This window comes from Neopelma chrysocephalum, unplaced genomic scaffold (assembly GCF_003984885.1).
Source record: "Neopelma chrysocephalum unplaced genomic scaffold, ASM398488v2 Primary Assembly neopelma1_80b, whole genome shotgun sequence".
Classification (NCBI taxonomy): Eukaryota; Metazoa; Chordata; class Aves; order Passeriformes; family Pipridae; genus Neopelma; species Neopelma chrysocephalum.
In genome coordinates this window covers 6,624,475-6,912,832 of record NW_020897742.1, presented here as the reverse complement: position 1 = coordinate 6,912,832, position 288,358 = coordinate 6,624,475, and the positions used below count along the sequence as shown (strand labels likewise).

The window sequence follows — 288,358 nt, the reverse complement described above, 5'->3', positions numbered from 1 at the left end:
GTTTAGGGGGGACTGAGTGTGTCATCTGACGTGGCAAACTGACACAATATGGGATGTGCAGAACATTTTGTTCTTAGTTGTTCAAAGGTAACAGAGTTCCACAGTCATAAAACAGTCACCCAAGCAATGTTGACCTAAGCCAAGAGGTACTAGTGAAATTAATGTTGAACCTATTTAATTCCTTGTTCTTTATGGATACTTTAATAAGTAGTTGCCTGCAACCATGTACAGTGTTAAGTTGCATAATACCTTGCAACACATTGTCCTCATTTCTTGCAGGCTGTGTGGTCTATATTTGCCTAAGCTTCTAGTGTTTGTGGCTGTTCTTCTGCCCGGCGTAGTTTGTCACAGATTAATTTTTGGATTTCTTTAGGCAAACATTTAATTATTGTGGGGAAGAGTATGACATGTTTAAAGAAAGAACCATATGAAATTCACAAAATATACAAGGAAATATTTAAGGACCCCCATCAGATTGCTAAGAAAAAGTAAATGTACTTTAAAACTGGTAATGTATGAAAAAAAGCCAAAATTCAACTTTTGAAATGTTAGGACTGGGGCATGAGTTGTAAATTTCTTCTTCACTTGAGAGTTTTCTTTTCCTATAGATCTCCTCTTCATTTGGAATGGACTAATGAGGCCACTCTGTAAGGTCACACAAGCCTCTCATAAAATGCTTATCTTTGGTTTCTTTGTCCTCTGAGAAGCAACAGACCAAAGATTCAGAGGAGTTTGTGATGCCTGCCTCTGAACCTGGAGGGAAACTTGCTTAGATGAGGATCATATGTCCTTGTGTCTGTAGGAAAATGTGTCAGTGTTGGGGCTTGTACACATTGTTGTTTCTGCGCGAGTGTTTATGGACCATCAGCACTGAGCCAATGATCAAAGTGTTTCTGGTCTGTGTCCACCAAAGGATTTCTCTTTCAAGAACCCTATCAGGGTTTGTAATTCCCACATGCCTGCAATAATTTTTATGATTTTTTGCCTCCTAATGTGGGTATAGAGGTACATTTTCTCCTGGCCTTACACTGTGGTGACCGTGTGCTCATGCTTCTCTGTTTTTACAGTGTTTGCAATGGGAAAAAACAGTCCCTTCAGTATTGCTTTTCAGATAGCAAGATCTGGATTTTCAATGTGAGAGTTACTTATACATTACAGGATCTCAGTTTACAGATTTAATTTTATTTTGTATCATTTCCCCTTTGAGCTCAGCAGACCTCAGAGGCTTCTGGTAAAATGTATCAAGGTGACAACAGATCATATTGTGAGAAGGTGGTTTTTGTTATTTGCTACTTTGTTTAAATCACCTTTAGGAGCTTACTGACTTCTGATGGAAGGTATTTGCCTCTTGACATTAATGTGACTGAACAAGTAATTGACACCTTCGCCTTGGGCCTGTTTGACTTTCTTAGAGCCTGGGCAACTCACTGGTGATATGAATATCTTAGAGATCCCTGAATGGAGAAGAGAGGGAATCTCCAAGGCCAGCGTGGCCTGAACATTTTCTTCAGGCTGAGCAAACTTTTAAAATAGCCTTATGAACACATAAGATGTAAGTATAATGAGGAATTTTTTGAACTACAGAAAGTCAAACACAAATTGCACTATTAATTGACCGTATCCATTGCCTAAAGTGCTTTCTCCCTTAAATATTCTCAATTATCACTTTATATATGGATTTGAAAGAGTGCTAACCTGAAGTAACTACTTTTTCAATTATACCTGCAAACCAGCATTCCCTCAAGGACAGCTTATCTGCCACAGCAGAGGGGGCAGAAGTGAGTGGTATGCAGTTTATTACCAGGATATCCCATGATACAGTTCTACAACTGTTAATGCTCCAAGGGACCCTTGCCAAAAAGCATTGGCTGCTGCACTGCCTGGGACAGCTTCCACCTAAAACACACTAGCAGTACAGACCTCTGGTGACTTTTAATGTTAAGAAATGTCACCCACTAAAGCAGCCTCACAACTGAAAAGCTAAATCGCAACTTAACTGTGCTAAAATTTCTCCTTAGACTAGTTCACAAACACTATCCTTATGCAGATGCTGATGACAATGACTGTTATTAGTGAAGTAGAGGTTGCAGCATTTACCACACATCACAAACCATCGTAGGGGACAAATCTCTATGAAAACAGATATTATCATCTTGGAGAAAGAGATTTAAGGAGATGGTTGACTTAACAGTTCTGCAGCAGTCACTGAGACAGTGTTGGAGAAGCTGCTGTGCCATTGTTGTGGTTCCGAAACAGCAGGTCCATCAATGATGTCTCACTGTGAAGAAGTTGGTCAACAAGTATCCAAGGCAGTTTCTTTTAGGGGAAAAATACTGGATGAGATCGTTTCCTTTGTAAATCACTATTCTACACCTGACTGGGAGCAGCATTCAAACCAAGTAATGAAGCACAAGCTGTTAGCTGCTTCTGGAAGTTATTTCCCATATGAGTTGGCCATACTTGTCTGCATGTGCTGCAACCATGACAAAACCAGCCTTTATTTGAATTTTTATTCACATAATTGCATATTTTAAAATATTTTAACCTTTTGTGGCAATTGCTGGGACATGTTTTATTACATCATTTTAAAAACCCAACCCAATGGGAATTCAAAGTGATACAATTGTTCCATTTATGTATATAAAAAGCCCTTCTTTTGGCAGTCATCCCTGCAATCTGAAGCCCTAAGCCTCTTACTTGGTTTCTTCCATTTCTAACTGTAGGCTGTAACCATCTACCCAGAAATCCTCTCCCTGTTGTACAGAAACATTCCTAAAACAGTAGCAATGTCAGTGCTTGATGTTTTGAGGGTCTCGTTCAGAGCATGGAAGGATTTCTCCCAGTGCACCTGGTCTCCCAGTAATTCTTTTAGCATCTGGGGGAACTGTTTGCTAAGGAAGTTGCTTCAGACTCTGTGTTAGGACAACTGGCCACATTTGTATTGTAATAACATTCCATGGCATGCCTTTCTACTCTCCTCCAATTTTTTTCTTCTTTGAAAAAGTGACTTGTGAAAACAAAGAGCATTGCAGACAGTTCTATACTGAAGGCAATATAAGCATGTTACTGGGCTCAATTTAGCAAAGACTGAAAGTCAGGGCATGTCCAGGCATGGTTCAGACCCACTGCCTTTCAGGAAGTTAGTATCATGTGCCTGATGCTCCCATCGAATTGCTATGTGCACCCTCTCTCAAAATGGCATTGCTGCAATGTGCTTAATATATCAGCTGAAGTCATGAGGGCCATTGTGTTCCTGCTGGGATCTGACAGAATTTGACCGCACTTTTCCTACTGATCAACTGTATGTCAGGAACGTGTATGACTTGGGCTGGCAGCCTGGAGCAACCCCTGGTAATGAGAGGCTGTAGGACAAACACGGAGTTGTACAACACTGCTTCAGTGAAGCAGCATAGTGGGAAAGTTTGTCCAAAAGACAAAAGAGCAGGAGATTTGGGGATGGTGAGTGAAAGATGTACTGGCTTAAATCCCAGCAGCCTGTGGTTCTGCTGCAGCCACGGTGCAAATGAGCAGGATGAAGTAGGAACAGCAGCTGAGGCAGGTGTAGGAGTGATATCTGAGCACCCCAAGTCAGGCTGCACTTACGCCACAGAGCAAATATAGGAGCACAGAGGGCTGTGCTTCCCAGGACGTCTGGACAGAGGAGTGAGCAGAAGCTCACACCCCGCCCAGCTGGGCATCGGTTACTGGTGTGTGTTTGAAGAGGCCTTGCCACGGCAGCGCTTGCGGAGCTGCTGGAGCACTGTCAGGCAGATTTGCGACTGTGCAGCCCTGCAACACAGCACTGGCATGGCCAGTAGCGGGTCACCAGCTTTGTCCTGAGTCTGCAGGGCCTCAGGCTCTGCCTGAGCTTTTCTTGACCTGCCGCTTGGATTAGCTGTGGCAGTAATTTCTGTCACTGACCAGGTGTCTGTATCCGATGTGTTTCACTTCTGTGGTAGACCAATAGTTTTGTAGAGAGAGCAGTAACAAGCAGTTATTCTGGGTAGAAAGAGATGTTTACAATCCTGACACCATGATGTCCTGTAGAGCAATACAGGGCTGATATGGTGGTGGAGCCAAAGAGCAGTGGAGACACGGAATGCAGCATAGAGGTGTGCAGGTGGGGTGGGTGTTAAGACATGGGGCACAGCCTGGCACTGGAGACCCCACAGCCATAAACCAGCTCCATAATGGTCAGCTAAAGACCCTGCATACCTGGAGCTGGGCAAAGCTGGAAGCTGGATTTAGGAGTGACAGAGAAAGCAAAGGAACAGTATGTAATACACATACATAGGACCATATATATTAAGTCTGGATGTTATTTGGACCTACAGACCAGCAAATACATAAATGTGTGTAGTTAGACTATAAGATTATTATGCTATTATTGTAACTTTGTCCACATATAAATATCCTACCCACATCTTATTCTTAGTTTTTCTGTAATAATTAGATCTAGACTAATGTAGATTCCTGAATTAAGTTGTGAAGATTTGGATTAGACTACTAATAAATCCTTACCTTTACTTATAAGGAACATTTCTTTTTTGCCTGTAAGCAAGATTTTAAACACAACAAAATTGAACACATTTTCTTTATTTGTATAGCTATTGCCGTGTCCCAGGAAGGGAGGCACTGTCCTGAGTGGGCTCTTTGTGGAGCAACCCAGTCCTTCCCAAGGTATGGCTGAGGGAGCAACTAGCAAATGCATGGCAGAGGGGAACCAAGTACATAATCATGTGCATTCATCCAGCACATATTTTCACTATGGGACTATATCCTTGTTTCTCAGCAGTTATAAGCTTGAGATTTCTTAATTTAACATATGGTCTAATGATGTACTTCTGACACTACCATAAAACCATTGTCCTTAGTATTACTTTTTTTCTCTTCTTTTCAGTGTTCTGAAAAACCTCTAGATTGAACACAAGATTACTCAGGAATTCAGAATTAAATGCTAATTTTTTTTTACAGATAAACAATAGTAATTAATACTAATTGCATGTGCACAGTTCTTCTTATTCAGCAAGTGCATAGCACTTTGCAAATATTGATAGAATTAGTCTGATAATGCAAAGAAAATGTAAGTCAGCATGACTTTGGGTACTCAGCATGAAACAAATCTGATAATGCATGTATGTAGTAAAAATGTGTAATGGTTTATGCTGATTTACTAAGCCTGTTGACTCACTATGTAACCAAAACCCAGTTCAAGGAACTAGGGAGTGGCTGTGTGGGATGAGGGGCAAGGACTGTACAGTCTGGGAGGGTTTACTAGGATAGGACACTGTAAACACAAGGCACAAAGCTTTTTATTTTCTCATTTTATTTCTTTATTTATGGTTGTTAAATTCCAGAAAGGGACAAGTTACACTGATTGGGTCATTGAGAAGTCTGGGCTCAACATCTCTTCATATTAAAGCTGCATCTGCTTTGAGATGGGAAATTTGAAGAGAGTATAAGAGGAATGCTGGAGCAGCATGTATCACCTCTGCTAAGCCAGTCTCTGGCTTGATTTGACAACCACCTCACATATTTCCTTTTATAAATGAATCAAATAAGTTTAAAAGCTCTGTTACATTGTTTGACCTTGTAACTCCCATCAGAAAGTTTTTTGGAGACTCACTAATTTGTTCTAGTGTCAGTAAAAATCAACTGGGGTACCCTGATACCTACTCTGTGCTTTAATTTGAAAAGCACACTTCCTTTCATCTGCTTCTTTAACTCAAAATTTACTTTAAAGTCCAGTTCCCACTGCTGGCCCCTACAGGGCACCTGGCATTGTTACTGTTTCCAGTATTTTAAGTAATCTGTATGTTGTTTTTTTCACTTGTTGCCAGTGCCCTAAAGTAATCAGTACAAGTCACTTGCTCTAAGTGCAGCAATTTGACTACAGTGAACTGCATTTTCTATCACTTTTCTATGTGTGTTTTAGATGTTTTCTTTAATTACTCCATTCATACATTTCTGCATTATTTTGAATGACCACTCAGTATGCTGGATTGGATTGACAGCCCAGAATTCAGTATTCACTTGTCCTGCCTGGCATTACAGGATTTTTTTTCTTTTCCACTGGCAATGTTCATGGATTCTTAGCAGAAAGAATGGAGATCAAGTTAACAAAGCTGCACACTTCCTTTGCTGGCATTAAATAAATGCTGTGCATTTGGAGTAATTTCAGCCCTTCAATACACTTTAAGTCATTTTCAAACCACTGTCAGACAGCCAGGGGAATGTACTGATCTCTCCTACTGTTAAAAAAAAAATTGCTTTTGCGTTAGTATAGCTGATTAATTTTGCTTTCTAAGTACACCTAAAAATCAGATATAATGTGATTGAAAAACAAGCCATGAGTTTTCAGTACTACCTGACATAACTCACAATCTCTCACCAGCCAGTGACTGACTCCGTCCCATGAGGCGGGTAAGTCCTAATTGTAACAGACTCCAGTGCCTGCTTCCCACAATTCAGGTGGTTTTTAACATCTTTTATCATTAACATCTTCCAGTATAACTGCAATGCTTGCTTTTATTCTAGTATTAAACAACACTGTATGTTGTGTTGTAGATAGTTGTTGCCACACACCTGCAATGCATCTAAGAAGGGTGGCCCCTTCTTAATCTGTTGATATACTTGTGACAAATTGTTCTGAACAAAACGCACCACGAGTCAGTAATTAATCTATTAACAAATTGCTTTTTAGCTGCAGTCCTTAAACTTTGTGGTGGAAAAATAAGAAAAACTGAAAGAAAGAATTGGCCAAAATATTAAAGAATTTTTACTTGGAAAATACTGAAAATAAAGAATTGTGAGTCAATTGGGCTTTTATCAAAATTTTCTTCATGAGTGCAATTAAAGACAAACCACATCAAGCAAAAGAGGTTTGTTATACCAAATAATATATTTTGTTTATAGATTTGTTATAGCAGTGTAAAACAGTCTGTCTTGGGCCACATTTCTCCCTAGAATGGCAAGACACTAGCCACCAGTTTTGCCACTTTATTTTCAGCCCACCACTGCAGGACAGGTTAATAATCTTCTGTGTGACGTGTTGGCCAAAATCTCTAAAGCTCTTTTCTATAGAATAAAAATTCACACCATCATGTCCTTCTGTTTGTATTCTTTCCCTGACCAGCTGCTGAATCTCATCTTTAAACATATGGAGGATGAAGATGTAAAACTTTTTTCTTGGTTATGTTTGTGGAGTAGGTCCAACAGAATGGCTTTAATGAGTATATAAAGTTGTTGGCTTGTAGTGTTCATACTAAGTCAAAAGTGGTTCTGTAGATAAATTTGTTTTGTTCTTACATACTGCTGGGATATCGTTGTCTTTCATGATCATATGTCTACTGAGAAGCCCTATTGAGATAGACATCAAATGATGTTGTTGCAACTTCAGTTGACAACTGTTCACTGATAGTTTGGACCAGTTTAAGCACAAACATCAAGCTTGCCTGAGCTGCCAGTGTGCTCCTTTCATGTCTGGTTTGGGGCCTTCTGTGTTCCCAAAGTACTGTGAGCTATCCCACTTCCAATGTCCATTCAGTGTCTTACAAAACATTGCTCATCCTTGCTTTGCAGTGCTGCCTTGGGCCATGATGTGCCAGCCGTCTTGTCACCTTCTGTCAGGAAAAGCTGAGCTCCAGTTTGGAGAGCACCACAAAACAGGAGAAACCCTCAGCTGCAAAACCTCATATTGGCAACGTTTTCTCCCATGACTGGTAGAGCCTTGCAGCATCTGGACCATTGAAGCTCTGAAGATTCATTTTGAGGTTCTGAAGGAATTCTGACTTTCTGAAGGAACATGTTTTTTGGGCCATTTTGCCACCATTCCAATTGTTTACTGGAAATGCTCTGACATGAACAGTTGTGCTGATGTTTGACCCAGAAAGCTGAGCTCTTCATGCAGGTGAATTAGTGCTACAGTGCTTTTTCTTGCCTTAGTAAAATACCCAAGGGCATCTAGCAGGAGTTTTTCTTGATCAGCATAACAAGTTCCTCCTGGTGTCAGACAGATAAACCATGGACTGAACAAGGAAGCCTCCAGCTGCAAGTTAAGACTATGGCTACTGAGTTATCCCATGTTTGAATATAACCAAGCTTTTGAGCTTGGTTAGATTTTCAGCAGAACTTCAGAGATTCAGTGTGAATCTCCATTATGATTTCAAAACGTATTACTGTTTTCTACATTCAGAAACTAACAAATTTCAGTGAAAAATAGTAGTTGTATAACTTTAAGTTCTAGCATGGCACACAGGTGCTAGGAAATCACTATCATTTTCATGGGCAGAAAAGTACCTATTATTTTTTAAACTTGTTTGACTTAGTAGCTTTTAAAGTAATTAGCCTTTGTTAACATGATTGGTTATGGAAGAAGGGCCTTCCTTTTGTCCCCCAGATGCGAACATATTTGCCCTGGCAGCTTCTACAAGGAACAGAAGAAGGTGACGAAGAAGTCACTTCTGGAAAGAGTACACATAGAGCATCTTTATCTTGTTGATTATCCATCCTTGATGCTAGCCAGCCTGCAGTTATCAGTGGGCAAAGGCAATGAATAAGGCAATAAAGAGACAACCAGAAATTTGGGGTGATAAAAGCCCTTTCCCCAGAAATTATTAGAGAAATGCAGTGACAGATCAGCCCCAAGGAAAGGCATGCTGACAGCACGACCTGAGCGCTCACATCCATCACTGTTGACTGCTTCTATTAGTACTTCAGTTTGGCCATGGTAAATCAGCTGCCAGGGTGATACAGTAGAGGTTTGCTGCACAGTTTGCCTGTCACTGAACTGGGAAATCCAGGGCAGCAAGCTCATGATCAGCGGTGTTGGAAGACAGACTCAGTACTTGGGTGGGAATGGTATATAAAGATCCCCAGTAACAAGTTATATGGAAACATGGGCCCATTTGTCTACATGAGCAAGGGAGGAAATATCTGCTTCTTAGGCTATTGGGTATGCAAGTGGAATATTCTCTTATTTTGGGAGATTTTGCTTCCACAGTTCATGACGGTTGTTAGCTTATGAGAAAAGAGTTTAGCCATAAACCCTATGGGGCTACTGAATATCTGTGGGATGTTCTTCTAAAAAGTTGAAAGAGAAATTATGTCTCATAGGGCGAGGCTAGAGACTGGCCTTTGCCTTTAGTCATTATGTACTCCAGAGAGAAACACCTGCTATTGTACAACAAAGAGAGCAAAGGATTACTTCTGGGAGGGGAATAAAAGCCAGATACAGCCCGAACAACTCAAAAGGATGCAGGTGAAGTGTATGAAGTAGTCAAGGAAACAAATCCTTCCATTTCCTGCCAAAAGAAAAGCATGGTTAAGGACTATGCTGTAAGCAAGGAAGCACATTTGCATCTGGTTTTGTTAGGGAAGATTGTATGGAGTCCATATTCAGATATGCAAAGGTTAAACAGTATTTCATAACATTTTCCAGAAAAATAGTATCAACAAGTTTAAATATGATAATGAATCTCTCATAGAAATAAAGTTATCAAAGATTGTGATAAAAGACCAATAGTCATGAGGAACAATCAAAATAAATTTCTCCTGATCCTTCAATCCTATAATTAGACAAAGAGAAATTGTGGTTCCATTAACCATGGAGTTTTTTACGATTTGTGAGGGTAGAAGACAGAAGGACAACAGTTCAGTCATCTGAACCACCAGTTCCGTTTGTTATTTTGGCAGTTCACTTCCTCCCCAGCTAAGGCTGCTCAGAGACCTGAGCACCACCTCTCTGCTTCAGGTGCTGTGGTTAAGATGAATTCTGCCTTCACAAACCTCTCTAGCCTTCAGAAATTTGTCAGGTTCTCTGAGAGTAGTAAAGTTCTTTCCCTTATGATTTTAAGCACTATGGAAAAGCAAAAACTGAGGTTTCAGAAGATAAATAGCCAGGAATATATGAATTCATCAAGATCTCAGTGGCCCAATTAAACCATTTTCTTTGTGAAGACTCAGCTCATGAAAAGCTGAGTATACTAATAAAACTGTGAGTCATCATTCCTATTTTATTGATTCTTCTTATCTTTCTGTATCTGAGGCAACAATAAACATGATTTATATGCACTGTGTTTAATTTCCCATGGTGTTCTAATCTCGTAGTGGTGTGGGGGAAAAGTCAATGAAGATGGACGGTGAGCAGACTGCAAACTGGGAGGCAGGCAGTAGATGGGGCCAGAAACTGGGGGCGAGGGGGTCATGTTGCAGAGATAAGTAACTTTTACAGCTCTAAAGCTGATGCCATTTAGAATATACTAAAAGAAAAAGAATTATGTGACTGGTAAGGCAGGAAGATGGTTCTGTCTGTACACACAAAAAAGGCCCATTTAAATCCCCTTGTGTGGATGAATCATAACATGATACTTTATAGTTATGAGCCTTGCTTCCCTCTGCACACTGCTGAGCAGATACAAGTTCCTATGAAGATGTCCTCTGTAAGGTCCAGATAATCTGATCTGTATTGGTGGTACCTGCTACAGCAGTTGTCCCCACTGAGCCACATGGACAACATAACACCTATGGCATCACAGGGGCTTCCAGTGCCTTCATATTGCATTTTCCATGTTAAATGGGTGTTTGATGGCTAGCTGCCTGGAAATAGGCTGTAGGATCCCTGGCAGTGTCATTCACAAAAAATTAATTTAATCTTTTAAAATATAGGGAGACTAGAGGAAAATTACTACAGGCTATTTTCTGGTTCCTTCTCTCTGGATACATTTTGGGGATTTTTTTTTTTTTCGAAACAACATTAAATTAGTCTGTGAAATCCCCCCCTTTCATTTATTGTCTCTGATAATATCCTCTGTATGACTGTGTTCCAGTTACTGTTGAAATGGTGCCATTTCACTAAATGCTGTTTATCTTTGCGAAAGGGATGGTTAAGCCTGCAGCTTCTGGCAGAGTCATGGCCCTTGTGCCTCCATGGGGACCTCTGCACATGATACAAAAGAGGCACCACTGGCTGCCTGAGAGAATTTGAATGAAGAAAGATGCCAGAGCTCTTGGCTGAAATGGGAATTGGTGCTGAGGACAGCTACCAGGAAAGTGCTTAAGAGTGCGAGTGCAAATACTTACTTACAAATTCCTTGTAAGATTACTTACCGTGGCTCAAGAAATCAAGAGCATGGATGTACAAACAGGTCAGTTATGGGCACAGAAAATGTAGACTTCTAGAAATGCCGTATACTTCAATAGAGAACATCTCAGAGAGAAAGAAAAATGCCTTTCCAAGGAGCAGCTTTTTTTAGGGTCATTGCAGTCATTGGAGAGGGATATCCCAGGAAGCCCAGCTTTGTCTCTGGTTGTTATTGGAATAAGAAAAAGGTCACATTCTGAGGCAACAATAGTTTAAGCCTTTGTGAGCAGCTCCTTCTTTATGGTTCATTTTGTGGTCTAACCAATAAATTATATTACAGTTTATTCCAGAGAAAGGCAGCTCTACAGTTAGAGAAAAGCCCTTTGGGTTCTGTTCCTCAGCTCCGCTATCCCTCCCTTCTCCAGTGAACACAGAGATCCTTAACCTACTTTTACATTATTATGAGGCTTGGAGCCTGCGCCTGCTCCCTTTGAGGACAACTGGAAAGCTGCCATTGACTTCAAAAAGAGCATGGGCAGGCTTCTCGTTAGTTAACATCCGGAAAGTGCTTGGAGGTACTTAGACAAGAGATGTTACATAAACGCGATTAATATTGTACCTTCGCTATCAATACTGCAGTGCTCTGCTGCACCTTGGTCAGCAGAATCTTCATTCACTCTGCAGCACCCTGTGGCTGCAGGATTAGGGGTGAGTTAAATGCAGATAAATAATATTCCCAAAATCAATGCTAAGACTTATCTACATAAATAGACCTTCTCCCTTTGTTTAAATAAGAAAATCTCTGTTCGTGTGAAAACTCTTTTAGAAGTATATATTAACACAAGCTCTTCTTTCTGGTACAGTTATAAAACGTGGCTGCTTGTTTAGGTATCATATACTTGAATCCTCACAGATGCCCAGGGGATAACAATATAATAATAGATACAGAAGGTAAATGCTATTTAATACTGACCATTCAAGTGTTCACGTTAGATTTTCCCAGTTAATTGTCAAAATTTAGCTTCCAGTGATACAGAGAAGTCCACTAACACTGATGAGTTATATAGATTATATTAGTATTTTGATGGAGTTTTTTCCTTGCACATTCCATGAGAAAGAAATTATTTCTTTATAATTTTATAGAATTCACATCAATGTTTCAAGTTCTGTGGGCATTTCCTTAGTGATTTCATACTGGAATCAAGTCAACTTTGGGTAGTATTGCTTGACTGTCATCTTGAGGCCACTACAGCCAGAAATTTGAAAAAAAGTTAGAGGCTTGGAAAGACAGCCTGATACATAATGACAACTAGTGCTGACAGCAAAAGGTGGATGTGATACATTCACCTGAGAAGGATCAAAGGCAGGGAGCTGGTAGAAGGAGAGGGATTTCGTATGAGTCATGGCTCCTTGAACAGTAATGACAATGGGCTTGACAGTGAAATCCAATGGCAGTAAGGCAACAACAAGCACAAATCCCTGTCCTGTGTAGACAACTCACATATATGACATAGGCTTTATGTTGTATGGAGCAGAGTTATCATCCATTATGAGAACTATAATATGCATTAACTGATTGATTTAATTATGTTCCATGAACCACTGACTTTTTTTTCCTAAAAATTTAATCTACAAGATAAAATGCGGCATCAAGTCTTTTGATAGGTTTTCCAATATGGTGTAAAATTCCCCTTTTGAATCACACCACTGCAATTCTCCATCAGCATTGTTTGTGCATTTTTGTTCCTGAGAGCCTAAAATGAATATTTTATGGTAGTTCCTTTTGTGTATTGTAAGCACTTCATTGTCGTGTGCTGCAAAGATTAATCAGTTTGGTTATTCTTAATAAAAACAACAGCATGTAAATGATTAACATGGCTATGTAGCTATTATTTCAGATACTAGCTTGCTTGGTTGAGGACAGAATCTGCAGATCATCCATGGATAATATACTTGAAGAACAAAGCATTCTTGTAAAAATGAACATGAGCTCAATGAAAAAAATAAAAATATAATTAATAGAGGGGAAACATACTGTGTATTTGAAGGGGGAAATATAATGCACCTTATCAAATTGAATAGTCAGCATTTGTATTCCCACATTTCTTTCATGTTCAGCACATAAAGAAAGCAATTCTTGATGTAGACATCTGGTTTATCAGTTTTTAACTGATGGAGAACCTGAGGTACAGGTTCTGATATTTGCCTGATAGTTCAGGCAAATATTTGCAAGCAGTGCAACTGATCTGAGCTTTTTGTTTCTTAGACACATAATGTGACATACTTGGAATGTGATGAGAAGTATTTATCCCATTATTCCAGTCATGGCCTGGCAATCATTATGCCAGCTCATGCATCATTGATATATTTGGTATGTGAACATTTGAGTCACAGCATTTCTACAGAAGAGGATGTTGTTCACTGTCATTGTTATTCACTCTAACTGCTGCTTTGCAAGTACTTTCAAGGTTAGTGTTTTCAAGGCTGCTGTTCCCTTCTGTACAAATACAACCTTTCGTTCTCTTACATTATTTGTCAATATTAAAATGCAGGATATTTCTTAGCACTCTGTCCAGTAAGTGATGCAGATATTTTGCTATAGAAGTTAGGTTTGCATTCTTAATTTCCATTGCATCAGCCTTTGTGCTGCACAGGGATATTAAAGCCAGCTCAGGAAGAGCTCACTGTGGCTTCATGTTGCTGAACAAATCCATGCTCCTGGTTATCTCCAGGCTTCACTAGTTCTCTTCAGCCAGGTACCAGCTCCAAAGTGCAAACCATTTCTCAGCCAGTTCAATGATTAGTGAGAAGCAGATCTGGATAGAGGTGTGAAATTTGTGTGCAATTTGCCAGTCATAACCCAGAAGTGACATGTTAATGCTGCTCTCTGGGTTAGTCAGAGAGAGGCTGGGCAGCTTCTTACAAAACTTCATTGCACTATGTGGACAAAATCTTTCTCCTCCCTCTAAAGCTTATGAGCAGCTATTTTATGCAGTCTTCAGTGTGACTGACTAAAAAATTAATGTATAGCTGCTTAAATAATTTAAATTCTGAAGTAGTGTAAAATCATCAAACCAAGTAATAAGGATGGGTATATTCTCTACCCTACTTCTATTCAAATCCAGCCAACTCAGTATTTTATGCCTGTAAAAGCTTTACACTGAAGTTTGGAGAGAAATGATAAATGTATGTCCCTTGTTAAAAAATGTATTCATAGAATCATTAGAATATGCAGAGTTGAAGGGGCTCACCAGGATTATGAGTCCAACTCCTGGCCCTGAATAGGACAAGACCAAGAGTCACACCATGTGCCTGAGAGCGTTGTCCAAACTTTCCTTGAACTCTGTCAGGCTCAGTGCTGTGACCACTTCCCTGGGGAGCCTGTTCCAGTGCTCAACCACTCTCATCCCAAGAGGATGAAGAATCTTTTGCTAATATCCAGCCTAAACCTCACCTAAGCGAGTATTGATTAAGTGATAAAGTCAGGGATTGGCAGTGCCTGATATATAATGCATTGAACCTGAAGATCCTTCAGACTGGGCTTCCATTTTGTAGGGACAAGACAAAAAAGCATCTCCCTCAGGTCTGGATGTGTAGGGACATCAGGCTTCATTGTTCCTATTCACCTCCAGTATCTGTCATTTATAGAGGTATATATTCTTTGTTCCCAAGAAGGCTGGAGAGAGTCATGTTGTCATTGCAGTATCACCTCCTGCATAAAGTCTGAAAGGGTTGCCCAGCACTACACTAGCTGTTGTCCAAACTAGAGCACAAATATCCTGTCTTTATGCTAAAATTAACAGAAATGAACAAGGAACTGGAATCTTTAAATGTTCTCAGTGTTTCTTGTTTATAGTCAGAATAGAATATCTCTAGCACCAGTATGATTGCATGTAATGCAGAGGGGTATTTCTCCTGGCTATTTATTAAGGTAGACCTAGTCCTGCCTAGAAGCTACCAGTCACATTCATCCCTTGTGCCGCTTCACTGAAACAGATGAAGTTTGCCTCAGAGATTCTGCTAAATGTAGTCTAGCCTTTAAAATACTTCTGCTATCATAGAATCATAGAGTCATAGAATCAGCCAGGTTGGAAAAGACCTCTGAGATCATCCAGTCCAAACCTTGATCCACTACCACTGTGGTTATTAGACCATGGTACTAAGTGCCACATCCAGCCTCATCTGAAAAACCTCCAGGGACGGAGAATCCACCGCTTCCCTGGGCAGCCCATTCCAATGCCTGATTACCCTCTCTGTAAGAATTTCTTCCTAATATCCAACCTAAACCTCCCGTGGCAGAGCTTAAGACCATGCCCTCTTGTCTTACTGATAGCTGCCTGGGAGAAGAGACCAACTCCCACCTGGCTACAACCTCCTTTCAGGGAGTTGTAGAGAGTGATGAGGTCTCTCCCCTGAGCTTCCTCTTCCAAGCTAAACAACCCCAGCTCCCTCAGCCTCTCCTCACAGGACTTGTTTTCAAGTCCCTTCACCAGCCTTGTTGCTCTTCTCTGGACCTGCTCCAGCACCTCAATATCCTTCCTGAACTGAGGGGCCCAGAACTGGACACAATACTTGAAGTGTGGCCTCACCAGTGCTGAGTACAGGGGAAGAATCACTTCCCTGGTCCTGTTGGCCACAGTGTTCCTGATACAGGCCAAGATGCCATTGGACTTCTTGGCCACCTGGGCACACTGCTGGCTCATGTTCAGCTTCCTGTCAATCCAGACTCCCAGGTCCTTTTCTGCCTGGTTGCTCTCCAGCCACTCTGTCCCCAGCCTGTAGCGCTGCAGGGGGTTGTTGCGACCAAAATAGATCTAGATTGTCATAATTTTTTTTTCTTCAATTTTTTAAAAAAGACTTATTCCCAACTACATAGCCTGTTTTGCTCTATAGCGTTTCACAAGAGTGGACAGCTGTTGACTCAGAAGGCCATAGAACAAGGCCACTGACTTCATGCTTGAAAAAAATACATGGACTTGTCATTTCCAACAGCTTAGTTTTTTCTTTGAATAGTTATACTGATGAACTGAAGCAAGAAAAGTAGAATATAGACCAGCACAGAGACCAAAGCAGCAGCTTATTGCATGATATGGATAGCTGTAGATCTGTTTTATGCTTTCAGAGACCATTCAGGAAATATTTTGTTATACTTGGTACTCACACCCTCTTAATTCAAATAGACTCTAATTGACATCAACTAAACATTGTAGCAGTGAAAATCCTTATAGCAAGCACAAGAAGTTTTTGGTAAAACAAGAACTCAAAAAGCTGTCTGAAACGTATGTCACCTAACTAACTTGTTAGAGCTGATTTATTAATGATAATGGCTGCCTACACAGACTGTTATTTGTCTTAACTTTAATAAGGATCCTAAATGTATGTAAAGTCCACCCAAAAGCTGAATATTCTCTTTTTGACCCCAAAGCCCCTCTTGCTACCAAACAACAGCTTCAGCTTGTTAAAATAATCCCCTGTGCTACTACTGCAGTGGGCAGAGAATCAGATGTGACCACTATGGAAAACCCTAAATCCTAGGGTTTTTTTGGATTTGGACACATCTCCCACAGGTGAACAGAACTATTAGTTTGAATGCTCAGGTTTTGCTTCCTTGTACTCTTAAGAGAATATGACCTGCATTATTCTTGTTTTAGTATCTGGTTAATGATGTGCCGACCAAAACTTTTTATGTGAACCTTTTCCTTCTTTCTTTGCTCATTTCAAACTTAGCTGCAGTCCTGAAAAAAAAGCCATATAGCAATAAACAAGCTTGGAAGAATATTTAGCAAATGTTGTGATTTGTGTGGGTATCCATATCCCTTTCAAATCATGCCTAGTTCAGCAATCATATGGGTACACTATTTGTAATTCACCAACATTCTGTTATTCACCACATTATGAAGTTTATTGCTGAATAGTTTCCAATTTCTTAGTTTATTTTTCATCTGTTAAAGTTATGCAAGGACGTACATACATAAGCACTGAGAGGAGACTGATTCCGGGCCATAAAAGGGAGCCAATGTTTTCGATTACATGGTCAGTTTATTATTTCAGCCCTCCAGCAGAAAGGTAGCATCCAGACTCCAAAATAAGATACTAACATTTTATTGCTAATGGTGGGCTGGCTATGGATAATTGATATAAACTGTTATAGTTTTAATGAGTTCACCATAGTAATTTTAAGCAAATGAACCTGACAGGCAGTGCATTGTAGAGGTATTACTGCATGCCTTTAATAAAACATAAAATAAAAAGCAAGGAATTTCAGCTACCAAGAAACCTCTGAAAACAAATCTCCTGTCCACCTTGTTGAAAAAAAGAAACTAATGGAATTTTTAAAAAGCAGAAAAGAAAATAGGTCAGCCTTGCTTTTAGCAGTCTGAGGATATTTATCACCACTCAGAAGAATCTGCCCAGAATACTGTATCTATTTCCTATAACCCATTGCAGCATGACTTTTACCCTGGAACCAAAAAAAGATTCAAACAATGGTTTAATGTTAGGACCCTTTTCTGTATATTATGACAAAAAGCATGAATCATTAGGGAACTGATTTCAAGGTGTTCTTTTGAGGAGTGAGCAGAGATGGAGACAATCTCCTCTCATTAGTTTTGTCTCATTCTGGACACAACTGCAAAGGCCGTGCAAAAAAATAGCATTAGCAGTTAGGAGCTGGTGGGGTGGAGCTCAGTTTACTTGAGCCAAGCCCTATATTACTGTCAGAACTTTGCCAGCTGACAATATAAATTGCAGCAGATGAATTACTATTGACTTGGTTCTACATCCAGTTATATAATACAGAAACACCTAAATCACTTATTTCAATGAAACTGTGAAGAGAGCTGAAATTCTGCCATTTTAATAAAATGCCGGGTACTTACCACAACCACTCTACTGACAGGGCCTACCAGCCTATGGTTGTACTGTAATGCTTTCCAAAACTTTACCTTCAGTATTTCATATCTAAATGTAATATTTCAGAAAAGAAAATAGAAGATTAGGCCTGTCAGAGCCAAACCGGGAGCTACTCTCACTTTTTGAGCTTCTGAGGTTAACATGCTGCTTACTATATGAAGAAATAAGAAAGATGTTGTTTAAACTTCTTGCAATCTGGAGCAGTGAAACCAAGAGTAACATGCAGGGTATTGCAAGAAGGTTTGATCCTTGCTTTTCCATTTGAGTTCTACTATGAGGCATCCCTGGGCTATATTCAGTGTTCAGTATCTGAAGGGCACTAATTGTCCCTGCTGAATGCCTGGTCAATGTCAAGTATAGACAGTAGTTAGGTACCAATATATTCATTTAGCACAGACTTCTCACTGTATCAATACTGTATTTTGAAGGCTATTAAAAAAACAAACCATGGACTTCATCTTCAACTTTTTTCCCGCATTGTCCTTGGACTTACCACTGGTATGAAATGTATGAAATATCCCCCTCCCATCTTATATCTGATATCAGTGACAGACTGTCTTCAAGGAGCACATGCTATCCATTGAAGAACAGAAGATGAAACGATAAAGTTGTTTGACCTATCCTGGAGTTAGCAAGTGGTCAAATGAAGAAGATGCCATTTCTATTTGGTTTACTGACACCTGATCAACCACTGGTACACAAATCTACGCTGATGAAGGAGGAAGAGAGCTGTGAAGGTGCCTGATGCATGGATTTCCTTATCTAAATGCCACAGAGGCATTTCTGCCATTGTGGCACCAGACCCAGGGCTGACATCCCTTTTGTTTCCCTTTCCAGTTATCTCTCTGATATGCTTTCTTCCTTGAGCTGAGGATAATCACATTAGGAACATACTGTGCTTCTATGTTTAGATCTCTAATTAGTTTACTCAATAGGGTAAGTATAATTATCCTCATTTTGAACCATCATAATAAGATGAAACAATTTACTCAACATCTCACCCCAAATAATTTATACAAATATACTTTTATATCTTTGAAAATCCCCCCATTGTATTGCTTTTAGTAATAGATTGTTGCAGTTAGTTTCACACCCTGTGTCCCATATCTCACTTTCAAGCATTCATTTCCAAGTAAACTTCATACTAGACTTCTGTTCACATTGCACTGTGATGTGAGGGAGAGGCACAACCATACAGTAGCAGCAGTGAGGCAATCTGCCCCACAGGGCACCTCATCCTCTCCATGAAAACTTTGAAATTTTCTTTGTTTACTCTGGAAAAAACAGAACAGATGTATGTTGACATCTAATTTCTCCTAGTCAGCTATTTGTAAGTACATCACTTCTTAGAACAAATATGAAGTTATGCCCATAGAGGTTAAGTAATTTTTAAAAAGGTCAGTCTGTGGCTGATGAATCCCAATACAATTTCTGTCCAGTTGCCACCCTTTGCTACAAGGAACTGAAAACTTGGACTCGTCTCATTCATTCAGAAAGTTAACTTTTTTTTTCACCTCTATTTTATGTGATTTTTTTTTTAAGAAGGAAAAATTTAAAGGAACCTTGTAAAAGGTTTTTAGCTGTTTCCTCCTTGGCAGCACATGTATTCTGTTCAGCACAGTCATTACACTGGAGCACACAAAACCCCAGCTTTCATTTGTCGGGACTGACTTTTAAGAAGCTTTTTCACCAGTGCATACAATTTGTCTGTGTGTCCTCTTTTGTAGCCATTATTAACTCACAGTGTGGGCTATAAACCCAGGCTTCCTCATCTGGTGCCAACTGGCATCTGTCACCACTCTCTCCTTATCTGCTACCTCTGCCAGTTCCCAGTGTGAAATGAGGCCACGCCACGCTATCGTCAGGATTAGACCTAATGCACTGAGTTCTGTCTGCCCTGTTTATTTTTACCAACTTATTCAGATTTCCAGTCTGGGCATATGAGGTCCAGAAATGCTGGTGTTTTAATAAGCAGCAAATCCACACAGATGCAAAGCCTGACTATTTTCTCTTGCATTTGTCTGTGTGTTCTTAGAGAGCATGGAGGAGATGCAAAATCCTACAGCACGGGAAACTCTGCAAAAGTTACTTCCATACCACTGCTGTGTGTGTGTCCAGGGGCTAGAAGAACCAGGAGACACAAGGAAGGACAATTTCCCACCTGTGACGAGAGGCACCTGGAGCAGATTGAGCTAATGCTCTGCAGCTATTGACCAGAGAATTGTTCTGCTACTATTTCCTAAACTAGCTGTATCTCTTTCAGATATTGAGCGATAAAATGGATGAGCAACAAATGTATTGATAACTTCCTCCTCTAATATATAATGAAGATTAGGTAAAAACATTGTATGATCTGAACCCTGATCTGAAACTGATGGAGTAAAACCCAAACTAGATCAGATGCCAAAGCGCAAAGACAGGGACACAAACATGAGATATGCACTTTGGTTCCAAAGTATGGAAGAACATATAGGAACTCACTGCAGAGAGAAAAAGCATCTAGTAGTTATTTAACGCCACTGCAGAAGTATCCTTAGCCACTCTTCCCCAAGGGTTCCAGTCCAGTCCATTTTTAGACACAACCAATCTCTTACTAGATATTTCAGACAGGAATAGATTGTATTGTTGGGAAGCATTTTCCTTCACAGGCAAAACAAAGCTCTCCTTAGTTTCTTCCCTGTATTTCTTTTCTTATTACTGCACAAAATTTTTCAGCATCATGGGTGTTTACACCTTTTTAATACTTATTTGCCTGCTAAACCCTCGGTACCTTTTTACCTTTCTTAAATTCCCCACCACAACTCTTTGATTCATCAACTCATTATTCAGAAAGTAATAAAAACATCAGGCTTGCAATTAATAAAATAGGGCTAGTAAGGTTAAGAAAAAAATGGAAATTAAGCAAGCCTCCAAAGCAAAAAGCTGCAGAACAATTCCAGAGGATGTCATAGATAGTAAAATTTTATACATGTCCATAAAGCAATTAGATTAATGGAAGAAAAACCCTTCAAGTGCCGTGAAAGAGAAACATGTCACCTCTCAGCAAGTCAGTTAGTTGCAGATCACTGAAGAATGGGTGGCGAACAAGGGAAGAGTCATCACATGCTTCCCAAGCACCTTGTGTCAGCCACTTCCAAAGAAAGACTAATGAACTAGATGGACCTCTGGCCTGGTTCAATACATCAGTTCTTACAGTTTTTTATTATCCATTTGGGATGGCTGGATTGCTTGTTTGATTGATGTAATTTATCTACTGTATCACAGAGAACCTGTGCCAAGAAAACAAATTGCTATATTCATCATAACGTTGCTGGGACAGAGGTCAACAGTGCAGAGCAGCACTGCTGGACTGATAAAGGTACAGCCTGGTAGCCTCAGAAATGGGTTTCAGGAAGAGGTGCTCAAGGTGTGTGCTTGTGCAGGTAAGAGAGTGGGCAAGTGCACAACAGCAAAGTGCCACTCCAATTTTGCTCTTCAATCCCCTCGCGTGGCAAAGACAGATCCCTCTCTGGGCAGCTTCAGTGAGAAGCTGGTGAACAAGATCAAGTAGAACTGCACTCATGGCAGCCCAGGGGAGGTCTGGTGGACACGAGGCGCTGCCCACAGAGCTGTAAGTTGGGGCTGGCCAGGAGCTGGAAGCAGAAGTGTAACTCAGCTGCACCAGCATCTGTGCTGGTGGGGCGCCCCACTCACCAAAGCCCAGGGCAGTGCTCCTCACGAGCAAAACATCAGCACCCTGCAGTGCAACAGTGCTTTAAGCTGCAAAGCAGCAGTGTTGCCCTGCGGGAAGTTCATCAGAATGAGCTCCAGGACATTGGCTGAGCTTTCACTAACTGAAACTTGCACTTTCAGGCCATTACAACCCCAGGATTGTAATTCCCTATCCACAGATTCCCCCTTTCCTCACTTCTCTTTCTGGCTTACTCATGTTTGGCTTCTAACATTCTCAGCACAAAGTAGTTGAGGGCAAGTGCCCTGAGCTTAGTGATGGTACTTGGGTCAGAAGAAGGTGAAACAGTTAATGGAGACTCATGGACACAAACTATGATTGTGGATTTCAGATCTTTGTTTTCTTATCACTTCATAGAAAACTGCATTCATTGAGCTCAAGGAAATGAAATTAAATACTGGAATTAATATTTTTTATTTTTCTCAGTAATTAAAAAAAATCAGACTACTGAAGTTTCAAAAATAAAACACTTGATTGTTCCTATAGGCTTAAATGCAATAATTTATTTAGAAATATTAATCCTAAACACTTGATATATACCACTTGCTACCAGGAGAAAAATTGTCCAAACCAGTCAACTTTCAGCTTGATTCATTATCACCAGCAAAATAGACCTCTGCCACAAGTAAGGCATTGCAATCTACAGTTCTTACCAGTCAGATGTAGCCTCTGACTATATTCATTCATAAATAGATCTAGAAATTGCAGCCCAAACAATTATTAAATTATTTATTAGTTTTTTTCAATATCTTAAATTAATTATAATTAAAATTAAATATTATTTTATTTGTCTAGCTGTTTACCAACATAAAGAAAGCAGGATTCATAGGCAAATCACTGTTTTCTTCATCATTTCATGTATTCTGTGATTGTCTAACCTGGGATGGTGGCAAACACCTGTGTTTTTCCATTCAGTTCAGGATGCTTTTCGTATTTGTGGAAGGAAGAAAAATATTGCCTCTGTTGCTATTAGTTTCAGTGCTCCAATGCATTTCACTCCTGTTTTTCTGTAATTCATTTCCCTTTCCAAGTTATAAGATGCTTAGGCCAGGTACTCCACTTTAAACTGACTATAATGTGCTGAGGGCAGGTTTCAAGAGCTTATAAGTAAAAGAACCTTGTTCATCTATTTATTTTCACACTATTACACCAGAGCCAGATTGTATGAAGTTATGTATTCAATTCTATTATAATCATCTTAATACATGTGTCTACAGTAGTCAGCAACTTGCAAAAATATCCTTATATAGGTAGCTTTATGCCTGGGATACTTCCAGTGGTTTTGGGGGTTATTCAAGAATCAATGGCCTTGTGTGTGTTTGTATAATGCAGGATCAGGGTCGCAGCTTTCAGGGAAGTAATTTCTAGACAGGAACATGACATGCTATGTTTCACACTGTGACAAATCTAATAGTAATACTCACATCTTCAAGAAAAACTCTCACAAGAGTGTGACTCAAACCAGCCTTGACTGTCAGCACAAGTAAGGGATGAAATGCTCAGATAAAAGAAGTATCAAAGCAAGAAGCCAAAGCAGGGTAACTATTCTTTGGTATGGAAAGCTACTGCTGGGCAAAACCCAACTGCCACCTGGCTGACATAAACATGGTGATTGCCAATTAAAAGTCAAAATTAAGATGATAAAGAATGCTGGATGGAGGACTAATTAAGGAGTTTATAGACCCTCCCTTTGCCTTAAACCAGCCTCATTTTGAGGTTTGGTGTTTCTACTACAAGAGCTTAACTGTGATTTGTGGGGTATTATCCATATCATATATTTTTCATGGTAAAAACTATTGAAAAATAAATATTTTCATGAAGCAGAAGTTTCTTAAAACACTTAAAAGTTTTTAATCAATACTTTTAATTTTCTGCTGTCAATCCCTATTCTAGAATTATTTACCAAACTTCACATTCTATTTTTTTTGTGAATGTAGCAGGTTTTCTCCATTATTTTTATTTGATAATTGAAAATTCTTTTTTTCTCTGAAGTGTCATATGCTGCCTTATGTGTTGTTGTATTAGACAGCTAGAAAATGTTTTTAATTGAATCAATGTAGCCGTATGAAGTCACAAGCTCCTTATGACTGAGCAATACATTATCAATGTACACGTGTAGTTCTGTGTATATTAGACACATAGGTTTCTACAGAACTATCAAACAGAAGTTGGTCTGAAATTGGACAAAAGTTGGTCTCTGTGTATGGTGTAACCTCTGGGAAGTTCTGATCTTCCTGTTTAAGCATGTTGCATCTGGCCTTCACGTGCACTGCTGTGTTGATGAGCTTGGTGACGTTGTTGTGCACTTACTGAGTCCTTTCAGTGACCACAGTGGATTTATTTCACAGGCTCCTCTTAGCTGTGTGCCTATGCTCTATGGATATGCCTGGGATTTCACATTATATTAATTCTGTCTCTTTCACACTGAATTTACCCTTTATCCATCGCTCCCTAGATCTCTCCTCATCCTCCTCTCACCAGGTGAAACAAGTACAAATCCTTTAACCCTTACTTGTAGATATAGGCCCTTAATAATCCTGTCACCCTACCCTCCATTTTCTCTGCATCCACCCCAACTGAACCAAAAAAACCCTCCTGAAAGCTGTATTTCAGATGGAATCTCACCAACTCTGAGTAGAGAGAGAAAAGGCAGCGGGACAAGGAATGTGAAGCCATACATATAAACTTGCAAGACATTTTCATTTAGGAGTAAAGTGTCTTCAGAAATCTCTAACAAAAATACAGCAGGTTAAGATCACCCTTGCCCTGGACAGGAGCACAGGATCAGGGCAGAGCTCTTTGAGGCACACGTAGCAGGGCTTACCACATTCTCCATCATATTAATTTTCTTCAATGTTTTTAGCTGATAAACTTTCATAAGTGCACCGTTAATGAGCTGGTACGAACACTGCACCAGCTGAGCACTGCTGCCACACAGCAGCCAGGGCAGGCGATTCAGGCAATGCTTCTCACCAGCTCACCCACCAGCTGATTCTGGCGGCAAGAGTGGGAAAGGGACCCTCAGTAACAACCAGTAGTTATCCCAGATCCAAAGGACAAATACAGTGATACAAACACCTTACTGATGACAATAGTGAACAACTACCAGGTAGATTAAATTAACTCTTTGTCTACTACACTCCTTTTAAGTGCGATTAGATCAGCTCCCCTCATCCCTGAGATTCTTCAGTTCTAGTATTGCACTTTGATATAGAACAGTAGTTGGCCATGTTTATCACCCTTGAGGATATTTGGTCAGGACCATCTTTTCTGATGTTTTCTGATCACCATCATTGCTGAGGTGTTATTCAGAACTGTCATTCTGCCCAGTCAGGGGCTCCATCACAGCTGCCACAGGCAGTCAACCCTCCTCAGCATCCCTTCCGACTTGTGGTCTTCAAATTGCTGTAATTTATACCATTGCTAAGCCAGTTCAGTACAAGTAACATTCTGGAAAAGATGTGGTTGCTTACCAGTGTTCATCCCAGGAGAATGGCATCTCAAAAACCCTCTTACAAAATATTTTCACTTAAATAGGTATAACCACACTCTGGTGAATTTAACTCCCTGAATTCAAAACACATCCATTTCTGGTTTTTCCAGGAATTTGCTTCTTGTTTGAGCCAACTTTTAGTGACCACAGCTGTTCTTCCATGTCACTGTACATTCTTTGAGCTATGTAAAGAATTGCTAACACTCAGTATGGTCTGCATATCCAGACTGATAATTCAATATTGCTTTCTCATGTGATGAATGATTAAGGATCTAATGAAGAGTTCTCCAGATAACTGGGGGTACGAGGTCTGTGAACTCTGGTTACAGCTTTTCCCACGAGTGGAGGGATTGGGATGTTTTTTCCAGGTAAGATTCTCTCTCACCACCAATTACAAGTGAACTCGTGCTGCAGCTGGTCCTTCAACCATGCTGTTTATAGCTTCCCCCTCCACGCCCTGATCATCTCCTTTCATGAAACTTTCAGGAATTCCGTGTAAAATTAAGGAGCTGTAGACAGGCACTCAGGTTCAGATAGGCAGGATCTCCCTCTGCAGGCCTCCAACAGCAACTGCTGCTCTCCCTTGGTTTCAGAGACCTGGGAGAGAAGCACTTTGGCAGAGCCAAAATGCTGCTGCAAATCAGATATCCTGGACAGGATGTCCTTGCTTTCTGATCTGCCTTACAATCCCAATCTTTCCTCCAAATGTGGTTGCAATTTGCCAGGAGCTTCAAAAGTTCGTGGACTGCCACCTCTGCCCACTTCATCCCAAATGGAAAAGCAGGGAGAAGAGCTGAGGCCGTTTCCTGCGCTGGCCATAGGGCCGGGGCTCCCAAGCGAGCAGTGCCCACACGGCGGGGGCTCCCTCGGAGCTGCTCCGAAGGACCCGACCCGGTTTATCTGACCCTAGCACCACTGCGGGAGCGGAAGTAAAGAAGTCTGGTAGAAATGAGTCTCGCAAAGACGAGATAAGGGACCAGAGGATGCACTGCACCAACTTATAATGAAGCTTCTGATGCAAACGTTTGAAAATCATATAAGAAAGCCAGAATTAACTCCTTAGGGCTTTAAGTACGTTCAAGGGTTACTGCCACATGTCTCACAGAGCTACACAGTTACTTCACTATCCTAGTCCCCCACATGACTTGTTAAATCACTTTTTCTTTTCCCTACATACACTTGGCATAAAATAAAGCATTTCTGGGCACAGGAAGAAAGATACATAGGCTACCAGTTTTTCTCGACAAAATATTCTGGATGTTATAGAAGGTTTGCAGTTGTGATTTTAAAAATAATAAATGTGCCTTTTTTCTAACTGCAGTAATCTGTATGGAGAACTTAGAATCAACTTCTATAGAGATCATGTTGAATTAAATGAGTTTCACTTAGTACCTTCCACTCTTCTTGTACCTTTTTTTTTTTACTTGTATGAGTCTTTTGAACTCATGTTGATCAGTTCTCCCACTAATAAGCTGGCTTCCATCACACTTGTAAAGGTTGCCATCAGACTGAAACCCAGAGAGCTGCAAGCGTTGTTTGAAAAGCTGTACTGTAATATCAATACCCCTGTGTAAATAAAACACTTCCATTGAATTTCAGCCAGTTTAGCTGCTATAAAGTTCCTGATTAAAGAAGAGCTCAGACCGCAATCTCTTTTGAAAAAAGAGAGAGAGAAATGTCAACCCATGATCTGAAGGGGAGATTGCAGTGCAAGTCTATGCATAACCATAAATGCAACAAGAACTGTGGCTTGAATACTCAGAATAATTCTCAGATGTAAGTTATTGGAAGTTAAAATGTTTGTCTGCTGTGTTAGTGACTTGGAAATCAAGTAAAAGGAAAGCTAAACAAAACTATTACTGCTCCCACAGTAACTAAATGCAGAATTGTCTTTTACCACTAAGAGGCGCTGCTGCATCAGGCCCTTGGGCGACTCTTGCTCGCCACGCGTTGAAGTGGAGCCGAGAGTAAAATACTCTTGACAATACAAGGATTTGGAGGGAGTTTTGTTTATTCTTGCGAGTGTATGTATTATCTATCTATCTACCTCTGAATTAATACTGTTCTTTCAATTAAAAAAAAATCTTTCAGCTTAAAAAATACATTTTACTGAGTGTCTGCTGTATCTTCCGTCAGAAGCATCCTTTCTTTTCATTCACTTATGGAAGGTTTTGTGCTGGACTTGCAATCTCAGAAACCGGTCTGAAAGTTATGATGATACAGACAGCAAATTCTTGGTGTCCGAGGTTGTGTAAGTCCTCAAGCTGATAATGTACAGAAAAAGAAATTTTAGATCTATAGTGCCAACTCCATTCTCATGAGAGAATCTAAGAACAGGCTCACAATGCTTCTCACTATGATACACAGAGCATGTTAAGCAATATTTTACTCCTTCGTTTGTGAAGATGGAGTTCCAGGAGGGGGCATAGCTAAGCCAGAAAAACACACAAATATGATTAAAATGGTTCATACAGGTAAGGTGACTCTTACCAGCTTGTATAACTTGTTCTAATTTGACAAGGAGGTTTCTCACCACAGTTCACAGCAAGCTGGATGTGGACTGGAGCAGGGCAGGAATCCTGGAAAGGATTTGCAGGTGATGACAGCAAATACATTTGTAAAACAAAACCTGTACAAGACTAAAACGATCACAGCTCCAGTGTGCAGCTGGCCTAGAAAGTACAGGTTGGGCTTAGTATGTTTGTTTTGGGTTTTTTCTTTACATCCTTGGTGTGGACACTCTGGAAATCCCAGAGACAAAAATATTGGATTTTAAGATGATAAGTGGTCCTTATGGCTCTTCCAAGATGGTTTTAATAAAAGGAAGGGAAACAAAAAGCTGTACTTCCCTCCTCGAAGGATTGCAGAGAAGAACTTATGACTATCAGTACTGATTAAGCAAGAAACTATCCATTGCTTCAAAACAGTGTTTGACATATAAAAATACAACAATTTGAATTAAATCCATTTACATTTGTCACAATTGCTATGTATACCATTCTCCTCTTAAAGGCGAACTTAAAAGCTTTATTCAAAAAAATCCTCAAACCATAAAATAGAAAAGGGAGATAAAATGCCTTTGTAAAGTCTCTTGCAGCTATAGGCTCTTGTGTTATTTGCATTAGGAAGAAATTAACAAATTAACACAGGGAAAGCAGCAGTTACAACCACAGAAATGTTTACTGCTTCCCACTCCTTGCAGATTATTTAACAATTAAATTAGAGGAGGAATGTTCTTCTTTTGTGATTGGTGATGTTGGAACTATAAAACAAAACACTTTCCAAAGAAGGGAATATAAGGGTATAGTTTTAAACACAGCAAAGCTGACAAAATGCAGTCCACATCCCCTTATCCACGCTTAGCTTTAGCCCTTGTGGGATTAAGTGGTGGTGTCCCTTTAGGCAGCAGTTTTTGCCTCAGCTTACGCGGATCATCCAATTGAAACCTACCCCTTTTGGCCTTCTTTTTCTCATTTGTGACTGATTTTTGCATAGCCTTCCTCTTGGGGCTGAAGAGTCTTTTAAGTTTTGTCTCTAAGATTAATCATAGAATAGAATCATAGAATCATAAAATCATTAAGATTGGAAAAGGCCTCCAAGATCTTTGAGTCCAGCCTTTGACCGAACACCACCATGTCAACTAAACCATATCATTAAGTGTCATGTCCAGTCATTTCATGAACACTTTCAGGGATGGTGACTCCATCACCTCCTTGGGCAGCCCCTTCCAATGCTTAACCACCCTCTTCATGAAGAAATTCTACCTGATGTCCAACATGAACCTCCCCTGGAACAGCTGGAGCCTATGTCCTCTTGTCCTGTCACTAGTTACCTGGGAGAAGAGGCCAACCCCCACCCGGCTACAACCTTTCAGGTAGTTGTAGAAAACCTCCTCTTCTTCAGGCTAAACAACCCAAGATCCTCTTCAGACATTAACTATTATGATATCTGGTTACACTTTTTGTCTTCAGTTGGAAGGTTAGTGTTGTTTCCAATGCAATTTTTGCTATTCAACTTTTAGGAAAAAATAAATTGCAGTCAAAGAACTTTGAGACTTTTTTTATATATCTTCTTCCTATTTCTTTTGCTACTTCAGCATACCACAAATGATGCAGGGACTTTTTGGACTTCTGAGTTACTCTCTCCAGCTGCTCCTCAGACCTTTAAAGCAGATTAGAGAGATGTGCTGCTAAGATACCTGTTCCATCTCCCACTACCACTGCTGGAGATGGTGTTGTACAGAGGGGCCTGTCCTGGCAGGCCAGACCCAGGTCCTCACCAAAGGCTCACAGTCCTCTGGCAAACTCTCTGCTTTCCTAAAGGAGAAAATATGAAAGAGGCAAGGGGCATTGTGACCAGAAGACAAGAAGACACAAGATACAAGTCTAACATGGTAGTGATACGGCAGTGTGTGATAACAAGTTGAAAAACTCTTCAGCATGTTGCATGATCTGTAGGTGGTCAGGACAGGAAGGTAACAGGAAGTGTGGTTTGTATCCTCAGCATTCACATCCCATTCCCCTGAAAGCTTCAATTACCCCTGTGAGAACAGAGATTAGTTTTCTTTTTTTACATTATGCTGTTCTTTTGGCACCAGATGGCTGAAAGTTCCTGATGTTATTTAGCATTGTGCAAAAAAAAAACCCCTTTTGTGGGTTTAAGAGTGATTGTTCAATTGTGACAGTTTGTAAGTAGGAGGCAGTGGCAGAATCAGGATGCAAAATTCATTTCATATAGACAACAGCTGAACAGGAAAATGGGTCAGCCTCCTCAAGTAGAGGGGGATTTATAATTGTCAACATATAGAGCAGGAACATAATAAAAATTTTCACTGGAAGGTAACCTTTTTAAATTTCAACCGCAGTTTAGTTATAAAAATACTAAAGGCACATGATGGAAATTCTACAAAATTTCCAATATATCCTTGTGTAAATGTCCCTAGCAAATTATCAAGACATCATCAAAGCAGACCAAATGTAAGACTTGTGTCTCTGTCTTCAGCAGTTGTAATAAAGCTACATATCCCTTCAGAAGAGTGAGGGTATACCAGCAGGGATGGCATCAGAATTTGTTTTAATTTATCAGCATTAAGATTTTGGTGGAAAATATTCTTATTAATAATTAATTGATGATGTGGTGATTGTATTTTTGCGAGTACTTTGCTTTCCCATGAACTCTGTCTTTACCACATCCCAGTATAGCATTAGCAGTGTCTGTCTTTTGCTTTATTGTTCAAGTTCAATAATTTTTTCCATCTCCAGAGACACTGCAGAATTCATAATTGAACAATCTATGCAAAGAAAAAGTGCGTCTGCCATAATTAAACACTCTCTCTGTGCTGCAAACATCATAATAAATGAATCAACATGCTGAGATTGTTCAAATTACTATAATTCTTGTATCTCAAACTCTGATAATAGTCCCTTAATTTCAAAGCCTGTAAACAATGGTTAAATAAGAAATAATCTAAAGGAATGGTAAAGGGAGGAAAAATATACTTTCTCTGGAAACACAGTGACCATATTGTATTCCATCCAAAATGTCTAGCAACAGCAAGGCAGTGACTGTATGTTAAACACTTAGCAAACCCCGTAGCTTTTCTCCTTCACCTTTCCATGGTATAAAATTTAGAATAATCATCTTGCTGCATGTTGCAACTCCTACTAAACTGTTGTTTTTTATTGTGTAAGGATCTAAAACACATAAGCTATTCTGCTAGTCCCAACTTCAAAAATACTCATCAGGAGATGGGTAGCACAGAAATATTGTACAAACTCTAGGCTGATGTTCAGGGTGATCAGAAACTAACCTTTAACTAAAATGATATTCAAGATTCCTCCTCTATCACCTGGCAAAGATAAGCAATGGCTCTGAGACTTGTGATAAAATCAGAAAAATTAGCACAGTATGGAAATGTAGCATATTAGGAATATTTTACGCATGAAGACGGAAAACTACAGAGCAAGAGGTAAAAGTATTTCCATGCACAGTATGGCAGTCACTTCAAGATTAAACATTTTTTGTGGAATGGGAATTCTTGTCTGTACTGATTCATCCACACGTCACATTATGTCCGAATCTTTTTTTCCAGTTAAACAGAATGCAGCCTTATTATCTGATTGTTTTTCTGGCAAAGGCACTGTGTTTTCTTCTTGTGCTTCTTGAACAGAGATGCAGATTCTTAAACAGCTGGGCATTCAACAGAAATGATCTCATTCTTTAAATCTGTAATGTCAAAACAAGACAGAAATAACCTTCGAGTGCAATGAGTATTTTTGACAAGATTGAGGTCCCACGCAGGAAATGGGACATGGAATTGTTTTTAAGATCTTTAATATGTGTCTGCCAGAAGAAATCTAAACTGATTTTTGGAAAGAAAGGATGAAGTGGACTGAGAATTTTCTTGTGGCTGTTCCATAATTAATGTTATTGTTGCCAGGCTAATTTATAATCACCAAAAGCCTCTGCTTTCCCCTTTGACTGCATGAGGAATTTGACTGCAGGATGGAGTAAGTTTTTCCAGTAGCCTGGGTAATCCCTGCTCTCCCCACCCATCACTAAAACCATTCTTTACATTAGTGTGGTTTTCAGCTGCACTTGAGATCTGAAAGCAGAACTCTTATCAGTTATTGAAATAAATTCCAAAATATTGTGACTAATGCTACTGACAGAGCTATAAATCATCATGCCAATAAAGGGTAAGGTCTAAAAAAATTATCTTTGTATTCCTAGGAAACTAGAATTTTTATATAAGCCCTGAATCATCAGAGTTTTTTCAGGGCTCGTTGTGGCTCTGTGAGTACTGGAGTCCTCAGGCAGCAACAGAAGCAGAGACCAGGTACGAGTGCAGCTTCCTGAAAGGTCCTCTGCTCCTGCTTCCGGCACACCACTGCTTAGTGCCAAAGCACCAGGCAATTTCCAGAAGTGAGATGAATCACCTAGTTTGCTTCCTTCAGGAGTTTTGGGGGGTTTGGCCTTTGTTTTGGTTTTGTTTTGTGGTTTGTTTCTTTTTCTGGGTCAAGAGATTGAGTAAATTTTCTGCGTAAGCTGGAACAGACTGAACCTCCAAGGCAAGGAACAGCTGTGAATGGAAGAAGTGTTCCTGCTCAGAAAGGCCTGTCTTTCTCACATTTACTTGAAAAGTAGTTCTGCTTCTATACATGTGCTTCTGTGCTCTAGGATATAATTTACTGTAATAGCAAACAGGATACTACGGTCTCTGGGAATAGCTGCAAGGGGCTGTGGAGCAGCGGTGTGGAAAGAGCTACATCCTTCCTGCAGCAGCCAGCAAGAGCAGCAGCCAGCCCAGCATAAAGCCAGGCTGCAGTCAGCAGTCTTGGTTAATCTCAATCTAAATCCTGCCGGAAGCCCTGCAGCAAACAGCGTTGTACAAACTCTGTGATGGATCTGCCACAGAGACCACTTACTACCCGACCTTCTGCCTCAAGTTCCATTTCTTCCCAGCATCCTGGCAGTTACCCAGGCTGTCAAACAGGGACTAAGTGTCTGCACTTTCTTTTTTGGGGGGAGAGGGAATTTAGGAGAAAGCAGGAATTTCAAGGCCAGTATCTGTGTGAAGAGTAGGTCATGGGGAACCATATCCAGCAAATTGTGTTTTCCATGTCCCATGATCTCAAGTGTCAGAATACGGTGATCCAGATGAACAGCAAACCAGCTGTCCTGCATTGCAGGACCAGGCTGTCCTGTGTGCTGCTATCACAGGCTCCAGACCACTTGGATGCATACAAATATGCATCTCTTATGCCTGCCTTGCTCATTTTGCAGTTTCCTCAAAGATACAACAAAATTGCTTGAAAATAAAGCAGTTTTTTCCATATGTAGTTGTGAATAATGTCCTAAATAATTAGAGCTGGTCAGAAACAAAAACACTGAGACCTTTTTAATATTTTGCTCTAAATCAGGTCATTTCTAAAATCATAAAATCATAGAATCATAGAATGGCTTGGGTTCGAAGGGACCCTAAAGATCATCTAATTCCAATCCCTCTGCAATTGGCAGGGTCACCTTTCACTAGACTTGGCTGATCAGAGCCCCATCCAACCTGACCTTGAACACTTTCAGGGATGGGGCATCCAAAACTTCTCTGGGCAATCTGTTCCAGTGCCTCACAACCCTCACAGCAAAGAACTTCCTCCTAATACCTAATCTAAGCCTACTCACTTTTTGTTTGAAGCCATTCCCCCTTGTCCTGTCACTACATGCTCTTGTGAAAATGAGAAATTCTAAAGCATTTGAATTATAATTATAAATATAAAAATTATAAAAGGTATTTTAACACAGAAATGAAACACTTCTTAACACATTAACCTTTTAAAGAGGCAGAACAAAACACTATTCACTTAAATTTTATTTTTTTAAATTTTCCACTTAAAAATATTTTTTTTAATCTGACATTACACCATTCTAGAGAGAGGGTATTGAAACCCTCTTTCAAACCTGTTTCAAACACCATCACTATGCAGCCAGCACACTGGGGTCTGATCAGACACCTTGTATTGCTGTGTTCTACACCTGCACAAATAGATGTGTCCTGGCCTGGGTTTCCATGACAGGAAATCACAGCGTTTTAGTCAATCTAGAACGGGTCACACAGATATGAAATGGGCAGAGCTATGACCAAAAGCTGAAAGGGCCTTGCCACACCAGGTTAAGCAGCATCACACTCTCACACAAAATGCTCTACGAATGGGAATCCACCGAACCTTTTGTCATGGGAAAAGCTATGCATCTAATTTGCATATTCCAATGCTTTTCTATGCACTAATGCCTTGGAAAACATATGGTTTTTCATGTAACCTCTTCTGTCAGGAATTCTCTGAAGAATGAAATCTAAATGTGAGGCAACATCAAGTGCTGTAGGATGCTGCCTCAGGTCCATCAATTATTCCACCTTTTTTACATATTTTCCAGGATTGTTCTTCCTCAGCATGGGACCCTGAGCCACTAATTCATAACACAGTCCATGTGTCATGGAAATTGGTGACTGGTTTCATAAGCAGCTTCTCACTGACCCAAATACCCCACAGGAACATCTTTGGTAGACTACAAATACCACTTGGACACAAAACTACCATGAACTCAGAGTAGATTTCTGCTACAACAGAGAAAAGTGGTTTTGGAAGCTAGCACTTGAACGTATTCTTATATTTTAGAGACAAAAAGACCTTATGTCTACTCTTCTCACTACTCATTCATCAAAAACCTTTAAAGGAAAGTTTACATAGTTTGTGAGAGCCAATTTTGCACAAGTTTTTGGAATTCAAGCCTCTTCTGCACCTTCAGCCTGATTCCTGTTTCAACCTCCCTTTTTAAATTTCAAGATGCATCTGAATACATTTGAAATGAACTCCCAACTGCTGTCTTTGGCTCAAGAGAAGACGAAGAAGGAAGGAAAAGTTTCTTGCCCAAACAATTATGAAAAGGGACATTTTGGCTGTTGTTCACTGCCGCATTTCCAAAGTAAATCTTCTCATCTCTTAATTGTCTGTTCATATACACCCTGGCAGGTCTACCTGACTGACACCATCTGTTATTCCTGTGCTGGGGGAGTGAAATTAGTCTCTTTGGTCTCTGTAGGGAACCAGATAAAAACAAATGCTGAAAACCTAATTGCTAAGTCTAATATACTGCAAAGGCTAAACCAGTGATATTTATCTCTTCAGTCACATCAAATTTAAGCTGTGGGCAAATGCCCAAATATTTTTGCAAGTTGTTGCAAACATTTGTTGACAATAAATATGTGACATGAGAATCCAGGATGTCTATGAGGAATAGGTGTTAAAACAACATTTCTGCAGACAACTGTTTATAATACGTCCAGCTGAAGTATGTTTGCTGCCTTGACTTAATTTGTAGATTTAATATCTTAAAGCCTGAAATTTAGGGAAAAAGAAGTATTTAAGAAAAACAAGAATGCCTTCAGTGTTTAAACAAATAGAATAAGTATTGGCTGGGGGAGAGGAACTATGACTGTGAAAATTAACCTTATAAGAGTCCTTCTCTACACTTTGTCTTGTCATCTGGGATGCATCATTGCTTTATTATGATGCTTTGGGTCTGATTTGGGTCAGATTTCTGTCTGAACTGATAAAGAAGTGTAAATCCTTAAGGCAAAACCCCTCAATATTAGTTAATTGTATCAGAATTAACTAGCTGGATTCCATGAGGAAACTTGCTGAAAAGCTTCAAAGGGTTTTTAATAAAATGGGTACTGTAGTTACTGGAAGCTAAAAAAATTAATTAATGCTTAAATCTTGAAATGTTAAATCTTATTCATAAAAAATCTGGAGGGTGGTAACCTACAATAGCAGTTACTAATATTTCTACTTCCTCTGCTTTAAGGAGAAATATCTCCATAGCTGTGAAATAAGCAGCTCAGAAAACTCTTAAATTACATCCTATGTAGCCTTTTCGGCTGCTTCATTCAAGCAAGAGTAGGCTGACACTGCCATAGTAGTGTCAGATGTTGTTTGCTTAATAAAATATCTTTCTGATTAGACTGTGGGCAGATTTGTTGGCATTACAGCTATTAGACTGTGGTGGATTTCACTGAGTTTAGGAATACATTTCTCTTAAGCATTTTATTTCTTCTTTCAGGCAGTAAAATTAGAATTAAAGACATACTCCTCTTTCTATAATCAAGGTATATTGTGAAGGACCTCCCACACAGCCCTTACTGTTGACTGTGATCTTTCTCTTGCTTGCAGGGGACAATAACCCGGTGTTTTTTCAGGAGACATCCCCTTGAAAGAGACCTTGAACCTTTTCCTGAAAGACCTGTTCCTATTTGGGGCTGTCAGATTAAGTTAGTCTGTTTCAAGACAGCAGTCTTTTGTGGATGGTTGGGGCTTTCCTGTTATTTTTTTCCTACTACTTCCAAGTAGTGGGATAGGATCAACATCTTTCTGGAAGTTCTGCGGCGGTTTCCAAAAGTGCTAAGTCACAATTAGACATGCAGTAACACACCCCAGGCATTTTCTGCCATAGGGGAAGATGGAGACTTAATGCCTTTCTGCCTGAAGATGTTTTCATTGCTGCCTGGTGAGGTACTAATTTATATCCCAGAAGCTGACTATAAATAGGAAATATCAGAGTGTTATCATATTTACCTTGAATTTATAGTAATATGTATTACCTAGCGAGGTGCAAGGCAAGGGGGGATTCATGTCCCTTACACCATACGTATCAGGGCCCTAAGTGATTACCAGATGCAACATCTAAATGTAACACAATGTTGAGGGTCATTATCATGGTCTGCTACAATGGTGGTAGATGCCACAGAGTCTTAAAAAACATAGAAGATACCAAGAGACACTATGTTATCGTTAGTAAGCAGTTTGGCTAAGAGATTTCTGTGAAGACTAAGAGTGATAAGTATTCTCTAGTCGTAATTAACTCCAGTACTGTGGACAGTAAAGGTCAAAACTGAAATGTCTGGCAGACTCAGGGACTGACTGCATGTTGCCATGACCTAATTCTATCCAGCTTACTACAGAGACTTCTTTATCAAAACCAGCAAAATAATTCAGTTAGAATGGGAAAAAATCTGGTAATTTCTACAATTTCTCTCTTGTATAAGAAGAGAGAAAATAACATCTCTGAGCTGACTAGCACCACCACAGTGAATGTATATGCTATCCAGTGACAGAAAACATTCCCTCACTCACCTTAAAGTGATTGTGATAAGCTAATTAAGTATTTTATACTCAGTTAGATGATTGTCTGCTTATGTGTAAAGGAGATTTTGTGTCTTCAAGGTTGGCAGCATACATGTGCACACTCCAAATAATACACTCTCACTAAGCAAACCCAGTGCTGCCTCTAGACACAACCTATTGCAGCCATGCTACAAGCACTGGCCCCTGGGCAAAAGCAGAGATGGCAACTGGTTTATGTAAGAATTGAATTGGTCTTAGGCCTGCACTTGAGATTTCCTCCGAATACTGTGGAAGGAAAGACTGAGTGACCTTTTTTCTTCCTTTAGCTAACAATAATTGACATTTATTTCCATAGTTCCACTGCCATGCACCTTTTTCCTTGGCTTTCAGTTTACCAATGAAAGTAATGGCTAAACAGAGAGTATCCACAAGGCAGGGATTACCTGCCATCTCCTTCTCTTTAGTGACAGTCACCCAGAGCAAGTAGGAAACTGTAAAACAGTGAGATAAAAGAATAAACATAGTATTCCAAAGAACAACACTGAAGATGCTGTATCATAGCATGTAGATATAAAGACTTATTTCAGGAGCAGTAGGGTTTGCAACCCCAACTGGTTATTGAAATGTGCAAGGACCTATTGTTTAAACAACACACACATTCTGTGTTGGGGATGCCACATACGTGTCCCACTTCCACAAAGAAAAGCATACACAGCTTTGCTGGTTGCAAATCTGTGGAGAACGGTCACCACTAATGACGCTTTGTTTTTTTTTGCTTTCCTGTGAAAAAAATCAGCAGCTCTTTTTCATTCACAGGCACGAAAAAAAAGACAGGAAGATGCTGACTTCGAGACTCTGCAAATCCTAAAAGAAAATGCAGGCCAGTGACAGGTGATTTATTTATTGTCACTCTGTTGTGAAATCACCGTATTAATTTCCCACCAGTGTGGGTATATTAGATACTATGCATTCAGGAAGAATAGATACTATGCATTCAGGTGGCTTTAAGTGTAGAAATAAGCTGCTTTCAGAGGTCAAATAAACTGTCCCTGAAAGTGCCCATCATCTTGGTGTATGAGAACCCACTAATACAGTGAGAGCGGGATGCAGTTGGGAAGGATAAATTTTAAAAGACATGTAGTCAAAACTAATTGAAGGTAGGTACAAAATCTAACTGGGCACCAATGTGCAAAGGATAATTATTAATGGACCACTGTTTAAATTGAGGGATCGATCAAGCAGCATTTTTCTATCAAGCTTGGGGCTATAGGAATCTGGGCCAGGTCCAGCTTCATTCAAAGTTTCATTTGCAACCTGGATGATGGACTAGGGACCATTTCTATTAAATTTGCAGACAACATGAAACTGCAGAAGACTGAAAGAATATTGATTGACAGGATTAGAACTCAAAGTGAATTTGACATATGGGAAAAAATTCAGAAGACATAAAAGGGGAATTCAGAGGAAGTGATGCAAAGCTGTGTACTTAAGCCACATTTCCACAATCATGTGAGATCTGTGCATTGCTCAGTCGCCCACCTTTACTACCCAGCTCAGTAGCAGATATAATGTTTAACATCACCATTTCTAACCTTTCACTGCATGAGCAACACACCACATTCACCTCTACCTTGAGCAGCAGCAGTAGGCTGTATATCCACCTGGAAGTGGTCAGAAAGCTGTGTGAAGAGGTATGGACCCATTCAACGTACATGACACACATCAGAAAGGGCCACGCAATTGTACAGCAGTCAGGAGTACTAAATCTGAGCTGCTGTAGTCCTGCCATCTGCAGGACTTCCCAGCTACATTCCCATCCTTTTAATTTTGCTAACTTTGCTTCTAACGCAACCACATGCTGAGACAGTTCAGGGGGCTGACAGCTGGCTCCACCAAGAAAGTGATTATTTCTCAGCTAAAGTAGCTCTCAGAGTCAGCTCACCACATAATTATATGAGCCTGTGCAATGACAGGGATAGGAATATGCATGTGGGCTTGAGTGGGGCAGCAGGAGCACAGCAGCTGGGATGTGATCAACTTCAGGTACCATAGGACTGTAGAGAGAGGACTCAACTAAGACTTGAAGAGGTCACAGTAGCCATGTAGATAAAGGGACTCCCCCTCCAAAATCATCTTGTCCCATGAGAAAAGAGATGTTTCATAGCTATGAGATGGGCTCCAAATATGGGGGATTGGCTGTAGAAAATATGCTTGATCACCTGAAGGCCAGAGGAATGGCCCGTAAAGGAAAGAGAGACCTCAGACCAACCTTAACAAGATTCTACTTCTCTGCTGTCTCCTGTATGGTATTTGCAGGAGCAAAGAGCAGCAGATGGCACAAGACAGAGCAAGACGCCGAAATGGAGACATGGTCACCACCTGTGCCTGCCACAGCTTGTTCACTCACCCAGGATAAACGGGGGGGCAAATTGTGGAGAATGCCCTGACCGACTGCACTGTGCACAAGCCCTGACTGCTGCTTGTTGTGCTGTGAAATTATGCATATGCTCAAGCAAAAGCAGTAAACAATTGTTTCCTGCAAATCTTGCTCACAGTTTTTTTTTTTTTAATGGCGTTCTTCCTGCTTTGTATCCTAGACCTCCAGCCTCTGCCAGACCTGGCACAGGGCTGGCACAGCCTAGATCCCACAGGCTGCCATTTCATTGCTTATTCCCAAGACTTTGTTAATAACCCCCCAAATACTCTTGCAACTTTTCTGCTTGGCTAAAGAGCAAAGACAACCCAAAGTTGTTAAAGTGTAACAGGACTTGTTAAAATGTAACATGGGCTGAGCTACACAAAGAAAATGTCGGTTCTGAAAGACAGAGGGACCCTCGGGAACTGCAAAGGTTTGAATCCCACAATGTTTCCTGCTGCATCCATCCCATCTAGTGATCCTTACAATTCTCTGTTCCTCAGTAAGATGGATTTTTCAGAAGGAATCATACTGTTCTGTGGAAATATAACAACTGCCATACTTAGGCCACAAATGTCGAGGGTGGTGGTGGGGGGGGGAATGCAGTAGAGCAGAATGTGGCAAAAAGTACAATGGTCCTTTGGCTGCTGGCACTAACTCTTCATCACCTGCTCTCGATTCAACAAATGTGCAGAAGGCATGATCACCTAGATAGAGTCCATAAGGGAGCAATAAGAGCAATTGGAGGTCTAGAAACATACAGAAAGTTTAGAAGAATAAGTGATATTTATCCCATGGAGGAAAGACAAAGGGAAGTCTCATAATAGTCTTCAGAACTTTCTAATGGTGAGAGCAGAGCACTGGAATTAAACTGTTTGCAGTGATTACACTCACTCTAAGCCATTAGGAGCTGCTCAGACAAGGCCCTGTGAGGAATATGGTGATACAGTCTTGGGATGAACCAATAAACTGTGCCACTTCTGCCTAAATTTTTATGATTTTATAATTAATACACATCATCGCATTTCCATCCTAGAGCAGACAAGGTAATAAAGAGATTCATTTGATATGGAAGAGGATTATGGGGATTTGGTTAAGAATATTGCTGTAATCAGAGTCCCCTCTTAGCACACTGAAAGGATTCTACTCAGAACTCAGAGGCCCAGAGAACTCTGCAAGCCATACTACCAATGCCATTCCTCTTCAGTTGTTAAGTTACTACTCCATTACTCTTTTAATTACCTTTATTATAATTTGTTTTAATTAATTTCACTCAAGTAAGAAACAATTACTCATCTTTACTAAAACCAGAAGCAATTTATAACTTGTACTTCTGTAAATATTATATATTGCCACCTACTTGGGCCCTATTCTCCGGATTTAGGACTGCTAGACAACATTAAGATCTTTATCCAGCTCTTCTTGAGTCCTTCATAATGTTGCACTAACAAGTACGGTCTGGGAAAATGCTTCTGGAATCACCTCCTGTCTTTTAAGATAGCATCAGAATGGTTCCAGCAATTATTTTGTCAAGCAAAGCAATTTTACTGAACTACCTGCATAATCTGTTTTGAAAGTAATAATAACAATGAAACAGAAGATCAGCACAGGAACTGCTTCAACAGTTCCTGACTCCTCAGTTAAATTACTGTACGGAAATATTAATTTTACTGAGCTTTTCCTCTTTCTGCTGATCCCTTAGCAGGTAGCTGGCCCTTTTACTGGTGCACTGGTGTACCTGAACCTCATGGCTTGTGTCATTTCAACTGCCTGTGTGTGCTCACACAGTGCTATAAGGAGGAGGAAGCCCCAGAGTGGTCCCGGTTCCATCCAAAAGGACAGGCTGAAATGCCATTTAGGGCTTTGCTATTCCTTACAATCCAGTGCTGAATGACAATGTAGAATACAAGTTACAATCATCCAATTCCAGATTTTCTGGTGGTAAAATGAATCCTGGGACAACAGACATCCTGGTACACTGCAGGTTTATTCTGGATCCTATTTCCTATCCCCTGCTTCCAAACACACACTTTTACTGCCTTTTGATTCAAAATGTTGGCCAGTTTTCTGGGTTCAAGTTGAGTTGTGCCAGGGAGAAGGGGGAGCTGATTGTGGGGCAATTACTCTGTTTCTTTCCTTTATTTCCAGACAGGTTCTCTTTTTCTAAATACAAGAAAAATCAAAACAATAGCATATAATTCTACAGATCCAATCCTCAAATCTCTTCTATGTAAAACCTGATTAAAAATCTCTTTTTCTTTCTCAGCTTTTTCTCAGGTCACAGTACCAGACTTCTGTGGGTGTGCCCTGTCCCATATTTATTTATTTATTTATCTATGTGATGTTTCTGCCTCCTTTTGTAAGGACAAGCCAAAAAGAACAAAGGACACCCAACAAATTCCTCTGTTGATATATGCTTTTTTTGGATGGAGCCAGCTGGTGTTTCAGTGGCTTTTTTTTCTATTAAGGTGTTTAGTAACTTCTTACTCTTAAATGAGGAATCTTATACATAACGATATGCTCATCCTTGATGAGTGGCCTGATAAATCCTGATTTTTTACTGAAATATAGAAATTCAGGCCAAATGGGGAAGAATATAATAAAACAATCCTTTTATTTTTCATCTGAATTTTGCAGAGGTTTCATATGTGCTTAAATTAGCTTTGTAGACTGTACTTCCTTTGGTCTTTGTCTTCTCTTCTGTTTATTTATACTATTTTAGCCCATTCAGCAATATTCAATAAATAATCATTTCCTTTCTGTTAAAAACTGCCATTGTACAGTGTTTATTCCAGTGCATGTTTACTACTGTTTTAGCTAAAAATCACCATCACCACCAGCCTGAGGAAGCTTAATTCAATAAGTTGTTAGTGCAGCCTGGTGATTAAGAATTTAACTCACAGAAATCAAGAAAATGAAAGTAAACACATCTACAGTTTGGCTATGTAATATATGCAATCCTACATGAAATGAAAGTCAAGTAATTTATTATTTCTATTACACATTGCATACAGAATCAAAATACTCTTAATTTATTACCATTTTTATAAGCATATGACAGAAGGAGCCAACACAAGTGTATTTTCCATTGATACTGAGTCAACAAGCCTGATTCAGCTTGAGGCTGATTTCCAATTTGCAGACTCAGTAGATGTCCAGTGTGGAAGAAAGGCTAACACATGCTTTTCCAACAGAAAACTCTCAGAAAGGACAGAAAACATCTTGGGATTTTTGAGATATAAAAAATTAATGTGTCCTGCCCATGCAAAAGACAGAAAATTTGTTAGTATTCACCGAACAGAATTGTTCTTTCCTTTTCTCAGACTGAAAATAATAGCACTTTGCGAGATTTTATCCTAGAATGACTGTGGCATGCAATGTCTTGGCTAGCCCATGACAAGAGCAGCTTACAAGATGAGCTCATTGCCAGATATTCAGTCTTGCTCTGGTCCACCTTTAATATGCTACTCATGCAGGCATCCCTCTGCCACTGCAACTTTCCTGCTGCCTCCCCTACATTCATACCGGTAAGATGTTCTTCTTTTGAAACAACTTTGCTGTACGTACTTGTCTCATCTGAAAAGCTTTAAATCATCCTGAGACCTCCTTAACAAGACAGACTCTAACACACAGTCTTTGTTTAAACTTTCGCTGGCGAGTTCCTCATGAGACATACAGTAAATTCAGTCAAATGAAAAAGCAGGTCACCCCACTGTACCTTGCCACTGAATCATTGCATACCTCCCATTCCTGCGCTTCAGATGCAAGTACACTTTGCCACTCCATTACATTTTAGCTATTTTCCTTTCATAAAGGGAGTCCAAAACATGACCAAATCAAAGTTTTACACTTCTTCTGTCAGTAAGTTTTATAAATTCTTGGCATAAATGAAAGCATTTGTTACAAAATGAGGTCAATAAAGGACTCCTATATTAGGTCACTGAAGAGCTCATGTAGCAGACGTTATACAATGTCAACTAGTCAAAGTGAGCTGCCAGTAGCAAACCATGACAATGACAACAGAAATGATAATACTACGTAGCTGCCTCACAGTTGTTTGGAGTTTTCCACAAAACCCAGCATGTTTCATGCAAATATGAAGTCAGAACCTGCTAACAATAATGTATGAAAATAACATACTGTTTTGCAACGAACAAGCATTATGCTAATGCACAAAGCCTAAACACTCTTTTGGACTAGATAATTATCCCCTCTGTATTTCTGGAAAGGCAGAATCGCACAAGGGAGAACTGCACTAGCTCAGATATGTGGTCAAATAGTGGCCCAACTGAGACCTCAGTGCTTGTGGGTACATTTTATTATTGCTGTAACATAAGAATAATTTGTGGTAGCAAAAGACAGAACCTTTATTCTGCAAACTCCTATAATACTGCTTTAATTTTCATTCCCAGAGTTTTCCAGACAGTGATTGTAGTCTATAGCAGAGCTGAGCTAGCATCACACAGCACCAGGGAAAAACAAAGCATTAAAACAAATAATGGACACAGGCTGTCACAGGGAACTCAGAATGAGGATAGAGAGAGGTCAAGCACCAGGAAGAGGTCATTTTATGTAAACAGAAGTGGAGAGCACTAAATTTAGTCAGCCGATTATTTATCTCATATTACATTTTGCCTGAACATTTGGCTGTGGGACACAAAAATGCTAATGTGCCTCTGTGGATATTCTTGAAAGCATAATAAATTTGAAGAGTAGATAGATAATCTCATAGAAATAAATACTTTGGACCATACTGAAAATGGTACTCAGGACAATACCACTTAGACATTAGAGATATTACAATAATTGGTTTCATGTAAAACAGATAGCTAAAGACATTGGATTAGCTCCCAGGAGTGTCCTAGAATACATCGTTGAAGATGGGTTCTTTAATTGAATGTGTATAGGAACAGATATAACAGCTTGAGCCATACACAGTATGTCGCAAACCTTAACAATTATGGCTATGTTTCACTTTGCAGACCATCTCATCCCCATAAAATATCTTGCTTCAAATTTAAAGGTACAGAATCCAATGTATTTGCTTAAGTGGATTTTTATATTCTTTGAGGAAGGAAATACATCCTCCTGCTTTTTACTGAAAAGAACCAAGTACAGTCCTGGAGCAATATAAATAATAAATTTCTCTCTTACGCATTTATAAAGAGTCCATCAGTATGATACATATTTAACATACATGCACTTTAAATTTCATTATATATGTATGTGAAAATTAACTCCACTTTCTGGGTTTCCATAAATTGTTCTGTATAACTGGTTTAAAAATATGGGCTACATATTTTTATTTTCCATTTTTAATTTTTTTCTCATTTTTTAAATTTATTTATAGAAGCTGAAAAACTGCTTGTAGCTACCTTTATCCTTTTCTACTTCAGGAAAGTGGTTTACCTCCATTTTTTTAAAAGGAGATGTGAATATCTAGACTGGTTTTTTGTTTTAATGCAGGAAATTAAGAATTTTAATTGGTAGAGTGTACCTACCCTTTTCTGGTTTTGCACTCGTACATGTGGAAAAGTAAATACAGAGCAACTCAAGCCATAAAGACCATGGATCAATCTGATCAAATAATCAGACATCCTGCATTAGAGAATTTCCTCAATTTTTTTTTCAAAAAGATAACTATCATAAAACAAATAATCTCTACTGTGAGCAACTGAGCACTGTAATGGCTCTCTTATCAGTGCTATTGTAAGACAATAGCTTTGGAAATAAAGTGTCGTGTTGTCTGTAAGTGTAAAGATAATGAAAATATGTGAATGGAAATCATGTGATTTCCTTTGAATGTTACATTAAATCTCTTGATTGACTCTCATAAATTGCTTTCAAATTACTGCATTAATTCTTTTCCCTTGGTTAGAAATGAAACAATGTAGTATTTACTCAACAAGTTTTCCAACACTTAAAAAAAAATGCACCAGAAAAAGTCTGAGCTGCTTTCAAAATAGCATATGTTCTTGAAGCATATACTGGAATTCTTTATGTTTTTGCAGAATCTATTATTCTCTTACAGGACAAGAATAAATTGTAAAACCATAAATGTCAAATTAGGTTGCTTGCAGTTTACAGCAGAGTAGCCTCATTCCAGAGGCGTTCAGAAACCACAGGAGGGAGTGGATTGCATCAGCTCTCAATCCAGTGAAGATACTTTCCATAACTCCCCATTCATGCACACAGCAATTGTTGGGCAAATCCTCATGCTCAGCTTACTCTGACCCACATGGACAGTCTAGTTATGTGGAGCCAGATTTCCTTCGTGAACTGCTACTTGGGATGCTAATGCAGAGGAATTAAGGGGCTGCCTCAGGCTCCTCATACACATCACAGTAAGCAACTGCAATGCACACAAGCACTGCTGCTTTTGAATTCTTAATGGCAAGTCAGTTATTGGCATTTATTTTTTTATTTCCTTCATACGATATTGTAAATGTTCATATTAACATAAATGAAGGATTTTTAAAATTATTTTTAATCATCTACTACATACCAAGCAATACGTTGGCATGAGATTTGTTTCTCTTCATAGATAATACGCTCAGAGCTTTTTGTGCTGAGGCATGAAAAGTTAATTACTTGCAGCACAGAGTATATATTACATCTCCTTGGATTCTAAGTGTTAGTATTTTCTACATGGACTATTTAAACCATTTTTTGAGGCAGTAATATTTGTTGTTGTTGTTATTTTAATGTACATTATGATTGTGTCCCTTTTTTGTCCTAGATGGATTTTAGCAATGGATTGTTTTGTCTTTTTCCTTTGGGTACTGGTGACACACTCCTTTAGCCACTGAGAACTATGTATTCATTACACTTTTCACTATCTTTTAGATATTAGATAGTGACACCAAAAGAAAGATTGCAAGACACCTTAAGAGAGTTAGTGTAACTGTTCAAACACAAATAAAGGTGATGTAAAAGGACTGAGCTTTGTGGCATTCACAAGTCTGTACATTTCTACTGAAGTTCGTCACTGTCTGCCACTAATCCTACAAAGCTCAGTAGGGATCAGCTGCTGATAACACCAATGAAAGGGGGTCTTTGTTATAACACTCTTGTTTTTTGTACATATTGAAGACCTTGTGAGCCTCATTCAGATTGTCTGTTACTTAGCAAACCTTAACAGTGTATATAATGCAGTGCTTCAGACAAATCTGTGTTTTCTCAGGGGTTTTTTCCTGTTATTTCCATTTATCAAAAATGTTTTTATTTACAATTCCTGCTTATGATTTAATTCGCTATCCACAATAAATGCCCCGTATATAAACATTTGATTTTTTTCGTCTTCTCTTTAGTGGCAAAATAATGATTGCATTGATAAAGTTCAAAGCTAGAATGTTTTGCCTGTGGTGGATTTATTATTACCATTAGAAACGTTGTCTTCAAAGAGTTAAAGTTAGTTAGTTATCCCAATTCTCCCTGTTTAATGAAATTATTTTGTTTCCTTAAACTGTGTTTAATAAGTAATAAGGGAGACTGGAAAATTAACACACAGCTTGCTGTACTGATTTAGTTTTATTTCATTCTTTCATTCTGTTTTCTCTCTGAAGTCTACAAGCCTTCAGGTCCTACCTAATCTATTCATTTCTGACATGCACATCTTTCTACTGCCTAAGCGCCTGTGCTGTTCTTGAAACAGCCTCAGAGATTATTTAAATCCATATGCTTTGCTTTTTCAGCTGTTTACCATTTCCTGCATAATTTTATTATATACTCCAAAACATTAAAATTGTACTCTAAGAAACTTCATTATCATATTAGGTCTAACTTAACACTGAACTGCATTATCCAAGTATAGTCCCTACATCCATTGTCCTGCAACCGCAGGAACACTGCTAGACCTTCCCCTGAATTCTGAAAGTGCCTGGCAGCAATTCCACACCCAGGGTTGCATTATAAAATGGATAGCTACTAGTGTTGGAGGGCAGTGACCTAGTAATAGGTTGTGCATGAATAAGGAAGATGCAAGCAAAGTTAAGACTGTAGTGCTGTGCTAACTGCAATGAGAGTGGACTGCATAGTTATTTAAATGACAGTGCAGGAAATACAAAGGTGTGCTTAAAACCCACAAAACGCTAAATTCAAACCTGCAAATTGCAGGGACACTGTGAGTGAAGCAGCCAGATTTAGCAAAGTGAGGCACCAAAGCAGGTGAAAGGGCTGGAAGGCATGTCCTGTACGGAGTGGTGTGGGACACTGGGTTTGTCTAGTTTGGAATGAAGGTGGCTGAGGCGTCCTGAGGAGGGGACATGGAGACAGAGGTACTGAACCCTTTTCCCTGATATCCAGTGATAGGACATGTGGGAATGGTTCAAAGCTGCACCAGAGGAGGTTCAGACTGGACATTAGGAAGCATTTCTTTACAGAGGGGGTGGTCAAACACTAGAACAGGCTTAATAGAGAGGCTAACTAGCCAAGTACAAGTGACAGGAGCACCTGCAGAGTACGATCTGGTTCAGGCAAAATTCAAGAGCAGAACCACTACTCTGAAGAGAGTTCCTTTCTGCACTGCCTAGGACCTGCCATGTCCCCTACCACCAAGAAGTTGTCGCACAGAGTAAACTAACATTTCTTACCATTTTCCATGGATTCCAGATCATCAGATGCAGGCAAGCAAAAAATGCAACAGAGGATGGCCCCTGAAAGGAATCCAAGACAGCTAGTTCATAGAATCATTGAATAGTTTGGGCTGGAAAGGACCTTAAAGATCATTCAGTTCCAATGTCCCTGCCAAAGGACATTTGACCAGGTTGCTCAAAGTTCATCATGCCAGACATTCCAAATTCAAGGCAGGTGAGTTTGAATAGGTGAGGTGAGGACTTTACCATACAAGGATATAAGATTCCAGGCTAGAAGACTTATTTTTGTTTCTAAATGTATTCTCCACTTTAAAGGTCATCATATTTTATTTAACAGACATTCATGAAGTGCTTGATCACATATGCTACACTCTTGATTGAAAGTCTGACTCTCAGAGACAAAACAGAGTTACGTACTTTTGTTAAATTCTACTTTGTTTTGAGGCATGCCTCATTGCAACAGGAAAACTTTGAATTTCTATGCTTGTTTTCCATGTTAAAGTCAGGTGAACTTCAATCTTAGTTCTCCTTTTTTGACAGGCTTTCTCTACCTTGCATTTCATTTCTTAGTGTTCTAATTAATTTTTTGAAGACAGAGCAACTTCTAGTTTCCAAATTCCAGTGGGGCAAGGGAGCACTGCTGTTTTCTGAACTGAGTTTCAGGAGTCTCTCTTTGACAGTAAATTTATGAAAGGAATAAAATTGCTTTGTGTTTGACAACAATACAGGCCTTTTTTTCCTTTCTAAAAATTTTTGAATCTGAGAACATTCCTCGTCTTTTCATCTTGTGTCCATGGGAACTCATGTCTCTTCACTCTAAACACGATTCAATTGTCTTCCATGTAAGTGCTGTCACCTGAAACATGGAAGATTCTGGGTCAAAATTGCAATTCTTTAATTTCTCAGGAAAGAAATCACCTTATCACCAAGTTATACATCAGCGAGCTGACACAACAGAGCAGTATACTGGATATGGTCTGGTGAGTGCAAAGTGGCCCACAGACTGCTGACTGTGACTATTTTCATTGGTGATCTAGAGCTGTAGTATCAGAATAAGACCAAAAAGGCATGTCTGTGGTCAGAATAAGATCAAAAAGGCATGTCTATGGAAAGGCAGTCTCCCTCCATTGTGTAATATTTAGACACAGCTGAGCTGCTGACAGGAAGGATGTGGTTCAGTGTGACATGAGGCTTGAGAAGTGACCCTTCATGATGTGCTCGTTCTTGTGAACATTGTGACCACAGCAGTATTTACAACTGCTTGGGTACTAGAGAGACTGAGTTTCCCTCTGCTGATGTTATTCACCACCCCTTGTGTCAGCAGGCTGGTTTATGGGCCCAGCGCAGGGACTGAACGATTGGGGTGGTTAAGGGTGAGGTAGCGGCTCATCCACAGGAAACACAATCTCCACTGGATGAATGTTAGAAGAACCTTTCTGGGACTGTAGCAAGATAACTGTTCAGCAGTTGGAATCCCTGAGGGTTTCCCATCTAATGTGTGTTCTGGAGATGGCCCGGGGGCCTGCAGCTTGATCCACACAACACAATCCAGTCCAAGGCACCATGAGAGGGATGGTGCTTGGGAGCATCCTGAAAGAGCAGTGCAGACACATCAAGTCTGACCCACTGAAGCAAGCGGTGGATTCTGAAAACCTGGAACTTTCGTGTATAACACACGGCAGTGCACAAATCCATCCAGGGCATACCTTACAAATACTGTGACTCTAAGATACTAATGTCAAATTCAAATCAATAAATATGGTGCTGTTCTGCCAAATCTCAGTAAGCAAAATTCTGATAACACTGAAAGGTGTACAGACACAGTCCTGTCCAGTCTCCCCCTTTTGGTAGCATGCTCACTGCTGGTTAAAATAATAACTTTTGGGAGTTTTGAGGGAAACAGCAAAAATGCCAACAGTCTTCTCCATGTTTTCTTTCTTGTCTTTGTCTACATGCTACCACTTCAGTTGCAGGTGTTGTTGCGACTATTAATACTAGGGAAAATAAATCTATAAATTCTCCACAAAATTCTGAGAGCAAGGCAAGGGAACATGATTACATAGAGTGGGAAAGGCATACAATCACTTGTGCTTGAAACAGAAATTCTCAAGTAGGCACTTCCAAATGCAAAAGGACCTGGAAAAAAAAAACAAAAACAAAAAAAACTTCTCTGAATTACCTTTTAAACTTGCAGAATTTGCACTTATTTGTATAAATAAATAAATAAATAAATAACTCACTCTCTGGAAATAGACCTATGGGACCAAATACATTTTCAAATAGGAATTGTTTTCAAGTTAATTAAAAAAAAAGAGCAGACACTCTTTCTATTCCAAAGCTGCAACATGCTGTAATCGGTATCATTGAAACATGAGTTAGACTTCCAGTATAATAGGAGTGACTTCAAAATCACCAAATATCTGCTCTTTTGCATGGTAGTACCCTTACAAATCATGAGAAGCCTTTCTCCAAAACTGTGGTAAAAATTTTTCAAAAGTGCAATCTGTTTTGAAACTGTTTCTGGGAAAACTCAAGACCAGGAATTGTTACTTCATGAAAAAAATGTAAGACTTGGAATAAAACATCAAGATCCACTAACAAGGCTCACCACACAGTGCTTTACTTATCTGCTGTGAGTTATATGTATTACGTAAATTTTCTGAGTTTAACAACTACCTGCCTGAAAATTGTCACCCAGTAATTAGCAGCTGGCAGACTAGATTTATTTGCATGCTTATTTTTAAAGTTCAAAGATAAGTGATGAGGCTCATAAGATTTTCTATGAACCTTCTTGTTGTGTTCCCTCAAATCACCTTTAATAGAATTAACAAATACACCTCAGAGTCCTTGTAAATACTGAGTACACATACAGAAGGCCAAGAAAAAATATTTCCTCAAATTATCTGAAGCTATCAAAGACAGAAATTCTGTGAAAAAAAACATTGATATCAAAGAACAATAGAGCAAATACTATGAAACAATCTGTTATGGAGCTGGTTAGTGAAGGGCAGTAATGATATGACTGTTGTGGGGGGAAAAAAAAAGCCTTACCACATTTTCAGCCCTATCCCAGGCAGCTGCTTGAGGGATCATCGAATATGCTAACCAGATCATCATGTTCTCTCCCTGCTATTCTCACAAATACTTTAGCATGTCCTGTCATTAAGAAGACATTCATTTTGCCTCTCATCCATGACGTTAACCTCCAACTCCGAACTGTTAAATTTCAAGGACATGAGGTCTTGTGCACTTTCTCTTACGCTGACCCTCATTCCTGCAATAATTCCCCCTTAAACATCCCAATCTATCTCATAATCCTTCTTGAAAACCCTATTTAAACTGCCTTAAGAAACATTGGGGTAACAGTGTGTGAAGATCAAAGACTGTAATACAGACCAATAGTGATCCAGTATTTCCTTATATTCAATCAATTGCCTTTGATTGGCTAATTTTAGCTACTGAGATCTCCAGAGGCATCCTTATTGTTCTGTGTTTCTGTAGCACCTGGTTCTTAGTTTAAATTCTTACATACTGGCAGTGATGCAAATAAATATTTTGACATACAGATAAGATTTCTAAAAGCTCAAACCCAAACAAATAAAAAGATAAGAAAATCGGGTATTTCTAAAACTATCTTAATATTTTGAAGGTCTGACGTTATTAACAACACTGACTGATGTAACTATTATTGCTAGTTTGAAGTCAGTGTTGGAAGAAATGTTTGTACAAATCAAGTGTTCTGATACATGGAGTGGTAGTCTGTGCATATCCAGGAGAGATTAGAAGCTTTTCAGCAATCTGAAGAGCTTGGATCTTCAGAAAAGGTTTTTGTTATTTATTTCTCTTTAGTAGACCTCTAACTGAGTGACTGCCAATGACATTTTATCTAGTACTAATTGCAGATAGAGAGAGAGAAAGAGAGAAAGGGAGAGAGGGAGAAAGGAAGGAAGAAAGAAAGAAAGGAAGAAAGAAGGAAAGAAAGGAAGAAAAAGAAAAGAAAGGAAGAAAAAGAAAGGAAAGGAAGAAAGGAAGAAAGAAAGAAAGGAAGAAAAGGAAGAAAAGAAAGAGAGGAAAACCAGAAGAGGAGGAGCCATGGTGAGCAAACAAGTCAAAAAAACCCTAGAGACAAAATAGTAGTACCAGATCCTGCACAAGCAAGCCTCATTCACAGCTTTCTTGTAATCAAGTCATTCCACTTCAACAGAATCCTGTTCACAGATTCAAAGAATGGGGCTGGGTGCCGAAATTAAGTGTCGCTCATAAATACCTAGAGGCCAGAGTGGACAGGTAGATGATTCTGAGTATGATACTGAGTCCAGAAAGTCTAATGATACTCTTGAATGTAACAATGTGGGAGGAGAGAACCAGGATAATAACTTACTGAAGTGTTAGAACTATAAAAACAATGGGCTGAGAAAATATCCTTTCAGTGAGAGACACGGGACTCGCACACACTAATACACTAATAAGAGTGTTACTAGAGAGTAGTGAGTTGCAACACATCAGTTGACCCACAGTCATCATCTGTGTACTCAATTTTGGTTTGTGGCCAAGGCAAAGCAATTCAAATTAATTCTGCCCTCTTTAAAAGAGGGGAGTTTATCAGCTTGGTTTATCAAGAAACAAAACTGGGAAATTATTTCATTATTATGTAGAAGAATGCTCATGGGGAGAAAGTTCTGAGTACCAAATACCTCCTTAACCACTGAAAAATTGTAATAATAAGCAATAGCTGGAAGACACAATATTTGTCATTAGCCAATGGCCTAAAACACCAACAGAAGCAGTGCATTATCCAAACCATTGAGTCTTGATATCAAGTCTAGATAACTTCTAAGAAGTTCATATGTCTTTAGCTTCAGAAAGAGAAGAGCTGAGTCAAATGCACAGTCTGTCAAGCAAAAAGGCCTAGCAGTTTCTTTGGGATGGCAAATTTTTTGATCTATTCGGTTAAAGATCAGAAGATCATATATCACTGCAATGATCTAACCTAGTCCTCTGTATTAACAGAATATGTAGAATTCAAAGATTCATTGTATGATGATACTGTCTGTCCTGTTTTCAGCTGGGATAGAGTTAATTTTCTTCTTAGTAGTTGGCACAATGCTGTGTTTTGAATTTAGTATGAGAATAATGTTGATACCACACTGATCTACTTGTTGCTCAATAGTGCTTACTCAAAATCAAGGTCTTTTCAGTTTCCCATGCTCTGCGTACAAGAAGGTGCACAAGAAGCCAGGAATATGCATAGCTAGAACAGCTGACCTGAACAGGCCAAACTGATATTCTGTACCATTAAACATTATGTTCAGTATTTAAATTGGGGTTAGCCAAGGGAACCAACTGCTGCCTGGGGGTGGGACAGGTATCAGCCAGCAGGTGGTGAGCAATTGTACTGTGTATTGCTTGTTTATCTTGGGTTTCAGTCCTTTCTCTCCCTCCTTTTCAATAAAATTATTGTTATTATAATAATAATTATTACAGCAATATTTTATTTTGTTTTCGGTAACAAACTGTTCTTAGATCAACCCACGAGTTTTTTCTTTATTTTTTTTGTTCTCCTCCTCACTGGGCAGAGCAGCAGTGAGTGAGTGGCTGCGTGGTATTTAGTTGCTGACTGGAGTTAAACCGTGACACAGTCTCAGTTTTATATACTCCAATATCAAACTGAAGATGCAACTGCATTGATATGCTACAGATTTGGACTATACCTGATAGAAGAGCTGGTGCAAAAAGCTAAAATCTAGTAGTATTTGCCTTTCACACCCCAAGTTTTTCATCCCCTTCAAAATATCTAAATAAATATGCCACACTGGAAGATTTGGTAGGCAGATTAAGAATGCTAGTGTTTATTAAGTTGGGTAGTAGTGTGATAACTGTTGCTCTAAAGGTATCACCATCAGCTGGTGCAAAAATGAAGATGTAAGATCACATATATTTTTAGAAATAATTAATATTTCTACTCAATCTGGTCACAAATATACTTATTAATGATGTGACATACAAATACAAATAAGAAGTTTTAATGCATTAACAGCAGAACAATTTATACCTGTACATGCCCTACTAACGGAAACATGCACAAGTCTTAACAAGGAGAGTGGTAAAGTTATATGGGGGCAGAAGTTAAAAGCAGAACAACAGTGGCAATTTTTATTGAAGAAAGTAAGGAACAATTAGAATGGAAAAACTAGTAAGAGTTAAAAAAAGGAAAGAACATGCAGATAGTCACTGTTCATTCATCTGATTTACTACAACCAGTTAAATAAATATGGTTGACAAGCTTCATTATTTATGCTAAAGGACCTAGCAAGGATGGCAAAGAGAGTAACGTCTGGGTAGGCTTGCAGTTATTTATTTGGACATTTTACAAACTGCAGCAAAAGAGTACCTGCTTACTCATCTAAATTCCCTGGAAAGTTTTAAAACGCAGTAAGAAAGAATCACTTATAGAAAGCTAATAACTGTATCACCAGAGGGGAGTGAAAGAACCATGGGAGAGTTTTCGTGCCAGAATATGGACTCCTAGAGCTTTCTGCGTGAACAGGCTGGAAGTCCTAAGAGTTTGGGGGCCAAGAGAAAGTATTGTCATGGATCGCGTCCCCGTATTCTCAACGCAAGCAGCACCATGCCCGCTCGGTGACACCTTGTCAATGTCCCTTCTGCTGCATCACTCACAAACGCCACCACTTGGGCTGAGTTTTGCCCTTTCTGCCTCGATTAATCCTTATGGCTTTATACTGAAGAACAAAGCATCTCCTCTGATATTAGCCCTTCCTCATCGAGTACAGAAAAAGCGTTCTAAGAATTTAGATATAAACGTTACTTAGCCTAGAAGTATTTTTGCACGGACCTTTTGGGAACGACAGCATTTCTCAGCTTTAGCTCCTTCGAAACTAGACAGCGAACTCGTAGCACAGATTAAACTGTTGAAATACAGATTATGAGCTATGGGGGAAGCGACTGTCCATGCACCTGCGGGCAGTCCCGGAGACCACAGTGCGGAGACCTGTCCTGGGGGCTTCTACCTGCTCCCCCTCGCATCAGACAGGCACCGCGCCTCACCTTGCCCTGCCCTTGGGTTTTTGTTGTTAAACACGATCTGAACCACACGGCTGGATTTGTCCTGCCTGTCGCTGGGATCACCCAGACGGCGCCTGCCATCTCCTGTCCCCTCGGGGCTCGGGAACGACGGCGGGCGGAGGGAGGGGGTGAGGGAGGGGGCCGCCATCTTCTCCGGGCGAGGGCCAGGGGCGAGTGCGCCGCGGCGGGTCCGCTCCGGGCGTGCGGGGAAGGGAGTGGGGTCGTGTGGCCGCGCCCCTGCCCCGTGTGTGTGTGAGGGAGGGAGGGGGAAAGCGAGAGGGAGAAAGCGAGCGGGAGGGCGGGGTGTGGAGGCAGCTCCTGCCGCTGGGCGTGTGCCCGGCCCCCGGTGCTGCGTGACCGCGCGGGAGGAGCAGGAGGAGGAGTGTGGGTGCGGGGAATTTCCTTGTGTGGCGGCGGAGGAACAACACCGCTCCAGACGGCGGGGCTGCGAGGAGGGCGCTGCCGCCGCCGCCGCCGGTTGCCGAGCGATGTGAGGGGGAGCCCCCCTGCGCCCTCCCCTCCCTGCCCCCGGAGCCGCCTGCTTTCCCCCTCCCTCCCCTCGCTCATCCCCGCCCCGCCATGCCGGACCAGATCTCCGTGTCGGAATTCGTGTCCGAGACCAATGAGGATTACAAGTCGCCCACCGCCTCCAACTTCACCACCCGGATGGCCCAGTGCAGGAACACGGTGGCGGCCATCGAGGAGGTGAGCCCGGGCGGGGGGCGCGGGGCGCGCAGCCCCCTCCGGCCTGGCTGCAGAGAACAAGGCGCTACCGGCGCTGGCTCCTGCCGCTCCCTCTCCCGCCCGGCCCCGAGCAGCGCCCTCGGCTGCCGCTCGGAGGAAATGGGGCTCGCCCGGGTGGAGAGGGGAAAGAAAAGGAGCGGGGGAAGGGCTGGGGCGCCGCTCCCCCGGCGCGGGGCTCCCGCTCCGCCCTCCCCTCAGCGCACGGCGGGGCAGGGGCGCCCCCCGCCCTCAGCCGCGGGAGCCTGAGCCGGCGCTTCTCTCTCCTGGTGCCGAGGAACCCCGATCCGGGCGGTTCCGTCCGTCTTCGTCCTACGTGAACTCTGCAGCCTCCCCCCCACAGCCCCTTCCTTCGCAGCGACACCTGAACCACCTCGGCCTCGCCAGCTGCCGAGGGGGGCTCGGGCTTTCCCTGTGTGTCCTTTCCCGGCGTGTGTCTGCCTGCCTCCCGGCACAGGTGGGATTTAATCCGCTTCCCACTTCCCGCACACACAGAAATGCAAACGTACTCCCCCCGGGCACACGGTTTAAGGCAGCCTTCCGTGCGGATCCGATCCCCCAGGGCCGTGCCCGCCTCTTGGTGCGCGGGATCCCGAGCTTGCTGTTCCCTGCCTCCTCCGGGACAGCCGGGCTGCGGGTGCCTGGCGTGAGTCGCTTTTGTCTCGCCAAGAGCCGGTTGTTTTCTGTCTTTAAAGATTCTCGGAACGTGCCGTTGAACCTGATGGCGAGAGCCCACCCTCTTCCCTCCCGCGGAGAGTAGCTGCGAGCACTCGAGAGAGGGAGACTATTTTCCCTCCTGTTTCAAATCAGAGGGAAATCTGGGACAGGTCTGAACACAGTGAGAGCGCATTCCACATCCCAGTCATACACGCACAATGAAATGAGAAGCGTCTGTGTATCTTGACTCCTCTAGCAGCTTCTCTGAAGTAACTTGTGGGAGGGGGGGAGTCTTACTTGAGCTGCAGATTAATTTGCTCCATCTACCTGTTACATCAGTTCTTATAGTGTATGTTTAGTTGATTTGTTTTGCAGTAAGCATATATTTTAAAAAGAGCCTCTTCAGCAAAAAGAATTGTGTCAGTAGTTGATGTCCCTTCTTACAAAAGAACTACCACTAGCAATGGATTATTAATGTGTTTCAAGTGAACAAAACCCAGGTTAGGTCTTTAAACACCCTTTTCAGGATTTTCCTGTTTTACCAGTTCCCAAAACCACTAAAGCAAGGAATTGAATTCAAAATAATCTTGTTCCTGAGGTAATTTTCTGCCCTGCAAGCTTGCACTTAAATGCCTGGATTTAATTATGCGTTATTAACCCAATAGTCTTAAGATCCACAGTTCTGTAACAGACAACTTCTTCTTGAATATTTATAATAATGAATCATTTTAATTGAAAGGTAGAGCTACTTAATAATTGATTAACACAAAATCGAAGTTGGTATAAGCATTTGGGTCAAAAGAAGTTTTGCTAGATTGAGAGATGTTTATTACAGTTCTCAAAAAAAATTGGTCTTTCTCTAAGTTCCAATTTCTGAAGCTGTATGGTTGCAAAAATGTCATATAATTTCTCAGAAAAAAACATGCAAAAAAGTTCTTTTTCACGTCTGATTGTACAAAATTTATATGTGATGGCATGAAATTTGTAACATATCTTAAGGTTTTTTAAAGATTCAACTTACTATGTTGTGTCTTGAAAACATTTTTTTTTCCATTAGGGGAATGATATGCATTTAAATATTTGAATTTAGTGGATTGGTATTTGGTTTTTAATGGAACTCAATTGGTATGTTAAATCTTTCTTTGTATCTCTGCATATTTCTTTTATTGGATGCTGTCTGCTAGCTTAGGTACAAAAATTATATTTTATAATAATGATGATAAAGAATGGGGCTAGTGTCTTATAGATCTAAGTAAAGTTTGCAAGGCAGGAGATGAGAGATTGCACTGGCAGTAGTTGTTAGAAGTATTGATCTATCTGGCACTTTTGGCAAAATATCAGCAATTGCTGCCTGTTTGTGCTGCTGTCCTAAAGCATGTGTTGAAATGACTACTGAATCTTTTTCTTTGTGATTTATCAAGAGCAACAAACACATTTTCATGGTTTCAGAATGTTGAAATCTTTTTTCAGACTTAGAATTCTTTGGTTTGGAAATACTCAGGTCCTTTAGTTTAGTCCTTTAGTGACGTGCCTGGTTTTTTCAGGTTAAATGTGATCCTTGGATAAAAAGCCATCTATAAATTGTGTAATAGAGAAGTCAGGGCTCAGCACTTTTTTTTCTGAAAGGCTGGGCAAGAAGTAGATCATCAGCTTGTTATGAACTAAGACTTAGTAAAGAATGCATGTAAAAGTGTACAGGGAATACAAAGAACCTATGCATTTCCAGTGGCACAGGTATGTGAAGCATTGGTTTCCAGTGCACACTGCTCTCTTGAAGCAGACAACACTCTCCTGGAAACTAGGAAGTCTGGCTGTGTATGATTGAGGGAATGTGTTACTTAAAGCAGTTAATAGGTAAGTTGAAACCGGCTGGCTGCTGACTTTGTGTATGCATTGATTTTAACAAGCGACTGTAAGAGCTGGTTTATTAACAAGACAGAATATTGTATACATTTATTAAATCAACAAATTAACTGGTTAATACTGATAATTAGAGGATGTCTCTTTACTGTTATTCCCAGAAAATCTGGTTCTGGAATAGAGTATACAACTGCCTGCATGAAGCCAACTCTAGTCTCCCAAACCTGGTGCTCCCTTGGGAGCTGGGGAGGCAGTGCAGAAGCACAGAGTGGGGAGGCTACTGTAGCTTGATAGCCTGGACTCCAACTCTGTGCAAACACAGATATGTTTCCACATCCCACTAGGATATCTTTTGCACTTAACATTGCTGGCTACCAGTTTTCTAAGTCTGTCTTAGTTAATTAGCAGGTGTCTTAATACTGTCTCAAAAGTTTAGTTAATGAGGCCTGGCTTTCAGTGGTAGAGTGGAAGAGGCTTGTTAAATGAGGAAATCAATAAGATGCTGGACAATTAAAAGTCTATAATTTACCACTATGTCTCTGTCAGCAATGGTATTGCTGTAAATCTGAGTTTGGATTAACTGACCTCTGTCCATTTCACGATATGTTTGATTCTTAGTATCAGTTGAAAATACTTTTAGTTTTACTGTTTTACGTGATTATATAGACTGATTACAGACCCTGGATCATGGCCCTTGAGATCACCAGAAGCACCTGCACTGCAGTTTGGGAACTGGTGCCTGTTCAAACACTTGGAGAAAGAGAATATGATTCTTTGCTGAATCTGATTCTTTGCTCTCAGTAGTGGAAAAGGGATTAGGAAAGGCGTGCTTGTGGAACACAAAGTGATTTCAAAGGGAATCACATAATTTCTGCATTGTTCTCAGATTAGGATGTTGCTTAGCAAAATGTTGGGAATCTTTAGCTTCTGCTAAAACAAAAGTACAAGTGAGCAATATATGTCACAGGCTCTTACAGGTTACTGTTTAATCTTTACACGTGTGATAGTGACTAAGATTAAACAAGTTTTAATTGAGAGAGTGCAGAGCATGGTCACGTGACTGGGGGAGGGGTTGCTTGAAATCGGTAATCTGGTCTGACAACTGCAGTCTTTTTAGTTGACTGTTTCTGTTAAAGGTCCCAGGATCTAAAAATGTGTGGTGACCATTTTTAAGCTATGAACACTTAAAAATCTTGGTTTAGTACTGCTATTGCTTAGCACACACACTTCTCTCTTTTATATGCTGTAAGTTAAATAAAATAGTACCTAAACGCTAATGAAGCCTCCAAAGTATCCTAATAGCTGTAATCATTAAAGATTTTTAGGAATTAGTTTAAAGAGTATTTTAATTGTTAGAATCCAAGAGGAAAACAGAGTGTAGCAGGCTGCTCATGTGCTGAAGACATTTCCATGTAAGTCAGGACTTGGAGTTTACCCACCTTAAACTTCACTGCATGCACAGATTTCCCTATGAAGCGAGGAGAATGGAAACACTGATAGAAGTTTAATAGGTAAATGAAATACCCTCCCCAACATAGTAACGCTTGCCGCTGGGGTGAACTTGTTCTAAGAAGTAGACAGGACAAAGATGTGGTGGAAAGATGTAAAATGTACAACCTAAAGAAACAGCATAGTGGTACCAAAGATGATCTTAGTTTTCTGGATAGAAATAAATTTCAGTTGTTATAGTCTATTTAAAAGCCATTCTCCAGGAATCTTTATAAAAGCTGAGAAATTAATATTAAAGGCTTAACTTGTAATTTCAGATCTCTGCTTGCCTTTGTTTTATAGGTTCCATTCCTATAAATAGAAATTCAATAATTCTGTTATTTTAAAGACTTTGACTTTAAAAGACTGACTTTTTTTTAATTACCATTCCTAGGAATGCAGCATTTCATTTCAGTGTCAAATCCTTTTCTTCCTCACTGTCATTTATAACTCAAGTATTTTCTGTCAGAAATGACAAAACTTCTTGCCACCTAAGGCAATCCCACAATTTTCAGCTGGCTTGGAGAGGCGTAAGGGATCGATGCTTATTGAATTTGACTCCCTTTTGTATGGCAAAATTCTTTAATTCTCTCTGCTCTATTTTAGTTCTGCAAAGCTAATGAGGGCAAGAGGTAATAACAGCTTGGTAGGGTGGGGGAATACAGGTGTGGATACATAGATACATGTATGTGCTTATGTTTTGCTCATTAGGTTTATAGGTGTGGAGTTTTGTCTTCCTTTAGTTCATGATTGTGACTTGCATTTAAAAGTTATGTGAAGAGGATGTTTCTGTATACTTTGAGAGGCAGTAGGATATGCCACATTTTGTAGTGCATTTTGGGAAATTTACTACTGTTATTTATATAATTCTTTTTAATAAAATATATCTTTGTGCCCACTACAATGTGCTCTTTAGTAGAACATACTTGCACACTTTTCTTACCTCATTATTAAATATAGTTCCATAAATGCATGTTGTTTACAACTTTTTTTGTGTTCTTCTTCTGCTTCCTTTCTGGAACCATGATTCTCTGTCATCAGCATCCAAAGAGGTTTCTGGAAAAGTCATTATGACACAAAAGGCATGATGATTTCAAAAGGAGTGTGGGAATTATTTTCTTTTTGAGAGGAATTTGGAGGATGGAAGTTGCAGAAATACAGGAGCTAAACTGTAGCTTTTCAGCTGGAGCTCTGTCCATATTTTAAAATAGAGAGTTTAAACCTTAAAGCTTTAAAGTACAGACAATGTACAGTCAGCTAAAGCAATGTGAAGCCATATAAGTACATTACTGTGCACCTTATCTTGGTGCATTTGGTGATGCCTCTGCTTCATATTACTAAATGCCCCCCCCATTCCTCATAGGAAGATTGATGAAAAATATGTACATTTCTGAAGTATTTTACTAACTGGTTTTTTTGTGTTTTGATTTTGCCATGGTGTTGCTGCATTTCTCAGAACTGTCTATCTGGAGCTAGTGTACTTCATACTGATGCTAGAATAGAGTAAAAAATTCTCCTTAGGTTTAACCCACCTTCACTTCCTTTTCTCATCTTTGTGTTGTTCTCTGTGTACCATATTGTGCAGCAGTGGTAGGTAAAGGTGAGGCCTTTGTTCGGGCCTTGCCAAGTCACAGGACAAAAACCTAATCCGTGCTCCAAAGTGCTTACAGTCCTTATGTGGACATGTCCACAAGTGGAGATGGCTGATGAATACAAGCGAGGAATCCCAGAAAACTTGGTGTACCTGACTAGTGTAGTGCGTTTGTAGCTGAACCACTGTGGTTTCTTTTTATTCATATGTATTAGGGTAGTGGTTCTTAAACACTTTAGTTCAACTCTTTAAGCTATTATTTTTTTATAATTTACACCTCCATATGTGTGTGTATATTTATGCATATATATTACATACAACATTCCCTGTCTAAACTCCTGCACTGCGGCTTCTGAGTCTCACTCTTGACAGTCCACATGATCTGTCTGCCCCATTTGCCCAGAAATGAGCTTTCCACCTGAAGCTCCAGAAAAGTTGGGCCTAGCCCTGTTTAGGTTAACTCTTCCCTCAGTTATCTTCGGTATCAAGCTTGTCTATGCTTTCTCAATGTTTACAGATCCTTGTTTCTCTTATTTCTTGAAACTCCTGTGCTACAGTTTACTGGTGCTTTGTCCTATCTCCATGGAGGTCCCTGCCTTGGCCCAGCCCTGTCCAAGGTACTGCAGCCATGGCTGGAGCTCAGGTGGGCTTCATGCTAAACTGGACTGTCTCTCATGGATGGGCCACAGGCAAGTCTTCTCTTGTTCTCAGTCTTCACTGTCTCCAAATAAATGTTCTCTTCTCTGTGAAGTTGCTAGATAGGGAAGAAGCCATGTTATGGTCAGGCCTCTGTGTTGGCAAGCCAAGATACTGCCTTTTAGAGAAGGAAACAGACAGAAGAGGGAGAGGCTGATATGAGAATGGCCGATTTAAAGACAGGAATAAGGTGGATGTTGTGAAAACAAGTGAACTGTTTGTTGAATAGTTGCTGTTTGTTGAATAGCAAAACAAAAAAATTAAAAGCAAGGCAAAACAATTAAAAAATTATTTAGGAAAAAAAGTCATTAAACTGAGAGCTGGTGAGGTCAATAGAACTGAAGAGTTTTTGTACTAAAGCCTGAAGAATGTTCATTAAGTATCCTAAGAAAGGGGAAAATTATGGGAAAAACTACAGACTTGAAATACTCCGAGAAGAATGTCACAAATGAGCTGAGCCTGTCAGAAATGCAAAGAAAAAAACAGGTGTTCAGAGGAAAGTTTTTTATTCAAGAGTATGTAAAGATAAAAGACAAATTTGCAAAGGTCAAGTTTCTTTAGGAATGACAGGAAGCAGTAAAGAAAACAAAAATGCTCTTTAGACACGTGGAGTTGTGAGGAGAAAAAGATAATACACAGTTAGAATGTAGTAATATTAAAGATGATGTCGGTATTGCCGAATCTAAACGAGTGCTCTGCTGCAGTTTTTGAGCTCAAAGTGTGTGAGAAGGTGGAATGGATATCAGGAATAGAGAAGCAAGTAAGCAAGGCAATAAACAAAATTGTCAGCTTAAAGCACTCAGTTTGTTGGGGCTGGTTAACTTATTTTCCAGGGTTCTGAAAGAACTAGGGTGGTAACTAGCAAATACTTCTGACAAATCCTCTAAAGACTAGGATGATATCTGATGTAAGCACAGAGGGTTAAGAAGGCAGGGATGGAAAGAAGAGGAGAAAAAAACTAGAAAAACAGTGGTTGCAATGGATGCAGAAATGCTGACCATGACTGTTAAATTGAGGAAGAGAGGTGTTCTTACTCAGAGAGTGCAAGTATCCTTGGATGAGTGGCAGGCTTGCAAAGTAACCAGTTCCCTTCCTGCTTCCAGAAATGCTTGAAAAATACTGTAAACATGCATTTACAGCAACTACCACTGCTATGCAAGAAGGCAGTACTTTCACATTTGTAGCATAGTCAAATGTGCAAGAACTTCACATCAGAAGAAATTGTGTGTCACCTTATTTACTCTTTCGTTGGTGCTGGAAGTTTCTTATGGAAAAACAGAATTACTGGGAATCATGGTTGTAAAACTGTACATGGTGATTACACCCAGGTTTCATGTAAAGTTAAAATCTCTGCTTTGGTCTGTTTTAACTGAGAGATTTTATTTTTTTTCCTTAACCCAGCTGGAAAATGTAGGTCTGGTTGTGGGACAAACAGAAAATTGATGTTTGTAACTACTGACTTTATTGCAAGCTGATGGTAGGACTGTTTCTCTTTCTTTCATAGCCTTTTCCTTACACAGTCTCACCATTGTTTGCATCTTGCTCAAGCTCTTCCGTGTGCAAAGTGCTTCCTGTAGGTAGCTGCTCTTAGTGGGGACAGAGACATAAGCTCAAAGAGTTTTGGTATTGGATATAAGATTTTCTGTGATTACGGTGACCACTAGCTTCTTTTATTTGGACTAAATCTAGACTTCTTTCCTGAAGTTTACTTCAATATAGGGATTAAGCGGAGGAGTGTATTTGACTAGGAAGCAATAAAAAATGGGAACACAAGAAAAGGAAAACTCATGAAATAATGGGCAGCTGAAATGTCTAAGAGGTAGTGTGAGGATCAGTCAAACGTGAAGAGCAAGAAAAGGGAATTTGATTTAAAAACAAGCTGAGTCAAGAGAGTTACCAGAGGCAGAAGTACTGTTATGGCATATAAGGAGGTGGAGGGTCAGGAATTGGCATGTGGACAGAAGCATTAAGGAGGGGATAAGGAAATACATCAAAAGTCTAAGGAAGTTCAGAGGAATTGGAATTGACGGGAACTGCAAAGGAAGGGGGAGTGCGGCAGTGTTCATGCAGGAAGTAGTATGAAAACACCAGGCTGAGAATGTGGAGGGAGGGCTAATGTGAAAAGAATCAGTATAGTAAGGAGGTGGGCAGGAATATAGGGAAGGGATAGTGGTGGAGGACAGTGAATAATGGTGATCTTATAGCTACATCCTGGTGTGTAGTTTAGGAGAGTGGAAGAAGAGTTCTGCTTGTTGTATATCCAGAAAATTGAATGTAGTGTTAAGTATTATTCAGATATTTTTGGTTGTGGTATATATCTCTATTTTATTTGGAATGAGAAAATAATTTACCTTATGGGGGAGAATTTATTGGTGGAGGAACTGAGATACATCATTGTAGCTGAATAGGCTTTTTCAATGCTGCTTTGCAGGAAATTAGCTTGGGTGGTGTGATTCAGTACTTTTCATCTCTAGTAGCAGGCTTTGTTTTCAAGTGAGTAGGTGTTGGACAGAATTTGAAAAATTTTCTTCTTTGTATATGTGAACTCTGTTTCACAAAAATATTTACTATGGAAGTCACATATTGTGCAGTGAAGTGTATTTCTTTGGAGAATATTCCTTAAGAGGTGGCTGTAAAAGTTAACGTGAAAGAAACTATGGTATAAATTCTAGCATCTGATTTGTTAAAGAAAGAAGAAATAGAGAACTGAGAGGGAAGGCTGAAACTCTACTCCTCGTTGTCTTGGAGCAGTATGGTGTGTAGAACCATCTGCTGTTTGTGGACCCCTCAGCTATCCCTGATTAAAGATCAGATTATCAATGTAGTTCTAGTCTGAAATCTATAATTCTGTCTAGGCATTATGTTAAGTATGTGTGTAGATACATCAAAACAGCTGAAGTGATTAGAGCTGAACAAATTACTTTCACGTTCCTGAAAGCTTTGTTCTACATTTAGAAGGCATACAGGAAGGGAAGATAGTAGAGAAGGCATGTGAACATTCAAATGGATTATTTTCTCATGTTTTATGATTTCTGTTCCTTGTTAGGGGAAGATTTTTTCCTAGAATATGCAATTTCAAGGAAACTTAGGCTGGATTCTAGGGAAGTAAACTTAGAAACAAATGCATTTACTAATCATTTTAAGCCCTTTCAATCAAACAGGATTACTGTTTGGCTATTGCAATACGAGTGGAAATTTCCTTAGCACTTGCAAACATAGAGCCACTGCTCTGTTGCCACATGCAAAACATGCAGTATAGAGTCTTGCAAAGCACATGCTTTAAGTCATTTCTTTATTTTCCAGCACTGTAGGTGTATGTTACACAACAGAAAAAGTACCGGCAGAGTGCTCCTACACTTTGAGCTCCATGTAGACTGGATGCTAACCGTGCTGAAGAAAGTAGCATTGAAGAAGCAATGAAGTAGTAAATCTTTTGTAAGCTGCTTTTTGTTTGGTTTCATTCTTTCCTCTGTTTAGTTCACTCTGTTTCGTGCTTAAATGGTCTGGTTGTAGATGACAAGCTTTTAAGTATTTCCAGTCAGTCTTCTCTGTTTGAGGGATGGAGTGTAGTGTTTGCCACTGCCTTCCCTGTCCCCCAGGCCATGTTGATGTGGTGATGGTGCAAGGACACAGGGTGCTTGGTTACATATAGGTTTGAGTGCTTATCTCTTCAGCTTCAGGCAGTTGATTCAGTAGCTGTTTCCTATTTCATTTGAGAACACAACAGAAGTTCTGATAGACCTGGACATGCTTCTCTCTTCTGAATTGCTTCAATTTTAAATGCAGAAGTTGTTCGCTGTTTTGTCTTTAGGTAGCAGCTGTGTATGAATTTAACCTTCATACTGCTCCATGGTACAAGGAATTACTGCCTGTTCCACTTTATTGATACATTCCATGTACATGAACTCCCTAATTATTTTGGAAAAGTCAATTCTGGGGATAAAGCTTTTATTTTTACATCAGTATGATGTAAATGAGTATTTTATATCTACTGTTTGGTACACTAATAATTGTATGACTTAAAATTCACTTACACCTCAAGGAAGCTGTGCTTTTAGTGACAGAGGTGTCTGAATTGTTAATTTTGGTTATACTTAAAGCTGCTGAAATTCTGGTAGAATTTACGATCGTTGTTTTCAAGATTGTAATAATGTGCTGTGATTTTTATGTTGGGCACCTAAAATGAATGACAAGATATGACAGTTCAGATGCATTCTTTCATTTAGAACCAAATTCCCAAATGGAAATTCATAGAATATTATGTTTATGCATTTACACAACAAGAATTCAAGCTCTTTACTGAGAACTACAGCATGACAAAATGTCAACAAAATGAAATAAGTGCAATTTCTTTGTTCCATTTAACAAACAAAAGAGGAAGATACTGATGTTATCAAATGTTTGGTTGCCATAAGTTGCAAATCTTATATTCGCATTAACTGCTGTTAATTATGTCATCATGCAGACACTATATAATGGGGAAAAATGTATTGATACTGAGAGACTATGCAGAGATTTTCAAAGGTGGTATGGTGAATTACAGAGAGATTGTAGTGCAAACCACGGGCTGAAGTCTGGAAGCCACTATAGAACAGAAATAATTTTATAGTGTTTCAAGAGAAAGTGAGTTTTATCATCTGACACTGGGTTTCATGTGTAATTAATATACCATCAGTATTACAGCTAGATGCCATTCATAAATTTCTACCCTAATAATAGAGAGGTGATATCTGATGTGCTGCTTTACCTCTGATGAACCTTATTTTGACAGCTGGTTCAGTGTTTCCCTGGGAATAGTTGGTTCATTTGAGGTGATTTGTCTGTCTCTCCTGAGCTCCCCTCTAGTTTCCTGCCATTCTTTGTTGTGGGAATACGGTGTCCTAAAAGTTCCAGGTATATCATGAACTAGATAAAGTTTGTGTGCCTTTTTTTCCCTTTCAGAATGGTCACCTCATATATATGTCTGCCAAAGATGTTTGTAATATGGATTTATTATTTTTTTCTGTTAAGAAGCTCTCAGAGGCCTGGTAAGACTGAGGTTTGATTGTGCTATGTTCTTATAGACTCTTTTCTTTTCTTGACTAATTTCTTAGTCCCTAGAATTATTGGATACGTAAAGAAGATATAGTCAGAGGAGTGCTGGATGGGCAGGGGTAGGTCAGTTTATGGCATCCGGTTGATCTGTGCACACAGCCCAAGGTTTTTATTTTTGGGATAGAGTAAGTGCATTACACATTGGGGGAAACTTAACTACTTAGTTTTTCATTGTTTTATAGATGTTGCAACAGGGATGTCTGCTTGGTTCAAGCAAATTAGACCATCGATATGGGAACTTCTGAGTATCTGGAAAGTGTTTTAATTTGTTAATTGCTCCCATAAATGACTAAAAACTCTCTATTCAAAAAGCTTATCATATTCAGAATGAAAGGGCATTATGTTCTGCAAAGATTAATTTTTGTTGGCTCTGATGGTGTATAAAAGGATTTAATACTGGGGAAAAGAGTTACTGAATTGAGAAATCTGCAAAAGGAAAATCCCATCAGCCCAGCTCTTTGTAATATTGACTGATGCAGGGTGAGGATCAGCCTCTTCCAACAGCTGGGCTCCGAACCATGAAGAGCTTTGATGGATACTGACAGCAGACAGAAATGCAAAAACATGAAGGTAGAAAAAGGTCTCTTGCAGGGTGAGGACCAGAAAATTTTGACATGGGTGAAGGGATGGTAAAGTTTACTTGGCTGTTCAAGACAGTTGTCACTGGAACATTTATCCTGTTATCTATATTACTTTGTTTTCCATAGTAATATATCCTGGGATGTTGAAGTATGTAATATTAAGTAATTAGAAATGGAATGGTTAGTGCGACTGAAAAATTAGACAACAATTAAATAATAAATAAGGGAGTTTTATGTACACACCCTTTGTTTAAAAATGAGCCACTGTAAAGAGTAAGTGCATTTTTTTGTTACATTGCTTATGAGATTTGTATTTAAAGTCCAGTCACCTTGTGTTTGAAAGCAGATAGCTGCATGTTGGTGGTGAAAGTATGAAAAGAGAAGGAAAATTTATTTCTCTGTATCAAAATTGGTTAATGCAGGAGATGGATGTGTTCTGGAGAAATAGTTGGCATAAGCAGCTTCCATTCTCTTCTCTTAGGCAAAAGATTTTATTACACAAAAATGCTTGATGTCTGTCTTCCAGTTAAGTACGTTTCATTTCTAACTCTGTTGTGAGGGAAGCATGTGGAAATCCAGTGATTCATACAGAGATACAGCACCTGTTTTGTCCGGTGGGAAACGATGTCATGTATTGACTTGTATTAATGATGTAATGTTTTGTAGCTCTAAACCTTGGATTTGAGATTTCTCTTCTGATAGAAGTAGTTTATTACAGAATTCTGTTTTTTAAGGCACCACTTCTTTGTTTTAATAAATTCATTGTACAACCTCATCATGCTCAGGTGTGGTTTTGTAAACAACATAGGGCAGTGCCAGATTCTCCCGTCTTTTACCTTTGCAGCAGAATTACCTTGCACTTTCAAATATTAATTTTCCAAAGCAGTGGTATTACCTTTCCCTGCCATGCATACCCTTAGCTTTGTGCACAGTAGTTTACTACAGTTTTCTGCCAAATAGAGCAGTGCTTGTTCAAACAGATTGCCTTGGCTTTGGGCCCGCAAGAACCACAAACCCAGATGCTGAAGAAATAATGCTTTTGTGGAAAGGGACCTTTCAGAGACAATACTGCCATAAACCCTGTCCTTTTATTGCATGTCTGTCTCTGTACCCTCACAGTCTCTTAAGTTGACAGGTCTCATGCCAAAGAGCTCATTTATACAAATTAACCATCATAGCTTCTGTTGAATATAATGTTCTGGAATATTTTTTCACATGCACACTCCAAGTAAAGTAATTGCCCTAAATTAAAGTTTTTAAGTTATTATTGTTTTTCTGGAATACATTCAGAAGCTGCAATGGTTTGCCCTAGACTATGCCTATCAGGTTTTTTTCTGCCTTTTGGATCAGTCCCGCTGTGAATGTGCCAGGTGATCAGTGGAAGGAAACTGGAGAGGATTTAGAAAAGAAACTAATACGTGGAGAGAGGAAATGACATAACAGTAGGAGAATGGAAAGGGGATTTTGGAGGGGGATAACATAATTTAGGAAGTTTTTTTACTGCCCTCTGTAACAGAAAAGTGGATTGAGCCCAGCAGTGTAGACAGTTCATTTCTAATAGAAAAATAATAAACAGAGATAGAATGTCTGTGGATATCTCTGATCTTTGAGTCAGCGAGGATTAATTACAGCAAGTATCAGATTGCCTGTAACGATACACCCACGAAGGCAAACTATTGTACTTGATCACCTCTCTCTTTCTTAACTGAGCCAGTTTTTTCCTGTGCCCTGTCGTTTTGGGGAAGGACGTTCTTATATGTGTTCAGCATCTGCAGCAGCCTCTGGCATTATTACTTATTCTGAAATACTAGAATGGGTGAAGTACAGAAGGATTTATGGCTGTTGAGTAGCCCCATGTTTTAAAGCAAATTGCTAAAATGGAGAGTGAGATTAGATTTTGATTTAAAGAAATAATGGTTAAGAATTGTTTATAGTGAATCTAATGTCAATGTGTTAATATTTTATTGATATCACTGTCAGTTAGATGTGCAGTATGGGGAAGAACACAGGTTCCTGTCTCTGGGATTGTATTTCAAATGACTTGAGGATTTATTTCCCAAAATTTTGTTACTGCTTTAGCAGTACCTCTAAGCATTTGTTGTTGTTGTTCCAATGGGCACTTTATTTAAAAGAAAATGGTAACCTTAAGACTTTTCTCAAATTCAGATCCAGTGCTGTGAATGCTTTCAGCAAAACCCATCCAAATAGCTGAAAATGTGAAATAGTTAATTTTACCCTTTCTAAAAGGAAGCTGTTGTGAGTAAGAAGGAACAAATGTTAGAGACTTAGAACTGTTTTAAATGAAAAATAGAGCAAAGATGATGGCTGACTCCTTCCTCTTCTCCCCTTTACTACTTCCCACAGTAGGCTGTTGTGCAGTTGGGAAGACACTTGCACTGAGCTGCGAGAAGTCAGCTTTAGTTTTTTTCTTTCCCTTGTCTGCATTTAGAAAACTTGGGCTTCTTGTTTCTCTCTTGAGAATAGTCTGTTGGGCTATGTAGTGTTTCTGGTTGAGAGTCTCTCTGTCTTTTGTTTTTAAACTCATTGCTGGAAACTGGGAGATTATCCTGGGGTAGGATGTATACGTGCTTTTCTTTGCTTGCTGCCCTGAACATCTGCTGTTGGCTGCTACTGATAGAGGATATCAGGTTAAATGGAGTGTTGATCTGATCCGGTGGCTATTTTTCTGTTACTTTACAGATAAATAATTATTTTCTGGGCCACAAAGGAGAAAGGCACTGGTGTAAGGACACTTGCATAAGATAAAGACCCAGAGTTCTGATGTAAGTTTGGCACAAAAGATGTTTAATGAACATCTAAAACACTAGAGCCTGGGGACTCTCCATTTATGCTGCAACTGCCCTGGTTTTCCCCATATCCTTTGGTTCTGTAAAAGGTGCCAAAATAATCTTTGGGATGTTCGGTTTCCCAGTTTCTGCCTTCCTGCTTGTTTTCCTCCCCCAGTTAAATATGCTAAAAATAGAACAGTTTGTTTCCCCTCTCTGCACTGAAAAGAACAAATAATACATTTATCTTTTGTGCCAGCCTGTATATTGCACAGATCTGTTTAGACAATATAGATTGGGGGATTGATGCTAGTTTTGAGTGAGGTTATTTAAAGATTGTGGCATACAGAGTAGGATGTAGAATAACATTTCAGGAAGTTTCAGTAATCTCAGACTGATTTCTTCCTGGTAAGAGAGGTTTGGTTCTAATTAGTTGGCACATTTTATTGTTCAAAGTAGAAACCTTTGAAGCAGTGAAAATGGAAACTGGCCTTTGGCAAGTGAAACTGGACCTTGTTCCTACATGTGGAAAAAAGCTTTGCTACTGATCACTGGTAGCTCGAGTCCTCTCTCTTGTGTTCCTTTGAAAATCTCTATTTTCTTCTGTTTGTTTTGCTATGCTTCTTCCCCTTCCTAGTATACTTTCTACAGACATGTTTGTTGCTAAATTCTCATCAGGCATATAGAGCTTTAAAATATGTCATGTAAGGATTTGAATTGCTTCTTTTACACACTGTCTTTGCCTCAGAAATGCATTTACTTAGTTATTTTAATTTTGACATTTTCAGCCTGTGGCATGTCAAATACTTGATTCTTGTATTACTGAATACCTTGTGAAAATACTTCAGCAATGTGTCAAAAGTGTATTTGTGATGGGTGCCAAAATGTTAGCCTTAACTTGCTAGGAAGAAACAAATGTGAATTACAATTTAAAAATACTCTCATATTGCAGGTAATTTTAGTGTTGGGTTTTTGTGGTGCGTGTGGTCAAGTGTGGTAGCTTCACAGAGAGATAATTGAAGATACAGCAAGAAAAAAATTACAGATTTTTCAAGTGTGGCAAGTAAACATACTTTTAATCATCTTCACTGTATAGCCCTAGGTTGTAAGGTAAAGTTTTCAAACTAAATGGTGTTTCTATGCCATTTAAGAGAGATTACCTGTGCATTTTTGAAGACTTGTCAAACAAGTGATCTCTACCATCTCTAGATATGCTGTGTAAATTCTGACGTAAGAATTAATTTACCTTAAAAATGGTTCCACAAGATTAACATCAGAAATCACATAAAAGTAAATGAACAGAAGACATAAATACCGTGTTTGGGAAAAGATTGCACTGCCAAGGGCATGCTCAAGAAGGTCACTTTTGAGTTTCTGTTTCAGTTCACACTGCATAACACCACTTCTGTAATAATGTAACTTCTCATCTTATGTGCTGTACAGAAATTTTTGCTTTTTCTCCCCTAAGTCAAAACTATATTTACTGTTTTTAACAGAGGAGTCTGAATGCCCATCAGCAGAAACTGAGTGGGACTATGAAAACTATTTATATGGCTTCTCAGACTTAGTTGTGCTGAAATAAGCAGGTGTCAAAATTAACAGACTTACAATAGAGTTGTTTGAGTCAAAACTAGAAGCATTAGATAAGAGAATAAAATAATACCACCATGTGCACTACTTGGTCACTTTTCTTCTGGTTGAGAAGTTCCCTGAGCACTTCAAGTGAGTAAAAAGTAATGCTAGAATATGTAACATCCGAAGCCATTTTAAAGTTCCCTGCTTCTGGCACTGCTGAGTGCACAAAGCAATTGAGTGAGGGGAAGGCAGTGTTTTGGTGCATATGTGTGCATTAGTGTAGTGTGTGTATATTTATGAAACAAATACAGGGTTAGAAACTTGAAGTATAAGAAAGCTACAGCTGTATTTAAAGTGATATGCTAGTGCTAAGATGTGGATGAAGAAAAGGATGCAAAAATATGAAGAACAGTACTAAACACAAGGAGCTGACCCTTTCAAGTTTTATGCTGAAATTATTCCTTTGAAACACTAGTTGTGAATAAGCACCGATGTTGTTCAATTAAACAAGGCAAAGTCCCCTTCTCTATTTGTTCGTCTGTAAGCAGGACTAAAATAACAGTATTACAGATACAAAGCTTTTCAGTATTTTCCCCATTAGTTGTAGGCATACAGAGCCACTCTTAAATGCAGCACTGTCAAAAGATTTCACCAAGGAAGGGAGGAATAGACAAAGCCTCCTACAGAAGCAAGTCTAGTACCGTACTACAGTAGGAAACAACAACATAATATGTCCTAAATGTATCCAGATCTCTCTTAAAATGGCTAGATATTTTCTATCTCTTTTTTCCTGTTTGGAAAGCTTTCCAGAATTGACTTTACTCCCAAATTTCTAGTCACAGTTTGTTCACGTTTATGTACAGCTAACTCAGCTGTTCTTATGCTAACGTCACTTTTTAGCTTAAATGTTTCTTAATGTTTATCCCTTTTTCCTCTTTGTTACTACCAGAAGGGAATTTAGCTATGACCCTTTCCATTCAGGAGAGAGGAGGCTGCCTACAGCCTGTCTGTCAGGGTAACTGAACAAGCACAAGGTGTGGAGGATCAGTGCCATATTATCTGAACAAAATTGCACTGATCATTAGTTGCCCACATAATAGCCCAAACACCCTTGGGTGACTGGGAATCATTTCAGGAAGGCAGCCTGTGCTTCTTGCACTTTTTGGTTGTGGGTCTTTTTGTTTGTTTTGTTTGGGTTTATTTAATTATTTATATATTTAAGCATTTTGTGCTTGTAATTTGTTTATATTTGTGTAATGGGTACCTTCCAGTTCCCTCCAGCTATCTGCTTGAGCTAGCTGATTCAAAGTTTGCTACAGCTTGTTCCCAGTAATCTAATTACAAAATCAGAGCAGTTCAAGATTTTTTTATTCCATTCCATACTTTGCATACTGCTGGATGAAAGCAACACCTACATTGCCTCCCATTTTGTGTGTATAGTTTTTCTGTAAGTGTTTATCAGAGTCAAAAATCCAGTGGTTCAGAGAGACATGCAAGTTGTCAAGTCCAACGTTTTTGACATAGACCTTTTTTTGCATTTCAATGATATGTAGTATTCAGTGACTTTTTTTTAAAAGTGTTTTGTTTTGTTGTCTTTGGTGGAAGGAGATCTGTATCTTTGTGGTTTTAGTTTTGATGCCTATATCACTTTGTCATCCTGTGGTGACTCTGCGAGCGTGTGGTAAGCCAAAGCCCTGTGTTCTCCTGATATCTTCCCTACGAATCTCCCAGTTTATATATGTATTTTTCCCTTGGATACACAACTTTGCAGTCCTCACTCTTGAATTTCATCCCATTCTCAATAATCACATCAGTGAATTGCATCAACAATAAACCACCCATATTTTAAAGAGTGAAACATGGTTAATTTTTGTGACAGTTTTTTCATTTTACTAGTTACAATATTCTTTTAAGTTTTACGTGAAAATACCATTACATTGAGTACTGACTGTACTTCAGTTCCTCACTTTTTTTCTTTTTTAACTGGGAGAGGGAAGAAATAGCACATTGAGTCGATGATGCATTGATAGAAAGATGGGAGACTTTTCTACTGGGATAATTTTTGTCTGTTTTTCATGGCGTTGGAGTGTGTATCATCTGCCTGAACAGAAGCTGAGCTGAGTCCTCAGGTAACAAAGTCAGTGTTAGCCAAGGTGGTATTAGCCTGCTTAAATCCTGTTGGTTCCTTGAATGTTTCAGCATCATTCTACAGACTCCCTGTCAGCTACTCACCATAAAAGTGTGCTACCAATTACCAGACAAACTGAACTTACAAGGCCTGTTCTGTTGTGGTGAATGAACATGAGAAGAAATTTTGAGGCTAATGTAATGCTAAGGGTTAAAAAAGAAAGTAGCTGGTAGAGGTAGCAGTGTAGTAAAAGTGCTCCTTACAGTCATACAGCTGCTGAATTCTTGTTCAGAAATGTCCCTGCAGGATTCTTCAGCAGGACCATCTGAGTATATCCTCTTACTCATTCCTGGTTTTGCCATTGTCTTTTGAATTGGATTGTGTTGTATCAAGTGTCTACCTGATCATCAGCTTTTAAAAAAAAAATTATTCATTTTTAAACATGGTTTGCTTCTCTCCTGTGGCTTATGACATACCCCCACAAGCACTTGTACTGGCACAGCTGAAAAGGCAGGCAAGGGATGAAGGAAGGATCTGAGGAAGCCTGATCTGGCAGTCTTGTACATTTTCAATACATTAAGGCTTTATGTTTTGCTTGTTCTGTTGCACTCAGTGCTGTCGGTGGTTTTTTTTCCCTGTTATCCTTGTTTTGAATTTTTATGTGGACCAGCTGTCTGAGATGGGTTGGTGCTTGAGTCCTCACTGGTGTGTTTGGGGACATTAGCTGTCATTTCTCTTGGGTCCTGGTTATGCTGTGCCTTGTGGGTTTGCTCCTCTACTGCCTAATCCCAGTGAAAGTGGGAGTTGGTTGAGAGAAGTTGCAAACCAAAATGATGACTTCAGTTGAGGAAGAGGACATGAGGTGTTTTTCCTTACTGGGAGTTTATGCTTTCTGATTGAGGCAGTCACAGGCCAGAAGACTTTATGAATCCATAGATCTGTCTGGATCCCTGACCACAGTAGTAGAAGTAGTTCATCATTCATCCCATGCGCTTATCCTTCCGACTCTTTCTTAGGAAGTATCTCCCCCAAACTAAGGTGCTGAGATTAAATATTTTATCATCTGCACACACAAATCTAAGATTAGCTGGGAATGGAATCTATAAGTTTTAAGTCTCTGGCTCTGAGCCTTCTCTTTGGGCTGTTGCTTGTAATACCTGTTGTTGGAGACATTGCTTTTGCTTTGTCTCCAGGAGGGTATTTGCCCTTTGACAGTCGTCAATGAAATGATCATTCCTCTGCAGTCAGCGGATCAGATGGTGCTTTTCTGAGGTTATTTTTGGAAATCACCAAATACACAATGAGGGAGTTCACTTTATGTATCGTATCCAAACAGGTGACTAATCTAACCTTTGAGATCACACTGGATACAGGTTTGTTATAGTGGATGCAATTTAAATTGCTGAAGAGGGTGAAGAGAGCTGACGTGGCTTTTATGGGCTTTCTTACACTGTTTTATTTCCCCCTTCCTCTTCAGAAGGGGTACTTCAGAATTCCAGGTGATAAGACCTCTGCACTTCTTTTGCTGGTATGTTTCAGATGTGAACTATAAAGATGCTGGAGGTAAAACCTCCAATGAATACAGCAGTACTATGACACTGTAATGTTAATAGTAATGTTATTTCTTTTTGCATTCAATATGTTAAAATAATTGGATAGAGTCCTAGGAACTGACTTCTGCATAATTTCTCTTACACTAATGAGTAACAATAAAACAATGGTAGATCAAATGTGTAGCTGCTGTGATTCACTGAAATCGTATGAATGAAAACTGGAATTAATTTGGTGGGTTTTCTTTGCTTTTTTTTATCATGCATCATGCTAAGCAGCTCTTGGCATAATACAATTTGTAGTGGTTGATATTGTTCTTTGGTGGGGTCCAAAAACACCACCATCTTGGAACACATACTTAAATTTTCTTGAAGATTAACAACTTTTTTTTTTTTTTTTTAATTTGTATAACCATAATTCTGCCTCTCCGTTCTGGAACAATTTTACATTTTTGAGAGTGCCTGTATTTCACTTTCAGTAAGCAAAATGGTTGCCTGCTTCCACTTCTTTCTTTGAAACAAATTGGTTATTAGTGCTTGAGTATTCTTAACAAGATTTAAACTCGAATTTATATAGTCTTGGTGAAAGCTTTGCCTAGTGTTAAAATGTGTGAAAGTTATTTGAGAGATATGTAATTTATTTTGTTCAGCATAGCAGTGAGAAAGTTCATATAGTTGGGAGTGCAATTAACTAAATTATCCAGGAAAACTGAAATTAAATTTCATTTTTAATACTCTGCCTGGGGAAGTGATATTGCTTGTTTCTCCAGCAGTGTCAGAACAGACCATATGATGGGTCAAAACTGTTTTAAGCTTCTTTAATAATTTAACATGGAAAGAAGATACTGTGTAAATAATTTCCTGATGAGTGTACATGATGCTGGCCACCAGCAAAAGAGGAAGGATGTATTTTTGTGGGTAGGGGGACAGAATAGGTTGTTTGGAGGGGACTGAAAGCAAATGGCAAGTAATTTATTAATTACAGAAATAAAGTTAACTAACGTAATAGTGTTATAATTACAGCAGGTTTCCAGAGCAGAGATTTGCCAGAGGGCAAACCACTATTCCACATTTAATTTTTCTCTTTTTTTTAGGCTCTGGATGTTGACCGAACTGTTCTCTATAAAATGAAGAAATCTGTCAAAGCCATAAACTTATCTGGTCTGGGTAAGTACATAACTCTTGTTAGTTTATATTGGTGAAATTGTAGGATTCAAACAGCCAGATGTTGTACTGAATCAGAAAGACTTATATGGGTAACTCTGAGAAGAGAAATATGTACATTTAAAATAACAGTCTTGAACTAGGTGCTTGATCCTGAGCTCAGTAAGGATGAGATGTGGTGAGGTAGCTGAACGTCTCTCGCTGGTGTTGGGGTACGAAGTGGGGAAGTCGTGCTCTCCCCTTTCCACCAGGTCTGGGCTACCTGCTCCTTCTGCCACCCCTGCTGCTCGGCAGATCCCTAAGTGAGATTTTTAGCTTGTATAAAGCAGCATATGCAGTGAAATCAAGTTAACTGGGATTAGATGGGCACCTGAAATGGCAAGGCAAGTGTATCATCAAGAGCTGAGGGCATGGGAGGGGTGAAATTACTCTTTGGCAGCAATAAGAAGCTACATTTGCTCTACTGCTTTGTGAAACCTCACCCTTCCTGGTGGCTTCCACTTATGTATGTTGAGAATTTCATGACGAGAGATCTGATGGGCTACAGTTTTTTGTTGTCAGGTTGTACAAAGTCAGATATTTCTCTCCAATGCTGATAAAATACAAAGAGCTATTGCTGCATGTGTTTTTAAGTGTGTGCCAATCTCATGGAGTTGTGTGTGTTTATCTTCTTTGAAAAAAATAGCTGAAGCTTTTGTTTTGTGCATCAGCAGCATTTTGTGAACAAGAAACAGCATTTATTTTTGTGGATAAGAAACAGCATTTGGTTGGCTTTTGCTCTCACTATGCAGTTCATAGCAATTAGAGCTAAGAAAACCAATATTACATGCAAAACAGATAGGCCTGGCAACCTTGGAGAGCCACCAATATCTGAGAGAACTGGTGGTCATGTTGGTGTTCAGACTCAAGGTTGGAATGAGAACTGCTATTGTGGTGTAATTCTTGTCAGCTAACTGAAAGGAAGTTCCTTCTTGTCTAATGTAATGAAGCTGTTATAGCTGTTATCTTTGTATTGTGGAGGGTCCAGTTTAAGATTCATCTAGAGTTGTTTCATCTGTTACATATTGATTTAGCACCCTTTTTTCTGATTTTTTTTTTTTTTTTACTTTTTATTGTTTGGTTGTTGGTTTTGGGTTTTTTAAATATTAATTTATTCTAGAGTGCTTGGCTATGCCTCATAATCAGAGTAGTTGTTAGAGCATTGTAGGAAATCACTAGTTTTTGCATAAGATCAGTACCCTGCCCATGTTCTAAATTCGTGCTGCCCACCCAATCTTGATAAGAAAGGTTTGGAGGCATTTCTCTTCCACCAGCAGAAATACTACTAACCCAGCCACTTGCCAGCCCTTGGGGTTTGTTTCTCTTGACAAAATAAAAACCAAGGCCCTACACTCATAAGAACACAGTTACTGGATTTTTAATATAGGTTCCCTAAATACGAAATATGCATGTTTTGGCTTTCTTCTGTAATGTGAGAATTTACAAACGTTTATGAAGGATTACATAGTGACTCCAATTTGTACAGAGTTTTGTTTCTTACTTAAAGAAAGCCTCTAAACCCTCAAACGTACCTGAATCATATTTTTACATCTATTTTTAATAGATTTCATACCTTTCCTTTGTAGAGAAACTTTTAAAATCCATTAGGAAGAAACCATAGGGCAGGGAGAGTATTTTGGGGGGTTCCATGAGAAAAATAGAACTTTGTGTTCTTCAGAAGCACTTGTGGAGCACCAGCTCTGTTAAAATATTGCTGCAATAACGACCTTTAGCATTCTGGGGAATGTCTTGTAATCCAGAAGAACAGTCCCTACGATGCTGGAGAACAGAAAACTCCCGGGAATGCTGCGTGGAATCATTGCTGTGCTTGTTTCCTAAGGTAAAAAGTCAGCGCAGCTCAGCCGCTGATTACACATCTCACCATAACAATTAGTGGTAGGAGCCTTTTCACCTTGTTCTCATGCAGAGGCAGCTTTCTCCTTTTGCTCTATGAATTGCGGCCTGACCTCTACTCTTCCTAAGCTAAGCTGGATGCAGGAAGCAGTAAGAATGTAGAAAGCAATATGGGAATAGTTCACCTTACTGGGTAGATGTGAGATCTAGAGGAGTTGCCATATCCTGTTTTTGGCTGTCTATGCCAGTCCATTCAAAGCTTGTTCAGGTGTATGTTGAACGTCCTTACTTCATCCTGCAGCAAAAGGTTTGTGAAGTGCTTAGCCCTTGCTGTTGATGCTGAGGAAAAATAAGTACAGTTCAGTGCTAGCCCTTAGTTTTTAAACTTAGCTGTCAGCAAACTATCTCTGGCTGCAAATTTAAGCTGTCAAGGTAAAAACTTGTAGAATTAATGCTTTCTGTGTAACTTCAGTTTTGCATGTATGTTATCCCAGTCTCTAATTACATGGTGTTATACCACTGCTGCACAGGATTTTAGTTTCATATATTAGAAATTAGAGAAAATTTGTAGTTTTTTGAGAAATAAAGCTCTTGAATGGCTGTCCAGATAGGGCATGTGGACAGACAGGCTTATTTTTAGTTTGGAGCATGCTACGTTTGTTGAACAGGTTGTATAACTAATTCATAGAAATTTGGCAAAAGGACATTACATAAAAAATCCTTTGGATATTAAATGTGTTGATGTGTACAAATGGGCTTGAAATGAAACTGGATCATTGCTTGTTTGAACAGATTAATCCTCTCTAAAATAATCTTCAGGGTTTATGCAGGTCTCATGTAATGACCGAGACAGTCTTTGTTCTTGTTAATGCATAATTTGTTTTCTAAGGCGTGGGGTTTTTTTCTCTGACTTCCTTTGAAGCTTTAGAAGTTGGCCACAGTTAGAATAAGAAATAGGCAACATCAACTTTCTCAGGTGCCAACTTGGTGTGCTTTGTCCATGTTCTCAAGCTTGACATGGTCCCTAAACTTGTGTTCAGTAAGACTTTCTATTTTATTCCACAGATCAAATTGACTTTTGACAAAGGGACTTTTTATGCTTGTCTACACAAGCAAGTAAGCTGGTGTCCTAGGAGTGAATCCCTTGATCAAACGAGTTAAGACTAAGGGCCCCTCAGATTTCCTTAATATTTGAATCAGGGAAGCTTATCTTAGGCCTAGATTTCCTCTCGTTCCCTGGGCTGAGTAACCTCCAACACGTACAGCTCAAAGCTTCCTGAAGAGCAGAGGCATTGGGTGTGTGCTGGATGACTTGCACTGGCCTGGTTTTGTTGTCTCAGAAAGGAATCTGGTTGTCGTGAACCAGAGCTGCTTTGAGAACTGAACTGGCCCATGGTCAATGCAGACTGCAAGGATTTGCTTCAGACCCTGCTCTGAATCAGAGAGCTAACAGATCCGGGTTTTGTCCTCGTCTGTAATGTAGTCTGTAGTATTAAGGTGACTCAAGAGTCCTGTTTGATCTGTCGTCTTCTGTTGTAGAGAACCAAGACTCTGCCAACACACTTGATCTCTTCTGTTTCTTTGTTCGGCACACAGCTGAAATTAGAAAATGTTAATAAAAAACTCTAAAATATCATCATCGTCATGGCCAGGCTTCGCAAACGAAGATTTGGGAAGGGCTCTACTCACGTTTGTTGCAAGCGCGTTGGTGGCTAAAAAGGCCAATATGAGATAGGCACGACCGGTTGCAAAAGGCACAGCAGAAAGACTCATTAGGAGGTATATTCTGCAAGACACAATTCTTTCTGCGTTGTCTTTTCTCCTCAAGAGTGATCCTGCGTGCTTTCTCAAAAGTCTCAGTGGCTAAAATATAGAAGTTCATTATAGGATTTGGGAGTTGTTATGCAGTCTCTGCTATGGTGCAGAAATATTGTGGGTCTTTCTAGAGTGCCAGATGTTTGTCTTGTGTTGGTGGCACATTATCCTTTGTACAGCATGTGGATAGATACACATAAACCAGAATTAGTGAGATATGTCGTACTTCTGTCTTATCAGTGTTAAAATATAAATAATATATGTTTGATGTATCAAGTAAATGTTTTTAGCAAGAAATCTGAGAAGTTTTTTTTTAAAAAAAACCTCAATTGTAATTTCAATAGCCTTTTATCTACTGATGATATTTTCATGTTTTGCTCTTTTTGAAGCTCACGTGGAAAATGAAGAACAGTATACACAAGCACTGGAGAAGTTTGGAGGCAACTGTGTTTGCAGGGATGACCCAGATTTGGGAACAGCGTTTTTAAAATTTTCTGTATTTACAAAGGAATTAACTGCACTCTTCAAAAATTTGGTAAGAATTACTTAAGAAAAACATTGACATTTTAAAGCCATTACAAAAACTATATTTATGAATTACAACAGCTCTTCATATTGAAGACAGTTTGTGTTTTGGCAACCACTGCTCTTAAAAAATTCTCAGTGTGTGAAAATATCTCATGCCCTAGCCTTTCCCCTTGCAAAACTCAAAACTAAACCCAAAACAACAAACAAAAAAACAAATTACTACAAAACCCAAACAAACACAACAAAAAACCCTCTTCCAACACTTCTCACGTCTAAAAGCTTCCCACAATAAAGTAGTTGTAACATGTATTATAAAAGACACATATCCATTTGCTTTAAAATTGTGAAACCAGCAAAACCCAGCTTGATTTACTGTGTGTGATTGTGTTGCTTCTACTTTACTTTTCCCCACTTTCCATTTGTATTTATGAAAGGAGATTTTAGTGTCCCTGGAAGAGAGGGTTCTTGCTTCTCAGGGAAGAAATGGAAACAAAATCAAACAAAATACTGTAATGACAAGTGTCCACTGGGGACCAATCCTGCAACTAAAGCCAGTAAGGCTTAAAAGCACTCTTTGGTGAGCCAGATGGGATGGAGCCAAATGGAAGAACAGGAATTTTAATTATGAATGGAGAATTTTCAGCCTCAGTTTCACATTAATCAGAGGGTACAAAAAGGGCAGATTCTGATTATAGTCTACTAGGTAGAGCTTTCCCATGTCTAAGTCCCAGATTTTCTTGAATTCACATAACTCTTAAACCTGGGGCTATGAAGGGGAAATGACCCTGATTCCTATGAGCGTTTAAAAGTCTGTGTCTGCCGAAATCAATGACATTGAGACACATCAAATGCTTTTGTGAGTCTAGACCAAATGTCTGTAGTTTGCAGCCAGCTGGTCATAATCACTTCTTTGGGGAATGTTTCCAGCTGATGGGATTTAGGGCAGTCCCATTCACTCCCTGATGCTGTCCTCTCTTTTTACCCAGTCCTGATATTGATGAGAGAGAATCTCGCCCCAAATGTATTTATCAACAGTGAAATGTATTTCATATTGGTCATATTGATTTGAACTTCTCTGGATGTACAAATATTATCTGGAATTATGTATCGGAAGAGGCATCCTGATCCAGTGTGAGTCAGTTATCCTGAGTCTCCCATGCAGAGGCAGGCTGCTCCTATGGAAGGGAAAATGGAATGGGTCTTCTAATTGATACCTTTTGTTGACTAAAAACCCCTCTCTATCATATATTAATTGCAATATGATTACTTCATTAGGCAAATAGATCTGGGAAATGTGATGTTTAGGTGGTTTTAAAAAGCAATCTATTAAAAGCTGCACCCCCTTCCCAGAAAACCCTTTTAATGTATTATTTTTTCAAGAGTACTTCTAAAAGCTAAAATATGTTCCTGTTTTACCAAAAATCATACCTATTTGTTCTCTTAAAACCAGAAATTACTATCTTAGCAAAAATATTTCTGACAAGTATAACTTTTCTTCCACAAACTGGAAAGGAAAAAAAACGAAATAAATATCTGTAGGATGTGTAATGCATGTTTTTGTTACCTTTTCTTATCCACATAAGCATTTTGTATGTCTTCTTCAAGGAATATTTCTAGCTCTTTTTGCTGTGTACTGTTTTTTCAGTAGCACCTATGTATTTTTGCTTCAGTTTGTATGTATAAGAAGGGGATATGTCATGAGAGAGTAGCTAAGTCTTTAGTTTATCTCAGTTTGTGGTTCTGATTTTCTCTGTTTTTGAATTGAATAATAATTTTCTGTGGGCTTGAATGTAATGATGGGGGTTTGTTTGTTTGTTTTACATTGCAATAGTATAGGCACCTTCTCTCTTTAATACTATCTGGTGAAGAGCGAGTAAAGTTCTGCTCCTTCCAAATATACTTCATATTGTTGAAGTTGAAAGTTTTTTGTTTTCTCTTGACTAGCAAAGGAGATCTAATGGTCCTTGAATGTGGTGTGTCAGTAGGAAGATAGTTTCATTCAGAAAGAAAAACATATGAAAAAGAGAAGTGAACTTCATTATCGCTTGAAAATGCCATATTCATAAACAAGAAATTTAGAACTATAAAAATTATAGATGTATGTAACTTTACCTATTAAAAGTTAATGCCACTAGAATAAACTGTTGGTAACCAGTCACTTTGAAAATCTGTTCATAAGTTCATTGATGGAAGTTTAGGTTTCTAAGAGGTTAAAAGAATGTAAAAAATGATGAGTGTATAAAGTCCTCTACAGTAGGTGGAAATAAATCGGGATGCTATTTTGTTAAAGGCATAGCCATATGTGAAACAAGCCCCATGCTTTCTCTCAGTGAAGTGATGTATCCAACTCTGACTGCTTTCAGCATGTTGACAGTAAAAAACATCCTTCTCCTCTGGCATTTCCTTGTAGCACTCCACATGTTTTAGTTGTAAATATTTGCATCAAAAATGTAGCCAGGGCCATGCAACCTGCTGCTGTTAAAAAAAACATTCTGAAAGGTACTCTTTAAATAGACCTGTCTCTGGAGTTCCATAGGGCACTGAATTTCCACAGAACATTTTTGCTGAAGTGAACGAGTAATGTGCAAGGAAGTGAGAGGACATGTTCAGACTGGAACAGATGCCAAAGATGTTAACACTGGCAAAGCTTTAGGGCTACTGTCAAGTTTTGCTTTGTCATATATTTTGCTTTTGTTTCCAGAAGCTGATGTGTTTTGTCAGCTCTTGGCCTGGGTGGCATTTAGAGCTGTAGCTCTAAAGTGCTTCTGCAAAAAGACTTTTCCTAAACTTATCTTTAGTAAGGTAGAGAAAAGCCATCATAAGGCTGTTCTGCTTTAACAGGGATATTAGATGCTTGTTTTCTCTAATAATTTTAAAAGTTTCCCAAAAAACTGAAGTTTTTGTGGACTGATCAATGCGTCAGTGTTTTAAATATTTCATTAACAGCTGCAGGTGTTTTCTTTTTTAATCCCAAAAAATGTAAACTATTCAAGTTAAAAGTTCAGGTCTTGAGGTTTTTATATGTATTTTACTATGCTGCTTTTATGTGTGCACTTTCAAATAGTGCTTAAAACTAAAAAAAAAATTAATTGGCATTTACTTTGTATCAGGTCCTTGTAACCATTTGCTTTAGCTATTCTAACACATTATTTGGATCAGTTTGTGATATATACTGTACCTTTTTTCCTCTTACCATAGCTGTAATATCAAGCTACAAATTTTTCTTTAACTTCTGTTTTTTAAGAAGATTGAGCAATCAGTTTGTCTTTTTGATAGTAAACGACCAGAAAATACTAGAGCCATTTTCAGAGGAAACATAGTACCTTTTGTGGAGGTACAGCATTGCTTTTTAATGGCAACCTTGTTTCTAAGCCCTAATTGAATGGTAGCACCCGCAGTTCCCAGGTAGGCTAGATCAGGATGGCACTTGCTTACAGTGTTAATTACTCTGTCTTCTTAATAAATACAGTGCCAAGTAATAAAGGTGTGAAGCTTAATATGAAAAATGTTAGGACAAGGGAAGACTGATTGCAGTATGTTTGCACTTTAAATGTTTTCTTCTTTATATAGTTAGATTGCTACACTGAGAAAAAATAAAATATGTAATTGCACGTCATCTTTGTCGGCACTCCTTGAGAAGGGATTTGATCTGTGAAAATGAAGTAGCTATTTAACAAATTCCATTTTCTGTATTTGTTGTTGTTCTACATACTGTTGTCCTTTCTTTTTCATTTATTTAAATTTAAAGCTAATGAAACAGGCTGGATTGAGAGGACTGGATCTGGTATTTCCACTCTGTGGAAGGTAGCTGGGAGGAAGAGATTTTATTTTCTATTAATAATTCTTGGACTTTTAGCCATAAAAAATGGAAGAATACTAATAATATTTTTCTGACCATATGCTCCTGTTTTACTTACTTTTTAAAATGTAAGAAGAAAGGAGATGTGCTTAAATGCAACAAGTAACAACAAAACTGAAGGAAATATCTTTTCTGTTTTATGTAATGAACTTAAGAAATCTATGTCCAGAATTTTCTTTCAAGGGTAATAGTTCAGACTAAGATTTTTAAAAAAATGTTTGCTGCCTGAACCTTCACTCATCTTAGTTAAGCCCATGAAAACCCCTACAGATATATGTATTTGAGATTGAAGTATTATACGTGAAGCTTAATGATTTAAGTTGTGTTGTTTCTGTTTTTCACTGGTACACTGGAGGAAAACTTGGCTAATGGTGAGAGGAAAAGCATTTGATTTATGCTTGTAAAGATATAAACCAAGATGTAATTATTCCTCCTTAGTGGCATGGGTTCAGCTCCACCTGGAATCACATCTGTATTTCTTTGCCAAAAAGATATTGATCCAACTGGAAGAAATTCAGAGGACAGTAACAAAAAATGATCAGGGCTTGAATAGGTTGATTTATGAATAAAGCTTAGAAGAATTTTAAATAAACGGTTTGCCTCCAGATAACTGTGATTGTGGAAGAGGAAAATACTAAATTGCATATAAATGGGTCCTCACTCTGGAAGTATTAGGTGAAGTATCCCAGAGAAAGCGATACATGCTTACCACTTAGTTCTTTTCACATAGGTTAGAAAATGTGCAATCTGGAATTCTCCTCCACTGGTAAGGAAGAAGGGCTACAATAACTGTAAGTCTCTTCCTTCCTTTGCTTTTACGACTCTTCACTTTATGCTTTTAAGATTTCCCATAAAATACTTCCTAATAGAGAAGTAGCCAGCCTGTAGTTTGTTTATTGGTGGTAGTCATGGGGCTGTTTCTAAGTAATACGTGATGGCAACACTTGGTATCCTGTGTGAAGGCATTTTTCTAGGCAGCTGAACCAGCAGCTCCATGTGGGCACTTAGTGGTGTTCGGCTTCTGTTTCACTGGAGTGACTTTTCCTGTGACATAATGGGTGGTGGGTGATGTCCCAGCTCAGCCACACACCTGTGCTGCTGGTGGGGCGGAGACTGAGCACAGGGAAAGGCAGCATTGTGTCCTTGTGTCCAAGGGGAAGGCACAGTGCACAAATGAAAGTATGTGTTGCATCTCTTTGTGCTACACGATTTTGTGAAGCCGTAGGCTTGTGTGCTAAAGCTTAAAGTTCAGACAAACTGCGTCTCATCTATAGTGGATGTTCTGGTTTCCCCTTGCTCCCCGCTGTGTTGATTTGCCATGTCCTACCAAAGGTCACATCACTGGGAAAATTATTGGAAACTATTAAATCCAATAGCACTTGCCATAAAGAAAGAAAATAACTTAATGATTTGTCAGCAGGCAGTACTACCATCACCTGCGCACACCCGAGTTCACTGGTGATTGAGAAGCCACAGCCAAGTGCATGGGCTGCATCTGAAGTTTAGTAATGGCAATAGGAGTTGTCTTGTACTGTGACTGCCTGAATTTTAGTTTAAATTGAAAAAGTTTTAAGGTCTGCATGTTAAATACTTTAAACTTCAGAAGTACTGACAAAGCTTTTTTTTTTTTTTTGCTTGGATTTAGAAAACAAAATCTATAGAAGTTCTGCAGGCACCAGTATCCAAAGCTCTTATGGAAAAGACTCTTTAAAGTAATCAGGAGGGCTGGCAAACAACAAACGTAAATGTTTAGCCATAGGCTGTTAAACCACTTGAACATCTTTCCCCTTTGCAAATGTTGACTTGCTTGTTGCCTCTACCAGCACTTCTGGCAGCTACGTTTTGTTTATACGTTCTCCCTCCTGCCATTTTTTCTTCTTCTCTGAGCCTTCTCCAACTTAGGGAGTTTTAATTTTTTACCCTGTAATCTTCTTGGAAACTGTCAGAGGAAAACTGCAAGTGCCAAAGCAGCAGTATTGGAAGCGAAAATGAGGTCAACTGTTTTTTTTTTTCTTTTTCTTTTTTTTTCTTTTAAACACATGGAACTTGCTAGTGTTCCTCTGAGACAGGATGACTTTAATTTCTGTGAAGCTCTCCTGCACCTTTGTGTATTTTTTCTAAAGGAATATTTTAAAACATAAAATAGTCAAAATGCGGAGGCTGTTGTGTACCTTCTAGCTCCTTGTACACAGAGTAGGAACTGCAGCATATTAATGCTTCTCTGCATGCCAAAAATGGGTCTATATTTTTAGATAGTTCAGCTTAAGCTTCTCAAGAAAGAGGGGAAAAACATGTAAGATCTTTTGTCTATATATTACTTGCTGATTTCTAAATATGAGCGAGTATGATTCATCTAACTAGGTTAATAATGACAAGTTCATGCATTATGTATTTTGTTGCAAATAAACTAGGAGCATAGGGAATACAATAGGCTGATAGTAATGTACAGGTGATAGCACACAGAAAGATTTATTTTGAATAGCCAAACATTCTCCAAACTTTTAAAAAGAATGTAGAGTTTTTTCTCCTATTCTTTTTTCTTAAAATTGCTTTAGGCTCCAGGCCTCATGACTTGAAATTCTAGGAAACATAACTGTTTTGGAGGCTGATTGATGTTTACATGACTGTGTCTGGGATAATACTTCAGGGTCTGATATTTTTTCTCAGGTTGTTTTGAGTTCTGCTGTTGTGAAATACTTTGTTCTTCCTTTTTGTCTATTTACTGAATTTGAAGAATAATTAAATGGAGGCTGTGAAAGTATCGATCCTTAGGTTAGACATTTGACTGCATCATACTCATTAAATAGAATAACAAAGTGGGAAACTGCATGGGATTATATCTTAAAAGGGACCTCTTCTGCTTCTCCACCTGAATAGCCATTCTGGATGTGCAACTTCTTCTAGAAATTTGTTGGGGTTTTTTTCCTAGGTTTTGTGTAGTTGCAACCTTTTCACTTATCTCCTGTTTCTACAACATATAATTTTATTACCTTTGAGAATGGTTACATTGATATGCGCATGTTGTAGTACTGCTGAGAACTTAGAGGGTGGATGGTTCCCAGCACTGCCAGCTAAGCATGTGTAGATGTTGCTCATTCAGTTTTTGTAGGAAGCATTTAAAAAAAACAAACAACATGGAGTTGAAATGTAACTTGTTGATTCTGAAGGGCTGTGGCTGAGTCCTGCAGCTTTTTGGGGAGGAGAAAATGTAGAGTGGAGGAGTGGAAATGTGATTTGTGTTAAGAGTTCAAAAGACCAGATATTCTATATTTCTTTAGCCTCCCATGCAGAGCCAATCCATGTAACCTTTACAATTGATGAACGTTTGCTTTCTCTTCGATTGCTGGCTGAAATTTCAAGCAAATGCAGTAAGGTAGTTTCTTTGGGGAGGAAGAGTGGAGGCTTGGGACCTTTGCTTGTTTGTTTTAATAGCAACTGGTGAGTACCACGGGGGATGGGACCCCTGAGTCTGTTCTACTGAGGCCACCAAGTAACTACAGGGTGATAATATTTTGTATTTTTCAATTCTGGGGAGACTAATAATTGCAAATATTTTTTTCCTGATGTTTGTGTTAGTATCCTTTCTTTTCTGGATGGGTTGTGCTAATAGGGCCTTGGATGTCCCTGACATTATTCCTGAAGAAATACAAGCATTTATTGCTACATGATGCAAAGTTCTTTCTGTAATTTGAACATATGAAATGCGTCTTCATATATGGATTTCAGTGCTTCTTGAAAAATAATCGCATTTTAAAAGAACAGCTTAAATGCTAAAAAAAGAAACTCATCAAAGGACAACCTTCACCAAACTGCTGCAAAAGTTATTCTGATTTTTTGTCCCATCATATTGTTCTAAAGTAGTATAGGCTTTGCTTTTCTGAGCAATCCATTTGAATTGTTATGGTTTAAACTCTCTGACTAGACATTATGGTCCATACCTTGAATGTTTCCCCTGAATCATAAAGAAGTGGACATGCAGTCTTTCTTTTCCTGGCTGTTTTATTCCTACAGTCTTTCTTCACTCTTTTTCCTTATGAAAATATTATCATACAGATACTTACTTAAAACCATGATTATTTTACTGTCTTCATTTATGTCTTCATTTGAAATTATTTTTGTCTCCTTGAAGTACTTGTTTTCTCTTGAATTATACTGAACTTACATCCTGAAGACCTCATAAAATCCTTATTTCAAAGTTCATATGAGATAAATAAGGCAGATGTATTACTTTTTAGAAACACATGGAAAATATTGGAATAGTGGCTTTTTTACAGGCTGGCATTCTTTGTCGTTATAACTTCTGTCAGAATAAAATGCCGTGTATTGGGAGAGTAGCAGGTACATTTTATGGAATAGGTCTGAAGAGACTGGAAAATAAATAAGGTTAATTTAAAATACGTTCATGAACTTAAAATTATTAGTGCTGGAAAATGGTATGATTGTTTTCACATAATTTAAACAGTGAAATCAGGCAATGTAAAAATTAGTGGTCTTATTTTGCAGTCACTGTTGGATGAGATATTTATAATCAGCAGTAATTCTGGAAGTTTCCTGCTGGCTTGGGTTATAGTGTTTCCACAGTAAGTTTAATTAACTCATGTTGCTTCCATCTTTGATTACTGGCTGTGCTGATAAACATCTTTATATGGCAGGGATAGGAAAATAATATGTAAGATTTCCTTGTGAAATTTTCTGAAATGTGTGTATTAAGACAGTTTATGTTGTGTGTCTAAATGTATTAAATGATTTGGTGTAATTTTCTTGTTACAGATTCAGAATATGAACAACATAATCACTTTTCCATTGGACAGTTTGCTGAAGGGAGATCTGAAAGGAGTAAAAGGGGTATGTTGATCTTCCTGTTTATATGTAAGATTATTGTTGGTGCAATGGATACATTTAGCTAGTGTCTTAATCTTATGTGATGGAAGGCATGGGATATTAAAGTAACCTATTAGCTTAATAAACAAGACTTTGGGGTTTTTGTTTAGGATTTGTGTGTATGTATGTGAATTGAGTCATCCTTTCAGTTTGTGGTTTTGCCTACCACATGTTCTTGGCTATGTACACAAAGCAATATTTGAGAAGCTTTAAAAACAGGCCTGAGATACAGAAGATAAGCAGAGAAAGAGGTGTAAGATTTAGAAGCTTAGTTGAGGAGTGGGTAGTACTATATTTAAAAGGATTATTAGTAGTATGTTTATTTAGCATTCTAAACTTACCTGTAACTATATGGATTTTTAAGAAAGACACATTAGACTGTATAAGCATAGGATTTTTCTTAATGAAGCTGAAATCTGTTTGTGCCTCGAGGATATTTCCTATTTGAAATAACAACAACTTAGGACTCAAATGATGATGTGTTTGTAATAAATTTCAGAACCTATAGCCAACAAACTTATTTGGCTTATGCTTTGTTTACTAGTGAGCAAACAGGAAGCGACTGGCAGCTATTGTTCTAGGACATTGAAGGAAGGAGAAAAATATGTACATGAACTAAAAATGTTTCTGTAGATTACTGGAGGATAAATAGATTATTTAGTAAGATAAGCTTGTTATCTTTGTATTGTTTGCTTACCACATTTTACTCCTCTTGTTCTTTGCTTTTTCTATGTCAGAATAAATACATCTATTACAATACAGTGTTGCCCCACTGACTTGAGAATGTAATGAAATACTGCTTTAGTTGTTTTAATAATTGTCAAATAACTAGCTGACATGTAAGAATTAGTTCCTAATCTGTAATTGCAAAGTTTTTCCAGTGTCTGACAGTTAATGGTATTTTTTTTGTAGTTGTCTGATCTCTTGAACTTCAGCAGAATTTCAGCTGTTCCATTTTTAGACATCAGCGAAATAACTTTACAACTTGTTAAGATCATTTTATGCAAATTACCTTCTCCAGAGGGAAGAAAATTAAGGAATTTGGAACATAAGTAATTTAAAATTCTCATGGAATTAGTTATGTTGAGCCATATGGCCTGTACTGGTCCCATTAAGTGAATGGGAAGTTGATTTCTTGAACTTGAGTGGGATGAATCAAGTCCTTAGCCAAGACTATGCTGCAGCCTCGGGATAGGTGCTTCTTTCCAGTAGAGCTAGAGATTGATGAGAAAATAGCTGCTTTGATTAATTGCATAATATGTTCTTGGGATACCATGTTTTACCTTTTAAGGAGTAAAATGGAGCTGTAAAAACCATAGCAAAAAACATCCTAGAGATGTGTTTAAAAATATGAATGTATTAATGCTCTTTACAAGATTGTTTTCCTATGTGCAAGATTGCTTTTGCACAACCCTTAGGTGAACCATTCAAGAAGGAGTGAAGTCCCTTATTCTAGTAGGCACTGCAAGTGGCCAAGGTGTGTGTTCGTTGTTAGAGCCACAAATTTTTCATTTAAAAAGCTGGCTGTATTTTTTTCTTTTTTTTTTTTTTTTGACAGGACCTGAAAAAACCCTTTGATAAGGCTTGGAAGGACTATGAAACGAAAGTGTATGTATCTTTTAAACTTTTATTTAAAAGGGAAGTGTAACTGAAATCTGTAAAGGTCATTATTTAATGCCAAGGTTGGATGCTCTCAGCAGGTGTTTCGTGTACCAGAAGTGGATGTACACCTATCTGAGGCTTGTAAGTTGTGTCTCATGTCATGTGTCTAGCCCAACTTATCATAAGCCACTTGTTTGAAGGTACCTGATACACTGTATAAACAGCTATAAAATAAGTTTATAAATAACTGAATTGAGTCAATAAAGCTCAACACCTAATATCAAACACAATTGATTCTGGTACCTTGTAAATCTTAAGTGGTTCAGTGCCCTACATCAGGAACAGTTGTTTCCTGAGTTGGCTGGGTCAACTGTGTCAGCACAGCTGATGGTCTCTGAAGTAGAATTTTGTAGTGAGTTTTATTCTGCATTACAGTTTTACCTGGATTGTGACTATCAGTTGAGTTTTTGTGTCACAGTATCTTTATTCTGAAATAATGCTGCATGTATCAGGCCTTTTCTGATGATACAGGTTGAGAAGAATCACATCTGATGACACTGTTTAACATAAATAGCTTGCAGATCCAGAACCAACTGGATTGGCTGAGTATCTGGCACCATTTATATTTTTTTTTCAGTTGCACGAAGTTATAATGATCCTCTGGTGCCCACTGAGTTAGTCCATCTGAAGTCTTCAAAAATTATTCCCGCCTAGCTGTAGCTGGATTTTATAACAAGACATTTTGAAACACTGAAATAAACCTCCAATCTGACCGTTGGAATCCTTGGAAGATTGTGATGGCTCCAGTGTTTCATGTTCTTGGTACCAGTGAACAATCTCATTTGGTGCCATACGAGTTATTGACTGTTGAAGTAATTAATATTTGTAATCATTGTCCATGGCAGTAGTTGGTCTCTGAGGACAGGCCATAAAGAATAGTCCTGCAATGTAGTCTGCTATTGTCTACCAGTACTTGGTTGCTGGATCTGAAAGCTTGTTTACTTGTGTATAACTATTATAGTGACATCCCACCAAGTTTATGTACAGAATTTAAAATAAATTTGCATGCTGCTGGGACATACACCAAGGACCCTGTTACTACCGGACCTGTCATCTCTGGTGCTTTTAGGATTTCTGATATAATATTCACTAGGGTGTGTTGAAGTGATGTAAAGATCTGTACTTGATCCACAGTTTGCTCAGAGCTGGTAGCCTGTTTCAGAATCAGGTACTCCAGAAATATTTTCAGTTGATATTTAATTTAATCAAGTACTTGAAAAGTAAAAAAATCCTCTTAGAAAATGTATATTTAGAATCTGTATATTTGGGGGTTCTCATTTTAGGTTATGAACATGTTGGAATGTTGCTGCATATGCTGTGTCATTCAGGACCTAAAAATGTGATATTGTGTTTTCTGTCTGTGAGATTGAATCCACTGCTGCTTGTATGATGAGATTTTTTTTATTTTAACCAACAACTCTCTAGAAAGCCTGATTTATGACTTTGCTTTCAAGTAAAAGACACTTGTGTTTTGATCTGAAACAAGTTTCTTTTTCCACTGTAAGGAAATACTTCTTTTCAAGTTACTTCTGTAGTTTCTGCAAAATCTTAACAAACGAAGCAGACCTCCTTGACAATGCTCGTTTCTAAGGCATTTACATGTCATTCTACATGCAAAAACTCAAGGTAGCACATGTTAATCAGGAAATTCTTTCAGATCCATGAACCATTTCTTTTGATATGTCTGAGTGGTGGGCTGGTACAATTGCTGAGTGGTCTATTTTATTTTTTTTAAGTGGTTAGATGAAAGCTCCACATCAATATTGCAGAGTTTAAAGCTGCTAGTCCAGCCTGTTGGACTCCTTGACTTTGATGAAGACCAAAGAGTTGTCTGCTTGAGGCTTGGGATAGGGAGCCTGGGAATTCTGTGTTCAAGAAAATTCTTTAAAACAGTGGGCAGCTTTTTTTGCCTTTTTTTGTGTCTGGGGTTGTTTTACAACAGCAGAAATTACTTAAGGTTGGCAGTCAGGGAATACTGTTTTTCACTGCAAGCTGTGTTGCTTGTGCCAAGGAGCAGACCAATTTTCCACAGTTTTGTTGAGTTAAATTCAGTAGGATTGTGCGATTTGTCAGACCTCTTGTGCATAAGATCAGTTCTCAGATAAGCTGAGATGTTACCAGCTGTCATTATTGAGCACTGGTCTTTACAAGTCAGAGATGGGAAGTTTAATGATGTGATTTTTGAAACTAGGATGAGAATATTAATTTGACCTTGTTCAGGTCAACTTTTATCTCATACTAAATTTTGGACATAGGAGTACAATGAGGTTTCTCTGGATTACTATTATATATGCTGCTGAGGTTTCTTGAGAATCTAACTGTTTTCCTTCTGTGGCTGTTCCAAGTGGATCTGAACTTCCTTACAACTGTGCATTTTGGTCATCTGTAGCAGTAGGTGGATGCAGACTTACTTTAAGAATTCTTTAATGCAGATTTTTATGGTTTTTTTGTTGTATTTTGGTGGTCTGTGTTTTAACAAAAAGGACAAAAGGACTGGTAGAGGTAACCTCAGTCTCACCTACAGCTTGGGTTGCCAGAGCAGAATGGTGGATGTAGTTGCTGATAGCCAGAGGTTTGTTCAGCCTTCTTCAGTCTGTTACTTTAGATGACTCTTTGTTTGGATTGTGCCAAAAATCAATCCTAGATTTGTTCTTAGCTAGCTGTCTTTTCCAGTGATTCTTCTTCAAATATGTGAATAACTCTTTATTCTTTTTTTTTCTTTATTCCTCTCTCTTTTCCTGTTGGGTTAACAAACCATTCAAGGCTGCTAGGCTGCTCTTTTTCTGCACATCCCTCTGTATCATATGCTTAACATCATATCATTCGTCTGCGTTTCCTACTCACAAGTACAGACCTGTGAAGCTATGTGCCAGATAGCAATTTTTGTAGTATTTTTGTAGTCTGTGGGGAAGTGACAGTCTCCATCCTGATTGCTGTCTTTATAAAGAAGAATTAGAGCTTATTTGTCACACTGGCTCATCTCACTTACTTGCATCTCTGTGATGGCCTCTCAAGTGCAAATACACTCAAGTGTGACCTATTTGAAAAGAAACAAATTTAATTAAAAAATGGCATCTGTTTTGCTTCATCCCCATAATGACTTCTAAGCTGCTACTTCAAGCTCGGTATATAATTAAGTGTACTTAAAATTACTATGTATTTAATTCTTGTTTGGGAGAGGGATGTTAAGATCCATTCTTATGCTCTTGGATCACCATTCATCATTGTTGATTATTATGCAATAATAATCTTCTTTACCCTGTAGCCACCTAACTTCTCAGACTGTTTTTCTGAGGATCACATTAGCTGAAGTAACTGAGGAAGGCTGGATCCATTTTTCGCTATTCCCTGGGGCTGCTCTTGAATAAGGGAGTATGAGAAGCAAGTAACCTATAGCTTCATGTAAGCCTACCTCAGGCAAAAACCGGGACTATCCTTAGGTAACATTCATGAATTATTCATCTTTTCTCACCATCAGTCATTAACATGATTCAGTTGGAGCCATAAAGATTTTATAATGTTTTTAAAGCTTTAAAGCAGTGCATTTCTCTTGGGACCTCAGTTACAGCCATTGTTTCCCACACAAGAGCTGGGAGATGCTGCCGGCCACAACAGCAGCACAGTGGGACTGGGCTGTGTCCCTTGGGGAGAGTTGTTGCAGAATGGGCTCTTCTTGCTACGAGGTGGTTGCTGTCCCACATGTACTGAAACACTAATGGCAGACGTGCCAGGGGAGCGTACGGGAAAGGAGTACACATGTCATAAAAACTGCTCATTCTCCCAGCAGACAGATCAGATTCAGGAAGGCGCTGAGCCAGATTTCACCCATGTGCTTCGGTTTAATCAGTCCTGCTGGGGTAGATTCTGAGGTAAAGATTTTGTATCAATTTTGCACAGGAAATCGAAGCAGAAACTTACTGAAGGATACTATCTACTAATTTTTTAGCTGAATGTGTCTGTATTCCAGACACAAACCTGACTTTCCTGAAAAGAAAGAAATGTTATTTTTTTAAAATAAATGTCTATGTTGGGGCCTGTAAATATATATTACCTTCAGAAGTCCTCTTTAATAGGCGTTGTGCTAATGCTGTGAAATGTAAAGGTTTAATGAAAACTAATAAGCTATTCCTGGGAAGGCTGGCTGCCTCTCCTCCTTTGCCATTCTCCTTTTAAAAACTGGGCATGAGGTCTCTTGTGCACAACTGCCTGAAGAGAACAAGTTGTTTAAATGTGCTTATAGCATTATAAGATGAAGGCAGTAGCATTACATTACTGTGAAGAAATGCAAGTGTTCGTATCTAGATATAACTCTGTTGTTAGTGGTTTGTTTCTGACTCATTTGAAGTCAATGGAAAAATGGGCAAAGTCTAAATACAGTCTTCTGTAAAGATGTCTGTACAGGTACTTGTTTAAGTGATGATATTTCCAGTTTGGTAAACTCATGTTTTAAACAATATTAAAAAAAAGCTTTTATCAAATTACTTCTTCAGAGCTCTAACTTGACTCAATAGATCATTGATATTCATAGATGGTAGATATTTCTGTCACATTTCCTTTTAAAGCAACTGCATAAGACAAAATGGAGGTCACAGCTTGAAAATAATGACATAGAATGAAAATGCTAAGCAAGGTAGCTTTAATATAGAATCACAGAATAGAATAATACAGTCATTTAAGTTGGGAAATACTTTAAGATCATCAAGTTCAGCCATAAACCTAACACTGCTAAGTCGACCACTAAACCATGTTCCTAAGTGCTGTATCTACACATCTCTAAATACCTCCCAGGATGGTGACTCAAGCACTCCCCTGGGCAGCCTGTTCCAATGCTTGACAACCCTTTCTGGGAGAAATTTTTTCTAATATCCAATCTAAACCTCCCCTGGCTCAACTTGAGGCTGTTGGCTCTTGTTCTATTGCTTGTTACCTGGGAGAAGAGACTGACCTCCACCTCATTACAACCTCCTTTTGAGTAGTTCTAGAAAGTGCTAAAGTCTCCCCTGAGCCTCCTTTTCTCCAGGCTAAACAATCCCAGGTCCCTCAGCTATTCCTCATCAGACCTGTGCTCCAGACCCTTCACCAGCTCCATTGCCCTTCTCTGGACATGCTCCAGCATCTCAGTGTCTGTCTTGTAATGAGGGGCCCAGAGCTGAGCCCAGTACTTGAGGTGGGCCTTCACCAGTTCTGAGTACAGGGGGACAACCACTGCCCTAGCCCTGCTGGCCACGCTATTACTGATACAGGCCAGGATACCATTGGCCTTCTTGGCCACCTGGGCACACTGCTGGCTCATGTTCAGCTGGGTTCAACTAGCACCCCCATGTGTCCTTTTCCAATGAGCAGCTTTCCAACCGGTCTTTCCCCAGCCTGTAATGCTACCTGGGGTTATTGTGACCCAAGTGCAGGACTCAGCCCTTTGCCTTATTGAATTTGATACCATTGGCCTCGGCCCATCAATCCAGGCTGTCCAGATCCCTTTGCAGAGCCTTCCTACCCTCCAGCAGACCCACACTCCCACCCAACTTAGTGTTCTCTGAAAACTTAGTGAGAATGAACTCAATCCCCTTGTCCAGATGACTGAGTAAAGATATTAAATGGGGCTGGCCCCAGTACTGAGCCCTGGGGAACACCACTAGTGGCCAGGCATCAGCTGGAGCAGCTCCATTCACCACCACTCCTTGGGCCCAGCCATCCAGCCAGTTTTTCTAAACAGTGAACAGTGTACCCATCCAAGCAATGAGCAGGCAGTTTCTCCAGAATGCTGTGGGAAATGGTGTCAAAATCTTTACTGAAGTCCAGGTAAACCACATCCATGTTATACTGTTTCAGCCTGAGATTTCGTATTAATTATTTTTATTTTGAAGGAGATTACCTGAAAATTAAATGGAAGAGTCTTTGGATGAATCTGAAGATGTTATGGATGAAATGCTGGAAAGATTTGAGCACATTTTGCTCTTTATGCCCTCTTCTCTCCCATCTTTCAGAGCAGGATGAGTGAAAGGGAAAAGCTTTCCCACATCTCCAAAAGGAAAAGATGGCTTCTCCATTGAGGACTTGAGAGATAGGAGAGACATGCTTTACTGTCAGCATTGACAGGCAGTAGGATAAAATAAAATGGAGGCTCTTTCACCAAAAGGCTGGAGTGCCAGAGCCTGGAGAGTCAGGCTGAAAAGGAAGACTAAACAAAGAAAGGATATTTGAAATTAAAATGTCTAATATTATTTTGTCAAACAAAGTAGCCTTCGGAAGCACTCCATTTTTCAGAGTGCTCCCAATTCAAATGTGTTCCTTCCAGGTGCTGTTCCCAGTCTCTGCACCTTCTCATGTACGTACCCAGACTCAGCCTGGCTTACTGCTGTAGGGAGAAGGAGAGGAAGAGCAAGAGTTGCTTCCCATCCAGCCAGTTCACTACTACTGCATGTGCACTGGTTGTTTACCCTTATTGACTGGCTGAAAATAAATACCAGTATTTGGTATTTATTTATACCATGATCTGTATGGCAAAATTGACTTATTTGAAATGCAAATTATAATTTATATTGAAAAACAGTTGCTTTTCAATTTAGAGCTGTAAAAATAGTCTTATATTGGAAACTGAATGGGTGAGACCATTCACTTTGTTTGACTTTTCTGTTGTTCTTCATCCTGTGTTTCAGCTTTGCTTGTCTGCTACACACATCTGAACTCACTGTGTATTAGTTATGTGCAGCTGCATTGTAAATGGACTGATGTGTGCTCAGAGTTTAATCTTAGTCAGCAAAGTCTATGTGATACATGTGTTATGTGCTGCATGAGCTTCAAGAACAGCAGCATAACAAAACATTTGCTGCTTTCCTGCTGCTTCTGGAGTATTTTTTAGAGTTTTCACAATTTTCTTATTAATTTTGCCTAATTGATCTACCTGGAAAACCCGAATACCCTGCAATATTTGAAATTCCACAGTGTTATGTCACTGAACTGTCTTTGACAGTTCTGACAACAGGATTTGGTTAATGTCACAATACAGTGATACTTGAAGCTGAATTGATCCTTGCATTTGGATGGGAAACCCAGCCAACCTTTTGCACTCAGAAGATTTGCATGCAACACTGCTGTATGGAATTTCTTTGTTTCCCTAGAAATGTATATGATATAATGTAAACTCCTAGAGTGTGTGCTAGAAGGGAACTGCATGTTTGTCATTTTCTGTTAGTCTTCTTTGCAGTGGTTTATCTTCCTTGCTCAGGTTTGGTTAATTCTTGCGTTTGGACTTTTCTGTGTCTACAAAATGACGTCATTGGCAGTAACTGGGTAACAGTACAGACTTATTTTTCATGAAAACAGAACAGTCTGGAATTGAGGTTTTATTCAGGTGACTGGAGTTTTTCAGAATATTTATTTCAAAGGAGAATAGCTTCTCTCTAAACATGTGCTTCTGGCAAGATGTGATGGGCTGAGGAGGCGTGCAGTGCTGGCTGCTGGAATATTGCACAGGGATGGCTCTGCTGTGCCTGCCAGTGGTGAGAGCACAGCGGGGCTTTTCAAATTGCTGCTTAAAATGTTTCCCAGTGGGTATGTTATGGGGTGGGATTAATGGGATTAATTCCTGTTTTTCCTTGCTGCTCAAGGTGTAATAGGAGGCACCTCCTCATTCTTGAGAAATGTAAGTTCAGAATGCTTTGTTGACCGGAAGTCCTTAGACTATTTAGGACATTTTCCCATAAGCAGTTAGGGTAATGTTAACATCAGGTTAAGAGAGTACTTGAGACGTCATCTTTTTAGAGGGAGAACTGAGAGACACTTGACTACCCAAGAGGAGGTAGGACAGTTGTGTGTGTTATTTGTTCCTCTGATCTCCTTCCTGTATTCCTGTGTAATGCTTCCTCTTGTTCACAAGCAGTATAGCATTTCCTCAGGAAGCTTTTTTTGAATTTTCAGATTCTAAACAGTATGAGTGGCAAACTAATACTCTTTCTCCAAAAAGCAAACACCCTCATGTATTTTCTTATTATCTTTTTTTTCCATATCAGACTTGTCTGACTGGGTTGTCTTATTATGCTACTGCCTTTAGGAACAATACGGAGAATAGCTGTAACAAATGCACAAGTGTGTTTACGGGAGTATGGCAGGCACTGGTTATCCATGTATATTCTACAGGAGAACCTGTTTTATTCAGAGCTCTTGGAAAATGTTCATGGAAACTTTTAGGGAATTAGGACAGCTGGTCTAGCAGACTTTGAAGTCTGCAACACAGCCGGCTGGCCGGCATTCCCAGTGCCAACTGGCTCAGCAGCAAGTAGAGACAGCAACTGTGATTTTGGCTTAGGAAACCCTGTATATATAGAAGATGACTTGATGACAGGCAAGACTCAATAAATCTGGTGACATAATTGAACTCTGTTAACCAGTGTTTGCTCTGTTGGGATTAAACAACACCCTGTGTTATCAATTAAAACTCATTATTTTTTTCTGTATTTCCTTTCTTCAGAGCAAGAATTTAATATCTTCTCATTTAGTGTCTTCCTTTGGAATATCTGTCAGAACATTATTTTAACAGATCATCGAATTAGATTTCAGCTACTGTATGTCATTGTCGATCTTTAGTCATTGTCAAATTTCAAATGAAATGTCATCTGGAAGTAACTCGTATGCAAAGCTACGGGAGTTTGGCTCTGCATCTGTCAGGAGACTTTGTGAATAATCAGATTTCCTAAGAGGCTGTGGATTTCTCACTTCATTGACTGATTCTTTTTGCCTTATAGTACGAAAATAGAGAAGGAGAAAAAAGAGCACGCTAAGCTACATGGGATGATCCGTACAGAAATAAGTGGAGCTGAAATTGCAGAAGAGATGGAGAAAGAAAGAAGGTTCTTCCAGTTACAAATGTGTGAGGTAAGATGCAACGTGAAATTCGTATTGTTCTGCTGCTGTTTTTAGGAAAGATTTGAAAAACGCAATTGTTTAATGGCAGTTGTGACGCTAAAGGGAAATGCCAAGTTATTAGTGGCCTCCATTTGTGAAAACACATTTTTTTTATCATCCAGATGTGCAAACTTTGGAGGGAATTTAGGTATGTTCTAATTTCACTTAACAAGTAAATTAATGCAAAGCTCAATAAAACACTAAGAGATTATAATAAATAAGCCTTTACACTACTAATTCACTGTAAGTTATTTTAAACCCTAGATCATTCTCTGAATTGTTCCCTGTGCTGACAGCTGTTGCATTATTATGAGGAGAGACTCTGGTCTAGCACAGTGCCGGGCTGGTGCAGAGAAAAAGTGCTAAGGATGGAATTCAGTTGTCTTTCAAGATGTTTCAAAATGTTTCTACTTGGAAGTCTTTGTGATTTTGCAGTATGTTAAATCTCATGTGAATATTTTTGGTTCAATTTGTTTAAGGGCACGTCTGGTTCCGTGGTTGGGAATTTAAGTTGCTGTGTTCATTTTTTCTCTGCATTAACTCAAAAATATACCGTGGGTGATTTTACTGTGATGATTATAGCTAATTTGACTCATATGCTAGCATAGCATAACTGCAGTTGTCATGAATGCCACTTCTAGTAACTGCATGCACTCATACTTAATAGAAAAGCTTCACATTCCTATACAGAGTCAGACTAAAGTGTTCAAAATGCATAAAGGGATTTGAGTACCCAATAAACATATGGATGTTGTCAGCTAATTGCCCATCTGTATCCTTCCTAAGAAACAACCAGGAACAGATGCTTCTCTCTTGCTGTGTCACAGTAAAGGCAAAGTTCACGTGAGTCAGTTGTAGTGGTAATGCAGGGTGAAGTCTGTGAAATTGGATCAGGGTACCTTAAATGTGGAATAGCTAAAGTGTATCCTGTATTTCTTCTGATTTTGGAGAAAAAAAGTTTTTAGTTGGTTGCCTCTGAATAGTCATAAAAGGGGACTTTTTGATAATGAAAACTATAAAATCAATAGGTAGATTTTAAAAATTGTTAAAATAATCCCTCACTTTTTTTTTAGTAAACTGGTTTCCTCCTTAAGACATCTGTTTAGCAATGAATTTAACAACTAGTGAGACACATTCTTAGATGTGCTGCTAGGTTTATGAATGGTTTTCTAAATCTACCTCACAAACACTTCCATGCTTTCTTTAACAGAGGCTTTCCCTAGGAGCCATAAAGGATGTTTTAACAATTTGAACAAATCATAATGAAATATCCTCACAGGATATCAAAAATCAGCAGTGACAAAATTCCATTTGTGTGATTTAACCCATGATGCCACTTTTTGATGCATTCTCTTTTAGGTCTTGTAAATCTGTAACTGTTCAAGCTTATTGTAATATAACTGAAAATAAATGTTAAAAAAAACCACTGTAGCAGTAATAATTGATTTCTTTTGTGTATTACTGTTCTAACAGTATCTACTGAAAGTCAATGAAATCAAGATTAAAAAAGGAGTGGACTTGCTTCAGAACTTGATCAAGTACTTTCATGCTCAGTGCAAGTATGTTTTAGTTTTCTTTATATCTAAACAATAACTGGAGCAATGTTTTGTTTTCAACTTCTGACATCGTCATAACGCTTTTCTAGAATTTTCAAAATAAATATTAAGATTCAGCTGTTCTTGCTGATGTCTCTTGACAGATTGCTTTTGTCATAGATGAGTCATTCCTTTTGTTACTATTTTCTGGAACATGTAATGAGGTTGAACTTGTTGGTTGAAAGGAGTGCCAAACAATAATTTGCCATGTTTATAAATTACTCCTGAAACAGAGCTATTCATTTGGTCTATTACTTAGCAGTCCATTAGTTTTGATGGACTTTTTTGAGTGTATCTAGCAATGATCTAAATTAATTCCCTGCTAAAGAAAAATAAATTGCATAAGCAGTGGGTTTAAGCTATATTAAAAGAATCACTCTTTTTCTAGTTAATTGGAGGACCCAGTAATAAAACATATAGTTCTCATTAGAATTATGTACTTTTTTATGATAGTCTTACAAATCAGTAATGTAGCAATGAAGTCACAGCTATAACCTTGAAAGAGCTACTGCCAACCTGTTGAAATCAGTAAGTTTTCTTCTTCAAACACCAGTTTGCATCTATGTATTTTTTTTCCCTATGTTGCTTTTAAAATCAATTTTACTTATGGTATGTCCCTTATCTACTCTGTCCATTTAATAGCAATTCAACAACATAAATGCTGTGCTGTGTTGTTACTTTCATGTCTGCTTCCCAGAATGAAAATATTTTGTGTTGCAAACAATGCAGCAATTTTTAATCAAATATGCATGTAATTGTGGTTTCTTAAAATTTATTTTTAAAATCGGAATTACTGAGTTTTTTAAGAACTGGAATACTGGGCATAGATAATGTTACTCTGCCAATATAAAAATACAGATAATTCAGTAAGATGTAGCATATTCAGTTTACATGTAGACTATAATTAATGCTTGGGAAACAAATGGGGTTTCCTTTAGTAGAAAGATTGCATCAGACGTGAAATTATTTGGCTTCAAGAAGTCATAATTATTTTATATCTACTAGAGCTTTTGCTGTTCTACAAATGAATCTTGCTTGTTCTGGGCCTTCACAAAATGGGATGAGAACCTGTATTTGAGGTGAGAATGAGGAAAATTTATGTGGCAGTGGATTGTGGCAGTTCTGAATCTAATTGGGGATTTTGCATGTTAGAATAAGCTATGATGGAAATAAAGAGGTGGATCAGCCAAAGATGCATTAAAAAAGGAGTTTAATGTTTTGAAGTTTATGGCATGGCATAATAATATGCATGTCTTCCTTTGGCAACTTTTTAAGCAGAAAATACAAAGTAAAGTTTAATAACAGCTTGCTTTTTGCTTTTCTTTTTAAGTTTCTTTCAGGATGGGTTAAAAGCGGTTGAAAGTCTCAAGCCTTCAATTGAGATGCTCTCAACAGATCTTTATACAGTGAGTAACAACCTTTCACATTTGTGTCGGAAATTTAGTTTTTTACAATAGAAGCATGAACATTTTGGTTCAGATTGGCTGACTGTTTTAATAGTCAGCATTTTAAGGTTTTCAGTAGATAGTTGAGAAAAGTCTTGTTCCAATATAGCATTTAGAAACCTTAGCTTTAGTTCAGGACCTCACTGTGTAAAGTGTTAGGAAAACAGCCTTTGCTCTAAAGTGGAAACACAAGGAAGCAAGAATATTGTGAGGCAATATCAGAGTCTTAACCCAGCAATATCCTTGCCATTATCAAGTTGTCTGAAGATATAAAGGAAAAGAAATTGATCACATTATCTTTTCTCTTTGTTTTCATTCTTGATGAACATTTCTTAGAAAAATGAACCAATTAAGCAGAAAATTTGAAAGACCTGGGTTGAAAATAGAAAATAATGTTATTTTTAACCTGTGTTTTTATTCATTCAAGATTAAACAAGCACAAGATGAAGAAAGAAGACAATTAACACAGCTTAGGGATATTTTAAAATCAGCACTCCAAGTTGATCAGAAAGAGGTGAGCATATAAGGTGGTTTAACTTTGTAATACCTATTTTAATTACTTCTAATGTAATATTAGTATTCAAAACAGTTATTTTAACTTTTATCAGCCATCTAATTTCTTTTGTTCATTCATCTTTGTTTTGATGTTGATATTGAAGTTTGTGACAAAAATTTCTAAATTAATGCCCACTAAAAATACGAGACTTACTGAAAAGTAATTTCTTTTTGTATTGCAAATATATTGCAATATTGCAAAATAATTCAGATGGTGCACTGTTGCTCAGACTGAGAATGAAAGAACTTTGGCAGTATCAAGGAGACTCTATTCGTGGAACCTTATCTCACAATACTAATCCAAACTGTGTAAAGATTATGTAAAACTGAACTTCAAATCCCAAACCACCTCTGTCATCTGCAAAAGTAACAATTAAGTTTGCTACTCTGCTGCAAGATGCCAGGGTTCAAATGTGCAAGGGCTGGGGCAGTTTGGCAATCCAACAAATAAGTCTTTTTTGAGTTTCGATTATGATTGCCGTTAGATTTAATGAGTTCTGGAGTAGTTTCATTTGCAGACTCTGATCTGGAAGTAAGCATCCTTTGTATACTGTAATCCTAAATATTGGGTGTACTTTTGTTTCAGATTGCTTGTGCTTCCTCTTCATATAAATAAATGCTAGCCAGCTTCCTTTGTGTGGCTGCTGGGCCATGAAAAGTGATGAATGAGCCCCCTCCCCCTTTTCAGATTCTCTTTCTGAAGGGATCATGATGAAATAGTTTAGTCTGCAGAGCTCAGACTTCCTTGATCTTTTCCGGTCTTGCTTTGATCGTCCCATAAAAGTTACGATGACTCCTGGCTTTTACTGGTGACAGGTGATGGTTGTTGAGCAACGTAAATGAGTGAAAGATGTCCCTGCCCACAGCCGGGGGTTGGACTGGATGACCTTTAAAGGTCCCTTCCAACCCAAATCCATGTGATTCTGTGACCTGCTGACAGGCATTTGGAACAGCCTCGAACGCTCTTCATTTTGAGATGCTGTTTGTTACCTTGTGAAGTTTGTGATAATGGCCATTATGTACAAAGCTCCATACAGGCTGCAGGCCCTTTCTTAGATTCTGCCTGGCATTCAGGACTCACTGATTTGCCAAAAACTTCCAAATTTGAGCTCTGCAGAATTAGAGACTAGTGATCCTCATGGAAATGGTGACTGCTTTGGGTTCACCATTAATTCCCCACTCTCAATAAGGAATCATTGCTGTTTGGAGTGTGTTAGCAGACTTCTTGTTTTAATTGGATCATTGCTCAAGGGAGATACCAGAAGCAGTTGGGTGTTGTGGTTGCTGCAAATGTTGCTTCTCTATGTTTGCCTCTTTATCAGTGATACTGATATTAAATGTATATGGAAGATGTGATAAGTACACATCTGTTCATAGACTCATAAATTAATACTACACATAAATTTATTATTTCTGCTGGGTTTGTGACATTTAAAAATGCAAGCATAAAAAGTGCTTTGTGCTATAGCTATTATTTCTTAATTCTGCAAATCTAGATATAGATGCTTACCTGCAGAGCACGAGAAATATAATTATTTTTAAAGTTTTTTTGAAAACATCAGTTAATCAGTGGGATGCCAAAGAGCTGTGATATAATTTACTGTTCAACCCAGTAATATTATTCTTGTTGCACTGTAATTTCCTTTACTATAACTGATTTCTTTTTCCTTCCTGAAATGCATTTACATTTTGTGACCGAAGTCTAGGAGAGTAAGTGTTACCATGTTTTAATGAAAATAGTTGGCATGATTTCCATTCAGATTTCAAGAAACTGGATTTTTCCTTAGAGCTCTTGTCTGTTGGGATGAAAAGACTGGTTCTTTCTTTCTTCACTTTGGTTTGTTTTATTACCAAAAAGGAAAAAAAAAAAGTTACCAGATTGTTCTTGGGAAAGAAAATTGCTGTAAGAGAAATTGATGATTTCTGTGACACTTTTTTTTTGAAAATTAAATCCAGTTGCTTGATCTGATGTTCTTGCAAGATTTTGAAAATATATGTATTTTTAATTAAAATGGACTTCGTGCAAGAAATTATAGAACGTTGACAAATATTGTTTCTGTTGTGTTTAAAAAAAGAAAACACACAAGCACTCATAGTGAACTTTCTTTTGTTGTGCCTGTAAATATAGTTTCCTCCTGCATAGAACTTCCTCAAACTTGGTTTGTATTGAAATTTCTTTTTGAAATGTCATTTTATGTACATCTTCGTAATTTTTAATTTTTAAACTTTCAGTTTTCAAACTGTAGAGGTCCTGCAAGTTTTGGAGTCACCCTTAGAGTTGTATTGCCTAAACTGTTCTCGTTTCCATGACCTTGGATGAGGTCATCACCTGTGACTATAGTCTTTAGATTTGCTTCTGCTTCTTTGGTAGTACCCGTAATCCATTTAGGCCTCTGTAAAATATGAGAAATTTTGTGTTTCTTGACAAAAATTATAGTAGCTGTGCTATAGGAGAGGCTTCCTGCAGGGGGTTCTGGTAGATATGTCCTTAGAGGCTCTGTGGGGCTGTAATAAGTAAGGGATGGATCTCTGAAACATCCTGCAAATGCCAGAGAAGTTCAGCTCTGGAAGAACTGTAAGGACTTTTTTGGCAGCTTTACACAGAGTAGTAATCTGAACAGTCTAAAAATCCTGCTCCATAGGAGCTGTGGAATGACTAGCAAAAAATTTGTGGTGTATAAGTTGAAGCACCTTGTATTGGAAAGGTCTATTGTGTTCACATAGTGGGGCTGATAAATAGGATTTTGGAATATCTCTTACCAGTAGTCACAGACCATCTTTAGAGAATACTGTTTTCAGATTTATTTCGTTTTTAGCTATGCTGTTCAGCTTGAAGTCAGTCTGTCTTTATAACTTCAGAACAAATAATTTCCAACCTCCTTATGGTCAGGGAAGTGGTTCGCTAAAAACATGCTGCAGTTAAATGACTCACCTTTTTTTTTTTGTGCCTATCTGCATTTCGAAGCTGATAAAATGGTCAAAGTTCAGTTTCTTAGGCTTGTGTACCTCAGTCTGTTCTGATCTTATTATGTTCAAGAGATATTTAAAATGACAATACTCTGTGCTAGGTATGTCCTCTATCCTGTGGTGATCCATTTCCTCCCATAGGTAATGTACATTGTTGCTACTCTTCTGATGAGGCCGTTGGGTCTGACTCTGTTATCTGTGATGATCTCTGTTATGTGCAATATGCAAACCAGAAATAAGGGAAGATCCTTTGGAGAGCCTGCATATGGAAAAGGCATGCTGAAATTGTCTGGAAGGATGTTAATTGTGATGGTGATTTGTGGGATGGCATCCTGTCTTTTAGGAGATAGATCAAAATCATGCACTTCTCGTCAGAGAGCTGTGGGAAACCATCATCTGGCAATAACCTTGGGCATTATTGATCTGGACATGACCTGAACTGAGGATTTAAAATGGCAAATATGTTTGTCCTTAGGTTCTTTTCATGAAATAGTATTAAATTTTTTAAAGATACTGTTCATAGTAATGAATGTGTGGAAATACACATCAGCTACAGCAGCTTCCTCTCCTGCTGAAATAAGGCAGGAAGCTTGTATTATTGATTTGCCAGTTTGGCCAAACACAGCAACTGAGTGTAAAAAGCTGAAGGGAGGGAGCTGAAATGCGGCAGAAAATAAGGCACAAAAAGGAGCAGCTCAGATTTAAGTAATGGGAATGGTGCTATGAGCAGGTGTTGGAGGTCACCTGAAATCTTTACATAATTGAGGATGGGGAGAACTGAAATTAATTTCCTGTACAGCCTCTAATCTTCCCGGGAATGGAGTTCCTTTACTGACTAATGGGAGGCAGAGATCAAGGCATTGGTAGGGCACAACTGGCAGTGTCAGATCAGATTTTCTTCAGAAGTCAGTAAATGTACACGTGCAGTGCTTCTTAAGGAGAGACAGGAATTTTTTATAAATGTTGTTGTGGCTCTATGTTGTGCAGACAGAGTGCAAAACCAAATAATTCTGTGTAAACAAAGTGGAGAGGAACGATAAACAGACTGGTTTAAATCTGAAGGCATGCTTTGTCAGGCACAAACATTTAAGTAGTGGTTTTGTAGCGCCTTTAAAAGCCTCAGATGCATGTTGTAGCTACCTAATACAGATTCCTAAATCGCTAGCTGAGAGTCAGGGAAGTGGGCACAGGTTGCTTCTGCTGAGAAGGAGCACCAAGGAGGATTGCAACCTGTTGAGCTCAGCTCATGGTTCTCAGGACCACTGAGCTCCAGCACTGTGTTCAGGATGAGCCTGAAATCCTGCAACCTGGAGGTGTGGAGTCCTCAGTGCTCTGAACAGGAGTGTAGGTGGTAGCTCTGTCCCTACCATCAGGTTTAGAATAGCTCATAGTCATGTAAGTGAGCTGCTTTGTGGGTTTTTCCTTTGCTACATTTGTATTATCTGCCTTATATAACAGAAGTGGAATTATGTCCATAGAGCAATGATAATAGAAAAAAAAGCAATTACAGGTATTAGTCATTGTTACTGTAGGCATTTAAAAGTCCATCCTGTCATGTTTCTGCTGCTAATATAGCATGACACATCAGATTCCTCATTTTCAGGTTCTTATTTTTTAAGAAGGTGGACTCTTGCAGCAGTGAGTCCTGCCTCTGGGTAGTTCTGAGAGCAGTGAGAAGGGTTTAGTTAATCCTTGTCTCTTCCAGTGCCAGAATTCTACTTTGTTCAAGATATTATGCTTTAAATTATTCTTCTTCTGGAAATGATTTTTCAGTTTTCTTATCTGACTCCTGAACTATATTACCAGGAGGTCTCTTGTACTTTTCAGACAATAACTTGACTCAGTTTCCACAAGGAAAATCACTTCTTCAGATTGATGTATGTAATTCTTTTTTTTACAATGGAAGGGTAGACTAGCAGTTGCAGATAATAATAATCTTTAATGTTTGTACCCTGTAGTGTTTGCATGAGCTGGAAAACCCACTGCTTAATTAAATTTTGAGCTAAACCCCCAATATATTAAGGCCAATAGTAAATCTAAATAAAGCAAGTAAAAGGATTTTGGCAGTTGCTGATAATGACTACTTACCAAATGGTTTTTGTGCCCTCTGAAAAAAGAAATGGATCTTGTTCTTTCTCATTGAGGAGGAAAAATATGCTTCATTTGGCCTGTTGGATTAGAGCAGGAAGGAAAAGCTCTAAAACTCATTAATGGGGAGTTAGTTTGGTTGAAAGTGTGGAATGCATTACAAATTGCTGTTGATTATTTCAGGATTCTCAGATTCGCCAGAGTACAGCTTACAGTTTACATCAGCCTCAGGGAAACAAGGAACATGGCACTGAACGGAATGGTAGTCTGTATAAGAAAAGTGATGGGTAAGTACTGCTGGAGTCTACTGGAAAAAACACTAGGTCCTAAGAACTGAAACACTGTCATACAAAATATATTTAAAACTGAGTTACCTTTTTTTTTCCCCCCTTTAAACTAGAATCAGAAAAGTGTGGCAGAAAAGGAAGTGCTCAGTTAAAAATGGTTTTCTTACAATTTCCCATGGTACAGTAAGTATTTGTTTTCAGTATTTTATGTACATGGTTGCTAATACAAAAAGGCAAGATCTACTGGTCTATATTTGTAATTTGGAATTAGCTAGATTCCTGATTCAGTGTTTTGAATATGAGTGATATTATTTTTTTAAGGCAACTTTTCAGAAATACATCAAGACATACACAGCATCTAAAAATACAGCTATTCTAATGCTTATGACTATTAATGGGAAAAAAGGGCTTTTTTAGTGACTCAGTACATGTAAATATTCATATTTTACCAGTCTATCTAAAAATATAAATTCGAACTTTTTTTTTTTTTTTCAAAGATATGGTTGGGCATTAAGCCATCTTTTAGATAGGAGTTAAACAACTTTTTATATTTGCAAGATAAACTGAGAGTAGATTTGCAAGATAAACTGAGAGTATGCTGAATCTCTCCTCTTCCCCAGATTTGCTGCTATATTGTAGTCTGTTAGGAAGGTAGCTCCTGAGAAGTAGCTGTTGGTGAAAGCCAACTCTGAAAACAACTTCTGCCAGAATGACAGGAAATAGAGACTTACGAGTCCCTCTCTTTTACTGCTACCAATATTTGAAACACATTAGGCATAAATATTTAAAGTTTGTTAAAATTCTAAAAATTTATACTTCCAGGTTTTGGACCTTTTGCACTTGGCTTTCAACTTGATTTTGCTTTCGTGTAACTTTTCTCTTTTTATACTGTTTTCTCAAAAATTTTGAGAAACTTTCTTAAGGCAAAAAATAACTCAGTGACAGTATTTCCCATTCTTGGTTTAATAAACAGTCCTGTTTTTTGATCCTGTTATAACTTTTCTGTTCTTCATCCTGTTATGCCTGTTGCTATGACTACAAGTTGACCCTGGCAGCAAAAATGAATCAATCTCTCATTTGTGCATCTAACCATAAGCTGCTGCCTTCAGAATTGATAACCAGGAGTTAAGGAGGAGTGTAAAGCCAGGCCTGCAAAGCAGAGTCATTACTATGGCTTTGGAATTGTCTTTGTCAGAGAAAAGTCTGTTAGTGTATTCTGTGCTGGTGTCTGCGAGTGCTGTGATTGCACTTGGCGCTGGACATGCTGTGCCGGTACCAGTAGGAGTGTAGCTGGGGCAGCTCAGAGCTGGCAGGGGCTACAAAATCCACTTGCGGAGCAGAATTTGAAAACTTTCACATGCGAGTACAGTTATTGAGTCTGTCAAGATACTGCTTTCTTCTCTTTTTATAAGCTGTCTACCAGATGGTCTGACATTTTTAGAAGCAGTAAGTTCCCACTGAAAACAGTGGAGCCGTAGCTGGAAATCAGTTCGTAGATAGTTTAATGTGAGTTCAGATATGTGAGTTTCACAGGTTTGGTCTTGATTTTCCTATACTACAACAGTAAAAGAGCCCCTTCTTGTTTTAAAATATACTCCTAAAAAGTATTTTTACTTCTTTACTCTCTTCCCCCTTATGTATTGATGGCAGTTTTATGTAAAACATTAATGAATATTTCGTAGACACTGAAACAAGTAGAAGTGATTTCTGTTTATTAAGAATTTTTTTAATATCTTCTGAGAATTCTGAAGGAACAACGTTGATTTCCAAGCTTTCTCAGGGTTGATATCTCCTGGTCTCTGAAATATGATATGCTGTTCTCTTGTCCCAGCAGTTCATTAAAATGAACCATCTCTCACAAATTCAGTTGACAGTTTTGTTTTCTTTATGAAATACAAATTTGTAAATGCTTTTCCTTTAAAGCCTAAGTATTCTTCATGGATTTCTCTTCTTTGGTCATGTAACCTCTCTTTGAGGGACTATTTTTTCAGTTAGTTTCTAGAACAGCTATCTTCAGGCAGTTGCAGATGCCGTATTCTGAGTTAAACTTGCCTGCCAAGTGCTCTCCTGACGCATGGAGAGAATATGGTTGGTTCTCTGTCAGTCACCCAGCTGTGGTACAGAATGTACCTGCCTGCATTGCAGAAGTTATACTTTTAGACAGCTAAAAGCTTCAAACAAATTAGCATTCATAGGGCAATGTGCAAGGTAATGGCTGATGGAAAAACAGACACTGGTCGTTTGTGTAATATTAGTAGTTGGAAATTTCCTGACATCTACCTGACTGCAATTTAACGTACATGGATGAAGAAACAATGAGAGAAGCAGATTGAACCATGTAATTAGGAATTCCTAAGTGCTTTTCAAATCAAGAAGTCACAAGGAAGAAACTTAGATTTCAGAAATGTCAGATTCCTCCAAGTTGATTTGTGTTTAAAGAACTTAAACGAAATTTGCTGGTTGTCTGCAAAAAAAGGAATATAAGATAGCCTTATTGTTGAGGAATCTTTCTTTGTTGTTCTTTCTTTACTACTGGGAAGTTTAACCTACCATGATGATTAACAGGACAATCTGAAGACAAAACAATCAGATTTAATATTTTTATTTTGAAGTTAATCACTGTGATATCCAGAAAAATATGCATGATGAAATCAGCCAACCAGTCTGTTAAGTGGACACATTAGCTTGTGCCTTTTGTAAAAGTCAGCTCTGTATCATGGCACTCCTGTACTGTTTCAGATTCCTAACGTTTTGATTCCTACACTTACTGTTTGTTGCTGGAACAGATCCAGTCAGTCTTACTGGATAGGGGATTACCATTTCTTCAGGAAGTAGCATGAGTTGATGCTTACGTCTGTGTATGGCATGATAAGAGCAGCACATCTTTTGAAGATTGTTAGCATGGTTGTTAACAAGGTGTCCAGAAATTCAGCAGTTTTCTGAGCAGAGACTTGAGCAGGAAAACGAAGCTCAGAGGATTCAAAGAAATAGCATAATAGCAGTTACATGTTTGTTATCATTTTCTACATCCAGTGTCTCCTAATCCTGCCAGATGTCCAGATCCATCTACAGTAGCTTTGTGTGGCTAAAGAATTTGTACAGCCTTACCTCTCTTTGTCTTTTACCTCCAACTTCTCCCCAAGCACCATCTGCCATGTGATGTATACATGTTGTCCACCAAGTAACAGGCGAGTGTCAGGGTGGTGGGTGGGGATAGACTGTTATTTGCTGCAGGGTAGAAGCATGAATGAGGTGGTATCAACCACATGCTAAGGGTTTTTAATACCCTTGTTAATGCTGATTTCAGGTTAGGAGATCCTCAGATAAAAGCTTTAGAATATGTATGTAGAATATGTGTGGCCCAGGATGTGTTCCAGGTTGTTGCAGCCATTTCTTCAGGTTCTCAGATCCCGATACAGAATTATTTATGCTGCGTTCTCTTGTCCAGAGAGACGGGTTCTGTGTGCATTGGTCTTGCAGACCTCTCTGAAGTATTTTAATGCATTCATTTACAGCTTCATATTTCATAAGTTATAGAAAACTAATTAGGTCCTGAATGTGCTTCAGATCCAAAGTCCCGGTGCAAGGGGGTTCTCTCTTAACCTAAATGTACGTGCATTTTTACATTCTCACAGAGGCTGTGAGAAAAGTATATATGAGTTGCCCAGTGTCTATCTAATTAATAATTTATAAATATTTGTATATAAATATATGTAGTTATATATTTATATATAATTTATAACTAAATAATTAAATCTGTATGCACTTTTACTACTAAAAGGAATGTCTGGAATTTGAAAAGCTATTTATTAGGCAGAGAATACAATGTGGTTGTCAATAAATTGTCGTCTTGCTGCCTCTGAAACCTCTCTTGGGTATAATTCATTTTACATTGACCAGCAAGTGACCTGCAGGTTTATTGTTTCAAAGCTTGCATGACTTTGTTTTGTCTACTGCTTATGCTGGGCAAAGCGTGAGCCTGCTGTTTTTCAAGGACACCATGCTTCTTTTTTTTTCAAACAGGAAAAAAAACCCATAATTGTTTGCCTTCTTATGTTTCTCTGTGGGTTTGATTTTTTTAAAACTGGTGTTCAGATAAAATGATGTTGTTCTTTTTTGGCCAGCTACATTGTTTTATCAGATTGTTTCAAGGGAATCTGTACTCTTTGGACTTGTTGTCCCTTCTTTTTTTGAATTAAATGTTTTCATCAATAAATTTAGAAAAGATTATGAGAATATCTATGTTTCTTATGATTCATTGCAAGTTAATTACGTTATGTGATAGTTCAGCTTCATTTGATAATGTGTTTATGAATATTGCTATCTTTATGATAGTACTTTCCTTATGGTTTAAATGACTGTTTTTCAGATATTATTGCCTAGAGCAAAGGCTCACTAGTTAAATCTGTTTTCATGATTTAATTATTCTAAAAGAAGAGTGAAACTAGTTATCCATTGTAGGAAGTGTAAGCCATTCCTCAAGTCAAGTTTACAAACGGGTCTTTCTAGGTCCTACCCTTGGTCTGTAGAGCAGGTGGGTCAAGGGAAAGAAGAGGTTAGTGCAGAGGTGCTCTTTGAAAAGTCTTTGTAGACTTTATGAGTCTTTTTCAAAATGCAGGTTGCTTATGCAGTTTGCTGTGTTTTAGGAAAATATTGCCACTTTCTATTAAAAAAGGAACTGAAATCACTGAGAGGAACTTGACTAGAAAACATAAAATACATTTTGTTTTACTAGATTTTTTAGTAATCGACTAGCTCAGTTTAGTTTTACATATTCTTGCTTCAAGACTTCTCTGTGCAAACTTCCTATTTTCCTTCAATGTGTGCCTTTACTGATTTTAAAATTGAGCATTTTTTCTAGACTGGTTACCTAGGTCCCTTCAAAGACATTAGCAGGAGTCAAACTATTTCATTACTGAAAACTAAACAACTGAGTTTTTTAAAGTAAATGTCTGAGTGTTAAGGGATTAAATGTAGGATGAACCTGTCTCTTTTTCATGCCTGATTCCTTCAGATAAGTGTTACCGGTTAATTATAATTGAAGTGATTTTACCCCCTTCCCCTTTCAAAATTCTAGTGTCTATCCAGTTACCAGTGAATAAAATATTCAAATATAAGTAGTTTAAAAACCATGATGCAGATGAAAACATGAATCAAAACCTGGGTACCTTAAAAATTAAAGAGCCATTTGTCAAGTCTTCTTGACCAATGGGATGTTGTCCTGTGTTTTCAAACTGCAGTGCTCAGTCAGTATCACTGTACTAAAATGTGTGCGTTTTATCTTCAAATAGGCTAACCGACCTCCAGCAAAGCTCAATCTGTTAACCTGCCAAGTGAAAACAAACCCAGAGGAGAAAAAATGTTTTGACCTCATATCACGTAGGTTTGTTGTTTAGGTCTTTCTACTTGCAACTCATAGCAGAGGTTTGCATTATTTCTGTAGATGTGTCAATAATCCACTTGAACGTTTTCACAGTTGTAGAATTCTTCACTTTATAAAATGCCCTTCCTATGACACTTTGAGATTTCACTTATTTTAGCATACTGCAACTAACTGTACCTGTTTCTTTGAAAAACCGCTTGTTTTAAAAGCTATCTTAATTCCTTTTTTATATATAATTTTTGCTGTCTTACAATAGAGTGACTGTTTTTGCCATGACATCCCTCTTTATTTTGAAAATGTCATAGCTGATCATCTTCCAAAGTTATGATTTTTGCACAAGATAAAAAGATGTTTTTAAAACTTTAAAAAATTTAATTCTGGTAGTTGCAATGTAACAGTGAAGAAAATAATGAAAAAATTTTTGGTTTTGTGATCTCATTACAGATAAAAAGGTGAGATAAAGAGTCTATGTGTTAAACTCATCAAAACTGAATAATTTTGGCATCAGAATGGAGTGATACAAAATTATGTAGTAGAATGTTTCCTTTGTTTTCTCACTAGGACATTTTACTGAAATATGTATCTCAAATTATTTGGGGAGAAGAATATAAATTTATTCCTCATTTGTTCCTTTATCAATGCATAAAGTTCTTTCGCATTTGTAAATGTAAGCTGTGCTGCTTATATTAATAGACTAGAATGCATGTGTGCGATACAGTTTCTTCATTTTTGCACAAGTAACTGGGCTTCCCTGTTTACTTCTGCACTTTCTTTCTTTGTTGATGACTATGTCATGTTTTGCCCAATATCAGCTTGTCACAACGTTATCATACACTTGAAAAGGCACAACAGGCCTCTTGTCCTTCTCCAGATGAGTTTTTCTCTTCATTTTACTGTAGAGTTTAAAAATATTCCTTGTTTTTTACAGAATGCAAACTGCTGTATCATGGCAAGATAAAACCTCTTTATGTAGCACTTTCCTTTCTGTTCTTTCATAAATCCTCACTGTCTTAATATTTTCCATGTTTGAAGCTATCTTTTAATATATTTTTGCCTGAATATTTTTCAAACTTAAGAAATATTAATTTTAGAATATCTTTTTGCCAGTAGCTTTACCTCTGTTCTTCTCATTGACAATTCTAATTTTAACTCCAACTTAGTCATTAAACTGTGTCATATCTCATTTGCTTCATAGACTTAAAATGTATTATGCTTTTTTCTTTAGTAGTACACTATGATAGCAATGCTTAGAATTACAAAAGTAGTAGTAAATTGAAAATTGTGAGCTTGATTTAATTGAAACAGCTTGCAGCTTATGCTGGTTGTAGTTTGGACTTTACATCTGGCAAATTTGTTTTGCCATGTTTGTTTACTGTGGTTTTAAGAGCTCATTTGGACTCTTTAAATCTTTCTATCTTATATACACAGATAAACTCAAATATGAACTCTATGTTTTACTTGTCTCCCTCTCATCAGAACATTAGCCTTGTGATTACTAAGGTTATATCTAGAACATGGAAAATTTCCTATGCTCTCCTGCTGCTTATGCGATAGAAGCACAGCAGTGAAGAAAAAAGCTTCTGTTTAAAATGCAACAAGCCACCTTGTGTAAACATGGATCTAATCATAGATGAACTGTAGGTAATAAGAGCGAAACTTGCTAAATAGACTTTTTGTCTGTCAGCACTGCAGTGATGAGACTAGAGAGCTCAGGAATCATACATCAATTAATTTTAGATTTTTTGAAGAGATTTCTGCAAAATCAGTTTTTCAATAACTTTTTATAATCAGTATGTGAATTATTTATTGTACAGATGACAGAACATACCATTTTCAAGCAGAGGATGAACAGGAATGTCAAATGTGAGTTTCTTTGCTGATTTTATTCTTGATACTCATGTTCTGCTGAGACTTACCTTGAATTTTAGAAGTGCCAAAACATTTAATAGCAAAATATTACTACCATTTTAGATGGACATCTGTGCTACAAAACAGCAAAGAGGAAGCTTTAAATAATGCATTCAAAGGAGATGATAACACAGGAGAAAATAATATTGTCCAGGAACTGACAAAAGAAATTATATCTGAAGTCCAGAGGATGACTGGAAATGATGTTTGTTGTGACTGTGGAGCACAAGGTGACTCAATTAAGCATATTTCTAATTGGTAAAAATTCTTTGTCTCATGAGAATATTTAAGCTAATGTTTTATGCTTTCACTTTTACTCCTTATTTCACAAAAATTATACACGTAGTAGAATATGCTACAGTTTAATGGAACTACTTTAGTAAGATTGATTTGCTCTTGTCAGTGGGGAGAAAAGTTACTAAGAAGCTTATTTTTGTCCCATATATTTTGCTAATTGTAGCTTTTGGTTACATAAATAAGTGAACTTACATAAAATATGGTTTAATAATATAAGATTTAGGTAAAACTGAGCAGCCATCAGATACATGAAGCATTTTCTTAATACACCTTTTTTCTTGGGTTTTTTTGGTAATGTTTGACTAAGTGAGACAGGGAATATGTCTAAGGCTGTGCTCATTTGGAAAAGAATACACCTGCACTGACTATGGTTTGCAGTGTTGGTTTTGTTGATCAATGAATTTCTACTTTAATCCTCTTTAATTTATTTTTTAAATCCTGCTGTTTCCTGTGTTCTTTTATGTTAGAGAGGCGCTGCAGGGCTTAGGGTTTTTTGATGTGAAACTGTAGCTGAAAATATCAGATCTGATGCTGTCTGCACTTTATAAATCGATAGTTACTTCCAGCAATAGATATTGTATAAGACTATAGGAAGAGTCAATCCTGCTCTCTTAAAAGGATAAGAGTCTAAATAACAACTACCAAACCTTTGTCAAATAAATAAGTTGCTAAGCTCTCTGAAACTTTAGAAATTAATTATTTGTCTGGAAGATGAGGGAATGTTATAATAAAATTCAAAGTACCAGGAGAAAAGACAAGCAAGAGTTACCAAAGGAGAGGGATGAGCCTTAGTATTTTTGAAATAGTTGAGTGAGAATCCATTGTAGTGTGTGCTGTATGTGTACTTCAGAATCTCTTCTGCTTCACTTAGTCTGAAGTCTATACTTGAAGTACAAAAAAACGCCAACCCTGTAAGCATTGTTATTTCAGTTTAAACTGCACCTGTACTCACAGTTGAGAATGTGACACTGTTATATTAGTGGAAGAAAAGTGCAATTCCTGAAAGGTGTGTGAAGAATGACAAACTGGACTGGTTGAGTAGCTCCCTCAGAGAGCGATGTCCTTCACAAAAATAAAATAAATATTTTAATCTTCTTTTATCATTAAAAAACCCACTGTTTTTGTTTCCCAGTAAAGTAAATGTAAAGACATAAATTATAAAATATATAATTAATGTGCAAAAATCTTATTTTACTTAATAGTATGTTCAAAACTGTAAGTAAGCCAAACTGTAACCTAAAGAGATCGTGGAGAAAAAAACTCCAGGCCAGTTTAGTGTATAAGATGAGATAAAAAGAGCAGGTCATTTGATCAGGCCCTCAGCCCAGGGGAATACACACGACGTGCACCCCCAGACAGTGATTCTACAATTTTATAATATGATCTGTCCAATCCCAAAACTATTTCACTTCTGTATGCTACATTTTCTAGAGTGAAATAATCGTCTGAATAAATTTTAATTCTGTGGGTGTTTTCTGTTCCAGATCCTACCTGGCTTTCAACAAATTTGGGAATTCTAACTTGCATTGAATGCTCAGGAATCCATAGAGAACTCGGTGTTCACTATTCCAGGATGCAATCACTTACATTAGATGTGCTGGGAACATCTGAACTTTTGGTAATCAAATTGCTTTTATTAACTTGAAAATAGTACTGTCAAATACTTCTAACACAAGTATATTTTTAACACTTTACAATATGTTGTTCCACTCTTGAAAGTTGCCTCTGGATAAACATTATTTAAGAAAGCTTAATTCAAGTTTAATGGAACCTCCTGGAACATAGTGTCCTACAGTAAACTTTTTCTTATCTTAGAATTCAAGTTAGTAGAGGCTTCATATTTTTTATGTTTTCAGGTCTTTTTACCCTTGGTTGCTCTTTGTAAGAGCACAGCTGTTTGACATATAAATGTGCCTAAGATTAAAAATTGAAGGACTTGCAAATACTTATCCCATTAATTATTTAGCATTATTTTTAGAAGAGAACTTTAATCCTCAAAGAAAGAAAATTTATTCAGCTTTGCTACACAAAGAAGTTACCACTTGTCAGCTGCTCTGTGTGACAGTTCATATGTGTGTTCTTACCCAGCACAAAGTATTTGCCTTTATCATATGAACTGGTGTCTTGATGGATTATTCTGCAGTTATTGGTTCATGTACTAAATCCCAGCTGAAAATTAACATCCAAAAAGGTACCTAATCTGTTCTTTTTCACTGACATAGTAGCAGAACAAGGAATCAGAAATAAGAGATCCCAATTCTCGTTTTCCCTTGTCATCCCCTTGATGTGGCTAATATGTGTGTGGTCAGTAGCTGAACATGTTTATTAAGTGAGCTGTGGATTTATTTTTTTTTAACAGCTTGCAAAGAATATTGGTAATGCTGGGTTTAATGAGATTATGGAGTTCTGTCTGCCAGTTGATGAGACGGTCAAACCTAACCCAAGCAGTGATATGTAAGTAAAGAGCCACTACTTCTGAGAAGGGCAGATGCTTAATTTAATATTGCTAAGAGGTTGTGCCATTATGGTTTGGACTGACAGGCCATGGAAGACGTGTAATGTCTTATTTATTGTCTTAGAGCCAAGGAGGAAACCTTTTTTCTGATGCTTTGCTTGTCTGTTTTATTGAGCTTTGTCTGACTGTACCTTCCCTAGTAGTAAGGATTATTTTACCAACTCTCTGAATCATGGTTTGTGGGACAGAAACAAATTAACCATGACTTGTTGGGAACTTTAAAGACACACAAGGATAGGGATTAAAAAAACCAAAGCAATTAATTTTATCCTATTTAAACACGAAATAGAAATTGTAATAAGTTGCACATTTACTTGTAAGATACTGAACACGTAGTGTTTAGGAGCCACACCTAGGACTGAAGTCTGTAACTGTGTGGAATAAAGACAGAACATATAACTAAATTCCTCGAAAACACTGAACAGCGATGGCAGAGATACAGCAAGGACAGCTGCCTGCTTGGCTGGATACTACTCCATCATAAAAGAGCTAGTAAACAATGCAGAAGCAAATGCAGAATTGGCTTTGGATGAAGCTGATTTTACATTATGTGGACTTTTAGGCATTCTAACAAAACTAGTGTTTAACAGTGCAGTTTAAATAATTTTTGACTACTGCTATCAATAATAGTGCAGATTATTAATATTAATAATTAAAATTACTAATAATTTTACTGAATAGTAAAGCACTATAATAAGAACACTTCTAAAAATTTCTATGTAAGAATCATTTAGTTTGATACCTCTACTTATAAAATTTGGGGCTTTTTTATTGAAATGAGAATCTGAAGACAGACACTTTTTAAAAATCCAAAGGAATACTATCAAATGCTTTATGAACAAGAGCTATCCGTTGATTCAATTTGTTATTATTTGTTAGGTTCTTTTCTTTTTGCCTGTTGCCTAGTATCTAGGTGATAAGGTATGACTTTGTTAAATGTCTTCTGTGCAATATTGTGTACATCCCAAGAGCAGGTAAGGAGTTATGCCTTTGGGAGGCATGCAAACTCCTGTCCAGCTGTGATGGGGAGAGGAGTAGATATGTGTTATTGGGTATCAACAGCAAAAGTGATAACTCTTATGGATTCAGGTGTGCTAATTTTTCACCTTTTTTGGAAATGTAACTAAAAGCTCCACTACATCCTCCCTTTTACGATTGCGGTGAAAACTTGCTTTAAAGGATGTACTTTCACTACTGCGAATTCAAATTCAAGGCCTGGATAGTCTGTGCAGGGGTATAAGAAAGATTTTTTTTTTTTTTTTTTTTTTTTCTATCCCATGCCTTCCATCTCTTTCCAGCATGTGTACAGCAGTACAAGTCAGGTAAACATAAACCTGCAAGACAACATAAAACCAGCATTATGAAGATCTGATGTATCTTCTGTACATAGAGCTGGGTAGTCTTGACCTCAACTACATCCCAGAGTTTGGAAGGCAAAATTCATGGTCTGTCTTTGTATTGGATATTTGAGTCATCTTCTGTAACTGTATTTCATACTTGATATATGAGACTGCATGGTTACATGAATATTTAAAAAGAAAATTATCATAATGAATGAGAACTAGTCTTTCCCAGATCTTATTTCAAATGACTTGCATGTATTTATGGAAATGCTAATGTGTATCTTCTGATGAAAGTTATAGAAGTAATTCATATTCAATTTCAGGAATGCAAGAAAAGATTATATTACTGCCAAGTATATTGAGAGAAAATATGCAAGGAAAAAGCACGCTGACAATGCAGCTAAATTGCATGCTCTTTGTGAAGCAGTCAAATCAAGAGACATTCTTGGTTTAGTTCAAGTATATGCTGATGGCGTGGATCTCACAGAAAAAATACCACTGGCCAATGGCCATGTAAGTGTTGTAAATTTTATTAGTCAAATTGTTATAAATGCAATATGCATTCATTAATTAAAAATTATTTGAAAATAACGTCTGAAACACTGTTCTAAATGCTTGTCCTTTTAATGATGTACTTTAGCAATAGCAAAAAAAGATACTAAATAGTTTAAGCTAAAATTGGTTCCAAATACTATTGTATTTTAAATGTATTAAAATGCTAAACATAAAATCATTCAATAATCTGCTAGTTTTCAACCCGTTTGTTTGCTTTAAAGGAACAGAAGGGACACAATAAGTCTTCACAGGTGTTTTTAATGGTAGCATGTCTGAATATTTTGAAATGACACATTTTAATTGATCTAATTTATGTCTTAATAGAATTTCTGCTTCTCTGTAGATCAGAAGAAATAAATGTGTTTTTCGTTTTATTCTTAGGAGCAAGATGAAACAGCACTGCACCTTGCTGTTAGGTCAGTCGATCGAACATCACTTCATATAGTTGACTTTTTAGTGCAGAACAGGTAAGTGTATGGAAACTATATATTGACATTGCTTTTATATCAAGTAATACAAATACTAAATGAATACAAATACTAAAACCGTATTTGCAAACGTGATTTTATTCTTTAAAAATCTACGAATGAAAGCAATTTAATAATATAGGGTAGGAAACTTAAGTTTAATCAGCTTTCTTCTTCTTTCTTGTTCTCCAATAGTGGCAATCTAGATAAGCAAACCTGTAAAGGTAGCACAGCCCTGCATTACTGCTGTCTAACAGACAACGTTGAGTGCCTCAAACTGCTGCTGAGAGGGAAGGCTTCTATTGAAATAGGTAAAAGGGTAATGTGTGCTTCAATTTCCTATTTGTCGCTGCTTCAGATAAGAAACAGTGAAGTCAGAATAAGTGCATTTTCTCCTCAATTGTTTATCATCAATCTGTAAACATATTCTTCATTATAAGAAGAATCAATATTCACTGTTTATTTCAAGTTTAAAATTAACTTATACATTACACTTATTTTTAAACAGATTTAGATTTTTAATTGCTGTCTTTTATGTCTAGTTATATACTGCCATTTCATGGCTATCATTCATATATATCTATGACAGATTGAATTACTACTGCTTGTCATGGTCAGAGGGTTGATATGATTTGAACCTACATAAGAAGGAAAGAGATGAGTTTTAGAGTGTTGATCTAGTACTTCACTATGTATCTGCAGGTTTGTCTTTAGTAATGGACATGTTAATAGTGACACTGCTCATCATATATTTCTTTTCTTGCTGTAATATAGCAAATGAAGCAGGAGAGACGCCACTAGATATAGCTAAACGTTTAAAACATACTCACTGTGAAGAGTTGGTGAGTATTGTCTTTCCATGTCTGCATTTATAAGCAAAATCATGTCTGAACATTTAACAGTTTACAATTGAATAATCAGTTAATATATTCTAGACACAATAATGGTATGCCAGAAATAGTTATATCCTTAGAAATAGTTATAGGCTTTTAAGAAGAAAGTTATATTTCTCTTTAAATGCATCAGAAATGCTAAAATTCTCGGGGCCAGGGGACAATTCTGTTTGAGCTATTAGTCAGAGATCCACAAGTAAGATTGCCTCAGTAAGTTTTCAGATGACACTGGTGTTGATCTGCTGGAGGGTAAGAAGGCTCTGCAGAGGGATCTGGACAGGCTGTATTTATTTGTGTTGTATTTGGTACCACAGCTTAATTCTTTAAATTTACCTGAATGCAGTAACTTTCCACATTACTGAAATCAAGATTCCTTCTATATGTGGGCTTTGTTTGTTTTTAAATATGCTGTTTAAAAATAAGTACTGCACATAACATAGGTGTCAACAGTCATCTTGTTTTTCCTTAGCTTACTCAAGCACTGTCTGGAAGATTTAATTCTCATGTTCATGTAGAATATGAGTGGCGGTTACTCCATGAAGATCTGGATGAAAGTGATGACGATGTGGATGAAAAGCTGCAGGTTTGTATCAGCATTATTTTTCTGAACACATACATGTGTAAGTATGATGCTCATAATTATTTCAGTAACGTTGTGTTTTACTATGGTGCTTTTTACTTCTGCATGACGTTTTATATTTCTATCGCAGTATTTATGTATTCCTATATATTGTATCACCATTCAGATAATAACAGCACTAATGATGACCTTTTTGAGAAAGCAGCTTGAAACTTCTAGAGGTTCCATTTTTTTCCAGCTGTAAAAATTTTTAGTAATTTACAACTAGAAATCCCTTTCTAGCATGCTCTAAATTTGTATATTTGATCTATTCTTTTCCTTCACTTCCTTCATTGTTGCCAGTTGCCTTCTGCAGTTGAGTGTCCTCTTTTTGAGTCACTGAGCTCCATCTGATATCGGAAGGTATCTGCTACTCAGCAATGAGGCTAAAGTAATGAAGATCCTACTTTGCTGCCCATTATTAATAGGTTTATGCTGCAGGGACTTCTGAAAGGAGATTAAGGAACATTAATCACAGACTGTAGTCTGTGACTACGTTGAATGCATGGGTGAATACTGCTGTTGCTTAGGATCACATTAGAGTTTTGTTTATAACTGTCAAGCTGTTGGGCTTGTCTTGCTGGTAAAGCAATTGAATAGATTTTGTAATGTTTGCCAGAAAAGATCCTGTCTGAAATTTGAGTTCTTTTAGTCCAGAGTATTTAATATAAAAGAGAGTCTAACCCAAAAGAAGGTTAAGACAATTCAACTGGTTTCTGCTGCTACTGCACAACCTGGCTGCCTGGTCCTACCTCAGTTTTGCCTCCATTGTGACACTTTTGTCCCTGTATTGAACTGCTTCAGTTTGGTGAACCAGTGAAAAGCTGAATCAACAATGCAAAACCAGAATTTTCTAATGGTTTAGAAAGCAGAAGTGTGGGCTTAAACAAGGACAGGGCAGTGGAGAGATCAGGGAATGGAGAGTGTCAACCAGTGAGTGAGGCTGCTAAACCAAAGTAAGGGTAGGGATTAATGTGTCTGGCTGTCACGTACAGCATTCTGATAAATCTTTGCACTATAATGCTGTGCTATAGCATGTCTAAAGGCGCCACGTGATCAATCCAGAGTAAGCATTGAATATATTCAGAGGAAAATTGATTGCTTGTTAGTGATACTCTTGGTGTAAATCTATTCTGCCTAAATGCTATTACTGTAAATGGTTATTTTAATTTCATACAGGCAGCATGTCAGCGATGTGTTTATCTAGTACTGTTTCTGAAAGAACATTTATGTTCTCTGGGCTGTGGATTGTTACAGCCCTTTCCTGTAGTAGCCACATGAATTTGTAACTGCAGTTATTTTAATTGTGATTTGATAGCAATAATTACTTTGCTTGCTCTTGAAACAGGAAGAATAATGCTAAGTGCAGATGATTGCTGTAAATCTCAAAGACAACTAATTAGATCTCCTTTAATAATGTACATGGGATGAGCAACGTTCCATCCAAGCTGCCAATTGAAGTAATCTCCTGAACTTGTCCAGCAATACTAGTGAGCTGAAAAGAGTTCCTGAGAACTTTTTGCTCCTAATTTGCTCTAGGCTGAGCTACAGGTAGAATACCTGGATGCAGTTGAGTCTGGGTTTTGAGATCATGATCATCTATTTGGGTTTTAGCACTGCTGAATTTCAGATGAAGCTTAGGATCTTCAGTTGTTTATTTAGTTTTGAAAATATTGCCAGGCATTTTGATGCAGAGAATCTTTACTTGATCTGATCTGATTATCAGTATTGATTATCTATAGGAGTATAGTCCTGTGTATATAAGGATACAATATTATCCTACAGGAGTATACTAGAGGAGAAATGAGAATATATTAATTGTTTTGAAATGCAGTTCACATTTAATCTTTTTTTGTTTATGTGCACAGTTACTTTGTCTTGAAGAGGACAGAATGTAGGTTTTAGATTACGTATTAAAAGCAACAAAAATGCATTTTAGAAGCCATTTTTTCTTTATAGAAACTAATAACTTTCTATCAACAAGTAAATAAAATGAGTACAACTAATGTGGTAATTATGAGTTCTTTTGTTATTGTGTTTAAGCAACCCAGTCCCAATCGGAGAGAGGACAGGCCTGTCAGCTTCTACCAACTTGGGTCAAACCAACTTCAGCCTAATGTAGCATCCTTGGCAAGAGATGCAGCGAACATTGCTAAGGATAAGCAAAGAGGGTTTATGCCAAGTATATTACAGAATGAAACATATGGAGCAATACTTAGTGGCAGTCCACCTCCCGTTCAGCCTGCAGTACCTGTTACAAGTAGTGCACCTCCTCTACCTCCAAGGAATATTGGCAAAGGTACTAACAGCAGAAAATACCATTGTATATTAGAGGAATGGGATCATAACTTTTTTTTTAAATGTTTATATTTTTAGGTTTTCTTTTACAGTTGTTTTGCACAGGTAAGTATTGGAACGGTTTACTGATGACTTCATTTTATATACTTGAAGTGAATTTGCTCAACCTATTCTGAGTGATTTTTAGTGTATCTACAAGAAAGTGCACAACAGTGTTTGAGAAAACAATACCCAAATAATCTCACTAGAGTTAAACCATTTATTAGAAGGAGGCCTGCAATTAATTTAGTTAAACAATTTTTTTGTTATATTTCATTTTTTCATACTTGAAGATGTTGTTGTCAGAGTTCAGTTTAAAGATACAATTTCAATAGCATTTGTCTGCTGTGAAAATTTGTTTAAGACCTCGAAGAATGAAAAATGTGTGCAGAACATGAGATTATAACATTGCAAAGTCTTCTCTTAATATATGCTTCAAGGTTGTTGAAATAAAGGTATAAGTGTCATGATGTGGAGACAACCCTAATTGGATAGCTGAAAATACAACTACCAATTACTAGTTAGATCATTAGAACAATGTAAAATGTATGTGTCTTGTCCTGATTCAGAAGGGTTGTGTGCTTGCAAAATCTACCATTAAAGCTGATGCTGTGAATTTCATTCTTATCTTCATATGTAATCTGTTTGACCATAGTAAAGAAGCATAGAGAAATGTGTATAGGTCCCCTTTGTACAGGTCATGTTCGGTGTTCCATTGTTTTAATACCTTTATTAATCCACCAGCTTTCATAGATGCTAAATTTATGTAAAGTTCAAATAAAGAAAAATTACCATTAAACACATGGTTTTCTATGGTGCTGTAAATCAGAATCCATAAAAGGAGATATGATCAGGGAATGTTCCAGGCACACATGGGTTTCTGCCTTTGGGAGCACTGTGCAGAAGTCAGAATGCAAGTCTCCGTGTACCAGTGATTGTGTTTAAGATGGCAGATTGTAGTGTAGTATGAAAAGTCAGTTACTGCTCTCACAGGAATGGCTTCAGCACAGAAGTTGGGTTAAAATATATTATTTTGGGAGTAGAAAAACTGAGAACAACAGAACAGCATGGCTTACTTTAAAAGGATAGCATGAGACTGGGGGAAGTTTAGTAGCATATAAAACTTAACCAAGGTGGGATTCCTTTCCTCTAGCACTTTCATATGAACTCTAAACTTAATATCTCAATAATGTTTTTTTATTTGATGGAAAGCAATGTTTCCCCCACCAAACAGGAAAATTGACAGAAGGAGCTGTTAAACAAACACTTTGTTTAACTGTTAGAGTCTATCTCTGAATTAGTAATACAATTGCATAGTTAAAAAGACTTTTACCTTTTGATATTATTTTAATCATGGCTAACCATACTATTTTACCAACTGTTTGCCCTTGATTAAATGGCACTTTTCAAATAGTGTCATTTTAATTTCATTCCCAACCCCAGACTTCTTGGCACCGCTATAATACAACTCATGCCAGGAAGACATGCTGCCTGCCTGAGATTATTAACTCATGTTCTTTACTCTAGCAATGTATTAGCCTGTTAATTTATATTCTTAGTTAAAAGCTATATTTGTATCATCAATCTTAGCTTGTTGTTGATTGCTGGTGTTGTTGATGTTATACTTATGGTGTATTATTACTCCTTTATCCTCATAGCTTTAGGCAGTTCTCCAAGTCTTCTGAGCCTTTTATGCTTTTCCCTGCAACCTAATATTTATTCATACCTTACTCTGTTTCATCTTTTCTTAATATGATGCTCATGTGCAGAGTAGGGAGAAGTGGCATAATATGTGCAAAATATTGGCCTTTATGTGCAAAATATTGGCCTTATGAAGAAAACCTGTAGCGTGTTTTTATGAAATGAGGAGGCAGCTCTTCAGCCTAAGAATGGAGTCATTATGAAGGCCCTGAAGAAGTCATACTTTGTAACTGTTTCACAACTAGTTACTATAGCTTCTTGCTTGGGTGAAATTCAGAATTACAGTTTTACGTTGTCTCCAAGTCAAAACTGATGTTTCGCTTTGAGTGAGCAATGTGTACTAATGCTTGTGCGAGCATGAGGTCCTTTTCTTGCAGTACCTGAGAAAATAACAGTCATCAGTCAGAGATTAAAGAAGGTAGCAAGACTTGCCTTGTGTCTTCTTGTTGAGAAACCTCTGCTTTTTTAAAGTGTTGACATATTCTAAAATAATGACTGGAGACAAATTTCACTTAGGTAAAATATTAGAAGTTTCTGGTTGAAGTCTTGCTGAGTAATTTTTACACCAGACTGATTTCTGCTCTGGCTTTCCAGCAGGATGTAGTGGTTCCTATTGCTGATTATAGTGGTCTGGCTGCACCATTTCTAAAAGCACGGGTGTGAATATTAACACTTTGTGCTTAGGGTAAGCAATAATAATAATACAGTATTTTCCTCTCTTTTTAGTTCAGCCTTCAGTTCTTGGCAGTGGTATTCAGACAATTTCTTCATCTAATGCAATGTGGAAGACAAATTCTTTAGGAGTGGAAAGTATAAGCAGGCAGAGGTCTTCATCTGATCCACCAGCTATTCATCCCCCTGTGCCGCCATTGCGTGTAACATCTACAAGTATGTTTCCACTTTCCCCTGTTTTCCCTTCTGCTGTATCTAATCATAGTTGGCTTATTTTTCCATTTCCACAACTCATACTTCCTCTTTTGGTGACTGTAGCTTTGGCCTGTCATTCCCATCCAGTAACAAACTGTCTTCTCTGATGTTCCAGTGAGGACTGTATGGTGTAGTGCAGGGTCAGCAGGAAATACCATCTATTACTAGATCTAAAGAACTCATCACTTTATAGTTTCAATGCTGCATTTCTCACTAGTTGTAAAGGTGAGTGTTACATGTAGGCCTGGGGCTGTGTCTCCACGTTGTGCTCGATTCTTGCAGACTGTTGGAGTGCAAAAAGTTGTTTTAATGCACTGCCAGCTGCTGTTGTGGTGGTTTCAATGGAAATTTTAATTAATTGCTAAACCTAATGTGAAGTTAGTTGTTAACAGGATTTTAAGCAAAGATGTTCCCCTAAATAAAATTTCTCTGATATTATTCATTCAGTTACTTTTCCACAAAACACAAACTGAAGGCCTTGACTGAGCAAATAATATTAGCACTTTAAATATATTCTGATCTGCTGTTTTCAAGAATATGACTGACTTTGGTAAGAATTTTCTTTGCTTGTTCTTTAATGGTGAATGAATTTAAGTTCTTGTGAGCTCTCTGACCTTGACTAGGTGAAAAAAAAGGTAAACCTCTTTCCAAAGAGGTCCTCCTTCCAATGGAAGGATTGCATTCTGTTAAAGGTATTGATTGCATGTAGTAAGGCATTTTTCTTAGATGGGGGTAAGTCCTGGAACAGGGAGAACCTATGATGAGAACCCAAGAAACAAAATGAGAAACAAAATGGTAAATAGAAGTTTAATTCCATTTTGTTGTCTAACTTTCCTCTATAGATGTACTTTCTCCAGCACCACCACCTCCAGTGGCAAAGACAGCCAGCATTATAGAAGCTCTGAACCAGCAATCAAAACAGCAACCAACTCCTCCACAAACTAAGCCAACCCCACCACCATTGCCCCCACAACCTCCAAGTAGAATCTCTCAAAGAAAGCCTATTCCTGGGTAACTGATGTCCTTTTAGTATTTAATATACTTCATCATTATTAGCAACTTATCAACTTTATGATATATAGCATACAAGTAATCTATAAAGCATGCATACTTCTGCCAGTCATGTGTTCCAGAGTATGGCAATGAATAAAGGCAGACCCTAAGGAAGCAGATGACAAGGATTTCTATAGTAAAAACAAGACAGCCTAGTGATTTAAGATTGTATGACTTACAGAATATCTCCAGAATGGTTAGCTGTGATGGAAATAACAAGCCACAAAGAATAATTGATTCCTAATTCTCATCTGATAAAAAAGAAGAGATAATGGGATCTAATGTCTGATTGTGCCATTTTCCATTTTTTGCTCACATGCTTTATGTAAGTTCTGTTGCTTTCAATCTTTTCACTTGTAGAGTGAAAGTAGAGAAGTAGAGAGACCTGGAACAGAAAAAGTAATTTTTAAATTTGTAAAAAACTAAGTTAGGAGGGAGAAGTGTACTGGAAAACAGAATCATATCCAAAGCATCCTTGACAAACTGGAGTGGTAGTCAAGGGAGAAGAGGGATGTCATTCAGTAAGCAATACTTAGTAATTAAGAACAATCAACTACAGAAATGAAGCATGGAGAGCAGCAGAGTATGGGTAAGCAAAAGTCCTTAGAAGAAGGATCTATAAGGACACAGTGAATCATAAATAAAAGCAGGTCAGACAACTTGTGCTGTTGTGGAAGAATTAAAAGAGAAATGGTATTGCTTCACTATAGCCTGAAAACTATAGGAATTAATCCTCCCGATTGACTCAACTTCAGTAGTGCCTCAGTGGGACTGCTGTGTTCAGTTTGGGGCATTACAGCAAAAGAAAGATACAGAATAGTGAGGCGGAAACCAGGGGAGGTCAATAAGGTAATGAGAAGTCTAGAAAATAGGATCTTTGAGAAAAGTTTGGAAGAAATAATGTTTCATTCACAAAATGGGACTGAAAGACGTAAGCAGTCTTGAGCCTTTAAGTTCCTTTTCTAGCCCTTTTATTGCATATGCCATACCAAGTAGAAGGAAGACACAACTTCTTGAGGCTTGCTATAATGCACGGGCTAACATGGATACATAATTTTAACCAAAAACAAATTGAAAAATAGTGAAAGGAACTTCAGAACTTGGGGAAAAACACAAATTGCATTAATTGCACCTATATTATTCTTCTCCCTTTTTTAAATTAAGTGCAACTTTCAATTGGCGTAATCAAAAACACAGAAGAAAAGTAGTATTTTTAAAAGCAAAATAGCTGTCACCAGAATATACTGAAGACATGCCAAGACTTTTATAATTTGGAAAGAACTTTGTATTGTTGCATTTCAAGTTCTTGTTTGTTTCTGAAATAGATCGATTTCTCACTTTCTGCACAGGACTGAGAAGTCATCTGGCTTAACTAACAAAGGGCAGACCAGAGGACCTGGGTCTCTACAACAACCCGGTAATTGTGGTTTAGAAATTAGTTCTATTGTAATTAAGCTATCATTATAACAATCTAAAGGAGAGTGTGGGTTTGTGGTGTTTGTTTTTCTAATTTACCTTGCACGTTTAAATACAGTCAGTACCAACATTCTTCTTGATGTAGGCCCTGATGCCAAGTTCTTGATATACTAGTTCTTCTTCATGAACAGAGTTATGGGCCAGTTAATGTAAATAATGGGGCCATGTAATAAGCAGAATCACAGAATGGTTGAGGCTGGGAGGGACCTCCCTAGGTCGTCTGGTCTAACCCCTCTCCTCAAGCAGGACAGCAAGAGTGGATCACTCAGGACCATGCCCAGAGAGCTTTTGAGTGTCTCCAAGGACAGAGACTCCACAACCTCTCCAGGCAACCTGTGCCAGTACTGGGTCACTCTCACAGTAACATTATAAAAAATTTAGTTTGCTCTGTGGTTTGCATGTGTCATAAACAAGGCATCAGATACACATTTTAGAATAGAAAGATGTGTTTCTGGTTTGAAAATCTAAAGCTCATACAAGTTTCACTTTTAATTTAATTGCAAATCGATATTGCTCTTTTCATGGTAATAAAGAGTTTGTTCATTATTCATTCTGCGCTTTTCATTGTCCAAAGTAACTACTGCTTTGGGACATTACAGTAATGTGATCTCCGTAAAATCTCTACGGTAAAGTTTGTGTAGATTCTGTGGTGGTTGTAGTGGAATTTCTCCTGCCCTGTTTTCCTTCCCACTATATATTTTATGTTCATTTATTTTTACTGTGATTCTTTTTTGTTTCTTCTTGACATATCTAAGGGGAATTTGCTAATGCCTGTCATCTGTGTCAGGAGTCTCCTGTGAAGAATACAGCATCTTGATAATTATGGCCTTTAGTCAGAAAGAAGGGTTCTAACAGTACACAGTCTGTACTGAAGGAATGGGGAGATGATGTATTTGGTTTTGCCCTCATCTATTATATAGGTTTATCTTATTGGTAAGGAAAAGAATAGAAAATTCTGTTCAGTTATTTAGAAAGAACCATTAAAAATTAAATACTTATGGAATATAAAAATATTTGTGTCCTTTAAAGAATAATTCATTTGGCTTCAAATGATACCATTACTTTTTTTTTTAAGCATGCCTAATATTTACTTGGTTTACTTACCTTAGCAGGAGAGTCGTCTTCTGTATGCGACGTTCCAGGAACACAGGCTGGTTCTACAACAAATACTTTGGCACAAATCCAGCCACCAGCACCAATGCCAAGGAAATCACAAATAGTAAGTACAAAATCTGGCATTTGATTTAATTAAATCTGCATTCTATTAAACACACCGGACATGATTGTGTATCCTATTATGGAGAAAGTGTGAGAATCATGAAACATACGGAGCCTGTATCCTGTGTTTAAGTATATGTGTGACTTGTACTAAGTATTTATGAAAATTTTGTTTTCCTTGAATTTCCTCTAAGATAGTATGTGATTTTTAAATTTAAAAAACCAAACCAAACCAAAACCCAAAAAAACAAAGAGAAACCAAAGAAAAGAAGTATGGATTCCTTGTGGTGATCAAATGTGTCCAATTCACAGAATGTATGGTTTGACTTACTGAGGATAAATAAGCTTTATGAGTTAGTCATTCATAGGTGAGCTTGTTGAATGAGTCACTTGTAAGTAACACGTAGCTTCATTCTTAATCTGTAGTGAATTAAGTAATAAGGGAACTCTGGTGCTTACTTCTATAATGGAAGCAGATATACTCATAGTTGTTCATGTAGGTAGATGAAACGGCTTCAGACAAGGCTAGTAGGAGTCAAGCTCAAAAGAAAAGAAACTGATTCCTTGTGCAGTTTGTTCTCTTTGCATCTCTTTGATGTGCATTCACCTGGTGACAGGAGAGAAATCTCTTGGTAAGCACATCCCCAACAGAAAGCAGTTGAAGGGGAATGCCTGGACATATTCTGTATTTTTCTTCTCCACCTTCCCCGAACCTTATAGTGACTGTTAGAAAAGCGATTCTGGATTTCGATGGACTCTTGATCTGATGGTGTAGCCTTTTTGTGCTCCTACTTGCTATTTTCAATCTAGGACCATGAGTGGTAACACACATATTAGTGTCAGTACCTGTATTCTTATACTGGTGTAGGTAAAGGGATGTATTTCCAGATGTAGTGGAGCTGTACATTATGTGTAGTTAGCTAGGTTTTTGATCCTTGCTCTAATTTTCTGTTGCTTTCTTGTGTGATAGAGATAAAACATCTATATCCTTGATCATGGCAGTATTTCTCTGCAGTAAGCAAGTCACAATATAGAGTCCATACTTTCTGAGATGATGCATGTGACCAGGTCTGGGCTGTTTCATGCTTTACATTCTGTTTAGGAGTGTGGTTCAGTGGGTAAATAATAAACAGAGAGGTAGGACGTGTTCTTTCTGGCTCTGTGATGGTCTTATTAATGGGCTGTAATGAAAAGACCTACCTTCTTCAGTCCTGTCTCTCTCCCTTCATCCATTTTTCCTTAGCCATGTCCACTGAAATAGCAATTCCAGAACAGACTTCATTGTGTTTGTGTGCATAGCCTGACATGCTGGTCCTGAGTTCTTAGAACCCCTATTAGCTGTTTCTCATGTTGAGAAGCCTTGGAGACGTCTGCAGTTCATCTTGCATTAGTTGGGAGTACAAAATTTTCTGGTTTCTTGCCTCCCCTACTTGTTCAACCAAGTTACTGTCTGTCATGCATTAAAATAACTTTCATGTTTTAGGCCATAACAAAATTAAGTGGTCTAAGTAGTGTAAAGTGGAAAATCTATCCCTTTTGCTTACATTGTCATATTTACTTTGTGAAGCTGTTGGATCCTAATCACAGTTTCTTCCACATGTGCTGGGATTCAGGTGTGAGCAGTGGGTACACATCTGTTGGTTCTGAAACAGCTCCTTACTTGATTTTCTGTATAAATTGTTGTAGTTTCTGTATTGTTCTCTCCTCTTTATTTTTTTTATTTTATAGGACAAAATGCTTTAATTATGAGTGAATGGGCTGTTCTGACTAGTTTGTAGGGTCAGCATCTTCATTGTTTAATATTAATTACATAGTATGAAGAACAAATATGACTTTCCAGATCTCTCTAGAGCTTCAGTGGGGTGAATTTTGTGACTGAGAAAATCACCTGGGTGACTTTCTTCTGTCACAGGACAGAGAAGTAAGGGAAAACCTGGCTCAGGGAGTGTGTGCTAGTTAAGGTACTTTAGCTTAATCAATCTAGCTAAAGCACCTTATCTGAGATTTACTCAAGGGCCCCTCAGCTAAAGAGCTTTAGCTAGATCAGTCTAGCTAAAGTTCTTTGGCTAAATTGCTCCATTTAGCCTTTTACTCCAGCACTTTTTGCTAAGTCTTTACCCTGCCAGAAAATCCAGAGGACAGCCCAGATTTAGAAAATGATTGCGGAAATGTGAGTAAAGAAAAGACGAGTCTAGCTGTTTATGCACATGTAGCCAGTGGCTTATCTCCTATACAGTGCATTTACCCAATAACCTGTTTAACAGATGGAAATTCTTGATTCATCTTTTTTTTTTTTCTTTTTTTTCCCAATATGTTATTTAGATTTTTGAAATCAGACTGTAGATACATGGGAAACTTCCCTGAAAGATTTTATTCCTCTGGGAATGAGATCTGTTTTCATTTCCTTGCCTTCTAAAGAACAAGAAATACCTGTAGTTACTGCACTTTGAAGTTATCCGTTTTATCACCCTTGTACTGATGTGAAGCTTTTTCCTTTTGACTTAAAAGGTGGTTGTGGCTCAGACTGTTGCTTGTCTGAGAGGGAATGTCTCCAAAATTGCTGTGCTGCTGTGCCAGGCTGACAGTTTGCAGGGGTGCAAGAGCCTCAGGGTGTGCCTGCCCTGGGCAGGCCAGGCTTTACATTGGAATACAAATGGATACTTACAGAACAGCATAACCATCATTCTGCCTCTCTCCTTCCCCATCCACATTCCCCATTTTTTTTTTCTGCACGGTGCTCAGTTCTAACAAAGCAGCACATTAAGAGCCTGTTGGGCAGTACTGTCCACAGCAGAGCATTTTGCTGGTAGAGAATTGTGAATGGAATCTCTTCTCCCTCTACAAGCTTCCTGCTCCATGGCTGACCTAACTAGAGTGTGGGACCAGTCTCTGGGGGGCTCCAGGATGGTGATGAAACCATCTTTTCCTTATCCCATCTGCAGTTTCTGTCCCAAACACTCACTGTATTAAGAGCCATCTCTGACCTAAATGGCACTTACAGCTCTGCTCTGGCATCTTAGAGTGGAAAGGAGCAATTTTTTCTCCCTATGCCTGGGAAAAGGGTAGACTTGTGGTAGAAAGCTTACAGTCTGCTTCCAGGTCCCGTGTCTCTTCACCTGTGCTGGGTTGTTTTGCATGGAAACACTGTGTAGGCAGCATTATTGTTGGTCTGCAACAAAGGATGAGGAGACTGAAAACAAACACAGCAGGCAACTGGGTTGCACTGGGAGAGCTGTGAGATTAGGATGGTGGATTCCGTGAAACCAGAGCAAAACAATTTTGGTATCATTTAACACAGAACACAGCTAGGCTTGGAGTCCCACTGCCACACTGGAATTGCAACTCCTTACTAAACTTTCCCTTTGAAAGAGTTGCCAAACGACTCTTGTGGCTGGTAGTCTTCAGAGCACTGCTGAGAGGCAGAGGATGTTTTGGAGGGTTTGTACACTACTGAAGTGGGTTTAGCAAACTAAGAAGGGGTGTATTGGCAGGTGGCTCAGGCCTCCCCCTGATAATGCTGCTGCTGCTACCCTTGCTGCACAGAACTCAGTCCTGATCACCTCATCTTCTGAACAAAACTGTGCTCACTGCAGTGATGTAGAGCTCTGAAGACAGGTTTGGGTGAGCCAAAATGGAAGATTTCTAAGGGAAACCTGGCCCATGTTGTTGGCACAGTGGTTCCAAAATGCTTTGGCTGCTGCTAAATTCAGCCTGAAGCATGAGCACTCAGCATAAAAGATGTAGCTGAACTCTAAGCTGTGAAAAATAATGGTTGGAAGCAATTCTGAAATTTTAAATCAGCTCCAAGTCTGCTATGTCTCTTCTCTGCTGTATTATTTAAATTTATTTATTTTTTTTAATTTCAGTCAAAAACTAAACCCAAGAGAGTAAAAGCAATTTACAACTGTGTAGCAGATAACCCAGATGAGCTAACTTTTTCAGAGGGAGATATTATTGTAGTTGATGGTGAAGAAGATCAGGAGTGGTGGGTGAGTATTTTGCATTTTATGTCAACACACTTTAAAAGAAAGAAATGAAATCTAGAGGTTGACAGTGACTTCAGAAGACCACATGCTGGGTTTCGAAATAAAAAGAAATGCTTCATCTCATGGAAACCTGATTGCAGAAAGTAATTTAGTTCAAAAAAATCAAACTTCAGACAAGCTTCTAGCTTTTCTCATTCAGAAAAAAAAAATCTAATTAATAGGGTACACAATATATGGGGGATGTGGTCTGCGTGATCCAGAAAATTTTTGGGGTGGTGTCAGCAATTAAGGAATCTGCTGCTATTACAGATGCTGTATGGTGGGCCTCAGAAGGGAGCTTTGTATTCTCCTAATTCTTCAGCTGACTGAGACTGAGTCTATTTGAGCAGGGAAACCATCTCAACTATTTACATTCCAGAGTCTCATCGGCTAAAGCAAAATCTTGGAAAATTATTGTGCATGAAAACACTTGCCTTAATCTGTTAGCTAGCAAAGAACAGAGCTTCAAATTGCATCTAGATTGACAATAATGCTGTAAAAACACAAATAGATTCATGTCAAACCCAAAACTGCTGAAGTTTGATACATCCCTTTACCTTGCCATGATTAAAGAAACAACTTAAGAGAGGCTGAATATGAGCTGCCAGGCATTGCAGATTGCACTGAAATGATGCAGCAGTGGAGGACTGAATTTTCCTATTCTCAAAAATACCACTAGTGCAGAAAAGACGTAGGGAGAGGCTTGTTGTACTACAGGCAGGAAATTCACTGATATTTATTTTGATAATACTGAAATATAATTTTGAGATTTAACTTGAAAAATATCTGGACTCTTTCAGATTGGTCATATTGATGGAGATCCCAGTCGGAAAGGAGCTTTCCCTGTATCATTTGTGCACTTTATTGTTGACTAAATTGCTACTGATAAGCAAAGACATTTCTCATTTCCAGCAGTCACAGAAATAAGTTTTGTTCTATTCCATTTCACCTACCTATCTGCAGACACCTTGCCAGAGCACTGCCCAAGTTCTAGGTACTGTAGTTTACTTTTTTATTGCCATCATTCTGATTTGGGGACTTTTAAAACTTTTTTCTATGTGAAAACTTCTCATAAGCAGTTTACACTTTTAAAAAAAACTCAACTCTTCCTGTATTTTTCAAGGTGAACTGAAAAGCTTTAACAATCAAAGTCCGTGTGTCTGAATATCACAACATTATGAATGTTCTTATCAATCAGTTACTGTAATTTTATTCTACCTTTTGTAACATGACAGTACTACAGTTCAGTGTTGCTTCCGCAGTCAAAGAAATTGTGTGTGCATCTAACAGGGCAGTGAATTTATCCAATTCTTCAAACACCATTTGAAGTGTTGGAACCAAAACATGCGAGCTGCTGTGTAGTTCTGAATTGGACTCATTCAGCATCTTGCTATACTGGCTGTCATCCAGGATGTCAACAGTTGCAGAAGAAATTATTTTAATCGTGTGTCTTTGGCCAGGTAAAAGTGAAAAAGTATTTCAGTTTACCACAGGAGAAACTTCTTTCTTTCAGAATGGATGTAGATATTTGCTTAAAGTTATCTGAAATCTGTTAGTCGTTGAACTTTCTAGTTCTAATTTTGTGAGCTTGAGACTGTTTCGTTTTTCTATGCTGCACGTGTGTAGAACCTGTTTTTTGAATGTTCTTTATGTATGTTTCATCCATTTTGGTCATTTAATGTGACTACTGCTGGTTAACTAAACTATGGCAATATTAATGAATTACTCCATTAACTCAAGGATTTGAAAACTGCATTTCCTGAAATGTACTTAACTATGATGATGGATTGCAGAGCATTTCTTACACTTGTCTCATTGTAGCGTTTAGACTTTGTTTTTAAATTCTTGAATTTTCCTTAAGTCATCCAGCAATGTGTTCACAGGGAGAACAGATTTGGTGGAACAATTAGGTAATTATCCTTGGTCAATAAGGTATCTGACACCTCACAAGTACACTATGTTATGTTCTGATTTATAAAATTTGTGTGCCACTACCTTGCAAATAATGATAGTTTGCAACTCACTCTGTATATATATAGTATACCCACATATATGGTAGCTACACTGTTGTTAAATTTGTTTTACTGATTCGTGAACAAAGGCTCGGCCATGGATAGTTCCCGGTTGGTTGATGGAATATAAAACACCAATGCAAATCTGACGTCATTTTGATGTTTGTATATTGTGAAATTGTACCAGGTTTTGCTTATGCTACAGGAAACTGAGGCATAGGATACGAAAAATCAATGTCTAGGTCACATTGGCTTTGATCACGTTTCGTGAATATTGTATCTCTAGATTTATCAAGAGAACTTTGAATTTCTGGCAAATGGTGCTTAAATTGGCCCCTTCATATGCAATGGAAAACAGGCCACCACCACCATATATGCTTATTTGGAGAAAAATCACATTGCAAAGGTGCTGGAAGAGCAACACTGATCTCACCTTGTGCCACCTTTCCTGAATGGTACCGTGGCTTGATGCCTCTCAGGCGTGTGGGTACAGCCACGTAGATGTTTAACTTTCACTTCCTAGATGCTGTTGCTGCAGTATAAATGGGGAACAAACTGGAATGTTTCAAGATATTTTTATTGCAAGTCGAAGCAAATTAGTCCGTATTTTCAAAGTTCCCAGTAAAATGATAGAGTAATAGTTTAGCACTACGGTTTTATTCACTTACTGATATGTTCAGTTTGCAACACTATTTTGTATGTTTCTATCCCTGATAGAGTCTAGAGAGTAAATGGGCATATTATTTTGCACAGATCTCCTAATGTACAGTATTTTTAACACAGAATCTTATAGTGTATGTAACAATTCGTAAAGTTAAAAAATTATGCAAATTTTCCTTGAGTTCTGCTAGAAGAGGAACACAAAAATGTGGTCACTTAGAAACTAGGAAACTTTTAGACTACAACTTAATAGCACTGCCAGTGCAGACAGATAAAATCCTGAGGACCAATAAAGAGCAGCTAAGCAAAATTTATCCCTTGATTTCCCACGTTTCTCAAAGTTTTCTCCTCTGGCAGAGAAAAAAGAAATTCTAGAGCCTGTAGATATCTATTTATAATATAAAATCAAGAATTTTAAGTCCAAAATTTTGGCATATTTCATACAACTTTTCAAATCTGATTAAAATAATGACTCAAAAAACCTGTTAATAGACAGACTATTAGGTTGCTGTGTTAACTGTTTAAAAAGGAGCAAGTGACACTTAAAATGCAGCTTAGAATGCTACGAGATGTATAATATTCAATTCTGTTGTTTTTATTTTGTTTAGTTGCAGAGCAACTGTATATATTGTATAACCTAAAATCAACTCTTATTTTCAATGTCCTGGATGCAGTGATTTATAATTAGAGCATGATTAATAAATTTTACTCTTGTCAACCAGTCAAATGTCTGGAAAAATAAAACTACTTTTAAAATCTTTGTCTGCTTCTCTTCTGTTCCTTTGCATTGCTTAGGCAATACTGTTCTTTTTAATGTGTAAAAATGATAAATACTAATAACTACCACATGAGGAAAAAAAGTACATCTTGTGGACTTTAGCTGAACATAGAAACTGTGTAGACGACTCACCTATGATTAAAGGTGTAAAGCACCAGATGACTCCCTTTTACACTTTGCTTTTGTTTTGTTCTAATATCTGGGTTAAGCAGAACCCAAGCCTGTATTAATAAATTGTTTCTCAGACAAGGAGATAGAAGTAAGTGTCAGTTTTATTTTACATTTCTACAATATTGACATTAATATACAAAACACGGTTTAGGAAAAAAAAATCCTGTTAAATATAAAATTCTTGTCCTGGAACCTGAAGATGGAATAATTTCTTCAAGTCATGTTTGAGGAATGACAGAGTACCATGTGCAAGGTTGTGTGGCTCTTTGCACAGCAAGTCTCTCAGGATTGTGTGGCTGCAGCCAGACTGTGGTATCACAAAGGCCTCTTGTACTACACACGCACGTGCTGCCCAAGAAAATCAGGACTTCTCCGACATTAAAACTGAATCGAAGGCTGTAGATAACACTTTGCAAATGGCTTGTGCTTGTTCCTAAAAAACCCAAACACACGTGTTAATGCTTTCTGAAGAACTTCTCAGAACTCATCTAAAGCAGAATGTGACCTTTACCCTTCTTTTGGCAGACATGCAAAATAGAGTAGCACAAGAGAGACCTGATTGCATTTCTGTGGCCTGCACTGACACGGGGAAGCTGTTTTACACGAGCTCCTTTGAAACAAAGTTGTTGGCTGTCATCAGAGCACGGCACCAGCATTCAGAACATCACTTCTTGTGTTCCCCCAGTGCTACCAGCTAAGGGTCTGTGTCATTGGAGCATCCTGACAATGGGTTCTCCTGCTTTTAAGAAGGGATCACCTCCCTTGCTTACAAATATGACTGCATGCTCTACTACCAAAATTATTGCTTGATCCCTCCCTGCGCTGTCCCATCTTAAGAGATATTTCTCTTTGAAAATACAAGTGGAGGATTGTCCTCAGCAGCTACCATAGCACTCTTTAGATTGCAAATTTAGACTGAAAAGAGCTTTCTCAGGTGTGTACATTCACTGGCAATTTTAGGGAATGTAGGTGTTTTCCTCAAGCCTGATCAAATGCAGGGCTGTTCTCCCTCCTCAGCCAGTGCATTGATACTCTTTTTTTTTTCAATTGAGCAATCCTCCTTCTGCTAAAAGCCTTCACAAAGGCCTTAGGTTTTAGAATCTCCCTTTACAATCAAAATTAAAAACTGTAAGCATAAACTCTTACCAGACTATTGCACTGATATACCCAGAGGCTGCATTCTTCAGAGGCTGCATCTGTTGTCTTCAAAGCCAGTAAACTTTTTCCTGCTCCCAGACCATCATCATAGCAGACCATCCGTACAATTAAATAGAGAGCATGCCTGTGTAACACATCCTGAAACCATGTAGCAAATAAAAGTTACTCTGGAACAGTGCAACAGCTATTTCAGTTTTCCACCTCTTTTAATCTTTCTTACAAAAGAATACTTCAGATTTACTTACAGGAGAAAAATATTCCTTAGTAATTTTTTTTTTTAATTGAGAGTTTAAAGATTTTAAGAAGTGGCAGCTTAACACAACTAGCTTATATTTTTGCTTCTATTTTAGAATTACATTCCTATGTGGACTGTGAAGACAAGCTAAGAGAGTTTCAGTTGTTCAGCCTAGAGAAGAGAATGCTCTTGGGAAGACCTTATAGCATCTTCCAGTACCGGAAAGGGCTACAAGAAAGCTGGAGAGGGACTTTTTACGGGGCATGGAGTGACAGGACAAAAGGGAATGGCTTTAAGCTGAAAGAGAGTAGGTTTAGATTGAACTGGCACAGGTTGCTGAGAGAAGTGGTGGATACCCTATCCCCGAGTGTTCAAAGTCAGGTTGGATAGGGCTTTGAGCAGCCTGGTTTAGTGGGAGGTGTCCTTGCCCATGGCAGGGAGTTGGAACTACATGATCTTAAAGACCCCTTCCAACCTGAACCATCCTATGATTCTATGACTACGTTCCTGTCCATACTATGAAAGCACACATTCACTTCCCACCTACCCTCATTAGCCCTCTGGGACAGGTGGGACACTGTGCCTCTGGCACAGATGTAAATTAAAACAACTTCTTACTTTTCCAGTATTTCTCCAGACAATCCCTTGTCTCAGTTCCGTACACACAAGAAACTTTTCCCAGAAGAGGGTATAGACAAGGTCACTTGCTTTGGGAGGTAGGAGCCATGTGGCTGTAGCCAGGCTGTTTGTGGCCTGAGCCACAGGGTATGTCCTGATTGTTCCACAGACCTTGTCTGGGACAATTCCACTCTCCACCACAGCTGCAGGGTTTCACTACAGTCCCAACACTTCTTATTTTGGCCCTTCCAAAAAAGGGGTTGGTTTAAGTCATCCAGCACAAGGTCTCTGCAGACCTACCCTACACAAAGCCTTTCTTCTCCAGCCATCCTACCCTCCGATCATACTCATCTGGTTTATTCCAGTCGTACCATCTCCAGGGCCTTAGGAATTCAAGACAGCTCTGTTTCCATGTTCAAGGCATTGGACACCTTGGCCCTGTCAGTAGCTGAAGGGTCCTTGATACAGAAGCTTTAAAAATGGATAGTGAGCTGCTGCCTGCCACGAAACCTTCCAGGGAGAGCCCTGTACCAGAGCTCTTAAAGGTCACCTTGCTGAAAAACATCTCCCTCCCTGATGCTCACTCAGCAGTTGCTCACAACTGCTCACACCATCACCAACTATCACACCACTCCCAGGGCAGCTGGAGCCCATGTGGAACTTACTGGATCAACCCTCCAGTCTCTGTATGAAAGATGCCAAGATTGTTCACCAGTAGCTTTCAAGAGTTACTTGCTACAGTGCTAACATGCATGTGGATTATCACCAGGAGAGGGAGGATGAAATTATTTAAAGTACACAGTCTCCTTGTAAATTAATTTCCTCCTCTCCTTTCAGTATTTTGGAACTCTTTTCTTAGAGTTTGGTGAACTAACACACTAAAGGACAAATTATATGTCAACAGTGACACAGATGCAAAAAGCCAGAATTTGGGACACAGAATGCAATGCAATAAAACTCCAGTGCAGGCTAGTTTAACACAGGCTTTATCAGAGTGTCCATGCTTTCAGCTTGAAGACAGAAAAATGATGGATGACAGTCTTAAAATTACCTACTTGATCTTTATCAAAGCACAAAGGAATTTAAGTAATAGTGTAACCTATGTTTTAATGAGAATTAAGATTTTAGAAGGACAGCAAAAACAGAACACAAAAAAATTCAAAGTCTGAGTAACAACTACTACCCTTCCTCCCAGGCATTAGAAACAAGTGGTTTTTTCTGAAGGGACCAGAGTAAACTTTTTGGCTCCCTTCAGAGCATTCAGCTATTGAGCAGTGCTATTCTCTGTCCTCATACTCAAGGCTTTTATGAACAGGCACTGCTGGGTTGTTGATGGGTCATGACTTCATAAGGCCAAGTATTTATGGTATCTGGGGCTCTGAGGGCAACCAGAAGGAAACCACATGGCTGCAATACAAAGCTACACAAAGGCAACTGGAGGGCCCTGGGGAAGAGACCGGATTTTTATTTTTAGCAAAAAAGCTACTTGAAGTGCACTGAAGGAAAATCAACTAGAAGTAGAAAATGATGCAATCAAAAAGTAGGCTTGATCAATAAAGTGGAATCATGAGGCTTTAATGCTGGAGTGAACTCACACTCTTGGATCAGGAATGCAAGGCTGGAACTTTGAAAAGGTGGGCAATTCAGGTACTTAAAAAAAACCCATCTCCACAGTAACACCAACAGGAACTGCAGGCTGAGGAACCATTGGTCTTGGTCACCACAGTCACACTACTTTTCCCCATTAGAGAATGGCAAGAAAGCCACAGGGAAAGGAAGATGTGCCCAAAGAGCATATAGGCTTGCTTGCCTTTCTTCTGGTGCTCTATCTCAAAAGGAATGCCTTTTTGTCATAAATCCAACCAGGAAAACACAAGCACTGTGGAGATATGACATGAAGTAGTGCTGCTGTGAGATCTTGTTTGTTTGACTTTTGCTTAAAGCCAGAAATGACATTTTAATCACACAGATCATCCATCAGAGAAATAAATGAAAGCACTTTTCAATGCTCATCAGAAAGATAAGTTTGTGTGAAGCACTTACATACTGGTCAGATGTTGAAACTTTAATGCCGTATTTGGAAACTCCCATAATAAACTCCTCTTCACCTGGAACAAAAGGTAACTTTCCATCTTGCTTTGGAGGGAAACAAACAAAAGCCTTTAGTGCAGACAGAAGAACTTGAACAATGAAGATACATAACAGAAAATGTGTTTATGTGTACTTGGGTCCACTGAGACAGCAACACCACGAACCCTGCTCAGATTCTGCTGTGTGGGGTCTGCCTGCCACTCACGGCCTCATCCGGTCTCTTAACAGCATGTGAAATATATTCAGGGAGACTGAACATTAGGAAGCATTTCTTTATTGAGAGGGTGACCAAACACTGGAACAGGCCTCCTAGAGAGGTGGTTGATGCCCCAAGCCTGTCAGTGTTTAAGAGGCATTTGGACAATGCCCTTAACAATATGTTTAACTGTTGGTCAGCCCTGAAGTGGTTGGGCAGTTGGGCTGATGATCACTGTGGGTCCCTTCCAACTGAAACACTCTATTCTGTTCTGTTCTATTCTACTCTAAATATTACATGCTTCAAGAAAGTAATTTATCATGTCAGGGGAGAGTTTGGCCCTGTGGTCAAATCAGATCGGCTGAAAAATCATGCATGGTCTATCATGCTGCAGTGACTCGAGGTGATCTATGTTCCACTCTGGCAGCACTTTCATTACTTGGCTCTAAAAATAGTTTTAGCATGTATTCAGATTCTTGAAATGTCAAATTGCTGTATGATGAACAGATATTCTGTGCTTTTAAAGACACAAACAATCAGCTACCTAATGAGAACCACCAGTTATGGCTTTTAGCACAAAGAGTAAGTGCAAGCAACCACAGTTTGGCAAGAATGACCCAAATATTACTCAGGTTCTTTGGTCACAGGCTTATGAGTGACTCTAAGCAGAAACTTGACGTTTTCCTCTGTGGGAAAACTTATACAATACTGAGGAAATCTGGAGGAGATATTCTTTCCTGGATACTAACTCTGACAGTGCTGGAGGCAATGTAACAACTTTCAGCTGGGATACTTTTCAGTAAGGACTCATGAAAAAGGCCTTCACTTCTGCAGAACGGTTTTTTGGGTGCATCTTTCCAGTTTCAACACGACAGAACTGAGTGTGATGGCTTTTGAGATTCGTAGCTTAATGCTTTTTTTAAAATGTGCTACTTTATTCAAGTAAGTCTAAAATTTACAAAGAAAGACAGATTATGTGATAATATGAAAGGAACACACCTAAACTTAAGATGTTCTGACGTCATTGGTACTGTCTTTTGTTACCCACTTACCTGTGCAACATCTATGTAATTTATCAAGTCCAATGGCCCCTCAAGATTTTTGCTCTCATTATATTTCAATTTTTCAATGGCACCAACATATTTAACTCTGAATTCTGCACACGTATCAGAATTACTATTGCTTTGTCCTGCAACGAAAAAAAGCAAAGACATTCTGAAGACTTCCAGAATCGTAATGCTGTTCTAAGTAGTGTTAACAGGGCTATCTTATTATATTCCCTAATTTTACAGACTTTAATCAAACACTTGTCACTCCTCTTTAATGAACTGCCTTAGGCTGATGCAGAACAGCCCCTGGTAAAAGCAGCAGTTTCATATGAATCCAAGATACATCATTGTTTATATCAATTCAAATTTGGAGTTAACAACCTTGAATCAGAAAACATAGAAAAGATGCTTCTATTTTTCTATATCTATTTGTTTTAAATTAAATGTGTGGCCCAGCAGTGATACACTGTGATCTGGTGAGCAAGAATAAGTAAAACCAAATCTTATTTTCATTATCTCAGTGCAAATGTAAACTTGGAAAAGCAGGAAACGGCATCCAAAAAGCTATACCCGATTTACGCTGGTAACAGACCAGTAACACAATTAAGTTTTTCTCACTCAGACACTTTATTTCAAAAACAGTGACTTAATCCTAGATGAATCATTAATAATACTTTAGAGGCCTAGGGCTACGCATGCATTAGTCACCAGGCTATCTAACAGATTCACTTACTATTACTGAAAATACCTATTTTTAACCTTTTCCCTTTTCTGCTGTTTTATATGAACACACATAAAGTTAATCCTGCTCCATCCATATCTGCTCAAGCTCTGATAACATACCTGAACTTTTTGTGGAGTCTGTATCTAAACTGGCCACAGTACTAGACCTGGAAAGTCCCCCGAGACTGGAATCTACAGACTAAGAAAAATAACCATCACCATCAGAAAGTTACTGAGAATGTATTAGCAATTCACTTCTAGATGTCCTTTCTAAACTCTTTTTTTTTAAATAAACTTGTGTTTATGCTCTAATTACTTCAGCAGCACTGTAAAATGGGGAGGAAAAAACAATACCACCTGTTTCTTTCCTGAAGTTACCTTTCTGCCTCAATGCAGATTAGACTGATATAAATTCAGCAGGAACCCTTAAAAAGTCCACAGATATTTTGAAAGGAGGAGGAAAAGAGAAAAAGAGAAAATGAACCTTAAGGTTATGTCCACAGTTTTCTGGTACTGCATCTTAACTTTAAGAAATTAACAATTACATGTTTGTTACAATATGAAATAACATAGCAGTGCAAGGGAAGTGAAACAGCACCTTGGAAAATCCAGAATATTCTACTGATCACTGCAAAACCTACCAGACAAAATGGACACATTATTCAAATTGAATCCTTTTTAGAGCAACTAAGAAACCAAGCAGTATTGAAGAATAAACTCATTCTTGGTACCTAGCACCATGCACCTTCTTTAAAGACAAATTTGAGAAGAAATTTTTCCTCCAAACCTTACTATGTGCTGTCAGATAATCTTGTGTTTCTGTGTTTCACCATGGAAGCAACTGAGCATTCATCTCAGAATATATGGGCTTTATAATGGATAGATATTTTTAACTCTCATAACACAATCTGAGGACCAGAAGTAGAAAGTTCTCCTTGTGGAACCTGGCATTTTTTATGGAAATCACATCCTACCATCCGTGCAGGTGAACCACTGAACTGCCAACTTGTAACAAACCAAGGTGCTTCACAAAGAGAGAATACATCACATTCAGCTTACCTTGCTTTTGGTGCTGATTTCACTGCTTTGTGAGCTGCTGCTGCTGTGTCGCTTTTTTCCTTTTCTAAACATCTTTTCATAATTGGATCAAGGAAGATCTTCTAGGTGGGAAAAATAAAAATTAAAGCTTGTCATATCATCTAGGGAAGGAGTTCCTGGCAAACACCAGTGACTGTGTCCAAAGGGACAAAAAATTGACACTTGTAAAGGACTCTTGGAATGGGTGTAGGAATGTTCCTCTGGTGCTCTTCATGTGTGGCTGGAGAAAGTTCCTCAAGCTCTCTGCTAAAACTTCCCTAACCTTCTCAATCATCAAGAAAATGCTACTACCTAGTTTAAAGACTGTTGCAAAGGTCAGTTTCTAATGCATATATAGATTTAGTTTGAGAAACAGGACAAAATTTAAAATTTATATTCCCACCTAAATGCATTAGATGATTTTGTGACTACCATCTTAGTGCCCTACAAAGTGTATCCAATGCAATCCCTGCTCCAATGACTATGCTTTCATCTAAAACAAAGAAACAAAAAACCCTCCAAAACCAACCAAAGAAAAAACAACCCTCCCCAGAAAGCTCCTAAAAAATCCCCAACCCAAACCTATTTCTGAAGAACTACTGATTGGAATACTTGTAGGAGCTGCCATTACTACTTAACATATTCCTGAAAATTAGAGCAAAACGCATATTACATTTACTGCCTTTGAAATGAGTTGCTGGGCATTCTGTGAGCATTCCAGAAGCATTTTCCCTGTATCTGCTCTACCACTTCAACTGTTCCACTTAACATTTGGCCGGCCAGGGTCAAGCAGCAGGATGGTGGCTCCCAGTCAGGGACTGCTGAAACCCTATTTCTCAGCTTCAGGGACGAATATTTTAATTACAAAACTTCAAAAACTTTGAGCAGGCGGAAGAGGACAAAGGAAGACACCTCACACTGCGGAAAATAATGGAAGACGCGCAAGAGGGAGCTTAGATGTGCGGTGCAGCGACGGATTACAGTCCCCAGACCGCTCCTGTGTCGCTCTTTAAGCGAACATTTCGTCCCTGGCAGAGTAAAAGCTGCTCTCAGCAACAAGTGGCGCGCAATGCCCCGCGGTACCCGGCACGCCCGCATCCCCCCGGGCTGCTCCAGCCTCCAGCGAGGATCTGGCAGCCCCTCCTTCACAGCAGCTGCTGCCGCCACAAAAGCAAATCTGCCGACTCTGCCTGCACTCTCCGCGAAAGACACAACTTAAAGGCACAAAAGCTTAACACGCCCTTCTTCACAAGCAATGTTAAGGCATCAGGCGATGAGGGATCTCTCAGCAGCTCCTGGCTGAGCACACGGGTCTCCCTCGGTGCATCTTCGCCACTGCGGGTGCAGGAAGCAGCCCGGAGCATCCGGGCAGGGCAGCACCGCATCCCGCCCCTGCTGTTCCCCCCGCTTCTCCCTCTGTTCCTGGCGATACCCCGATACTGACGGAGCGCTCACCCCTCTCCCTCAGCCCCCGTCCCGGCGCCGCTGCTCCCCGGGAACGCCGGGCCCCGCTCGCCGCCCGCTCCCGATCCCGTTCCGGGTCGCGCGGGGCGGGCGCAGGCGCGGGCGGGGAAGCGGGAAGCGGAAGGCGGGCGGGGATCGGCACCATGTCGGCCAAGCGCAAAGCCGAGGCGCTGATCCCGGCCGAGGAGAGCGACCAGCTGCTCATCCGGCCCCTGTGAGCGCCGGGACCCGCGCCTGGGAGCGGGGGGGCCGGGGGGGCCGGGGGGTCTGTGGATGCAGTAGTGTTGGAAGTTGCTTTTCTTTCCCCGGTAAAATGTCACTGCAGTCTGAGGGGGGTTCTGTTGTCTTCTGAACAGCTAAGATGCTACTTCAGGCTTATTCAGCCCGAGGTGGTTTGTTATTCAAGTAAGCCTTCCATGCGTTGTACGTGTCAGTAGTTTGAGACCCAAGTGCTCAGACGTGCGGTAAAAACCCTGAAGAGACCAAAATAATTTCATCAAACATTCTTTTTATTTGTGCTGCGTTGCATAGGGTCTCATACCCATAAATATAACTATAGGGTCTCATATCCAGAATATGACTATAAGATAAATGTAACTTCAGTTACTTTAAATATCTGAGCTTTAAAGGACTGTCCAGTTATTATTTCTAAACAGAAAAATAATCCCAGTGAAGGCATCCAGTGTGCAAGTTACGTGTATCTGCTGTGGGCTGTTTTAATCCTTATTGACTTTGATATCCTTTTGCAGAGGTGCTGGCCAAGAAGTAGGAAGGTCATGCATTATTCTGGAGTTTAAAGGAAGAAAAATAATGGTAATTATTGCATGAATGTATTTGTATGACCTCTCATTATGGTACTTCAGATCACAAAAAGATGTTACAGGTTTAATTCTCCACACTGAAATCAGATCACAGAGGCTGTTCTGTAAAATAAATCCATATCCCCAAACAGAACGTATGTGTCTGAAGTGCAGATTCTAAAATTTTCACATTCCAGGGATTAGTGGGACATAATGTTTACCAACAGTTATACGTAAACACTCACATATAAACACATAGGTGTTTCTCTTCGCCATTTCCAGTGATGTTCTCAGCTGGTGGCTGAAATAAATTCTGTTTGGTCAGGTGGTGTTGAAGTGTGGATGAAGGCTTGCATGGGCACAAAATTGTGGACAAAGTTTCCCAGTGGAGAGAATTCATTTAGACAGAAGCCCAGCGTGATGATATGGACCTGCTGAGCCAGTCCAGAGGAGGCCATGAAGATGGTCAGAGGGCTGGAGCACCTCTCCTTTGGGGGGAACGCTGGGAGTTGGGACTGTTCTCCTGGAGAAGGGAGGGCTCTGGGAAGACCTTAGAGCAGCCCTGCAGTCCCCAGAGGAGCCTACAAAAAGCTGGGGAGAGACTTATTACAAGGGTGTGTAGTGACAGGATAAGGAGAGGTGGTTTTAATGTAAAAGAGGAGAGATTTAGAGTCAATGTTGGGAAGAAGTTGTTCATTGTGAGGGTAATGAGGCGTGGGAACAGGTTGTCCAGAAAAGCTGTGGATGCGCCATCCCTGGAAGTGTTCAAGGCCAGGTTGGATGGAGCAACCTGGTCTGGTGGAAGGTGTCCCTGTCCATGGCAGGGGGGTTGGAACAAGATGATCTTTGAGGTCCCTCACAAGCCAAACCATTCTGTATGAAATTCAATGCTAAAAGCAGTGTTTAATTAAAAAACCACTTTTTTTTTTCCATGACGCTACAAGTTACCAGTCCCTAATAAATATATCTTAGACCAAAAAGGAAGAGGGCTTTTTATATGTTCTGTTAGAAGCTATAACTTTCTTTCATTTTTCAGCTTGATTGTGGAATCCATCCTGGGCTGGAAGGAATGGATGCTCTTCCTTACATTGATTTGATAGATCCTGCTGAGATCGATCTGCTCCTCATTAGTCAGTAAGTTGCACCTAAAAAACCAAATAACTGAGGTCGTGGTCTGAGCTGTGTTCGCTTCTAGGTTATTAAGAGAGGCTGAAAGTAGGTGTTATATAGATAGTATTGCAAAATGTTAGTTTCCAGCTTATTTTAAAAAAAGTCTGAAGGATCTTCACTTAGGATTAAGGATTGAACGTTAAGGATGTTCATTCTCTTTTGACATTACAACTTTCCTCTGAGTTTGCTCAGATTTTTGACTTTCTAATAACCTAGCCTGCTTTAACATCATTGTGACGGTTTCTAGAGTGAGTTTTCTACACAAAGGCTGCTGAAAAACATTAGGTGTGGTTTTGCTCTATCGACTTTGAATGAAGAAGTTTCTTGGAGACTTAAACCAGCCTTGAATGTGGTTTAAGTGTTGCCTAGTGGCTGAGAGACGAGGAGAGCCATTTGTAAATGATTTAACCAGTCGTAAACAGGTCTCTATAAAATCCTGAGTTTTTGTGGTATGTGCTTGTTCTATCTGTATTTCAAAAGTACTTTCTTAAGATATGTCAAATTAGAATTGTGAGCAAATAATTTAATTTTAGTAGATCATGTTTTTATCTATAGTGTGCTAGAGCATGCAACATGGAAAATTAGGATAATATTTGTCAGCTATCTTATATCTTTGATGTTGATTGTGTTGCTGGTTCCTCTTATTTTTGTCCCTCTAAATTTATATGTCAATTACAAGAAAAAGTTAATTCTGATATTATACAGGTAAAACTTTGGCAGTTAATGGAGAATTTCCTGTATTATTCTTCCCTTTTCTTGATTGTGTTTCCAGTCATTATTGTGCAGAATATAGACCAGTACAGTTAGCAGCAAGGTTGAAAATTCTGTTTCTGGATTTTCACGACACCATGTTAATTCAGTGAAGTAGTTAATTATATATGATATATATTAGTGCTGTGTGATATGTATTAATTGGATGTGTGTGTCTATTTTAAGTTTCCATTTAGATCACTGTGGGGCTTTACCATGGTTTTTACAGAAAACAAGTTTTAAAGGAAGGACGTTTATGACTCATGCCACAAAAGCTATTTACAGATGGCTTCTTTCAGACTATGTTAAAGTCAGGTAAGCTAAACTGTGGGTTGCCTCTTCAGTTCCTGGATTATTTCACCTATATATCCAATAGGAAATTTAAGATGAAGCCACCAAAGGTGGCTGGATGAATGTAGATGTTGTCACAAGTAGCAACATTATATATAACCAGGTTAGAAGTAATGAATCATATTATTGCCTCATGTGTCTCTCAAGTAATTTCCTATCAATTAAAAAAAATATTCCCTTCTTTCCTCTTATTCTTTTCATTTGCCTTATTTGGACCTTTAATGGTATCCCTTTTTTCCCCCATCTCTCTTAAGACACACTTTTGTTCTCATGCTTTTTAATATATGTTTTTTCTTAAGCTTCACAGAAGTAGTTAATTTTAAGCCTCTAAAGATACAAGTAACTCTTCAGGAGAAGGGCAGATTAAATATGAAAAAATGTTACTTACATGTTGGGGATTTTTCTCTTCCTTTTTTTTTTTTACCTCTTTTTCCCTTGTGTTACATGCCTTGACACATCATTTGTATGTGACTGCAATGGTCCTGAGCATATCTCAACTCAGCAGATTCGAGCCCAAGCAAGAAACCCGATAAACAGATAAACAGTCCTTTTTTAACTTGTTTGTTCTGGGCTGATGGGAAAAGTGTGGGTCAGTGTGGTCTTTCAGGACTATTACAAGCTAAATGGCAGATCTCTGGTCAGGACTGAGCATCTCTTGGTACTTTTAGAGAAATGCAGAGCAGATTCTGAACTGAGAAGGCTATCCTAGTGTGGCCTTTCAAAAGAAAGCAGCTTTAACTCTCCTTAGGTGAGCTACATCAGAGTACCTGGACTTGATTTCTAACATAGGAGATGTGGTGTTATTGGAATGGACAGTCTTACTGTCAGTGGGGAAAAATGCAGGAAGTGTTTTTTCCAGCTGTTAGGATGAGCTGATATTCAGCCCCTTCACTTCTGTCCAGTAACATATCAGCAGATGACATGCTGTACACAGAAACAGACCTCGAAGAGAGCATGGACAAGATTGAGACCATCAACTTCCATGAAGTGAAGGAGGTGGCAGGAATCAAATTCTGGTGTTACCATGCAGGCCACGTCCTGGGAGCAGCCATGTTTATGATTGAAATAGCTGGTGTGAAGGTATTTTCTTTTCATTACAAAAGTTGATATTAAGCCTCAATTCTAATGTAGTTGTTAATTATTTATTATTGTCTACTAAGTCCCACTACTGTGGCTGGAGCTGTCAAATAGACTTGGACTCAAGTCAGGGTGGGAGGCCTTGGTTTTCTCTTTGATTACAACTAGCAAATGACACACATTGAATCAGGTGAGATGTTTGGATTGTATGGGAGTCTGAGATATGACTCAGACTTGGAACCAGTGAACATGTAGTTTTCCTTGCTGGTCTGCTCAAAGGTAGTTGTTAGCTGAGTCAGTCTTTACTAAAACTGCATTTTAGTAAAATCTATGAACAGATGTTTGTTTCTGTAATTCTGATTTGCCTTGTCTGCCTGTCTCAAGTGCCTAAATGGCATTTGTCAAAGTATGCGAGTTTTATTTTTCTCATAGCACTCTTATGCTAAAGTACCTAAAGAAATAGGATTATTACTAATTTTAGGCACAGAAAGTTCTAAAACCATCAGTTTGGGCACAGAGAGTTGCATTCCACCCTACAGTTAAAGAATCCATTAAAAATAACAGTAAAAATTTCTTCTTGGTGTAACGGGGTACGTGATCGTTCCATCTGGAAAAAATCTAGATTTTTTTTTAGTATCAGAAAATCTTAGAAGAATTTTTAATAAATAATTTTATTAAATTATTCATTATATTTGCATTCCATATGTAAGTGTACTTTTCTTTTTACTTCTGCTTAGGACCTGTATTGTATCTTATGTCAATTTTTACTTCTTAAGAGTCAGTGCATATATGCAAAAGGGTGGAAATTGCACCTTTATATCCCAAATGTTGGAATTATGGTTCTACTTGAAATACCTTTACTACTGGGGTTTAAATATTTGTATTGTAGTACTATTGATCTAATTTTGTAAGCACATCAGAAAAGTCTAAATAAAAGACAGCTGACCTTTTTTATCATAAATTCCTTAAAACCATCTTTGCTTTAAAAAATTGTCCTATAGAACAGCTCCTGTCCTGGTAGAACCTGTAATCAGAGTACCTGCTTCTCTTTGTCTCCAACAGCTTTTATATACAGGTGATTTCTCAAGGCAGGAAGACAGACATCTGATGGCAGCTGAGATTCCCAATATTAAACCTGATATTCTTATAATTGTAAGTTTTACAAAATTATTTCTTTATATTAGTAATTAAATATGTATAGAGATATGACCTAATTAAAGCTAAAATGGAATGACAAAGACAGTGGAGATTTAATGGCAGTATGTGACTTGTGTTAAATATCCAAACACTTGGGTGTTCGAACACTCTGACATTGCTTTTCACTGTATTAAAAAGCCTAATTTTCATTTTCTAATTCTTCTGATGAAGTTCCTGAAGCCTCTAGACAAACCTTTTCTAAATGGGAGATTTATTAGGTTTTGTCTTGCATTGTGCAAAGCCCACTTTAACCAGGTATCTTTCTTTAGTAGATCCTAACCTCCTTCCAACTATGTTAAGAATTGGTCCTGGGTGGAGATGCCCCCTATACTTTTGTTTTGTTTTGTTTTCTGTGTGAAATGATTTTATTTTGAATCCACATTTGGAAAATCAGCGGCTCAGGGGAAACTTTAAAAGTAACAGTTTTAACTGGAACAAACATTGGGATCTTTCAGAGTAAGACTTAAAATTCTTTCATTTATTGTGTCCCTTCTAGCTGCTCTCTGTAACTGATAATTTCATTTTAAGTCATATCAAAATTGTGTATTTTGTGTAATGCCTGTGTTTTAAGCTAGTGGTTAAACATGTACCACTGGTGAGCCATATCAATCATTGGTGATTGCCCCTCCATCCAAGCAGTGACAACATTTCCACTTAGGAAAACAAGTATGTTAAATTTGAAACCTCTCAAGCATCAAAATTAATAGCTCTAACTTCTTTATGCCAACAGGATCTGCCTGTCTAAATTGCTTGGAGGGGTTTGGGAGAGGGGAAATTTCGGTTATTTACCTTGGTGGGAGTGGTTATGGGAATTTGGGAGTGTTTTTGACTTTGCCCTTCACCTCACCCCTCTCCCTCCCCTCCCCAGCATGTTAACACCAGTATTTTTTTCTCCATTTTCTTGATGGATTCAGGGAAGATCAAAAATTACTTTTTGTGTCAGTACTTTGAACATTCTGTTTTTCTGTATGTAGGAGTCCACATATGGCACTCACATCCATGAGAAAAGGGAGGAGCGAGAGGCGCGATTCTGTAACACCGTTCACGACATTGTGAACAGAGGAGGCAGAGGTCTCATTCCTGTGTTTGCCCTGGGTCGAGCTCAAGAACTACTTTTAATTTTAGGTATGTGCCTTCTCAGCTCCTCTTCATGAAAAGCATATGAAGTTAAATGAGAATGTTTTCCTGTGCAGTCTTTCAGATATAGAATTCCTTCAACAACTCTTCAGCCATTTTCCAGCGTGTTAATTACCTGAGAATATATAATGCGTGTTTGTTCAAATGCAAAAAATCCAGTAAACTAACCAGCAGTTCTGCTTTGTGAGGTAGGATGGAGACCTAGAAATGAAAGGGTGATGGTGTGGTACTATGTGCTTGACTTTTGAATCTCATTGAACCAGGATTTCAGCAATCAGGGACTATTATTACAGATTGAAAAGTAATCAGTCACAATGACAGCTGTTCCGTTTAAACTGTACTGTCAAAAAAAGGAGTGTGTTTTCTTCCAAAGTTACACTATCTTTGCCCTTTAATTCACAAACCTATATGAAAAAGTCTTTATAGGAAAAGCTGGAAAGACCATAAGGGACACTTCTAACACTTCTGGAGTCCTGATGATGATAGGAAAGCAAATTAGGCTTTTGAGCAAAAATGGATGAGAATCATACATGAACGTAACAAGCTATTTCACTTAAAATATACAGATAGTTGTTACAAGGTACTTCAGATAAAACAGTTTTAAAATAAGTTATTTCCAGACTTCTTTGCTTCCTTTTAGCACATTTATTCATACTATGCCACATTATTTTTTCACTACTCTTTTTGCTCATGCAAATGCTGGCAAGATAAAGCATAACTACCTCAAACTTAAAATACTTACATTTACGGGCGTTGAATCTAAAGATTATACTTGAAAGTCTTCTCACTTTCCATTTCAGTTTAGCTTAATATTAGAAAGTAGTTTGTTTTCAAAATGTGTTACTGGTTTTTAGAATGTTAACAAGAAATTTGGATCTAGGCATGGGGTAGTATTTGGAGCTGTAGGATTATTTAGTACTTCTCATTGATTGAGAGGTTTTTTTATTTTATTTTACAGAGAACATAAAACCTGAACATTTTCAATCTTAGCCATTACATTTTCAGTGTAGCCATTATGTTGTAATTTGTTGGCCTCTCTTTGCTGTGTGCAGATATCAAAATGAGTTTCTAAAGATTAAGCTTGAAAATGCATCTAGTAAAGCTAGATATGCAATTGGATGCTTAATTAGCTAGAAAATGCAATTGCATCTCACATGCCTACACAGTTGAGCCTGCAGGCTTCTGTGTTTGTTTTTCTTCTTTCGGTAAGCGTATGACAAAAATAAAATGCTGTGTTATGGTATAGAAAATTGTGACGCTGTGGCAGTCTTTTAATGTCACTCAGAAGTCCTGCAGTTGGTTATCTTTTACTGGCTGTTTCCACCTTACACCTGAGCTTATTAAGATATTCATGGCAGTGAGCCTCTCTGACAGGTTTTGAAAAGCTTTGCCTGCAAATCAAAAATGTTATGTAAAAGCCATATAATTGTAAACATACGAATACAGCCATCAGAGTGTACCTCTATTTTTGTGTGATTTGGTCTCAATTATGCAATGTAAATATCTTTTGGACTTGCAGAACTGTATCTAAATGGAAAAATACATAAGTTATGTTTGTATAGCTGCATTCAGATCTCTTCTTTGTGTTTAGGAAAGGTCACGTCTACTGCCATCAATGAAAAAACAGGTTGTGGTTAGTGGAGGCTCTTTTCTTGTTTTAGTTCCAGTTAGGCTTCTAAAATATAAATTTGGGGATATACAGGAAGACAGGCTTTGATAATTGGGTGATTCCTTCTTACCTTGAACTCCATGGATTTGTTTTACAGGACACTGATATTGTGAATTCTCACCAACATGTCTGTGTGCAGATGTCCCTGGCTCTTAGATGTGTAATTACATTTGACAGGGACATTTTAGCTTTATTTCAGTGGTGTGGTAAAACTTCCATTGTCATAAATGTAGATTTATTGCTGTGTAATATCATGTATACTTTATACCTTGTAGCTGAAATTGGTGGTTGGTTGGCATTTGACCTGCCAAAAATATCTGAAGTTCATTTTTGTCGTGTGTGTTTGCCTGTTTGTTTGAACTAGTTGTATACAGTTTTAGCTGGTGACTGCTTTTTCTTCTTTAGAAGAGCAGGTGGAAAAAAAAAGTCTGTGATTTTCTGTAATAAAAATGAAAAAAAAAACCCACTGCTAAATCTGTTTTACAAGAATTATTAAAATAGAAGCACAGATTTTGGAGATAATACTGTGGATGAGATTGTGTGGGGTTTTTTGTTTGGGTTGGGTTTTTTTGTTCTTTTTCATTGTTTTTGGGTTTTTTAGATGAATACTGGCAGAATCATCCTGAACTCCATGACATCCCTATCTACTATGCCTCCTCTTTGGCAAAGAAGTGTATGGCTGTTTATCAGACGTACGTCAATGCCATGAATGACAAAATCCGCAAGCAAATTAACATCAACAATCCATTTGTTTTCAAGCATATCAGTAATCTGAAGGTAAGCCTGAGATAAGGTTGTCTTACAGAAGAAGAAGTGTGACAGAAGAGTTCATATTTGCTGCATAGTTTGCATGTTTAATATCCTAATAGATTGATTAGGTACAGGTTGATATCTGAGTTATCTGCTATCCCAGGGTTTGGAGAGCTGGTTGAGAGGAGCTTATGCCCCAACATTTCTTTCACTATAGGTCCCTGTGCTTGCAGTTTACTCCTTATGGACAGCAGCAAGAGGAACTTTCCTGCAAAAGGGACTTTTTATGAGGATGGGGTATAATGTTTGAGCACAGGGCCCTTCTTGTATGTTATGTGCAGCTGGGCCATCCTTCGTTTGAGTTGTGGTAACGGATGTTCTCACTGTGTGTCCACTCAGAGTATGGATCACTTCGATGATATTGGCCCAAGTGTTGTGATGGCTTCCCCAGGTATGATGCAAAGTGGCTTATCCAGGGAGTTGTTTGAGAGCTGGTGCACAGACAAGAGAAATGGAGTCATTATTGCAGGGTACTGCGTTGAAGGAACGCTCGCCAAGGTGAGTTGCTAATGCACCACTTCTTAATAAGAGGCAGTTTTCATGTTATGTTTAAAAAGAACTGGTCAATAGCAAATGTCTTTACTTGGATTTTTTGAGAAGATTGTTGTCAGGTACGCATAATTACGTAGTCAAAATTGATTGCTTTTGGCTAGTATTAATGAAAAGTACAGAAAATCTGCATATGGTCATTTCCAGTTATGTCATACAGAATAATCTTTTCTAGGAGCAGTTATCTTGTCATCAGAAAGAACAATTTCTCCATCTTTAGACCACTCCACCATTTGACTTTCTGAGAGGGAAGCCCTAATCCTAATTCTAGGAGTCAGTATTAAATCACTAAATCAATATTAAAACACTATTTGTGTGTCAGAGATCAGGCTCGTGTTGTGCCACTATCTTGTTGTACGGAATGAAATCCTTCCTTCCAAATTCCAGCAGCTAAGGGGAACCACAGCATCTAGTTTTGCCTTTAGAGATAGAAGTCACACACTTGTTACCATTTAGATGTAAAATTAGAGAGAGATGTATCTGGAAGAAGGATGAACTCTCAGATCTGCTGAGGATGCACAGGATGAAATGGTGTGTATTGTGTATTGTGCATGCTTTTCTCATTTGTGAAATTTGAGATTTTTTTTTTTTTCACTTTCTCACATTTAACATGGCTGCCAGTATTATTTCATTGATTTTTGAAATGTTAAGCATTAGTTATATGGCGACTACAGGAGGTTTTCATTTTTTTATTTAAAGTACTTTATTTTCCCCTAGCACATCATGTCTGAACCTGAAGAGATCACAACTATGTCAGGACAAAAACTCCCACTGAAGATGTCTGTGGATTACATTTCTTTCTCTGCTCACACAGATTATCAACAAACTAGTGAATTTATCCGGGCCCTGAAGCCTCCACACGTGGTTAAGTATACATGCTGCCCATTTCTCCAGGGTGGGATTCACCAAACCAATTCACAGCCTTGAGTCAAGGCAGGGATTGGTGTGTAGCAGTAGCCAGCATTTCTGTGCTTTGGATAATAAAAGGTGGAGATTTTAACCATTTTTCCTCCTGTTACCTTACCAAAGTAAAAATGAACTTGCTCTTGAGTGTCTGCTTGTGAGATACCTGGGGATGACTTTCCAGACAGTCTATAGTCCATAATCTGTTTCAGCAGTGTTTTATGCAAGTAGGATACAGTATAGGACAACATTAAGTTGGGACCACTGGTATTGGAATAGTTCAGTGGAATTTGCCCCCAAATAAACAAGAAAACATTGATTGAAGGTATGTAGCAGAAAGTGAAAGACAAAGGCAGCACTTGCAGGGAGCAAATCATGGGAAACTGGAGGTGTTAAGGACCAGAATGTGAAAATGGGGACTGGGATCTGATCTGCAACTGGAGGAGAAACAGTGTGCAAGCACAGATAAGAAAGAAAACAAATCATAACAGAAGAAAGGAGGATTTAACTTGGCAAAGAAAAGTGTGACTTGTGAACTATGCAGCATCCTCTCTAAATTGCATGTTTATTAATATTATCTACATTCAGACACAAAAATGTAAAGCTAACTAACTTTTATTGGTGAACTTAATACTTCCCTTTGATAATATAACAATGTATGAAAACTTAAATGGGATCTCTGTAATGCACTCTGCTTGTTTGCTTGTATTCTTCAACTAATACTCAAGGTCGTGAAATCTTAGCCTTTGAATAATGCAGAGAATTCAAAGACACATAGAACTATAATTGAGCCAATGTTTCGTACACTGTGACCTCATGAAATTGCATTTTTATAAAGATGAGACAGAATATGGCAGTTTTCTTGGATAATTTTTTTACTAAACATGCCTGGTTGAACAAATAACTTCTGCTAAAAGGAAAACTTTTTCTATAGATTTTAGTTCATGGTGAGCAGAATGAAATGGCCAGATTGAAAGCAGCATTGATACGGGAATATGAGGATAATGATGAAGTTCATATAGAAGTTCATAATCCTAGGAATACTGAAGCTGTGACATTAAACTTCAGAGGAGAAAAACTTGCCAAGGTATGAAATCTGTACAACAGTATTTTCTTCTGGGATAAAAACTACATGTATTTTCTAAGCCTCTATTTTTAATTGATTTCAAATTATGTGTGTTTTCCAGGGACTCAAAGTATGTGAATGTTTTGTGTTTAGTTGTATTTGGGGTTTGGTTTGGGGGTTTTTGTTTTGGTTGGGGTTTTTTTTTTGTTCTTCACTTCAGACTTTTCTTTTGTTACACTGCGGAATGTTTGTAGGTTACTCTGACCTTCTCTTATTTTCAGAGTTAATTTTATACTCTGATTTTTCTGAGAAGACCATATTTCATCTCCATAGTTACATTTAAGCTGTGAATACTTCAGACTGCCTTGTTGCACTGTATGTGTTTTTTCTTTCCAGGTAATGGGATCTTTAGCAGATAAGAAACCAGAGCAAGGACAGAGAATTTCTGGAATCCTAGTTAAAAGAAATTTTAACTATCACATCCTTTCTCCATGTGACCTCTCCAGTAAGTAAAGACAGTCATGTGATCAGTAGATAATTGAAACTTACTGTGTCCTTCTTTTGTCATTAAAAGTCTTAAAATTCTGAGGGTTTTTTTTCTGTAATTTTGTATTTGATAAGCCATTAGTGAACATTTTGATTTTATTTTGTTTTAGTTTTGCCTAAAGTTCTGAACTGTTGTAGTGAGTAGAAAGGCATTCAACTCATTTTTCACTCAAGGTTAAAATCTTTTCTATTCTTTCTGTAATAGAAAAGAAGCAAAATTCCATTTCCCTTCTGGTTACTTAAAACTTCTTCCTCTGGAAGAATATGCATAAAACATGCCAGTGAGAACCAAAGAGCACCTCAATCAATAGTCCTGCCAGTTTCTAAAATGTCATTAGTTTTTAGTGTAAAAAGCTACAGAACAGTGAAAATATTTGTGTAGTCCTCCTGTGCTGTTTATTACTCAAGAAATTGACCTATTCTCAGAATAGAAGAAGAATTAAATGTAAGGTCAGAAGAGCTCGGGGAGAAGCAGTTCTGCTCTCCTAGTTCATTGTTTGCCTCTAATGGGTAGGATAATATAACAAGCTCTTGCTGTTTTCCTAACCACAAATGTATTATTTATCTTAAAGTAAATGCTCCACCTTCCTCTTTACAAATTATCCTTTTCAACCTTCTTGTCTTAAATATATCAATGCCATTATTTATCTATAGTGGCAATTTATTTTTTTTTAGGCAATAAATTCAAAGGGATGATTTTAATACGTACTTTTAAAATTTCTTGCAGATTATACAGACTTGGCCATGAGCACTGTAACACAGACACAAGCCATTCCATACACGGGCCCTTTTAATCTGCTTTATTACCAGCTACAAAAACTTACTGGTATGTATTTGGAAAGACATGCTCATGATTTATAGTGGGCAACTTTTGAAACAACTTCCAGTCTTCAGAGGTCTTCTGAGCAGAAGTTTCTTTGCCAGTAACTCTTTCATATTTTACAACTTTCATTAGATCATACAGCTTCTGCCAGATCCAGTTCATAAGTATGACACATCTTTTTGGGGATTCTACTGTATTCATATTGCAAAACGATGAGCATATGGCAGGATAGAACATAGGCCCATTTTTGTCTCCTGTCAGCCCCCAAAGTGAGTGCTCTGATGGAAACTTTATTAATTGATTCTTTTCTCTCTAGCCCCAAATAGAATGGGTAATGCCATCCAATTAATAAAAACAAAAGCCATTTAAACCTGCCACTAGGATGATCCCTCATGCCCCTGGCCAGTTTTCTTAAAAGTTAGGGGCAGCTCATGTCCTAGTCCATTAAAGGCACAGGCACTTTGCAGGTTCCCTTCCCAGATTTAAAGCTTAGAATTCTACTTTTTTTCTCTAGTGTCAGAACCTAGTTCATGTCACTGGTGAAGAGAAAACCCATATTCAGTTGGTGTTCAGGTCTCATAACCCAAGTACTACCTGGCACACAAATGCTTTTGGTTTAAGCTCTATGCTTATGTGAGCAATGGATTATCCTTCGAGGGGGTGGTAAGAAGAGCTGGTTAATTCTGCAAATGGAGCACTAAATGTCTCGTTTGTTTTCTTTTTCATTGGTGTACTCACATCAATGTACTAAGCTAGTCAAATGTGAGAATTCAGGACAAGTAAAATGGCCAATATTAGCTACTCAAAACCCCCAAACAATCCAGAACAAAGAAAATAATATTGTCAGGTAAGGAAAGAGAGTATGTACTTCCATTATGTGAGCTGCTCTGAGCAGTTGTGGTGATAACAAACAACCCCTCTTATTCTTAAAATTACCTATTTCATGTTAGTTTTGCTTTCAGTACAGTTTTATTACTGCTAACATTTGTTGTCACTTCTTAGGTGATGTAGAAGAAATAGAAATCCAACAAAAACCAGCCCTGAAGGTTTTCAAAAGTATTACTGTGATCCAGGAACCAGGCATGGTAGTCCTTGAGGTGGGCATTAGTGAAGGAGAAAGAAGTATTTTGTTCTTCAGTTTCTGCAAAATAATACCACATAGATGCCATGCAGAGTGAAATGTTTTAAGTAGTTTTCTGTTTGATGACAAGTAGAGTGACAGCTAGAACGAAGTCCCCTTGAGCTGTGGTCCTGTGTGGGTGTGTGTCGTCTGGTTTAGCCGCTGCCAGTTTTTTTTTTTGCCACAACTCATGAGTATAATGGCAGAGTCAGTGCCCTTTTTTTATTTGGCAAATAATAATTGGAAATAACGTTAAATGGTGTTCCTTCCTCTCCAAAATAGTTATGGTAATTAATAATTGTTTTGTAAATGTGCTCAGAAACATTCAACAGTTTGAATTTTTCATGGGAAGTTACTGGAATAAACCAAGTTAAAAGTAATTAATAATTTGGTGTAAAATGTATGGCAGTCATTTGAAGCTGGAATTCAGAGAAAGGCAAATAGGAGAATACAATGAATGTTACATTGTCTTTATGCTGCATTATTCATTCAGTCCAAATTATTTTTTCCCTCTTCCAGTGGGTGGCAAATCCTGCTAATGATATGTATGCGGACACCGTGACAACAGTGATATTGGAAGTTCAGTCAAATCCCAAAATACAGAAAGGTACTAAGTTTAGTGTATGCCTGTTTCACTGAGGCATTTCTTCTTATATTTTTTTGCATCAAGCTTAGAGGGATCTAATGCCTTGCAATAGACTGCAATCCCCTTATTGTACTTATCTCCTTATGAAATGTATTAGGGAGTAAGATTTGCTACTTAAAAACAGAATTACAACTTGGTCTTTATTATGGCATGTTCATTTGTCGAAATTTTCTCTTATAGAGCAACTAGTAGCTGACTGTGAAAAACATGACCTTATTTAAAATAAGTTAATTCTTAATCACTTTAGACTTTTGTGTATAAGCAATCTATGATATGTAAATATTTCCATTTCTTGTTTGAAAATAGTGATTGTCATTCATGAGTGGTATTCCTATGACTACTTTACATCAGAGTAAGGTAAACAATGCTGAAAAAAGTGAGACTAAATTCACAATTACACTTACACAGACCCTTTAATCAGTAATAATATTGGATAGTCCTTATTTAGGGTAAAAGCATTCCAAAGAGTTCTCGAGCTCGTGTATTTTAGAGTGCGTTCACAGAATCACAAGAGATTGAATCAAAATATCTTAAGTTATTGTTGCTCAGCTGACCACGTGCCTGCTTTTACCTCATTTCCAGTATAAAGTTATTTCTTGCATAGTACATTCAGTTATTGCATCTTATCTAAGGAATAGTAAATGTTTAAGATGTACTTGCTTGGTCTTTTGCAATTATAAAGTTCTTCAAAGAATTTCTAAGAAATTTGAACTACCATTGTGTTCAGTTCCCTGAATTCTTCAGCTGATTTAGAAGTACTGAAAACTAGTTTTTCAGAAGAACTTAAATCTAAAGTTTTTTGTATCCAGGTGAAAAAGGTACTAATTTTCACAATTAGCTCTTCCTAAAGATTTCTGACTCCTTTAACAATCAAATACGTAAATAATTATGTTCAAAAGCAAATTACTTGTTTTGAACTACCTCTTAATTTTTATTTCAACCTCTCTGTGCTGAAACATCTTCCAGGAATGTCTGTGCTTATTATGACTGCTCACATTCGCTGTCCAGTTTTATTTTATGTATTCTCTGCATGCTCCTCGCCTGTGGTGTTTTCCTGTAATGAGAGAAAATGCAGTGTTTATAAACAAATGGTGAAAGTGGATTACTTCCTCTTTAAAGTAAGGGAAATGCGAGAAGCAGAGAGTGTTTACAACAAAAAGCAGAATTAAAAAGTGAGAATGTGACTTGCAAAGTTTTCTATTTTAAAATGTGATAAGTACAGGGAACATAATTAAAATATGTGCATTTCTTTGATTCATCTTTTTTTAATATGTTTTCTTTATAAATGTTTAAGCATACATATTTTACATAGCCTTTGGATTGTTTTTCATGAAAGTCAGTTAGGAACTAGAATGCATCAGTTAGTCATTTTTCCCTCCCAGCAAATGTCTATGAAAGTAAAATTATTTTTTCTTTTCAGCTGCAGTAAACAAAATTTCCAAAAAAATAGATATGGATGTGTATAGGAAGAGAATGGAGATCATGCTTCAGTAAGTTGATATATACTTTTCTAAAGGGCAATCATAACTGTTAATCACATAAATAAAATAATTTTGGTATGATAGAGTTTAAAGATAGTTATTTTAAAATATTTATGCAAATTTATTTCAGCTTAATGTATGTGAAGGCCAGGAATTAAGTGAAAAAAGAAGTACAGTAAAAACACGGCACCATTAAAATTTTGAATACAGGGCCCAGTTATTTCCTCCAGAAGCAGATTTTTAAGTTGTCTCCCAAAATTATGCTACAAATGGTTAAGAAAAATAACTTTTAAACTCTTGTAAAACTTACTCTGATGTGTATTCTATTACTTATGTAGAAATCCTGCCTCTTTTGAAGTCAAAGGAATCTTTCCCTTCTTTATGACAAGATTGTTTTGGTAAAATACTTACTGTTACATGACACCCACTGTCATAATTTAGATTGGTATTTGTTAATTACATCTGAGTGCATTAAATAATAGTTGCTGAAAGGAACTCAGCTGATAAAATGCCTTTGGAACCCCAGGGTTAATGGAAAAACCTAAGTTTGCTGTTTGGCCACATCTTACACTTGTGGATCTTTGTTTTAGGGATATGTTTGGAGAGGATTGTGTGAGTTCCAAAGATGGCTCTGTCCTGTGCATCACAGTTGATGGAAAGACTGCAAACATTTCACTGGAGACTCGGGTATGTAGAGCAAAGCACTTGCTTTTGTGTGCACTGTGTTTGGCAGAGATGAGTCTCCTGCCTAGCACACAGTGCTGCCCAGAATAACACATACCCATTTGCTAAGGAAATGTTTTTGTATTTGGTATCAAAACAGAGTGTTCTTAATTAAAAAATGCTAGCAATGTTTATGCAGCAAATGCAGTACATTTGGAAGAAAACCCAGTATTTTTCAGCAGCTCTCTAATTGTATGAATAAATGAATAAAGAAAGATTGTAGAGGAGAAGCTGAGTTAACTCACAATTTTTTAGAAAATGCTTTTAAAGCATAGGCTCTGGTCTGAATAATTGAACAATCACAGAGCAGGAATGATGTCAATAATTTTTTTTTCTCATTTTGAATGTTGATTAACTTGCATGTTTGGAGTGAGCCTCTTTCTCTAGGAAGATTTGTTTTAGTAATAAATTAAGGCGTTCGGAGTTTTACTTTGTTGTAAATGTCATCATGGGTGTGCCAACATCAGTGTGGAGACTCCTGAGTACAGGTGCCTGTACCTCTGCGAGCAATGTGTGTGTTTTGCAGTATCAACCTCATACAGTGTGAGTGAACTCACAGATAAAATGCAATCTCCATGGACTGAATCTTGTGTGATTTTATTTAATTTTGAATTACTGTAATCTGCAGAACTTAATGCATTTTACATAGTGGTTTTGAAACAAATTATTAATCAGACATAAGACTCAAGATTAAGCTTCTTGTTCCTCAGCAATTTGCCTTCTCTGGACTGCTCTACATGCTGGCAGACCATTGAAAAACACACAGTGCCGCTTTTGATAATTTTCATGACTACTTTTTCCTTTCTCCTTATGAGCGCTCATCAAGTGCTGCAAAGGAGCATGAAGTGCCCATTGTTCTAACATTGTTCTTTTTTTGTTCCTAGACAGTTGACTGTGAGCCAGGAAGTGAAGACGATGAATCCCTTCGTGAAATGGTGGAACTGGCTGCACAGAGGCTTTATGATGCCCTCAGCCCAGTATGCTGACCTCTGTAGATACCTAGGATGCCTAAAAGAAAATTCTTTTAAATGTTCAATTTAATTGGACTATTTTTTAAGAGTAAATAAAAAAATTTTTTCTTCATTTAGTCAAACGCATCAGCTCTGTGAATATGAAACTGCTGAGTTATTTCAAATAATGGATCAGCAACTCATACCAACTGTATTTGTGCATATAGATCTAATTAAATCAGGCAAAGTGTGCTTATGTTCTTTTTTCTTATGTCCACATACAAGAAACTAGAAAAAAATCTTAATACAGGATTACAAAAATCAAATGGAGTTTTATATTTTTGAATATTAACAACCAGTTGGAAGATAAATTGGATGTATTGGGTTTCCATATGCTCAGAATCAAGCTTGTATATAATTTTGTTCCTGTCAAGGAAGCAATTGCCTGCATGCTTGTATCTGCTTGAAGTCAAAGGGGTCTGGAACACATTTAAAATGGAATCCATATTTGCCTACTGGGGTTAACTGGAGATCTAAAACTCTGTGTGCTGGCATTGCCCTTAAGTGGTCAAGAGGAACGGAACCAGCCTCAAGTGAAGTGGGTGCTTGTGACCTGTGACAGCCTCTCATGCCCTGAGTGCTCCTATCCCTCTGTCTGTGACAGTCAGAAACGGTCTTCCTGGGAAGAGTGACATGGGGTATCAGAAACTGCAGGATGCAGAGGAGAATTCCAAATACAGTGTGATTGATATTCCTGAGGTAGCTGGGGTTGTGGCCAAACAGTAAGTCATACTGAAAAATGGCCACAGAAAGTGGCAAAAGAGACAAAAGAACTAAATGTTTGTCTTGTACACACAGCTTTTTTCCCCTCCTTTTCTCAATTGATTAAAATGGCACTAATAATCTTCATAGCAGTATTAGTATTCCCAGAATTAGTGTATTAGTACTAGCAGAATTAGCAGCAGCTTTCCCCCCCCTTCATTTGTGTTGTTGGGTAACTAAGACTATGAAGTCTTTTAAATGAGATAATTGCATTTTCTTAAAAAGGAAGTGTCTCTGTGGAGCAGATAAAAATCTTAAAATTACACATGTTCTGAACGTGCTTTCAGCCAGCACAAAGGGCGGGGGAGCTGTCCCCCCCCGGCTGCCCCTCCTCGCGCACCTCCATGGATGAGCCTTTTAACGTGGGGAGGGGGGCGATGAAACCTTCAGAGGGGAGCTGGGAGCTGAACCCGGTTTTGGAACTGAACCGAGGCCTCCCCCGGCGCTGCCGCCCCGCTTCCCGCCTCAGGAAGCGGCGAGGCCACCTCCCCTTCCTCGCTCCCGGCGGATGTCCGGGCGCGGCCATGGCGCTGGCGGAGGCGGGAGCCCGCGGGCGGCTCCTGCGCTGGCCCCGCGTCCTCCTCTTCGGAGACTCCATCACTGAGGTAGCGGCTCCCCCGGGCCTGGCTCCGCAATTCCCGGGTGGAGGTCCGTGGCCATCCCTGTTCCTCGTACCGGGGCCGGCAGCCCGGAAGCATCCCGGCGTTACCCTGAGCGCCGGTGCCAAGCACGGGGCTTGGATTCGTTTGTAAGGGAAAGCGGGACACGGTCCCTTGGGACTGCGGTCACATCCCTGTTAGACCTGCCGTGAGGGTGTTCGGGGAGCCGTCACGCCTGGTGGGCGTTTATGAGATTTAGAGCCAATACGCAGAAATTCTCGAGGTCCCTACGTTAGAATAGAGATGTGGTGAAGGTGTAGCTTGTGGCATTTCGGTGCCAGGGGCGTTTTCCAGACCGGGAGCCCCGCGTGGTGTCTGTACAGCCGCTGCCTGCCCTGCCCTGGCTCCCGGTGCATCCCGGCTCTGCGGCTCTGTCCAGCTCGCCCAGCACGTTCTGTGCTGATGTGACTGAACCACGGCCTGGTGAACACCTCCTTTGAGGCAACACCAGCTTTTTAGCGTTGGATTTTGGGTCCCTGCCTTCTGCGTGGTGGAGTGGTTCACTGACCTGCTCTGAAAAAAGACCTGGCCAGCGACAAAAGTTATCTTTAATGGGAGATCGGTGTCTAAACCGACTCACTGTGCAGAATTGTAGCAGGGAGGGTGGTGCAGCAGTGGGGATGAGCAGAAGGGGTTCATTTTTCCGCTGCTGTAAGAGGTAGGCATCACACTGCACTCTGAAGCAGCGTGCAGAGAGAGGAGTTTTGAGAGGTGCTCTTTTGAATGAAAGCGCAGTGAAAGGATCTCAGAAATAAAGTAGAAAAATATTACAAACAAAACAAAACCAACCCTCAGTGGCCAAAATGAAACTGCAGTCTGGCAGCAGTCAGTTTTGATTTCGAAGGGACTGCAGGGTCTGTAGGTACAGCCCCGTGTTGCCTCGGATGCCAGTGATGTGTCTGGGTAAGACCGGCGCTGTTTGACCTCGGAGAGACCAGGCAGGGAGGGAGTGAGCGGTGCTGCAGCAGTGCCAGAGGCCATGCACCAAAGAAGCTTTTGAGGAGGGAAGGTGCCAGTGGTGGGGCTGGCCTCTGGGGAAGCAAGTTCTAACCATTTTCCTTGCTTTCAGTACTCCTTCCAGGAAAACGGCTGGGGGGCATACCTTGCTGACAGACTGGTCAGGTGAGAGCTTAAATTTCAAAAGTACTTTCTAGCATGCAGAGTCATGCGACTTTTCTAAATGAAAACCAACACAAGTTAATATTTGATGTATATTTGTTTATTAACATTTATTTATTCAGCAAAGTGGAACTGCTTTGGTGGCAGCATACCGAGTACTGGTGGAAATAATCATTGGGTGTTTCTACTCAAAGCTTAAGTGGAAAGAAAAAACTCCTTAGTGATTATCAGGATTGTGTTTCTGGTTCCATAGTGTGACAGGTAAATACTAAATATGCAATCTGTGCATGCACTTTCAAAATGTGATCCCATTGAAAATTCCTGTGACATCTCATTTTTCCTGAGAGGCAGATATCCTGAAAGAATGGTTCAGAACTTCCGAAGTTTTATTCTGGTGGACAGAGATGTTCTTTTTGATATGCTTCTCTGTTTCAGAAAATGTGATGTTGTGAACCGTGGGATCTCGGGGTACAACACCAGATGGGCTAAATTGATTCTTCCAAGATTGATCACTGAAAGTACTAGTGCTGAAAGTATTATTGCCATTACTATTTTCTTTGGAGCTAATGACAGTGCTTTGAAAGGTAGGGTAGCTTTCTTTTTGTCCTCTTTTTTTTCCATGACCTGATCTCTTAAGACAGTTGTACAGTTTAGCAGAAAAGGCAGAACATTTCATAGGCTTTTCCTACCACTTCTTTGGGAACTGGTTTCTCTCTTTTCATTTATACAGTGGATGATTTTCAGTCCTTTTTTTTTATTATTTTTTTGGTGTTTAAACCATGCAGTGCCTTCATTTTCCCTCCCTCTCTCCAAGTTTTAGTATTATAAAAGTAAATTTCAGGGTGCTCAAGAATTAGTTGTATAGTGATCACCTAAAACAGGAGTTGGGCGTTTAGCTGTTTTTTCTGTCTTTAAAAGAGTTTGAGTCCTTGGTAGATGAGCTCAGGAAATGAGGGAAAGTAGCATCTGGATTCTCTTTCAGATAAGCGTGGCAGCACGCACAGCTAGTCTAATCAAAATGATAACATCAGTGCACAAAGGACTGGCCGCATGTCTATGGGACGTTCCAAAATTTCCTCTGCATTCAAGACAGTTAAAAATTTTAGGTCTTGGTTCAGATGAGGTTTGAGGTGATTATGTGATATAAGTTATGGAGTCAGAAGAAAAAGCATCTTGGAAGAAAAAAGGTGTTTTTTTCTCCCTTTGCCTTATTTGTGTTAGTTGGAGTTCTGTGTTTAAAGTTTTGTTTTATCTCCTTTGGGTATTGAGAAACAGCATTTTCCTACCACACCTCCTGAATCCATGGTTGAGATGGGCTGCATACTGGGAATGAGCGTCCACAGTCATATGCTGTGTAAAAATCCTGTTTTGTTGTGTAATGAACCTGTTACACATAATAAATAAACCTGTAAGCATCTCAACATCACTCATGCGTGTGCTCCACCCTCACAGATCTGAACCCTAAGCAACACGTTCCTTTGGAGGAATATGCTGCGAACCTAAAGAGCATGATACAGTATCTGAAGTCAGTAGACATTACCGAAGACAGGATTATTTTGATAACACCACCACCTCTTCAGGAATCAGCTTGGGAAAAGGCGTGTCTTGCCAAAGGTAAACGAATGATGTGGATGGGCAGAATTTCTGCTTTTTACCAGCACAGTGTAAGTTACTGATCCCAGGTTAGCAGATGATTTCCTTTGTGCTTGTGCCAGATTGCAGCCGTGTTCTCAGCAGGGATGGAAAGGACTGCTGGCTGTTTTGCTAAACAACTTTTGGATAAGCTTGTGGAGTAACTACCGACTAATTATTAACATCCTTTCCGAAGTGTTGATTGATCTGTTCATGCATAGAACTGACAGAGGTGGCTGTTCTCTAAGAACATGAGTTTTGACAAGATGTCCTAGGCACGTTACATTGTGTCCCAGCAGCTTCCAAAATAATATAAGTAATGAAAGATATTTTGGCATTTTATGCCTTAGAAAGTTTTATACTAGTCACAGCAGATTTCATATCTATTTGGATAAGCAGTAATATCCTAGCCAGGTTTATTTTGAATTGAAAAAACCAAAACCAGATAATTCTAAGGATGCTAATAAAAGTACCTGAAAAAGAAGAAAAAGGTGGTTCAATGGTTTCCTGTTGCGTTGTTCAAGCTAACTCTAAAATTAGAGACATAACAGCATTTTGCTTACTTCGTGTTACTGAGCTGGTGGAAATTGCCATAATCCCACTGACTCCACTGACAGTGTTGTCTTTTCTCTTGGGACAGCTTGTCCAGTTCTTGCACATTTATAAAAGACTTTTGAGTTAGATCAGGCAAATACAGAGCTGTCACCTTAGTGGTAGGTTTTTCTCTAATTTAGGTGGTGTTGCATATCCTGAGTTGTGCTTTCAGTCAAAGCAGTAACACTCTGAAGATGACCTCATGTTTAAACTGCATTAACTTAGACAATATACTTGTCTGAATTTGTGTTAGAACGCTTTGATGTGATATCATGTGAGCACACCTCAAATGCTGCTTCTCTGGCTCCCAACTATCAAGGAGCACTTGTAAAATGTTAATCCATTTTTATCTTAAAGCTGTTCTTTTTATGGGGTAGGGAGGGAGGAAACTCATTTACAGCATTGAATCTCCCAGCATCTATCTAAAAGAGATTGCTGTCTAGGCATGAACAGAAGACAGGGTGATCTCAGCCTGTGGACCACAGGTGGACTATTGTGAGCACAGTGAGCAGCAGTATCAGACCACCTGCTCTCCAGTATCCAGGAGAAATGTTCTGCCTGTTTCTAGTTTTGTCAGATAGATATCAGAGTAAAGGAGAGATGGGAAGCAGGAGGATGGTGATGTACACAGGAGCATTCGTCCTTGTGTAAGAAGAAACACGGAAAGAAACTCGTCTTCCAAACGCAAGTGCTGTGGGAGACAGAGTCAAAGCCCCTGCTGAAGTCAGGGCTGCTCTTTGTCAGCTGTGTAGCCATCATTTCATTGCAGAAGGCAAATGGGTTGGTCTGGCTTTGCTAAATTTGTGTTGATTGTTCCTTCTTGTCCTTTATGTGCTTGGAAATTAATTCCAAGAGGAGGTAACCCCAGCATCCTTCCCAGCACTGGGGTGAGGCTGAGTGATTAACGATTTCCCATGTATTTTTTCTTGCCTTTCTTAAAAATGGGTGAAGTGTTAACCTTCATCCAGTCACCATGGGTCTCCTGTTAGCCATGAATTTTTGTAGGTGGTGCACAGTGACCTCACCAGTACAACAAGCAGCTCCCTCAGGTCAGTCCCACACACGCAGAAGCATCTGGTGTCTCTGGGTATCCCATTGCCTCTGGATATCATTGCTTCCCACTGTTGACAGTCCTCCTTTCCAAGCTGGGCGAGTAGTGCAGGTCAGGGTAGACCACTGGGTTGCCTCCTTGGTCCCTCAGGAGATTCCCATATTCCCTGAGTTGTCTTTGGCAGCTGCTCTTTGCTTATAGACCCAGCATGTGCTCCTGCAGAGCTGCACATTGAGAGCAGGTGTGTGTTTGTGTGCTTCCAGAAGGAAAGAGAAGATGAAACTGTTGAGAAATAATCCTAATGATGAAAGAAAAGGCAAAGGGAGAATAAGAAATTATCAGCTCTGTTAGATTACAAGTCAGAGAGAGAGAGAGAGATGGGATGGAAAGACCTCCTCTGGGAGGCGAGGTTGTGAGCAATACAGGGAATGTGACACCAGAGGGAGCTCTCTGTGGTGGAGGCTGAATGAGCTGAAAGGCCACTCAGTCTGTGGGAGAGGTGAGCCAGGAAGAAAGCTGAGAAGTGCCAGAGTTAGGAAACAAACGACCAGTGAGGCTGCCAGAGATATTTTTACCATGAAAAGAAATGATGGGAAGAAAGAGGTGTCAGTATGAAGAAGTGGAAATCATAGAATCATAGAATCAGCTGGGTTGGAAGGGACCTCTGAGATCATCAAGTCCAACCCTTGATCCACTACTGATGTGGTTACTAGACCATGGCACTAAGTGCCACATCCAGTCTCATCTTAAAAACCTCCAGGGATGGAGAATCCACCACTTCTCTGGGCAGCCCATTCCAGTGCCTGATTCATCAGAGGCAAGGAGAGAGTAGAGTCGGAGTTGATGAATTGTACTTCAGGTCCCATTAAAAAACTCCCCAACATAACTTGGTGATCCCCTGCCCCAAAGCTTCCCTGTGGTCCGTGCAGAACTGCTGGCTTGGAGCAGCTGGCACTGAGCACATACTGAAGGTCCAGCTCCCGGTGTCACTGAGTGCACAGATGCAGCAGCTGTGAGTGCTGGTGAAGCTTTGGACCCAAATGTGCCCCACTCTCACCAGCATATTGCTGCTGCTGCAAGGAGCTGTTAAATGTGGGAAGTCAGCCAAAAAGTAGGAGCTGAACTTGTAAATAGATTTACATTCTGCCTGCTTTTAGCAGGTATATGAAGAGTTTTAAATCTATGCACTGATTTCACCTAAAGATTGCCAGAAGGTGAAAGCTGTGAACAGTACAGATGTAAGAGTCATGCTGTGTGCTTGGTGCAGTTGCCTCACACCTGTTGCACATTTCTTAACAAGAGTCTTTTTCAAATTACTCAAAACCAAAAGGTGGCCTGAAAGGCACCCCTCAGGCTTTACTTCTGGCCACTTACTTGCAGTGCTTTGGATTTAGTTTGTAATTGGTTATGTCTGCTGGTTTAACAAATTGTGGCACAGAAGGCTGAAATCAAACTGTATCAGTCGCGGATGTTCTCTTTGTTTCTGGTTGGTAGGTGACAAACTAAATCGCTGCAATGCCACCACGGGGCAGTACGCCCAGGCCTGTGTCCAGGTTGCCAAGGACTGCGGGACGGACGTACTCGACCTCTGGACACTGATGCAAAAGAATCAGGTATGATGTAATGAGAAAAGATTTGACACTGTCATGAATTGTGAAATGCATTATTTAGCATAGAGGAACTGGTTGTGCTGACATGACACAAAATATATCCAAGTTACACTTTGGGGAAGGAAAAGAGTAAACCACAATGCTTCATAGTGGGCGATGAGAAATAAAGCTTAATATGGCCCGGCCATGATACTCGGTTAGCAGATGTCCCCTGTAAATAACCTTTTCCTTGGACTTGAATCATGGAATAGATTGAGCATCACTCAATCTTTTCCTGATGAGTAGCAGTGACTTCAGCCATCAGAACATTCTCTTAATATTTTAGCACAAATGGTGAAAAATAAAACCAGTATATATATACACCAACTGGCTTTGAAGAATTACTCCAAACCTTCTCTTTGCAACTAGCAAATACACTAATACATGTCTTTGACCTCCCCTGTAGGATTTCTCTTCCTATTTGTCTGATGGTCTTCATTTATCACCAAAAGGCAACAGCTTTCTGGCAGCTCAGCTTTGGTCACACCTGGAAAACAAAGTGTCTGCACTTCCTTCCCTGCTTCCTTACTGGCGTGACGTGGACCACACGAACCCCGAGGCCAGTCTGCTGTGAGATGCCCTGCAGTGAGGAGCCAAGGCAGCCACGCCAGACACAGCCAGCCTGTTATCCAGCAATGTCCTGCAAACTCTGTCCTCAGGGAACGGTGTATGGGGGAGGCCCCATCAATGCTCTTCTGTGTCACCTTCTCTTAGTCTGTGGGAGAATAAAGGTGAGACCACTTGGGGTGTGTTCTGTGGTAGTTTTTCTTCCTGCTGCTGCTGCCAGGGATGAGCAGCTCTTTCCTTGGAAGACTCAGAGGAAAATGATTGTCTCAGCTGCTCTGTGGCCAAGGGACAGAGGCTTCCCTGAGCAGTTCCTGGCCTGAGCTTTGGGGACTGCACTTTGATTAATACCATCTACTTGCTTTAAACACTTAGGAGCTGATAAGAGGGAGTAGCATGGAGTTTGTCAAGAACCATTTATGTCAGTCCAGATTAATTTGTTTGGATGTAAGATGGCAGGAAAAGCAGTCCTCTGAGTTTTAGCGAGGCTTTGATAGTGATACAGTGTCATCAGAGCAGGGGTTTTAAAGTTTAAGTTATTTCAGCACGCAGCAGCAGCTTCTTTACACTTGGCACTTGTGTATAGGCACAGAGTTCAAAGCAGTGCAGTATAAAACTGATGATGTATGAGCTTGGAAGAATTACTTGAAAAGCTCTGCATCTCTGCTGACAAAGCTGCACCATATGTCATTTGCCATCAAGTTAAGGAGACCTTTCAGGTGACCTTTGGGATTCATCCATAACTAATGTTACAGGTGAGTACTGCAGACTTTGCATAGTTTTTGACCAAGAGAACACAAACTATGAAACTGCCTTTAAAAAGTGAAAAAAAATTGCCTGAAGCTTAGATGAAATTTAACAAGTATGGAAAAAATGCTTTGGAAAATAATTGGCTAGAAAGCCAGATAGCAACAAAAATGAGGACTGTGCATAAAGATCAAATAGTTTATCACTGCAAACAACCCCTCCATAATTCAGGTCTTATATTAACAATTAGGTTGGCATGGAAGAGATGTGTTTATCATGCATTTATTATTTATTTATTGGGTGAGACAGAGGCTGATGAGAGCATCTCATGATGTCCTGCACTGTTAGTGCCATGAGGCTGCCTTAACTTCATTAAATAATTAGGACAAGTTGGCCAAGACCCATCATCTACAATGTAACAGTTTTATAAACTGGAGCACAAGTAGTTACTTATCATGTGCCTGAAGCCAGACCAGAAGCTAGTTTGATTTATAAATATGAGTATTAAAGTGGACTGTCCTTTTTGTAATAAATGCTTACAGTAAAGACTGAACAGTGAAAGCAGCTCCCTGTGGTAAGCTGTGATTTTTCCTGCCTTAGATGTTACAAACATGCAAATACCTCTTTCAGTTTCTGGAATACAACTCAGAGGGGGGCTGGCTCCAGTGATTTCCAAGGCCGCCTCCAACCCTGTATTTTCGTGCTCCCAAGCACCTGCCAATGCCTGGTTTTCACCTGGGATGGAAAGACCTTTGTGATGAGAACGTGTACTTACAGATTTGCTACCTGAAAAGGCATTTGAGCGCACCCCCATACCTTAGGCATTAACTTCACCATCTGAACTGATAATAATACACAGGATATGTGGCAAGACCAACTCCATCCCCAGCAGGAAGCGGGGCACGCCTTCGAATGCAAGTCTGTACCAAAGATGCTCTGGGTCTGGCCTCCACAGCAGCTGAGGAGTTTCAGAAAGGAGCAGTTGGAAATGCCTGGCTGCATGCCAGACTTTTAACTCAGTGTGACAGCTGAAGAATGGAGATCTTTTCTAAAAGGACTGCACAGAAACAGCTCTTGTTTACCTGATTTTTTTTTTAATATAAAAAGCTTTTATTTCGTTGGGAATTAATTTAACTCCTCACACATGTACTTTGCACTGAATCAAAAAAAGAAAACCCAAACAAAAAACAAACAACCCCAAAGTTCAAACCCAGTATATAAAACACAATAGCTAGTCAGATAGGAATACCATAAGGCACACGTTCAAGTATTAGTGTAACGAGTATCCTTGGGTGGGGAGGAGTGGGGGCACTCACACAACCCTCCAGCACAGGTTTGGTTACTTTCCCTCATGTTTAAAAACACAGGCTCACTGCAGCCGTGGTTCCCCTGTGGCCGAGTCCAGGCTTGTAACAGTTAAACAGTTCTGCCCTTGGTCACCTTCTGTCAGTTTTATCAGGAGATTATTGTGGGAGAAAACAGATGCACAATGAAAGTGCTGCTGTGCTATCAGGACAGTTGCTCTGTGACTCCACTGTGTCAGTCCAGCTGCTACTAACCCAAAACAATGCTCACATAGCAGTCCCAGCTCACCTGGCTCCAGGTGTACAGAGGACACCATCCAATTACCAACTTTTAACATCATATTTTGCTACCTGTGTGAGAATTTGAATTCACAAAGTCTCCTCCTTAGCCTTACCCTACAAGTTTTAACAAAGGTTTTTTCATTTCTTTACTAAATTCACAATTGTTTTTAAGCAAATGCCTCCCCTGCAATTGAGTGATTTCCCCCTCCGCCTGTTCAGGCAGTAAGAGCTTCCAAAGGCCACACAGACCACAGAAAACAGAGAGACAGCCATTTGAACATTTCAACAATAGTGTTGCCTATTTCAAAATAACATTTGGAGAAACATTTCTGCACCAAAACAACGGCTGTAAACAGCATTTTAAAACATCATCACCTGCATAAATGATTTCTCCCCTTACACTTCTTTCTTCTACCAGACACCTGCGACACACAGACTCAGTGCAGAGGGGGAAGTTCCCAGCAAAAGCCACAAAGACAAGACAACCTCATCGCTGAGTCAAAAGGGTTTCATGCTAGAGGAGCATTTCCCATGCACTGTATAAGCTTCTGTGATCCTTTTATTTATTCAGAAGCTGTGTACCTAAAGCTTCTTTACTCTGATTATGCATTTCATTGAATGCTGCAAGACTGTATTTTTATCTGTTTCATTACTTGTATTCTGTTCTCAAGGCATTTTCTTAGGCTTTTGCTTACATGTACCTTAAATTGCTAAATGGTCTACTCTATATGGAACATACTGCAGTGTTTTCATTTTGGTTTTAAAAGGCCCTTAATTTTGTCTATCAGTGCTGTCAGACTACAAAATATTAAATTATAAAAAAGGCTGATATACACAATCCAATATCCATCAGGATACTTGGTTTTGCACCACAGGTTGAAGGAAATGTTAAAGGTCAAGGAAACAGAAGAACAAATCCAAAAAGCTTCAAAAAACAAGCCAGTTCTAGTTTGGATTTTCCTTTTTAAAAGATATAATGCTCTAATAAATGTAATTTAAGGAAGGTCATACACATGACCAGCATCTGCAGTAGGTCACTTCCTTATTCTCCCACTCCCTCACAAAAATATATATACATATATTTATATTTATAGAAATGAAATGGTTTTAGATCCTTATTTTGCAGACACAAGCTGTACATTTGGAAGGCAGCAAGACACTAGCATTCTGTTTCTTTGCTGTCCACCCGGTTCTGGCGCTGCAGTTTAAAGGACGAAGCTTTCTCACTCCTAATGACAGGATGGTCTGTCAAGTCCTCAAAAGATTTGGCGGCCGAGCTGCTATTTGGGAAAGGGTCCTTCTCAAAGGCATCCTCGTCGATGTGGGAGTCAGTGCTGGGGTCCTCCTGGATGGTGTCCATCCTTTGGTGGTCCTGTTTGGGCGCTGCGGTGACGGCGGGTGCGGCCGTGAGGGGTTGCAGCGGCTGGTGCCGGCTCGTCGACTGTGCCGTGGGGAAGGGCTTGATGATCCGAACGGAGGCAGAGTCCAGGCTGCTGAGCATCTCCACATTCTGCAAGACACAAGCAGCCATGTCACTGGAAAAAAACCCACCAGGACCTAGTCCAGGGTCCAGTTTTTGAGTCGTTTTTCAAAGGGAGGAGGCACCTTCTGAGGAGCACCTGCGCTCCTGTTAGGATGGTTTAAAGGCTACCACATCCTCCCTCCAGTCCCTGAAGGCATTTTATTTCTGCTTCTTCCTTCTCCGTATAAAGCACCACAGACTCAATGGGATAGAGCTGACTCAGCGCTATCCCCCCAGGCCCAACACTGCTTTGGCAAAACTTAGGACTAGAAATGCAGGGTCAAGCTGGATGATAGAGAGCTCAGTGCAGGGAAACAGTCCAAGGTACAGCTTATTCCACTCCTCCAACCTGGAGAGTTCCTGGTTTCATGTGCAAGAAGCTGACCCGAACACAGGGTCAAAGACTGGAAGGACCAGTATCATCACAACCAAATTCTGTAACCCAGATTAAGATAAAAGTCCATTGATTTCTGCTTCTTTTTGAGCATGGTTTGGAAAACATCTAGAGATTCCTAGGCATAAAAAAATCCCCACGGACCTCAGCAAATGCTAGTACTGGGCAGGATGAGATGACTACCTGCTACCAGTACTGCGTTTCCCAACTGCTCCATCCTCAGCAGATCCAAAAGAAACAAGATCTGTTTGTTAAACTGTTGCTGATGCAAGGAGCCCATTAACTATACCTGTGCTCTCTCACTACACCTGCTTCTGGGATTTTTGTGATTGAATGCAGGTAAAAAGCTCTAAGGTGACTTTTCTCATGGCATTCAGGAGCAGCTATGGGGCACTCAAACTAAGATCACCTTCAGTTCTGTCAGGGTAGATGACAGAGGCAGTCTGCCTCAGTGGTCTCTGACTTCAGTATGCTTCCCTCAGTTGTTGTACAAGGAAGAAATCTGTAAGGCTTTTTTTCCCCCCTCCCCTTTCAAAATGACATTACCTTAATCGAATGTTTCAATTATTAATAAGAATTAGGTTGTCAAAGCACAGGAAAGGATACTCAAAAATCTATGTCAGAAGGTGCCCTGTGCTGGACCGTGATTAAAATTTATCTTCGCACTTTTTTGCTTTTCCCCTCTCCCAGCTCAGTATCTGCCAGGTGGGAAGTGTGACTGATGGGCCCCTTGAGCAACTGGAAGGCTGTAGCATGTCTGGTCTCTAGAAGCTGCCCCCTGCAAACAGCCATTCTGCAGCAAAGACAGGGCATTTTGCAGAGATTTTTGAGCCTCATGTGGTTCCCTGACACCACTTGGCTGGGAACAGGAGGCCTGTGGCTGAAGCTGCCAAGTGACCTGTGCCGAGGGGATGCCGCAAGCGGTGCTCCGCGGAGCAGAGAGGCTTCCTGCCCTGGGAGCTGTGGCTGCTGCCAGAGAGCTGCTCTGGCAACAAGGCACAGCTCTGACAGGAAGGAAGAAATGACCCCACCAAGCTGCAGTGCTTGACAAAGTGAGCACAAGCTTGTTCAGAAATGGCTTCCCCTCAGACTGATCCACCCTCTGCAGAGCAAGGCTGTGGGTGTATCTGATATCACTTCTTTAATAAATCCCCCACAGACACCCAAGGTTCAGGTTTTCCAGTACACATTGGAGAGCTTTCTGTCAATTCGGGTTCAGACAGCAACTTACACTGGGGCAAAACAGGGACTTTGTGTTCTCCTCGTACTGCTTGTCCAATTTCTTGTCCTACAGGAAAACAAACAAAAGCAAACCAAAACATACAAACACAAAATAAGAAAGTTAACTTAACAAAGGCAAAGTCCCTGTCTCCTTTTTTTCTGTGGGGATACAGCACTGTGTGGGGCTCTTTTCCCTTCCCTTACCTCCCATGCCTTCCCATCCATCCCAGGACTGCTTTTGGGTGCAGCACTCCTTGCTCTAAACCCACACTGCTGATGGTAGCATGCCACATGCCCATGATCCCAGTTGTCAAAAGCTCTCCCTTTCTCTTTATGCATCCACCCAAGCTCAACCAAGACCACTTCCCACTCTAGGTCTTCCCTCAAAATATGGGTGTCTCATTTCTTCACAGGGCTTTAGAAAACTTCAACTGTAATGATAAAATTACCAAAATTATACTTGGGTAGAATTCAGGAGGCAGAGAAAGAAAATCTGCCTGGGAAAGAATGAGAAGGGCTCCAGGGAATAGTCATGGGAGCACAGGGTCTGCCAGGCCTGGCAGAGTTTAGCAGGATTTTTGCCTACTGAAGGAGCAGTAAGCCTTACATATGCTGGATTTCCCCACAGGGTTTACTAAAGGCTTCCCATTGGTTTCTCCCACAGACATCTGCCATTTCATGTACGAAGGGAACACTTCTTACAGCAAAATCCAACAGAGCAGTCATCTCAAAGACAGCTTACTCACCACACAGTGCACAAGGATGCTGAGAGGAATCCAAAAGAGTAAGGAGAAGACAAGCACAGAGCCCACTATATTATCCGCTAGGAACTTCCCTGTGAAACCAGTTCAAAACTGTCAGTTACCTACCAAATACTGTTTCATGAACATACACATCTATCCCCATTCTACAGCCACTGCTCAGCAAGTGAAGCCTCAGAACTGCTCAGAGAAGCACAGGCTGCAGGAGTAGGCAAAGATAAAATTATAAAATTTTCTAAAATTATATATAATATGTTAACAATAACAGGTTTTTTCTTCTGTTGTTCTCCGATGAGAAATGCTGTCAGGCTGTAACATGTAACATGAGTTGCTTTGGAGCAGCCTATACTGAGTCAGCCAAGCCGCCCCTCTCAGTTGTACAAGACACACTGAGAGTCCATCACCAAATTCTGATGCAAGAATCATGTGATAACTACCTGCCTCCCCAAACTAAATATTTGAATAACAAAGATTCACAAACTCCCTCTATCCAAGCAGGCTCAATAGCTTTAATAATTACCTAGGAAACAATTTTTTGTCCCTGGAGTTCAAGATTGAAAGCCCTAAGCCCAGATAATTGCACTGTGGAGGCAGAGTGTCACCGTGAGCACATGCAGTTACCGCTCATTACACAGCATTGGCTTATTAATGGGGTTTGTCTGGTTCCAGTAACAGAGCGAGACAGCAGGGGTGACACCAGGGGTGAGGTGACACCTGCCTGGATTGCACAGTGGGGATCAAGACCAAGGGGGCCCCTCACAGTGACTCAGCACAGGCACACAGCTTATGGTATGTGACCTCAGTGGTTTTCTTAAACAACAGAGAAAGGAAGTGTTCCCCCGCTCCCAGCCTGTTGACATTTAAATCTCACTAAGAGGCCCACTTTGTACCACGCTGAATCTAGCTGACCTCTAAAGAGACTGTCCTACTTCCTTTTCTCTAACTGACCACTTCTTGGTATTCAGACAAGAAGCTATCACTTCCTTCACAAGCTTGGAAGATACCTAGATAGAAAATAACAGAGTGAAAAAATGCAAAATGATCCCCCATCCTTTCAGCTTTGAAAAGCAAGTTCAGTATTGTCAAACTTCAGGCAAAAATACACTTAGATACATCACAAACACAGCTACCGGCTACCCTTGTACACAGGTTAATAAAACCAGCCAGCTAACTCCCTCTGAGGCTTTAGAGGTTCGTGTCATGAACTCAAAAACCCCCAAAGGGTATGGTTGTGTATCTTACCAAAAGTATTGATGCTGAGTTGGTCTATGAAATCCCAAAATCGTTCAATTACATCCTGTACTTGCTTCTCGCATTTGCCCTGCAAAAGTAACAAAATGATCTTATGCTACCTAAGCATTAACTACTTCCTTCTTGGTGAGGGAAGGAGATACAAGCATGGTAACGAAATGAGAACTACAGACTCAGCAGGACTTGACTTGCATTCCGAATACACATTTACACTCATGCCCAATAGCAGCAGTCCATTTTTACTGCCTTTATTTTTGGCAAAACAGTTTCAATTTGATTGGTGTTTGAAACAGATGAAGTTTGAAAGTTTGAAATGTGCAAACCCCTACCTTTGGCCCATGTTAGGGGACATAAAACTGAAGCTTCTAGAGAGGTGTAAGCACTGGAAGCCTCAGATCCCATTACCCATGGAGAAGGCTGCAGCTCTCAGGAGCTCACAGTTACAGACAGACTCACTGCCAGGTTGGGCTGTGCTGGTTTAACACAGTAGATCATTGGTCTTCCAGTTCTGCCAGCGGAAGGGCTGGGACATGCCCTCCCAAATTCACTTCTGCTCACACCCAGTTTAGCTCCAACCACTGGGGTCTGCAGGTGACACGATTGTGCAGCTGCACCACGGAAAAGGCCACCGAGTGCCAGAAACCCACCAGTCTCCCTGCCATGGGCTCACTGCCCCTTCCAGATACTGTCAGCTGGATTTTCGTGTGATTGCTAGCTGACCTGAATGATTTAGAGTCAAAAATTACATTAATTGGGTTAATGTGAACAACTGTAAAGGCAAGTGCTGCAAACCTAGCCAAGCTTATGGCAGTGCTCATTCACCTCCTTCGCAAGGACTGCCAGCTGGCTGAGCTGTGGGGAGCAGCAGAAGAGGGTAATAAGCAGTGCAGAGGGTAACAGCTCCACCTTGCACAGGTCTCTGCAGAACTTCCATCTGCAGCCTCCAACACCCTTTACCCCATGAAGAGAGACTTAAAATGTCCCACCCTTCTCAGCAACAGGTTAAGCTTTGGCTTCTCTTCACCAGCACAGTCCTCCCCAAGGACTCACACCCCCAGCCAGAGCAGAGTTGGGAACACTTACATTAGTGTCACAGAATCCCACGGTGCAAGGCTTCCCCTTGCGCAGGAACAGGAACTGGTCGTTGGCATCAACGTAGGGGGTGCACCTGTCCTGCTCGTCCCGGCAGCACACCTTGCAGGAATTATCCGTTTCTGTAGTAGAGCAACACACTCATTCCTTGGAAGCACCAAGAGCCACCTGCAACCCACAACTCCATGTCTCCCCTGGCTGACTGTGTTCATCAACAGCTTCCCCACAGGGAAGGCAGGACTATGTGAGTTGCCCAATTTCAGGCACTCTGATGACCAAGCCTAAAACTCAATCACATGCTCTGTGCAATTAGGGGGTACACTGGGACCAAGCTCTCCAAGCTGATACCCCACCACTGCAGGAATCAAGAGGCCAGTGAAGAGGTTCCACACACATCCACAAAAGAGATTTATATATTCCTTGGGGTCTGAGTCCTCTAGACACCTTTCTCCTCAGCTATGCTCTCCATCTCAAACTGTGGCTCACAGCAGTTCCTTGCACTGCCCCCATGAAGCCTTCCACCTACTCCCAGCTGCTTTACCACATTTAAGAGATGATACAGAGAGCAGGTTTGCAGTGGCAGGGGACTGAACTTAGGGATCCTATGTTCTCAAAGCACTTTAACCTCTTTGAAATCTTTAACTACTCATTGGAGGCCAACACTCCTCTGCCAGATGCCTGGTCCAGAGGCTGGTCAGGATCTCTTTACAATCCCTCCCATCCACCTGTGGCAGAGGTGGAAGGTAGGAGAGTCTCCTCTTCTTTAGCTGGAGTGTCAGACCGTTAAGTCTCATCTTAATGTCTTCTACCCAGACTACCAGAAGACAGGAGGACATTCACATTCCTTTTTCAAACAGAAAACACCTGACAATACCCAACAGTTTTAACTTTTCCAGAAACTACAAGCTCAGCCCTCCCACAGGCCATCCCGCAGCAGAGCCAGTGCTCCCCATGGAGCAGAGATGAGGCACATTCCAGTTCAGTCCCATGTCACCCACCGTTGCATGCGCACGACCGTAGGTTCTTCTCCCTCTCGCAGAAAGGGACACACTCCCCATCCTTGCACTTTCCCATGTCCACACAGACGGTGTCATCCGGAGCATTCCCTGGAGGGGGACACTCGCTGCTGTTCCCTACAGATGGAAGTCAGCAGAGTGGGAGGGCTGTGTTAGAGCAAAGGGCAGAGCACCTAAGTGTGCAGAAGAAAAAGGGAAAATAACGGAAATACAGACTTATCCCAAGGGAACCCCAATAGCTTGTTCTTGGCTTTCATCTGCAGGCTGCCTGCCAACTGCTCCGAGAGGCAGCAGAAGCTCTGGAGGCTTTCAACAGCTCGGGCATTGTGGCACTGGCAACCATGCAGTAGGTGCAGACCCTGGAGGCAGTCTCAGCAAAGCAGACGCTGACTTGACTCCCTGCCTCCAGGAAAGATTATGAAGAAGTAAACAAGTGGGGAAGTGAAGCAGAGTTGCAGTAATTCCACCTTTTCTATGACAAAATTCATTCTTGTCCCCTCCCAGGGAAACACACTGTTTTGCTTTTTCTTCTTTCAAGGGAAAGAAACAAAGAAGAAAAAAAAAAAAAGAAAAAAAAAAATCAACATTTTTCATGTTCTTCTGGGCAATAAATCACCAAGTGACTCCTGGACTACAACAAAACTCATTATAGGAGTCTTTTGTGACGCTTAACCGGTCTCTAAAATTACATGTACCGGATGGATAAAGGGCACTAGACAAAGTGGGTTGAACAGGACACTGAGCCTGGAGCACTTGGCTGGCTGACATACAGGGGACAGAACCACGTCCTACCAGTGCAAAAAGACTCTCCTTTACAAGTGGCATTTATGGCTTCTTGGCATTTCTTCTGTGCACTTTCAAACTGGCAGCCTTTACAGCAGGGACTGTTCCGATCACTGGGGAAAGATCAAAAAAGAAATAAATATTAAGCAATTTTAAAAAAATAAGTACAAGTGTGACAAAACCAGAGAAAAAAAGATGTTTAGGAAAAAACCCTACTTCTTGGAGACTGACTCATCGATTCAACCCTTGCCCTCTCTGCCCCCTCCCACAGCCACCTTTCTACACATCCACTGAGTCTTCATGTACTAAAGGTAAAATCACATAGACAGTGCAGCGTATTGAGAGACAACACAGGGACCCTTCTGTTGAAGGCCCTTGGATCCTCTTCTTGTCACTTGCTGTGCAATTTAGGACAAGATCTTTCACCCTTTCCTTCCCCAAACACTTCCTCCCCTTCCGTTTGTCCTGAAGGCTTCCTACTTTTTATTCCGCGCTGTCTTTATTTTCATTGTTCTCACCTAACATAAAAAGGCCCTTAGTATAAAACTACTCACTAAAATTGAGGGATTTTCTTGCTAAACAACAGGAGTTGCACAAGTTCTCTAATGTTACATGGTGTAAGGCTGAACTATGAAAAAAACAAATAGGGTACTGCGTTGCAACAGGGCCATGAACACCCCAAAAAAAGCAAGAACAGAAAGAGGATGCAATTAGTTCAGTCACTGTGTTGTCTGCTCAAACACGTTCTGCAGCAGTCTTGAAATACCAGTATGTAATTAATCCCAGCATAAAGCTACCTTGCAATACAGGCAAAAATTGCATTTGCACAGAAAGTTTGCAGAGGAAGTTTTAAATCTTGTTTTTCAATTGCCTAAGTGTGCTTTATAACAATGCTAGTAAAAATAACACCACCACAATAATAATTTTCAAGCCTGTAGCTTCTGACACTTCTCAGAAAAAGTAAGAGAATGCTATAAAAACTAATGTATGCACACAGTAGCCTTTCCTGATATCCTTTATTGTCTTGAGCTCACATGTTTAGCCTTAAAGCCAAGAAACAGGTCTGTGACACTGCAAGTGGCTTTAGGAGTTTTCAGCCCAGCCCTTCATTCTCTCCTGCATAAAGAGAAGTTGCAGCTCATTTCCCCTTACCTGCACTTGGCACCATCTTTCAGTTTACAGTCTGCAGTGCAGCAGGGATCAGCCTGTTGGTACAAGAGGCCAGGATCGCATTCCTCCCCTTCATCCACCCTGGAGTTCCCACACACTTTGTTGTTGCGCTCTTTGAAGCACTCCTGGGCCTTGATCTCTATGGTCCTATGGATGGATTTTTTGCTGCAGCTTGAGAACATCTAGAGAGTCACGGGGGGAAAGAGCAGCACTGAGGAGTGTACCTTTCTGTCAACAACTGGCATCTAAGACAGCCATGGCCTCCCTACCCTTCCAAATTCTGGTGTCTCAGAAAGCAGTTATTCCCTCTATACTGTCAGCTTGATACCTTGGAAAAATTTTAAGATGGGAAAGTAAGGGTTGGGTCTGTAATGGACACTGCTACATTACACTGCAGGGACTCCCCCACGCAGCTGGGCTCCAAGCCAACCCCAGCTCTCCCATGGCTTCAGGGCTTCACCACCCCCAGGACGGGATGTGAAGCTGTACCAACAGGGACAAACTGCGCTACCTCTCGGCAGCGGGGCTGGGCACGAGCCACAAGTCAGACTCCACTGCAGAATAATCATCCCCTGATAATCTTGGTTTCTCATCTGCAGAACAGGCACAAGGCCAACTCCACACTGCCAATGCAAGCTCCCACTGCAGCTGTGGTGTCTGGCAGTCTCTCTACAACAACGGCAGCTATGGACCACCCAAACACTATTTGGTACTGAAGGTCCCGGACTGGACTCTTGCTGATGACTTGCTTGCAGCAGCATGTGGCCACAGCTAATTACAAGCAACTAATTAAAATGCACCTTGACATGCTATGAACTCCACTGAAACTGAGATTCCAAAAGATGACCTTATCTTGCAGAGAACCCAACTGCTTGCAAATGTTTTCTCCTTATGGCTAACCCATTACATTCCTGATGGTTTCAAGCTACAGGAATCATTAACCGAACAGAGTTGCCATGTGAAGGGTCACTGACCACAGCAGAAACTTGTATGTTGAAGCAAAACTAAACAACCATACCTTGTTGTTTTCATGATCCCCACTGACAGCAATAGGATACATGACATATTTCCCTCCCTCGTCTTCAGTGGGGGCACATTCTGGCAGACTGTCAGGATCATGCTCTGCTCCAAAGTTATGTCCAAGTTCATGTGTTGTAACCAGGTCAGCCTCCTTTTTTGAACATGAAAAAAACAATGTTGAAAAAAATTAGTCCGAGTAGGAAAGGACAGAAGATCCCAGCTACTTCCAGGCCATCAGCACTTCTAAGATACACCAAGATGGATAGGATGAACATTTTTCTTTTTCTAAAAGTGGAGAAATAAAGGCAAATAAAATTATGGTCCATTTCAAAGTCAAGTTCCAGGACTAGGTTTGAACACTAAATCAGTGCTTAAGGCAAAATGCTGTCCTAGAATACCAATTTAAGCTTGTTTTCAGTGCAATGAAGATACTTAAAATATGAAAATTTGCTTTTAAGTAGCTGGAAGGCATAAAAAGTTGAAACAAAACCCAATTCAAACAAACACCAGCTATTACAATTAGTCAGTCTCTTGTTTAACATCTATTGCCATTAGAATTATTTCTTCTAAAGGGATGATGACATTAGGAGTGCTGAATAAACTCTGCTATTGCATGATTACTGGGAAAGATACCTACAATTGTGGCCCAACAGGGATGGATTTCCAACATTATTTATGCAAGACAGGTCTGCCTGTGCTGAGGATCCTAAACCGGCTCTGCTTGCTGTGCGCCTCCCACAGCGCCTTAGCCAGCAGATGGTGTCAAGCTCACAAAGTGTCAACCACAAACTAACCTTGCACAGAAATAAAGGTGAATGCAAGGACACCAGGCAGTTCAGGAGAGAGAATCCCTCAGTGCAGCTGCTGTGCGGGCACGGGAAGGAGCAAGCACTGGAATGAGCAGCACTGGTTCATGTCTAAGCATGGCTAATGTGAGAGCCAGAGACAGGAGAGCTGCCCAGGGATCCCTCCTCTGCTTCACTGAGTTTTATTTGGAGAAGTGTTTTAAGCAGGTTTTTTTCCTTTATTTAAACCCAAGTGGATACTATGCAGCACTTTCCCTGTGAAACCAATCCGTAATGCTCCCACTGCCTCATCCCAAGCCTTGTGCCTCCCACTGGGAAGACAAAAAACTCAATTTCCTTTGTAATCCAAGGCACAACTCCAGTTTGGAGATTGATGCAAATGGCATGGCAACACCAAGAGCTCTCTGTCAACATCCTTCTAACACAAAGCTTCACTGTCTTTTTTTCCTATCTTCTTGACAGCTTCTGTGCCAAGTTTTAGCCCACACATCAATTATGAATTCCCTTTATAATCAGGCTATAGAAAAGCACAGCTGAGAAGTCAGCAGAAGTCAGCAAAAGCAAAATATGCCCAACCGCAAAGATTCTGTAGATGCAGACACAGGCACTGCTCTGGTATCTTTACAAGTGAGACAAAGCTCATATTCAGGCCTTTATGTATTTACTATCTTATCAGGTATGGAAAAAATCCAGACAGCATCAACTTATAGTAAGCTTAGTATAAGCACTAATAAGTCCTATTCTCTTTCTCAAGACACAAAAATCAGGTGGAGGAATTTCGTTAAAAGGCTCAAACTAAACCTCCTACTTTGCCTCCTCGTTCTTTTTGAGGGTTTGTTTGTTGGAGTTTTGTTGTTTTTTTGGGTTTTTTGTTAAAGCAAAATACATTTAAATTCATCTTTAGATATCAAAAACTTGTTTACACCTGGAAAACTACAGTTCCTGTTAGACACAAGCTATGTTTCCTCACTCCTCTTTCGCAGCAAATTCAATCTCTCCCTGTGAGCAACAACAAAATGGATGATTTTTGTTTTGTGACCTACATCCTTGTCCCCAGGAAGCTGACTCAAATGGAAAGACAGCAGCTTGTTTCAGAGAGCACAGAAGGTTGTCACAATCCCATGGCACACATCACCATCACACACATATGAGGAGGATACGCCCCTACCTTTGTGAGGATGGTCTTCCCATAGTTCTTGGTGCTGGTTAGGCCACTGTTCAAATAGATATCCTTCTTTGCAATTTGACTGTAATAAGCTATAGAAGTGAGAAATAAACAAATGAAAATTGAGAAATACTTTTCTTGGGTTTCAGGGTACTTTTGGGGAGACAGGGATCCTTGTCTGGGGAAATGAACAGCTTTATTGTTCTCACAGGCTCACTAGTGAGAGCATGCTTCTTGCCAGTTTTTTGGGCTGGGAAATCTTTCAAGCACAGCTCAAACAGCTCATGTATTGCAGTAAAGGGGAAAACATCAGAAATTTCCAAGACAACAGCATCTGCCATTCCACAACCACTGCAAAATGCACCCACACAAAGCAGCCCTTGGTCTAGGGTTTGTTCTAGCCAGCTTGTTCACACCAATAGCTTAGTGACTTTTATCCTTCCCTCCCTTCTTTTTCCATTTCCAGACAAAAAAATGGCCATCTCTTCTATGCAAAAAACAACTACTAGAGCGTTTGCAAATAACACAGCATACTCTAGGAAAGTTGGAGAAAAGGATTAATCACAAATAACAAAAACTAGCTTTCAACCCACAACTGGGACAGAAGAAGAAGAAGCCTTGCCTTTAGGACAAATGCCACCATGGCTGTTAGGTCTGGGAGAGCCAACATAAGCCAAACCAAGCGTTCCCATGTCAAAATCTTGATACGTGAAGAGATGAGCAAGGCACACGTGAGCTGCTTTCTCAGCAATATCAAAGCTAAATTGCTTTAATAAAGAAAAAATATAGTCAAATCTCTGTTAGACAGTTTACAGTGCATATCAGAAGTCTACAGATAAGAACATTTATCTAATGTGCCAGACAAGCACCTCTTAAATCTCATTAAGTCAGAAAACAGCAGCTGTTTAGCTGTCCTACAGAGCTGTAGGAAATTAAACAAACACCTAAATACGTTGTATGCATTCATTTACATAACTTGTCTATTCATTTCCCGTTTTCGCAAGGAGGGGAAAACCAAGTACAATAATTTGATGAAGGGCACAAGGCAGTCAGTCTCAGGGCCAGACATATCAGGACTGTCTTTCTGACTCAGACCATATTAATAAGACTAATTGGTGTCTGCTCTGTAGTTATGCAATGGAACCCTTTACCATGGGCTACAGGGCACAGCAGCTGGTTTGACTTTGTGTGACACCCACATGTCATGTGAAGGGAGCAGAGGAGTTTCACCCGTTACTACAGAGCAGCTGTATGAATGAGTAATCCTCTGTGAAAGGCAATATTTTTCAAGGGTTACAACCTACCTCTAGCAGCATTTTCACATCCCAGGCATCTTTTTTATCATCTGGGTAGCTTCTTGCCATATTGTAATGCTTTTCTCCAGGTTTTACAGAATTTGGCTCATTGTGGATGATAATCTACATTTCAAAAAGGGCAACAATAACGTAGAGGAATTTTGGTCAATTTTATAGCTACAGAAAAGGTTTCAATGTAATTTTAAATGTCTCCTTGTAAGGAGAAAAATTCAGACTCAGCATGATTCCAATGTTAACTTTCCAGGCTCTGCTAGTTAAAACACTAACTACATCATAAGTAACTATATCAGCCTTTTTAAAGGATAACATCAAAAGTTTTCACTGTAACATTCTGCTTTGACGTGCATTTTACTCTTTCAAAAAAAAATCCAAATACAACCAGTATAAATAAGCCCAAATCATTTCAGAGTTCTAGCTAACCAAAACATATTTTAAAGGATTGTTACTTTCCCAGTAACTTAGAATTAGTGCTTCATATTCTCTCCCCTTCCCTGCCCAATTAACGCTCCTCTCTTGTTCCTGCAGACTTTTTCCCAGCAAAGGGGCAGCTAGCTTGTCCCATTAGTCTCCATGTCCCACATCACAGCTCTTGCAGTATGCTGAGCTGATGCATTCCTCCTGGTTTTAACGCCCTTTTTCGTGGTTCCGTGCGCTAACTCTCAGATGCCATCATAAAACTGAAGTCACTACATTACCTAATGTCCACTCTACACCAGTCTCTACAATATCATGATGTCTAAGGGAGCCATTAAAGCTCTTCAGGCAGGGTTTGTGCTTTATGATCTGTATTTGAGGCCCACTCAGGCTTTGTAAGCTAAGCAGCAGCCACAGACAGAAATATGACATAAATTCATAAGAGCATGTCTGACAGAAACAAGAATTGCTCATTTGGGGAAAAAAGCATCTTGGGATTGAGATTAAATATGGAAGTATTCTCCCTGAAAACTCACATCTCAAACACTGTAGGAACTGAAAACAGGCATGATGTCTCAGATCATTAACACTATCACTGGTAAGATGCTATTTCTGAGTGCTCCTGGTTGGAGTTAATAATGTAGGATTTTATTATCTTAGCTCTAATCCAGATAAAATAATCAGAAACCCCAACATTTAAACCATGTTTCTTTAATTTGGAAACCCTTTGCAAAGTTCAGTGAATACCTGCTCTATCTGTATGCCATACCCATTGAAGGCTCCATCATCCCAGGAAGTGTTTCTGTAGATGTCATCTACTCTGTCTATCAGTTCAATCTATGTAGAAAAGAAACACAAGTTACTTAGTTAAGCTTTCATGCAGTAAAAGTCAAGACACTGAGAAGGTGCAACATACTTATCTAGAAACACCCACTTCAAATTAAAATCAAACCTCATATAAGGTAACAGACATACTCTGGATCCAAGTGCTGTTGGTTTTGGATCAGTGAGTATTATCAAATACCCTTGAAAATTTTCCATCTTAAAAAAGCAGTACAAACTTTTCCATTTATCACTTTAATTGTGTAGTGGAAGAACAATAGTATTAAGAATAAGACACCTTGGGAAACACTTTGTTCAAACACTACTTTTCCAGATTTTTTTAAAAGGAAGGGCAGAGGAGGGAGTTGTTTTTACTGCTTTGTCTTAGCAGTTAAGTCTAAGTGCTTAACTAGTTTAACTGATTCCCGAAGCTAAAAAGCTATTATTTTCCTCATTACGGTTCAAGCAGAAGGTTCCAGATGTGAGTGCTCACAATCAATACCTCCCTTTTCAAGCTGCTCGCATATTCTGAAAAACCACCTTCTACTAAACAGAAATGCACAAACTTGCTGAGAATGAAAAGTGACATTCAGAGCCACTCAATAATAGTTCATGCTTTAGTTTTCCAACTACTGTGTTGTTAACAGTACCCATCTACCCAGGAAACACAACAGTGTGTCAGCCTCAGCACATGTCAGATGCTGAGATAAAAGCATCTCTGCAAACACACCAATTGAGGCTCCCTTACCTGGAGAATGTAAACACAATTTTGGGGACAGAAAGGTCAAAAAGCCAGCAAAGGTGAAACAGAGTGATTAGCTTTTCAAAGAGTCGAACTCAAAGAGACCTGGCAAACAACACACCTCCAAAAGTGTTTTCATTTGATTTTGTCTCCAGTCCCCAACCTCCCCATACTCTCCACTTCTGCTGAAAGGCTGCAGACAGGCCTTGCTCTATTCCACAAAAACTTGTCAGGTAGACAATCACGCTGTTTTTGGCTGGGTTACTTGGTAACTGGTACACGTGATGGAGCCCTGCTTTCCTGAGGATGGCTGAACACCTGCCTGCTGATGGGAAGCAGTGAATTCATTCCTTAATTTGCTTTGCTTCTGTGAACAGCTTTTGCTCTACTGTTTCTGTCTCAACCTACAAGTTGTCTCAGCTTTACCCTTTTTATTCTCTCCTCCACCCCATCTGTGAGGAGCAAGTAAGCAGCTGTGTGACGCTGAACTGCTTGCTTGGGTTAACCCACAACACCCATGTACAACCAAACAAACTGTTTACTGTGCCTGCTTCTAATTTTATTGTACTGGACAGAGAATCCTGAAAGAATTTGGAAAAAACCACGAAATCTACGTAAGTTGCGTTTGCCTCTCCTATGAGCACTAAACATGCTAGAACTTCAGAGTTCTTGGATCCTTTGCAGTGGATTTCAAAAGCCAGGAGACTCCAAAGTTCTGACTGGGGAAAGAGAAGTTCTTAGGTAGAAAATGGCATAGCCACAAGAAATATACGAAAGGAAGGAATTTGCTTATAAGTAAACTTGAAGAATACTTAACTACAGTATCATCAATATAAACTATTTTTAAAGCATGATTTTAGCACCTTCCCATTTAAAAATTACACACAAGTCACAAGTCACTTATACAAAAGTAGTATAAGCTGTATGTTGATTTAACTGCTGGATCACTATGTTTTCCCATGTTAGTTCCAGCAAATTTTAAGTCCATTTACTTACCAAATAGTTTATAGTGGTACTCTCTTCCCCACGGCCCATATACTTGAAAAAACGATGATCTGCCACTACCAACATCTTGCACGTGTTTTTGGAGTTCTCTGGAATGGCTCTTTTCTTCCGATGGATGCTTGCTACAGTGAATATTTTAAATGCAATAAACACTCAATACAACTACCACTGCTGGGTCTATTATCCTTATTTAAGTCATGACTGTGAATGTGGGTGTGTTTCTGTGGAGAGAATGCGGATGTTTAGTTTTGGGCTTTTTTTTAACAGCTATTCTTAAATTTTGTCTTCGTAACAGTCCTCAAACTTACTGTAAGGAAAGGAATGTGTAGCAGTGAAATCGAGTTATTAATCAGATTTACCTATAGAGCTTTTATGGTCATCACCTCACCCTCAGACCTCCTGTTCCTAGTCATTATCCCAACCTCTGCTGACACAGCAAAGGACAGAGGAAAGAGGGACTGAAATGTCTCAAAACCCCATCATAGCTCAAGATGGATTCCTCGAGTGACCATCAAGGCCAAACAGATCCTGCTGCACAGTGCACAGAAGTACAAAGTTGTTTTAATGTTCATCTCAGAACATGTTACCTACATCGCTGCCAGCTGTCATAACAAACTGCTCAGGCCTGATGAAAAGGCTTCCTCTCCTTAGCCTACATTTTGGTGGGGCCAAATATCCATTCAACAAGCCAGGAATAAATATGCCCTGAGCAACAGTATCTTCCTTTCATCAGCTGTCAGGGCTTTTGTGGATGGGGAATGGGCATGAGTTAATGCTGCTCCCCACCTCCATGCCCCCAGATAATTTAAAGAGCTAACAGTTAAACTAGAAACAGCAATTCAGATTATTGCCCAGGTTCTGACCTTACTCGTCAACACAGCCAGAATTCAAGTGTTTCAAAGATGCTGCTCTCCCAACTATGGACACTCACCTTCATTTTGCTTCCTGTCTTCCAGTCCTTTTGGCAACAGTTCTTCTTCATTCAGCTTTAAATAACCACACACTTTGGGGGACTGCAATCTTGAGAAGTCTTTAATGTCTTCAGATCTGTAGACCAGCAGTCTTTCATCTTCCACATCATCTACGAACCTCCACAGCGGCTAACAGCACAAGAAGAAGTTAGGAACACTGTGAATGCAAAGACTAAGTCTAGATAAGTAAAAAATTATAGGTATGTACCATCAAACCTCCACAGCTTTCTGTGTACACACACAAATGCACTAGACTATGATAACCTCACCCACAGCAACAGGTCTACTGATAAAATGACATCCCCAAGAAAGCCAACAGAATTCAACTCTCTTATGCTACACGGGCATCCAAAACTCTGAGATCATCTTAACAGGGCAGTTTTTACTTTACTAACATATCCTATTTTTTCTGAATGTAACAGCTACAGCAACATCACCAAATACAGCACAGACAGGGTCTGTTCTTTGGCCAAGGCCAAGCAGTACTGACTGCCCACATCCACAACACAGAGCACTTGGGTCTGGGTCTCCTCTGGCCCTCAGGCAGTGCTCTTGCAACTTCAGACAGCTATTATTTAGCACACTGTGCTTTCAGTTCACAGCAAAAAGGTCCCAAAACATGAAGGCTGTGCCAGCCCAGCAGCCACACGTCTGCAGCTCAAAACTAAGTGTTTCACATGCTAAGGTAAGGTCTGAGGGCACAGGTGGTTTATACAAAGGTCCATAACCTTTCCAAATCATACAGGAGCACCATGAAAACAAAGGCAGGCAACAGTGGAGCAGCTTTGTCCATGCTGCCTTTTGGGAACAGACTCTGGCAGGCACCCTCTCTGACTGCAAACAGGCATCATCTCATCCAGGGCTGGTCAGGGGCAAAAGCTGACCTGGGGACACCAACAGCGAGTTGGAGCCTGCACACCATTGCCTGCCCTCAGCTGCATGGACACAGACAGTGAGGAGCAAGGGGGTTGGCTGCATTTATACTGCTCTGGACCACAGACACAAAAACGCTTTAAATCACAATCAAACAGCTACTGTATGTTGGTAATGTAAAACACAAGCACAGTGATTTGGATATTTTAATCACATTTTTATACATTCACATGACTAGATTTCTCAAGTCTACCCATAATTCTGCATATCCTTGGGTTTGGAGACAATTACAATATCCATATAACACTCAGCCATAATTACTGTCATTCAAACATTCTAATACTGCTTGTGTCTGGGAATATACTGCACTGAACAAGTCATTAAGATAGTCTCTAATTATATACTTGTTGAATATATTTTTTTAACCAACAGTTTAAAATAAGACAAGCAATGAACATGGTGAAAAACAAGGAAGTTGGGAAAAATACCAGATTTACAAATGAAGCTCTAACACAAAATACCAGATTTTCAAATGAAGGTTTAAGAATGGGAAAAATTCCACAACATAACAGAGCCAAAATTTTAGAAAGCTCCACAGACCTCGACTCTGCTCAGACTGCCACACAGTTTGTTATTCTAGAAGACATGATTACCACTAATTACTATCGTTATCCATTTCTGTTTCTGAAACTTTTTCCTGTTTAAAACATACCTTCTACCCGATGTATCTAAAGCATGCAACCATCAGAGAATGTCACTAATAAAAGTCAACATTTGCAACACTCACTAATAAAAGTCAACATTTGCAACAGTCACACTGGTTTCACATTTCCCTTCCTCCTCCCTTCTCACCCCAAAACAAACACCACCACCAAGTCTAGTTTGAGCTACAGAGGTGTCAAACGTGACTAACTAGAAAGAGAAATACCCACAGGGAAAGAAAATGATCGTCTGAATACAGTTTCCCACAGCAAAGAGTACCTCAATATTGTATTCTTCTCCATCAGTATTGATTCGCACTGTAAAATCTTCATCCCCAATATGTGCCACAACCTTGGAATTATGCTCTCCTTTAATATAAGCAAGGAAGATATAAGTTAATTCAGCTCTGCTCGCACGCACTCCTACACTGTTTGTTAGGGTTTTTTTTAATTGTTTCTAAACTTCATGCCAAATTACCTTCCTTGGTTTCTGAAGAACTGTTCAGTACAAAGAAAAAAAGAAACGAACCAACACTTCCCCCAGTTTTAACTTCTCAGTGGTCATAGTCAACAAGACTCATATGTAACTCCTAATTTTATAGAAAGTGTTGAGATGGCTCTGGGGGTTAGTAATGGGACACAGAATATTTCTGCCAACAAAAGCAGTGTGCATCTAACTATTATCACACAGCAGTTTCATGGCGTCAGCCTGGACTCCAGTGGAAAAGACTCATTACATCACACAGACAAGATAGAAATAAAAACAACTTAGCACAAGTATTAGTGCTGGACAAAAGTGGAGTGAGATACCCTTTATTTACAGAAAAGTAATCTACAAAGAACTATCTGTAAGTCTTTTAACTGAGCAATCTGGGCATCACTGCATCACCTCTACTTTGGCTTTGTGTTCTGGGACACAGAACAAGTCCTACATTCCAGCTGGAATTAGAGCCACCATCATCATTTAAAAAAATAAATTATAATTTGCAAGCCGCAGCTTGAGTAAATTATACCTTTGTGTTCTGCCAAACTAAACACAAGAGTCCTATCTTAGAACATGGGTGCAATAGCTCAAAAAAACCCTACCACCCACCAAACCTAAAAAAAAAATAAATCCCCAAACACACCACAAAAACAAAACCAGAAAACCCAAAGGGCATAAGAATTAAGCTTATTTGTTCATCCTAATTGTATCTGACAAAAATAAGGAAAATACACCATTTATTCTGGCCAAGAGGCTCGTGCAAAGCTGTGGTTTCTCAGCATTGACCCATAGTCTACTTCATACTAACCAACGACATGTCCGGTGAAAAAGTCTTGCCATTGAACACGATACTCCTTTTCCTTGCCTTCACCATCCACAATTAATGCTTGAAATTTTTCTGAAAAGTGTTCAGCAGTTGCAGTTAAGTATAATTTAAAGTGCCTGTAAGAGAATTTACTTACATTTACTTTTAAGCAAAGTATGCACATAACAGATACATTCAGTCACCATTTTACTGAGGGTCCAAAAGACGTTACAAAGCATTAATTCTGATAAGCAGGCTACAAAAACATATACCTTATAATTCATAACTGTAAATATTTTAAACCATCACAGATGTTTAATTAAAAAATAGAAAAAATAACCCCCAAAATCCAAAACAGTCACTCATGATGTGCCTTCTCCATTTGCAGTCAAGCAAAACCAGCTACTGGTGAGTATTTAAAGAAAAATCAGATCAAGGAATTTCTTTATCTATCCCATCTATATTACAGAATCACAGAATCAACTAGCTTGGAAAAGACCTCTGAGATCGAGTCCAACCTATGACCAAACATCACCTTGTCAACTACACCATGGCACTAAGTGCCACATGCAGTCTTTTCTTAAACACCTCCAGGGACAGTGACTCTACCACCTCCCTGGCCAGTCCATGCCAATGCCCAATCACTCTTTCTGTGAAGAACTTCTTCCTAATGTCCAACCTGAACCTCCCCTGGCACAGCTTAAGACTGTGTCCTCTTGTCCTGTTGCTTGTTGCCTGGGAGAAGAGGCTGATCCCCACCTGGCTACAATCTCCTTCCAGGTAGTTGTAGAGAGTGATAAGGCCTCCCCAGACCCTCCCCCTCTCCAGGCTAAACAACCCTAACTCCCTCAGCAGCTCCTAATCAGAATTCTGCTCCACACTCTTCACCAGCCTTGTCGCCCTTCTCTGGACACGCTCCTGCACCTCAATATCCTTCCTAAACTGAGGCCCAGAACTGGACACAGCACTCAAGGTGCAGCCTAACCAGTGCCAGGAGAAGAATCACTTCCCTAGTCCTGCTGGCCACACTATTCCCAATACAGGCCAGGATGCCATTGGCCTTCTTGGTCACCTGGGCACACTGCTGGCTCATGTTCAGCTTCCTGTCAATCACTCCCAGGTCCCTTTCTGCCTGGTCCCTGTCCAGCCACTCTGTGCCCAGCCTGTAGTGCAGCTTAAGGTTTTTATTTTCTGAAATAATACAGTCAGAAGACCATAAACAGAAATCTGAACTCTACATTTTTTATGATATATTGTCACAAAAAGTAAAGGTTTTCCCAAGAAGTAAGCGGAGAACATTCTCTATAAACCAAGAGCCCATAAGGCTTCTTATGTGGTCTTTGGGTCAAAGATTTTTGGCATGCTCCTCTGCAATCATTCTGTCATCATCATTGGCAGTATTGCAACCTCACCATAAAGTCAGGGTGCATGAGGCAGTGCAAAACAGGGACAGTCAGACGTCTGATCCCATTAACCTTTTACACTTGGTACTTAAAAATTTCCTCCCCCCTCAACATTTAGAAATTCAAAAATTATGCACAACTTGCATGACAGTTGTAAATGACACAGGGGAAAGGCATATGAGAACACAGTAAACAAAGATGTCAGATGAGCAAAATCAATGTATATTTGTTAATATAGAGCATTATTCTCATTCTCATCCCTATTTTAGATTAACAATTTCAGCACTCAAATGCCTATAAGGCACTTTTCTGACTTCCAGAATAAAATCCCTAGAATCATCATGCCTGCTCCCTTCTATCTCTCCTTCCTCTTTCACCTGTGCTTCTCTTTCCCATCTTATAACAACATCACAAAAAAGATTAGAACTGCTTTATTTAATGGAAAGTTTACACTCAGTAGGAAGACGATTAAACCTCCGTGAAAAAAATACATCTCCTGGGCAACACATCACATGTGCTGCCCAAATTGAAGGCTGAGATTTTCAAGAACCAGAGGACAGTCAAGAAGTATGACAGTGTTGCCAGATGAGGTATAACTGGGATCCAACCCAATCAGTGGAAGTAATCTACATGAAACTAAAGCCTAGAACAAAGCAAAAGAAATCCTAAATCACTGCCACTTTAGCAATCAGAGCCATACAATGTAACTTATTTTCTCCTTTCCTCTGTGTATCTCTGAAGTTATATAACCATGGAGATGACTAACTTAAAAGAACTGGCCAGTCATGACAGAAAACAAGATAACTATTTCTGGGTTTGAAACTGCACATTATTAATCACAAACTGAAGGAAAATATTATGCTATTTCATTTAATTACCTTTGCAGGGCTGAAAAACTTAAGAGCCTCTCTACGTGTGTCTCAGGCTGGAGGTCCCTCTTCTTCAGTGAGTGTTGCTGGATGCTGGACTGAGAAAGGATGTCGTAGTCTGAAAGCATGGACTCAACTGTGTCTGGAAGACCAACAAGGAAAATTTCAGTTTAAAAAGACTCTCTTCCAAATGCACACACAAAAAAAGAGCAAACCAGAGCCACCCATTTCAACAGCAAGACCACAGTTTGCTCTAATTTTAGAATAACTATTGTACATTTCTGTAAAGGTGCATTTTGCATAGGCAACTAGAAATCAGAGTGAGACAAGACACAATCTGAGAGAGACAAAGAGTTTAGTTCACTTGTTATAGCAATTTCTGAGCAACTAACCCATCACTTTTACTGCCACAACAATGCACAGCTAATGTCCTCCCTAGCTGGCCCCCAGAAACTAAATGGTGGAGAATGTCCCTATTTCTCTGGGGTGAATCACTCTCCTCACCTGCTGGTCCCCATATGAATCTAAGGAAGTTTAGACTAGGAGACTTATACCAAATTAACTCCAGATTGGGACTGCATTTTTTACTTTTCTGTCCAACAGTAGACAAAAACCAGACACCTGCATAGCATCATCAATCAGAATTAACTAACAAGGCACCTCATATGATGCACCCTCAGGTACCCTGGTTTCCCAATACCTTACCACCATACAAAACTCCTTTGATTTTCAAACTCAGAATATGTTCAGAAGAAGAAGACCAAATGCCTGAACTCCTATGGGGAGCAGTACACACATTACAAATTCAGATCAATACTTTGCAGATGTTTCCACCATTAACAAGTGCACCATGACGGCTGCCAACAGTGTTTGACTCTTGCTGAAAAAGCCTGCTGTTGTTTCCTAAGGCATTCCTTCACCAGAGCACCCATCCACACTCTTCCTTCTCTGGACAACACACCACCCAGTGGGACATCTGACAACCACCTTCACTTCTATCAGCTGCTATTTACAGCCTTAATCAGAGGCCCTTATTCCCACATCACTGTCTTCCTTCTCAGCCAGAGGTGTTCCCTCTTTTCATGGCACCAAATGAGGAGTCAGACGTGTTATACAAGAGACAGAAGTGCTCATCCAGACATTCTTTATTAAAAAAATTCTGTTTCTTTCCCCTCCATTTCCAGCTATGCTTCTAAACCAGACCTGAGAGCTACCAAAGTAGCTTCCTTTTTCTGTTAAGGAAGATGGCCTTCCTTCAGGGCCCCTCATCACCAGCTTACACCACCCAGCCAAATAACCTCACATGTTTTATTGGACTTTTAAGTAAGCAGCACCACTAATAAGCTGGTTTACTGGCTCTTGTGCAACAAACCAAGATTGCTACCGTGAAATCTAGATAAAGTATAGCTCTTGAAGAAATATGGGTTTTTTTAAACCTGGCACTCAGTGCCATCATTTATCCCCAAATCAACACCTCTAAAGCCCAAGAAAGCTTTAAGAATGGATGCACTGATCAGGGCAAGGCAAGTTTTTCGAGAGGGGGTGGGCGGGGAGAATTAACCACCAGTGTACATGCACACATGTGCTTGTGTGCACTGAAGTGAGGGAGCCGCAGAAGCAAAGCTGATCCTCACAGCCCTCCTGGTCCTGTACCAGACCCACTAGCAGAGCGACGGGTGGGCGACACGGCTGCTTTCTTGGGCAGCAGAAGCCACCAAGCAGCGGTTCCCAGGCTTCTCCCTACTCGGCTGCTCCTCCCTGGCCGTTGAGCAACACAGGAAGGGCAGTGCAGTTGCGATTTCCTGATTTCTGTTTACAACCCACAGGTTGGGAGCACCTGCAATCGATTACCATGTGTTTCGGGTGATACACAAGGGCAAGTTTCCCTCACCTTCCTTTCTGATGTGGGGTTTTTCCCCTTCTGTGCCCAGCTGCTGGGCAGTGCCTTCATCCTTAGTGCGGCAGAGCTGGTCCACTAGAGCCACACAGTGAGCAAATACCTAAAACCTCCCAAAGTACTCCTTTTCATTAAAAAGCCCGTTATAATTCATTGTTTATGGTCTGACATCCAGAACCCTCATCCAGAACCACCTAGGAGGAGGGTAGGGACAGCCAGGGAAATCAACTCTGAAAAAAAACCAAAACGTAATTAAACTTTCTAGTTCTAAATTATTTTAATTAAACTTGAGATTCTTTCACCACAGCTAGAGCAGACCCCTCAATTAAATGTTGATACACAGGATAACACTGGTTTCTGATACAAACCAAGCATGTGGTACATGGGGCATGAAGCAAAGGTGTGGTACCACTGCTGTACTGTTTGGGGATTTGCAAAGGACCAGGTCTGCCCAAGAGGCACAACCCCAGCTACAAAACACTACTTCTGTCCTTTTCCACCTCTGCCTGCAAAGTACAGACCAGAACCACGGGAAAGTCATGCCAAAGAGCAAGATGCAGTTGCCACTATGGCCAGACAAAACATCTCAGTTTTGTGGCAAGAGAACTGAAAAGTCTGCCAAAAAAATCAGTTTTTTATTTGATAGGCAAGAACTTCAGAAGTCCTGCTCCACCTCAATATACACAAACACCCTTCTGGAAATGCCTCACAGAGACAAAGGAAGGGTAGTACGAACAAGACCTAAAAAGCTCATGAAGATGAGTAAGATGACTCTGTTGAAGTAACAAATGAAACACAGGACACTCCTAGTTCCTGTAACCCTGAAACAAGAATGCACTTGTTCATATTTCCTCTTACCCTTCCTAAATTTGTTTGCTTTTAATTTTACTTACAACATAAGTAAAGGCTTAAGACATGCTGCTCCTAGACATAAATCTGGTAAATAATTATGGTATTAGACAGACATGAAAAAAATACATTGGTAACACATTCAAACCAAATTTTTTCTGTACAATGTTCATATTGTGAAAAATTAATTCATGGTCATGGCTTATTGAAAATAAAAGATGAAGTGTCATTATTTTAAACAAAACACAGAACTGTACAGAGTCCAACTGTACAGCAGTCTGTGGATAGGAGCCACAGCAAGCATATACTTGACTACTTTTTACTCAAGTTTGAAAATCTTTTCAGCATTCCTTCCTCATTATCTTCACTATGGTCCAAGAGCCATTTTCCATGGGCTTCAACAGCACTGAGCTGACTCAGATTTTCCCAAACCACTTTCTTGTGGTTCCTTCCCTTTCAACCCCTCCTAGATTTCCACATTCCTGTCTTTTTGGAGAACACCTTAATTCCATCCTGATATTCCAATTATTTATTGTCACCAGCCTTCACCTCATTGCACCTTCTTTCCTGCATGGGAACCTCCCAAGAATATATATATCTCGGGTCTGCAAGAAAGACAGGGAAAGAACATAAGTGACAAAGATGATATCCCAAAGCTCTTGAGAAGAAATCCACAGCAGTGACTCTTCCTCTGCCCCTAACTTTGAACTCACCAACCGTTCCCTCTGTTTTTTCACCTTGTTTCAGGGCTAAAATCCTCCTGGCACTAGACTTTCAGACTTAACACAGGCAAGTATCCTTTAAAGAAACTCTGGGCACTGCAGCAGGCTACTCCAGCAGCCAAGAGCTCAAGAATGTGCTGGGCAAGAGCTGAGATCACGGAGTTCAAGGCCACTGCATGTATTTCAAAAGAAGAGGTTTCTCTTCCAGTGCTCAGCTACCAATTCAAATACCAATGTCACCCTTCTCCAACCAGCTCAGCTTTCATAAGCCAACAGTAAATTCCCATGATCTCATGCCCCATCTATTGCCCAGAAATCAACAAGTAAATGTGGCAAGTCAGCCATTTCATAAGAATTCTTTTGCACTGCATTATTTATAGAAAGGTTAAGCTTATCTAGAAGCATTAAGTTTTAACCCAGAAGACATAATTAATATTTTTAAAAACTCTTCACAATTATCTCATGATAGAAAATGTCTCTAACTAAACCAAAAGATCAAACAATATTAAAAAAAAATACTTTCAGGACTTAAAAATGACCACAAGATAATCAGAGGGGTTTGCAGGAATGATTGCAGTTATTTCTCCAAGCCTACAGAGAACAGTCCTAGAACAAGCACAGCAAACACACTCGGGAGGATTTTGCAGTGTGAAATCACTGTCATATGACCAAAAAAGGGCTCCAGCCTCTATTTCGAGTGGCACTCATTTACTACAACCTGGGTACTGATCTCAAGCTGATTTCCAATGGGTATCAAACACCTACCAAAAGCTTATGAGCAGTTAACTAATAACAATTTTTCTGATTCAGCTGGGGAGTGACTAAAGGGTTCCGTATTCCTTATTGTTACTATTTACTTTTATAGGCTCTTCTTAGTACATTAAAATACTTTAATTAAAGTAACCAAATATAGTCACTTGAAACATAATTCAGAGCCTCAGTCAGAATTTAGACCAGGAAACAGGGACTGGAGTCTTTCCAACCTGAACCCCATGAGCTAAAGCAGGTCTCCATCACCCCACATAAAACAGCTGCCCTTGTGTTTGTGGTAACAGCTGCTCACTGGCTGCCATACAATGGGATGGTTTGACTGCAGCACCATTCCAGGGACTGCTAACGGAGAGGACAAATATATTCATATTTCAACTGGGCACACAAACGGTCTTCATGAGGCAGGAGGTGATGCAGTCATGCCTAAATTTTTGTGGGTACCTCTTTAACAGTTTACATTGCTTTTAGGCGACTGTTGATGAAGAAGTGTTGAGAAGGTCCATCTGTGGGAAAGCTGTTCCATAACAGCTCATTGCACATGCTGTTACATCTTTCTCCAGTACATCTGGTACAGAGCCATTGCCAAAGACAGAAAACAAAGTGAATTGAAACGCTTATCCCACACAAAACAGCCCATGCTTTTAACAGTTTAGATAAATCATGTTTACTTGTTTCCACCGAAGAGCGGCTGCTGTTTTGTTCATCAAGTACATGTAAACAGAAGAATATGTGTGAGAAACAGGTTCAAAGCAAGAACCAAACACGTCAGCATTCTTATAGACCTTAACAGGATAAGCCTTAACACTCTGTTTAAGCACATTTCTAGACAAACCTGTCAGTAAGAATGGCCAGCCATGTCAGCACTGCCGAATGTTTTAGAAGGCATGTTTTTTACTCAATCCCAACGACACCAAACTTGCTAAGCCATGTGAGAAAACACAGTGCCCAGATTCAGTTAGTCAGCAGTGCAGACGAGGCCTCAGGGTACGGTTATCCAGCCCTCGCCCTGCCGAGTTACTGTCCACCAGCTCCTCCAAGGTGCACTTCTCCTGCAGCCACACAGGGCAAACCACGCTCTGCTTATCACACATTCAGACATGCCCAGTGATGGATATCATGGAAAAGTTAACAGCTTCTAAACACCCTTTAGCTCATCTCAGGAAAAACTTGTTCATGTAGCTGCACCTTTAACTCCAAAGTTTTTTCCTACAGTAAAACAAACATCTGTTTCTGGGCAGTGGGAGTATTTCCTTAAGGGTGCAAATTCTGTTTAGCAGAAGCTGTACAGATAATTAAACTGCTATTTCTGGTGGTTATGAATGCAGTTGAATACCCACAATGGCTCCTACACATTACCTCACACACTTCCAACCTTGCGAATTATCTCCTTCACTGAACACATCTTAAATAGGGACTAATGAAGAACAAAACTTATACTATTAGATCTACTTGATTTAATAACTCAGTCTGTCCTATTAAGGACAGCAGATCACTTCTCGAAGAAAAAAAAAAGAATGCAACAACCTGCTCAAATATTGATATTATTAAAAATAAGGAAGCCCATTGAATTAACATCCTCGTGGTCAAAGTGAAACAAGGGTCATTCCCTCTTACACCAGAATACCATCATATGACTTGATGCTCAGAAAAACGCAACTCAACACACCCCCAAATCATATGCTTTCATATATCCTGCAGAAAGTCACAGGATGCAGTGTTCTCTGAAAACAGATAATTTGTCTGGCTCTCAAAAGAACTGCAAGCCTCACCACTGTGCTTAGATATCACATAACAAAATCCTGCTGTGTCACAAAAAAGGTTTGAGTGGAGCTGATTCTATGTAGAGAATAATTACTGTCTAGACTACACTTGTGAGTCCAACCTCTTCTCCACTTCTCACTGCGTTTCTTCTCCTTGTGGATATGACTTTGGACTCAAACATGACCCTCTAAGATTCAAGGCACGTCACAGGTACTGAGGGCAGAACTTTACAATTTCAGTAACAATCTGAAAAGGTAAGAAAGGAAACCAAGGGATACCATGTTCTTGTTCAACACCTCAGTAATTATGGATCAATATCAAGTGGGTGGTAGCTGTAGGTGCCTCCCTGCATAATAGAGCCCCCTTCCCTTCCCACTTCCCAGTCCATGCACACACAAGTTAAAACCACAAGTATAGAGGAGGAAAAAAGGTACAAATAATGCATATTAAGAGCAGCACAGGAAGACAGGGATAGATATTGTGACATAAAGGGCATAAGTGACATAAAGATGGGCAGTACTGTTACATAAATCTGAAGAATAAAAGACATCAAGAAGACCATTAGAATTATTAAGAGGGTTACAGGAGATCCCCAAAACAAGCAAGTTTGTGTGTTGCACATAAAATTTGCAGAACAGGATGGTAGGATAAACTGCTCTTTTTTAAAGTAACTCGGTTCTTGGTTTCACAGCAAAGTACTTCCCATGATCAGTCTGCAAAACAGGCAAACTCAGACTCCTGCAGTTTATAAAAAAGCTGGGGGGGGATCAATCTGTTTATAACCAAAGTTAAATATAAACTTCTGCCTCAAAGATAAATCTCTACCAACTACTAAAGGCACAATTAAATCCTAATGCAATGTTGAATGCAACCAGGAGAACTCTGGGCTAAGGAGGTGGCTGGCTGCACTTCCTTGCTTGGCCCTTGCAGCCACACTGGGGCTTCTGCACATGCACACAAAAATTCCAGAGTGGCAAAAGCGTGAAGCTGAGATGAGTCACTGCTGCTATCAGAAATGTACAGCAGTAGGGAAGTTGTCAGGTTCTACAGTGGGAGGGGAAGGAAAATTAAACCACCCCAAACCTTAAGTGCAAACAGGAATTTTAGTTTTTGTCTGCTTAAAGGTCAGAACAAATTGGCAATACTGAAAACCAAACTCATGCTGAGCACTGGATTATGTTCCCATTACAAAAATTTTGCATTAGGTTAAAGGTAATTCTTACTAAGTAGAATTTAATCTAGTGTAGACATTCTTCTTTTTGTTGACTTTGAGTACTTCTCTCAGAAATTACACTTCACTTTTTTTTTTGTCAGAAATGGAAACATTGACTGATTCACATGAATAAAAGAAAACAAACCTGAGAAAAGTGCTTTAAAACCTTAATATTAAGTACCTCCACTGAAGAGACTGCTAACCCAAAATTACATTGATACAAAAACTACACAAAAATTACATTGATAACTTTAACTCAATAAGGCCATGCCTACACCAAGCGCTTGCTGTTTACATGGAGATAAAGACATGGCATCAACAAATTCCTGCAGTGATTTTGAAATAATCCCAGACCATCCCAGGCAGGTATCACATGCTGCAGGATCGTGCATTCTTGAATTCTCCTCCACGCGGTACATGGTGGGACACTCTCAACCTTCAGCTTGTGGGCTCAAACTGCAAAACTAGCTCCATCTAAAATAGTCATCTTACTTCAAAGGATATCGAAATGGGATAAGAAACAGTAACAAAAAAAAAGGCAAACTATGCTGGGAAAATGAATCATTTGACCCTCATCTAGGTTATTCCTTAATCTCCAACAGAAGCTTCAAACCAGCAGGACGAAATTTAATCTTGCATAAAGATTTTGTCACTAATTATCACACTGTACATTCTTGACACTGAGCTAAACTTCCAACCCTTTTAACACTTCGGCAGTCGGGTTCCTGGCCTTATGGACCTCCTGCATTTTTGTCACACCAAGTGTGAAGGAGAATTCAAACTGACTGCAAATCAATTTATGCTGCCCTTTGTATCACTCAGCTCCCCCAGTTTACTCATCAACACTACTACCATTTGGTTTGTTTCACTCAACAACTTGTAAATTCTAGTCTTTTGATGTGCATTACATAGGTTTGTACCAAACCGTTTATAATGGGCCATTTCTTCAGCTGATGCAGCTTGTTTTGAACTTTTGTGTGGTATTTCAGCAGTGTGGAGAAAAAAAACTAGTGAAGCTCAGGTTACCTGTCTCAGATTTGATTAGACCAATTTAACATGTAGAAAAAGACTGTCAGTGGGTGATTCAAAGGATATCATCTGCCAGGATAGGAACAACTATCTTATTTTAGTTCCCTACCAAGCTTGTGATGAAAAGTTCTCATTTAAAAGAGGTAACAATAGAGTCAGACCCATTTTACGTGCAGACCCTGTTCTGGGCAATCTTGGATGCACACTGCTTAGTGGCAGCACACAATTAGTTCCACTGTGTTGTAATACAGACTCAAGCAGCTCTTAAGATATATTCAGTGACCTACTGAACAGCACCCAAGCTGGGTCTTTACACTGTTACTTTTTTCAAGCACATTAAGCTCTGTTATCATTCAGATATGTCTGAGCTCCAAGACAAACAGCAGGAATATTTCACAGCTATAAACGGTTATCTTCAGAGAGAAACGACAACAAAGAGAAAAATTTTGAAAGAGTTGACGTTAATTTTTCAGGAACAAAACTATAATATCAAACACCGTATTGACTTCTCCCAGAAATTAATACCTGATGTCAATGTTATTAAAAAGAGTTTGCCCAAAAGCAAACTGAGGTGGACACCATCCTGCCTTCATCCCTCACCTGGAGCACAACCACTACCCCAAAAACAAGGGGCAGGTGCTTGGATAGTCACGCCATGAGCTGCTCCAGGGAACGGACTCTGCAAAGAGAAAATACCGGAATGCAAACACTCCACCCCTTACCGAAAACAAATCAAAAAACCCCAAACAGAAAAACCCCCAAAATCCCAACAAGTAAAAAAAGAGATTAGCTTCCAGGCAGCTCAGGTCCATGAATGTGCTCACAGGAATGGGGAAGGGATCAGAAAGCTGAGGCCAGGATTGTGGCAGTCCCATTTTAGATCAGTTTAGACTGCTGAAGCACCACGCCCTAAGATTACTTCAGGTGAAAAAAGACGGAAAATGACCCGCATCTTTTTATCTACATATTCCATTCTTTGTCACTGTATTTTTTCACTGTATATTTTTTTTTCTTCTTGAAAAACTGAACTCAGAGAAATAAGCAAGAAAGTTCTTAATAGAAATCACAAAATGTTAGTTTCTGAAACTTCCTTAAGGATACTGCTCACCAGAAATCTGATTTCAGTTCCTAAAACTCAAGCTGTGGTTAAACAGAGCTTTCAAAATAGTAATATTGACATTATTAGAAGGAAAAGATGGTATTTCAGAAAAGCAAGCTGTGTGTAAGATGACAACAGAACTCCAGCAGAAGACGAACATAAAACCACAACAAAGTAGGCCAAGGTATTTTGAAAAGCACCTTGTAAAAGACATAAAGCTAATACTTGAAATATTATTTATTTCTGAAAACCACACAGCTAAATAACCAAAGGGGCTTGTAAAACAAGTAAGCTGCAAATACAGGTCCAAGAATGGATGCTTAAGGCCAGCACCAAAAAGTAAGGCAGTAATTGACCTCAGCATTCACTGCAGAAGAGACTAAAAAGCTCCCTGAAAGCTTGTCTTGACAGGATATATTTAAAGACCTGCTTCTGAGACTCAAGGAAAGAGGCTTTAAAACAAGCCCAGAAAATGACCAATAAATCAACAGGACATGAATGTATTAACCCAAGAGTTATAAAGCACTGCAGAAATAAAACTGGTCAACTACTAATCATGGTATGCAAGTACAGTGCCACTGGTGTTGCTGCAGGTGGCCTGAAAGGACCAATTTCCACTCCAGGTACAATCCAGGGGCCTAATCAACAAATATGCTCGATGTTCTTACCTGAAAAACAGGTAATCATAACGACAAAGTGTGAGCTACTAGACTTGTGGCTAAAGAAGCTACTAGGAAAGTAGTGCCTCATATATATTAGCATTCTGAGAGAACAGGAGTGTGTGGGTAAATATAACAGTTAATGTAGCACATCAGGACTTTTCAAGCTCCCTCACAAAATGCTTTTCATATTTAGTTTACTGAACAACAGAACAAAGCATTTGATGAAATTCAATGTGTGAAATAACACACGAGGAAAATAAATCTACACAGCAAATTATTTCAGTATAGTTATTACCACTCCAAAAAAAAACTAAAAAGGAAAGTGAGCTTGGAGTGACTATGAAACATCAGAAAGAAAACAAAATCATAAGCATTCTTCACTACAAATCCATGCTACCTTTGTATTGCAAATACTTCCTTGCAGCTCTGGTCATCCATCTCAAATAAATAAAAATATACTTCATGAGATATGAATTATATAGACAAAAGTAAGGAATAAAGTCATTATTTTTTCCCCATACTAAGAATTATTATATAGACTAATATTTTCTGATTTAAAAAAAAAAAGATAGTACAAAAGAGACAAATTACATAGGTTTGTAAGTCACTGATGGTGTGAAGAAAATTAATAATTCTTCCATATTGACCATTTCTGACAGAAGAAATTATCAAAGCCTAGAAACAGAAGAAAAGAGGTCTTCCTCTATGCAGTATTTCATAAAACTGAATAGTGCAGGTATGGTGGTAGGTAGACCAAGAACACAAAAGCTGCCAGATAAAGGTTACACAAATTCATAACAGACAGGTCCTTTAGAAGGCATAAAAATCTGACAGCCCAAGATACAACCTCTGTCCTGGGGGCCTCCCTGACTTGCCTGATGCTGAAAGGATACGCTGTGTTTGTTTTGTTTCTGTTACACTTCCTGGAGCATCCACCACTGAACCTCATCCTCCCCAGGTTCCTGCAGTCACCAACTTCTGAGGTCTGCCCAGAACCACAAGTCCACCTCAGGTGTGGGAGAGGGGGACAGAGGTGCAGCCTGGATGCCTGTGGGGAAATCTGCTGAGAGATCTAAGCCAAGAAAGAAGACTTGGAGCAGTCACCACTGGCCTCCCCAACTGGAGATAGGACACCTGACTGGGTCAGACATGACCACTGCCTCTCGCAAAAGCTCATCTGCCATTTCAATGACAAGCTTTTGTTTATCGAACAAAAGTTTGCAACTTCTTCACTGCAAAGCAAAAGCTTGGACGCAAAACTGTTTGCAGAAGTTAAATAAGGCAGCAGGTTCTCCCCCATGTCAAGCTTTTCCAGAGGTCACATTCAGCTGCAATGGCTTCGGGCTCTGGCAGCAACTCTCCAAAGAGAGCTATGAAAGAAAGCCATTTACATGATTTTGCCCAGAGGTTGTGGAGTCTCCCTCACTGGAGATATTCCAAGAACCATCTGGACACAATCCTGTCCCATGTGCTCCATGATGACCCTGCTTCAGCAGGGAGATTGGACCAGGTGATCCACTGTGGTCCCTTCCAACCCGACCCGTTCTGTGATTATCCCGCCGTAACAGAACGCAAACTCCTGTGAGGAAAACTCTATAGCAGAACTCGAGTGTGAAGATAACGGGGTCTCACCGGCCCCCTGCAGAGAGCGGTGGCCCCCAAACGCTGCCCATCAGCGATGCTTTCAGCTAAAGGGGATGGTCTCTCCTCACCCCACACACTATCCATCACTGAGCCCTGCTAGAGGTGGGTGTGCCCTCTGCTCCCACCCCTCGCATTACCCATCACCATAATCCCTGTAAGAGCCGGGGTTCCCCTCTCACCACCGCACACGTTACCCCATCACTGACCCCTCTCAGAGGCGGGGGTGTCCCCCCATTCCCCCGCCCTGTCGCAGTGGTCTCTCCCTCTCTCCCTCCCTCCCCCGCGGTTGCCGTTGTCGCGCCCTGCCCTCACCATAGCGCTGCGAGCGCGGCGGGCGCCCCAGCGCCTCCAGCCCGCTCGGCCCCCACAACAGCACCAGGGCCGGCACCAGCCACAGTCGGAGCCTCATGGTCCGGGCGCGGCTCCCTCCGGCACCGGCCGCCCGCTCGTTCGCATCCGCCCGAAGCAGCCTCGCCCTCCGCCCGCCGCGCCGGGCCCGCCACCCTCCTGGGCCCGCACCCGGAAGCGCAGCGGCTGCGCGCGGGGCATTGTGGGGGCGGGCGGGGCCGCCATCTTGGGCGGCGGGGGCGGTGCTGAGGGAGGTGCGGCCCGGGCGGGAGCGGGAGCGGGAGCGGGAGGTGGAGCGGCGGCCCTGGGCAGCCCGTGAGGGTCCGGGATGAGGTCCCTCGGTGCGGCGCGGGAGGAGTCACGGCGGTCGTGCTCTCTAGCGCCGGCTGCGCTGTGAGGATGTGAGGCGCCAAGTGCTGCCTTCACAGAATCACGGAATGGGTCAGGGTGGAAGGGACCACAGTGGGTCATCTAGTCCAACCTCCCTGCTCAGGCAGGGTCATCTTACAGCTTGTGGCACAGGATTGCGTCCACATGGTTCTTGGAATATCTCCAGTGAGGGAGAGTCCACAACCTCTCTGGTCAATCTGTTCCAGTATGGGGTCACTCATAGTAAAGTTCTTCCTCGTGTTCAGGGGAACTTCTATGTGTCAGTTTCTGCCCTTTGCCTCTTGTTCTGTTGCTTGGCACCACTGAGAAGAGCCTTACAGACATTGATGGGGTTCCCTCTCAGTTGTCTATTCTCAAGGCTGAACAGGCCCAGCTCCCTCAGCTTTTCTTCAGAGATGTTCCAGTCCCCAAATCATTCTCATTGCCCTCCGCTGGACCTGCTCCAGGAGCTCCGTGTCTCTCCTGTACTGAGCAGGCCAGAACTGGACACATCAGTCCAGATGTGGCCTCTTCAGGGCTGGGTGGAAGGGGCAGGATCACCTCCCTTGACTTGCTGCCAATGCTCTTCCCACCAGGGGCACTCGCTTTCTTGGGGCATCATCACCACAGCCCCCTCACTGGCCTCCCAGAGTGGGAACAGACCTCTGGAAAGGGAGGGGCTCTGGGTTCTGCAGCCTGTCCCTGGGGAGAGCAGGGGGTGTGGATCTCCCCAGGCAGGACCCCAGCGCTCTCGGGTCCAGCACACTCAGTGGTGCCGCTCACAGCTGCGTTTGCAGCTTCTCCTCCTCCCATGCAAGTGACTCTACTGGTGACTTTACAAGGTTTTGTGTAGTTTTCACAGCACAATTGAGGATTGTGGCCCTCAGTACAAATAATAACTGATGGATCCATAGTCAACTGTTCCCAAACAGCAACACCTTATTGAGACAAAAAACCAGGGAAACATACCTGAGTTACAGCTATGCTGTAGTGCTCCAGTTAATGTTCTCCAGAATTACCTCGATCTCTTACCTTTTTGCAGATGTCTCTGGCAAAGATGATTGCAAGTGATGTAATCATCAAAACTGGAGAAAAAACATCCCCATTGCCCATCCTGCTTAAGCTGTGCTGCCCGTTATTTAACCTGAAATACTTAAATAGCATCAATAGAATTATTCCTTTTTCAATTTGTCATAAGAAGGTAAGGTCAGATATACTGCTTAAACCAAGAGGATGTCTCCCAGTTCTTGTCTCGAAAGATGGGAAGATTATAAGAGGCCAAACTGCTGGGGAAGCTTCCAGTGGATCCCCTTTGAACTTCCAAAAATTTACATCTAGTGATTCCCGAAATCAGAGGGGGTAGTGTCTCGCTCAACAGCTCTCACTTTATCTCCTCCATACATTTGTCCAGTTGACTTGATGCTCAGGAAGTTCCACCTGAACATGAGGAAGAACTTTTTTCCTGTGCAGTGACCTCACACAGAATCAGGTTGCCCAGAGAGGTTGTGGACTCTCCCTCACTGGAGATATTCCAGAACCATCAGGACGCAATCCTGTGCCATGTGCTCTAGGATGACTCTGCCTGAGCAGGGAGGTTGGACCAGATGACCCACTGTGGTCCCTTCCAACCTTACCCATTCTGTGATTCCGTGACCTTCTGCTACTTATGTAAGCTTGTAGCATCCATAACATCCCATTGCAGGGAGTTCCAGCACGTCACTGTATGTATGAACAATCACTTTTCTTGCTTTCCTGACATTTGTGACACCGTCTGATGATCCACCCCTGCTTCTTTCTTTGGAAAGTAAGTAAAACAATTTTGCCTTCTCTGTGCCAGTCACCACTCCGTGGGCTCCACAAGATCCCCTTTCAGTCTGGTAAGGCTTCTCTTGCAAACTGACAAGCCCAAGTGAAATCTTGTTCTTTCCAAGCAAGTGTTTGTTGTCATTCTATGAACTTTACCATTTCTGCTATTCCTGTTTGTAGTGGTGGGACTGGAACTGCATATAGTGTTCCTGACAGAAGCACAATGGGTTTATAAAGTGGCATAACAATACTCCCTGCCTTGTTCTCAATATTGTCTCTAAATGTTTTTAGTATTCAATGTGGTGTTGATCTCCACTAAGCTGCCATTGTTCTACAAATAACATTATACTTCCCAGCTCTCACTCCTGCAGTTTGGTGGTCAGTTCAGACACCATTATTCCACATGTGATGTAGGACTGTCTTTTCCCCACGTGCATAATTTTACATGTGTCTGTCTTTACGATCATCAGTCGTTTTCCTGCTAGGCACTGAGGCCTGTGTTCAGTTGCCCCCATGAGGGTGTCCAGCACTATCTCAGATGACACAGAGGGTCTGACTGAAGCTTTAGAGGAACCTTGTGGGTCTCCATTGAGTCCTGTGCTAGAGCCAATAAGGTGTCTCCCATGACTGCGGGTGATTGAGCCCCAAATAGTGAAAGGTCTTTCTGCAGTTCTCAGCCACACCTTTTCTTTCCCTCCATGAATAACACGATACCATCAGCAATCTTTGTCTTGTCACTCCTTGCCTTATTCAAATTGCTTATGAATAAGCACAGAGATGTGAAGGTGCATTAGTGGCCTCTTACTGTGAAAGTTGACCATTTACTTAGTCTTTTAACTGCATTTTAATCCATACTGGGATCTTCTCTCTTATCCCATGGTTGCTTAGTCTCCTTAAGAGCTTTTGGCAAGAAAGTCTTGAAAGTAATTCAGAAATCTCAGGAAACTGTATCTCTGCAATCCCTCTTATCCAAGTGCTTGCTGACACATTCAGAAAACTTCATACTGAGTGTATAAGGCAAGACTTCTCTTTGGAAGAACAATGTCAACAAAACCCTTGTTGACCATTCCCTGGTAAATCATACCTGTCCCTGTGTGCACTAATATAAATATATTTGTACTAGTCTGTGCAGAATAGGCATCAGTTTTAATGGTCTATAGTTCCCATCTTTCCCCTAGAAACAATTCTAAGAAATAATGTAATATTTTATACAATCAACTTCTTAGATGCCAAGAAAGTTTTAAGCAAGAATTTATACCACAATTAGCATTTCAGTTACTGCATCCTTGAGTTTCCTGGATGAACAGAATCTGTTGACAATCTGTCACTGTTCATTTTGTGTATTCTTAACTCATGAACCTCTTTGTAAGCCATCAACTCATTTTGAAACAGATCGGGGAGAAGTCCGATGATGAAGTGTTCCAGCAGCAGAACACAGACTCAGGAAGTTGTCTTGGGTTTTCCACCATGGCCTTAACATCTCCCAGTACTATTTTTGTAGCCAGTTCAGTTGATGGGTTTCAGCTTCTGGCACCTGGTACACTAAGAATATTGAAATAGTATCAGATCCTCTTGAAAATGATTTATTAATGAGCTTTATGCATTTTATGACTTCGATGTAATTCATGAGATCTATCATAATGCTCTGAATTGGAGATTTCATGGGGGTTTTTTGTGTCTTATTCCTTTGTGTGGGATTATTCCATGTTTGTGCTTAATCTTCTTACCTCTTTCTGGTCTTGGTTGTTTTTTTTAGATATGGTATACCCATTCTGAAGTATATAATATATAATTTTTCTCTACCCATTTCTTGATTCTAGTGACTTTCCTATTTTTTGACCTCTGCTGAGTACAGAGTTGAGGTTTCAGGTAAGTGATGCTTCACCAGCTTTCCAAAATATCTTTCCAAATTAGTAACAACTAAATAAATGCTCATCATTGCATTTGGTGAAGGTTAAACTTGGCATTTATAAACATCAATTTTCATTTGCCATTTTATCAGAAGTGATTTAATATTGCAGGATCTTTCTGCAAGTCTTAGAATCAACTTTAGGTGGAACTTTTTGGAATAGGTTTGTTTTATCTGAGTACTATTTATCCCTTTCTTCAGGTCATATATTGGACTGCAGAGGTCCCAGTACAGATCCATTTTTTTATCAATGGATGGACTTTCTCTCACTGTTTTGTAACTTGTGAAGTAAGAAACAGAAAGCCAGGTAGAAGGTTTATTTTTCTGTTATCACATGAATTTTCTCACTGACTAGGTTTGTTTCTTCCATTTACTTTTTATCTCACTTGATTGCCAGTAAATATTTTTAGGGTTATATACTGTGATTTGTGTTTGACAGAGCCCATCACAATGGAGTTGTTAGATAAAGTGTTTAGACTATTGCTATTTAATAATAACATAACAGTATATAGTAATTATAAGTGTAATTGATTTAGCAATATTGTTTACTCAGCATTAATAGCAATAATTTATTTTGTATCAGAAGGTTAGTTTTATTGCATTTCTGGGTGTGATTTATTTTTTCATTTCATTTTAATTTATTTATTCAAATATATCATCTTGTGTCCAGTACAAGAGCACTTTGGAGTGTGTTGATACTCAGTATTGATAGAAATGCATTCTTTCTTACCCTCAGGAAGGAATTTGAGCCACTTTATTAATGTAATTAGGGACTAAACAAGCATATGATACATACATGGGATATAATTAGAAATTAATGGGAAGTAGCATGTAGTGTGTTTTGGTGAGGAATAGCACAACTATAGCACATAGAATTAAAAAAACCCCAAAACAAGATAATATACATAGCCAGTAAAATGCATTTCCCTGTGTTAATAACAGAAACTAGAGATGTGCAGTGACAGATAACTGGGCAGCTAACCCTGTTCAGAAGAAGGGTCTAAGAGCAAGTGTTTGATAAAAGAGGTTAATCCACTAACTAGAGCGATTCCTAAAATATAGGGTTTAGCAGTTCACTTGGAAGGGAAGGTGGATTCTGTGGCAGGCCCTGGAGGAAGATGGAGGATTACCTTTGTTTTGTGAATGTTTGAATAGTAAATGATACCCTGAGGAGAAAGTCCTGATCTTGGTTCTGAGCTAAAGAGATAAGCAGAGCCCCTCCCCACCCGTGTGGGAGAGGTAGGCTGCATAAAGCTGCATATTTTCCCATGGGAATTATTGAAATCTCTATTACATGTGGCTTTTGAATCTATGTTGGGCGAAGCCCTGGGGAGTGTGGTGACTTATAAGAATTGTTCTTCTTTTGGGAGGAGGATGGAATGAATGAGTTCATAAGTCTCTTCCCATTCATGATCATCTGCAAAAAAAAAATCCTTAAAAGCACTTGAAAGTTTCTCAAAGTAAAATAACCTCCAAAACACAGAAAAAAAACCCCAAAAGCAAAACATCATCTCTGCTTGTGTAACACAAGGAGGGCTTCCATGCCATGGATCACGGGACCTAACAGCAAGACAGGTCTGCAAGAGTTAAAAGGCAGAGGACTGATCAATCTGATCACGGAGGTTAAGTCTTCCCCCTCTTGCTGGTTGAGACTGTTCTGATAAATGAGATCTGGACTCCTGTGGCATACCAGTTCTGAAGTTCCTGTTAATTCCTCTCTTCCTGACCTCTTTTTTTCTCCTCTGTTCTCTTCCATGGCTGTCTTCACCAAGTCATCTGACTTAGTCTTGTCTCTTGTATCTCCATAGATAATATTTTTTCCCATACAGCATTTCATTACTTCAAAGGCGTCACCCTTACTTAGCATTGTTTGGCCTATTGTCACTTTCTAAATATGTATAATAGCATTCCACATTAGTGATCCAGCAGTTTATAGTGTTAATAGTCTTTTCCCAACATTTCCCCTGCGTACTTAGCAAGACAGAAATTTGGCTACACCTATTGAAATCTACATATTCCAGTATTTTCTGACTGTGAGGAACTTTTCTAGTCTCCTGTGGTCTTCTGACTGATTTACCTGCTGTGCTAGTTTTGAAATCTGCTATTACTGCAATATGAAGGAAAGCAGAGAGATCAACATGAGTGAGCTTTTTAAGGCAGAAGCAACCTGAATTTGTTCTTCATAATTGTGAGCCTGTGTTCTCCATAATTATAATAACACATTATGCTTTTATTCCCCAAAGCGTAACAAAGTTAATCTTCCTAGGGAGGGAATATACTCTTGTGAAGTTACTTCCTGCCACAGTCTTTTTAAAATCCACAAAGAAATTACTTGGCCCAACTTTCTGACACAAAGTGGTCCCTGTTTCTTATATCTGCCAGGAGATGGTGCTGCCAGTCTTCCATCTCTCTCTTTCCAGTTCTTAGGAAAGGTGGCACATGTTTATATATAAATAATGAAGATACTTCTGCCATCTCACTGGTGCACTTTTGTTCTAACAGGGTAACAGAAGACACCTCTCCATATTTAAAGCTTACTACTATCTTAGAACTGGATGTACATATTTAAGATTCACCAGATATCAATGGAAAAACCATTCAGGAACTTTGCAGAGTTTTCAAGTGCTCCATGACAGGATGATGAATACAACCCCCTCATCTTTATGATTTCCTGGGTAGTTTCACACATGCCTTTCTCACCTTTACAGACATCTCTGCATGCACTCTGGCAAGGTGATTCCTACTCTCACAGGCATCCCAACCCTGTTCAGACAAAAAGGGCTTTGACACTGATTTAAATGGAAGCAAGATGCAGTTTTAAATCTCATCCTAAGTCACTTTTGGTAATTGAGAGCGTTCTGTTAGCATCAATGTTAACAGGTCCCATGGCTCCTGATTCCACTGATTTAATATGTCCAATGATTTCTCTTACCCACCTACAGCTGTCACAGACACTGCTGAAAGTTAACATATCTGGTACCAATTCCTGCTTTTCAGAGGACATCTGATATTTTTATTTGTTCTCTTTCCTCTCCTGAGAAAAAGCTTCTCTGATGTGAACTATAATAGAATAAAAGAGAATCTTAAGTATTCCATAAGATAAAATATACTTCATCTAGGCAATATTTTTGGTCAGACATTAGGACCAGATATTATTCCAGGAGTATTGTTAATGTAAAGGCAGCTAATGTGGAGCTTGGGGAAAATAATGAAATGTGGGACAGTCTCCAGCTGTACTATTTTGGTGTATGAGACACAGATTGCCAGCATACTCCAGCAGCCCAAGCAAAACCTGGCAGCTGGACAACTGGATATCTCCTGTACTAAAAAAAATTAATTAGTAGGAATTTTAACTGATTAAATTTGCACACATTTGGATTTGGAAAGTTCTGCTGGCAATCTACCTTGTGCTGACTTCTTTGGTCCTATATTTGTGTGTATGTATATGTGTCTGTGTCTATATACACATATGAACAGTCCCTGCTTAGGCTTAGAACTGTACAGAGACAATAAGAGACAAATGAAATTCTTTTGGGCAAACTCTGAAGTCAGTATTCAGTGGCTTCACAAATGAGGTTTATTCTCATGTGGGAGAGTTGCAAGGTAGAACTCCTGGGATTTTTTTTCCCTCACTAGCTACGTTGGCAATATGGGATTTAAGTGTAAGTGGAGGCTTAAACATGCCATGAAAAATTAATGTATTGAATGCTGTAACATCTGCATTACAAAGAAACTGAAAAAGAGTGGGCTAAAAAGAGACTGTGCTGGAATGGATGCCTTTGAGGGGCTTTTTTGGCAAGATCTCAAATAGAGAGCAATTCATGGAATACATGGAATGTATCATTAGAGTTTGCTTGCTGTTCCTAATTAGAGCTGTAGTATACCACACTTGGGAATGTGGCATCACCAAGAGCTACTTGAAAAGAGACAAATGCCTCAGCAAAGCAAGTAAGACCATGCATTTTCCTTGAGTTCTATGGTGAGAACAGGCACCTGGAGCCTCCTGCAGAATCAGATACTCTTGAAAAAAACCTGCTGTGAAGGGATGGTGCAGAGATTCTCCTCGTGTACAATGAGAAGTTGCATGTCTGTCTTAATGCTCCTCTGGGCACCATCTTAAAGCCTCAACAGAGTGAAAAGAAAAGGACAAGAGGACCTCCTGTAGTGACCTAGTGGCTTTGGAGCAGAAGGACAGGACAGAGTTACCTCTAAATTGCACCACTGGCTGGATGAACGCATTCACCTCAGACCTGGCAGAATGCAGGCAGCTTTTTGCTGAGCTGGTGCAGCCCTCAGTGTAACAAGCTCTCAACCTTTTCAGAGGTTTCATTCTCCATACTTATTTTTGACCCTGCCAACTCAATGGTGTCTGAGCAACATAAGTGTGAAGCATTACTGCTCCAGGCCAGCAAGTATTTCACACTCTAAGCAAGAAAACCGGATCAAGCTTCTCACAGTTCTTTCTCAGATAGAAATAAATCCTCTTGGTCTCACTCACATCCTCAGTGGAACTATTCTAAGTGATTTCTTTGCAAAAAAAAAAGTTCATCAAATGACTTGGGTCTATGAACACTATGTCAAAATCTTCATGTGACCAGAATTTGCACATGCCATCTATTTCCAAAAAGAAAAGGAAACCTCTGTGAGCAGCCTGCATTTGGGACAGCAGTTCACCACTGCAAAATAGGCCTGCACGTGTCTTGGACTTGCAGACAGCCTACTGATGTCAGGCTCAGGAGCACCAGCTGCCTCATTTCATCCAACAGTTGGGGTTCAGGGTACCCAGACCGGCCATCCTCATGGTGGAACTTTGATGCAGGAGCTGCCTTTGAACTGCTTAAGACCTATGTGTGATTCAAGAGTGACCTGCCCATCAACTGAGATTTCAAAACCTTTATTTTTATATGTCTTAGTATTTATATGCCTTTGATCTCTCATTTTCATGGTGCCTCATTTCTCTCCACTGCAGGGCTTTCAGTGCTGTGTGCTTAAAATGTGACTCACACAGTCGCCGTTGCCCAGCCCTGCCCAGTTACACTGCTTTTGATTTGCTCACCAGCTCGATATGATACAGGACACACAGCAGGAACGCAGAGACGAGCACTTCCAAGGGACACTTCTGCTGCAGGATAGTGCTGCAGGTTCCCTTCTACAACTGTGCAGGCTCATCCTTCTGGCTTAGCTGGAGCAGTTTGGTTGGAAGCATACTCTGTGTAGTGGTAGTAAAAAGCCTTGAGCGACCTGCACTGCGGATCAGCAAGTATGCCACTGAGCTGTGTTATTCATGGAGCTGTAGCTTAGATTGCCCTGGTAACACAGCTGTGCCATGATAAGGCACCTGGGAGCACTTTGGTGATTCAGCAATCACAAATGTCAAACTAGGTCAGCAGTCTCCAAACAGTTTGGACCCCTGAAGTGTAGTCAACTCTGAAAACTTATTGTAATATGTTATTAAGATTCTGCTTAAAAATGTGTTTTCATGTGGTTCTGCAGAGCCCATAGCACTGGCTCATGGGATACAGTAAGGAAACCACTGGCCAAAATACTTATTTAGCTGAAACTAACTCAAGGTACCTCTACAGAAGTGGGGAGACCTCCGACTAAGTCTCTTCACCTTTCTGTGTGTGAATCAGTTTTCCAGTGGTAGACCATGGATATTGATATACATTAAACATGCAATGCAAGTGCCAAGTACTCATAGTTATCATATACCTGCTGACCTAAAGCACCAATTTAAAAGGACTGGGAAATAACCTGAAAACAAGCACAGAGCTAGACCCATTTTTAAGTGATGATCTTAGGGACAAGGTAATTTTCTTTATGAAAAGTGAGACCAAGCTCATGTTTCTTACATGTGACTGCATACTGTTACTGGTGAAGAACTGGTAGGCAGGAAGTTTTTAAGGTCTCTAAAGCAGAAAGCACAGGCACAGAGTTTACTGCAAATCTAGGACAGAAACTCATACTTGGTTATCACTCTTTTAATATTTTTGTTCTCAAAAGAGTACTGCTTTATATTTAACCAGGGATGTTAATATGGCTCTTTGTAAATTAAAGTATTTTTGCACATGAAGGAAAAGATAATAAAGGGAGTGTTTTGAGAGAATGTCTGTTCTGAGCAGATGCCTGTTAGTTAAGATAGTAGGTAAACAGCACTGTAATCAAAGGACTCAAACTCTTTTGAAGTTGTTGACGAAATGTGTGACAAATATCATCAAGAATGTGGTTCAAAGGACATAGTTCATATCTCTAAGACACATACAGAAGGCTTGATTCGGATGTTATGCTACTTGTATACCTGATTATAGATATATTTTTATATATTATATATAAAATATATATATTTATATATTCAGCTGAATCAAACTTACTCTGCTGTCAGATATCAGCAGTGGGTAACCATTCTTGCTTTCTCTGGGATGCTGAGAAAAGCTGACCCTGTGGGCTCAGGGCAAAGAAGGACCCTGAAACAGGCCATTAAAGGGGCCATGAAAGATGAGGAGGTCAACAAGGTGACCAAGAAAAAGTTTCAGAGAAAAAACCCTCAAACTGTGTGGTGCCATCAGAGCTTTTGCTCTTGCACTTGTCCCCTTTATACCTTCTTCTCCTTCCCTTTTCCCTTTGAGCTTCACAAAAACTGTTCCAGTTTGACTAATTAAATGATGCGAGTATGGTTTGTCCTTGTATGTATTTGTAATTAAATTGCACTGAACTCTTAGGTACACTCATAGTTGATTTTGTTGTCTGGTTGGTTGAGTGTTTTTCATTTATTTGTGTTCACAAATACAGGTAACCAAAAGGATGAAAGGTGTAAATAGTTACACAGAATCAAGGTCTACAGTTGGATTTCTGGATTGTCTCCCCCAAGAGAGGTCACTGAGAAAAGTCAGACAGAGGTGGTTACACTTGTGATGGAATACCATGGGTCTCCACTTACATTGTCCATCTCAGGGCAGCGTTGTTTGCACCATGAGACCTCAGGACTCTTGTCACAGTGGTCACCCTGCTTGGGTACCTTTGGCAGGAGTACAGACTGATCAGGTGTACCCAGCATCTTCCAGCTGTGTTTGCAGAGGCCTTGCTGTAAGAGTCATTTCCCAGTAGGAATTAGTAAGATAAGCAGACTGTGCCCTGCAAATTAAACCATCCTTTTTGTCAAAAGTCCATTCTTCTTTTTATAGAAACATTGCTGAAGCCAGTGTAAGCAAGGATACGTTGCTACTACTTTTGATGCAATTATACTGAGAATAAAGAAAACATCACTTTTCAGGACCTTTTACAACCTCAAGTTATTAGAACAAAATTAAGCCAGTTGAATTTTAGTGTGTTGCTGTTGGACATGTTTTCTTATTTACCACAGCTGATACAAATCCAAGTCTTCTTCCCTTAAGAATACAGATTATTTTCTGAATATCTGAGCAGTAGTCTAAAGCATAATTCACCAAGCCTTCAGAATGCAATGGTAGTTCACCAAGAATAAAAACACCACCACTGACCATATAAACATATTTGTACTTAATGGCTTTTGCAGTAAGGGGTGTAAAATAAAAATAAGACAGTATAAAAATAAAAGAAATTAAGGTCTTGAGGGAAAAAAACAGCAACACTGCTGTTTATGTAAGATGAAATAAGTATAGTGGCTGAGTTTTTAACACAGGATAACACTAATATATTTGTTAGTGGATTAGTGAGAGCAACTGACTACATTAATATTTTTAATGCTACGTAAAGTATTAAGGACAATTTAGCATTATGTGTGTTTGAAAGACACAACCCTGAAGAATCTGGAACTTTGAAGCTGGAACCTGGTCTGGGAAGAGAGTTGAACCAGGTGATTTCCATAGGTCCTTCCAGCCTTAATGATTTTATGACTCTAAAGAATTATTGAAACTAAGCTGCTTTTATTAAAATATTTGCCTTGTTAGTGGCTGACAACATTGTCTAATGATAAGAGCAATGCAGGTGTGATGATAAGCTATAAAAAAATCATAATCAGTAAAGTATGAAGCCGTAAACCAGCAGCTGTACTTTATAAATGTCTGTGTGCAATTTATGCAATGTAGAAAAACAATTGAGGTATTAGGAGATGTTTTTGTAAGATCTTTAAATATATATTACTTTTCTTGCTCCTATCAATGCAAAGATACTGCATATATGGTAGTAAGTAAACCTGAGCAGTTTTTTATATTTTATGACTTTATTAGTATTTTATATTGCTGGTTTTACTGTGCAAACCTCTAGTATTTCCTATAATAACTTAAACCATATTCAAATGAGCTATTTGAAAAGCTAAATTTACTTAAAGAGTAGGTATTTAATTGGCTATTCTTATCTAAGTCTACAAGAACGCCCAGAAAATAGTTTATCTCTGTCTTTAAGGATTTATACTTTTATTTCTGTTTTTCCAGACAACATGACCAATAATTACTGTGTCAAATGCGGTTTCTAAATAGTCTTCACCTAAGATACCATAATTAAAGCAATGTATTTCATGGAAAAATTTAACAACATTTTTCTATCTCTGTTTGAGTCCAGAAATCTGAGTTATGCAAAGGCAGGAGTGGCTCAGAGGACTGCAAGTTACAGCTAATGATGTGTAGTTAGTGGCATGGGGTCAGCCTCGGTCCCTAGTAACCAAAAGTTGTTAGTATCTGATTATAACTAATTTCCAACATGAAATGAGTCAGTCTTCTGCAAGCAGATGTGGTAACATCTCATAAATAAAAACATATACACACAAATACATGTAAAAATATACAATATAATGCTTATAAATAAAATATATATTTCATATACAAACACCAGCACAACTGAAACTATTTTCCCACCTTTTACTTCTCATGAATGTGGCACATTTTTAGGTTGTAAAAGAGATAATTCCAAATCCTCTTGATTTCCCAACTGAATTTAACAGGAGTCTTGCTCTAGATTGTTTAATTTTAATCAGTTAAACTTCTTTGGTGAACTGATTTTCTATGGATACTTACCAGATCATTTGTTTCTTGCATCAATCCCATGTTCTCCTGTTTCCTTGATTACAGGCATCGGTACCAGGACATTTCATTCTGGAACACTACAGAAACAGCCTCCCACACAATAAATCATGGGAGAACTGAACGCAAGGTTTGTCTTTTGATGCTTAAAATTTTTTTTCACCCTTAAGCCCAGCTATGAAGGTAGAAAGAAATTGGATCATACAGAATACCTGAAAATTGTAGTAAGACGTGTTTAGTTACCATCCCTGTGTTCTGCTCGGGTGTCATTTGGATTGACGGTTCTGCTAAGGATACCAAGGTTCTTTCATAATTTTTGTCTTTTAGACATAACTCTTCTTTTTGTGCTATTTACTTTTGAGCCTTGGGAGCTTTCACTGCTGGAAAGTATTACTCCTAAAGAGACTTGATCATGCAGCCCTAATGAGTTAGAATCTGGTATCACTCACTTTCAGGCAACAATAAACATTATAAGACCAGAACCAGAATCCAGAGCAAACCAGACAAGTAAACCTGCCCCGAGTCTGACAAATAGGGATGTTAAAATGTCCTCATACTTGGGTTTTTGTTAGATAGCCACTTCATCCATCATAATTTGCATTGCCATGGGGAGGAGGAGTCCTCCTGGCCTCTCCTCCCAGGCTTTTCTCTTCCTGTGGAACTATGCAGTGTGGGGATCAGCATGTGGTTGGGGGAGGGATAAGGGAAAGGTGTCCATCCTTGTATAGGATTTTACATTCTGGCTGCCTGATGCCAGACTAAGGGAGGCACTAGGGACAAGCAGAGGTGAGACAGAAGGTTTCAAAGGCAGTATGGATTTGCGTTGGACTAAATTGACCTCATAACTGTGACCTCAGTGGGATCCTCCAGAACATTTATCCAGTGCAGGAACTGTCAGCATAGGAGGCACAGCCCAGGAGAACAGGCTGTCACTGGAGCTTTGTACCCCAGCAATTCCCAGTTAATAAAACAGACACCACTGGCAGCGAGTATTAATCAGCATAAACTTTGGGTTGCTGTATTTTCTAAGGCTCAGACCAATACATTTCATCCTGCAAATATTGTTTAGAAGCAATGTGTAGTGTTTTAAGCCAAGATCTTCAAATTAAGAAAGCAAGTAGACAAATTCCTAATAGCAAATAAGAGTTTTGGGAGTCAGTGGGTGCAAGTGAATATGAGAGCTGAGTGTCAAGGAAGAAAAACATAGAAAAATGCATCAAACTACATCTACCAGTTACTTTTGTCTCAATGAAATAGGTCTCTGAGGCAATTTCCCCGGACAGCAGCAATCTCTCTGTTCCATTTGGAAAAGGAAAACATGGAAAAACTTCACAAGTCAAGGAAAAAAACAAGTAGGAACAGACAGAACATATGCTGTTAAATGTAAGATTTTGAATTTTTGGTCATTCCTTCCACAAAGGTGCCTCAGTAGCCAGACACTCCTAATTTCTAAATGTTAATCTTTCTTCATTATCATAGTATTTTTCTTATTAACCAATGAGATACACATGTATTTATTTTTATTTCTTAAGAGCTTGAAGATTTTCTTCTCTCTGTTTCAGAAACTGTGGTAGCTTTGCACAGGAAAATACTTTAAGCAGAGGAATGCAGGGCATGGAAAACAATTGACATGCCTGTATCTTGTCCTTGTCTCTGGCTCCACAGGTGGGAGGGTGGAGAGAGTACTTCCTTTGGCCCACATGAGGAGGAAAGAGCTGATTAGCAGGGCTAATGGAATACAGGACTTGTCCAACCTGGTACATGCAGGTAGGCCTGTAAGAGACATCGACTTCAGAAGTCTCTACAAAATGCATAGTAAATAAATCTGAGCCACAAAACAGCTTTCAACATCCTCTAACACAAAATACCTAAAGACTGAAAGCCACAACTATTAAAAAAATAAGGCACAAGAAGAGGTCAGGAGGAATTGGGCATTGCAGAAACCCTTGGTTCTGCAATAGTAGAAAGTATGACCTAAAGTTCCAGTGAGAAGCACTCTACTCCACTTTCTCTTACAGAGAAGGAAATAAAATTTGTAACAGTTCTTCCAAAATGGAACTGAGAGGCAAACTCCTCCTGGATCCCAGTTGGCTAGATAAGCATCTATCTAGTAATTGCAGATCAGAGTTGTGAGGGATCTCAAGGGTAAATATCCACTTTCAGACACTAGTGTGGTTCTGTGTAGTTTCCATCAAAAAAGCAATAGTTTTATTGGTCGGTATACCCTGCTTTTAAAGTTCTTTATGTTGTACACCCTCACCTCTCCACCTAGCTGCAGGTATTCCTAAGTGAATTCTTGTAATCCATTATCATCTTAATGCTACAGTCAGGATTCTTTGGCCTTTGGTATTTGGTTTTGTTTGTAGGTATGATGTGAATAATGTTAATGGAGAATAATATAGATTGGATGCACCAACAGGGAATAAGATCTCATGTACAAACTCTGCAGTATGAGGTTATGCTAATAAAATGTATTTCAAAGACCTATCCCATGATAATAATCTAAATGCTGATTTCAAAATTCTTCATATTCCAGATAAGATCTGACACTGCAAGACCTCAGACTACCTGGCTGAGGGGGAACAGTCAGCCAGCAAGAAGCACCAAGTGATGGGAAAATTTGGCAATGGTCAGGGAAGATTCTACTTGCAAAAGAAAAAGAAAAGTCTCCCTTGGATTGTGACAGCCAGGTCATGGCTGATTTACAGACAGCAGCAAAAAAGCCATCTGAAGGCCAGTCCAACCAACTCTGCAGACCTCAGTGCTGTGACTTGACACAGCAAGCCCATGTCATAGGTATACAAGGTATGATAATGTAGAAGTAGTCAGCACAGTGCTGCAATTCCAAAATCTTGTAGATGAGTTGTATGGGCTATTATTAAAACAGGCCATAGACTATATTACCCCTGCAACTTCTTCTTTGAGCTGTTCTCATATCTCACTTGTATTCACTCATCAGCTGCATCAAACAGATGTCTCATGCAGCTGAGGAAGCAGTTCTAAATTCCAGGCAGAGCAGATGAAAAGTTAGTTTTAAGGGTTTCATCTAAAAGACCAACATAATGATATAGGACTCTGTGCCGTTCAATTATCAGTGCTTTCAAGGTGATGGAATCAAGAATAACAGGATTTATTTGTTACACTGGGAGATATATTTTCCATATTTTTTTATCCTTGTCAGTCATGTGCTTGTATGAGTAGTTGGGGAATCAGAGACAGCTCTAATGGAAAAGAGAAATTAGGTCATCTGGTCCATCCTCACTGCCAGGACATGACTGTTCCCTGCAGCGGATCACTTCCCACACAGTTATCTTTCCAGCCGTCTTTTGTAAGACGGAAATACAATTCAGAGTCCCATTTGGCTATGACTGCCAGAGCTTTTGAGGACTTTTTATTTGGCCAAAAATGCTTAATGAGAGAATCAGAGCTAACAATTTTAAATAAATTTCAAAGAAAAAAAAGCAAATCTCAGAATTTCATTCTCAGTAAAAACCTTTTAATAGAAAAATTGTGCAATATTTGGGATAGGAAATTGTTTTTAGACTCAATTCTACAAATAAACAATAGGTTTCCTGCTAAAAAGATCAAACAACTAGTTCAGTAAGTAGTGCAGCATCCAATACTCGAGATGCTCCGAGCAGACTGTGATCAGAACACTCAGCACTAGTGCTAGCTGACTGCAGGTAATCCGGTTGCCTTGATCCCCATCCTCCAGCAGAACAGCTGAATGGGCAAGCACTCAGACTCTACAGAGCAGGATTGGTTACTAAGGAAAAAAAACCAGCAAACACAAATGGAAAAACAGTGATAGAACTCACACATAAGTAAATGGCAAACTACTTCCCTTTCAGCATCTTTAGCATTACTAACTTCCACACTGCCTGCAAATATGAATAACCCCCATCTTTTACTACTACATCACCATGGTCATTGAGTAAATTCAACAGTTTGAATTAGTAAGTGGCAGTCCAAATACTTCCCTGAGGTTGATCTCCTTTCTCAAAGGACCTGTTTGCTTCATTTTACCAGATGTGGCCATGTAGTTTGGTTTAAGGATTCACTTTCTGAACTTAGGCAGGGATTCTCCAAACCCTGCTCAGCCTCGCTATAGCATTTCCTTTGGCCAACAAATTCTCATCCTTCTCTGGCTTCTTATGCTTTTCTACATCAGTTCTTGGAATTACATTTTTAGACCATCATCCTGCACTAGAGAATTTTGTTTGAACTTCACTCTGCAGCAACATTCTCACCAGACAGGATTCAAGAGCATTTAAAGAACTTCAGCAGAAACCCAGCAGTTCAGAAACAAGATCATCAGGACAAAATGAGTGTCTTCTCTAGATCTTCTGTGAAGAGATCTTTTGTGAAAAGACCACAGCCACTGCAATCTCATGTACAAGTGCATATGGTTGCTCTTTAAGTCTCACCAGAGGAATCATAAGATTTTCTTGGTAAAAGATGCCTTTTTTCTGTCTCCAGAGTGCTCTCAGGTGCTTCAGAGTTCAGGAATAAAACAGGTTTCTCTCTATAGTTGCCTTACCAAGTCTTCAAATTAATCCACATAGCTTTTCCTTTTGTCTCCAGCAAGACTATAAAGAGATGACAGAGTTATTCCATCTCTACTATAAACCCCGAAGTCATTGTCAAGTCCTTATCATCCTCCTTATCTTTTAAAGTACATAGAGAACACTGTGTTTCATTTCTTTACATAAATAACGCTTGACCTTGTGTTAATTTAAATGGGCTTTACCTCATGGTTTTAGGTAGTCATTGAAGTTACCAAAGGTTGCCCAAAAATCATCAGTCATGAAAGGGTTAGCATGCCAGGTGTGAGTTCCCAGGGACATGACTTTTCTGGATGCTTGTGTGTGTAAACTTTACTGTAATAACAATAATGATTAGATCTGCTCTGAGATGACAATTTTCCTTGGTTTTGTTGCAGTAACAGGCTTCTAGATTCCACTTGATGAGGAAAGATGTGGTTACTCACAGAAGAACACACTAAATTATAGAGCTTTTGTGGGTGCAGCAATTTCCTATTATTAGAGAAAAACGAAAAACATTGCAGTATTACAAATCCACTGAACAGTCAATTTATTTTCTTTCCCGTTACTTTCCTACTGCACTGTTTCATTCTGGTGATTTATTAATTAGCAGCAGGGCCTGCCTAGTTGTCTCAACAAGTGAAATTTATAAAGGCAAGGAATAAAACATAGAAGTTCCAGGATGCTGATATCGATTCCATATTTGTATCTGGCTGAAAAAAAAAATATGTTACATTGGAAAGCTTGAGCACCTTTTAAAAATTGAAGTGCCTTTGACAAAAATCATCCTTCTTCTCTCTGGTTCTAATTGGATAAAAAATAATATTTGCAATTGACCCATCAATCAAGACAGAGAGAGAGATAAACAAAATTTCCTTTCTATCTTCTAAGACAGTGAACTAACAAGTGAGCCACCTTTATAAAGAGCAGCCATTTGGAAAGAAAATACGTTTATTTCTTTCAAATGTCAGTGCTTATGTTGTTAAAGATCACTCTATTAGGCAATCAAAACAAGACTAGCGATTCCTCCTTCCTCACCTGTTTTTTCCCTTTGCAATATAAATTCTTTGCAGACACACACCAAAACAAACTGCCCCCCTTACCAACCAAATAATCATTGTCAAAATACAAATCTAACTATTGCAGACCATCAATAAACTGAATCCTCACTATAATCAGCACAACCTTAAGCAAAAGGATGTGCAGCACTAGGACCTGCCTCTGAAAACTAATTACTGTTACAGATATATTGAAGCTCTGCAATTCCTACCATCCCTGCATACCACAAAAGGTTCCTGGAGCACTCAGATCTATTAATCTAAGATGCCTCTGTGCAGAGTTGCTGACAGCAGAATGCTTACTGGATTTTAGCCATCAGGCAGAACTGACACGAAAACAAGTGGGTATAAACTAGCTAAGAGAAAGCTTCTTATTTGGATTTCTAGCTATCAGCAAGCCAAGGACCTGGAACAGGCTTCCAGTACCAAAGGAGGAAAAGAATCTAAATACAAGCCTGGATAAACATACTGTATAGTGCCTGTGATGGCAATGAGTGGGATGTGATGATCTAGGGGGTCTCCTCCAGACTTATTTTAAGTACATAAACCACAGCATAAGTTGTCCCACTTTGAAGCAAAAGTCTTCAATTGCTTAGGCTGGTTTTATTCTCCATAGGAACAATTTATATTATTATTTCTACAATTGAATTTTTTTTTTGTTATTTATCAAAGCTGCTGGTTTTCAACCACATTCCACAGCTCCACTAGAGGTGACGATGTGCTCTTGGTACAGAACAGCATGTAACTGTCTTGCTGCTTGCAGAACGGAGCAGCACATAAACAGAGCTATAAGCATCTTTTCAGCCCTGACCACAGAACAGACCTTCATGCTTCTGAGCATCCACACATCCCTGTTTTAAGTGACAAGATACTTTAAGTTCTTTCCACTCTGGAGATAATAATAAAAGACAGTTTGCATTCAAAACTACTCTGATCTATGGACTCTTTTTTTATTCTCCTGCCTTAAAATGCACTTTCAGTGGTGCACTTACAGTGATCTTGCTGTATCTCCTCCCCTCTGCGATCCTACACCACACCTTGCAGCACCTGGGTGCAGAGACCATCCCCTCCTGCAAGTATTTTCAAGGTGCAAGAGATGAGAACCATTTGTGCTTTCAAGAACAGTGTCTCTTCACTGGCTATCTAGCATGCCCAGCCCTTGCTCCAGATCCTTGGAAGGACAGGGTAGAAAGGAAGGGGTGGGCAAAGACAGCTGGAGTACAGCAGAGCAGGAGAGTAACCAGACCATTAGAAACACTTGTAGGAACAGAAGTTTCACAGCAGAGTAGTTCTGAACTAGGCTGGTAAGTGCAAAAACCATCATTTTGTCTTCCACTGAGCATTATTTAAACTGCCTCAAATGGGATAAAACCTGGGGGAAGGGACAAAATGGAATAGCAAAAACATGAACTGATTTCAATTGCCACTGGCTGGGATTCCACCGTACACAAACTTCTCCAGTGACGCTCAGCTACTTCTTGAGAGCTTCCTCCTGTTCCTCCTACAGATAAAAATATCAACCACCTCGCAAGCACAAAGCTTAACAGCAATAAACTGGTATGAGAGTTTCCACTTGACACAATGCTTAGTGAGCACTAACACTTATTTAAAGCATTTTGGCATGGCTATGCAGTAGCAAATAACTACACTTTGAAGGCCCCCCCACATGGGTATCTATTCTATGTTTGTGTGAATCCTACTTGAAGACCTGATCTATGAAAACTGAATCATATTCTCAAGGTCCTGTATTTAAACTGATTAGTTCTAACATTAAGAGGTGAATTAAGTCATGAATGAAGTTCACCAACTACTGAAACCTTTTAAATCATATAGCAAGATCTTGTTCAGATCATGTATTCTGATCAAATTAGCTGTATGAATAGAATTTAAGTCACCTATACATTAAAATCAACAAAATTATGCTAACAGAGCAAAAGAAGCTTTTTATATCAGTCTGGATTTTTCAGAAAGGGTGAGAGTGGCAAAATCTTGACTCTGCCATTTTATAAAACAGCCCCAAAGCATTGTTGCCTCTCAGTTCATGTTGGCATAATTTGTTCTCTGAATAGAAATGCATGTAATTTTTAAATTTCACGAGGCTAATTCATGCATCTATTACTACAGATTTCCTTGGGGAGCACAATTTAAGTAATTCAGAGCATAGAAACAAATATCTCTTCTCCCTCTCCTTTTCCTCCTTCTTACAGGGCTGTAACGAGCCCCTTTTATTGTTTTCAACAGATTTACAACAAACTGGAAATACCCAGCATCTGCTCAGCAATAACAAGATCAGCAGCCATACTTGATTTGAAGCCAAGGCCTAAAGAAGCCCCACCTTTCTCCCCCCAAACAGGTTTTACAAACTCTGTTTTCAAAGGAGAGGGATTTTACAATGACAACAACAGCAGGAATGAGGATATAACTAAGCAAAGAGATTGGACAACTGAGAATATAATTTGCAATAGAAGAGCTTATGAGCTACTTCCAATGGCATTTACAGAATCTCTGCTCAGGGATTCTTACACTGATGTCAATTCACAGATCCTCCACTACAGACAAACTCCCCTTAAAAAGTTTGCATATACAGATGTTTTAAAATACTTAATGACGTAGTTTCAGGCTACACTTTTATAATCAGAAGTAATTGTCAATATTTGTCAATTTAAGGACTCTGGCAGAAGACAACAAAGCATGCGCTCTAGGAAGCTGGAGTCTTCCCAGCATAGTGGAAAATATCATGGCAGTAATCCAAAGCTGGTACTAACATTTCACCCTTCCCACACTGGCATTTTATTCATCTGAAAGCTGGCCAAGCTGTAATTGCTGGAGCTTTCAGCAGTCGTGTCATCTAGCCACACTCACACAAAAGAGGGCAGTTAGTTCTTGTTACACAAGTCTGGGATTTCAGCTGTACAACTGGGATCTCAAAGTTGTAGTCTTCCAGTAATGTTAGGAATAAATTAATCCAAGTGCATCCTTTTCCTATATATGATGATTTATTGCCCCATTTACCCTCTTGGTTTGCTAAGAATGATAATTCTAGGTGGCATCAGAATAATTCTGATGTGTTTAGGCTATTAATAGGAAAACCACACTAAACTTAAACAGTGTATTTGGTATGCTCATGTCAATTCTGGTAACCCAAATCAACATTTGTACTGGCTTGTTTTTTCCTCTTTGGTGTGTTTATGGCAAAAGCTTTCAATCTCCACCCCCCAAAAAACAAAAGAAAAAGCCCCCCAAGAAACTCCAAACAAAACACTCCCACAAACCCAAATTTAAGTGTGGTCTCCCCACATTCCTTTGTACTGCACAGAACAAAGTTATGTGCAAAGGAGCGAGTGCTCTATTCGTTTTACAGAATCATAAATGAATGTGTCTCCTGGTGTAACAAGTAGCGGGCTATCATAGAGAATACTGCAACTAGACTTGGAGAAAACTCTTTGCTGACGTTACTCATTTTAACAAAGATCCTGAGAAATCAAGTACAAACCCCATGTTTTGCTGAGTTATAAGAGAAATACTTCAGAAGTGGCTTAGCATGAACTACCATCTCTACTGCCATTACTTATACGGCAGAAAAGTGAGAATTTGTTTTTATTTAATAGTCTGAAAATACTAAGAAGGGAGTTGAGATGATTAACGCAGTACTGTGAAATTTACTGTAGAGATGCAGCAGTAACTGTGCCCCACAGGATTTACTTTTACAACCATGTTCAACATATGAAAATCCCATCCTTACTCTAACAATATGCTATTGTTTTACTGAGGTGCCTTAGATCGTATCGTCAATTGTGTGTCTGGCTTGTGAAGAAGATGCAGAGTTCGGAATTTGCGGCATTAGTCTGTGCAGTGTTTCTAAGCTGTGGGGCAAGTCCTTACATGCCGTGGGGCAGGATCCAAACCCGCTGCAAATTATCTCCAGGAGCTGGAAACCATAATACCAGATGATGTGCTTAATTTGTCTGGGTATTGTACTAATAAAGGAGTTTACCCAGGAGGGACAGGCTAGGCAAAGTCATTTAGGGAATTACAGTTCATCCCTTTTTTTTGGTACTATCACCTAAATGTTTCATTACCTCCCTCCTTCAAAACAATACAAATATTTGGCAGAATTCTAGAAGTAACACTATGAGATGATGCTGCATGTTATTATTTAAATTCATAAGCTGATACGGCAGTTTCAAGACTCCTTTTGTAAAACGTACATGCAACAAACAAGAGGCAGCTAGAATTGCTGCTGTCTTAGCTATAATCTAGATACAAGGCCCAGATCCCATTCCTGTAAGGAAAATTGACAACTCCCTTGACAAGGTGCAAAAGAAAGGAAACAAGAGAACAGCGTTAGCTGACAATGTAGAGCAAGCTAAGACAGCAGCCAGAGACAGCAAAGAAAGCAAACTCTTAAATGGGCAGAAAAAGCTGCTACATGTCAGGACCCAAAGCTTTACTAGAGAATGGCAGCATTTACGAGCTAAAAACCTTTATGAAACAAATAAAGGATCAATAAGAAATGCAGGGGGGAGGGTAAGAAATTACGAAACCAAAACACCGATTAAGAAGCATATGAGTTTATGTAGAGTCCTGCCACACAATACTTTGACAGCAATTCAAAGTGACTGCATGAAGAAAATGGAATTGATACAATTTTTTTTAAAGTAATGCATGTCAATTGAAGCACAGAATCTGAACAGTTTTATTGTAGAAACACTCATTGTGCACACTCAAAGAATGAACAAAAACATGGAAGGTGGAAGATGTACCATCAAAAGCCTGCAAGGAGTAGTAATATATCCTTTTTCATAATGTCATATCCTGTGTAGCCAGGACACTAATAGGAGTTAAATATTTTCAAAAACCCACCAAAATGGGAAACTAAGAGGTAGAGGTTTAGGAAAAAAACTCTTAAGCAACCTAGGGGAGAAAAGAAAAAAAAAAAAGCAGAGCAACATATTATTACAAAAACCTCCAAAAATAGGGGAACACAGTAACACTAAAAGCAGTCTAAGAACAACAGAAAGCATATTATGATGTGGCAGCACACAAACTAACATTCTAGAGCCAAACAAATTCCTCTGCATTACTAGACATGTAGCTGGAATACCGTGATGATGTCCATCAGTGAAAAAACACAACAGGAGAACAGGGAGGAGAATTTCAATAGATTACCAAAAAAAAAAAAGGCGTAATTTAGATGAGGATATTTGCAAGCCATGAAAGAGTATCACGAAATTGGCTCTCTTTTCTTAGGTCATTATTAAGGTAAAGCAATTTCCTCTAGCAGATTTAGTTACTAAGAAGTCCACATGTCAGGTTAATTATGAAAAGTTATCTAGGATATTTTCATAAAATGAGTTCAATTAAGAGCAGACTTCTTAAAAGTATGCAATAAATTTGAGAGAGACATTTCCAGCACAAGATATACTTACATTTAAGTTTAGCCCTTAAGTTATTACATGGAATTGTTACAAGTCAACAGTAGGTGGTTTATAAAATGTAATTTTATTTCATGTTACTTTGCTGTTACAGAGGGCAATAACATTTTCACAAGGCTTTTTTGGGACTACAATCAATGATTAGCAACACACAATAGTGGTCCAAACTCTCTAACAATCACTGGACAAACTTGACACCTTCTCACATGTGCACAAACCTGCATGGAAAAGTACTAAATTTTATACTTGGACATGTGAACTTCAATTGGTTTTCCCATTCCAGTGTATTAAGAAATGACATGCACTTCAGTCTGCCAAAAAGCACTGCCTGTACTCCAGCAGTAACATGCTGCTTCTAATACATAGTAAAGTGAATACCAGAACTACAAAGGCAGGAGTGTAAGTGAACTTTTATTGGGAAGGGATATCAACTTAAACAGCAGCAACTGAAGATTAAGAGAAGCCCCTGTTTTCGAACACACAAGTTTCTGTATTACATGATACGGGAAGCAACTCAATTTATAATTTTCCAAACTTTAAATGCTCAACTTGATCTGGCCCAGTACTTCCATATTCCTACTGAAACGAATACACAGTAGCATGTGAAAGTCAATTATGGAAAGGAAACCCTGCAGAATAAGAAGGGAATGTGGAGAATTAAATGCTATGTGGAACACTCTTTAGTTGCAATTAACTACATTTTCATATCTTACTGTAATACAAAACAGTCAACTGGCAGGAACTGGTTCAGATTTGTTTTTAAATACCAGGTACACTTTAGTCCGCTACATAAGTGTTTGGAAATTACTTATGTTTATATGAAATGAAGCTATTAATACTTTTCTACAGCAGTAACCGCACACCAGGAAGGCCAGGACAAACACAAATCAAGGAATGGAGTTTTCCCAAAGCTGCAGTGTGAAAGGACTATAAATTGATTTCCATACACATGGATGGGTTTTCTTTGCTATAGGAAATCCAAGTGAAGCTATAAGGAATGGAGACGTGTAAAAAGGTTTCTTGAGAAGGAAAGGGAGAATGACGCCCCACGTGCAGTTTAGTTTTCTGCACCTTCTGCAGCATCACATTCTTCTCCTGCACTGTCTGATGTCCATAACTAGAAAGAAGAGAAAAACGATATCAGCTTTCAGAAGCACAGCTGGAATTCCAAAAAGTGACAACTGTATGGAAATGGTAATGAATTAGACTTAAGGATCTCTACAAAGTACCAGTGCAGTGGCACTGCACAGCCCTGGCTTCCGGTACTTGCTGGGAGAGGTAACTGGAAAGAGCTCCCTGTGCGCAGGGCACAACCAGCTATGCCCTCAGGTAGAGGGGCAGAGCAAACTGTTCTAAATGGCTCTAGTTTTTGTGTTTAACAGCACGCTGTGCCATCGATCCCAGGACATTCTACAAGCCTGAACAGCAGCTTCACAGGTAACTTCCATTTCAAACACACCAGTCTGAATCCTGGAAGTGTCAATTGCCATTTTGGTTATCAAAGCTAAGCACTTTATACTGCTAACAACAGACATTTCTACTGAAGGAGTACTGCAAAATAACAAATGTTGCTATAATTTTAAATACAGTGAATATCCAGAGAGGATATTCCTTGAAAAACTGTCTTAGTTTCATATTTTAATAGAACCTAGTTGTTCCATTAGGCACTTTTCTTAAATAGTTAATCATTACAACAACATACTCAAACACGAACTGATTTTATTCTTAATACATTGAAATTTCAGTTCTTTTAAAAGAAAATCAGGACAATGAATCAAGCAAGCTACACTGGATGTACAACAGGAAAAACTTTTCGTTTTGAGGTAGTCATCAAAAAAGTTTGAGGATGAATCCCTGACAGATCATGGATTATTGTGGTTTAACTCCTTGCCTCATCTTGTACATTAGGTTAGCTGAATGCCCCTTCTCCCTTCCACTGAGAAGGCCATCAAACCAGGAAGAATGTGAGCTAGTCAAGCTGTTATTCCAGATTACACAGCATGAACAACATGTAAGTTGACAGTAACTTACACAACATTAAAACTAAGTTATGAAAAGGTATCGTAGGTAAACAGCCTGAGTCAGTGCTATGCTTTGCACTAGAGTGAAATAAAGGCTTTGTTAATCACAAATTCAGTCTAACTAATCAAACACATGGTTACAGAACCAGATAGCACATAAAAAGGCAACTTACTGTTAGGTTGTCTCTAAGCAACTGCATGATGAGAGTACTGTCTTTGTATGAGTCTTCGTTCAGTGTATCAAGTTCTGCAATAGCCTCATCAAATGCCTGGAATAATTAAACCATCTTTAGCCTTTCTATTAACTATCATTAAGCAAGTAGAAGCTAAATCTATCAGCAAGGTAGCTTAAAAAAAAAGGGCAACATTAGAAGTTAATGACCTGAATTGCTCTATTTGAAACAAAACCATAATAAAGGCATAATAAAAGCTTGCCATGTTGCTGAAAATTTAAGTCACACTATAAATACAGCCTGCTTGAACCCCTTTAATCCCACTAATTATGAGCTTGGAAACCGGAAACATTAAATAGATAATTTCCTGCATAAACTCTAGGAAATAGTAATTCATACTGTTTTAAGCATGAACTCTCTTCTATTGCCCCTGTGGTCGTACAGAAAAGAAAAAAAAGTAACTTACTGTCTTCGCCAGTGTGCAGGCAAGCTCAGGATTGTTGAGAATCTCATAATAAAATACAGAGAAGTTAAGAGCTAGACCCAAGCGAATTGGATGTGTTGGCTGCATCTCCTTCTTGCTGATATCGAATGCCTCCTGATAAGCTCCCTGTGAGTTTTCTATTGTTTCTGTAAAAGAATGACAAATTTTAAGTGTTTTGGGGGGTTGTTTTTGTTTAATTTTTTTTTCCAAGACGTGACCATTTCAAGTACTCCATTAGTAGGGAACTGAACTGCTCTTAGCAAAACACTGCACTTTATTCCAGGTAATGATTTTACACCCATTTTAAGTACAGCTGCTGAAACACAGGGAGCAAATTAAGCTACTACAGAGCAAAGGTATTCAAGAGACAGATAACACACAGAACCTGGTAAATACAAATAATCAAGATTACTGTATTACGCTGCTGAGCTCTTTGGGCTGGAAGTCAGCTTAAAGAAGACAGAGGTTCTCTATCAACCAGCACTTCAGGAAGTCTTCCATCATCCCCATATCACCATTGGTGAATCAGAGCTCAAATCAGTCCAGCAGTTTAACTACCTAGGTAACCTCATCTCCTCGGATGGTAAGATTGACGGAGAGATAGACAACAGGTTAGCAAAGGCCTATAGTGCCTTCGGAAAGCTTCACAGAGTCTGGCGGATTAAACACTTGAAGAAAAATACAAAGATCAGTGTTTACAGAGCCATAGTGCTGTCTACTCTCTTATATGGATCCGAATCATGGGTCATCTACCGCCACCACCTCCGTCTCCTAGAACGCTTCCATCAGCGCTGTCTCCATACAATCCTAAACATTCACTGGTCAGATTATGTGACCAATACATCTGTTCTAGAACAAGCAGCAGTCACAAGTATTGAGGCCATGTTACTGAGAACACAGTTGCGCTGGGCAGGGCACGTCTCCGGGATGAAGGACCACCGCCTCCCTAAGATCCTGCTTTACGGTGAACTTGCCACCAGCTGCCGCAAGAGAGGAGCCCCGAAGAGAAGATACAAGGACTCCCTGAAACAACATCTCAGCCTTGGCCATATTGACCACCATAACTGGTCTACTCTGGCCTCCAATTGGGAGGTCTGGAGACACACCATCTATAACGCTGCTGATGCTTTTGAGAACGCACACAGGATCACTCTTGAGGAAAAAAGACAATGCATAAAGAATCGTGTCTTGCAGAATTTACCACCTAAGGAGTCTTTCTGCTGTGCCTTTTGCAACCGGAGTTGTCTATCTCGTATTGGCCTTTTTAGCCACCAGCGCACTTGTAGCAAATGTGGGTAGAGCCCTTCCCAAATCTTCGTTTGCGAAGCCTGGCCATGATGATGTATTACCTCAGTGGCCTTTGATACTTCAGGTGGGAAAAAAAGCATTTGTGCATTACAGAACTCCTACTTCATTCCTTGCACATGATGGACATGCTCATGTGAGTTGGGTGTGCAGAATAAAGAAGGCTACTGTGTGTGAAGCATGACTTCTTGAGGAAGTTTGGCAGGCATGCATGGCATGTTCCTGAAAAAATGAAAGTCTGCCTCCAAAAACTGGGTGTGGAGGTCAAGATAAAAAACCCGAGGCTGTGCCCAAAATAACTGGAATAAATACCACAGAGAAAAGAGGTTACCAGGCCAGAGAGTACTGCAGGAATGCTACCTATAGCCTATTCCAGATTCACTTCCATAGACAACCAAAGGGCCAACAGCCACCCTAAACATTTTGCAGAAAGGAAGGAGATTGCAGGAAAAGAAAGGCATTGCCAGAGCTCAAAATAGAGCTCTCTGGAGGAGCTAATACTGCAGCTGCTCTAGAAAATGCTGGTAAAAGAGTTTGGTAGTAAAATCTAATAAATACTCAAGAGTCAAAACAGATTTGGGTTTTCCTGTATTTACACTGTAATGAGTGCTAATGGACTATTAATCTGTTGAGAACAGGTGAAAAAAGGTAAAAAACCCCTAGCAAATCCAGGAAATAAATTACCTTGTAAGTACATGAAATATATTTGAAGCTGAGAAAATAAACAGATGCTTAGAGGCAGAACATCAGAAAAGCTTAAAGTGAAACTCCTTAAAGTTTGCAAGAAGTCAAGCACAAAACGTCTGCATGGTGATACACAAGCTGTAACTTCCCACCTGAACACCACCACCATCTGCTAGTAAGGTTATATCAATCAATCTCTCTCCCACTGTAAGCACCCATATTAGTGTGCATGTCATTTAAATGCAGTCATTTTAGCCAAGAAAAGCTGGTATTTCTCTGCTCAGACAAGCCCAGATTTGTAACTGTTGCTTGAGATACAAAATATAAATCAGATGAACTTTGTGAAAGCCAAAGACAGGTTTTCTCTGCTACCTTGAACCAATGAAGCCTTTGTTTAAGTGACATCAGCCCTCTCCTCCCGCTTTGCAATGCAATCAGTTTCAACCGGCCAATGCTGTGAGACCCAACCCAAGGGACAGTCCCTGCAGTGCTCCACCTGCTCCAACAATCCCTCTCCTTTGTGTCACAGCATTACTCCAGGACTAATTTTAGTTAGTTATGTAGAAACACATCACTGGCTTATGCCATACCAAGAGTTTTTAACATCACAACAGTATCTGGGCACCTTGCATGACAGTTCTAGTAATTAATTCAATACATCCTCTGAATAGAGAATTAAATTCTACCCCAGAAGAGGCTCCTGACGTACTTACAACCACCCATGTTCTAATGTCTAGGAATGTTCCACATTCTCAGGATGCCCAGTATCAAGTGGCAGTTTCCAGGCCTTTTCTGCTGGATCCAAAAGCACAAACTAAAATTACAGGGACAGTATCATCTCCATGAAAGTCAGTCATTTAAGAGTGCAGCTCATGCTTTCTGGCTAGTGTACTGACCTAGTGATTTTGTTGCCTCTTTATAAATTTAGGTGACTACAATGAACTCTGCTTCACAGTGACATGGTTAAAATTTGTAGATCAACAGGACTCCATCATGGAGTACAAAATCTTAGAGATCTGTTTACTCTCCCCCATCAACTGTATTTTAGCAAAGAATTACAAACAAACGACATTAAATATGTTAGCACACCTTCACCTACATTGTTTTCCAGAAGCTTTAAATAAGCATTATGGAACAACTACTCAGAAATTTCAGGTAGATGACAGAACACCAGCTAAAACTCCCTGGCATACTATGCTTAAGGTCCATTCAGAGTGTCACTCTCTGTGTGTTCCAACACTGGAGGTTTCCAGTTGAAACACAACTAACTCAGTGAATCCAGAGTCTGTACATCTACTGGTCCTTTGCTCACAGACCAGAGTTCCTATGCTGTGAAAAACCTGAGATCACAAGGTACTTACGTTTCCTGTCATCACCACAGGCAACTTCAGCAAGGTATCGGAAGTAGTCTCCCTTCATCTTCAGGTAGAATACCTTGCTCTCTGGATTGGTTGCATTAGCTATTAAATATTTGTCCAACAGGTCCTGAAACAACAACAAAATAGACATTGACATATTGCAAACACCACTGCAACTAAGTTCAATCTTCTCTCCAGGAAGTCTAAATGGACTCCAATGATTGCTACAAGGCAAAAAGGAGTTTTAAGAGCATTTTAGACAGAGGCACACTAATTTCAACAAACTGCGTAAAAGCACAAAGCTAGAGACTACATTAAGGTGAACAAACAACCATCTGATCAGATTGCAAAAAACATAACAAGAAAAGGTTTATCTGGAGTACAGTTTCAAAACCAAGTTTAGTTTCAGGATATGCACTTCTCATTTCAAAAACCAGTAAGGTTTTACTGGAAAAATGAAACACTATACAGAAAGTTTCAAAGATACTTATAAATAAGACTTTATTTCCACTTCACAGGAAAAAAAACAACTCTATTTTTTGCGTAAACTGCATTTATTAGACTTGTGTGTGATAAGGAATCTCCAGTCCACCTTCCACAGAGAGTCAAGGATTCAAACCCCTCCAGTCGACAGTCAGCTTCAAACTGCACCAGCTCTCTGCAAGGCTGTAAAGTAACACCTCCTCCAGCACAGCTGGGAGGTATCCCTCATATCTGCCCTGCCGCTGCCTGGAATGGAAAGAGCTATACAGTGCTCTCCAGCACACCTTGAGCTATGCTAACATAACTTCCCTTGCTCACAGCTCTCCTACCTGATCACCAGAAGGGCAAGAAAAGGTTTACAAGCCTCCAGCAAGAGAAGGTAAGTCTCTCTCCAAGGCTGCAAGGTAAGAACTCCTAGTCCTTCCAAGGTAGGGGTGAAGGCAAAGGAGAGATGAGGTACAGGACTTTTCCCCAGCAAACAGGGTAGTTCTGGGAACTGACAAGGAGGAGAGCAGCTTCTGGGTGACCCTGTCCCTAAACCCAACTCATTACCACAACCACCCACGTTCTCCAGAGCTGACATAAGATGCAAGTTCCAATAGACTCAGGGAAACCCTGCAATACTCAGAGCAGCATCATACTAGAAATTTAAGGGATAAAGATCTACATTCACTTATTTGGAAAGTAAACAGGTCATAAAAGGATCAGAAAGTTTCCATAGCTTACACCTGGCTAGTTAATTATCATTTTTGCTACAGGAACATGTATCCAAATTCTTGAGGCAGCTACAAAGGAAACATTTAAGGAACTGTAAGGTTTCAGCACAAAAATCCTTAGCACTTTAATTGGCTACTACAGCACTATAATCAAAACAAGCTAATTTCAGTCACAAGCCTACTCCCTATGCACACCACCAAACCATTACTACTTCCTTTAATAATCAATGGGAGCAGAACAGTCCAGCTGAAAGCAGCTACTCATTCCAAGTCCACTCCAGGTGTTGGTGGCTATTTTAAACTGACACTTGTAATACAGAACTTCCAGCTGGGTGAAAAAAGCATTTCTGCATCCACACAGTGTGTGTCCCATGGATGTAACACCGCACAGAGCACCCAGATAAGCTCCCCAGAGATCCCCACGGAGGCATTAAGGAACAGTACAGAGTTCCAACTACCCTTGATACCACCCTAGATAAAATAGCAGGAGGATAAGAGGATAACAAGCCTGACATACCCTTGGCACCTACCAAATCAGAGACAGACATTTTTAAGAGTTTCTATAAGGCTATAAAAACACTGCCAAAGCCTAGACACTGGCTAGTTTGGCAAAGGGCTAAGTGAGGAATTTGTGTAACAGCTTAACACAGTCAAGTAAGTACGCAAGGGCTTGAGCAAGCATATAGAAATAGTAAAGCTCACTGGTGTTATGGAAAATGCAGCCAAAACCTTAGGTATGTTTCAAAACAAGAGTTAAGAGGTAGCAGGCAGATGGGTAATACAACCCCATATTAACACTGTTACCGTGCATGAGTCATTCCATATTAGAATGAGTTATTCCCATCCTACAGGTTTTTGCAATGAAAAAACCTTCACATTTTGGCTCAGTGTTTTCCTGATGCCTTTCTCCTATGACAATGTCCATGCCAGGTACAAAAGCACACTACACAAACCACTTTCAAAGTCTCAGAGACAACAACCCAGTAACCTCAAGTCTAACATCAAAGTCTGATTTTACAGGAAACTGCCCAGAATGATGAAACATGACACAAAATACAACTATGTTCAGAAAGGCTCCTTAAATGCCTCATGTTTGAACCTCTGAAGGCCATCCTACAGCTGGGACTGTGTTAAGCAGCAGAGACATGATTTATCCGTGTGCTCAGACTAGCTATGAAAAACTATGCCACAGTGTAAGGAGCACTGACTAGACAAGCAGGAAAGATACTGTGTGGCATTTTAAACCAGGTATTTGGGAAAACCGTATCCTTGATTCATCTTTTAAATGCTGAAATAAAATTTTTGAAGATATTACAACTATATTAACAAGGGAACAAACAGGCATTTTTCTTTTATGATTTCCAAAACAAAAAAATTATTGTAAACTTAGTACACAAAAATATTACTGATCCTACTGCAAAATTCTGTCTTTGGAGGTAGCTCTAGCACTACAGTACTGTGCATAACTGATCTGGCTTGGTTATGATTTAAAAATATTAAAACCTTGGAATCTGGTGTACACTGAAGAACATTTACAGGAAAGTTTTACCATGTCCAATTTAAGCTGAACCTGAAAATTAGAATATTAATGCCCACTTTTTTTTTTGCCCCAGACGGGATAGGCCACACACTTCTTCCAGGAACACAGAAAGATTTTGCCATGGTCCCAGCCCTACCACAAACAAGCGTCACCGCAGCCTGTGTGTCAATGCACCCTGAAAGTGTTGACTTCACTCGGCAGGTCTGAAAACCAGTGGTTCTGTGCAGATTTCTCAGAAACTTACACAAAAAAAGTGGATGCTGAGAGTGAACTGTAGTTTTTCAGACAGCAGAGTCGGTTATTTCCTAGGCACTCCTTACACAGAGGAGCTGAGCTGCCCAGCAGCTCCCACTCCCAGTTCATCTTGAGGGCCTCCTAATCCTTACACAACACATGGTAAGAAGGAGACCTGTGCCTCTATCAGCCAGGGTGGAACATCCTTGTTCTGGACTTCACATATTGGTTTTGGTGTTTTAACAGCCTTAGATGGAACAAGATCTCTGTTATGAATCACACAGGTTAGAAGAGAATCAAAACAGACTTTGAGTGAAGCTAATTATTTATCAGGCCAGGCTTTATCTTTCAAATCAATAATGTATTTGGTATATTTTGTGAGACATTCATCTTAGGATATCATCATCATTTCTTGGAAGGCACCTTCCTCTAACAGACAAAATTTTGGCGGGGCAGTGAGAGCAGACAGCACAATAAGCCAAATGATTTACTTTACAATGTTGTGAGTCATTAATAGGCAGGAAAACTCAAGATTTCCTACATCTGTTCCCTTATCTTCCCCCACTTGGGCTTTTTTACCTTTCCATCAGACAGCAATCAGCCAGGAATCCTTATTTTAAACATCAGCTGATATTAAGTAAAATGAACGCAGGCAGCCAAAGTAATGAAGCAGACCTCAGACAATCTTGAAATTTTCACGATAACTTCACCTAGGGAGAGACAAGCACTGCCACAGGTATGACTCTGGGACGAGGTCAGTCAATACAGCAGACCACCATCCATGTTCATGTACTGCAAACCCACCCATCCCTTTTATGTATCAAAATACAGCTGCCACCACTGCTTAAGAACTGCAACCGTTGCCATCACCAGGCCCTGAACAACCAGCAATTATGTGCTGTCCAACACCAAACACACCTCAGACGCTGCCCTGAAAGCCACACCATGTTCAAGCTGCTGCCCTGCCCTGTTGGGGGGTGACTCTCAGAACTGCGCTCTCAGGCCAGACACCCCTCATGTCCTACTGCAGTTGCATTAGAAGAGGTTTGCAATGTGACAGTCTGGGTTGGTAGCTGCTGCTGCTTCCCCCACACTGACATGTTATTCTCAAGCAGTGTGCTGGTCCTCCTATACCATGACAGGATTTCCCCACCCTACTTCTCATTAGTGTTGCTCATCCATCTCAATTTATTTCTACCTCCACAATGTGCTAACCCTCTTGTCATCCTAACAGCATCATAATCTCATATATGATATTCTTTTCCCCTCCTACAGAAAGCAGGCTTATTTATTTATCTGTTATAGAGATGCCAGCAACAAAGGACTACCGATCCCTGGAGCAGATCTCCAGCTGCCTGAAGAAGCCATGGGGAGCAGGCTAGGAGCCTGGCAGCAATTCACTTCTTTCCCCCTTAAAGCTGAAAATTAATTTTTTTTCTTTTTCTCTCCATTGGCAGACTTATTCCTCTACATGCCAAGTGAAAGTTCCATTTCAACGGCCTTTTTGGATCCTTCTCCAGTTCTACTTTGTTCTTTCCCAGCTGAGTAACTGTCCTCTCAGTCCCTTTTCTCCTCTGTTTAGGCAGGATCAAGGATTGAACACATGGTGTTAACTGACCACTGCAATTAACGCGAGCCAGAAATACTAAGTCAATATATCTGCTCTCATCACTTATCGCATTATTTCACCTTCATGAAAAGGAAGCCCTGAAGGAGTATGTCAGCCATATTGTTACTTGAAGTGTCTGACACAGACAAAGCAGCTCCTTCATAATTATTTGTGGTGTGTGCATCCAGCCAATCTCTCCTTACAATCCACTGCACACACCTCTCCTGCATTCATGTTCCTGTCCCACTCCACATATGCTTTCTGCTATTTTCAGGGCAACATCTTCTTTAAAAAGCTGACATCAAAACAGAAAGTCCCGTCACCCTCTTCCCATCTAAGTATATTTTAAAAGGCAAGACTGATTGAGACATTAAGTTCAACCACAGTGTACACTACTTTCTGTACAACCATAGGGTAGGTTCAAGTGGCAGAAAAATACCACTCCTATCTGATGTGTACTGTCGTCTCTTCCCACATATCTTGCTACAAAAAAATCTCAACAGCAAAGATGAGTTTGGAAAAAAACATCTTGAATACCAAACTGACCTTTTAGCTGCCTACTAATGGCACTTGTGCCATTTAGAATTGGGACTTCAGTAAGAAAAGCAAACACGTGAGTAGAAGTCTCTTCATATATTCCAATACTGCTAGCTAGTGGATTATTCTTCACATTTAACTGCTCAATTCCAGAGGATGAACAAGAACCAGGTCAGCTCCAGAGATGTTTACTCATCCCAAGTAGTTTGAGGTCAATTTTCAAAGCAAGCTAAAGGTACCACGTGCCTAGGTACTGACAGAAGTTCTCACTGTAGTAAACTGAAGTAAACCAAAATATTTACAATGTCACCATCACTCAGATGTCAACACCTACCACATGTTTGGGTGACATCACCAGCATCAAATTATTTAATGTTATGCTATGTACTGATGTACCTTGTCATTTGCATTTCTCACCCAGTATGGTCTATCATTTACTTTTGCTACACTAGAAGGAAAAAAGTCAGTGTAAAAGCAACCATCAGAAGCAGCAACACTCTCCAAAAGTTTGCCCCCATAAGTATAACTGGTTAAGATGCTGCATTGTATTTAGCAAAGAGGAGTGTGTCAATGTCCAAAATGGCTGGCATAGAAGTTTTTAAATAAAGTCTATGTTATATAAAATTTGATTTTCAAGTGAGACTGTTTTCAGCAATATCCTTGAGTCTAAGGTCCATATATCTTACTTCAAGTTGTTTAAAACACCTTATTTCAACACCACCTTCATCCTTTGGGAATATAATTTTAAAGGCTATTTTTAAAAGCAAACATTCTAACAGTTTGTGGGAAGTATTTGGTATTTGCAGGTTTTAGTAACTTTATACAGTATCTTTCACTGGACTTGAATTTACATGAGACAGAAAACATCTAGAGAAAACATAATCCAATAGCATTAAGCTTTTTTTTTACAGAAGAACAAACTAATAAATATCAATGCATATAATGTTAAAAAATTATATTCCTCCTCACTGCATAATGGAAAAAGTTCAATTGTATAAAAAAAAAAAAGCAGGTTGATTTTCAGCTCTTTGCTGTCCAAGTTTTCTCAGACCTGCCAGCAGAGACGGTGCTGCCATTCCACAGGGTACTGATTATCACAGGTCCTACAGGAACTAGACTGAGTTTTATTATTGTTTCCCAGATGTTCCTTCCCTTCCTGAACCAACACAGAATGTTCCCTATTTTGAGCTCTAAAGTGCTTGGGGTTTTTTTTCCCCAGTTTTTTTTGGGGGAGTGGTTGTTGTTATTTTGTTGGGTTTTTTGTTTTAAGGAGCACTGAAGCTCACCACGAGAACAGATGTCACCTGGGTGACGGCAAGTAACTGGCTACTTAACACTGTACCACATACTTATTGGCCAAACCCCACAGAACCAGTAAGTCACATGCAAGTGAAGAAACTGTTTCGAAACAAACCTATTTTGAGACAAGGTTCCTTAAAAATAATGCACATACACAGAGTGCATGTCAACACTTCTTTTAGCAAGTTAACTCACCGCCCTTAACATGGATTCAATATCGGAGCCTCATCTAAACGAGCAGCTTGCATCCCACAGGAACACTATGTGAAGTGTGTGAGGCTCCACAAATTCAGCCACGGCTGCAGATGCAAAATACCCGGAAACATTATTCAGTCTCAAGTATTTCTGAGGGTCCATCCAGACCCAGTATGAGAAAAAACATCTACAAGCAGCATACAGAGAAATGGTTTCCACCCTAACTGCAGTAAAAAGCAAAGATGAAAGTTGGTGAGGCACCTCAGACCAACATATTCCCTCAATATAACTTAAATGTGAATTTAAACATATCAAATGTTCTGAAGTGTCTGACAGCACAGATGATCCGTGTGGGCTCAGACCTTTCAATAAAGCTTCTACTCACAAATGACTGCCTGTTTTAATCGTCTAGCAAATTGGTATTTAAGACTTCGACTATTTCAAGTATAATCAGTCACTCCAAAGTCCACAGTATGACTCACTGCAGCCTAGGTGTGTTTTAACATTCAGCAGTTGTTTTCTTGACAGGAAAGGGAGAGTCCCCTGCTGCAACAGTAAGATCACTTTACTTTCAACAGTGTGATTTCAGCGGAACTAAGTTCTTCATCCTTCAGCATTCAAGCTCTGTGCATCAACTCCTTTTGGGAGAACATTAAGTAATTTTCATACAGACCTCTTAAGACTAATAGTGTGTCAGTTTATGTAGTGAGGAAAATATGTGTGCACCTTCCCAGCAATGGCACAGCCTTAGGATGACCCAACAAAGCACTGCTGAAAGCAGAGACAAACGCACCTGACATGGAACCGGAGAGGGTGACCTAATTCGTCTTTTCCATTTGGTTCTGTGTCTTTGTCTACACAGTTTTAAAAACTGGCAGTCAATACTTAGGACTGGCCCTGAATGAAGTATCTGGAATCCCACTTAACAAAGGCACTGGAAGCCTGAGCTGTAGCACGTCTGCCCATGCTATTCCCACCTGGGCCTGAGATTATTTTAATCTAGAATTTATATTCACTGCTTACATTTCTCCTAAAACAAGAAGTTAGAAAGTTCTGTGGTCCCCAGAGAACTATGTAAGCCAGGAATTAGAAATGTGTGGAAATGCAAGTTCTTCTTTCTATAGATAGAATGAACAATCCAGTGAAAGTCAAACAATTATTCAAGTTTCTAAGGAAGAGCCTAAAGTTTTCCAGATTCCCCCCCATGAAATGTAGAAATGAGTCTTCAAAAAAAAAAAAGTCATTCCCTTTTTCAACAATTACAAAGTTTTCATTAAGTAATGGCCATACAATACAGCCAAAAGCCTACAGGAAAATTTTCTTGGTATCTGACAGATTTATCTCAAATTGATTCTAACATTCTCCTATGATTGCATTTCTCATATTTCTAATTCCTCAAAATACTTCAAGTGTTCTTCTCCTCTAATAGGTATTATAGACATGAAAATTTTCCCTTCAGAATCCTGATCATCTAAAAGCTTCTTCCACCATCCTCCATTTGTGACCTTTCATAATATGACAGACAGCAAAGTCTAAATTCTCATTTAAAAATACTTCTATGCTTTGCAGCTACAGAAGTCCGAAGGTATAAATGATTAAATGACTGACTGAGGTATATCTAGACTAACAATACTCAAAATGAACAACAGCACGTAGGAGTTACGTGGGCCTAAAGTATGTTGCCCTTATGCAAAGTACTGATTTTTAAAACTATTCTTTCATATAATAAACAAACTCTGAAGACCCTAAATTTTTTACTTGCTTCAGCTCTGCTCTCTGTTTGGGAGCCTTTGATCAGAGGCTTGGGATCACTGAAATTCAAAATGATAATCAAGAGATGCACTTTCTTCCCATCACTTCGGGCAGTTGGAAGAGCCTTTTGCATTGTCCAACTTCACCTCAAAGGAAACCCAGCAATATGTTATTTCATTCAGTCTATTAGGAGCGTGCCAGTATTTCGTTATTCCCCAAACAAGACAATCTGCAACAATGAAGTCTAACCTTTAGCTCAGAAAAACTAGAAGCCAACATTTAAGATAACCTGGTTACAACAATTTCTCACAGCAAGTGGGCCTTGACTTTTTGCTAAGGCCCTGCTATCTACTTTTATTAAAAACAATTTCTGCTTATGAGAATTTTGCAAAATGTATTCAACTTCAGAACAAAACTTCCTGAAGAAGTCTTATCCAGGAAGTATGTGTCTGTCAGTCAGGTAAGAGTGTACATGGTGTATTTAGAAAACTTATTATCAGAGCAAATGGAAATTTTTCTGTTTTCAGAGATATCCAACTACTTCAGTAAATGGATCATACACATTAAAGGACAGAATAAAGAGTAACAGAGCAAGTAATAAACCTTTATCAACGTTAGAAACCAGTAAATCATACCCTTGATCCCTTTAACAAATTTTAAGAAAGGCATGAGCAAAACTGTGCCTAATTCAGGACTTCCAGTTCCTAGGTCTTTACATCTGATGTTCTGCTGGGTGCACAGACCACAGGACGTGAAACTCTGCACTTAAACTATTTTTACTGCTTCCTGTAAGTGCCCAGCTCACACAAACTGGACACTGGTACATATTCAGATATACAGGATGAATTAGCAAATGACAAGCTTACAAATCAGCAGTGTGCTCAGGTGAAGTACTCTGATGTTGGTTCCAGCTTCCTGGGAAGCAGAAACGATAAGGAGAAACTTGTAAACACCTGTCCAATTGATTAAGTGCCACAAATGCAGTGCTCAAGAACAGTCTTACTTACCTTACCTGTTCTGTGATAAAATTAGGTTCAAGTTTATTGAAAAGTACAAAAGCACTTAAACACAAACAACACGTAACATCCAGTGGCAATAGACCCATCATTCTCAAAGACCAGGAGCATAAAACTAAATATGAAAAAACTGATTAATTAAGCATACACCTTCACCTACCATTCTTATAAAATACATCTACGCACTTTTACCAGCCTTCCCCCTGCCATTTTTCTCACTACCTGCCTCTGAAAATCAGGCATCCCCCATTACTGAAAACAGAACATCAAGCTGCTGTGTCTGTACAGAAACTGGTACAATCTACTGCTTTAATAACGTGCTAAATAACCCCAGTTTGTGCCATCATAAAGAAATCAATTGTTAATAACCTTCAAGCTTGAGTGTGTTCTTTCCTCATCAAGTTCTCTCTGATATACAGCCTTCTATGTTTTACTTCAAAAAGGCACCTACCAGATTAGCATCTAAGGTAGCAGCAATGCCTGAGACAACTGCCTAGCAGGTAAGCCACTAAAACAGCAAATGTCCTCCAAGAAATTTAATAATTCTGGATAGCATACAGCTGCAGGGGGAGGGGCAGTAAGCAATGACTGCATGGGATGGAGGCCTCAGCTACCATCAGAATTCCTTGAACTATTTTTAGCTGAACTCTTAACAATTTTGAGTTTGTTCAAGAACCTCAGTGCATTCTAGGCTTTGTTTCTGTAAGCATCAGTCCTTTCTTAGGATACTTACAAAAGTAAGTACTCCAGCAGCAGATTCTACTGAAGGACAATGTGAGACAAGGTACAACTATGAATAAGCCAAGTTCAGATCACGAATTTCAGTTTTAAGCATATTAAGCTAGAAAAGATTCACTCATTAAAGTTCCACAATTCTTATCACAAATGTGTTGATGGTTGCTAGAAGCTGTGCTGAGAACACAAAGGAAAATCAACTCCCTCTCCATAGATCAAAAAGATGATTTATTCCAAATCAAACATTCCCTTTACATTTACTCCACAATTCTAGATTTGCCAAGAAGTAATGTTCCCAACCTAAGGTCTGACTTTCATGTAGTGGCCAGTCCTTTTATTCAGTCACTCAAAAAGGATGAGTTCATAGCAGTTACTTTCTCACTTTTCGTAAGTTAAAGCAACACCTGAAACACTGTCCCAACGATGACTGGAACAACTAAGTCCAAAAGTAGTATTAAGTGATTAGCATGCCTGACCTTCAAAATAAAACTGCATCCTACATAGTTCCCTGTATCAAAAGACTGTATGTAATATCCTTTTACTCAGTTTCACTTCTACAACACCATACATTTCTGTACGAACTCTGTCTGTTCACTGAAAACAGAAAAGCAGAGACAAAGGATTCCCAAGACATGAAACTCTGGTAAATTGTTCATATAGCAACACCAATCTGATACCTACCGAATCTGTCAAATTTCTGCATGTGCAATATAAAAATAAAGATCTCACTTTTCCATAAGCCAAAGGAAACAGTAGGGGAAAAGGAAACAGTCAAAGCTTATTCATTATCAGACATCAGATATTTTAGCTGACATAAGGAACCTATTTGCTGCTGCAAGAATATACCACCTTCATTTTCAATGGAGCCATGAACTTGTGCTGTTGAAAAAAAACCTGCTTTGATCATTACTTTTTAGTATGGAGATTTTTGTTTTTTGTGATTAAATTTACATCTACAAAATGGATAATAATCAGAAGAGGACATGGTTGGTTTTTTTTACTCATTCTTATTAGCTTTTATTGTTTCTTAATTATGCAAAGCAGTAGTAGGAACAACATTGCAACCTTGGGGGGGAGGGAGAGAGGAAGGAAAGAAAGCAGAACTGGCAAGAGCAACACACCAATACATGCTTTCAACAATTAACATTGCAATCTCACAGAAAATCAAACATTTACAAGCAACCTCTCAGCCTTAAGACAGTAAAAACTGAGATAATATACACCTTATAGCTCAAGACTATTTCACTGCAGGCACTCCCACAGAGTGCTGAAAAGAATCAATAGCACAAGTAATGTTTCCATTCCTTCACTTGTAAAAGTTCACCATGCCCTTGCTCACTTCTAAAGAAACTGGCCAGCATGGCCCTGATACAGTGCAATGGATAAATGTGTACAGAGGACACTGTAAAACAGATGTCTGGAAACAACTGAAAAACATCGTAACTTTTCTATACAAAAACATAACTTTTCTACACAAAAATTTAAAAGAATCTTACACATTTAAGTTTCAGCCAGAGATAACGGAATCAAGTAACCATCGAGATACTGCTGTGTCCAAGCCCTAATGATTTTAGCTGTTGCATCTTCATCAAGTTTTAAACTGTGGCCAAGCAGTTATCAAATCTCATCTCTGTTGCTCTATGAAGAGATCCAACATATCAGAACCTAGATACTGAACACATGCAGAGCACTACCATACACAGGTGGAAAAACCCTCAATCTGCAAGTGAAGAGCATTTCCAGGCAAGGGTTGGTGCCCTCCCTTCCTTACACTACTTCTCTCTAAAGAACAAAGAAGCTTGAATGCAACACCAATGATCGCCACACAAAGTGACTGAGGCTCTCAGAGAACACACCAGTTTAATCTGCTTCCCCAGAAAGGTTCCAATTCAAAAGTTACCCTTTTTTAAAACCTAATGTCACTAGACAGCAGTGTGCATACAATAAAGTAGGTCTTATATTGTACCTTCCATCTTCAAAGTTTCCCACGTGATTTCACTAATTATGTGAAAGTTGCTGCTGCATCCATCCCTTCTACTTTATCTAGTATCTATCTTGAAATCACTCAAGAGGGTAGAAAGAAAAATGAACTTTGTGTTCAGAGAGTATATGAAACAATACAGTTCAACTTTACCCTGAAAAAAATTAAGTTGCCAACCTGTTTCTTTACTCGACAAGACAGTTTCAAGAACAGTTTTAACTATGAGTCATAAGGGATGATTCAATATTCTCTATATTACCAAATAATTAGTCAATCAATACAGGGACTTCAATAAAACCTCCTCATGTACCTTTCAAATAAAATACTTGTGCAAGTTGTTTGTCAGTCATACCATTTCTCCATTAAAGAGCTACTCTCACCTGAAAGACCAGTCATGAAATTAACAGTTAAAAAGCATTCGATAACACCTACTCCTATTTGCAAGATAGGCAGTTACAGAATGACAGTTAAATAATTGGTAAAAGTTTTATTTTTATATATCTATATATATAGACATATCTCAACACAATTTTGAACGTTTGTATTCTAGTGTTGATAAATTTAAGTTCTTTATCAAACCATGCCCTAAAACAATGCCTTACCTAAATGGCTTGAGGCATTTTCTACAGGAAAAAACTAACTACAGATTCACCATTGCTGCCTTTTTAGTAAAAAAATAGCAGTATTTTTAATGCTAGCACAAGTATTTCTAAATGAAGATCTAGAAACATGCTATACCAGCAATAAAAAAAAGCTTTTTGAAAAAACTGTTAGTAGTATGACTAACAGCAGTCACACTCCACCCAACACACCCACCCTTGCTAAATCTAAATACTCCAGATGACAAGCAACCTTTCCATACTACTTGCCAGCAGTTGTTTCAGTTTAGCCGCCTTCCTAGAATCAAAAAAGCATCTCAGATTCAACTTAAGAGATCTGAAAAAGCTACAAGCACTTACCACAGTATTAGTACAGAAGACATTATCATTCAAAGAAGGAGGAGCCAAAACCATTTTGTGTCTCAGTTTTAGGAAACCAATCCTGCTCATGAGTTCCAACCTCTCGGATGCTGACTCATGGATCACAGGAGTGGTAGATCAAGAGGAAAGGGAGGGAATCAGAACAGAACATAACTGCACATGGCCCTCAAAGAAAGATTAAAAAAGGGAAGGCTTGCAGTAGATAGCTGACATCTCCTACCAAAGAAGGCACACCTTTGCAGCAGGACAGGACAGGACAGGACAAGCATGCTCAGCTGTAGGTTTCAGTCTTCACTACTTCCTGCAGCCTTCCATGCTGGAAGGGGAGAGCTGCCAACCAGGCCATTGCTGAGAACAGAGAAAGACTAGAACACAGTGAAAAATTCATCTAGTACAGGAAGAGCTTGCTTTCCCTACATCAGAGGTTTGCGTTACCATGGCTACCAGGATACCTGCTGGCCACCACTGGATGTGGGTGGAATAATTTTGGTATAGACATTGTGTGAAGCACGAGCCCCTTGTCAAGATAGCACAGCAACCAGTAGGAGATTTTATGCATCACCTTCTTTTAGCAACTAGAAACTAGAAGGACAAAGGCAGATTAAGAAGTCTGAGGAGTGAGGTTTATGTGGAGGTACAAGGAGTTAGTTCTGAAGTGGGGCACTGAGTAGAGCAGAGCAAGAAGGGTGACAACCGCACAAACGCTGGCAATTCATCACACGTACTAGTGAAACTCTTGTCACAGGAAACAGGAACCCTACACAAGTCACAAGATTTTCACAAAGGCGAAAGTTTTACAATTTAACTACACCTGTAACTGCAGAAACAGCTCCTTTGGAAAGCATGGACTCTTAAATATGTTAAGGAATCAACTGATTCATAAAGCTAACAAATTTCAAAATTATGTTCAAGAAAAGGTAACTCAGTTTGACTGATTTAGGAAAAAAAGAAAGAACAAACCTAGGTGGCAGCATACAAGGAAGCATACAGGTATTTTCAGCACAATCCAAAGAAGTACTCACTTGTATGTGAGCCAGAACACTTAATCAAGAAGCAAATTCAGTTACTTCCAAACCAGTCACCTTTCAATTCATGTCTCCTAAACCAATCTAGGACAAATTTACCTCAAAGTTGTTTATTTCCTTATAGACTTGCTTCTTCCTATTCTCACATGAGCAATACTAGACGCCAAAAAAAAGTAACTAAGAGGAGCAAATAAACCACTGAAGATTATCTGCCACACAATTACTATTGCATTATACACATCCAGCTTCCTGCAGCCATAACTCCCAGGTCATGTAGAACAGGGTCCAGCAGCCTCCACACTGATGACACATGTCTCTTGAGCTCCCACTACAGTGCAGTACAATTTTCCTATGAAGAGCATCTAGAATTCTGCTTGCACAGAAATATATTTCTGGGCTTTGATACTCGCTTGATAGCTCAAGCATGTCCTTACACATTAGTTTTACATTATTCCAAAATTACTGCAAATTCATCTTAAAGATACCCCTGAGAAATCACCTTGAATCTAACAAAGCCAATTTCTACATCTCTCTCTTTCCCATCTTCAATACAGGTGTCTCACTTTAAAAACCATACTTTATGTTAAAAAATTCCTCAAAATGTCTCTTAAGGACCCCTTGTGAGTATTTTTCCTCATAAGAAGTAAACGAAATGCACACACAGTTTAAATGCTTTCTGCAATTTATTAGCTCTGATGTGAATAAAGGGGTTTTCACATTTTCATTTCAGCTTATCTTACAAACTGACAAGCTTACTAACCACAGCACAGACAGGCACAAGGCTAAGTTCTTTGTTACCTCTGCAACTATGTGGTAAAATACTGCATATGGATCACTCCATTCATAGATGTACCTCACAGACTCTCAAAATTGAGTATCTCAAATACCTCTACATATACAGGGCCCATAGCATAGTGCAGATGACCATCCTCATCATGGTGACCCACATAATGGTTGTAGAAGTTACTGCACTGACTTCCCTTACCTCAGCATAACACTTTGCATGATATGCCCCAGCCAAGCCCTCAGTCCTTCCCCAAGTACAGCAGCACCCATAAATACTGCATTTCTTTCTCTTAAACAACACAGAAGAAAAAAAATAAACAACAAAGAATAAAAAAAATAAAGTCCCCACTTACCAGCACCGTGGTGCAGATGGACCTGAGCTCAGACTCCACCTTCTCCCGATAGTCCTTGATAAGCTGCATCTTCTTGTCGCTGGTGTCTGTCTTCTGCTCGATGCTGGAGATGACCCTCCAGGCCGAGCGCCGCCCCCCCACCACGTTCTTGTAGGCCACGGAGAGCAGGTTGCGCTCCTCGTTGGACAGCTCGGCGCCCTGCTCCGTTACCGCCTTCATGCAGGTGGCCATGTCGTCGTAGCGCTCGGCTTGCTCAGCCAGCTTGGCTTTCTGGATCAACTCGGTCTTATCCATGGTGGCTGGCAATGGGACAAGAGCAGTGTGGTAGCAGGAGGAGGAGAAGCTGGGGATGTCACACTACCAACACGACAACGCGCCTCAAAACCTGGCAAAAGAAGACAGTAACCATGATGCCGGGAATGAAATACCACCGAACAAGATCCTGTGGCACCCCTCGCAAACCAACAAAAAACGAGGATCGCTTCGAGCCTTGCCTCCCCTTCCCCACCTACAGGTGCTTCTCCTGGAGGCATGGGCTGCAGCATCCAGTCCTTCCACGCAGGGCTATGGGGAGCGGCACTGGTCCCAAGGGTCCACCCCTCGGGAAACCACGACCTAGAAACCCAGCCGGGGAAGGCACGCTCGGTGCCAGCCAAGGGACGGCAGCCTGCCGACCAGGCACTGGAAATAGCTGGTTTTCCATCAGAAACTCCTCACCCCGCTTTCCCTCCCTGCCCCACGTGAGCACATTAAGATGCTGCCGAACAGGGACTCGAGGAAGGATCCCTCGTCACCACCCAGCCCGGGGCCCTCGCCCAAATCCCTGCCCCCGTGTGCCACCAGCGCCGCGGGCGAGCGCGGGAGCCGGGCAGACAAGAACGCCGGTACTGGCGGGAAGAAAATACATAATAAAAGCAGCGAGACGTGCTCGTCCCCGGGAGAGCATGGCGGGGGTTAAACCACCGCGGGACCCGCCTCCCTCGGGGCAAGCGAGGCTGGGGCGGGGGCCCGGGACGCTTCGCCTCCCCCCGGCGGGGCGCGGCGGGCCCGGGCCTCCCTGCCCCAGCGGCCGCAGCGCCGACCCCGGCCCGGTGGGCGCCCCGCGCAGCCGGCGGGGAGCACGGCAGCTCCTGGTGCGCGGCAGCGGGCGCGGCTGCGGCTGTGGCCCCAGCATCCACGTCCCAAGGGCCGGCGGGGGGAGCTGGGGTGGCCGGTGGAGCCCCAGCGGCGGCGGGGCGGGAAGAGGAAGAGGCGGCGGGTGCGAAATGGCGGCGCTGGCTGCGCCTCCCGCTCCCCGGGGCCGCCGAGCGCTCCACGCCGCGATCACAAAATGGAGGACACGGGCGGGAGGAGGCGGCGGAGCAGGGCCCATCCCGCCGGTGACCGCGGCGCCGCGCTCACCTGTGTCGGCCGGGCTGTGGGGCCGGGCCGCGCCCGGTCGGTGCCGCGCTCGGGGCTGTGGCGAAGAGAAAGAGCCGCTCTCGTCTCGGCCGAGCCAGCGCTGAAGGGCGTTGGCGCGCGCACCGACCCGCTGCGCGGCCCGCGCCCACGCGGCCAATCGCGGCCCGGCCTGGGCGCCCGGCCCCGCCCCGCGCACCCCGCCGGCCAATGGGAGCGGAGCGCGCCGCCGCGGGGGCGAGCGCGGGCAGGGCGCGAGCGCGGCCGGGCCCGTGGGCTGCGGCTGGGGCCACGGGGTTTCCTCCAATGAGATCCAGGGTGGCGTGACGTCACTGTCGCCATGGTGACGCCGCTACAACCCCCCCCCCCTCCCCGCGCCCTCCCCCGCCGCTCCCCCCGGCACCGGGAACGGGAACGGGGGAGGTGGCGGGAGGGGGAACGGAGCTCCCGGGGGGAGGCCCAGGCCGAGGCGGTGCCCGCGCGGCGGCGGCGGAGGAGGGGGGGGTTCAGGCGGTGCCCACACCCCGGCGGCCGCTGTTCCGCCCGCGGCGGCCGCGCCCTCAGGCCGGCGCTCCTGCAGAGCCCGGGGCGGGAGCTCCCGCAGGAGCGGGCGGCGAGCACGGCCCTGCCCCGCTGCCCCTGCGGCGGCTCGGGCGGGGCACAACCGGGAGCGGCCTCGAGGCCCTTTCGGAGCCGGGCCGGGCAAAGTCCGGGCGCTGCCGCCGCCGCGGGCCGACGGGGTGGCGGGGTCCGTACAGACACTGCGGGGCTTCGTATCCCCGAGTTCATGTTCCCGAGGCCCCAAGCAGAGGGAGGCAGCATTTCCTATAATCAGCTATCAATGAATTTGCTTGTTTTCCTCCTCTTGATTCCACCTTAATTCTCAAGAGGTCAGAGCATGCTATGACATACGATAGCAGCATGTTACCTATGGATAAAGGTGAGGCGCCTATTGCTATATATGTGTCCAAAACGCTGGCCTAGTCCATGCATGACTTTGTCTGCACTCACACAGCCCAAGCCCCAGAGGATGTGTAAGGGCACCGTGGGTTTGTGCTGTTTGTCCTGACATGCAGATTCCAGGCGTGGATCAAATGCATCTGGTGTATCAGGGCTCAGGCGAGTTCAGGTTCACCAGTGTTTGTGCAGTACCGACTCTGTGTGAAGTGATGAAATTTCTCACCTTTGGTTTCAGCATCACCAAATATAGTCACACTGAGGAACTTCAGCATCCAGATGGGATGATGAATTCTCTGAATCAACCTCAGGATGTTACTGTCTCAACTCATAAAGGTTTTGGGCTGTGTTTGGACTAGGAGTGGGACTATGTACATAGAAATTTGACCTATGCCGTGAACAAGCCACCCTTTGTCATTTGAGTTTGGAAAGCATTTATTCCTTTATTAAAAAAAAAAAAACCAACAACTATTGATAGCACCCTGTTCAAATTTAATGAAACTCTTTCAGAAACTGCTAAGGAAATGTATTGCTTTCCCCCAGAAGTTACCTCTTGGCAACTTGCTACAGTTTTAGGTAGCCGGTTTATTCTTCCTTGTCAGTAGGATACACTCTTACTTTCACTAGTCCCTAACAATTATTTTCATTTACATGAAGTAAAGACCAAAATTGACCAATTGTGCAATACCTTTTTTGATTAACATCATGTCTCCATCAGAGATAAAACTAACCATTCCACTTATAAGGCCCGGGTGATCGTGTTTTATTTGAAGAAAGATGTCGAATCTAATTGAGGCTGCTTCCTTCAACTGATTGCCCTCAGGAAAGGGGAAGATACTATGAACTAGCCTCATAACATTTAGTTCCTGTCTCTCTCCCACCTACTTAGAGGTGGGGGAAATGGAGAACGATCTTGAAAGTTGGGAAGTGCTGAGCAGAGCAGTCTGTGTGCACAGAGCTGTGTGGTAGATCCAGACTTAACCACACGCATGATGCAGAGTCTGATATGTGTGTGCAGAGCAGCTGTGCGGCCTGTGTGTGTCTGGCTTCAGACCCCCTGTGTGCTGCTTGCTTTTCAGGCTTGGGTCCTATGGGTTTATGTGCTGTAATACTGCACTACAATATGATTTTTAATCGCATAGCCATAAGCTTGTTTTCCCATAAGAACCCTATTGCTAAGTAGGAATTATGTTCTTTGGGGAGCTTTTATGAGAGGGGCCTTGAAGAATTTCTTGTGTTTATTTTAGCAAAATGAATGTTTAAGAGAAGATTTGATGTTGTCTCAAACAGAGAATAAATGGCATGGATATAGAATTGTTGTTTAAATGGAAGACAAATGTGTGTAATATGGACATTAATGACTTTGGATTGTGAATTAGAATATGTGGAATTTTCAGAGCTATGAAGCCGTGAGACAGTTTCCCTGTGCTGAGGGCAGGAAGCCCATCCGCTTTGAAAGCTGAGCCCAGTCAATTTATAAAAGTGTTTATGAGATAGAGTTGCCTGAGATAGCAGAAGATGAAACTCCAGAAGCTTTCCAATTCTGTGTTTATTTTATTGCTTATTCCATGTATACTGTAATGTACAGCTTACTGCATAACATTATCCTTCACTGAATTTTAAAAAAATTAATTTCCTTTAGAGCATTTCAGGAGTGCTATCATCTTACTGACTGTTAATGACTTTACCCTTGTCACCACTATGAAATGGTTGGCATTATCTTGTCTTGTGTCCAGGAAATGAAAAATATCAACACTTCTGGTTACCTATGTGAAGAAATATGACCTTAATTTCACAAGAGGTAAATAAATACTAAATCAAAGACCTTCATTTCTAGGGTGGTGAATGTTTTTTGTTACTCTGCACGTACTGAAAGTTCACCTCCCACTGACTTCAGATGCACCTATTCACATTCAGCATCTTAGTAGCTCATACCACAAATTACTCAACTGGGGTGTGGGAGAAAAATGGAGACTATATATAATGCAAATTCCTCAGACTTACACGTAAACTTTATGACAGAGTTAGAATATAGTTTTCTAGAGGCTCTTTTATTTGCTGTAAGACTCTTCTTTCTTTTTCCCAGCAGAATCAGCTCCATCCATCACATGCTTTTCATCTCTCTAGCAAAGGAGTTCGAGATGGTACCGACAGCAGCTTCCTTCCCTACTGTCTGTACAACAGGTGACAGTGGCATCTCCCAAAGCAAACATATAACACTTTGAATTAAGGTAAATGCACAAATGAAGACCCCTCAAAAGCAGATTTTTGTCATGGGATTTACCCAGGCTGTCACTGAACAACACTATGAGTGAGCTTTTTGGACATGCAGCATACCCCTGTACTATTCAAAATAGCCCTGTCGTGGGTAGCAACAGAAAAACTTACTCATTTTGTGTCCTGCCTTGAGTGGGATGGAGATTCTTTACAACTAGTCTCGTGTCTGTTCACTTAATGGTGAGAGAACATATTTCATGTTTATTAAGACCCTGTGGTTAAGGACTTTTCTCTTTGACTTTTCTCTTTTCTCTTTGGCTCCCATGCTAGTTCCTGCCATCTTTGCCTTATTATCAGCCCCCTAATTTACATTGCTATCCCATCTCCTCCCCTTCTGATTCCTGCCTTCTGCTCAGCTTCTGCCCATATGCTCCCCATCATGTTCTCCTGCTGTCATTCCTTCTCTATCTGTACCCTCTGCCCTTCTTTTGTTGTTCCAACTTCTAGTAAAGCTTCTGGGCAGAGAAAATGGCTTGCTTAGGAGGACTGGACATTTAGCAGTCTTATGTGAGAACCGGAGTCTTGAGGAAATTCTCCAGGCAAATTTTACGAAGTCATCTGAGGATACTAAAATTGAGTTTTCTCATTACATTTTCCATATTTGGATAGTTTTCCATGAAACTGGGAAAACACTTAACTTCCAGCTGGCCAACTGAGTTGAAAGGCACTACTCTGGTGGTTGTAGGTGTTGGAATTCTTTGATAAAGTGGTAATAAAGTGTGTTAGCCTGGAAAAAAAATGGAATTGCCTTTCATTTTCTCTGTGAGAAACAGCTAAACTGTTCTAACTGAAACATGAAAAACATTCTCAGTGTGTTCATATAGACTGATCTGTATTTTAGCCTTTAGAGAGGAGCTAAACCAATGGTCATGATTTTTCTAGATAAAACTTAAATTTACTTAAATTTGTTTATCTCTCACTTGGTTGGGGGACTTCGGAATGAAAGGATAAGAAAATCTTTTGTTACACTTGTATTTTATGCTGATATTGTAAAGATGCTAGAGGGTGGCTTGAATGCTCTTATATAAAAAAGGGAAAGTCACCCATGTCAGAGGCTAAAGCATCATCATTGTCCAGTTAAGTGACAAATAAATACGAGTGAGTGGGATCCAAGCTCTTTAAACACTATTCTGATTCCATATTGTATCTGTACTGTGCTTTGAGAAGGCCACGGAACTTCTTGAATTTTTGAAAGTACTTGCATGGCTTGTTCATTACTGGGATAAACTTACTGCTTCAGGGAGGACAAGCCTCTGAAGATGTTGATGAACGTGTGGCTAATGGTGGGTGCTGTTTTATGCAAATAGTTTTCTTCTGCTGGGAGAAGGGGAATCAAGGAATACTTGGGTGGTACCAAACCTCACTTTTGCTGCTGAGTGCCAGTTGTCTGGTTTAACTGGCTGCAGGGTAAGTATATCACCATGCTGGGAGTAGTTTGGTCTTTGCTGGTAAAGGATGATACTGATCCATATTGGTATCTGCTGCAGGGTAAATGCTGCTGTAGCCTGATATGCTGAAGCAGCTACTGATCATGGCTGATAGTAGAGTCTCAGCTTGACACTTTTTCTTCCCTCCTACCATTACAGCAGTTGATGTTATAGTCCACTCCTTTTTCTGGGGGTGCAATATATATCACTATATTGAACGTGACAAGGTTTCCCTGCATCCTTTCTGTGGCATGTGGTACTGAAAAGTGGAACAGGCTCTGGGGAGCAGAGGCAAATCTGTTACCTGGATGAGCAATCTCCCTACCTCAGAGAGCTGTCCTTTCCTCCTGGTGGCCTGTGAGGGAGGGAGGATGCTGGCTAAACAGAACCATTCCCTTTTTCATGCTGTTGGCATAAAAATTACAAGTTTGTCAGTTCTGGTCCTAAGCAGGTCCCCAGTGAATCTCTTGTGATGTGGATCCAAAGCCCTGGGCCCTCACTGTCCTGAAATTCCGATAGACACTCATGATGGAGCCCCATATGGAATTCCACTCCAGGAATACCCTGCACTGGTCTAGCTGGACACAAAGCTTTTGCAGATCTCTCTTGGGCGCCTCTCGTTTTCACTAGCTCTGTCTGAGACTTGAAAATGAGAGGACAGAGAAGCCAGCTGGAGCTAGATGGTATCCCTCAAAGTTGAGGTGTATCTTTTTTTATGGAAATGAACCTAATAGCCTTTTAATGGCTTTTGTTCGATTAAATGCAACTTGCTCTGCCAAAGCATGATAAAGGACTCCCTTTTGCATCAAAAAACAGGAGTGGCAAAAGTCACTGAGATTGTCAAGTAAATTTTATCCTCCTATCAGGAGGCAACAGTAGGGCCCCTAGAATTAAGACAAATACAGCTAATGTCCTTTTAATGGTGATTTGATTATTCTTTCATTACAAGTAAGTAGTTCCCTTTTCTAATTATATGGCTTGCTTTTATCTAAGAAAAATTACCCAATTTATGCAAGTGGACCATTAAAGTTGCTTATCTATGAACAGTTTATTGTGGTGCTATGAGATTGCTGGTTTCAGAAAATGTCTATATTGCAATACATATGTATAGATTTTTGATTCTTCTGCTGTTTTGCTAATGGTCATGACAAATGAGAAAGCAGGTAGTGAGTGTGGATGTGCAAGGCAAAAATGAAATGCAGAGGGCAAAGAGCACAAATCTTGCACCCATTTAGCATGTCTGTGAGGGAGTGAGAAGTATTGGAGGGAAAGGGAGCACTATGGATTAAGATGCACTGGTACTTGGAAAGGCTTCAGGTTTAGTAGAGGTTTAGCAAATTCAGGGAAAGCTCTGTCTGTGTTTCATCTCTGCACTTCTTCGTTTTTATCTCTATCTTCTTGTCCTTCCCCTGCAACTGCTGTATGAGCACGTTATCCAAATGGAAGAAGGGACACCAGTCAACCAAATGACATAATGGGGGTGGGAGAGGGGACATTGGAGGTGTAGTCAGGAGTATAATGTGAAAAAGCCTCAGGTCGTGAAGGGAGGTCACTGCAGGTCAGTCTTGTTAGTTTGGTGTGTAGCTGTGGTGGGCTGGAGATGCCAGCAAAGTTGGTGTATCAATTAACAGTTGGTATATCAATTAACAGTTGGAAAAACAGACAAGCATTTGATCTGAAAGCACTCATGTAGTTTCTGTGTATAATCTAATCGTACTTTTTTTCTTCTGTGTCATATAATATTAAGACTGATGGATATCTGAAGGTCAAGTGTTCATCTGTATGGGGAAACTGACTGGTAAAGGAGTTGTGAATAGTTGTACCTGTACACTGTAGGTAAGCTGGGGTAATTCCTCACATGGAAACTCCATTCTAGAAAGAAAGACACTTGTATTCTGAAATACAGTGCCTGCTAGAGGAGCAATAACAACAAACTATGATTATCAGACTATTCCCAGCATACACAAACCATAAGAATAAAGTAAGGAAAGGGAGAGGACAAAAAAGATAGAGATGGAAAGAAGGTAGTCAAGTGGTTAACCAGAGATACCTATGGGAAGATGTGATATAAATATCCTTATTCATGTGAACTTTATAGGCTGAAATTAGTCATGTAGTAAGCCTCAGAAATTTGTTTAAAAGTGAGATATTTTTTCAAATTCATGCTCTTCCATCAGCTCGACATGGCAATATGATGTGTATTTATGGAATTTTTTAATACAATTTCTAATGACAAGGTTCTTGGTTATGAGTTTAATTAGGGCTCACTACTGTCTTTCATGTACAAAGATCAGAAATCTGATAAATGTCTAGCTAGTTAAGATTTTGTACCAGATAAACCATTAATAATGATTTATATAGAGAATAAAATAATTCTTCAGTGTAAGAAGGGGATAGCATAAGCATACACATACATATTTTAGGCTGAAATGATCTTTGACAAGCCAAGAACAGGACACTACAGATGCATCTTTAATAATTTAATTAATTTTGGTAACATACTGTGTATTTGCTTTACTGAAATATTTTATCACCGCTGTACTTATCTGCTATCATTATAAGCAAGATGCTTAAAGATGGCCTGTACTAATGCAAATTGTATCACTTAATTACTTGCATTAATGTTGTAGGAAGCCTCAGATACACAGAATGAGTGTCCGTGGAGGTACAAGCAAGGAAAAAAATCTTCAGACTAGGGAAAGAAGTATCTGGGTGATGGGTTGCCCCCTGCATTAGTGGGGTGAGCTTACCAATGGGAGGTTTTACTTTCTGGCAAAAGATAAATTAGAGAGGCATTCCCTCTTTTCATTTCTACTGCTAACGAGAGAGTAGAGCTTTCTGTTGAGGTAAAGAACTACACTTTAAACATATGGTCCCAAAAAGAGCATGATGAAAACTCAGGTAGTTCCACTCGCCCTGCCATGGGCAGGGTCATCTTTCATTAGACCTGGTTGCTTTATAGTCGTATCCAACCTGATCTTGAACACTTCCATAACTTCACTGGACAACTGTACCAGTGCCTCAATACCTACAAAAAATGTCTTCTGTATGTCTAATCTAAATCTACTCTCAGTTTAAAACCATTGCCCCTTGTCCTGTCTCTTGGGCCCTGGGAAAAAAGTCCTTCCTCCTCTTTCTTATAAGCCCCCTTTATATATTGGAAGGCCACAATAAGGTCTCCCTTATTGATAAATAGAAGGTTGTAACCTGGAAACATCAAATCTGTTCCCCAAGACTGTTAGGATGCTCCACAGAAAAACAGACATGGATTTCTCTCTGATAGGCATAGTTCCAAGTTACAGAATTTTTGAGCGTTGTAGCCTAAGTAGCCTGTGGAAAACATTTCCAGAGCATGATTCTTCCCATTTCATTGAGGCTCTGGAGGTGTCTCTTTTCAGATCCTTAAGAAACTAAATAAAATGAAATAGGTTGAATATAAGCCAAAGTCTACAAATATGAGAGAAATTTGTTGAATATTCATAATGGCTGAAGTTTACTCCTAATGGACCAATACAGAGACTATATATTAATTGTGAGCAGGTGAAGTTCGCTCAGGAGGCACATAAGTAGTCATCAGGTCTGTAAAAAGGGCTCAATATCATACTGTTTAAAGTGTTATTTTTTAGGGGACTGAATTTTCTAGATTACCCCCTTTTATATCATTCTTATATATTTTTATTCTTCAGGTGGAGAGGAGTATTCCATATTGCTGATGCAATTGGTTTTATTGTTACTCTTGGCACACAGACATTTAGTTGGTTTGAAGGAACAGTAGTTTCAGGGCCTGATAAGTAGGATGATTGTCATCAAGAGTCATTTAGTGCTTTGCTTTCACAGAGCACAAGCTCCCTTTGATTCACTTTAAAAGGATAAAGCCAGATTTTTGTCTCTGGTATTTAATTAATTGCTTGAAGATTTTTCTTGTAAGCCCATTGTAGGATTTGTACAATCCCATTTAGTCCATCCTTGTTACTGAAATTCTTCTTCTATACCTCTGTGTACACTTCCTGTTTCTCATATATCTTTGTGATGGGAGGCTTGGTACTGAACACTGCTTCCAAGGTGAGACTATATTGATTTAAACAGTGGTTTAATGCTTTCAGGACTTTTCCCAGTCCAATGCTTCCTAATATTCTGTCAGCTTTATGAAATGACCCTGAATATTTTGCAAATGCTTTTATTTTGCTGACTACATCAATACTTAAATGATTTCTTCCAAGACTCTACTTGCTAACACCATGTTTCCTTGTTTTATGTTGTCCATTCAGCCAGCATTTGTTAGGTCTGTATGCAGTTTTTTCACAACATTATCTCAGTGTTCTGTTTTAACTGTCAAATAACATTGTGTCACTTGTAAACTTGCCCTGCTTACACTCTTTTCCAGATCATTAGTCAAGACATCAAGCAGTAGCCTGCATGTTTAGGCACTGTGCAGTTAATCTTTGGCCTGAGTGAAAAATAAAACCTGTATTCCCCACTGTTTTGTTTACATGAGTGACAGTGACAGAACTCGATGCATTTGAGAAGGTGGCTAAACAAATCCTGTCCCTGTAGACTTCAGCACTGGTTGAAATTTGAACCAGTTTGGATAAAAATGGTGCTGTGAGCACCTTTGGTGGCATCAGAATCTCAGGGTGGTTCCAAGAAACCTGTTGGAGTTGCAGGAGTGGAGCCCATGGATGTTTCCTACAGTCTCAGAGCCATACACTTGTTATCTGAGGTCTAAACACCCCAGACTACCCCTGGCTGGCATCTGAGCCCTTGGGTGGGAGTTGAAGTGTGGGCTGAGGGAATGGGTGCATGTTGGGCTCTGCCATGTGCATAAGCCTAGCTGGGGCACTGGAGACTGACTCCAGTGCACAGCAGGCTCCATTGCACTGAGATCAATGTAGGGCAGTCTGTACTTTTTTCCCTCTTTCTTCCATCAGTCTTTCTAGTCATTACTGGAAAGGTGTATTTCTGCACATAGCTTGTCATCACTGTGGGTCATTCAACATGCAAGAAGTGGTGCGGAAGTTCACAATCCCTGGAAACTGTACTTTCTTTGTTATGTTATATTCCCAAAGCTTCAGCATAGGATTACTAAGTCCCAGGACTTAGTAATTTTACATTCCCAAATGATTGCCTGGCTCCTACTCAGCTGTGGGCTTTCCCCTCTTCTCATGCTGCTGAATTATTGATGCTGCTTCATTGCAAAAGAACTCCTTAATGCCCATGTTTAAGTGCAAGAGCCTGATGTGAGACATTCCCTTCTGTAGTTCATCTCATCCCTCAGAGGCACATAGGCAACTTGCAGAGGGAATGGGTTGGGATGAGGGAGGAGAAAATGTGTGAGCAGATGGGGAAAAATGGGATCAGATATCAAAACACCAGGATAGGAGCCCCAGCTGAGAAATCTAAACAAAAAGAAGTGTTTCATTAGTTGGAAGGAGATGGTTATGTCTAGTCCAATTTGGCAAGGAAGATCCACTTACTTTTCAACATTTTGCTAAGGCAGCTTCTGAGGGAGTCGTTCCTGAGGCCTGTCTCCCCTCTTGGGTTTGTCTTTAATGATAAACAGCAGAAGTATGCTGGGGGTACCTTTGGGAAGGTGGTATGAGGGATGCTGGAAGGCTCTGTATATATTCACTGAAGCATGAGAGCAAATTCTGTGCACGTTTCAAGGCAGGAGCATGTCTGATTGCCTGGGTCTGCCTCAAATCCTGCAATCCTATGTTACAATTCACTTGTACTGCCTGTGCAAGTGTAGCCTAAACCTCCTATGTGCATCCCCTTTGCATCTCCCTCCTTCCCTCCACCAAAACAGCTTCAGTACCTCTTAAGCCTGAATTTGTCTTTGTTCAGCACAAAAAAACCAGTTTCCTAGAGTATCCCAGGGAGATCCCAGTAGGACTTTTGGTGCTAGCACATTCACTTTTTTGACTGGTGAAAATAACTCTTATACCTCTTGGCATCACACTTTGGTTTCTCAGCCCTGCATCACATTAGCAAGAGGTTGTCAGATTATGCTTAGCTAGAATCACAGAATCACAGAATATTCTGAGTTGGAAAGGTCTCACAAGGATCATTGAGTCCAGCTCTCAAGTGAACGGCCCCTAAAGGGATCAAACTTATGACCTTGGTGGGTTAGAGCACCATGCTCTAACCAACTGAGCAAATCTCAGGGTCTAGAAATGTAAGGTGCTCCTATTTTGCTGCTAAATTATAGGCTTCTAAATTTATAGCTGAAATTCTGGTGTTAATCACTAAATACATGACTATATGCTCCATGATCTTCAGTTTTAATCTGTCTGTTTTACTCTTAGCCTACCTCTACAATATTCTGATCTTCCTCTGCACTGACATAGCCTTTGAATCTTGTGGTATGCTTTTGTTTCATTTTCTTGTGCCAAGGTCATTAATGAAAGTATTAAATAAGATCAGTTCCAAGGTCCCAAGCTTAAAGAAGCCTTAATTGGATGTGCAGGATACATTTTGTAGATAAACAAGGGACACAGCACAGATCCTCGTGGGAGCAAATCAGCCTAATCCTGGTGTCTTCTGTAGAATTATTCTGCTTATTCAGAGGATGCTGCTTCATTTCAGTCTTTTGTCCTGCACACAGATAGCAAAACAGTCCCTTGTCCTATGGCCTGGGTAGCTTTGCAAGGACAATGAAATACGATTTGGAAGAAGCATGCCTGAATGGATAACACTGATGTTGAGATGGAGGCAGGACAGAAATACTGGTGTCTTACTGCTGAGTGTATTTTGCAGCAACTTCGTAAGGGAAAAACAAGCAAGAGGGTCTTGTGCAGATGTGGGAAGAGGTAGAGGGTACACAAGCTGAATGCCTTGAATAGACAGATAAGGAGCCTCATAGAAATGCTGTACATTCTTGGGGGCATAGAGTCAGAAATGCATCGTGCTTTTGGTGTGACTCAAACAGCCACTTGTGAACAACAGATATGTCTTTATATAAAGCACTAGTCAAGCTTATTACATGTCTTCCTGTGTATGGAATACTGCTGTCATGATTCATGCGTACCTTTTACCTTATTTTATGAGCAGAATTAATTGCACTTTCTGTGGAAAGATATTTTCAATGATTTTTTTTAATAAATAGCAAGAGTACATAGAGCTAAACACTGAGAAAACCCACGTTATTAAGCATCAGAAAAGCAGTTAGAAATATTAAAACCCATGGGCTCCAGGAGGGTTATTGGTTCTTCCGTGATCCCTGAGAGCTGTTGTGCTGTAGCGTGTCAGCCCTTTTCCTGCCTCCTTCTCTCTCTCTTCTCTTTATCATACTGATGCTCTGGGGAACACAAAGGAGAAAAACAATAAATTACTTTCCAATTAACAGACATTAACCTAGTGCAGATGTCCTCTTGCCTTTTCCTCAAGTTTGGGTCTTCAGTCTCACAGATTCTTTCCAGACCTAAACAAATCTGAAGTTACAAGGATTTCATCTTTCCAAATTTTTCCTGGTCCCCTCGGCCTGTTGCCTAAAGGCAGTGCTTTTCTGGTAACTCAAGGAGAAATTTATTAAACATGGCATGGATTCTTAGATATCCAGGGAAGGAATAGGAGGGCAGAAGGTTATTAACTAGAGAGAGGCATCAGGGGTTGTGTGTGTCTCTGTTAGGAGGGTCAATGGCTGCTTTTGATATGGGGCAGCAAAGTGTATGAGAGGCAAATTAGTAAGTGGGCATGCTTAAGGTTGTCCTCACTTCAAAGGATGTCATTGTCAAATTTCTTGCCACCAGGCAAAATTGGATTTTTTTAAATGAGGGTAGGGACAGAAAAGGAAAAATACATACTATTCCTCCAGTATACAGGCCCCAGACCAGACACAAGCACACTCCCTCTCAGTATGAGCATCATCGGAGAGCTGTGTCAATGCACAGTCTTCATACTGAGGTGAGTGCACTACTTTTGGCATAAGTTAATTTAGTTTCAGCAAATCAGTGTGAAGTATACTGCAAAATTATAGGAAAGCTACAGAGAATTCCCCATAGCAACTGTCAGAATTGCTTTCCTTTAGCAAGTGTCTGCATAGCCTGACCTCAGCAATTCCCCTCATCATAATAATAATTTATGCTGGCTCAAAGCTGAGGGCACCAATTAAACTGTAATCCAGTAACATATCTCTGGAAGTTTTTTTGCCCTGTGTTCAGTAAGAACTGTTTCCTTCCAACTGGTTTTCCTTTAGCTGTGAATTTTTTTGACTGATGTAATACCCCATCATTTGGGCAGTCAGTTCAGTAGAGGAGGAGGAAGCATCAAGCTTTATCAGTGTTCTGGACAAGGGGATCCAGGGCCCCCTCAGTCAGTTCACAGATGACACCAAGTTGGGCGGGAGTGTGAATCTGCTGGAGGGTAGGAAGGCTCTGCGGAGGGATCTGGACAGGTTGGATCAATGGGCTAAGGCCAACTGTACGAAGTTCAACAAGGCCAAGTGCCAGGTCTTGCCCTTGGGTCACAACAACCCCAGGCAGCACTACAGGCTGGGGGCAGAGTGGCTGGAAAGGTGCCTGGAGGAAAAGGATCTGGGGATGCTGGTTGACAGGAGCTGAACTTGGGCCAGCAGTGTGCTCATGTGGCCATGAAGGCCAATGGCATCCTGTATCAGCAATAGTGCCATGGGACACCTTCCACTAGGCCAGGTTGCTCAAAGCCCTGTCCAACCTGGATTTGAACACTTTCAGGGATGAGGCATCCACAACTTCTTTGGGCAACCTGTTCCAGTGCCAAATCCTTTGGAATGGTATTTTCCCCAGTCTGCAAGGTATAGGGATGCCCCAGCTGAGACTCAGAGAGAACTGGAGCAGTCAGGTCTTTGGTAATAGTGTGCAGTAGTAGGACATGTTAGCTTTTCTTGATGCCCTGGTACCATTCTTGAAGCCATTCTTGCTCTATTTATTTATTTTTATCACAGTGAGGGTCCTAACTATTCCTCAGTATCACTCACCCGCTTTTCCTGCCCTAAGCACTCGCTAGGGATGTGGCCAAGAGGCAGTCTTCTCAAAAGGTCATCAGCTCCAGACTTAAGTACAGGATTGGGGTAGTAAATCAACTTGCCACCAGCTAGAATACTGAAGACCAGCACTTCGCTCTTTGCCAAAGTGCAAGAAAGCGGGTAATGGCTGCAGCAAAAAAAATGGGTATCTGGCAAAATATATTGGGATGTCAACAGAAGAATATGGGATATTTTCAGAAGAAGGATCCACCTACTATTATCCTAAAGGGGTTATACTCCCCCAACAGGTTACTGCATCTGCCTCCAAACTGGGTTTAAATCTTCACCAGTTTGCAATAAATAACACTAGCTGCAGGAGCAACTCGAGTTATTCTACAAGCTCTGCTGCAAGGATTCTCAGTGAAGGTAAAGATGACATTCTTCCTTCAATGGCACTGGTCTCTCTCTTGTTTCAGAAGGCCAAAAGGGAAGTGGAGAAGCTCATGACACCTTGACTTGAGACACACCTGAATGTGCGGTGTTGCCCTTTCCGTTCCTGTATTAAGTGTTTAAGCTGTAGTTCCACTGTTGTACTAGTCCTTGAGCTTGAGCAGCTCTCTGAATGCACTGGAGAAGGAACTGCCATTCCCAGTTGGACATGATTATTATTGTTTATTGTGTACTGAGTGTTCACTTCGATGCTATTTAACTCAAAGCAAGTTTGTGAAGTGCATATACATAACTCCTATCCCTCTGACAGCCATCTAGCTGGAGTTAGGCATGGAAAGGAAAAGACAAAAATCCTTCTCCTGGCTCATCCCTTACAGGAGATCACTTTTGTTCCATTTCCCCACATTCTTTACACTCTTTCACAGTTAGGGCTGGGTCTGGAAGAGACCACAAGCCTTCTGCAAAGCCACTGGCTTGAGGCACAGGGAGGAAGGTTAGTGAATGTTAACCTGAAGGGGAAGGGGGAGTGTGCCCTGTGAGCATCTCATTCTTTCCACTGAAGGATTTGGATTCTGTTTCTGCAAAGGAAAAGGAACACTGGGGACAAATATCCTCTGTTCAACTCTATTCCTTTTCAGTGATGGGGAGAGGAAAGGTTCCCTCTCCCCTGTGTAGAAGTCAAGACCAGCAGTAGATTTGGCCCTTGGACTCAGGACATCATAGTCTCTACCTTCCTATATGAATTTTACCATTCATGTTCCCCCAAATCTGGACAGAAACTTCCTAGCACACTTCAAGAAGGATGTTACACACATGTTAAGGTACACCACAGGCAGTGTGCCTTGTATGTACAGTAATTAGCTTATTCTCATTTTGGTTGCAAACTTGCACTGCCAAATATTTGGAAGAACCTTAGTACCTATGATATTGCAGGTGTACATCTGCCAGGATGGATCTGCTCTGAATGATATTTGCTTTCTCCAAGCATTTGTCCTTTGAAGCATTGTCCAAAGGAGACGCTTCCTTTGTAATGCCTGGCAAAGGATAGCTTGAAAAACCACAGCAACCTGCTCCAAGTCAAATTCTGAGCTGAAAGGAAGAATATAGCCACAGCAGAGCATCCTACCATTACGGAAAATAAAGCTGGAAGTGTTGTTTTTTCCTGCTCAAAGAAAGTGAAGTGAAACAGGAGCCTCACAGCTATTGGTATCAACCTAATTGAATAGAAAAATTAAGGCCATCAAGTAATCTGGACTTTATAGCTGAAATCTAATCTCTGTCAAAGCATTTCAAGGATGTGTATCATGCCTGTAAAAGGCATTGTAATTATGGCAACAGAATTTGTATGCTAATTTGTGCTGCCCTTGCCACAAAGTACCCTGGCAATTTTCCTTCTGTCATCATTCTGCATTCTGAGAGATGCTAAGCCCACATTACAACTCTCAGTCTGGTGGTGGAAGTGGGCCTGCCTCACTTAGGTGTTGTAAAAATTTAAAGGCAATAACCTGAGGTGGAATCCTGTGTGTTTTCAAGCAATGCCTGGGCAACAGGCAGTGATGCTCTGCCTACAGTATCTTTGGGAGGCTACTATCACTGTGTCATCATGACTGCACTTGGCGTATCAGGGCAGTACTTCTGTAGGTGTGAGGTTACTGCTGTACTGAGTCCCTTCCGTGCTTCCATCAGCCCTTTCCAGAGATAGAGAAGCTGGGGAGAACATTAGGATCTTTGTAACAAAGAAGTGTTTGAAGCATAATACAGCACTTCGTTTGTGCAGACAGGAAAGCTTTACTCACCCTTAGTAGCTGCAAATACAGGAGGCTGTTGGACACAGCCCATGCTCTCATCATCTTCCACTGCCTGGATGCTACATGTGCTGCTAAAAACCTCCAACCCAAAGAAGTATCACTTTTCCCTCATGGAGTTTTTCAGGCTTTGTCTAATACATGTATTAGATCTAATCCCTGCTACTCCATAATCTAATCTAATCTAATCTAGCACAGCTCAAGAGCTTGTTAAAACTGAACATTAACATCTAAGTAATATTCCAACACTTCATTTAATTTCATTCCTTTTGCATTTAATGTGACATCTTGCTTTTGTTTTGTTCTGCTTCCTCGCCTATTTTTTTGGTGTATACCCACACAGTATTGAAATGATTGAGATTGCTGTGTGACAGATATTTAAAATATTTAAATTCCAAGCTAAGGACTGGTTTATAACTCATCATTTTGGCTGAAATCAGTAAGAACCCTGAAGCACACGTTGAGCTTTAGGACTGAAATACTGCTCAGCTCCTTTTCAAGTGTAGAAGTTCAGTTTTCACGCACAGATCTAAAGTTCCTAAATGTTACAACCACCTCAGTTATGAAAAAAATGGAGATTGGGTTTAAGAGGTTTCATGCACTTTGGAGTCTTAATTCCCTGTCAAATACCTTAAAAGCATCATTAAAGGCTGTGGGAGCTGGGCACTTAGGTGTACCGTCTGATGGCCTCTGAAGCTGAGAGCCCAAACCAAATTAAGCTAAGCCAAGCAACAAGCAAAGCACATTTCAGCCCCCAGATCTTTTTAGCAGGTCCTCTCCTAGGGCACAACTTGTTGTTTACAACAAAGGAAACATTACAACTAAAACAGAGTCCCCAGGGGGCACTTCCCTGTCTCTGTTAGCTGGAGGAAACAAGACACACCTTCCATGTGACCTGAGAAACTGCTTTCTATCATGCCACATGGATCTGAGGGAGGCAGAGATGTCAAAACCATCCCTAGGCTGCTGCTCTGTCTTATAAAACTCTGCAGCATTTGTTAGTGCATGTGAGCTCTGGGACACGGAGGTGTAAAATGCAATGCAATGCTTTTGAAGATTCCACCAGAACCCTTGTCTAATCCAAAGGTCGTGTATTCCTATGATGTGTCTTGAAATAAGAAAAGCAATCTTTCTTCTTAATGAGTTGAAAGCAGCACTGCATGCTGATAGGGACATGCTGCCCTATTTGTATTGTGGATTGTTTCCCACCAGTAGAAATGCTGCACGAGCCCTTAAAACACTTTGGCTTTGGTGGCAGCCAGGGCTGATATCATCTCAGAAGTTTGCAGGGGCAGTTTTCAATGGGACAGCAGGTCTCTCTGTTCCTCTGGATTATGAATTGTGTCCTTAGGTTGGTCTCCATTTGCAGACTGGTGTTACTGAAAAAGTCAATATTTTATCAGCATAGCTGTCTGCATCTCAATTAGGAGGACAAGTAATGTCCTCAGAAGTACTGAGAATTCATGATGCCTAGCCTTCTGGCAGCTCAGTTCTGAGTTTCAATTTATGTATTTAACTATAATATTCCTCCTGCATTTGTTATGCAAGCCATGGAGTATTTTTTAATAAAGCTCTTTTGTTAACAATAGGTCAAGTTAAGTTGCAGTACTTTTTTATAACAAGTATTTTATCAAGAACTTTTGATAAATGCTAAACAGTGGGTAGGAAGGAAACATCTTCCATCCCTTCCATAGTCATCACCATGCTTTTTGAGTTTGGGCAGGTTTATGAGTAGACTACAGGGGAATCCTACACCTTGACTTCTGAAAGCTGCTGGATCCCACTGCCTGCAGTGAGGCTCTGAGCGAGATGCTCAGGCCAGGCCAGGCCACAGAAAACATTTAAAATGTACCAGTTAAAATACTCTTGCAGAATGATGCCCAGCTCTGATCAGCAGAGGTGAGCAAAACAACAGGAAAAAACTGGGAAAAGCCTGAGAAGGATTCTCCAAAGGTGGTGGCTTGAAATCTGCCCTTACATAACTTGTTGAAGTCACCAAATAGGAACCAGGGCCAGCAAACTCATTCAATTTTTTATTCTATAAATAGTTTCCTCTCTCCAGTGTCATGACTTTAAGGTTGAATAGTGGTTTGGCAGTTTGCAGAGAAAAACCTGAGCAGTCTGCCAGCTTGCTATGAGGGAGGAGCACAGGGATGGTGAAACACCCTGCAACTCATTCCCACTGGAGCCTACTGACTTAAGGTTTGAACTTAACCCCTTTTTGGGATTCAACATTCAGTGTCTCCAATTATTTGGAAAATGCAGGAAAGCCCAGATCTCTGGGTAGGCTGCCTTCCCCAGCACCCTGCCTCCCTGCCTGACTCAGTGCCGGGCACCAGCACCTCAGCAGGAAATCCCTGTGCTTTTATGCACACCAATTTCTGCAAAATTTTTCACATGGGGGAAAAGCACCCCAAAATGCTTGGGTTTGTTTGGTTTGGTTCTTTTTTTTTTACCATTATCCCTTACAACCTGCTCTCCCAGATCAGTTCTGTGTTGCTAACTGGAAATGCAGAGTTAAAGGAGGCAGTATTGAAACTAAAGAAACCAGGCAGGAAAGAGGAAACAATGGCTTGGATTAAAACCACTCCCCTGGACAGAAATGGAGAGGGATCCTTGAGCTCCAGCCCCTGTCTGTGGGAGGCTACTTTGGAAAGGCTGGGGAGAGGGGGGCAGGCTGAACTGTGAGCATAGGAGCCCTTTAGGAAGGGAGGGAGCTGGGGGCTGCACGGGTGTGTCAGCAGGAAGCTGGAGACAGAGGGAGCTGGCTGCAAGCGACGACTGCTGCTCCTACGACCCCCGAGGATGAGCAAATGGGACTTGCCTGGGCTGGGAACAGAGAGGATACATGTAGGTAAGGGAATATACTGGGAGAAGTATGTGTGTACCCAGGCCATTATACCTTGGCCATGTGTCACTTCAAATTTTGGTGGGGAAGTTGTAGATTTGTAGCAATCAACTGGTGGAAAGCAAACCTTTTTCTGGGAGAGCCAAAGTAGCTGTAGTTGGTCACAGCTTAGTGTGAGCCTCAGCGAGCCCCCCAGGATAGGAAGGACACAAGTCCCTCTGCTCGCTGAGCACCCTTGCTGAGGCCCCAGGAGAGAGGACAGTGTCTGTGTCACAGCAGTCATGACAGGACAAAATTCTCCTTTATTGTTTACTGTTGTTAATCTTCATTTCAAAAATCATACAAACGCATCAGAGTCATCCCTGCTTCTGCTGTGGATCCTCCACTCAGAGGAGGTCCCAGACGGAGGTCCCTGGAGGGCAGCTCAAGCTGCAGACTTGCTTTGTGTCACTGACACAACTGTGTGTGCAAAACACCGAGAGGTCTGTGTCCTGACCTAACCCCAAATCTCCTCTGTGCCCAGCATGTGTTCTCCTATGCAACAGAGAGCCTGCAGGAGTGATGCTTCTTCCCACTGCCATCCCAGGTGCAGTTAGCTCTTTCCTTTCAGGAATGTACACCCCTCAAACAGGGAGGAATAACCTGTCCAGGAGACACCTAAGATGATCAAATGAGGAGGAAGAAACCTCTCAAGATTCTCCTGTGCCCAGGATCTCGCCTCCCCTTAATAGTGGTTTCTACTTCAGGGCAAGGCTTCGTCATGGTCATCTAGTGCTCAGTTCTCAATCCATGTTATGGGGCACCTGTACAACGCCTGTGGAAGTAGGATTCACTGGGATTGCAGGTGGCCCAGATTTTGCCTGTTGCCCTTTGCCTGCCGTGGATGCTCTGTGTGCCTCAAATACTGCATGGGGCTGGGCAGGGAGAAAAGATCTCCAGAGACAGCATCTTGAAATGCCAGGGTGCAGTTCTTGGCCAGGCATTTCTACCTTACACAGAAAGTGGGAGCCCTGTTCTTAAATACCTTGAGTGAGCTGTTTTAAAATCATAAAACTTTATGAGATTCTTCATAATTTGTCTTTTCACATTTTTATTCATTGTGTAGAGAGGAACAATTATTTTTTAAGAAGAAATATATATGTTGTTAATTAACAAATGTATTAAATATTTCATCAAGGAAAGTGTTTTAATAGGCACTTTCATGTGTTGTTTACTTTTGGTAGCTTAGGTGAAAAGTGATGCTTGAGGGAAAATGTGATCATCTTATGCCAAGACAAAATGTCTCTCAGCCCAAGTCATTACATTTACTTGTCTGTGACCCTGATCAGCAGAGTAGTGAAACTAGTTTATAAGGTGGCATTTATATCAGTGGCCTGGTGAAAGACTAGAGCCCACAGACTTTAAATATTGAGCATGACACTATTCTGCAGAAGTTGTGCTGTTAAAATTAATATCCAGGTCGAATTTGTATGCAAATAATTAAAAGTTGTCACATGGACAGTTCCCTGCATGTGGGATTACACCTAGATTGAACAAAGGCAGTGCTGAACTTCACCAGCATTTGGAGTTAGATCCTCATTTGAAGTAAATTATGTTTGATACATTGACTTGATTGTGCCTGTATTTGGTAGGTCTTTATGGAAGTTAATGGTGGCTCAGGCTGTGTTTAGACATTTACATATGACTTAGCAGTATGCTATTTACATATAGAGCACAGTACAAAGGAATGCTCTTTGTAGTCTAATAAAATGTCAGTGAGTTTGTAGGTGTGATGCAATGTACCTGTGATCAGGAACAACTGAATCAGAGATTGAAAATGAGCTGTCAGGGAAGATGTCATGAAAGCAGGCTCAGCCTACAGTGCCAGCTCACCTAACCTTTGGTTGCAGGGGGAAAAGGCAGGGGCATGGTCTCTCTTCTCCTGTGGTTTAGTGTATCTAAAATGGCTGCATTAGTGCCTGAAAAAATGAGAAATAAAAAGCAATCTGTTTCTATATTCCTTTTCCTCCATAAATCAAATGGTATTTTGGGAGGATTATTGTCCTACAGGTTAAGTGGTTTGACATCAAATAATTTTGTTGGAAGTTGTGAAGTGAAAAGGGGAGAAAGGAAATTCCAGTTTTTTCTTTTTTAGCAAAAATTGTTGTCCTCTTTCTTGGCTGTACAGAGAGGATAATTCAGACACAATGGGCTTGTTTCCCTCTCAAACGCAGCAGCACAAATCAATAACTCTACTAGAGTCAGGACCCATCTGCATGAGAATCAGACTGCTGTAATTATAGCTGTGTTGCTGCAGTTATGCAGTCTAATCTCCCATGAGGATCCTCTTATTACAGGATAAAGACTGACTTTTTTTCAGCTTAGTTTAAACTACCTCTTAAGAAACATCAACTGTGTTGAAAATGGCCATGGTTCATATTGGAAGAGAAATGTTCACATGGGGAATTATGTTGCCAGCATGATTAATTAAATTCACACCTTCCTTACTGGTGTAATTCCCCTTATCCATTGTTAGTGTCAAGTTCAAGGCAGTGTTAATCCTTCTTGCAGCCTTTTTCAACTTCTGTGTAGAGCCTTCTGCTAATAAGCTGCCCAAACAGAGAACCCGATTTCTGACATTTTAACAGAAGGTGCTTTCTGCTGCTTCACTGGGCCTGGGCAAATCCAGAAGTCAGTGGTGTAATCCTGTCCGTGAAACCTCAAAACAGTGGACAGTGTCCAGTAAACATTAGTGTTCCCAGTGTTACATCCTTGTTTATTTGTGTTTGGTTAAAAAAGTGAGATCTTGGCCCCACTGATGCCAATTGCAGGAGTTGAAGAGGGTTGGGGCAGGACAAGTTTTTGCCCAGAGAGCACAGAGCAATTCTCCAGAAGTTGTCTTTGGTTCCCAGCCCTGGGCTCACTCTGTCAACCAATGTTTTTTTTCTAAAAGAATTAGTGAATTGTGTAAATCTTTCCCCATGAGACAGGTTAGTTTTATCAGCTTCAACAGGATGTAGCCATATGCACAGAAACTTGCTCAAGTCTGTGCATGAAGGCTGAGCTTGGGCTGGTAATGAGGATTGATTTTAACCCCGGGGTCATTTCTCCTGGTTGTTTGTCATGACCTGCTACACCTTAGAAACCGGACTGATCCTCCCTCTGTTTCTCAATCTGACTGGCAAAAAAGATGCAATATTGTCAAATGTTATAGTCAGCAGTTTTGGTGCCAGAAGGGCTGTTCTTCAGCAAGTTCCCCATGGCTGGCAGGACACCGAGCACTGTGCCATCAGTCATGACCTGCCCTGGGGACAGAGCCCACTGTTGGCTGTTGGCAGTGCTTGCATTTTGGGTGAGTTGATGCCTTTTTATTCTGTTTAAAAACAAACTGAAATAAAATGGGTACTCCTTATGTGATTATGAAATATACACATTCCTGGTTTTATTCCGTTAAGAAAATGAAATCCTGGGGTTTTGTTTTAGTGTATGTGAACCTTTGAAAACCTAGGTTAGAAAGAAGTGCAAAATTCCTCTTAAAGCCACTGAAAAACACTGTGAGTAAAGATGCACCAAGAAATGGTTTCTGCCTCCCAACTTGAATACATGAAGGTTCCACAGCTGAAATCTGAGGTCAGAAATCTGCATCCTGGGGTTCTGGTAGATTTAAATCAGAGATAAGATTGTGCCCATCACTGATTAGAAGAACTGTATTTTTAGCACTGTTTTTTTGTTTGTTTGTTTGTGGGGTTTTTTGTTTTTTTTTTGTTGGGTTTTTTTTTAAGGAAAAGTGTGTAAATTATCCTGTCACTGAGCCTGTTTTGACCAGTGCCTTACTATGTGTAAAAAGTATTAAAAACTGAATCCTGCTTTCTCCATAAGAAAGTGCACCAACATTCCCTACAGCTTGCTTTGATGGAGAACAACATACACTATCTTTGCAGGGATGATCCCAGCTAAGAAACAGCACCACATCTTAGCTCAGTGGAGCACTGATAGTTAAAGACAGGGATCAGGCTTGGGTTTTGTCTCTCTCTTAACACAGCTTCTCTCACCTGAAGCTGTAGAAGGTGAGGCAAGCTGAAGCGTATTCCTTGCACCACTCCCAAAGAATAGCTCCATATTTCTATGTGATAGCTACAGAGCCATTTCCTGTACAAGAAGATATCATTACAGCTTGCATCCAGACCAGGACAGTTACTGTGATCAGACTTTTCTTTCTCAGCCTCCAGCAAGCTTAAAACCCCATAGCTCTGCAAAATGGAGCCCAAAGTTTTTGCTGTGTCACAGCTGATCTGTAAACTCAATGATGAATATTTATGATGCAATATGGGCTCTTTCTTTAGCTGCCATTTTTCAGGGACTAGCTCAATATTGTGCAACCAGCTCTGCTAGCCCTTAGGGGTATGTCCCTTTGTGCTCCAAACTCAGGTGAACTTCTTTGACCCTGTCTTCACTGATAACAGCACATAGCAGGAATGGAGAAGGCTCACACCTGAAGCGTGAATATGCTGCACTCTGCCTGGAGAGAAGGAAGAGCATCACAGCTGATGGAAATCAATTGCCTCTATGTGTTGCTGTATGGATGGATGATGCACAGGGATGTACAATAGCGTGCCTTTCTCTATAGTTTGTGTCTGTTCCTTTTCCCTTACACACTAAACCTGCTTCCTCAACACTTTGAATTAATTGTATTGACCTGATACGCTTGGAATGCAGAGGTGATACTGCTGCTCTGAGTCACTCCCGTGGGATGAGGTAATGCTGCTAATGGCTTCCCCACGCGCTGGGGTGGCGGCGGCTGCTCTCCCCCGTAGGAGTGGAGATCCAGAGACAGTGCAGCTGAGCGTGGGGGCTGTTCCTCCTCCCAGACCTCACTTTCCTAATTTTCAATAAATTGATTAACCCCATTTCTTCATGCTTTTCTTATGCTTTCTTCCCTGTAAATCCTGCAGGAAAATGCCACAGCCTGGCTCTGCTGGTTAACGGGGGCACGGATTGGTAAATCAAGGTTTCCTTCTTGCGTTGCATGTGAGCATCTCCCTGGCACAAGAGGTCCTCCCTGCCTTTCTGCAGGGTGTAAGCTTCCACCATGCACTACAGGCAAGATTGGCCAGTGGCAGCTCCACATATCACATTGCACAGTGCCAGCAGGATGTCCCTTTTCCTTTGAGTGCCCATGCTGCCTCTAAGCACTTGCTTCCTTCTATCCATGGCTGCATTCCTCTGCATCACTCTGGATTGCTTTGCATCTTTCTGTGGTGGTCAGAGCAAGGTGTCAGGCCAGCGAGCAGCCTCCCATGCCTCCTGCTCCTCCTGTTGGGAAGCAGTCAAAGCATGGCTTGCTGGAGGCTGTGCCCACTCTGTTTGCTCAGAGACCATTCACATTGTCTGCCCTATATGTATTTTTTATTATGTTGCCCCTGGGTCAAGTGCCATTCACCTGGAACAGGCAGGCTTTCCTCCAGTGCCGCAGTGTCCTTACAGCCCTGCTAGTGCTGGCACAGAGAGGATGCATCTGAGGGTATGCCCAGGTGCTCAGGCATCGAGGCATTGATATTTATTTTTTTAAATGTACATTTTCTGTCATATCATATCATATCATATCATATCATATCATATCATATCATATCATATCATATCATATCTTTTATAAAATAAATTTATATTTTATATTAATCCCAGTCCTCCTCCCCTCTTGCTGGGAGCAATCCTCCCTGTCAGGATGCAGCCCCAGCAACAGGGTGTGAGAGAGGGGGAGTGCCCCTGACAGGGACCACAGAGCACGCTGGGCACCTTGTGGCTAATCAGTTCTTATCTGCTCTCCTAAAGTTGACAAAAGCAGGCATAAGCTATAACAGGAGCATTAGCTTGGCATTACCAGATCCTGTTAATTCTATATAAAAGTAATTACATGCTGGTGTCAGATCTAGATTGTATACATACCCGAGGTTTATCTCATTGCACAAATCTGATGCCGATGATCACGGAACTGCAGCCACAAGTTCTCATACAGAAATGATCTTCCCTGGCACTGATGGCTACAGGAGATGGTGCCCATGCTGTTCTGTGCTATGAAGGTCAATCAAAAGAAGGATGTAACTTTTGGCACCTCAGGGTATCAAATGAGTTTTTCCACAATCGTAGAATCATTTAGGTTGGAAAAGACCTTGAGCTGATGGGTTGAGTCTAACCATTAACCCAGCACTGCCAAGTCCACCACTTAATCATGTTCCCAAGTGTCACATCTACACATCTTTTAAATCCCTTCAGGGATGGTGGCTCAACCACTTCCCTGGACAGCCCGTTCCAATACTTGACTATCTTTTCTGTGAAGAAATTTTTCCTAATATCCAATCTAAACCTCCCCTGGCACAAACTGAGGCCATTTCCTCTTTAAAAGTTTCCCATCACTGCAAACAGTAGTTGTGGCTGTGAGCACTGCCAACATTGCATCCCTCATATTCAGCTGCTCTTTGCCACCACTGCTTTCAAAATAGATCAATATGACACAAATTTGTGAGGATGCATGTTCCCATAAACATAAGCCTTCCAGAACATAAACAATGCAGGAGTTTTTTGAAGATGGTGAGTATTTGAATGAAGCAGGAAGTGTCATGGGCTCATGGAAGATGCGGTCATGAGGTCTACAAAATACCTGCATCCTTCACACATTATTCAGAAATCATCTGCTAGATTTTATCAGATGGCTAAAGAAGCTGAGGCAACACTGACCAGCCTTTAAACTTCTGATTTAAGTGGAGAAATGCACTAGAAAGGCTTTGAAATTCTACATCTAGCTGTATAATAGGAACACCCACTTGCTTGTCTGAAGTCTTCAGATTTCTTATGCATGCTGTGACATTTCCCCTCCTTTTAATGGCATTAGTGCTACATTGGGATTGCCGTGGCTTGTTGCTGGGATGGTCTCCTGCCCAGCCTTTTGCTATATTTGAGCAAATGAATACTTTGTGGTGTGCAGAACTCGCCATTTGGGTATTATTTTTGATACGTGTTTTTTTCTTAAATTCCAGCACCACTTTTCTCTCTCTCCCTCTCTTTTGTGTGTTACTTTCTGTGTAGTGCAAGCCCATCTGCATTTAGTTGAATGAGTGGGAACTGTGGGCCTGCAACAGTACATGATCCCTTCTATTACATAATTAAATTGCCATAATGTATATGACTTACGAATATGTCTGAACAAGCTGCTATGAATCATACATTTTTCAGCCTGAAACTGCCCTATTTAGCTTTTGTTAATCATTTCATTGCTCCTACTTTTCCAAGTAAAGCTTCCCTTTTCTTCAACTCCAAAGGCAAAAAGGTGGAAGGGGTGAAACACATTTCGATCTCAGTTATTCTAGTGAAATATGAACTTAAGGTAAATTACACCATGTGCAGTTGAGATCAGAATTGGCACAGAGTCTCTGTACCCCAGGTTTCTGCAGTCCCAACGAACTGAACTGTCAGTATCAGCAAGCAAGTAGATGGGTAATTGTTGTACTTCAGTATCTCACATATTTTTTATGACAGATCTGCAGGGCAAGTTTTTTAAAAAATTAAAAACTCTTAAATTTAAATCTGTCGTTTTATTTCCCTACCGGTTGTTACTTGATCATACTAAAAAAAATAGAAATACTGTTCTGAACAAATTGCTCCATGTCTTTAGCAGGATCCTGCTCTAAGCAAAATCCATATTGTCTTTATCTAGAGCTCTGTCTGATCAGAAAGAAGGTCCTGTCAAAAACATGGGAGAGATTTGGCTAGAACTAATTGTAAGAAGCCAGCGGTGAAGGGAAAAAAGGCCAATGTCTGCTTATTTACTCTGTGTAAAACTTTGTCTTCGCTGGAGTTACTTTACCTTTCACCTCACAGCTCAGAGCAGAACTTGGCACTGGAGTACCTGAGGTTTTCCAGTCTGATTCAAGCATATACAATAAGTAGACAGGGTAGCTGAATCAGTGTGTCTGGGGAGCAGAAACATGTGTGAGTCAAGAGTGACACATACCACTGGATTAAAGAAATCCACTTGGATAAGAGAGCTTCTGCCACAGCACCAGCACCGTCTGGGGAGGGAGCGGGTCCGATAGGCCTCTCTGCTTGCCCAGCTGGGGAGCTGCCCTGCCCTGGTACCAGCACCATTCCAAGGCAGGGCATTGTGTCTGGAGGCTGGCACCAGCCAGCAGATCGCTCCCTGGGATCACCTGCCCTGCGGGTTTCAGTGAGGTCTCCCTGGTTCTCCCTGCAAACAGCAGTATCAACAGGCAACCCATGTTTCAGCTGGAGACTTGCTTTGCTGTGGATTTTGGTGATTCACACTCCTCCTTTGTTTCTGCCTTATTTCTGCTGTGTCAACCACAGCACAGCAGTTGTATCTCAGGGACATCTTATTACCAGGCAGAATTTTATACTGAATGAGTAATTGAACCTCTGCAGTGTGTTTTAGAGGCAGGCTTGCAAAATCTCTGTTGTACTGAAGGGACTGACTGCCGTGCAAAGGAAACACTGGCTGCAGTTCTGCCCTGCAGGGGGGAAGGTAGTGAAAGCACATATTCAGGTGAGAATTTAATGTGCTATGTTTTGCAAGACATACTCATGGCACTGCTTGCATGGGTCCGGCCTCTTTTGCCAGACTGCAGCGTGGAGACTGCACGGAATGAATAGCGAATGCTATGCTGTGGCAGTTCCGAAGGGGAGGGGAGCCTTTGTCATGCATATTAAAGCGCTTGCATTCGTACAGGCAGAGACTTTCTTGGCACAGTCTGGGATCTTTCTGCAGCTTTTCTTCTTCAATTAGAAGATTCACCAATGTTATTCCTATTCCTTCGTGGTATAGGTGTCTGGCATAAGCTTACATTTCATTCACAGACTACATTAACTGTGCAATGGTTCTATTTATAAAGATTTATTAGAGAGCACAATTAGAAAAATATGGATGGGGTGACAAAGAGTGATTCCCTTTGCTCTCAGTGGTTATGATGATGTGTTCCCCTTGCACAGCCTAGGAATGCCAGAGTTATAAGGCACTTTGTTAATGTGAAATACTCCCAACTTTCAGACTCTCTTTACTGAGTAATAAAAATAGAAAATGTTCTTATCTGGTGTAGTGAACTCAAGCTGTCCACTGGTCTGTAAAATGCTACTGGTGATACAGCGGGATTGTGCCCATCCTGAGATGGTTAACGAAAGGAAGTTTCTGGAAGCTGGTGATGGGAACCGCCTTCTCCAAGGCGGTAAATGTGACCTGTACCTTGCCTCCCAGAGATTTTTCATTTAAACATAACTGGACTTACTGCAAAATACTCTGACATTCATTGACTATAGCCAAGGCTGTGTTCATCTCTTCTGAGCCCATCAAGCTCAATGGGGAACAAAATTTCAGAGGTGAACAAGCATCCTAAAAATTAAGTACCTTGGAGACGCTAAGAACTACAGAAAATCTGTCAGAATGTGACCCTTCAGGTCAGTAGCACGCGCAGGAGGACAACCCTGGAGGTCAGTCCTTCTTCCCGGTCCCATCCTCGGCCGATGCACCGACTGTTGCTCACTGTCCCACTGCAATAGTGATTGCTTAGATATTTACTCCATGTAATGATGTGCCTTGAAAATTGTAACATTTTAAAATAGTGGGGAATTATCTGAGTTATTTCTTCTGTGCAGTTTTTTCAAGCTATTTGAAAAAGAAAACAGTCTTTGATGTAATTCCAGTGTACACAAAATCACACAGATCACTGTAATAAAACAATAAAATGGACTCTATATGAATGACATTCACATGCATCAGCAAAGCCTACTACACCTTCTTGCTTGAACATAAGAATCTGTTACAGGGTTTTCATCGTGAGTGTAAAAATAAAGAAAACTATTAATGCCTATTCTTGGAAAATGTGATAGGATTATTTTTATTAATATTTTCTGATAACTTCACCAGTGGAAATTATGCAAATGCCTGTCAAGGAGTGCTCCAGGTGTCCAAGTTCATGAACTTAATTTGATTCCTGATGCAGACTTTTCACCCTGATAGGCCATATACCAGCTTTTTAGATGTTGCCTAAACCACTTTTTCTTAGGAAATTCATTAATTTCCATTTCATACTAATCACCCTGAGTTACCCCTCAGTTTAGAACAAGAATTACTGAGCAAAGAAGTCACACTTTATTTATTGTAGAGATGAAGAAACCCCTCAACAATGTCACATTTTCTTTATTATAGTGCAAAACACTGTGTTCCTCTCTTTAGAGGAGGATTCTTCTGGATTTATCAAGATCCTTACAGTTTCTGAGCAGTTCAGGAAAGGAATAAATGAGAAGGAACTTCAGAAACTAAGCTGTGATGTTTTCTACCATATATTTTTCAATTTTTTAGATCATTTAATTGCCTACTGAAAAAAGGTTGGAACAAGATGTGCAAGTAGGGGCATTTAAAAAATTATGGCACCAGTTTAAGTGCCACATCCCAAAGTCAGATGGTTACTCTCAAATGTAACACATGGCTTCTGTAGTCTGTAACAGGAAAGCAACCAACCAATCAACCAAGGACCCCAATATTAGAAAACTGGACCAGTTAATTGTCAGCTCCAAATCTCTTCTCTGAAAACTGAAGTGAAAATTATTCTCATTCAGAAGGCATTTGTAGTCAATGTTTTATTCCAGTCAAATGGTTTTTTAGTTATTTCAAAGCATGTCTTTCTATTTTTATCACTACTGATCAGCCAAAACAAGTCAATTTGTGTGTTAAATTAAAGAACTTCTCATTGGATTGAATTAGTTTTTAGCCAAACTCTCATTTTTAACTCCCAGTACAGCTAAAACACCTGCCTTGTAGCAAATAATAGTTTCTTTTGCTAAACATGCACAGATGTCCTGGAATACAAGAGAACAAAGATTTGGAAGGACTTACCTAGTAGGTTCAAGTAACAGCTGTTTTACTGGATGCTTGTGTGGGTAATTTTTTAAATAATGGAAAGAAAAGTAAGTCAAGGGAACATTATTTTGTATTAAACATGGGGGATCTAATCCAAATGTCACGAAATGCAGAGCTTTTTCCTCTGCATTTGCTGAACTTTGGACCAAATGCCAGGCTATTCTCTGCAAAATGCAGCTTTTTGTGATGGCAGTCTTGATTCCACCCCCTGCTTCAATGCTGGAGTTGCTGACCAGATCAATAACTCAAACTGTGCTGCTGATGATATCTCTTTGTGGATGGGGATCAAGATCCTCTTGTCATTTGCATTTCCAGGCTGTAGCTAGGAACTGCTGGGTTGAGTTGTGAGGCCTCTGATAACAGTGGGCATCTCTCCCTGAAGGGATGGGTACCTGCAGCGCGATGGAGGGCTGGGGCAGGCGGAGGAGCCTGCTGGTGCTCCAGGGATGCCACCCTAAGGACATGAGCATTCTTGACAGCCATCATCACACAGCAGGTCTGAAAACGAAAAATGGGACTGTTATGCCATTTCACATGATTTCAAGGCGTGTTCTTTCATGAATATCTTTTAATAATGTAATTTGCTTACTTGCCACTGACTTGCTAACAGCCGCAAACAGGAGTTCTCTGCTGCTGAAAGACAGCCCTGGTGACTAAAGTTATTGCTTCTGCTTCAGGGAATGATCAGCAAAACCCTTCCCTGTGCAGTGCTGGCAGCCTGCCTCCTCTGGCCAGCAGGATCACTGTCTTTGAAGTATGAGACTGAGTTACTTGTAAAGAGTGTGGAACTCCTCAGAGTCTCATCTCACCTCAGCTTTATTGCACAGCCAGTGGTCTGGAAAGATTGTTAACACCAACCGA

At 40.0% G+C, this 288,358-nt stretch overlaps 6 protein-coding genes and 2 long non-coding RNA genes across 17 annotated transcripts; 5 read left to right on the top strand and 3 right to left on the bottom strand.

Annotated features, from left to right (window-relative positions):
• Positions 1-55,253: 55,253 nt before the first annotated feature.
• ASAP2 (ArfGAP with SH3 domain, ankyrin repeat and PH domain 2) lies at positions 55,254-137,179 on the top strand. Of its 5 annotated transcripts, XM_027690322.1 has the most exons (29): positions 55,254-55,691; positions 76,828-76,900; positions 80,995-81,140; positions 89,763-89,837; positions 91,432-91,481; positions 100,277-100,406; positions 101,910-101,995; positions 103,362-103,437; positions 103,904-103,990; positions 105,733-105,741; positions 109,270-109,373; positions 109,487-109,556; positions 114,665-114,752; positions 116,571-116,619; positions 116,728-116,894; positions 118,446-118,579; positions 119,321-119,415; positions 121,143-121,332; positions 121,756-121,841; positions 122,037-122,152; positions 122,616-122,683; positions 123,204-123,317; positions 125,397-125,652; positions 128,118-128,279; positions 129,161-129,329; positions 130,721-130,788; positions 131,957-132,066; positions 135,932-136,054; positions 136,891-137,179. In XM_027690322.1, the coding sequence occupies exons 1-29, from the start codon at positions 55,566-55,568 to the stop codon at positions 136,963-136,965; spliced, it is 3,102 nt and encodes a 1,033-aa protein (XP_027546123.1). In that variant the 5' UTR covers positions 55,254-55,565; the 3' UTR covers positions 136,966-137,179. The 5 variants fall into 5 exon arrangements, 4 of the variants coding, with proteins under 4 accessions (XP_027546123.1, XP_027546119.1, XP_027546120.1 ...); XM_027690318.1 differs by lacking the exon at positions 105,733-105,741 and having other exon boundaries at positions 55,428-55,691; XM_027690319.1 differs by lacking the exon at positions 128,118-128,279 and having other exon boundaries at positions 55,428-55,691.
• A 1,482-nt stretch (positions 137,180-138,661) lies between these two features.
• ITGB1BP1 (integrin subunit beta 1 binding protein 1) lies at positions 138,662-148,389 on the bottom strand. Of its 5 annotated transcripts, none has more exons than XM_027690326.1 (7): positions 148,314-148,389; positions 146,841-146,941; positions 145,902-145,980; positions 145,062-145,198; positions 143,766-143,858; positions 140,858-141,007; positions 138,662-140,144 (listed from the first exon to the last, which is right to left on the bottom strand). In XM_027690326.1, exons 2-7 carry the CDS (start codon positions 146,910-146,912, stop codon positions 140,073-140,075), a joined length of 603 nt encoding a protein of 200 aa, XP_027546127.1. In that variant the 5' UTR covers positions 146,913-146,941; positions 148,314-148,389; the 3' UTR covers positions 138,662-140,072. The 5 variants fall into 5 exon arrangements, with proteins under 5 accessions (XP_027546127.1, XP_027546128.1, XP_027546129.1 ...); XM_027690327.1 differs by having other exon boundaries at positions 146,841-146,938; positions 148,314-148,385; XM_027690328.1 differs by lacking the exon at positions 148,314-148,389 and adding an exon at positions 147,532-147,634.
• A 20-nt stretch (positions 148,390-148,409) lies between these two features.
• Positions 148,410-166,235, top strand: CPSF3 (cleavage and polyadenylation specific factor 3). 2 transcript variants are annotated; one of them, XM_027690323.1, is made up of 18 exons: positions 148,410-148,536; positions 149,072-149,135; positions 150,159-150,256; positions 151,229-151,357; positions 152,296-152,473; positions 153,533-153,622; positions 154,642-154,792; positions 157,075-157,250; positions 157,623-157,781; positions 158,550-158,696; positions 159,670-159,822; positions 160,198-160,306; positions 161,075-161,173; positions 162,173-162,267; positions 162,810-162,897; positions 164,357-164,426; positions 165,008-165,104; positions 166,025-166,235. In XM_027690323.1, exons 1-18 carry the CDS (start codon positions 148,466-148,468, stop codon positions 166,124-166,126), a joined length of 2,076 nt encoding a protein of 691 aa, XP_027546124.1. In that variant the 5' UTR covers positions 148,410-148,465; the 3' UTR covers positions 166,127-166,235. The 2 variants fall into 2 exon arrangements, with proteins under 2 accessions (XP_027546124.1, XP_027546125.1); XM_027690324.1 differs by lacking the exons at positions 148,410-148,536; positions 149,072-149,135; positions 150,159-150,256 and having other exon boundaries at positions 151,306-151,357; positions 152,424-152,473.
• Positions 166,236-167,420: 1,185 nt separating this feature from the next.
• IAH1 (isoamyl acetate hydrolyzing esterase 1 (putative)) lies at positions 167,421-174,367 on the top strand. Its single transcript, XM_027690325.1, has 6 exons — positions 167,421-167,517; positions 168,641-168,693; positions 169,126-169,274; positions 170,143-170,304; positions 173,462-173,580; positions 174,023-174,367. The coding sequence occupies exons 1-6, from the start codon at positions 167,437-167,439 to the stop codon at positions 174,188-174,190; spliced, it is 732 nt and encodes a 243-aa protein (XP_027546126.1). The 5' UTR covers positions 167,421-167,436; the 3' UTR covers positions 174,191-174,367.
• A 1,681-nt stretch (positions 174,368-176,048) lies between these two features.
• Positions 176,049-211,277, bottom strand: ADAM17 (ADAM metallopeptidase domain 17). The gene is made up of 19 exons (XM_027690353.1): positions 211,079-211,277; positions 199,129-199,261; positions 196,851-196,984; positions 195,839-195,927; positions 193,945-194,113; positions 193,005-193,135; positions 191,192-191,281; positions 190,019-190,132; positions 189,337-189,481; positions 188,718-188,806; positions 186,742-186,894; positions 185,706-185,905; positions 184,563-184,666; positions 183,753-183,887; positions 182,746-182,876; positions 181,654-181,732; positions 180,397-180,485; positions 179,661-179,717; positions 176,049-178,023 (listed from the first exon to the last, which is right to left on the bottom strand). Exons 1-19 carry the CDS (start codon positions 211,173-211,175, stop codon positions 177,673-177,675), a joined length of 2,490 nt encoding a protein of 829 aa, XP_027546154.1. The 5' UTR covers positions 211,176-211,277; the 3' UTR covers positions 176,049-177,672.
• Positions 210,532-232,407, top strand: LOC113970919. Its single transcript, XR_003535383.1, has 8 exons — positions 210,532-210,632; positions 213,088-213,360; positions 215,400-215,505; positions 224,240-224,321; positions 225,449-225,574; positions 225,857-225,958; positions 226,728-226,996; positions 232,035-232,407. It is a non-coding gene; the product is annotated as an uncharacterized LOC113970919 (long non-coding RNA).
• Positions 232,408-234,465: 2,058 nt separating this feature from the next.
• On the bottom strand, positions 234,466-258,054 carry YWHAQ (tyrosine 3-monooxygenase/tryptophan 5-monooxygenase activation protein theta). The gene is made up of 6 exons (XM_027690354.1): positions 257,896-258,054; positions 256,495-256,879; positions 241,257-241,380; positions 237,889-238,052; positions 237,423-237,518; positions 234,466-236,345 (listed from the first exon to the last, which is right to left on the bottom strand). The coding sequence occupies exons 2-6, from the start codon at positions 256,786-256,788 to the stop codon at positions 236,286-236,288; spliced, it is 738 nt and encodes a 245-aa protein (XP_027546155.1). The 5' UTR covers positions 256,789-256,879; positions 257,896-258,054; the 3' UTR covers positions 234,466-236,285.
• A 539-nt stretch (positions 258,055-258,593) lies between these two features.
• On the top strand, positions 258,594-260,643 carry LOC113970885. The gene is made up of 2 exons (XR_003535367.1): positions 258,594-258,832; positions 260,586-260,643. It is a non-coding gene; the product is annotated as an uncharacterized LOC113970885 (long non-coding RNA).
• The last annotated feature ends 27,715 nt before the right edge of the window (positions 260,644-288,358 follow it).

What these genes read in the sequence shown, in the direction of transcription:
- ASAP2 (XM_027690322.1), top strand. Translation starts at nt 55,566, where the DNA reads ATGCCGGACCAGATCTCCGTGTCGGAATTCGTGTCCGAGACCAATGAG. An exon ending in TCTCAACAGATCTTTATACA is followed by an intron (nt 103,438 to 103,903) that starts GTGAGTAACAAC and finishes TATTCATTCAAG; the next exon opens with ATTAAACAAGCACAAGATGA. An exon ending in ATTGCGTGTAACATCTACAA is followed by an intron (nt 128,280 to 129,160) that starts GTATGTTTCCAC and finishes TTTCCTCTATAG; the next exon opens with ATGTACTTTCTCCAGCACCA.
- ITGB1BP1 (XM_027690326.1), bottom strand. Translation starts at nt 146,912, where the DNA reads ATGTTTAGAAAAGGAAAAAAGCGACACAGCAGCAGCAGCTCACAAAGC. An exon ending in AAATCAGCACCAAAAGCAAG is followed by an intron (nt 145,981 to 146,840) that starts GTAAGCTGAATG and finishes TATTTTTCTTAG; the next exon opens with TCTGTAGATTCCAGTCTCGG. An exon ending in TATATCAGTGCAATAGTCTG is followed by an intron (nt 140,145 to 140,857) that starts GTAAGAGTTTAT and finishes TGGGTTTTTTAG; the next exon opens with GAACAAGCACAAGCCATTTG.
- CPSF3 (XM_027690323.1), top strand. Translation starts at nt 148,466, where the DNA reads ATGTCGGCCAAGCGCAAAGCCGAGGCGCTGATCCCGGCCGAGGAGAGC. An exon ending in CAGCTGCTCATCCGGCCCCT is followed by an intron (nt 148,537 to 149,071) that starts GTGAGCGCCGGG and finishes ATCCTTTTGCAG; the next exon opens with AGGTGCTGGCCAAGAAGTAG. An exon ending in AAATCCCAAAATACAGAAAG is followed by an intron (nt 162,898 to 164,356) that starts GTACTAAGTTTA and finishes TTTTCTTTTCAG; the next exon opens with CTGCAGTAAACAAAATTTCC.
- IAH1 (XM_027690325.1), top strand. Translation starts at nt 167,437, where the DNA reads ATGGCGCTGGCGGAGGCGGGAGCCCGCGGGCGGCTCCTGCGCTGGCCC. An exon ending in TCGGAGACTCCATCACTGAG is followed by an intron (nt 167,518 to 168,640) that starts GTAGCGGCTCCC and finishes CCTTGCTTTCAG; the next exon opens with TACTCCTTCCAGGAAAACGG. An exon ending in CTTGCTGACAGACTGGTCAG is followed by an intron (nt 168,694 to 169,125) that starts GTGAGAGCTTAA and finishes TCTCTGTTTCAG; the next exon opens with AAAATGTGATGTTGTGAACC.
- ADAM17 (XM_027690353.1), bottom strand. Translation starts at nt 211,175, where the DNA reads ATGAGGCTCCGACTGTGGCTGGTGCCGGCCCTGGTGCTGTTGTGGGGG. An exon ending in GAGAAGAATACAATATTGAG is followed by an intron (nt 194,114 to 195,838) that starts GTACTCTTTGCT and finishes TTGTGCTGTTAG; the next exon opens with CCGCTGTGGAGGTTCGTAGA. An exon ending in ATGTGAAAATGCTGCTAGAG is followed by an intron (nt 189,482 to 190,018) that starts GTAGGTTGTAAC and finishes TCTTTATTAAAG; the next exon opens with CAATTTAGCTTTGATATTGC.
- YWHAQ (XM_027690354.1), bottom strand. Translation starts at nt 256,788, where the DNA reads ATGGATAAGACCGAGTTGATCCAGAAAGCCAAGCTGGCTGAGCAAGCC. An exon ending in CTGTGGTGATGACAGGAAAC is followed by an intron (nt 238,053 to 241,256) that starts GTAAGTACCTTG and finishes ATTCTTTTACAG; the next exon opens with AAACAATAGAAAACTCACAG. An exon ending in CCTGCACACTGGCGAAGACA is followed by an intron (nt 237,519 to 237,888) that starts GTAAGTTACTTT and finishes TAATTATTCCAG; the next exon opens with GCATTTGATGAGGCTATTGC.